General features: G+C 33.2%; 1 protein-coding gene and 1 long non-coding RNA gene across 4 annotated transcripts; one reads left to right on the forward strand and one right to left on the reverse strand.

Moving 5' to 3' along the window:
• Positions 1-71,528: 71,528 nt before the first annotated feature.
• LOC108001387 (hemicentin-2) lies at positions 71,529-217,965 on the reverse strand. Of its 3 annotated transcripts, XM_017062372.3 has the most exons (12): positions 213,985-217,965; positions 124,220-124,349; positions 118,318-118,529; positions 117,367-117,684; positions 107,847-107,998; positions 103,313-103,588; positions 102,761-102,920; positions 99,171-99,505; positions 97,403-97,769; positions 79,629-79,877; positions 77,306-77,586; positions 71,529-73,365 (listed from the first exon to the last, which is right to left on the reverse strand). In XM_017062372.3, exons 1-12 carry the CDS (start codon positions 214,091-214,093, stop codon positions 73,222-73,224), a joined length of 2,733 nt encoding a protein of 910 aa, XP_016917861.1. In that variant the 5' UTR covers positions 214,094-217,965; the 3' UTR covers positions 71,529-73,221. The 3 variants fall into 3 exon arrangements, with proteins under 3 accessions (XP_016917861.1, XP_061930553.1, XP_061930554.1); XM_062074569.1 differs by lacking the exon at positions 79,629-79,877; XM_062074570.1 differs by lacking the exons at positions 124,220-124,349; positions 213,985-217,965 and adding an exon at positions 120,908-121,621.
• On the forward strand, positions 128,322-222,269 carry LOC114577982 (uncharacterized). Its single transcript, XR_003698513.2, has 2 exons — positions 128,322-128,558; positions 221,939-222,269. It is a non-coding gene; the product is annotated as an uncharacterized LOC114577982 (long non-coding RNA).
• Positions 222,270-288,358: the final 66,089 nt, after the last annotated feature.

Consider the following 288,358-nt stretch of genomic DNA (forward strand, 5'->3'; position numbering starts at 1 on the left):
GATTATATATTTTTAGAAGAAATTATTTCTTCTTCTATGTTACGAAAAATTCACGCAAAAGAAAAATTCTTTCGTAGTTTTACTTGGATTTAACAAATTCCAGCACTGACACGTGCTATCTAATTGGCAGTAAAACCTAGAGGAATGTTTCCAAGAAAGTTTCAAGCGACTTATCGCCGATTTTCAGGAGGCATATTGCGACGATATCGCGTGTACATAGCTATTACCAATGTGGGTGTGTTTTAATTCCTCGTACAAGGGAACACTAACGAGACTTCCTTAGTAGAGTTGTAAATCTTTGTAGATTAATGGTAAATGTGGCACAATTGTCATTCACGTAAAAATAATTTATGTAATTAAGAAGTGAAGGAAGATTAATTTTTGCGAGCACTCAAATTTTCATTAATATAATTTAAACTTGTATAAAACTTTTTTTTTTAATTCTACAGAATATAAAATTTACGAGAATATACTTTGAATGTTCGATTCTGGAGGCTAAAACAAACATTAAAGTTAATAAACAAAAATATCGATCGAAATATTTATTATATAATATTTATTAAGTTATAAACAAATGAAGATATACAAATAAAATAAAATTGCTCTATCTTTATTATACCCTGTTAGCTTTATCTAATACTAATTTTACTTATTTTGGCTTCTAGAATAGATTCTTCAAAAATGTTTTTTAAATATATCTTGAATAATTTGAAAATATAATGATTTTTCTTAAAAAAAAGTTCGTGATATAAGTTTTTATGATGCGAGGTAATATTTACAGATTTCTATTAAAAATTATCTTGAACTCATTTGTCAGTGTAATATATAATAAATAACTTGATAATGGAAGTAGAGAATGAAAACATCAAGGAAAACACAAAGTGACAACATAATGTCCACCAATGTAAACAGAATTAACAATATCAATAGTAGATGAAAAATAGCGATAGATCTAATGGAAACATTATTCATGTTGTGTTGTAATGCTTGCGTGCAAATTCTGCGCACAGAAAAAGACTATTAAGCAAATACTGGGAAACTGCGATGAGCGATTTCAACGAACGGAAAAAGAAAGAGAGAGAAAAAAAAATTCTGATAAATTCATAAAACGAATGCGCTTCTTGTGTTTCCTCGTAATCGTTCAAAAGACAACATCCCTGTATAAAAGTGTTGAGTGTTGCATCAATGAACAGTAAAGAATCAAACGATCGAGCATTGGAGTCGTCGTGTTTTCAGAAAAAAATCAATTCGTTCGTGGAGGCATCCGCTGATGTGCAATCCCGTCGATTAACCTCTCAACATCCAGGCCACGTCAATCTTAGTTAGAATTACTTAAGCTTGCCGAGTGTAACGGAACACTATTATTGTCGATAACATCCAGATGACAAATGATCCAAGGAAGTACAAATGCCATTAACCTCAGATTGTTCTCGCGTCTTTCAAGTTCAAGATAATTGCTTCTTATGTACGAATTCTTTGCTCTTATAATATTACAATTTCATAAAGATTCGAATATGATCCATTAGTTTGAGAAAATAAATTACATCTCATTTTATTTGTTTTATAACTCAATTATCTATTTATTCTAAGTAAATCTATTTATATTTATATGTATTATTCTTAAATGTGTTATTCTGCGTCTTTTCAGTCTGTCTAATTAATAAATATATTGTTATCTTTATTCAGAAATAAATTGTATTTATTAAACAGTCTTTATTTAAACCTTGAATATATTTACATACATAATTGAATACTTGATTTCATGAAATTTATTATCGCGATTCCCGTTCAGCTTATAATATTAAGCAAATGTTTTGCGCAAATATAATGTTAAAATTATTTAATGATGCGATATTACTTGTGTTGAATGAATATGGAAGAATGGATTTTTCATATATTTCAATGGATTTTTATATATTTCATTGGATTAATAAATTTTAAAATCCTTTAAATTTCAAGGTATATTGTATATAATTGGATGAGGAAAACCATAAGATCAAATCATTTCGCATCGAAGGACTATTATCGTTAAATCTATCTCGAATTTTAAAAATATTTTGCTTTTGCAAAAATTTTTAGTCTCGACATTGTTAACGTTACAAGATATATTAAACTAACTGGCTAATAAAGAATCATTTCATCGTACAAGACACGAGGCACATGGTGCAACTGTCAAAACATAGAGACTGTTCGTTCGAACTGAAGGATCTCAGTTGGCTGGTGGTTCTTCTGCGAAATCTATTTCGGTGAGATATCACGTGCTATTCATTCGTGGGCTAACAGCCTCGTCTGTGTGTGATGATGATTAAAATTGATCCGCCTACAACCACGGGAAAATATGAAGGGTTCTGTTGAAGCTGTTACAATGATCGTGGAGAGGAGATAAGATGTACATTTCCTCGAGAATCATGCGCTTTTAAGACCAACCGTTTTAATCCAATAGCCGGAACCCTGGTCGATCCGATAGCCTCGTTTTTATTAAAATGAAATGAGAAATTATATTGGTTGCGTGTTACTATCTAATTGACGATTTTCGTAATTTCATATTCTATTGCAATTAGGTTTAATACTCCTCAACCCGATTGAAACAAAAATAGAAAATGGGATAAAATAATTATTATAGCGTAAAATATATTTTGCATATCAAAAATATCGTGAATTTATAAAAATTATTGCACTTAATAATAAAAACGGTGAACTATAAGTATAATTATATACTGTGAATAAAAATTAGGTAATGTGCACCATTCAAATTGAAGTATTGAGAATGAAATAATTCCAAGCGACGTGGTAATAAACAGTAATTATTCGATTCTAATGTAGATATACGAGGTAATTTAAACCTTTCGTGTTCATAGTAATATTAACCTTGTTAGATCCATGATGACGTATTCTTTCTTATCACGAATATAAATTAGGAATTGTATAAAAAGTTGTGCGTCTTGATTAATTAAATTTTATGTTATTTAATTATTTATTATATTAGAAGAAAATATGTTTAAAAGGTTAATCAAAAAAAAATTCTCTTTTTTATAACCAAAATTTATATAAGAAACAATTTTCAAAAATTGTTACTTATAAATTTCTAAATTTATAAAGTGAAAAGTTTAATATTTTTTAATTATTTCATTTTTTGAAAAATTTCTTTAAAATTATAAAATATCATTTTCGATTTCAAATTTGTTGTTTTATATTGAGTTTTTACAAAGATTTAAAAAATGAAAATTTTAATATTAGATATATAAATACTCGATTTTAAAAACTATCTCACTAAATAAATAAACTAATACACATTTATATAAAATTTTCGTTCTACAAATAAACAATCAGATACCATTTAAAAAAAATAATATCCACTGTATCAAAATAGTAATAAGAATTCAATACTTTTTCAAAAAAAAATACTTCATAACAATTATTCTTCTCTCGAACGACGCAAGGTTTCAGTCATCCGAATAACCCACCTTTCAATTAATTCGTAGAATCGATATTCCATTCGTATTCAAACCCGAGAAAAAAAATTTATACAATCGAGGAGCGCCGTATAATATTGCCTTCTCTTTCGCGAAAAGAAGCACTTTCTCGACGTTCGATGACAGTGCAAACAATGATTGGCGTACACATACAAATCGTTGAAAAATTACGAGCAACGTGAGGATCGAGCGTTCTACCGCACTCCAGATGAATAGCGTCAATTTCTGAAACCGTACGAGCATCTACACCAATAACCTCATCCCGCATTTACCGTGCAACGATATTCTATAGGTAATGGAAGATCTCTTTCACGGGGCAATCCACATTCAGACTAGTAAGATATTCATTCGAGTGGAATATTTAAATCCGATTAATTTCGTTTCGCATGTTAAATCACGTACATATACTGGAATGATTAATAACAAGGATTAATAAGATATTTTATTTCATTACTTTTTTTAATAAATATAGCATGTCACATTGCGTTACGATAAAAAAAAAAGAAAAAGAAAGTGTTAACATTCGACGAAAGAAATAAAAACTAACTAATATTTATACGACTCTGCCTTATTTACAAATCATCGTGTAAAAAAGAACAAAGAGTATTCGATCAGTACTCGAAGAAGGGACGTCAGAGAATGAACGAAAAAAGAAGAGGGATAGAGAAAACGTCAAAAGTTAAGAAAAGTGCCTCTTTAAAAGCTCCATGGGTGGTATACGTCGTGGTGAGAGTTAAAACACGCAAACTCTCTTTATGCCGGACCGGCTGACCGCCGGAAGTCGCCATCTTTATCAAGGGATCGCGCGTTGGCGAGGGCGTCACGCGCGAAAACGCTTTACCAAAAAAACTCGGCTCTGATCGGCCACGATAGCAGAAAAAGAGATGGAATGCTAGAGCAGAGAGAGAGAGACAGTAGTACCACTTACGAGAGAGATAAAGATAAGGTTTTAACAGAGAGAGAGACAGAAAGAAAATGTGCGTAGCGAAAAAAAGAGGAAATATTGGGCGAAGATGAGAAGCACGTGTATGAAAGAAAAAAAAAAAAGAAAAAAAAGAGAAAATGAAGAAGCATAGGGAAAGGTTGGTGATGAAAAGGCAAAGAGGAAAGATAGAAATCGGTATGAGAGAGATGAGACGGAAGAGAAGATGAGAAAGCGGCGAATAAAAGTAAAACTATCAAGTGAAAAAAGATAGCGGGTTAAAATCGAAAGGATGCGCGTAGAAAATTGAAGCGAACGAGAAGAAAAATGAGGAATCACGAGAAAGGAAAGAGAGAGAGAGTGAGAAGAGAGGGAGAAAACAGTATGTCGTAGTAAAGCCATGGAATAGTTAGTGAAAAGAAACAAGTTATCGGATTTAATGTAAAAGTGAGAGAAAAAGAGAAAAACGAGAGTAACACGCGAACGTGACCAGTGGCTCGGTCACGAAGATACTTTTTGTTCCAGGGCGCGTGTTTTCGCGCGATGTTTATCGGCCCTGTGATTAACACGTGAAAGTTGCTTGTACGATTTTTTTTTACTCGTTGCGATTTTCTCCCCTTTTTTTTTTTTAATAGGAATTCGTCGAGTAAATTTATTTTGTAACCAGGCACGGTCAAGTTTTTTTTAATTGTATAGACGTTAGAGGCGCGAGAGTAGCTGCAGATAGGAAAATTAAAACGTATACACACGATGTATATAAGCATCGATAAATTAGAGAGAAAGTCTTCGACGATCGTAAAGCATTGAGAAGTTGAGCGAAACGCGTTATAGTTTATGAACACAGCGATAAATCACGCGGGTCTACGACCGAGGAAAAACGTCTCGTCGTTTCACGGAAAAACCATTATGCCTTGGAAGCTTGCACTTTATTTCCCTCCACCGGTAAATGTAGCGGACAGGTTGCTTCTCGATTCCTTTGAAATCTTTATTTGTCCACGTACGTCGATATACAGTTTTATAGCGCGAGGAACAAAACACGACGAGCGCTTGCCGTCGATTCTCTTCCTCGAAAATTCATCCTCCGTTTCGATACGTTTCGAGTCGTCGCGATAGAATTTCGTGTGTATGTAAACAGTTTTTCAGCAAGATCTTATGACACGTTCCCTTGTTATGGATCAGTTCCTTGGCTAAAGGAGAATGTAAATAAATAAGACGTATCTACATACATCCGGTGTGTTTACAAATATATTTTGTATCTTAGATACTCTTGTGTTAAATTCTCGCTTGTTAAACTCGTTTTCATAATTAATTGAATTTCCATTTCGCAAGAGCAACAACTGGAGCCGGAACTGTCATAATGTTCTACAACTCATTCATATTCCCCGATCTCCCGGACTTAACCTTAATCCTATTCATCCCCTTAACTCGATCCCCATCTTTCATTATCAATCACTCCACCAGCTCATTTATTTCCTCTCTTCATATCCTCATATTCTTCCAATTTTCTCCTTTCCACGCTTATCATAATAATTCCCTTGTTGGGTAATCTCTGAAAAGTTATCAACTTCCACACGTAATATTGAAAGAATAGAGCGGCTTGAAAAACCTGGCCATCCTTTAACAGATACTTATACGCTTACGTCAGTTGTATCAACGGCTAAAAGCCGACAATTCCTCTTCTCTTTTCATAAAATGACCCTTAGTCGAGGGAGAGGGAGTATACCATCCACTCTTATAGGCGGCCATCCTCGAGAAGATGGGAAGAAGGATAAAAAAAAGGGAGGAGAGCGGATGGGCTAAATGGCGGTGGAGCATGAAGGGTGGTGGAGAAAACTAGAAATTTGAGTGGAATGCTATGCGAATGCGGGACACGGAATGCAAATGGACAATAAACCAGCCTCGTCCAACGTCTGCCGACGATATATCACCGGTGACACTGGTAGTTTTAGTTTATGCTGCATAAAAGTCGTGTCAAAAGTCTTCGCGATTCTTGCTAAGTGGATCCAACTTTGTTTAAATCCCTTCCTTTGTTTATTTTCTTCTTTTTTTCTTTGTGATTGATTTATAAATTAATACAAAACTCGATCATATTCGTATGACGAAAGACGTATTGATAGTAGTCGAGAAAAATAAAATAAAATCGTATAATACTGACCTATTAATTAATCCTTTTACTTCGTTTTAATTTTTAAATTTTGTACAAAATAATGATTCAAAATTTATAAGAATTTAAGGGAAGAATAATTGATTTCTGATTTGAATTAACTATTTCTTATAATTTAAAATGTTCTTATTTAAAAATCTAAAAAGAAAATCTGTGAATTTAATTTATAATCGCTTATTTCATGAATGAAATCGAACGCATAACAGCAAATGGAATTATCATTTACTTTATTGATTTTATATTCCATTAATGTATTATTCGTACTCTCTATTCACGTTTCATTTTACGTTCAATAAACGCGTGAGATTGCTATTACGATCTTTAATTAATTCCAACCATTTTTGCCATAGTTTGCAATTTAAGATTCTTTTTAATTATATTAATACCAGAAGTGAAATGGAGCTGGTAGAACGCAATATGGTTCATTACGTGGAAAGAATAATACGGCACAAAGCCGTTATTCGAACGCGACAAAAATGCGAGTATGATGAAAGTTGTGTTGAGGTTGGCGTGAGAAGGTTGCCTCGAGAGAATGAAACGACGAAAGTACTTAGGCGCTATTTCATTCATCTGATTGTTAGGTTGAACAATTATGGGTTTGAATGATGAATAAGTACGGTTACTTATAATTTTCTGATTATTTTTGATACAATCTTTTAATGCGGAATTTGTTTCCTCGATAAAGAAGATATTTGTGCTCTTTTAATTTCTAACTATTATTATAATTAAAATCGTTTAATATTATTTATTTTTTTTTTCAACCCTAAAATTAAATCCGTATTCTTCTATTATTTCCTTTTATTGCTTTAATTCTAGCATATCTGATATATTTCGGATAATTTTTATGCAATCTGTATTATTATTCGATTGAAATATTTGCAATATTAAATAATTAGTGACTAATAAGAATTAAAATACTTAAAATTAATAAATAAATTTGTACATTCTCTATCTAGATCAGTCCATTATTTTAAGAAAGAGTAGAATAAAAAAAATATATACTATAAAAGAATTTATGATGACTCGCAATTAATTTATTATATCATTTTACAAATCGCGTGTATTTATCTTGATGTTATCAAAAAGACTGCCTGAAAAACAGGAAGATCGATAACAATAGTATATTTCCTAATTCTAATTTTAGCATGTATATGATATATTTGATTATTAACTTGTCAAGTAGTATGAGAAAATTTCTTAAAAAATACTCTCTATCCTATTTATTTTTTCAGTTAAACAATACCTTTAAAAAGTTACTTTATTCAAATATACTTGACAGAAATAATGAAAGCAATGTCAATATAAATGATAATTTTCTAAAATTGAATTCACTTCCTTCTCAATGTATAAAACATTGTTTTATACGATGGTACGTAATGCATAAAGTGTAAAGTATAATAAATGCAAATGATAATTTACGTAAATAAATTTATTTTATTAAAAATAAAAATATAAATTCAATTTGAAGTTTAATTCCACTTCCTTTATCATTTCATGAAATTTTATTGCTTTCATGTAGTAAAAGATCCCTTGTAAGGAATAAATTTCTTCTTGCTGTCTTGAATTTGATATATATCATAAGAATGAAAATGTGCGTTATGCCATTAAATTTTAAATGCAAAATAGAAGAATGAAACAAATGAATTTCTAATAACTAATTTGAAATTATAATTATAAATGTATACATATATATCAATAATATAGAACCTGGAATCTTTAATCTAATTAATAATAAATAAATTTGTTTTTCTCATAAATATTTAACATTTATTTAAAAAAAAGAATTAGTTACTTGATTATAAAATTTTCAATTCATAATTTAAATAGTCTTCTACAATACGAAAAAATTATTCATCTTCAACTGGAATATATATGAATTAAAAAAAATAGTAATGAAAGTAATTAATTCATTACTGTGCCATAAAATTTAATCAGAAATAGTATTTCACACCTTTGAAATATCTTTTACACGAAATGTAAATGTGTAACAACTCTTTCTTCTCGTATCACATATAGGAAATTAACATACGCATGTAAATTTCATATGTATATGCATAATAAATCAACCTTGGCAAATCCTTTGCATAGTAAAAACGATTGGCTTGATTTATACTGCGTTCGTTGTTGCCTTTTCCACGATAAACAAGATTCTATCGAGTAGATTTAGTGCATTTTAATTGAAGCACTTGTGGTATTTTTTGCTAGCCACAATTCCATCGTCGAGACGGTTTAATTTACCTCGGTGATCTCTCGCTGTAAATCATTACGTGGCAATTGCACTTGCTTTAATAAACTTTCAATCTAACGTGGATATTGATATCGTTGAAGGCAACGAGCTTGTGGACAGCGCAATTCGTTATTGTTTTATTTATGCTTATGATAAAGAAAAATATCCACTGTACTAGAGATAATAGAATTTCTTTTCATCCTTTCTATTTTATTTTTATTATACTTAATCGAATACGTCAATGCCAATGTGACGAAATATCGATTAACATTACATAAACATCACTTTTCTCGCATATTTTTCTGTTCTTTTTTTGTTCTTTTTGTTCTAGTATACTCCAGCAAAGAGAATGGTAATCGAAATTAAAATAAATGTGAGTCTCGGAAGACAGAGTAAATGTGAATGTTTTCAGTGATTCTAGTGATATAGGGATTTTAGGGGTTCAAAGGGATCTTTTTCAAAGAGCACGTTTCCAAAGATCAGCATTTTAGGTAGAAACCACCTGAGGAATAAACTATTCCGATATCTTAAAGTCTTATGTGGGACATGTTGATGGCTTAATCTTCGATAAACGTGCACGAATTATTTAACTTTATCGAAGAAGATCGAGTGTTTCAATTAAAATGCACTCTCTTGCATGTCACCATCTTTTTTAATAGATTCACAGATTAAAAACTCACGCGACGGTAATTACCGTAACGATCAGAATATTGAAATCTATGTTTCTTTCTTTATTTTTTAGAAAATTCTTTGAACATTTATTTATTAAATCGTAAACAGTTTAAATTTAAGAATTTAATAACTTAAGCCTTATATAAATATTCAGATATGATAATCGTTTTATTAAGATTAATAAAATTAGAAATTTGTTATCTTCAATATAACCATACTAATTGAAATAACAAGAATTCCAACGAGTATCGCAAAATTAAGGAGTGAGAGAAGGCACGACAAATTTATCAACATTATTTTCGTAGAAAATCATTAGTCGTTTCATAACATTGTATGCCAAATGTATGTATTGGTACACGAGTTGTTTGGTATTCGAGCACGGTGAGTATTTTAATGCGATTATGGTAACGTATGTTGCGTAGTGATATCAACGGTACGTCGCAGCTTGGTACATGCTATTGCCTTGTCCACAGATTGAGAGGATTGAATATGTAACGACTTCACTCTGCTCAGAATGTCAAGAAGGAAAATTGGAATCCAAGGATTGTCAGAAGCGACAGTTCTTATCCTATCAAGTGATTTTTCTGATTAAACGTTATTACTTCCTGCTCCCGAAGATTAATACATAACTTTCGACAAATTAGTATTTCGTTTATATTTCAATTATTATGAAAATTTACATAGATCTTATCGATCTATCATTTAAAATACCACGTTTCCTTTTTAATAATAAAAAAAATTACATTTGAATAGTTAATTTGAATCACAATCTACGCGAAAGAAAGATAGTATTCGTAATAAAATATAAAATTCATTATTTTTCAATGCAAATAAGATGTGCTATTTTTCATAATAATAATTTTCATAATAATTTTCTATATCTAATTATTACTTTGATTCTATTCTCTGACCACATTATTCTTTATAATAAACCTTACTATTTCGTCTCAAGTCTAAGAAAAAATATTCAAGAAAAATATTCGCATTGAAAACGTTCCACGTTCATTCAGATATTCCTATTCATCAAGTTCACTTACCCCTCTTTCTCTCGCTCGTATCATAAGCCCAATTTCCCAATAGGGCCTGATGCCACAAATGCTCGCCCATAAATGCCGACTTTGCGGTTAATCTCTCCAGAAGACCGATACACATCCGGTGTACGGTCGCGGAATCGGCCGGTGTCGGCGTATCTCGGTTTGGTCGGCTTCTACGGTTGGAAGTATGCGTGCTTGCATGCAAATATTTAATTAAAGCGGCGGTAGTGGCGGGCGGCATATGTGCTCGTACCCGCTGTGTCCGCGCGTCTACGCCCGTGGGGGTGGCTACAGTAAATATATGATTATGCATGAGCCTCGCTGGTGCTGAGTGCACTTTGACAGCCGCGTTGGCACGCCGCCGTATTAACTCGGCCACGTGCTCCGTGAATTATGACATTTTATCGAAAAGGAAGCAGGTTAGGCCCGCAAAAGGCGATTTGCTCTTCGATTGCTTCGCGATGTTGGAAAAGAAGAGTTGAAAAGATGTAATATAATTGGTTTGAATCAGGTTGCAAGTTGTTATATGAAATCTCTTGACAACATTTCTTCGTGATTCATATTTGCTTATGATTTAATTGAATATCTATTAGAATGATATTTAATAATAACGATTTTTAATTTCTTTCACGTTTAATTGCATTCGAAATCTCTGTAATTGAAATTTTCTTCGAAAAAGATAAATTGTCATTATATATGTAGAGAGAGAAGAATAGAAATTTTTATACGTACATTGCGTTTTATTGCCGTTTACGGAATGCATGTTTCTGTAAAACGTTCAATTCCGTTGATATTAAAGGAAGCTGGATGAGCGTGATCTCGAGGAATCGCTGGAATTTCACAAGACACGCAGTCAGCTGTTATATTTCCGCCAATGGCGTCTTTGAAGTTTCAAATCATGTCCGGATGGGAATGTTTGTAGGATGGTTGCTCAACTGGCAGTTTAGACTTTCGTTCAAACAATGTAGCAGAGCGCAAATAACAATGAAATTTAGAGGACAATGTTTCGTTGTGAAAAAGAATGAACGTATTCGAAGAGATATGAGGATACGTTTCTCATCGTTGAAGAATTTTCGATTACGAAACAAAGGAAACATTTTGTAGAAGATTCTATAAAGAAATGAGCATGTTTTTAAGACAAATAGATTATATATATATATTTGAATGAAACAATGTGTATTTTTATATTTTTCAATATTTTGTACGTTAAATTATTTAAAAACTTAAAATCCAGTGAAAAAGCAACATCGAATGCCATCCATGTGATTAATATTTGCTTTTGAAAATATTTATTTATTCGAAGCCCATCAAAATGAGCAATATGCAGTAACAATATATGCAATTTTCAATAGGTAACAATGCAGAGAGAATGTTTAATATCAGCTTAGTATCATTACTATCTCTGCTGACAATCATTGTTCTTTTTTACAATATTTTGCTATAATCTATTCATAAACCGTTATTAATTTTATATGTAAAAAAAAAAAATGTAACAGAAACAATTAAAATAAAAATTCTACAAAATTCTACAAAATTCTAATTCTACAAAATTATAAATTAAACAAAGATACATATACGTTCATTCAGTACTAATGCTAGTACTCTTATAAAAAATCATTTAAAATAAATATATTTTAAATATATTATTTTAAAATCACAAGATAATGAAACCTCTTAATAAATTTGAATAATAAATATATATTAAATAACAAAGGAATTATAATTCCAAAAATTTCTTAAAATAATATCTAAATAACTCATACTTGAAATAAATTTAAAATACATTTCACATTGCCAATTTTATTTGAAAAGTCGTCAGGTTCCCATAATCTACCTTCTATTTATGAACTAGCATATATTGAATGTTGGTGGTACGTATATTACGGTAACATAAATTTACGAACGTGAAAGACATCTAAAGAAGTTGAAGAATTCGCGATTCGTTATATCTGAAAGCTATTACACCCGCAATTTAACTTTGAAAGAATATATTCCGGATACGGGCGTGCCGGTTGAATAAAATATAAAGCACGTCTGCGAAGTTGGGGATAAATTAATAAGTACAAGAGAATGCATAATTTGAGAATAACGATATCTTTAAAAATTCTTTGAAAATTTTTGTTACCGCAAAGTGAAATTCTTTTGTTAAATTTCGTAGTGCTAATAATATGATACATTATTAATATTTGTACATTCGTGAAACTGTTATCATAGGAAAAATTTTATGATTTCATCTTCCCGATAATTTTTATTACAAAGTTATTTATGCCTTAGGTTTTTTTTTCTACCACAAGTGACATAATAACAGAAAAACGTTAAAATGAATAAAATAAAAGAGGGGAGATAAGCATTATCACGCTTTACTTTATCATGCTTTATTTAAGCAACTATAATACGTTTAACAAACAGAATAATAAGATACACCACGACAGAAGAAAATTTTTTCCTCTCGAAATATGCTTCAGTTGCTTAATTCTTGCGCACACATTCCCTTTAACCCCCGTTTAAAATATTCTTTTTCACACTCCCTACTATTCTTTAAATATTCTCACCGCGGTACGTACACATATGCATATACATATAGCCACCTGCCACTCAACCTTTCAAACGTACGTACGAAAGCATTTCTAAAATCCTCACGTATCTCGTATTACGTTTTGCTCAAAAACTTCCCCACTTATTCATTAACGTACGTATCCACTTGTTCAAAATCTTTCATTGCACAATACAACATATAATAGGGAGATAATCCTTCTTTCTTCTTTTTTTTTTAATACATCCAAGTATTCTAATAAAAAAAAATCGTTCGCTCCTCGTGAAAATACTCGCCATACTCGCTCTAATTAATATCGCGCAAAACAAAACAAAGAATGACGACCTCGTTGTAGTCGAGCAAAACTTTATAATCACTCTGCATGATATTTCTCTTCACCCTCTCATCCCTCCGGTTCACTTTCTACGTCCCCGCATATCCAACCATACGACCATTTGCGGTCTACATCTGTTCCTCTCTTCTCGTCTCTTTCTCCGGGCTGATTTACGACCTGTGCTTTTAACTACGGTCCACAGGATGTCCCTGCAATACACGTACGTACAAAACTTGGTTACATTGGCACGTCTTACGGAGGAATCATGCAGCGATGCCTCCCTCTCTCTCTCTCGAAAGTTGGCGAAAATGCCAAATTTCTGAAGCAACTTATTAAGCATCTTGCTCGCCTCGGTATGATAAATTTGTTACAAACAAGTAAATTCTGTTTGAAATTGAAAAATATAACATTCAAATTGGGCAGACCCAAATACTGATTTCCATAAAAATTCGAATGAAATTTCGATTTTTTTCGAAGGAAATAGTATCCCATCTTCGCTTCAATTCTGTCGAATATAACTTTTATTTCGACGGTATCATCTATACGTGTCCAGAAATCGTGCTCGTTTCACCGATTCGATGTTTATCACGTGTCCGAGGGAAAGTGAAATTATAACTGGAGTTGGAACCGTTCATAACTCGTTTTATTAACGGCATCCAGGAGTTTCAGTGTCACCTGACCTGTTGGGAGTTCGAACTTTCCTTAGTCGAGGACGGAATCATCTGGATCGCTTGGAATTTCAACTTGAATGCTTGCTTGTTGGAGTTCATAGCGGAGGTGTTGAGCTTAGGGGGTGAACTATCGGAGAAACTTAGGATCGAATAAGGGTGTGAAATTTTACTCGAATAATTTTAATTTTCTTTAGGGTTCTTTGTGGCGTATTGCTTTGTGTTTCAAAGGAAAGGAGAAAATGGAAAGATACGAGAAGGGGTAAAGAGGAAATTTTCAATATGCAACGGATCTCCTTTGAGAATATCTGCTGGAAAATTTTTTGGAAAAGATGTAAAGGATTTTTTTTTTTATTCCTTTGTGTCGCGTAATTAAGATGAAGTTCTGTTTGAAATTTGATAAATTGTTGAGATTGAAATATTTGAAGATCTCGAATAATTAACATAACATTTATATCATAAAATGTTTCGAGTTTTGTAATTAATTCTAATTCTAATCTCTTTTAACTGAAATTTATTATTAATTATTGTCTATTAAAATTCTATAATTTTTAAATTAACGATTTCATATTTTATATTTATACATATGCGTTTAGTTTTCGTAATTTTATATTATTTCATATATTTGGAAATTATGAAACAAGCAACGAGAAAAATAATTTTATTGAACTTTGTACTTATCAAGAAAGAAATTATGGTAATTCTACAAGCGACTGGTAACGTAGTTATCAGAGACAATAAAAAATCAGGAAATGAAAGAGAAATAAAACCTGTCATCGTAATCCTTAGATCTAAATAAAACTAAATATTAATGGTAGTACTAAATAAACATTTCGTAATTAAGTAGTAAAAAAAGATGGAATTATTTAAGGAAAGTTAAAAAAGAAATATAAATTAGGAAGAAGTAAAAATACTTCAGACTTTATTTCATGATTAATCGACTTCGTGCCATATTATTACCTTTTTGATGATTACAATCACCATAATTTATGATAAAAATCGAATTATGTTAAAATTATTACATCATAGAATTGTAAAACAAATTTCTCCTAAATTTCTCCTTAATTATGTACAAAATAATAAAAAATATTTATTTATTATTTAACTTTTTCGTTACAATATTTCAGATATCAAATAAAAATCGTATATATTGATAACTCATACAAGCATACAAGACCACATTAATAAAAAACTTGAACAAACAAAGGAATTTATTAAAAAATTATAATGTTATTTGCGAAAAACATTTATTTAAGATTGAAAAAAGATTTCTTGATCATCATATCGTAATTTCATCGAAAAATAATTACGAAACGTGAAAACATAATGATTTCGATAATTTATACAAATTTTGTTAGTATGATAGAAAAATATCAAAGTAAAAGAATGAAAATTGGGAAGGATAAAATATGTCTCTTTGTTCCAATGACTTTTCGCGCTTTTCCTTTGAGTCTGAATTCTTGGTTAAGCCCTCACGCATAATAAGATTTATCTTTGACTTTGAATGACAACCAGCAGACATCGAATCAAAGGGAAACTACGAATAATTACGTTAATACTTGCATGCCGCTTCTCTCAGGATTAAATATTTCATCCTTTCAAGTATTTTCCAGATTTTGCATTTCGAACATCCATTTCTTCTCGAGTTTCTCAAACCTTCACTTATTCAATATTCAAATCTTCATCAATTTTTCATCCATTGAATATTAAACCTTAATCTTTTACAATTTTGACGAAATATGTTTGTAGATTTCAAAATATATTTAATATCTCTTAAATAAATTATTAAAAAAGATAAGATTTAAAAGTATACGAACAATGAATAATTAGAGAAGTAATTCTATAATTAGATTTTATTTCAAATGGACTTAAAATAATTTCCAAATTTTAATTTTTTAATTTAAAATGTTCATATGATGTTAGTAAAATTATTACACAATAATTATTAAGCAATATTATTCAAAAAATGAACGTAACTTTCCTTAAAACTTTATTACAAATTAAAAAAAATTTTAAATCGCTGTAACTTCGAAAATAATGATTTTTAATCAACGAATCGAAGATCATTGAAAGCAAAATGAGTCCCCTTTAAAATGATTTTTGATTTATCTCGATACGACTTTCGGTTCTTGAGATATCATCGTATAAAGAAAAGGATAAACTTTATTGTTTACTAAGACTTCTCGCTTGCACCTCGTCTTACTGATCTATTCTAAACTCCAAACAAGTGACAGATGCGATTCCTGGAAGAGCATAATACGCATTTTCTTCAGAAAATGTAGGTCAGTGGGTTGCGGTTCCATTCATAATATTACTCTGTTTTAAACATTAACTTTGAGTCTTTATATCTCAACTTGAGATATTCATATGATTCAAAAAAGCATTTTAATGGTATGGTATCCTCTATTTCTTGAATATATTTTAACAATAAAATTTTTAATATTTCTTTATATTTTTTTTTCATGAAATGTATTCAAAATTAAATACAAATTTCATTGTAAATTTGTCTAATCTATTGTGATATAAATTATATAGAGATTTAAATTTATTTAATTTTAATTTTTTTCTTACAAATTAATTTTTTGAAATGAAAAATATCAATAAATATCAAAATGATAACGTAAAAAGTAAGTAATCATATCATTTTATAAATTATACAAATTTTCAATATCAATATTATTATGAGAATTGAATATCGATAGGAGTAATTCCTAAAATTTCGTATGTTTGTCAATCGCGTGACATGCTCGTTCCAAATGCATCAGTCATGATAAATAGTTCAAAGAGTGACTAGTTGGCAGCTCATCTACTAACGTCAAGCAACACAAGAAAGAGCTAATAGCACGTTTCATTGAATATTCAAGCATCCAATAATGTACATACCATTTCATAATTGTTTCATTGTACTCCTGACAAACAATGACAGGATACCAGAGGATAATTACCTACATATTCAATTGTTGCAATTACTGATACCTTTCCGTCATTTAACATTCTCTCAATAAACAGGCACAGTGTAATATGAAACACTAAGAAGCGAAATGTAATTCGAAATTTTTCTTCGCTCTGTCTTTTAGTTTAATTGAAATAAAATTATACTCAATAATTACATTAGTGAGATTTATAAGTATTAAAAACTTGCTTACAATTTATTGTAATCTTATTTTTTTTCAGACATAAAGATTTTGTCTGGATAACAATCAATTAGTGATTCATCAAACTTAATTTCAACAATTTATTCAAATAATGAATGTAAATAAATAAATAATAATCTTATTTATAATATGCTATTATATTAATGTAACCAAATAATTATTTAAACATATTATAGAACTTAATATATCAATGCATGAATAGAAATATAAATTGTCCTTTGAATATCATGTTTCTTTCATCTATTAATTATTCAATTCATTCATAATTACTATTATCGTAATTAATAATACATGATTAATAATACGATTACGAATATTACATGTATGATATCAATAATAACAATAATTCTAATGCATATAATCGAATGTTATTAGATTGTAAATTAAAATATTATTATTAAATCAAATACTATTAAATGCCTCTTTTCTCTAGAAACTCTTTAGTTATAGCAATGAAAAGAAATTTTCTCATCAGATCGAAAAGAAATTTTTTATTGCTTATCTTCTTTCAAAAACTTTCACTTTTGTGTCATGTGGTCATAATTTAATGAAAGAATTCTAGTTCAAAATAGTTCAATCCAACAGAAAGTACATTCATAGATCGTCTTGCAGAGTTTTTATTACTTTGTGATCAAGACAATGGCGCTGATACTCGAATAGACAGAAGAGGCTAGAGTACAAAATCACGGTTTGTACTCCAGCAGCGCTTTCCATGCAAATTGTGCCCTTACATTGTGCAGCTCGTTCGTATGTTCCTTGGATCACCTTATACCTTATACCAATTCAGGTGGCGTGCATCCAAAGCGACCAGACTGCACCGCGATTTAAGGACTGCTCTTCCGTGGTTGCAATGGATTCGTGTGAATTCGATAACGTCGGTAATTCGATAGACATTTTCCCTTAAAGTGAACGCATTTTTAAACGTTATTGAGCTTTGAAATTTAAAAAGAATCGAAGGATTACGTAATCCTGATCTGCAATTTCTTGGATTTAACTTAGATTTATGAGATTTATTTACTTCTATATTTAGTTTTTTTCAAAGGAGAAAGGGAACTAATGTAGTTCTGCGTACAGAACAGAAAATATTAGAAATAAAGATAAAAAAAAGGAAGAGTTATAAAATAATCATAGATAAATTAAGCAAAGTTTAGAGTTAGAGTTACATAAAATATTTACAAGTACTGAATTATACAACACCGCGTTAACGCAATTTATTGACTTTTGCCGCTTTGTTAGCCGCAAGAGAATGTCTCTGAATAATAGATCACGCGAGAAATGGACGATTAAATACGCACACTTGCATCCAAATCGTCGCATATTTCTGAAAAGCGCGGATTTTCCACAGAGTTAGAAGATACACGAGGCAGCCGTTCCGCGCGAGATAAAACGGGGCCGCTTAAGTTTAAGTTGATTTGCGGCCAGCAGTTACGCAGTCGTTGCTTCCTTGGTCGCGAGTTTCACGACCGATGCCGAGAACTATGCAAGCCTAGGCCATACTTGCGGCTTTCACGTTTTTACTGCCGACAATAAACATCAAGCGCCTCTCCCTCCTCCTTGGCCGAGCGTGGACAAGCTGGCTTATCGCGTTACTGTGGCTGCTACGAGGCGGAATAATTCTTCTTATAATCATGGAGAGAGATGTTGGATGTTGAGAGAACGAGATGGGGTTGAATACTACTGAGAAGATGAAGATTTTCAACGATGCAACTCACGGGGGTTAAACGAATTGTGAAAGAGGAAAATATTATTATTATCGTACAAGATTAAACTTTTTCCTGGTCCTGAATGTTGTGTGATTTTAGATGATATGTAATTATTCTATTTGTCTATCAATTTATGCATTTGATATCTCGAATTAATAAAAATTACTAAAAATAGGAATTTAAGAAATTGATTATCATAAAGAAGTATCAGAGCCACGTGAGATCTTTCTATTCAAAATATTAATATCCTTATTAAATAACTCTTATTAAATAATATAATAGAAATCTTGTACAATGTAATAGAATATGATAAAAAGAATTTTTCTAAAATTCCAGAAAACATGTATGAATAATTTTTAAAACTCGACAATTGTTTGCATCGATCAACCCATTCCACATGATAATCAGTCACTAAGAGTGCCGCCAAGTGGCAGAGTATCAGCGTGGTGTGAGAGAAGTTAGACTTTATGAATCACGAAGCACCCCCTTGGTGCACCCTCCGTTCAGAAGACCCCCAACGCTTCTTCGTGGCTTAAAAGAGACAGTCTGACCGTCTGGTGGTGCGCGTCGATTATATGAATCATTAGTCACTGTCCTCCGCAGAGGCGGCTAACTCGGATTTAAAATTAATGGCGCGGGTTTTGCGATACTCGCGAGCCAAATTTTTGCTGCACTTACATCTGTGCACGTTCGTTGTGAATGGTGGACGAGGGAGGGATGCAGATAATACGGGAGGTAATAAGAGGTAAACGAGATGAAAATCAGAAGAAGATGAGAGATGGAGAAAAAGGGAGAGGAAGAGAGAGAGAGAGAGAGAAAGAGAAAGAGATCAAACGTGGAAGATGGAATCTGAACAAAGAGGAGAAAGAGATATAAACCGAGGTGGTGGTTTAAGCGGGGGTGGTGCTGTATAGAAAAGATGAAGAAGAAAGAAAGGTTGGCTGAATAAAGAGATGAAGGAAGAAGGCAACGTGGAGGAGAGTGGTGGCTATAAAGAGACAACGGAAAAGGAAAAGCAGGGGGTGGAGCTCTCCACGAGTCGTCGGTTTACGAGGGATGGTCCAGAAAGAATAAGACGAAAAAAATTTTTATTAATAATCCGACGACCAACCGCAGCCTTCGCTACCGGAACGAACGGCATCCGTAAGAATAAAATTAACATGGAGGAAAGATTTTAGCATGCCTGACATTGTCATAGATATATGGCGCCGCTGTAACTAAGTACGCGATCGCGCGTATAAATATTTATATATCGTCCTGCTATAATATATTATATTCTTATATTAGGGGATATATATTCGTGCGTGCGCGGTTTATCGTGAATATCTTATTTTATTCTGGTTCGAGTAGAATCAACTTCTGGCTCTTCCGGAATAGTATTTTTACGGTGCTTTTATTCGAGGTTCTTACTTTTTCCCCTCTTTTCTATCCTAACCGGTAAAAGATCTTTTATTCTTCTAAACCTATTTTATAAAACGATAAAATTGCGTCACCTATATGATCTACATTTCCTCCCTCTGTCCACAGGAAGAACAATAATTGGCCTCTTCAGGAAACCATCTCGTCGTTCCCGGCGGCGAAAGGGTAAAAAGAAAATGAGGATGGAAAAGAAGGGAGAGGAAGAAGGGACAGTTATTCTCTAACCATCTGACCATTTCGCGGCCGAGATTCCCGAGTGTTGTTTTTCTATCCCTTATTGTCCCCGTGAAAACGGTCGGTGGGTTCATCGGTCACGAGGTGACAATCCTTAAACGCCTTTGGAAAATAATTTAAAACTCTCGCTTTTTATTATGCACTGTGGATAAAAAATTTAAACGATCCAACCGCGAAACAAAGAGCGCCGCGCCAAGTATTTATTAATGAAACGGGGCTTTTATCCATCCGAATTGGATATCAACCATTCACGGATTAAAAATACGGTCGATTTATTCTCGCGTGTTCAATTCATTTCGTATATCGTTCTTTTTGGTTGTGAAATGTTCTGATTGGAATTGATCTCGTCACGAGAATTTTAATTAGTTACTCAAAGTTGGAGAGAATTATCAGATAAGCTTTTCATTGAGAAGTAGAAATGGTCAGAAAATCTGGAATTTCTGGAAAGTGTATTAATCCGAAATGGCCTAATTTCGTCGGTTCTCTCTTGTAAAAGATCTAAGACGAGTATGCTCTATATATAAATGTAATATACTTTAGGAAATTTTCGAGCAACTGGTCTTCATTATTAAACTACGAAAAGGGAAATATTAATATTCTGAAAATCCTGGGATTCGGATTCGTAGTTAACAGCGGGTTTGTAAAGCCTTTTAAATTTGCGCCGTCTTTTGTTGCCTTCGAAAGAGAATATAATAGAGAAAGTATTCGAATTATGAAATTCATACGTTGTAAATTTATTTCTACGGTAGTTGGATGATTTTTAATGTGCTTTTAATTGAAAAATATTTTGGAACGTGCTTGATTTATTACTGCGACAATTTTGAAAGTAATATTGAATTTTACGCATCCTTGTTCTTTTGTATTTTTAATCTTGTGTATTTACAAGATGAAATATGATTCATATTTTTATATTAGTTGCAACAGAATATTGAAACGAATATTTTATATGCAAAGTAACAAGAAAGATAGTTGGAATATTGATATCGAAGATTGGCATTTTTCGAAAAAATGAAATATTTCGTTTTCATAGTTATAAATTTATATACGTTGTCACTTGAAAAATTGATTGAATCAAAAAAATACAAATTTTTATTGACAAAACTTATTCATTAAATAATTAAAAAATATATGTTCATTATACATAATAATTTAGACAAAATTAGAATTAATTTCTAATCTTATTTGAGAACAATAAATTTCACCAATAAATTGTACTCCATTTTGATTTATATAATTATTGGAAAATCAATTCCATTCTAAAAAATCTTTCCAATAATGAAGCCACGTTTAACTTCAATTACCACGGATCATGTATCGTCAATCAGTCAATTAAAAAAAATTTATTTACAGAGAGAAGAGCAATCTTGGAATCGATTATCATACTCAAAAAGATCAAGGTGTATACAATGCATAAAAAGTAGTTTCCAGGTTGTATCAGAGTTTAATCGGCCGGATGCGGCCCATTATCATCGACTGTAGCTTATCGAAAGCACGATTCCGATGAGCCGCCAAGTAGAAGGAGCTTAACAACCGGAAAACGAGTAAACGTGCGCTCAGTAGGCAGCATAGCGCGATTGAAATGCAAAAGCAATTCCGACTTTGTATTCGTGCAATGGCTGTAGTTGTCGCTCGTGTCCATTAATTTTTGCGAATAACCTAATTTGAAATTTGGAATAATACGAATCATGTAGACCATTGTACATATAGATTTTACAAATAGAAATATTTTTTAAATTTTATTAACAATTTACATATACATTCCACATCTTTATGCATTTCATGTTGCTATTTCAAGGATTGTAATAGCAGACCAAACATTCTAACATAAAGCAAAAATACAGTCTCGTTACTAATGTTTTTTTAATTAAACTGTTCAAAACAGGAGCGAATTTCCTCCACTAATAAATTAAATAAATCTATATCGATATAAATTTATCGCATACGTAGCAACAGTTCACATTTTCGCAAATTCAAGTTGTATAACATCAAAATGACCAGCATTTTATCATACTAGCGCCATCTGTCATTCTCAATACTCAACAATCGTTTCGATATTTCGTCCCAACGATTATAAATTTAGCCCTACGTAAGACGAAACATCATAGTTTCTCGTAACAACGAAAACAACTAATATTTTAAAAGCCACATGTCTGTCAAAATATCTTTCGTTTCCTTTCACGATGCACTCTAATAATCGTCTTCTACTTCGACCAACAAACCTTACATTATAACACAACTTACACGCGTAAAATATTCCTCTATTCCTAGCTCTCGTACAATTTCAACTATGTGGCAATTCGCAATAACGAGCCGCTTCTAATCTCGAACCATTCTGTCCGTACGTGGGGATGGCTGCGTGTTTAAAGTTCCATGGTTCGCGGCGTGTAAGTACGGAGAAAGGTATGTATGTCACGGACGTGGTGATAAGTATATACACAAGTTGCACGGGATGCACGGCAGCGATTCCGTAACAACTTCAATGAATTGGTCGATGCAAAGCAACTTTTGCCGATTCCTGGTTTTGACTACGTGCCCATGATAACAGAAATTGTGGTTGTTTGATATGTCTCGATACGATTATCTGTTTATGAATATTTTCGATCTGAAACCATGGAATAAGTGGACAACAACATCTTACGACACACGTGTATACGTGTCTTTTCTTTTCATCATTTCTTTTCCTCCAGAAATTCAATTTAATTTAACTTTAATATCTGATGAATATTAAATAAATATCGATCCTTCTCGAAACGTAGGAAGTAAAAATGGTATACGATAGAGATTCGCAGGTGGGTTGACACTTAGGAGGTACAGGTTCGACAAAGAGGGTCGTGGCTAGACCAGAAGCTGCTTCGCTTAGGCCGGGGTTAATAAACACCGAAGGGTTGCACGCCGATGCCGGAGCTCCATGGAAGGGGCGTTGAAGCATCGTTAGCTTCAGCTCGGAGCTATTCACCGCCGCAATATAGTTTACACCGAGTTTCCTCCGACCGGTCGAGCTAGCTGCTGACACGTATTTAAGTGTCATCGTGCGAGGGTTGACGCGCTCGATGGGAACATCTACAGAGGAAAGGCCGACGTGTCGCGAGTAATTCAGCGTTTTGCCGCTGATTAAAGGTGTCGTGACTTTGATAAGTAAGATCGAAAGGTTCACGGGATCTTTTTTATACGAAGAAAATTTATTTGGACAGGAGGGAAATATTCACGCGAGATGCGTGAACATTTTAATTTGTTGCTGTGGATTTTGAGATATCGCACGATGATATGGAATTTGTCGTAGCTTGAATATTTTAAGGTTTAGCCATTACAAGATATATTGCTCTTTTCGAGTTGCAGTTAAGATGTTAAGATATCCAAAATTCATAAGCATTATTACAGCTTCTTCAATTGATATATTGAACATTTTTTTATATACTCAACGTATTCGTATTTTAAATTATATTAATTATAAATATAGTTTATTGAATAAAATATTATTGAATTAATAAAAGTTTTATTTATCGGAAGAAATTAGATTTCAAGTTTTCACAGGTTTAAATCACAAAATTCATTAACTACTAAGTAATAACGAGTCGAAATGAATAATAACTTAATTTACAATATAAAATGTGATTGCTTTAATTGTACATTCATGACAAAAATTATTAAATAGACAAGAAATAAGAAAAAGAATAATTTCCTTTAATATATTTAATTTTATTTGACGAATTATAAATAAAAATATATGATATTCAAATGAAATTTTGCATCTGTCGATTTCTATATTATCGTACAAAATGTCGTAAAATTTGGATTAAAATTGAGATGATGTTAAAATAGTTGCAAATCTGCAGACCGTAATTCGAAGCCATCAGGTATGTAAGTTCCGTGTAATCAGCTTAGTGAGACTTACATATCTCTCAACCAGCTTCCTTCCTTTTAGCTACAGCCTTCCTGATTCACACTGTTTACTTTTCTGCTCTTGCTCTGCGGTCTGCAGCCATGGGAAGCTGTCAGCGAGGGTGGTTCAATAAAGTGAAAGACAATCGGGCTTCTGGTCTCCATTGGATACAGTCTTCTCGATAATACTGAAACTGGAATGGCGAATGGAACTATGGAGAATATTCTGTGTACTCATATTATAATCTTGTTTAATTTTCAACAAGCATAGTTGAGAAATAGTTACATAAATTGTCGATATTGTTGTGTCGAAGTGATTGTGATTAAAAATATGAAAATGAAATCTGTTGTTATAAGTTCAATATTTAAGAATAATTCAAAAGATGTATATTTAAGAGAGGAGATTATTAATAAGAATTAATAATCAAGACTTTGAAATTGAGTGATCTCATGTTCTAGGTTGACCTTAATAACCATGAATTTCGCTTGTAGTGGTTTTGACAAGTATCAGTTGACACTTCGAAGGATCATAAAACCTTTCTTCGTATCTAAATATTTCACAATTTTATCGCCATTAAATGGAATAGCAAAATTTCATGTTTTTTTCATAATAAAAATTAACAATAATTTTATAAAAACATATGCACATTTTATTAATATGAATCTTTTATTATATCAAATATAAGAAAAATTCACTGCATAATTGAACAATCTTTTTATTTTATAAACAAATCCATTATATTAAAATTCTGTTCTGTAATTTATTTTCTTACAAATGGATTTTAATCCATTGAATTTTTTACTTGTAGATTATAAACTCATCGTAAACATGAGATTTATTAAAAACATTAGAATATTGTGTTACAGAATGAAGAGAACTGAACGAGATTTTTTAGAACTTCGAGTAATATCAAGAAGCACTAAAAAAGATCAATGACAAAGTACCTAGAGGCATGCTTTGAAATATCAGAAAATCATTTCGAATATTTCTTGTGAAGATAATATATGAAATGGTAATACTTAGCCACATGACATATTATAATTCATAATATTGGATATTTTTTAAATCATCTCTCTATCAATTCATGGCAAGATGATATCTTTTTATCAAATTTCATAAATTTAAAAAAAAATCATAATCATAAATTGCAAAGATAATTTAAGAAAATATTTAATATATTTATAATGTAAAAAATACAGACTTAATTTCTCTCTATTTTTTAATTTATAAAGTTGACGAGCTGAGAAGTTTAAGTACTGAATCAACATTTGAAACTATGAATCACAAATATTAAAGAACAGTATTATATATCCATTTCGAATAATTAAAATTGAAATTCCCAGTCTCTTTATTACGAAATTATTTACGATGTTTATTCGAAGAAAATTCACTTCTTAATATCTTTGAAATTTTATTCTAATTTATCTAAATTGTAAAAGAAGAAGAGGAGAGAAAATTATAACATTTTCAAGAAACATCATTATTCTTCTCCTACAGAAATTATGAGAAGTAAAATCTTGATATTCAATTACGTTTAGTGACAGCAACAATAATTAACTCGAATCTCATTACATTCTATCACTGCACACACCTTCTAAGCTACTTTTAACTCTCCTATTTAATTAGAACTAACTTTAATGGAAGAAGTCACGCAATGGTCAAGAAGATTATTCACAGTGAAACCTAGTTTAACAAAGTTTCAAAGAATCGCCTGTAATACACTTCCTACTCCAAAGTCTCGACTTATTTAAAGCAGCTTGAAACTCGGATATCGATACGGATAATATTCATATTATCGATTCTTTGATCAAACGAGATTGACAAAAACTGGATAAGGCGAACTGGAACGATCGAACTTTTAGTCGAATGCAAAAATAAGAAGTGTACGAGGAGAAAGGAATAAAACAAAAGGAATACAATGTAAATGTGCACTCGTCAAACTTGGGAATTTTCGAGACCCATCGTCTTGTCGCCGATTCTCCATGCAAAACGATTAAAACAGATTGGTCGGGTAACGATCTAATGGCGATCGATCGAATACCTCTCTCTGTCACGTTTAATTAAGCAGAATCGAAACCCGTAGCGCACGTGCATTTTCTCCACTCACCCCTACGATACTTTAATTCTCTAATAAACACGAGCATCTCGTGAAACTAGCTAAATTAGTTCACCCTCATCTACTTCCATTTGGAGATGGCGAAGCCGGAATAAATTGCATCACGATGATACTGCATCTCTGTTTCGTTTCATTTCTCCAATTTCCAATTTTTTTGTTTTATCGCGTTCTACGATTTTTGTTTTTTTCTTTTTTATGTATTTTTTAGTAGAATTAATATTTGCGTACAAAAAAATTTCATTTCGGAATGAGCATGGTAATTATTTTCTGTCTCGATCGATGTTCATATGGGGAAAGTTATTAAGTGAATGAAAGAATGAAGCGAAGCGAGATCGATTTATAGATCATTGTATATCGTGTCTGATTTATCTGGAAACAGGTAAATATCACGAAAAATATGAATGATATATGAAAAATATTTGAAATAGATATTGTGTTAAACAGATATATGATGCCAGTTTATTTATCAGACTTTGTAATTAGACTTTGAAAAGATTTATGAAGGGTTTATCTTTAAATTTATTTCACTATTAATTCACTATTAACAGTCACATATTTTTAAAATAATTTTAAGTTCAAGATTTCGAGCCGTGATATCTCTAACTCAAAAAAATCCATCAAAATTTCGAGCAATATCTCTCTATTGCGAGAACGCACAAGTGGTTGAGATTCATATATTGCTCATCCTACCATAATGTTATTTGCCCGCGTCTCAAGAGCTAAGTAGGAAAGAGAAGTAGAAAAATCTGTCGACGTAGCGGAATCAAAATATTTTCTTGTTATGAGACAAGGAACGTTCCCTTCTCCTTCGCCACCACTCATCTCGACGAGTGCGTAGAAACGACTTCTGTTACATTCAATATCTTTCTATCCAGGTTGTCTGGTTCCTCGTGCAATTCCATTTCGATATGGAAGGAATAGATGAAAATACGAGACATTCTCTTAGCTATAGAATAATTTCGAATTAATTACTTGATATTAATCGTGGTATCCGCGATATATTCGTTTCTTTTTATATTTGATGATACCTGAACTTCGAAGTGTTGCGTATAAAGTATAAGCCTCTCGAGATAATCGTGGAATTTTATCGTTAACGTTGACCACACGCTTGGCTTTAACAAGCTCGTGAAATATGGCCGAGTTAATGGGTTTCTATTAATATCGGTACGCAAACTGCCTTTTCATATCACTTGGCTGCATGAAGACATTAAGTGCAAGAGTTTTTGTAGTTTTAAAGTTTCAAGCATGAAATATATTTAGATCAAAGTATACGAATTTGTATGATTTTAAAAATAGAAAAACATGATCATATATGTGTTACTTATTTAACATTAAATATATGTTATTCAATATAATTTTATCTCAATTTTCAAAAATATTTATATTATATCACTAATTATCAGGAAAATAAAAAAATCCTAATAAAAGAAATAAATAACAAACACATCGTTCTGATTTGTTTGAACGTTTGTTTTTTCTGTATTAAATTCTACGGGTATATTTACTATGCTACTTTAGCATAAAAAGAATAAAAATAATGTTGTATACCAATATAGCTAGAAATATGCTCCACTTTGATCCACTTTTATTCTACACGTGTATTTTTAAAGGAAGATAAAATAGGGCTGAAAATTCTACTAGGAAGGAATCGGAAGGCAAACATCATTCCTCTATTATCCTATAATAAAAATTTCAATAGCTCGTATCAACCTGAACCTGGTCGTAACAAGTAACCCAACAAAAACTCACAAAGACTCACAAAGATATCGTAAACAAGTTAAGCAAAAGGCGTAACGAGCTTGCGTTTCCTTCGCAAGCTTGGAAGCCTTATTGTTGTAACGAACGCGATAAAACGCAGAGACGGCGGCATTAAACTGTTACGTGTACCGCGGTACGATACTCGAACGTTTTAAGAGTACATTCGTAAGTTCTACGATGTAACAATGTGGTAAGTCTTGGAATTCAGTTACTCGGCAGTTACGATCACGATTCTATTTTCAGAGTGAAAGTATAAGAAAGAAAGTTCTTAACCTTGCCTCTAGGTGGACAAAAATGAATGAAATGATGAATATTCATTATATTCATATAGAAATACGATTAAAAATAAGAAAGATTTTTATTTCTTTGATAATAAGATTTCTATTATTCTAAGACCTGAATGTCTGATATGTATTAAAATAATTACTAGTATTTAATAGTCCACTATTAAATCTTTGCTGTCAAGTGCTGCCGTCTATCAGTGACAATTGGAGTTTGTGAAAACATTTTTAAATGAGTTGAAAATAAAAACAAATAAAGTCGTTATTTTCAAAATTTTATAGATCAATTTGAATATAAAAATATTGTATTCATTACAAAAGAAATATTTTTATAAAAAAAAAATAGATACAATATACTTTATTCCTACAACTAAAAAAGAAACAATGAAAATAGAAAAAATATATATATATAAAATTCAATCCAGTTCAATCGTAAAAAAATTTGAATGACTGGTAACAAAAATAAATTCAATCTTTTGAACAAATTCTGCCCGGGCAAAGAGTTGATTTAATTATTTCCAACCTCTCGTATTTTGAGAGCTGCCGTTGACGACGTTCTATCACTCAACACACAGAATGTTCGGGATTCCCGGTAACAATCGGGCAAATTATAATTGAATCCCTAATGAAAAGTCGGGGCCCAAAGGCTGGTTGAAGCTTCTGCAAAGTAATTACGAATCTTCTGTGAGGGAATCGCGGATGCTAATCCGTAATCGACGTGCTCAGGACCACTGACAATGCATCACAGTGTCCCTTCCCTCTTTCCAACTTTCCCATCCTCCTCTTCTCATCGTCGCACACTCGTCCGCCAGATTATGGAAGTTAATAACTCATCAGCGCGCCCTACTTATACGGCTACGTGCTGTCATAATCGGCTCATGAATATCGTATTATGGCACGAAACGGCAGCAAAATTCGCTTCCACGCAAGATAGGCCACCCCTATTGTCCTCCCCTGATTAGGCTCCTTGTTATCTCAAAAGCATTTATCAAGTGCTACGTGACAGAGGCTAGAGTTGTCTGTTTCGCTGCCTAATACGATGGTATTAGGACTGACCCATTCGTCGGGCCTAAACTTATTTAACAATTGAGAGTAATTCTATGTTAAACCTATTAAATAGAGTAATGTTACCTGTAATGAGTAATCAGTATATTTTTATGAAAATATATTAATATAAAAACATTAGCAAAAGAGAAAAAAGCTTTTTTAATAATTTTTTCAATCAATGCATAATTTTAAAATAATTATTGAAATTGTAAATTAGAATTAATGAATTATATAATGTGATCTAGAGAAAATATACTTGCACTCTCTGTATGATGTTTAAAAGAAAGTTATTTTATCACAAATCGTGAATATATCGAAAAGAGAAATCAGATTTATTTGTTTGCATCAGATTCTTTTTTTTTCTTTCTATTACTTATATGAAAAATCGTCTGAATGAAAGTATAACGGCAGACAGGGTATAACAGAACGATTCGCAGAACGATCTGCATGGAAAGGCGGCCGTAGTGAGTACAGTTGAGGACAATTAGGGCAGTTTCACCAACGCAGGAAGTGACATCAGGTTGCCGTGTACCCTCGGGGCTATTGTTCGCGACACGTACAACCAGCGTCGACTCTCGACTATCTCACCCTTTGCCGCTCAACCCCTACTTCTTCACCCCTCTCTCCCGTTCAGGAACTGTCAACCACCCTCACGGTGGAACCAACGTTGACCTACAAAATGCAGTCGGTTGTCGGGACCGGTTGGCAACGGTTTGCGACAGGTTTACGTGAGGAACCATCCTAACTGGCCTAGACTATCGTATCAAGATACAAACCGTGTCACAGTCGAGGTGCCGTTAAAAGGCGAGTGTTGCGTGGACGATAATATTTCGGAAAAGCAAGTTTCAACCAATGTGTTGATCCTCGTGAAAGCATAGAGGAAATACGGACTGCTCCTTTAATCCCTTCTTTTGTTTTTTTGTCTTTTTTTATAGAGTTTTGCTTGCTTTTATATAAAATGGAAGTCTCGAAACAACGAAACTTAAAAAGACGAAATAGGTCATAAATGGAATTGATACGATTTTTATCTTTCGTGAGATATCGCGTTTGCATCAAGATTCGGTGGAGGAATATTTATGGAGTAAAAATGGAATAAGAGATTTACAATATTTCTCGAATATCTTATTTCTACGATTCCCAATACCTTCGTTCCAATTACGACTCGTTCTATTTTCAACTCGAACGGTTCCCTTAAAAAACATCCATGCCAGGAAATAAGGACAACCCCAAGAAAGAATTTTTCCCTGGCAAAGAGGAAAGAGAGGATCGAGAAAAACATCTTTTTTGCATCCTAAGCGAGTTCTGAATAGTGGCCATTGTCTTAGAATCTCTTTGAATCGTTGCTGGGATCGCGTTATTTTATATTTTCGACCGGTTGTCCCCTTCGACCACGGGACGTCTCGACAACCCTCCACGAAAAGGGGTTACCGGAAATTTGAATAATCCTTGTATACGATCGTCGTGGGGAACACACGCGGTTATTCGAATTTATTCTCAGAGAACTCGGCAACCGGATGTTCGATCCTGGCTGCAAATATCCGGTATAGCAGCTTTAAGATTCACCAGCCAGATCGAGTGGTGGCCTCGAAATGGGTGAATTTCATTGGAACGCGATCGTGTTAGCGCGCATCGACGAATGGAATCAAAAAAAAAAAAAAAACAAACAAAGAAAAAACAAAAAAAACATGGTGGATTTTTGCTTTGTTGGAAAACTCGAAACTGTAATAACACGAACTTGAAACATTCTTTCCACGATCGTCTCGTTACTGGTCGAAATAACCACGGCTGTGGCAATTAAGCCGGACCGTGGCGTAAACTTGCAATTAGGTTGAATTACAAGGGAGAGGGTTAACCACTGGAGGGAAATGAAATTTTCGAACGTGATAGAGATAAGAACGAATCGGTGCACGAATCGCTTTTAGGATAAAACTGATAGTTTCGAAGTTCTACCACACTTCTTGCCGCGAAGGACACATCTTTGTAGACTTTGAAAATATTTTTATTCTTCGTGGCTTCTTATCTCGGTCGGAAGTGGAAGCGGGATATTGTTATCTGAATTGGAAGCGAATGATTTTCGTGAAAAATAATAGATGTTTGTAAATTATAAACGTGAATGTTTATAATTTGATAAAAAATTTGTATATTGTAATATTCGTAATTAAAAATATCCACTAAAGCTGATATCTTAAATGTTTTAATAAAAATGGCAGATTAAATGTCTTATATTAATTTGCTAACAATGGCGATAACAATAATTATTATTAATAAAACAATTATGGAACGGAGATTTTACTGAAATACAAATCAATAAATGATTTTATGGATATAATTTTTCTATTTTTTTTATATGTTATCCTTTATTTATACAATATAAAACACGTGTGAAAATTAAATTGTTGATGAATCAATTGGAAAAAAAATTGTACTATATGTTCAAGTTTACACAACTGTGAAAACTTGATTGAAGTATATATTTATACAGTATGAAATTGATTTTGTATAACTAACTTGATTCCAAGTTACTGATTGTTAACTGTTGTTTTATTATTAATGCAAACTTCATTGTTTTTTCAATAAAACGAATCTAAAATAATTATAATATTTTATAAAATATAAAAAGAAACACTTTAAATAATAATTATTATTAACTTATTATCGTATTACAATTTAAAAAATACTTTGAATAGAAAATGATCTTAGAATAAAAATATTATTTGTTCATCATCTAAAATATAATATTAATTTAAGAAATAAATTATATAAAACGACAAATTATTTTTACATAAAATTAAATATATATAGATATTAAATCAAATATAGTTTATAAATAAAATACGTACCGTAATTTAGATAAATTATGAATATTTTTGGAATTACAATGCGTATTATTGTATAAAATTAAAATTTTTTATCTTTTCTATTCCATTTTCTTTGTCTGATTACTTTTCTGGTAGTTGCTTCGCCACTTAACTCACTTGAGATCTCATCGGAAGATTTCTAAATTGTTGACAATACTCTTTGCCTAGCTTTTAATGCAACCTTGAAAGTCAGTTTCCACGACGTCAAGCTGATTTGTTTTACAGAAATTCTCAGGTTTTATCGTCTGCAGTTCCTTGATCGTTTATTTTCGACGTTAGGGAAGCGTAATAAGTTTGGAAAGCATTAGGATTCAAAGTATTTTCGTTGAATCCAATCTATCCAGATATCTAAAAATACATGATTATTAAAAGAAAAATATTCGTTTTAAATTATAAACCGAATATAAAAGTTGATAAATCTAATTATTATATTTTAAAATAGACTATGATCCAATTTGAATACCAATTTAACTAAAGAAGTTTTTTGTAAAAATTTTAAGTTGTTATTTTATTTATTTGAATATGTTTAAAAACTAATGATTGAAGTATAATACAAATTTAAATTTTTGTATCGATTGATGTCTATTAAGTTTATGTTTATTATACAGATTAAGAGAGGAAAACTTACCAGTTTAATTCTGAACAGAAGCAAGCTCTAGATATATACAATATAATGTCACATTGAGAGAAATGAAGAAAACTAACTAAAGCTGGAATATAGAACAGAATGCGTATTCCTCAATTAAAATGTGACGTCGTTTCTGCTTCTAGATAGTTTAATGTTAGAGTAGTCATTCGGTAAATGGAAGATCCGGGTCCAATCAATCCGATTGGCCGAGTCTTTTCTCCTACAATTTTCAAAAGTAGGATCATGGAGCTTTGTACCGCTTCAAATTATTGATTTATTGGAATTTTCAAGATACATCGAGGAGACAAATTGTAGATATGTTCATTTATGATTCTTACGTGTAAGGAAAGAAGAATTGTATGTACAAGTACTATAAAATTAAGATACTATTAGATGAGTATCTTCAATTATGACTGCATACGAATCGTGATTCACAAATCCATAATCCCACAATTTGAAAAAAGAAATTCCTAATTCCGAACCGTGGCAGAAATTAAATTTCTATTCACGTTAGTCCATAAGTGGTTCACGAGGGTTTCGATTTACAGTTCAGTTATCCAACTTTCACTGTATATAATCGAATACCACGAAGAGTGCCTTTCATATCGGATTCGACTTGGATTCACGAGTAGTACTTACTGAACTTGATCCCATCGCTACCGACTTGGTGGAACTTAATACATATATACAGATGCAATCGTTCGGAAGACATCTTATCTCGCAAGTCCGCCATTTACCGTTTCCCGTTTCGCACTCGCAGTTCGTAGCTTTATTAGTGTTCACGAGGCTGGCGAACAAGTCCTCGAGGCTGTTTGCAAGATTCAAAGTTTCCAACTCTCCCTTCATCCCTCTGTCTCCGCCCGCCATGTCTTGAAACACACTTAAGTCACGTGCTAACAAGCATGTCGAAAGTCCCGTTTCGATTGACAATCTCGGGAATCCGTTACAGAGAGAACAGGCGACGATGCCATTTGGAGGAGCAGCTTTGTTGTGCTCTTGTTTGGCGAACAGATTTCAACGACAATGTTCTTCTAAAGAATATCTTGTGTTCGATCCTTTTGTTTATCGTTATTTTAATTTGTTCATTCGAGAAAATTTTTTAATAAATTTTTCATCATTCTATCGTGCAATATTCTTCTATTTCTTTGGAAATGACTTTATAATTTTAAAGAAATAAGGAATAAGGATAATAGATAATAATAATTAAACATAATATATAAGTTTCGCCGATTTTTATTATGTAAGTAAAAGTTATTCAAAACATTGATCTAGACATTACATTCTGTCATCGAAATTAGTGAGATAATTTCCCATTTTAAATTAATCGAATTTAAACAATGAAATTCGTCTAATCAATTCTTTTCGCTCGGATATCTTGCAATTCACGAGAACTAATTTCGAAAGCAATTGTCCATAAATTCACACGATTAAACGTAATGTGGTGGAAGTAAACAGGGACAAGTTCCTTATCGCAAACCCTCTGCAATCTCTCGGTTACGTGCGGGTTTACACGCTTCCTCCTTTTCTCGATGGGAATCTTCAACTCTTGCATCGAATCGTTGTCGAATAATGTGAAAACGAAATTGTGAGAGGCGAATAATGTTATAAGCGAGGCGAGGAAAAGGGAAATTTTCCTTTTCTCCTGATATCGAGCGGAGAACGATCTGTATGTAATACAACTTTACAACGTGAGAGATGTACACGTGTAATATTCCCGTCAATACGTTTCATCCGGAGCAGATCTGATAAAAATATCCTCCCAGATCCGTTACTGAATTTGATAAAATCGAGCTACTTGTACGGTTGAATATTGGTAAATCGAGTGAAGCTAATTTTATTTGTGGAATAATGTTTAATTCTGATTGTGGAAATAATATGGATTAATAATTAATGTGCTTTGAACGGTGTACAAGAATTATATTTCTCGATTGAGGAAAAAAAATTTATTGTCTTTATTTTATTTTATTTTTTTTTTTTAGTTTCAGAAAAAGAAATATTTAATAGATATCGATTATCGAATGATCAGTTATTGACAGAATGAGAAACCAATTAAAAATATCTACTTGTTAATAAAAGAGAGGAACATTTCAATGGAAATAAATATTTAAAATTTTGTCCTATTATAGAAATAAATGACAACAGTATTGTTTTAATTATAATTTACAGATATATACATATTCAAATAAAACTTAGAACCGATCAATAACGAGTGGTTAATAGCGTTGGTGAATATCATTCGAATGTATGCGGACTACTCTGCTCGAAATAAATCCATACAGACACTTAATCTCATTGATGTGGATAATTCATTATTTAGAGACAGAAAGGATGGTTTTCATTTATTGCTAAAATCGAGTAAATAGGACACCTTTATAATTAACTTCTGGCCCTTGTTTCACAAATAATCGTTCGACAATTGTCACAGAGTTTTCTACTTTCACAAGCAAATCAAGTCTCTGTCCTTCTTATTGACAAATCAATAGCATCGATTCTTCTGTCTACAAAACTCAATAGGATCGGCATTTCTTTCAGCTTGTCCTCCTTGTGTACTGTCCTCTGAAACTTTTAAAGATTTGTATTGTAAATAGCTTCTTTGAATCTCTGTTAGATTGTTTTAGCAAACTTGGTATACGTAGATTGTTGCATCTTGTGTAACCTGAATTTCAAAGCTAAAGTAATCCTTGAAGAATTGATAAGTTTTATTTTAGATGTAACAAATTTTTTATTATAACTTGATATAAATGAAACTACTATTGATGCAATAGTAATCGTATAAATTAAGAAATGAGACAACTTTTCTAAGGTATCGATATTATTTCATTAATTAAATTGTGATAATAATTTATAATTTTCGTAAACTATTTATATGCAATATATTATATCATTACATATTTTAATTATTGATTGTAATTGTTTTCTCAAAATAAAGTTTTGAACGATCCTTAATTTGAATCTGAAAAATATATTATTACATATTAACTTATCAAAAAGAACACATATCATTAATTCATCATTACATTAATTTTAACACCGAATAATTTTTTCACTTGCATTCTTTACTTCTTCATCCACAACCTCACTTCTCATTTTCTCGCTACTTAAATCGCATTAAACAAGAACATCGTCCATCCTTTTAATTCATCTGATAAGCACGATGTCCATGTTTCTTCCACCTATCTCCAACGCGATAAATCATTCCCTCATCCGAATCTCATCTAAGATTCCAGCATTCCAGGTTTATTAATTACACGACTCCGCCTCACAGTGCCGGTTGGAGTGGAAGAAGAGGGAAAAAAAAAAAAAAAGGGAGGAAAAAATTCACGATTGCGTGATCGGTGAATAAATCGGCGGATTAAGCGAGGAAATTCAACCGGCGGCGACAGCGTGAAAGGGAGAGAAGAGGGGTGGGGTGGGTGGCACCCAGAGGAGAGGGTGACGGTCGTCAGAGAGACCGATGGGGGGTCGAAAGGGCCGCGAGGCAATATTTTCACTTCGCTCTTGTCCTTTCGTTCTCTTTTTCGTCTCTACGGCGTCGTTGCCCTGCCTCCCTCCTCTCTCCAATCGAAAACGCTCCACGCCAAATGAAAATCTATCGATCGGGTTGCCCTGTAGGCGGATTTAATTTAATTTGCCACACTGTTGTCGCCCGGGACTGTCAAGGAGCCGTGCCGAGAAACAAAGGGAGAGGAGAGAGAGAGTGTGGATCGAAGAGAAGGGGTCGAAGAGGGTGGGAACTGTTGCTCGTTCGCTTGGGTGGCTCGGTTGCTTTCAAATTTCGTTTCGAAATGCGTGGAGTAGGTCAGTGCTATGCTTTCAAATACGATGAATGAAATATCGGGAATGTTTATTCCGGAATAATTGATCGTTTTAAATGGCAGGAAAAATTAATATTACGCGTTGTGATAATAAACTGTTGAAGATTATTTGTGCAAATAAGTGTGGAGGTATTGAATATAGTAGACATCAAATTTAAATATTGAAAAGAAGAATATGAAAAATTTTGACAAAGAGAACGATATTTTTAAAAATAAATGAATAAGATTGGCTAACCACGTATCTGGAAATACCAATTTCATGAGGAGAGGATAGCAATAAAAATTACGTGTATGGACGATCTCTTTCTGCGGAGGATACATAGTTTCAGGGGAGGAAGAAAGAATCGTTCACGAGATATATTGTCCTCGTATTCGTTTTTTATTACTCCGGAGATTTAAACTTTATCTCGGCGTGCCACTTGCTTACGTGTGGTGGACCTTTCAAATAAACGAAGCGAGGTGAAGCGGTGAGGTTTTCAATCCCGCGGTTTCCCTTTTTCTCGGCGTAAGCTGCTTTTCGGGACAAGGCTAGCATTTTTATCGATAGATAAAAAAAGGAAGAATAGCCATAGGGAATATCGAACGGCCACAAGGGAATATTAATATTTTATTACATTTCGAAAATATATAATATTCACTTTGTGTCTTTATATTATTTATTTAATTAATATAATTAAAAACTCTTTTAATTAAAGGCTATTTTATAAAATTTTTAGTTATGATAAAAAGCAAAGTATTTTCGAATTGCATATTCAATTTATAACAATTAGTAAGATTCGAAAGATTAATGAATCAATCCCAATAAATCAAACGTTACAAAGTTTTATTAGATATTAAACTAAACCATTTCCCTAATATTTTATTAATATTCACATTACTATAAAAATTCTATTCTAGTTACTTTTTAATATTTTTAAAATAGTATCTCATAATCTTCATAATTCGTGATACCACACCGTTTTTTTTTTATATATAATAATTCATTTTCACAAGAATTTTGAAAGAATTATAAGATGCATGCTTTGGAAGAAATGCTCAAAATAATGCTACATTATGAAAAATTATTCAACAAGAAGAGAAAAACGATTATATAGAACTCGTAAGCAAAACAGGGATGATCTTAGGGAAAAATCGCGATGGTAAGAATTGATATCAACGATTGCTGTTGATCGCCAACAAAACGACAACATAAACTTTCCTATCTCGACGTCGAGGCCGGCAATAAATATTGTTGAATAATTGTAGCTGCGAATACGCCACGATGAGTCTTGATAATCCAACAAAGCTGCACGAAAAGAATAACACGACGAGAAACAAACGGAGGTGAGAGGAACCGGCTTATTTACATTCGTATTCATTCATTGACGCTCGAGCAGAAATTAAACAATAGAGGTAGACCGATTGACTCTTATCGTTCCATTAACTGAATATTCAATTCAGAAAGAGCACGATTGAAATTTTGTATTTCACATCGATCATATATAATGCTATCTATTCATTTTATTACTTGCCACATTTTATTCCTCGATGAATTAAAAAATTAAAAATTTTTAAAAATTAAAAAATTAAAAATTAAAAAGTAAAAGAAAAAAAAGAAGAAATTTATACAATTTTCTTAGTTTATAATAGAATATAAAACAGTAAACATTACTTGAAATATTAATCATGCATTGAGTTATCCACTGAGTTTAATGTAGATTATCTAATTAATTTTCCACAATAGCCTTTGTAATCGCATTAATAATCGTTTTGATGTACATAGCGTTTCTACTTCTAAGGTTATCAAAACGAAAGAGTTAATCATTAATAGTATCTCATCATCTGTTCAATAATAATTATAATCGTAGAAGCAAATGACATCAGCATTGCAATCCTCAATTGTGAATATTAATTGTCTAAAAACTTGTCTGAAAACTAGTGTAAGTTAGCAATTATACTTTCAGGATGAGAGAAATTTATGTTGTAGAGATATAATGAATCACACATTCATTTAATAGTTTTTCGACGAAAGAGAATTTTTTAATTAATTTTCTAAAATTTAATTTTTCTATTTTCCATTATTTAGTTACTAATTTTCCTTCAATTTTAACATCAAACTTGTATTTCAGAAGTTATATAAGTAATTTAACTTATCCAGTATTTATCTTTTGTAATATTTTTTCAGAAATAAATATATTTATTGAATACTTTACTCTGAAACTCAATTAAATCGTATTAAAATTAGGAAAACTTTAAACCGTTATAACTCCGAAGACAATGACTTTTAATCAACGAATCAAAGATCATTAGAAGCGCGGAATCTTGCCTTTAAAATGCTTTTTGATTTATCCTGATACGACTTCCGGTTCTCAAGATATCATCGTGTAAAGAAAAAGGTAATTTTTAATCATTTACTATCATCCTCTTTGTCACTTATTGGGAACTCTCGCTCGCACTTTGTCTCACTGACCTATCTCTAACTCCAGACAAGCGACAGACGCGATTCCTGGAAGAGCGTAGTATGCATTTCCAAGGAATAATGTAGGTCATGGTTCATTCATAATTTTTGAACTGTCTTAAGTACTATGGAAACTTTAAACCCTTATATCTCGGCAATCGTTGAAGATATCGAGATAAAACAAAAAGAGATTTCAATGGTACGGTTTCCTCTATTACTTAAATGTGTTTTGATGATAAAATTTTCAATTTCTTTTTAAGCTTTTTATATGAAAAGTCATAGTTTTTTTTTTATAATAATATACGTTTTCATCTCGCTTTATTTTAAACTTTATTTATAACTTATTAAGTAATCGATTTATTATTTTTGTATTTGTATTCAATTTCGTGTTTGTTTTAGCCTGTAAACTCGATCTTTTAAATGTATATCTTAATAATTTATTAATCTGTATATCTATGATTACAACTTTTTATTCTAACTTTTATTTCTGTGATTCAAACTTTTTCACGCGAATAAATTCGATTGCCAATGAGCCGCAGTGCGTGCACGCGTTCAGATGCAGCTGAATGCGCACACTTAAGAGAGATAAATTCACGTCGGTGTTGGAAACGGTTCCTGTAGCGATATTCAAATGCAAGAAACACGCGAGTGCAAATGTACACTGTGGCTGAAACTTTCCACGGTTATACCCCCTCCTCCTTGTGAAAACTTTACGGCGAAGAGTTTTTCGCCAGTCCCTCTCCTCCCCTTCCCAAAAGAAGCTTACATTAGTTACGGTTATGGTTACGCTTTCTTTCTTTCTTTTTCTCCCCTTTTTCCCTTCTTTTCTTCTTTTATTTATTTTTTTTTCGCCATTGCCACAGTGGTGAAACACTTTAAGATCAATAAAACCAGTCAAACCGACACAAAGTCGATGTAACACGACAGGCCGTGCTCGATATTCCCAGCACGTCATCTCTGACTCGCTTCTGCGCAAGATAAAACGCGTGGAAGTAAAAAGAGATCCGCTCAAATGTCTGGAAATACTGATTACGATAAGGGTAAACTTGTTACGCGATAAGACGCGTTGAGTTTGGGAAATGGAAACTGGACTGCACTTTGGAATGTATCTGTTTTGTTTGATATTTTGAAATGTGTTTTCAGATATAAATATTAATTAGATGATATTAAAGCTGATGTTGTTCTTAAATTTTTGTGATTTCATTCTCGTTTTGATAGAGATAAATAGTATTAATACTTTAACAGAAATATTGAATGGTTAATCAAAAATTAAAAAGATTCAATAAAGTTTTTAAATTTATATGAAAAATGATAAATTATTAATAAATAATTAATTTTAATTATTTATTAATGCTAGCTTTGTTTTATGAAAAATGCAATGAAATCTGATAAAATTAGATTTTAGCTCCTTTATTCTTGTTCATTCCGGTGAACATATTTCTCCTACATAAATTAATCCAGATGTTCAGAAAATCTCATGTCAAAAATTCTAATTTTACATTTAGCTTAAATCATATGAAAATTCATCAGGATATATGATTAATTAGAATTTCCCAAAAATTTTTATCTTTCTAATTATAAAATGAAAATCATTTATATCAATATTTAATTCGTTATTATTGCATAAATTATCTTAATATTCTTCATCGTAATTTATTCCAATACAAATGTAAAGTTAAAATGATACATAAAATAAATTTGAAAAAACTTAATTTTTGTATGTCAATTATTTCATGAAATAGAAGAATATCTGTGAAATGAAGGTACATTTTGTTTCAAATTACTAACTCGTTGCCGAGATACAGATCCTCAAAGCGAAGCATTTAAAATCTACTGCTGAATGATAACTGAAATTCTAGCAAAAAAATTCACATTTTTTTCTCGAAATATGCATGTTGTGACTATAATAGCATGCAGTAAAAAAAAAAAAAATGTCGATTCAGTTTTCATTCTTGTCCACTGCACAAATGCCAAACTTAGATAGGATCATAGAGAAAGACAAATGATTATTTGAAATATTTGAAATTATATCTTTTTTCAAACAACGATATTTTAGCTTCAAAAAGTAATTTGCATAAAAAATGAAAATTTTTAAAAGGAAAGTTTTAAGAAAGGAAATACTTTCCAATTATATTAACATTAAATATTTCTCAATCCTTTATCTAATTAAAGAAGAAGACAATAACTGTGGTACTAAATGATGTGATTTGAAATATTTTTGTCTTTTCTAATCAAATTTTAAATGAATTAATATTATCTCGAAATGTGATAATTTATTAAATGATTTCTCCCAGTTCTAATTCCTTTAATAGCTTCATTTCATCATTAAGAGATAAGATTTTAATTGGAAAGGTTTGAAAAAAAAATATTGAAAATATGGAAATTTATTTCCTCGAATCTATTTCTTAATAAGTACTTTGAAAATACAAATATAATTTTCTTTCTTTCGTTGATTTCTCTTTCATTAGAGTATACCACGTACCGAAGGACAAAATAAACATTGTTTATTAAAAATATTAAATAAAGTCGTCTTGGATTATTTTGTTTTTCTTTAATTTTCTCCCACGTCCAATTTTCCTAACAATAACAAAGCTGCACTTACCAACCGACAGAAAAACTGAAGAAATTCTCACTGGACTTATCCGTACTAATCCCGGCCACGGTTTCCAGTGCAACCTGTTCCATACAATGTTCATTCGCAATATTCTCTCCCAATAGAAACTGTTATGAAATTTTATCTGATACGCGGTCTCAAAGTTTCCAGCAGAATTGTGGAATGCTAGGAGTCTCGAAAATTTCCTGATATTGTTCAGCATTCGAATAATAGCACCCCATCTTAGATTACAATAGAGCTATTAACGTAGCTTACATAAATTATATCGTCTCTTCACAATTTCATCCCAACATTGCTAGTATGAAAAGCTTAAAACGTGTTAACATAAATATTAATTTTACCAAATTAAAGAATTGCTTTAAATTGTACATACACACATATATGTAACTCAAATAAATAATGGAATATTATTTTATAATGAAATTCACTTAAAAATTTGAAAAAGAAAACTTTTGTGTATGTAAAATATATATTTGAATACAATTTTATAGAATACTTAAAGATTTTATTTTATCTCTCATCATTATCAAATTATATTTAAAAAATGGAAAATTTTAAATTTCAGTTTTTTCAAATGATATTTTGTTTAAAAAAATATTTATACTCCATATTATATTTTACATAATATATAAATTTTCATTAAAATTAGAATTCTTAATGAATTTCTTTATAAAATAATGTGCGAAAACTTTTGTTTCCTGTTGTGATTGACAAATAAATACAAATAAAAAGATTTGATATTTAATAATAGTTTTATTATACGTTGTAATTATATATTTCACATATAATATGATAATACAATAATGTAGAGCAATATTGACACATGTTTCAATATCTGCAGAAATCAACAATTTATTCGAAGCTTGAACTGTATTAAAACATACATTTATAATGCGATATTAAACCATATAATTATATTATACGCAACAAATATTTAAATAATCATATTTGAATCTGTAATTTATATATTATCTAAAGCATTATTAAAATTGTCTGCTCGTTCGTAAAATCTATATTAAATTACAATTATCAATATATTATCTTCCAAATTGCTCAATTATCAATTCATATTCTGAAATTTACCGTGTTAACTTCGAATCATGCGGAAAGTTAAATACGACTATGAAAATTGTTCAACCATCCCTGCGAACAGATGTAGACTGCGATATGCAGATATTAGATAAAGCACTGAATTTTCCAACTTTTCTCCGTTACTTGCGCCTCATCAATTATACAATGTTGAGTAGTTGACGCTTTGGTCACAGTTATAAAGCAGAAATTTCAGCTAAAACATCGTGTGCAAAGTTAGTCGAGCAGCCTGTATTTGCAAAAGCATTACTTCTTTAAAAAGGATTTTTTTAAGAATTCAAAATTTCTTTGCTTTCTTCATTATTACTTTCATATCAATTTACATCGAATAAATTCTAAAGTTGTATTTTTTTTATCATTCAATAGTAACGAATTATTATATTATAAAAGAAGAAATATAAGACAAAAATTTTAACAACGTGTAATTGTTGACGCAATTCAATACAAATTTAGTGTAAAATAATACCTTCTAACGTATCAATTATTAAAATTTGAAATGACTCAATTAAAAGGTCGGAACGGTTATGATATCTGATCCGAACGAACAATTACGGCAAATGCTAGAAAGTCACGATGGTCTATTCCAAAAGTAGCCACCATAAAACAAGGTTCATCTGCAAAGTGTTGCGTGCGCCAGTGTAATGTAAAACTGATGAGTATACTATACGAATATAATTGGATAATTATACCTTGAGAAGAGAAGTTTTTTCATTGAATATTTAATCTGTGATCTAGATAAGTGGTCGCAAGAGGTTCTTCTTACGTAATGTACACGAAGAAAATATCTGAAAAATTCCATCCAAAATATTTATTGTATAAAAAGTAACAAAATGATCGTATTCACGAGTAGAACGATAATGGTATTACGCAATAAGATTATCTATTGGTATAATGGCACCGATTAAATTCTAGGAAATTGCTCGGGGGTGTATGCATCGTAGCGAACCAATATCACGAATATGTACAGCGTAAATCAAACTATGCTTGAAGCAACGAAATTTGAATATCTATTAAAACAGCATTCCTTTTAATACTTTAGAATCAATTCGTCTGTCAAGCGAAATTGATTGATCCAATGGTTTAAACCTTGGGGCAATTCAAAAGTTTGGACATTGAAGTTTTATGGATTAATTCGCAGAATGAAGGGTTGGAAATGTAGTTTAAAAGAGAAATTTTATTTAGTTTGTTTCTGTGAGAGGAGAATTTATATTTAAAAATTTTTATTTTTATTTTTGTTTCCTTAAATTTTGATTACTTTTATAAAACAAATTTTTATATTATTTTTATGTTATATACCGTTTCTGTCTATATTATTATTAAATTATTAAATTAACAGTATATATTAAAGTAATTTGAATAGAATAATAACAAGAATCGATTTTGAATTTTAATATGTATAATGATCATCGATGAAAATTTTTATGAACTACTTGATGTAACGTTACAAATATTTTAGAACAGACATTAAAGCGCTGCTCGTTCATTTTTGTTAGAGTGCTGTTGCAAAATTAATGCTTATTTATACTTTAATGAAAAGTTCCTATGCACGCTTTTCTCGAATAAATATTTACAATGAGCTTTGTATTACAATTTTTTGACAAAAACTAGAAAACGATTTATAAAAAATAAATCTTCCTATCAACAATGTTAAACTATTTTCAACGATAAGAAATATTATACGTAGAAAAAGAATAATTACTAGCAAAACAAAATAAGATTATCGTAAAGAGTAAACGACAACGAAACTGGAAAAATAAGAGAGAAGCCTAAAAATTAGAGAAATTAGAGAAAACGTAGAAGAGGAAAAGAAACAGGGAGCAAAAAAAGAAGAAAAGATAGGGTTGACACAGGGATGTAAAAAGAGTTAACCACAAGCAAAACGTTGGAAAGATTGACAGACGAGAAGGTGCGAAGAACTAAACGCACTAGAAGAGGAGCAGAAAGAGAGAGGACAGACAGGATGGACAGACAGACAGACAGAAAGTTAGGGAGGAAAAGGAGAGACGAGAATAAAACTGGTCGTAAATTCCGCAGTTCCTGCCGCGCACACGACGTTGACAAGTGTTCGTATGTGTCGTCGCGGAAAGGGTGGAACGCAACGGGTTAAAACAAAAACTAGCAGTGGGGGTGGAGACGGCTCGTGGAGACCTCGCGTCGTTTTTCGTTAAATGCTTGCCTAACGAATCCACCGGCTCGTCCGGCTTTTGACGTGCTTGTTGTTCGCACTGTGAGCGAACAATTACCCCCGACTCCTCCATGGAAAACTGGCCGAAACGGAGGAAGAAAAAAAACGAGAGGAAAAGAGAGAGAGAGAGAGAGGATAGTCGTGGATAGGGAAGATCGAAAAACAGAATGATTAATCGTGGTGGAAACGGCCGCGCGCGTATTCTCACCCCTTTCCAGGTGTGAGGAGCGCGAAATTCAACAATGGCGGAAAATGAAGAGCATCCGGTTACGGGACACGGAGATATTCTTCCTGGCATTTATCCGTTTTCGAGGGAGACACTGGTGCGATGACAATAAAGTGCCGAGATTGGGTAAGAAGGGGCGATGAAGATTGCGTTATCCGTGGAAAGTGGCGAAGATTTGAAATTTTTTTAAGAAGAAGGGTGGATTCTGTTTCGAAAAGTTCTTTTTAAAATTGGAATTTTCGAGGTGTGTTTTTAGTAGGTAATTATTAGGATCAATATTCTAGATAGAATGAAATACACTGCAAATAGATTTGAATATTAATTTTGAAGTTTCGATATTTAAACTTTATGTGACACTTTTTTTTTTTTCATATTTCCTTAATATGTCTGTACAATTATATCTTGTAATTTAATTTCTCAGTGTGCATGTTTCAATGATTAAAAGTTTGTTGAATCATTTAAATTTAAACAATTTAAATTTATCGTGAGTTAAAATGAGTTTATTAACGAGGTTTAAAATGTGAAAGAATATTTCAAGTCGAGTAAATGACAGGTTTATTGAAATTTTTCCCTCTTTCTTTCACTCGCATTAATTCATCACCTTCTCTCCCTCTCTCTTTCATTTCTTTTTTTCATTAGAGTATCATAATCAAATAGCGTTTCAGCTTTTTAACATATAAAAAGCTCATAACGAAGCTTATTAGTAAATTTAATCAAGCTTTCCCCTTGATTAGCTAATTAGCGATAAAGAGATTTCGTAATATCAAATTTTAACACTGTATCCTGCAAACGACGCTTTGTTCGCGATACAATTAATTATAAGTTCTGACAACATCTCGAACTAAAAACATAAAAGAAAAATTTAAAAATGCACGAGCTGTCGTGGCTTTATAGCTCACCTGTTGAAATGATCGAACTCATCATTATATAACATGATTTGAGTTAGGTAATAACGAATAATTTCTTGATTGTTATAAAATTCATAAGATTATACTTGAAATTCTCCAAAATTTACATATTACTGATATTTATTTTCTATAAATAATTATAATATTTTCTATAAAAAATTTTCCACATTCTAAATCTCATTCGGTTTCATACTAAATGATACGAATATAAAACATCTGACTCTAATTAACAAATATTTAAAATTTATCTAAATCTATATCTAAATAAAAACAATTTTATATTACATTCACTTGTTATTCCTTTTTCTCGAAATACTCACAAGAGATTTACAATTTCATTCAGGAGAGGAAGTGAATTCTGCAAATTCGACTTCTTACCGCGAAATTCCTCGACATAACCCTATTCCTTGCTCTTCCCTAACATCGACTCTCAAAAGATTCTCAAATCGCGATAAATAAAAGAATATTTAATCGCATATTTTCGCGTATTCTCGGTCGATCGAGTCGATCTTGGCAGCGGTGAAAAGGAAAATCCGGAATACAGACTAGGTTGGCCGATGGCCCGGCTCGGGTCCCGCTTGGGAAATTGATGAAAAGTGGGATTTGACACGAGCACTTCGCGCTAAGCGGATAACCGGGCGGTCCCCCACTATTCTCTTCCACTATTTTCGCGTTTGCCATCCGAATTCCGGCTTAAATTATTGCGTGTACCGCGTTCCCATCTCCCGCGAAGGGCGCGCACACACTCCAACCCTCTAAGCTTCCAATTACCGGACCTGAATGCGAGACCCCGTATTGCGATCGGGGTCGTGTGTCGTTTCGAAAACCTCGCCCCCCTCTGCATCTCTCCATCTCCTCTCTCCGCCTCGTGAAGAACCGGCTACCAGAAATACGGAGCAAGTAAATTGGAGGATGGTAATCGGACTCGCGTAGTTTTCCCTAATTCAGCAATCCTCCTTCGTTCTATCTTTCTCTCTCTCTCTTTCTCTGGATATTCGTCGTAGGGCGGTCAGAACGCGAAATAACGAATGGCTACGGAATTTCCACGGGTCTAAATTTTGCGGACACCGCTCCCTGCTTACACGTACTGTCCGCCTCTTGTCCTCCCCCTCCCCGCACGGAATATTCATTCGAGATTTCTGAATCGTGGCAAGGCCGTTTTAAATCCCTTTGTTACACAGCCACGTTATACATACTGATGACGAGAATTAGACGCGTATCCGTTTCACTGGACGATGTTGAAGAGAACATGGCGTCGATGGTTGTGGTGCATCAAATGGATACGGGGGGATGAAGTTTGGATGGGAATTTGTTTGGAGGAAGTTGGATTACATTTTTCTTGTTTGAATCAAATTTTATTATTGTGTTAATTGGGGATTAAATTGTTTTCAAACACGATTAAATTTATTGATTACAAAATAATATGATTTTTAAATTAAATATATGTTTATTCGTTCGGTATTTGGATATATTCGAATAATTTTAATGTTTTATTGCAAATATTCTTTAATTACGTCGCGTATATCATAAGATAATTTTCTTTTTTCCAGTGTAACTCTCAAGTATCGTTGAAATTATAGAACAAGAAGTAGAAAGAACAAGAATATTAAAAAACGAATATGAGCAATTTCAGTTTGATTTAATGGACGATGCCCTTTTCCCATTTCTTTAAATATCATCCTCACCATTCTTACTACGGTCTACGAAATAATGAATGGTCCTTAAGTTTCCACAGTCGTGCACTTCACGAGCTTCACTACCAAGTTTCCCCTCGGAATATTCATTCATTCAAGACTTCTGAATTGCGTCACTTTAAAATCTTTTTGTTTCACGAGCTACATTATACATGCTGGTGATACAAAGCGAGTATACACGCACGAGATACATACGTCATGAACAAAGTGGAAAGCTTTTATTGAGAACGAGATATAGCTAGAGACAAACGAAACTGTCTTTTCCCGTGAAAATAATCCTTAACGCGAACCCTTCCTCTTTAAAGCGAAAAATTTGTATTAACGTGTTCTTTTTAACGTTAAATATACGAAAAAAATTCGTGAAATTGTTACAAAAAATGAAAGCCTTAGTGATGTGAAGCTCGTGAAATTTTCATTTACTTAAAAAAGTTTATATTTTTCCTATTTTTAAATTTACATTGTCATCTTTTAAATAGTTTTACATGCTATCCAATGTAATCAATTCTCTTAGAATACTGATGCTGAAAATGGCTTAATAAACTTGAATAGTCCGATGTAACACAAATGTTTCCATCACACTGCTTCTGTTGACATTTCTCTGATTTGTATTAGTTCTAGGTTTCGCTTAACATGATTTCAAAACGCAAAACAAATTAATCGTGTTATAGAAGGATTGGCTGATATACAAATATTTGTATCAACGTAGTTTCCAAAACAATTCTGAAATTTACTTCGCAGTATAATGATGAATATATATATATATATATAGAAAAATAGTCAAATTATTCAATTGAAGGATTTATAATAAAAACTTTATTTCAATCACAATGATTTCATGATTTGATTATTAAATCTCTGAAAAATGAAAGTTATTCTTCTGAAAAAGATAAAAATTGAAAACTTTTAATAATAAACCAATTTATTGAAGCTTAATCAACTAATAATATCGTGTGTAGCTGAACGTAAAAAAAGAAGAAGAAACTTTTACATCAAATTTATGTTTTCACAAGAAATTAAACAAACTTTTTATTCTCGTACATATATCAGTTTTCATTCCAGTAGTTCCAAGTCGTTCGAGGGAAAAGAAAAAAGTACGAGATTAATTCGTGGGCAAAGTTTGAACGGGTGATAACCTCTGATAACGTCGGGTCACTGCTTAACAGAACTTTGATACGGAAACGGTCGGATAACGACGAGAAAAGGGAGAAGAAGAAGAGAGGGTTGAAGAGAAGTGGTGGCTGCGTTCAGAAACTCGTGAAACGCGAGCCGAGCAACTATAACTTAGCCTCAGCCAGGGTTAATCGTCGTAATGCCGTGATTTAATACCTGGCCGAGACGAATATCCTCCATTTCTAGAATTAATGGCAGGATGCACTTTACAACGACAAAAGAAAGCGGGGCTGAATTCGTGAGACATTCGTTCGTAATGCTTAATTTATTACGCATTCGTAGGAATAGAATTCCTTGGACTGGTTTCAGATTACTTGCTCAATAATGGATGTTGTACTCAATTACGTATAACAAAATATTGACAAAGATTTTATGATGTACACGTTTGTAATTTCACTCTAAATTAGATTTGTCTCTTGAATAGGATGTAATTTTTTCCCTTTCTAACATTTTTCTTCGAATTGCATCATTGTACTTACTACAGTAATTAAACTTGTTAGAATTTCTTTTAATTAAATAATAATAAATTAATCGTATGAATTTCATGTTAATTCATTCGAATTTTTTAAATGATAGATTTCAGAATCAATGATAATTCACCAATGATTTTCGAATAGCGCGAAAATATAACTCGAATCGATTTTTCAGTTATGTATTCTTCTTATTGATAAGTACAGCTCGTTAAAATTGATCATGTCCAATTATCGTTATCAATTGTTTCTCCTTGATTTATTTGGGACAGGAACTAACAAGTTTAGGGACAATTAACTTCAATATAACTATTCTCAATTTCAATACATTCAGATAAAACGAACGCGTAATTGTTAAATATCTCATCAAAAATACGAGATCGATTGTCTCATCGAAGCTAAAATATTTTTTAAAATTAATTTAACATCTGATTCTTTATTTGTTAACAAATTTTTATGAAAAATTCTTTACACAATAATACAAAAAAAAATAATTCAATTATTCTAAAAGTTTTTAATTAAAATAAACATTATTGTGAATTGAACATTGAATAATAAATTTAAAAATAGTAAATCTAATGTTATATTCTTTTGAAAACTAAATAACATTATAAATTGAAATAAAATTTATACAATGTCAAATGTAGATTTCATTCTTCAACAACATCGTTCCAACTTCGTAACGAATCTCCCATTCACATTCACCATTAGAAACGTAGAGATTAGAAACATGCGCAATCATTATTCAAAAGTTTGATCAAACTCTAACGTGTACTCGAACAGGAAACGGATCTTAATAAATAGTCACGCCAGACTGGCCAATCCTTTTCACCATGCATAATAGAGGCAAGAAACAATGTGCCCTCTGTGTGCCGGAGGCATTATCCTTTCGTTCTCCTTGCGGCTTAGAATTTGTGGTAATAGTTCGAGAGAGCTTTCTGCGTTAATATCGAAAGATTGACCATGGCTGCGTGCGCGTGTGTATTAGAATCTATAATGCACAAAACGGTATTTTCGTCTCGTGTATATAGCCTGCTTCGTTGTTGACTTCAACTACTTCGATGAAAGCCGATTTCCCAAGATTACATGGTGGAAGGGTTTTCATTGGTCTGAATAGAGAAAATTTCAATGGATATAAGATAGAAATTTTATGAATGTAGAAGAAGAACAGCAAGAGACATTAATATTTTTAATAGTATTTTTAATATTTTTAACTCTTTATTTATTTTACATATATTCTTTTTATTATTTTTATTTTCCTCTATAATAGAATATTTGAAAAATATTAGAATTAAGAAATATATTAAAAAAGGAATTTTATAATATTTTCCATTAAATCAACTTAGTGATATAAAAAATGTTTCAAATAAAAATTTAATAGCATCAGAAGACACACAATTTGACATGATTAATTTTTCTTTTTGTGGACGTGCAAGAAACATTTTTTAAATTGAATCACATATTTTTTTTATTATGCTATTAAAACTTCGATATATCCTATAAAAAAATATTAAGGTTTTTATGGAAAGATTATTAGTTCAGAAATTATTATTCTGATTTGAAAGAAAGATGAATAAAAATTTTCCATGTTAAACGAACAAAAAATTAAATGAATAACGAATATTACAGATTGTCCCTTAAATTTATAACAGGTACAAAACTGAACCGATCGATATACCGTAATCTTCGTATATTTTCTTTCGCCTAAGCCACTCGTCTTAACCTTTAATTTAACTTACATTCAAGCCGAAATACGTTGGCATCGGTAAATTGTATAGTCCGCCTGTGGTAGCAATATCTCGGAGCGTTTATGAGAGGATCATACTTTCCTGTTGTGCTCGTATAAGGTAAAATATGTTCGCGATAATTTTACGAAATGCGCGAACAAGATAAGCGCACCTGTATCGGTGGATCGTTTCGCCGGAAAGTATTTCCATGGAAAATGTATTTTTCTTCCATTTTTTCTTTTTTTCTTTTTTTCCCCACATAGTTTTCGCCCTCCTTTTGTTTTTAGTAGCGTATCCGACGTGAACAAGAAATATAGGGTGTCGTGATTTTAATCTAGATCCGTCCGGAAATGGAAGTAGTCACCGAATGTATCGACGCGTCAACTTGTCAAAACGATCCTTTCGGCCGTTTATCTATCGGCGCGACCAACGCTTGTCACTTTTTTCACCCTTGCGCGACCGCAGGGGATGGAATTATTAGATCAATCCTTCTTCGATAAATACGACGAAATAATGTTACGATTCGAAAGGATTATATCAAGTAATCAAAATCAATATTATTGTTATTCTATTAGTGTTTAAATGGATTTTATATTTAAACGATATTTCAAAAGTAATTGTTTAAAAATTGTTACATATGAATCATTATACTTATTTGTTCGAATATTATTCAAATTAAAACTATACAGGGGATAAAAATATCTCGATCTCAATTTTTTAAAGAACTCCTTTCTTTCCTTCGAATCGATTAAGACTCCAATAATTTGATAAAGCTGATAGTATACCGATATTCTCTAGCCCGACAATCGAATCGTGATAAGAACTTTAAACAAACTTGTCAGACGTAGATACGAAGGTAGTTCATGGTTACTCGACCGTAGGTCAACTTCCCACGGGAGTTGCATAATTAATTTGAGAAACCAAGTTCCTCGCGTGTCTCTTCGCACCAGGAACAGAATCTTCGTTTCTTCCCTTTCTTTCCGATCCTGTTCCCTTTCCGCGCACGTATAAAACCCAAGACATCGCGTCGTAATTATATTTATTTCATTGGCCAACGTTGGCCAAGCCACAGATGGCTCTCTCTTAAAAAAAAAGAAAAAAAGGAAGAAAGAAAGAAAGAAAAGCTTCGGGGAAAAAAAAGATTAACAGGCCAGGTCTTCACAATTCCCTCTCTTCAGTCGCATCCTTCTCGAGCTCGTTCAAATCTTCTCGTTCTCCATCGCGCTCTCATTATTAAGGGCAGGCGAATAACGACGGCGTGCCGTGAATAAGAAATTAATTTTCTTTTCCTGCATCCGGATTCCGGTGCATCCACCCACCGATCCTCCTCGTGATCCATTCCCTCTCCCTCGTTATCTCCCTCTCTATGCTACCTTTACCTTTTCTCACCGGCTAATCCGATCGCTAATAGGCAAGGAAGCCGACCAACTTTATAGTTACAAGCGTAAACTTCATCAGCAGCTTCCAATTACTTTTCTTTTCCGTTCCCCTCTCTTTGCCTCTTTTCCTCTTCCTCTTATCCTGCTCGCCCAGGAAATGAAAGGACGCCATTCCTTTCCCCTCTCTTTCTGGTTCCGGTCTTAACGAACGCAATGGCGCCCGTGTGAAACAATCTTGCGCCTTGGCGCGTTCTTGAAAAGAACGTTGGTCACTTAGCGTGATTATAGCGAGATTTAATTAAACTTGCTCGAGGGAAATATATATATATATATATTTTTTCCCCCTTTCTTACGTTTATTCAGGATAAGATGAGTTCGGGGAATTGCTCCTTACAGATTCGTTTTATTTGTTCCTTTCGAAGAATGAAATAGAGGCGATATTTTTGCATATACTTTTATTCTTGTTGCATCCAAAAGTGGTTGCGAATCATCGTCCAGATAATATTTTCGATATTTTTTTACATGGATGATTCGTTTTGCCTAATTTTCCAATAATCGTTTTGCGCATCATGATGGACTAAACTTATCATCTTTTATTGAAATTTATAAAATTAAAAAGGAAAATTATCGGATCATCTTGTCAAAATTTGATTCCTACTCAAGCCGAACCGAAAGAATCGTGATTTCGTACATTTTTTTTTGCATTTCTTTGATCAAAAGAATACACGCAAACCGAATGGATACCTGCCTCCATCCTGGCCAATATAAAAAGAGAGTTTACGAGTTCGATGAACGTTGCCGATTATGTCCGGGGTTGAATTATTTAGCAAAAATGAGAAAGTATCGCGTGTTAACTTGCAGTTCCGTTTTAACTTCCGGCAGATGTATTATTACGCTTTTTTATGTTGTTAACTTCTGCCTGAAAAGTGGGTGGAAAGGAATGACACACAAAGAAGGAGGGAAATGGCGAAGGGCAAAAATAATTACAATATCTATTAGTCACGTATAGCTTGATAAATGATCGATGATAGGAAAATAGAGTCATCAAAGTGTATTTCGTGTTATCGACCATATAATACACACATCTAACACATAAAAATATCGATCGTCCCTTTATCGAAGAAAAGTGATATAACAAATGGGTTTCGTTATATAATAGAATTTCGATTTTTAAGTTTATTGTATAATATCTATATTTTATGCGGAATAATGATAATATGTCATTATCTACTATTGAAAAAAATTGATGACACTAAAAAATCGAAATAGCGATATCGAAAATTAATGCTTCATGAATTACTTGTAATTTTTAAACAAACAATTTTATTTGTTTTCTAAAAGGTTAACATTCTACCCATATTATAGATATTGATATAAAATAAAAAAAATTATAAATTGTTCTGAAAATATTATTAATATTAAAATATTAAAATTATGTTTCATTTAAAAATTTTATAATTATTTAAATAGATAAGAATAATATTCAAGAATATTGTAAGGTAAAAGTAATTAAAAAATTGAAAAATCTGTCGCATGATATAATTTATCGTGAAATTATATTTCATAGTCGAATAGCATAATAATCTTAATCGATGACTACCAATTAATTTTAAATCTGACATAGTAAAAGTGGTTGAAAAAAAGCTAACGTCCAATTTTTAACAAACACAAAGAAACTCGTTATTTCAACGACAACAATCAACCTCATATTTTTCGTTTACCATGCAAGAACACCATCAATAATGGTATAATAACGTAAATATATAAAAAAATGCTTCATAAAAAATTACGAAGTACTTTACAATACAGCTATTCGAATGAACACATCACGTTCGTACAATTATGTCGATTAAAAATTTTCCTTCCTACTAGAATATTAAAAGTAAACATATTTCATAAATAATATCTCCTATATTTACCACACCATAATAATTTACTTACAAAGATGAGAATTTTTGAACGTTAACTTCGTTTTTTTAAATAGAACAATATGCACCTTAGTACAATAATGAAAGAAATTATGTATTCTATATAAAAAGAGTAACAGAAAATATCCAACGAAAAATAAATAATTAAATAAAAAAGAATATATTAAATATATTTCAATTCGTACAAAATTATAAAAAAGATAATAAATCCATTGCATTATTGAAAAATGTACAGACCTACTAAAAAAAACACTTTCATAAATCCTTAACGCTTCCATGCAGAAAAAAATGAAGGATGGAAGGATATGCGCTCCTCGAAACCATTCGATTTTTATTCTAAACATTTTTTAATATCTCCAAAAACACGCGCGATACAAGAGATAATACGATTAGGACACCCGGTATAATATATTATTCAATCGGTTATTAACAAACGAGATATTCCGAATAATAGAATGAATTCTTCAAAAGTTAAAAAAAACGATAAAAAACGCACTAAAAAAGTCAGCTTTCTTGATAGAAGTATGTGTGCAAGAAGTGAATATCAAAATTTATATAAATTGTGAAAAAAAATATTTTAAAACTCTAAAAAAATGACAGCGCTAAGAAAAATGGTTAAAAAACGAGTATGAAAATGATAAGCATACGAGAAATGTGTAAAAATTCCTTTTAAATCATGTTCTCCTAATAAAAAATCGAATTTGTGGCCAAGAGTTACGTTCGCTCGAAATTCATTCGGAAATTTCCAAGAATTTGACGTCAGTTCCAAGAACGATAAAAATTCTCGGAATTTGTCGCCAGTTCCAAGAATCTTAGAAATTCTCGGAATTTGACGTCATTTCCAAGAATTTCAGAGATTCCGAGAATTTGACGTCATTTCTTGGAAAAATTTTTCGATCGACCTCCTATCATATCATGTTCTCCTAATACAAAATCGAATTTTTGGACAAAAATTTTTCCATCATCGAGGAATTTCGGTATTCGTCTTTTTTGTTTAATATCTTCTCTATTCTTCGAGATATTAAAAAATGCTTCGAATAAAAGTTGAATGGTTTGGAAAGGACTATATTTTGGTGCCCTCATTTTTTAAATAAATGAAGTCATAAAAAAATTATCAACGTCAACTTTTTTTCTTTAAATGGCATCATATAATTTTTAATGCAGTAATCAGTGCATCTTGGTATTCTATACAAAAATGTATAAGGCCATTTATAGTAAAAAATCATTAGTTTAAGAGTTATTTAAATAAATTGATTTTCCTTCTAAACTATGAATTTTTTGTTAAATATGGCTTAATACTTTTTTATAAAGAACGTTATGATACATCAATTGCGTTGTAAAAAAGTATATAGATCTATTCAAAAAAACAACGTTCACTTTCATAAATCCTTAACGCTTCCATGTAGAAAAAAATGAAGGATGGAAGGATATGCGCTCCTCGAAACCATTCGACTTTTATTCCAAACATTTTTTAATATCTCCAAAAACACGCGCGATACAAGAGATAATACTATTAGGACACCCGGTATAATATATTATTCAATCGGTTATTAACAAACGAGATATTCCGAATAATAGAATGAATTCTTTAAAAGTTAAAAAAAACGATAAAAAACGCACTAAAAAAGTCAGCTTTCTTGATAGAAATATGTGTGCAAGAAGTGAATATCCAAATTTATATAAATTGTGAAAAAAAATATTTTAAAACTCTAAAAAAATGACAGCGCTAAGAAAAATGGTTAAAAAACGAGTATGAAAATGATAAGCATACGAGAAATGTGTAAAAATTCCTTTTAAATCATGTTCTCCTAATAAAAAATCGAATTTGTGGCCAAGAGTTACGTTCGCTCGAAATTCATTCGGAAATTTCCAAGAATTTGACGTCAGTTCCAAGAACGATAAAAATTCTCGGAATTTGTCGCCAGTTCCAAGAATCTTAGAAATTCTCGGAATTTGACGTCATTTCCAGGAATTTCAGAGATTCCGAGAATTTGACGTCATTTCTTGGAAAAATTTTTCGATCGACCTCCTATCATATCATGTTCTCCTAATACAAAATCGAATTTTTGGACAAAAATTTTTCCATCATCGAGGAATTTCGGTATTCGTCTTTTTTGTTTAATATCTTCTCTATTCTTCGAGATATTAAAAAATGCTTCGAATAAAAGTTGAATGGTTTGGAAAGGACTATATTTTGGTGCCCTCATTTTTTAAATAAATGAAGTCATAAAAAAATTATCAACGTCAACTTTTTTTCTTTAAATGGCATCATATAATTTTTAATGCAGTAATCAGTGCATCTTGGTATTCTATACAAAAATGTATAAGGCCATTTATAGTAAAAAATCATTAGTTTAAGAGTTATTTAAATAAATTGATTTTCCTTCTAAACTATGAATTTTTTGTTAAATATGGCTTAATACTTTTTTATAAAGAACGTTATGATACATCAATTGCGTTGTAAAAAAGTATATAGATCTATTCAAAAAAATAGCGTTCACTTTCATAAATCCTTAACGCTTCCATGTAGAAAAAAATGAAGGATGGAAGGATATGCGCTCCTCGAAACCATTCGATTTTTATTCTAAACATTTTTTAATATCTCCAAAAATACGCGCGATACAAGAGATAATACGATTAGGACACCCGGTATAATATATTATTCAATCGGTTATTAACAAACGAGATATTCCGAATAATAGAATGAATTCTTTAAAAGTTAAAAAAAACGATAAAAAACGCACTAAAAAAGTCAGCTTTCTTGATAGAAATATGTGTGCAAGAAGTGAATATCCAAATTTATATAAATTGTGAAAAAAAATATTTTAAAACTCTAAAAAAATGACAGCGCTAAGAAAAATGGTTAAAAAACGAGTATGAAAATGATAAGCATACGAGAAATGTGTAAAAATTCCTTTTAAATCATGTTCTCCTAATAAAAAATCGAATTTGTGGCCAAGAGTTACGTTCGCTCGAAATTCATTCGGAAATTTCCAAGAATTTGACATCAGTTCCAAGAACGATAAAAATTCTCGGAATTTGTCGCCAGTTCCAAGAATTTTAGAAATTCTCGGAATTTGACGTCATTTCCGAGAATTTCAGAGATTCCGAGAATTTGACGTCATTTCTTGGAAAAATTTTTCGATCGACCTCCTATCATATCATGTTCTCCTAATACAAAATCGAATTTTTGGACAAAAATTTTTCCATCATCGAGGAATTTCGGTATTCGTCTTTTTTGTTTAATATCTTCTCTATTCTTCGAGATATTAAAAAATGCTTCGAATAAAAGTTGAATGGTTTGGAAAGGACTATATTTTGGTGCCCTCATTTTTTAAATAAATGAAGTCATAAAAAAATTATCAACGTCAACTTTTTTTCTTTAAATGGCATCATATAATTTTTAATGCAGTAATCAGTGCATCTTGGTATTCTATACAAAAATGTATAAGGCCATTTATAGTAAAAAATCATTAGTTTAAGAGTTATTTAAATAAATTGATTTTCCTTCTAAACTATGAATTTTTTGTTAAATATGGCTTAATACTTTTTTATAAAGAACGTTATGATACATCAATTGCGTTGTAAAAAAGTATATAGATCTATTCAAAAAAATAGCGTTCACTTTCACAAATCCTGTATTCTTTTATATAAAAAAAAATAAGGATATGGTGGATATGCTCTCCTCGAAATCATTGAATTTTTTGGAAACATTTCTAAGTTTTGAGTATCTTCTCATACTGTTGAATATCGTCTCATATCATCTCATGTTATTTAAAATATTAAGTTTGTCTTTCAAAAATATTTAGCTTTCTAATATCAATCTTTTTTTACGTTCCAGATAAAAGCACCCTTTATTAATCATAGCCATTGTTGTCTTCTAGTAAAAAAATGAGTCGATAAGATGTATCTTCTATCGAAGTGACAGAACTTGAGTTTTTTTACGCAATTTTGTCCTGTAGGATTAGATCCAGCGAGGTCCAATGGATTGTTCTACAGTATTTTTCGTTTGTGCTCTAACCTTGTCTGCCTTCAACGATAGATAAAAACATTACGATCTCTATTCCATTCGCTTTACCCGAGAATTCGACGATTGGTCACAATGACGGGGCCAAAATTTATATATATCACTTTTCATGGCTATCGTTTCAATTTCGAGCCACTAAATTGATCTGGGTTTCGAAAGAGAGAATCATGTTCAAAGTGAATGACACATTTTTGGAATGAAATAAAACACTATTTGAAATATTTTTATATCCATATAAATAATATTTTTTAAGGAATAGGATATATGATTGAAATAACTTTCTAAGTTTTTGTCATGATCTTAATCTTTTTTAATTTTCCTTATAAGAATTAATTTTAATTCATTAATAATGATTATTTTCTATTATGATCTATTTTCACTTATTTTTCAAAAAATTTTGTAGTAGAAGTTTAATGAAATGAAATCTCATGATGTGTCATAATTGATCGATATCTTCTCCTCTTGAAATTAAATATCCATTTAATTCTTCGTTATTGCAATATTTTCTTTCTCTTTTTGTGTTTGTGTAGCATTTGATCACGAATTTATAATTAATAATTCAAAAATTAATAATCACGAAAACAATATTACAATTATTAATGAGACAAATAAAATTTAAATTAAGTTTAAAGCAATTGTGAAAGAAAGCAGATAAAATCTTTCGAATAATATTCTACTTCATAAATACTGCATAAATGATGAATTTTATATTTAAATAAAGAAACTTGAAATATCTCAAACAGTTTCTATTATTATTGCAATTTCGTTTACGAAACATGAATAAAATTATTTTTATTTGCCAATATGATATCGTAGCTTTATCGTATTGAGAAATTGACTTGACAGTAATTGATTAAAATTCGACAGACATTAGTTCGAAATAGGTTAGGTAAAGGGATAAGTTGTTAAGCTGTTGAGAGGATTCAATTAACGATGTCGTTTCAACAAGGTTGCGTTGTCGTGGCTTGTAAGATTGATAGTTTGAGACATATTAGCGTAAGAAGGTGAATCGATAAAATAATGATTAATGGAAGATTGTCTTTCTCGCGAACACAATATAAATTTAACATGATTCTATGTTGTGAATTTCAAATAGCAATAAAGATATATTCTAAATAATATAGTCATAGAAAGAATGTATAATCAATTTTTATCTAAATGATGAAATGAAATCAAAATTCACAAACTCTTAAATAAAATTATTTGATGAAAATAATTTTTATCTCAGGTGGAATAAAATAAAATTCTCTTGTGTTGTATGTAGAATAAAAATACTAAAGTATTTAAAATAATTCATTATTCTAAATTTTTATTGCTTTATTCCAAGTTGCTTTATTTCAAGTAAAATATTCCCAACTGTATGAGCTTAAAACTAACCTTAAATATGTATATGTACATATATTAAAATATCTTATGAAAATATAATATAAAAAAACTTGGTTTTAGATGTAATTTAATTCGTTATAATATAATATTTTACATTACACTATTTGACTTATATCATATTAAAATACGTAGGAATCATTAGTGTCTAACTATGAATTTTTTCTCAAAAATAAAAATATAAAATACAAAATGATAATGATATCAGAATTAAAAAAAATTATTTTTTCATTATTATTTAATTAATATCCACTTCCAAGTTTCAACTTCGATTCATTCTTATTTCCAAAACTTCGCAGACTCTCACTTCACGAATCCTTAAACCTATCCTCATTTCAATAACTTCTAACCTGTTCAAACGAACGTGTCAAACCGTCGAAACTGAAGCGATCTCTAAGCAGACAATCGCACGGCTCGTTTCCACCACCTCCCAGCGACGACGCGTAGCAATTAGCCGTATCTCTTGCATAATAAGCCAAACTCCGTGAGACGGTACCCGTCGTTGCAAAATTAACCGTTTCAACGAGCGAGGAGTACCCCTCAAACATTTCTCCCCCCCTCGTACCAGCGAACGAGATCTCTCTCGCCTAAGGAGCCAGTCAGACCGAAACTAAAGCTAACTTGTAACCCTCGACTATGTAATTGCAACGCGCCACTTGTATAAATTAGCCGAAATCTCAAGAAGTAAAATGAGCCGAGGAGAAACACGTCGGTTGACTTGCTAATTCCATTTACTCGCGTGCGTTCCTCTTTGACGCAAGTCTGGATGGTGGGCAGGGTTACGAAAATTGTTCTTGAACGGCGGCGGTTATCCAGCTCGGCCACCCATTCCCTCTAATTTCCCATCTGCGATCACATCCACGCGACAATAAAAGTCAAGCCTTCTATTAGCCACTCTTCTACCCTGAAATTCATCTAGCACGGCATATTAACATCCTGGAAAATAAACGGCTAGTTGCGAATCGTCGAACCGAAAGTGGCGCCCTCTCAACCAACTTACCCCACGAATATGCAACCGCCTCAGCATTGTTTTTTCCTTTTTAGACGTTCTTCGTCGTTTTGTTTTTACATTCGAATTTGGTTTTTATCCATTCCTGAGGGGAGCTAAGCACTTTTTTTTTTCTTTTTCAGAACGCTTTGAAACTCAGGGAAACGTATATATATGTTCTTTGTTTGTTGGTGTTCCAGTTTGGACTGGTGAGTTGCTGACTGACTGGATTTCATCGAAACACGGTTTCTGCGATGCGTTTGTTTGAGTGAAACGAAACGATACGAGAGTTGATTATAGATTGTGGCAGATTGTAGTATTAGAATATTGATTGATGCGGATAGAGAATAATAGATATATATTTTTATTGATCGATCGATCTAATAAAATAGAGAAAAATAATATGTGTAAATGAACAAAACGATATTCGCATTATCTTTTTGAGATAACATTTTTTTCAATACAAATGCAAATTTTACACATTTAGCAAATATTTTCGTCTGAAATTAGCGTATTGTTCATATTTTCAAAAGATGAAATGGAAAGATATGACATGAAAAATATTCGGAGCGAAAAGTATTTTTAGGTAAAGTTATACTCATTTTATCCGGCATGAGACAAGGAAACTTACTCTATATGTTTTTTAATTCTTCTGTACAATTATTTTAAACAGAGCCTCTCTGTATTTAAATTGGCCGTGTGATGTGGTCACGAAAGAATATTTGAATATCTCTAGTATGTTGCGAGAACAAACTTTTAACCCGTGAAGTTCCACATTTCGTGGAAACAAATACGACAAGTCGACTCGTTAAAAAAACGGTAATTACGATAATAGAGAACAGATGTATAAATTTAACAGTATTTTTAATAGTTATTTTTAAGTTTCTGTAAGCAGTTTCAAACCTTTGATCGTGATATCAAAAGATATTATTCGAGTTTTTTCGATGGAATTTAAAAAAAAAAGAATTTTGAATGAAACATGTTGAAACGGATGATATAAAGGGTGACAAGTTTTTTATTTAATTTTATAAATTTGAAAAAAACCAAATTAAATTATTTCATTTAATTGGAAAAAAATTTTAAAGAAAGATAAATTGTGCGAAAGATATTTTTTAAAAGTAACAAGTAAGTTTGTGTTTTTAATAAATCTATAATTACTTCAACTTATAAATCAACAAATATTCCAATTTTTAAAAAGTAAGTATAACAATAAAATCATCGTACAAGTATATTTGTGTTTTATAATATCTTTAGAAAAGTATTCACTATGGCCGTTTCCATGCCAATTTTCAAGATTGGCTCCGGCCAGTTTTATCGACATTTGATAGGCGAACTACTTTTTCACGTCGGATCTGGGAGAAACATGCATCAATCAGGTACTGTCTGGAATGAAGATCGTGTACGCGGCAATTTGTTTCGTTCAACCACGAAGTAACTAATATTGGACTTATTCGTCAATTGTCAATCATACTTATTCGATATTCGTCGATTATAATTCCATTCGACATATAAATGTGTGTTTTTTAAAATTGATTCATGTTTATATGTTTATAGAAATTTTTTTAATACAGATTATTTAGACGATTTGTATTACTTTGATATAATTAAAATTTTATTTATTAGAAGCAATTAATTTACACACTTGAGTTATTTATTATGCTTTGTAATAAATATATTGTTTTTTAATTTTACAAGATCTTAGAATTATTATTTTTCAAAAATAAAAATAGATAGATTTCTTTAATAATATTTATATACAAATGATTCGTTAATGAACAATAAAATTGTAGTGAATGTAAAAGTCGAATAAATATTTAATTATTCTGTCGAAGCAAAAGAATAATTAATTGATAGAGATAACTTTGTGACGTTAACACGACAGTTAACGAGAGATATTGCTATATCCTTATGAAAGATATATTCCCAAGTTTAATCTTTCGAAAGATATTATATTGTTATCACGTCGTTCTAGCTTCGAGATTAGAGTATCGTTTAATTTTAGAGTCGTTGGCATTTTTATAGCATCGTAAAAAATTATTAAGAAATTTTTAAATTATATCCTCCTTGACTCCAATCTCCAATAAATGGAACAATCAAACAATTCACATTCGCAAGTAAAATCATTTTTCATCTAAAACGTTTTCATATCAAATTTGAACTACCGACTATCGAATAATTATGAAACATAATAGCGTTTAATTAGTTCAATCTTCGCCATTCAACGATCGCCATTTAAAGAGGAAACTTTTCGATAAGTCACCCCTCACGATCATCCCTTCCTATCTACCTTTCGCAAAACTTTTCCATCGACACCTTAAAGCGTTTATAATCAACCATAGAACGTGTTATGATTGACGTTCTTACGTCAGGTATTCATTTTCCAAATTGATGTTAAGTTTATTATACCAACAATCTATTTTAAAATATAATATGAGCTATATAGCGAAATCGTAAATTAAATTATTAATACATTCGTGCGCCATTGGATCTCATTGTGAATTTTTATAAATAACTTGAAAGATTGAAATTATTCGTTTTACGACTGTTTTTTTTATATTTATCGAATATTCATCAGTAGAAATTTCTTTCGATTTTTGTTACAGTCTCAAATGTGAGAGAAACAATATCGAAGCAATATCAAATATGACACGTCATATTTAGAGCCATGCATTCTCTTTTAAATTTCCAAAAGTTTCAAGATACTTATCATAATTCATTGAAACATTATATCTGATGTTACTTCGTACATTTGATTCATTTCACGATATGCTATACATATTCAAATTCTATCATACTCATCGCCACTTATTAAACTGAAAATACGTGTGTACCAGAAATTACTCAAGGTAAAGGGTATGATGATTTGAATAACGTAATTCCACCTGTTCAATTCCGTACCTGTTACGCGTTAATTACGCGTTAATTGATTCACTGCCACGTTTTCGAATCTCGTTACTGCGTAAGAAATTAATTTCTTGATGGATGTTGTTATGAAATTTGGAACATGGCTACGATCCACGACCTAGTTGATAAACGAACTCGCGATGGTTTGAGCTGGATGAAAATATAAATACATGATGTAAAGGTGCTTTCAAGAATTAATAACTTATTCTATTATGAAATGTTTGAGCAATATATTTTATTTAAAAAGTTATTGAAATCATTACATTATCGAATATTGAATAATTCGATTCATACAAAACTTATGATATTTTACCATCTTTTAAATATAGATAAGATCTATATTTAACATCTATGGAATGCTTTCCAAAATTTCATCATCGACAAATATCAAATCCTCGTCTCGAAACAAAAATCGTTAACCCATCACAACTAGCTACTTCACTCTTCGTCATCGATAATATTCCACGGAATCACGTACGCTCTCGAATACGAAATCTACCACGCGATTCTTCTCCACGTTAAAATCCTTTCTCGCAGTATGACTATGGAAAATTACTCGAGAAATGTCTCGGTTTGCTACGATGCGAGTGACAATGCTTAACTTTTCATTCGCACGGAAACTTCAATCTAAACTTCTTCATTCCCTCCACCACCAATTTCCATCCCCTTAACCCATCCATCGCTGTTCCGTATGCCATCGCGAAACGTTCGAAAGGCGTCCAGATGCGCGAGGATTTACGGTGACGAGTCGTCTTCGATGGCTCGTTTCCGCTTCCTCTCCCTTCATCGACGATCGAAACTCGATGAGCCGGGTACCATCCACTCTTATAGCGAATCCTCGACGATTGCGAGGGGCTGGATCGACGAGTGGTTGCTCTCCTGGCACGCTAGATGGATTCTGGACAACGAGAGTGGCTCGTAAAAAATGATCGTAGCCGCTCGTAAAAGTGGAATGAGACTATTGCGTATACGAACAATGCCTGAGGCTGAGTTGCGAATGAGGGACAGCAAGAGTGATGGAAAGGGAATGGAAGGTTATGGAGATACTGTGTAATCCAGTCAGATTATATGGTTCTACTGAATGAAATTGCTCGACGAGTTTGCTTGATTTTGATTATTGATATATTTCTATTAATATTCTTTATTAATATTCAAATTTATAAAGATGAATATAGGATTTGATGTTTTTAAGAAACAGGGATATATGTTATAGAGATTGAAATGTAAGTGGAAGAAATGAAGAAATTGGAATAATTAATTGAAAAAATTAATTTAAGATGTGTTGATTAATAATTAAAAAATGAAAGAAAAAAATATATTCATGTGAGTGCATAAATATTCAATTATTTTACTTATTTTTTCACTCATTTATGAAATCGATAAAATTTACATCACAATAAAATATATACGAGATAAAATAATTTTTATAGAATTAATTTTCAGCAATATTGTAAAAAAGAACTTTAATCATATTTTACCATCAAATCAAATAAAGAATTATAAAATATATTTGAACATTTAATAAACAGTTAACATTTGTGTAATTATACATGTATTTGATGTAAAAAGTAATTTCCTGGGAAATATTTTTCAATATAAAGTTATTTCACTTCCTCCAAAGTTAAAATTGATTTCGTGTATCCTTGATTTTATTGAAATCGAAAATTCGTTATTTTATGTTCGAATATTTCGTTAAAGTTATATTTTTAATAATTTCCAATTTTTCAAATTAATTGATCATAACATTAATTGTATATCTGACAGATATATGGTTTCTAAAATCAATACGCCAACTTGATATTGGTACCTAAACCTACACATTTCCAATCTGAAACCTTACTAATTATAAGTCTGTGAGGTAGAAAAATTTATAAACTTATAATTTTGTAATTTCTTTATTTTTATAAATCAATCAAAAAATTATCGTGCAATACATATAACCGTAAATTCTTTTAGAAATTAAAAAATTTTAAATTTCCATTTAAAGAAAATGTTGCAAACAATGAATTTTTTTTCCTTAACTTCTTCAAGAATTATTTTATACAATTTATAATTATCTAATTCGAAGAATTAAACGGACAAATTAATTTCATATCATTTCATGGCCAAAATCCAATCCAACTTATAAAGATGTATCGAAAACTCATTTTCCAATCGAACGATTCGTATTGCAATTTTCCCTTACAAGGATTTGTAGATTCTTATGGAAATCAAGTTGCTCGACATCCTAAACGATCGATCCATCACGTTTGACGAGATATTCGATTGTCGATTTCATTTCTTCGACGGTGATCGATAAAACGATGTGACACATGCAATCGTTGACTGTTCGTACACAACCGATACGATGCTTGTCTCTTTTAACATTCATAGGAAGAATATCCATCGGCCACTTCCACATGTCACTTTGCAGTCATCGATCCGTGATTATTTACGTGCTACATCAGACACTGTCGATTATCTTCAACTCGGGTTGGCGGCCTAAGTGAATCATATGCAGCACGCGGCTGCATTTTGTATGCGATGCATGCTCATCTACATCTCGAAAGAAAGTTACTAGTGCTTCTTTCGTGCCATAAACATAAGATATATTTATATAGTTTGAAATAACGAAACATAGATAAACTTTAATCTGAATTTAGGATATTACTTTATTCTTCTTTGTTTTCCATTATCCTTTGGATTGAAGAACGAAAGAAGTTATAGATTATATGTAAAATATAATTTACTTATGATGTGATAGAAAATGTGTTTTTTTTCTTTTCAGAATTGCACTTGTTATTTACATTAATGAAATGAAACATTAATGCATAATGAAGACAAGAACACAATGAAGAAATTCAAAGAACATCTATTGCAGCAAGCAAAGTTTAAACACTTTCTTCATAAATATTTAAAATACTTTTGATAATCGTAGAACTATAACTTTTGATTACTTATGACGATAATAGATTCGTTTTAAGTAGCATGCAACGTTTAAAATTCCGTTTCATATCTTTCATTTCATTGTTAATTTTTTATTCAAAATTATGCCCCTTGTTTTCTGAATGTACAATTTTAATTATAATTTTACTGTCGATTCTTATCGACCTTTCTTGCCTTTTATCTGATGATAATATGACATATTGCATTATTCATGGATATCAACACTGTCTATCTTTACATCATTCGCGGCTTTATAAAAGACTTTCAGATAAAAAGAAAAGTATAAAGAAAGACATGTACATGTATAAGCATATCTAACGATCAAATCGTTAAAAATAAGTTTAATGATGTGAATCGAAGGATCTGATTTTCTTTTATATAAAAATATATTATTGTATTCAAATTTGTATTTTTACAAATAGAATTATATAAATGAAATTTAATACTGTTGATTGATATATATAATTTGATAAAATTTTACACGATTATTTATTACATTAATTAACTATTATTAAATAACATATCTATTTATAAATTTTCAGATACGTTTATAAATTTTCTTTAAACCATTTATCGATATACTTTTATGATTTATTAGCACTTATGTGAAATATAATATGTTAAAAGGGGTAGCTTCTTCCTTATCATACTGAACATTTAAATTCTATTGGATTATTAAAATTATAAAAGATATTTTAATATAAATAAATGTTCTATGATTATAATTTACCAATTATATTTCATAAAAAGAAACAGAAATAAATTACAAATAAATTATACTTGTAATTCGAATTCAGCAAAACACTTTAACTCGTAATCACATTTCATCCATCTCAATTTGTTCAAGGAATTAAGAAACAGTTAGTTGGAAAGTTCACTGAAGTTAATCGTTAATTGAATCAACTGTAGATCTTACTTCGATTCAATACTCGGAGGACATTTTGGTTAATTCTCCACTACGATAGCATTAAGTCTATTCCAGTGGGTATATTTGACCTTAGCTTACAAGACAAATATGAGACAATAGACGACATCAAAGCAAATCGGTTGGCACAAGCAATTCCAAGAGACGATTGAAAGTTTCAATTAGAATAATTGGCAAACTTGTGAAAAAGCTACCTCCTCACCGATTTCAATGATCTTCAAGTATATCGTTAAAGATGATTTAGAGCAATTCTTTTCTTATACATACTGTGAAAAATACTTTTGCTTATAATTCGAAAACTAAAGCCGTTATAGAAAAAAGTTGCAACAAACTTATTAAAATCATTGAAAAAGTAGTTCTTCATCGAACTAATTTACTTAATTATGTTTACGAATATTGTAATAATTTGAAAGAAGAAATAATAAATTTACTTGCTTATTTGGAAAATTCGATTTCGAATATATGAATAATTTCAAAATCGGTTAATAGAATAATTAATTTTCTTGAAGTTGCTTGATTTAAAGATATTTAATTGTATTGCATATTGTAATTTTCTTTCATATCATTTACAACATCGAATGTAATACGAAATGAAAGTGAATTAGTCCAAAATTATGGCGAATCTGATGATATCAATTAAAAATTAAAAAATAAAATAGATTTTTGATTTTTAAAAATAAATTTAAAAAAAGTAGTTCAAAATATTAAGCTAGATTAAGATTACTAATCCAAACTCTTGTTTCTACTCTTAATTTTTAAATACTATTATTCTGTTTCAAATAATGTAATTTACCAAATATATCTGTCAAAAAATATTAACTGCAACTGTCATTTTTCTCTCTGATAAAAAATTTACAATACTCGGGAAAGATGTCAAGGCGACAATGATTACGAGAAATGGTCGTGTAATTGGAAATGAGGGAAACGTTTAAACAAAGCGTACAAATCAGGCTAAACCGATACTTATGAACCAGGCATACGTTGTTCATATCGATCACAACAGGCTGTGCTTAAAATAATACATGTTTCTGTGTAGATTTAATGGGCGGTTTAGGTAGGTAAGTGCAGTAATTTAGACTACGATTCCATGACCATACCGCGAGCTCGTTAATTATTAGAGAACGATACCTATGGCCTATGGAACATATCGACACGTATTTTACATGTTGTGCATTTATTTGCATCACATATTTTCCAGTTAAAATATATAATCAGATAAATAGGACATTCTCGAAGATATTTTTTATATTTAATATAGTTAATATTGTCAAAAAATATGAAATGGCTTCAAGTCATTTTTGACTTAATTATTGGTCCCAATGGAAATTTCTTAGAACAAAATAATTACGATTAACTAAGTTTTGAATAGTTTTGAGTATAATTGGTCGTCCAATCATCGGTTATGATAGAAGTAGGTTAAACAGATAGTAGAAGAATCGTGTTTCAACGTTAATTCATAACCTATGATTTACATTTCATGGAAGTGTAATACCAATTCCAACAAGTCGTCGTAGAAAAGAAAAACCTTGCTCTGAATGCAGTCTATGATTTATTTCATTTATTCAACAACGAACATGGGAAAATTTTTGTTTAATCTACAATAAAATAGGCTGCTTTCTTAATCTTTCGTGTCTATAATTCATTTACAATTAATTTCATTAATTTACGTACTTTCGTTTTCGAATCTATCCTCATCCCGATCCCCTTCGTAGCAGCAAATAAATCAAGTCCTCAAATTAACAACGATCGGTAAACAGTTCTAGAGCGACCAACGTGAGACCAGAATCGGTACAACCGATTCAAGCCCTCGAAAATAGCAATTAGCACGGGGCACAAAGATCCCTCCATCAAACAAGCCATCGAAGCAAAATCAACCGTCCTTCGTGATCCGAGCAGGGAACACCATAGTGTCCCAGGGAACACGGTCTATCGTCGCTCGATCCAAAATTCGAAGGACCAATTAGACGTGGGCACAGACGGTTTCGTTGATGGAGCAACGACGATCATGAGTGTACGCCACATCTGTATCCACTACAAAATCATCGGATTACAATGGTTGGATGCATCGTAATTACATAGTGTATTCACGGGTAGAATGGGGTGACAGTTTGAGGCGCAGGGAAGGCTGGGCGAAGCGTACTCGGTGTAGAGATCGAGGTCGTCTTAACAGCCCCAGAGACAAGGTTGGCACATAGAATAATAGGGTTCGTCGGTGTGGCTGGGTTAGTCCCTGTTAGCAAGACCGAAGGTGCACAATGTATGCAAACACCGTCGCGCTACGGGATTCCCTGGAAATGCTCGAATTAATGCGCCTTCGTCCAATAGAGCGTGCTCTCCCACTCTTTGCAACCTCGTTTCGCGAATTGCCTTCAAAACTAACGATGACAAGACTATCAGTTTTCCTTAACTAGTGGATAGAAGTCTCTAAAGAAATATATTTTTTTGGTATTTTATAAGTGAAAATATTTTGCCAATTTTTGTTAATTCATAGGTGAAAGATAGTGTAAAAATTTATTGTAATATAATCATAATATTGTATAAAATATTATTTTAATTTATTAAGAAATATAATACAATTTGTATCTTTTGTCCTTTCGTCTAAAAATGTTTTACATTAAATTATGTAGGTCCCTGGAAACTATTTAAATCTCGACTAAAATATATTTTAATATTCTCTACAATTTTTGAAATATTGCAAATCGATTAAAATACAATTTAAGAATGAAAATAGGAATCTAGAGTAAAGCTTCGTGAACTCGATAAGAAGATAGCTTTTGCAGCTTATCTACAACTCAGACTTAGTATCATCAAATTGTACACTGTTCTACTTTCTGAAAGATCGATGGTTAAGTTGGATGAAGTAAAGACAGATTGTCACCAAGTCTTCAAACGCAAACGATGGAACAAACTCACTAAAATTGATAGAATCTATTTCGAAGAGAAAAAAAACTTTTTCTTTAATTTATACTTATTAAGATACTTATATATAATTAATAAACGTGAGATAATACTTACCTGACTCGATGTATGTAGGTTGAATTGGAGAGATTTTAATGATTCGAATCCTTTCGTCGATATTGCAGTAAAATCAATAGATGTAAAATAAAATATATATTGTTAGAAAAATTGTAAAATTTTTTTGGAAATGTATATTGCTAGTCGAATTATAAGATCTGTGTATGTAATATTATGTCGTAAAAATTTAATCAAAGTAATCTTAAAAACAGTTATTTGGAGCTAAATTTATAAATAATTAATAGACTAATATGAATTGAATATATTTATACATGTATTTAATTATCACAGGGACGAGATTATCAGAAGTAAAAGAATATATTTATTTTTTATCCTTTGAATAATTATTTATTTAAAATATAATTAAGTATTTATTTAAAATATATTTATAGGTATCATACTTTCTTTTTTTTTTAAGTTATGCTTAAATAAAATATAAACTAAAAATATTTGTCAGCCAAAAATATCTTTTGACATTAAATAATCAATATGAATACTTACGAAGATTGATTGCCAATGTATTATTCAGATCTCGTATTTTCGCCTAACAATACGTGTTAAGAAAAACAGAATAGAAGGTAAAATGAAATAAATTGCTGAAACACAACACAAATGACAAATAAAATTTATATTGAAGCGCTATAATACATAAAAACATATCGATCGAATATCCAAGTGACAATAATGCCAACAAAAAATGAATCCAAACGATACATCCAGCTTCGTTTAAGGCAAAAATTAGGCAAAATAATGTTTACACGATTCAATAAACAAAATATATCTCTATTAAGATTAAAATAATTCCAAACTAGAATATAAAATCGATTAAACATTAGATTATATTAAACAAAAAAGTAATCATATTTTAATCATTAAAATTGAGACCGTACTCGAACAGTATTGTGGAATACTCAGCTTAAAAAGCTGGCCAAAAAAAAAAAATTTCATATTAAGATTCTTAATTTAAAGACCGGACACGTATGTAAAAAAGAAAAATAATAATAATAAAATTTTGAAACACGATCAAATAGATTAAAACACTGTTAACAAGTTATATAATAGTGTATCTTTGGATTATTTCCAAATGCATAATCGATTTCATCTTAAGCATACTTCCTACATCCTTAAGAGTTTGAAAATTTGAATTTCGGCCAACTTCTTAAGCCAAACACTCCATCGTGTGATCCCACTTGGAGTAAAATTTTCATGGTACTTTCATCGTCGTGGATGCACCCCAAGATTTCCTTCACGTTCGGCACAGGGAACGTGATGGACACTGGACCGTGTAACGAGATTCGGCTCACGTGCGGCCGAAATTTCGGCTGTTCATTCCGTACGTTCTCTCCTCTCTTAAATAGAGAAGATCGGGAAAAGGTTCGGACAGGACGACAAGTGGGCGAGGCACTCGTTTCTGTAAAACAGATGAAACGTATTCTCTTTATTTCGTATGCCATCGAGTATTTATCTTACGTGACCGAACAATCCTCTCTCCCCTGACTTAACAACACGTGACTTTTTTAGCGAATGAAATTCGGACATCGGTTGTGACTATCCAACTAGGGCCAGGCTATCTCGCCTATTTACAATAGAATCTTTGTACAAAAACTAATCTCATATAAACAGTAAAATGTACGGATAATCCTGGGTTCTCGGTACATGAGGCGAGAACGAGGACATTCGATATTCCTCCACGTTACCACGTGTCGGGCGATTCGACGACGATCCGCCGTCAAATTGGACCTCTCTCTTATCGGGCACTCGGTTTCCATCCTCTTCGAAATTTCGGTCTCTTCGTTTTATTCGCGAACGTGGCCGAACTCCGTTATAAAAATCTAGGTAGGTAGAAAAAGAACGGACAATCGAACGAGAACCCATCACGATCCGATACACTCCATCAAGCATCGAGTTCCTGTCTAATCATCGACGTTTCATTAACTCGTCGAGTATCCCGATATTCCACTTGTCCAATCTACACGACTAAAATCGCCTGTATGCTATTCCTCGTTCCCGACACGACGTCCCGGAAATTTCTCATCTCGCTTTCCCTTTTATTTCATTACTTCTTCTTCTTCTTCTTCTTTTTTTCTCTCTTCTTATTTTTTCTTCTTTTTTCCTTTTTTGTACAATATTTTTCGTAACGTAGAGACGTCGACCGTAGGAAGACGCAACGCACGAGATTTCACGCGAGAATTCCTCCCCTTTCGTGGATTTGGGATTCCCGCGCAATTTGTAACTAGCTTCTCTTTAAGAGAACGCTCTCTGAGCCACTCGAGTCTCTCGACACGGCGAGACTTTGATCGCGAGATTTATATACAACTTTCTTGTATCCGATTCGAGCGCGTCACCACTTCCGGCTGATGGAACTTCCCCTGCGCGGAGACCGAGGAGGAGACCGGCCTCTGCGGCATCGATGACAAACCTTTGCCTGACCTCTGGAGGCTGTAGTACATCTGCAATCAATCGAACGTGCCCTTTGTTTTTAGCCAAATATTTCGCTTGTTTGTTAATAGCTTTGCATTTTCTCTTTTCTCTTTTGATATGAGGATGGTGTATTAAAAAATGATGATTTTAATATTGGAGAGAAGAGAAATTTTTACGAGTTAAAGTTTTCTTAATTGTTAGAAGGAAACGATTTTAAAGTTGGAGCATGAGTATGTCAAGCTTTTCATCTTTGATATATCAAAGTATTGTCTTTTAATTTTTGAAAAATAGAACATTACAATACAACAACAAAAATTATTTGGATGGATCAATATCGAGATATTAAAATAAACATTATGTACATAAATTTATTACAGTAAATTCCAATTTTTCACGCTTCATTTAATGATATAAGAAAAAATGGTCAATGGAATTGAATGGGCACATATAAAATATTATAAAACGATAAAATGGCACGTTTATCTTAGATGCAATAATAATAATAATAATAAAAATAATAATAATAATGTAATTACGTGTTTGAATAGTTGTTCAGTTTGGTAGAAATTAGCGCTTAACCAGTTTACGATTCCGAGGAGACAGATTAATTATCCTCTCTTTAACGCTTTTCGAAGGATGTAAACATTTGCTAAAATTGAGTTTCAGTTAATTGCGTCGAGAACGTTAAACGCTTTACGAAAGGTTACCTCAAGTCCTTAGAGACTTTTCTGAAAGGTAAATGTGCTTTTTCCAACTTGTTTTTTCAATGTTAATTGAGTTTGCACATTTCCATATTGCGACAACGCCCTATATTTTCCTTTAATATATCAAAGATATTTCAAAACAGGTTTTAAATTGAAAATAAATAGATTCTATCTCGAGTCATTATTACGATTGAATCATTATTTACGAACTCATAGCAAGAAAATATACTTTTATATTTCTTTAAAATCGTACACTTTAAACTTGTTAAATTGAATTATGATGAGACAAATTTTTTTACAAATTGCTTCCTTTAAAACCATGCTGTATATTGTGTTAATTTTTCTTATTTCTTCTATATTTATATTTAAATTCATATAAGTATTAATATTATAGACCAATACTTATGATTTTTTGTTTTTTCGAACAGGCAAGCCTTTATTGATTATCATTTAATTAAAAATTAATAATTTCTAATAATAGAAATATTATAATTAAAAACATTTACCATTTTCATTCCATATTTTATTTTTGCATAGATATCTTTATTTTCTCCTATTTTATTCTATCCCTTAATATAATTCTTTTATATTTATCTTAATTTATTTATTCTCCTCCAAAATAAAATTTCTTTCTATTTTTCTATTTTATTTTATTCTTTATTTTTTTCTAAATTGGGTAGCAATCAATCTCTCAATTTAGATTGCTCGAAGAGCAAATAAGAATTTTAAACCATTCGTCAATAAAATTTTACATTAGACGAATTCGGAACAATTTTTAAAAATCACACAAAATTCTTCATATCTAAATTCTATTATTCATTCATCATTAATCGTTAACGTAATCAATTTTGTGTAAATGAGCGTATTTTCATGATCAATAATCATATCTGTCCGCACATGTTGATAAACCCTGTTCTAAACGCAAAATTACTTACACTCTATTAATTCAACGGTATAGCGCACCATCAACATTGTTCTCTCGCTTAATTGGACACACAGCCCGATAGATTCCCATCAAAATTACACTGACCACCGTACAAACCGCATTAACGATACAAATTATACCTTTCATCGCTCGCGTATATAATTTTCACATTGAAAAAATATCAGCTTACCTTAAAACAACGAGTCTACATAATCTATATATCGGGGAATTGAAAACTGCATAAACTGTTCGCACGGAAAATAAGCAAAACTTCCGATTTACGATATCAGCCAGCGCGAAATGTTCAATGAATGAGAGAGAGAGAGAGAGGAAGAGAATGAGCAACTCGAGAACGAGAGACAGACAGAGAAAGAGAGAGAATGGAAAAAAGGAGGACAGTAAATGCAAATGCATCGATACTTGTGAAAATTGCAAATTCGGAATTAATAATGGAACAGCCAATGGGGTTGGAAGGTGAGCTACACCCGAAAATAATCGAGAATCGGGGCTGGGTTACGTGATTCCGTGGAAAACAAAAAAAAAAAAAAAAAGAAAAAAACACCACTCGTGGTAAATGAAAACATCCAGGAAGAATATCGCGGATGTTTAATGAACAAAGGCTGGGGCGGTCTCGGTTTTCGAAATCGGTATTAAAATTATTCAGACGTTTAATGGAACGCGACCAGTTGTCGTTGGGGAAGGAAAGGAAGTCGAGTTACGCGCGCATCGGGACTGGCCCTCTCGAATTATCGAAGGAAACTTCGACGTAATTAAACTCGCAGATAACCCAAGGCTTCGCTAAACCGGAAAAGTTAAAGTGGAAGACTGGCGCATATTAAAGCGAGCCGATCCCTTCACTTCTTGGCTCGTGTCCCGGGGTCCTCCTCCCCTCCCTCCTCCCTTCTCTTCTTCGAAACTTCGAATATTTTAAAACAACCTTGTCGGTTTGGTTACGCGGGGCGAAAGGGGGAGGAATAGGGAGAGGGACAGAGGCGGAGAGATTGGCCACGATAAAGAAGAGGAATCGCGTCGACGAGGGGAGGATCGATTGTATTGCTTCCTCGGGCGAAAAAAAAGAGAGGGAGGGGGAGAGGAGAGAGAATCTCCCTGTTGAATATTGTATCACGTTTCATCGATCGGCCGGTTAGGTAATTCGCTCGTTTCTCCTACAAACTTTCACCCCCTACCCCTTCTTCCGTGGCCAGGGAAAGCGTTAATTGCTTCTCATTAATCAAACGGCTTCGACTAAATACACTCTATTAGATATCGGCGAAAAAAAGGGGGGAGGGATCCTCGATTAAATTTACAGACCTTAATGAGTTTATGAGACTAATTGTCCCATCCCGCTTGGGGATGATTTATGTGGCCGCGGTGTCGATCGATTAGCTCCGATTCCGGAATATCCTGATCTCGTTTTTCATTTTTTCCTTTTCGTGAGAGAATGCGAAATGGTGGAAAGTTTCGTGGTTGAAAGGAAGCGGAGAAAGGAGCGATAAATCCGGATGATCTAGTGGATTCTCCTACTTTTGTTTCTGTTTGCTTATCTTCGAATTCCTTTTGGAACGTCAATCACGGTGACTCGTGAATTTGTTGATTCGGGGGGGAAGGTAATTCTCTCTATCGTGATATTTTTCTCTTCTCCCTTTTCGAAGAATTCGATGGAATTTTATTAATATCTGAATTTTCAATGAAATTCGATACGTCACGATTGTAAAGTTAATATTTGGGATTCGGGAAAAGCTTGGAAATATGTCCATTTCCATTTCTATAAAATATTTAATTTCTCTTTCGGACTGATGATGTAAATATGACCCATCGAGAGTCAAATTAATTTTATGCGGAATAATTATTTCGATAGCCAGTTGCAATTTTGATATTTTTACCTTGATGAAACGAAATATTATTATTCTTTGCTCAAAAATTTAAAAAATTCAAGGAAAAACTTTCATTTATTTTATCAAACACGTCGCATAATTATATAAATGGCCTTATTTTGTCATGCTTTTCGTATATATGTAATTTCAAATTTTCTCACCCACGTAATATATTATACCGGTGATAAATTGCCTCGCTTTAACTGAACAAAGCTGTATCTGTAAAAAAGTTGGAGCAGAATTTCACGCGACAAAAATAAATGGGTTTGAATTGCGCGTGACTTGGTGCGTTTAAAAATTTCATGGTCGCTTCTATTTTTCTTTTTTATACGGAACCGTTTCCTTTTTTTATTCTGACCAATTTATATCTGGCTCGTGTATAATATATTTGCAGTTCTCTCCCCAATTATTACGAAAAATGTATACAAATTTTTATTTTCAAAGAGAAATTATTGGAAAAACTCACGTTTTGCTTGTTTCGTTGATTGTAATCGTCCATTGCCATCTGCTTGAAGTCAGCCATGGTGGGTGGATTGCTGTACGTATTCGATTGGGATATGTGATTTTGGGGATAATTTATGGTCGGCGTTGGCAGACAGTCGCTCAACAACGAGTCAGGTGGTAGATCAAGACCGTGTTGCACGATCGGCCTTTTCTCTGGCGAGATCGCCTCGTCCATGACACGATCCTTCTTTCTTCGTTGCGGAGGCGTCTTATATATCGGAGTGTACGTTAGAGGTCTTCTCTCTGCGAACAGATTCGAACGAAACCGTATAAAGTTGCGTGTTCGTTAAGCAGATTAGTCGATTAAATCTAGACAAGAGTTTAGTCCTCGTGCACGGTACAATACGTATAACAAGAGAAAAGAGCACCTGTAAAAATTGTGCTTCCGCGTTCGAGCTCTTCTTTTTTTTAACAGAGACGAATGGATAATTTCGATATTTATATGAATTTTAATATGAAAATTTCAGAAGTTGATTATTCAAACATAGATTAAAATTTAAAGTTTGATTACTCGAATAATCGATTATCCGAATATAGAAAGAATACGAATGCCAGAATGAATAAGTAAACCAGAACAGAGTAATATCTATTCGAATGAGTGTGTCCTAATTATTAGTTCGAATAATTGATATTTTATTGTATTATTTATATTTATAAGATAGTGTAGAATATCTTTTATTTATCAAAATGAATATTATCCGAACTAACATTGACGATAATTATTCCAATTATACGAATGTTTGTTGTGAATGAAAACAAAAGACATAATATTAACGTATTGCGTGATTTAAAAAATAAGCTAAATGTATTTGATTGAATCCATTTTGTATGTAACATAAACTTGGATTATTTGAACGAAAAATCGCAAGTAGCAAGAAAAATATTTGGCAAATTTATATAAATGGAATTCTGTTATATTTATATTTCGAAAGAATTATATTTTGAAAAGTAAAATTTGATTCAATTTATCATTTACGAAGCAGTCAAATCATATAAAATGATTTCAATTTCTAAAAAATCAAAATATATATAGTACTTTTATTCCAATCGCATCAAAGTTTTTCTTGAAAATTACGAAAGAGTTACATTAAAAGTTATGCTATGTGATTCAGCTTCGAATTCAATCTGAAATAATGGACGGAATCATTGAACCAAAGAAATTCAAACAATTCGAATAGATCAAAGAATTATTATTACGAGAGATCGAAGAATTAATCTGTAATTTGAAGTGAAATGATATTTTCAGAAATAACTCGTGTAGTCGACAAAGAAACGAATCTCTTATCGTCTCGTTCATTTTTCTTTCGTTGTATCAAAGCTTCCGATGAAACGTAATGCGTTTGCGTTCGTCTGCTTTAATGCTGAAATAATAATGTAGAAGTTTGATGAGCACACATTGATCACTATTCATTGTGGATAAAGGCATCGCGTTTCCGACCTATTAATGTGTATTGAAGCGTATCAATTTAACCTGACAATGCATTTCGAAATTCATTGGTACGCGGAAATATCTTTGATGGAAAAAAAGAACCTTTCGTAAAACCATTCGCCATTAACATTCCTGGAAATTTGAATGGAACGAGATGACGATATACCATCGTATCTCTATCGATTTTTCATTGAACGCATTTTTTAAAATTAAACTTATCGTTGATAGGAGTCCAAATGCAAAACAATTACGTTTTTGAGATTGAAGTTAAAAAAAATAATCTTCCGTTTAAATGAGATTATGAATATCCATGATGCTTGAACAATTTGATCTTTAAATATTTAAATATTTAAATTTGAAGAATTTAAAGAATTCAACACTTTCTTTTATTTATATCTCTTAATAGATATGTAAAATCTTTCCTAAATCTTCTTCCTACAGAGCATACATACAAAGTATATTCGTGAGATATTTTTATAAGATCGATTCTGGAAGCGAAATAAGGACTAATTGTAAAATTGATCTCATTTATGAATTAATGAATAATTTAGAATTTAAATTAAGATCCCTTTCTATCTCACTCTATCATCATCTTGCATCATCTAGAACTTAAATTCTGCTCATAATTTAATAAACAAACAGCATTAACTCTCTTATTTATCTTGCCTTTTAAAATCCACCCATCAAAAATCTATCAACACTCATTTGAGATTATTTGCAATTCACTTGATTTCCACACTTAATTTTCGAAAATTGCGAAAATAAATACCAAGTGTATACTCGTCTTTACAGTCGCGTGCACGTAGATCATGACTCGGAACCATGGTTTCGAACAATCGGAAAGTCGTATACTCACCATACTCGTTGGGTATGATGTCTGGATCGATGTCATCGACCGCCTGCTTGGTCTGAGGGTGTACTGGAGTTGTCGCACCTGTATTAGGAGGATCGCACACGATGGGAGCGTGCTTTGGACTTCCGGGGCGGCCGTTCGAGTGCTTCCGGTAGAGCGCCGCCAGGATTCCAGCTACGGCCAGGGCCAAAAAGGTCGCTGTTGCCGCGAGGCCCAGCAGCAACGGGCTCAGCATTGACGCGTCCGTGTTCCCTGTCATGGAACCAATGGAAAACGCTCGATCAACCGGAACTCCCACTTCGTGCTACCTATCTGTTGTGTCTTCCTCTGTTTTCTCCCTGTATCCCCGATTATTGCCGCAAGTATTTTTACGCCACCATACAACTATACCATCCTCTATACCCATTGCTGAGCATTGTGCAGCATTTGATCACCGATTTTCGTTCGGCGACATTCGTTTAAATTTATAGTTCCGCAGGTATTGTTACTCTCTTTCACACGGGCTGAATGATTTGTTTCGCAATTCAATATTCTTTTTTTGTGAATGTTTAAAATATTCGAGACGTAAGCTAATCATTTGGTTTGTGAAAAATTGAGTAAAATAGTTAGAATAGAATAAGAGTAATATTTTTTGATATTGACTCAGTTAGTTGGACAATATGGAAAATTATTTATATTATCTTCTTTTATTAATTTTCTTTGAGAAATTGTGTTATTTATTATTTAAGATGAGATGCAAAGACTTTTAGATACTTGAATTTCAATATCTTTCCAAAAAAAAGGATTTTTATTTTTTCCTTTTTTAAAAATGAATAATACCTATTTATAATAATATATAATAACATTATTTTATATTTTCAGGAATGATGTATCGATATTGTACAAGATACACTATCCTATAGAGAACCAGAAATAATATCTCTCGAAAAACAATATAATATTAATATTAAAAAATATTCCAAAAGTCAATGATCTCATTTGTCCAAATCAAAATATAAACTGTCTCTCCATGTCAATTTTCTTTCTATAATCGCACAAAAAAAAAAAAGAAAAGAAAATTTATAATCCCATCCTAAAAAATATCGTAAAAATTAAAAGAAATCGCAGGATAACGAGAAAAATTTTCAACCATTTTCATTTCGAGCATGGATCATCCTCAGCATCCGGATTTCGCCGGTCAAACGCGTGCATGGGGGTGCACGCGCCCCTGCCAGGGGTTGAATCGTAAATCAGCCGTTAGGAGGCCGCAGTCGCTTCAGGCTTTAATCGGGCTAAAGCTAGTCGCGGCGATGTCGCGCGTTGTAAATTTTACCCCTTCCCTCCCCCGCGCGTAATCGTCGTGAATTATTAAGCTGGACGGTGCTTCCGTTTCGCGCCAAAGGTACGCAGACCAGCGTCGATTTTTTCACGCTGATTTTTCCACGCGCCTTATCCCGGTTATCGTGCCTGCTAATTGGTGTTTGCGCGAAAATGTTTGCTCGACGAGTATTAATAAGGCTGTTTGGTTTCGTTGCGCAGCGTGTTTGCTCGTTGTCAAGCGAACGGATTATTCGTTAGCTATTAATTGGGATGCATTCGTGGTAATGCAGCGATGGTTGAAAAGAGCACGGTTGCTTTGATTCTATGGAAAGACAAATTTGCGTTTTTGGTTCTGAAAATATGTATAATGTATGAATCAAATTTTTAAATCGTACGAGCTTCGATTCTATAGAGGAAATGTTCCATGAATTTTTATTATTTTCGTCTTTAAAACGTATAAGTTGAATGTTTAAATGTGCACGATTTCTATGTGTAGTTTTCTTTCAGTTTCGATATGAATTGTAGATATGAATTGATTGATTGTTTGGAATGCAAATAGTTTAATATCTAGAGTTTCTTGTAGGTATTGAGAACGTTGAATTTATAATTTATACGTATAGAAATTTTATTCAAAGCAATTCATGTGTTTGGTAAGATTTTTTTTCTTTGAATGGGAATTTTGTATTTGAAACTTAATAAATATTGACAAATTGTTAAAGAACAATTTAACGAAAAATTTGTATAATTGACAGTTAATGATTACAATGTAATAATGTATCTGATTCAAAGATATCGAATGTTTGAACAAATTTTTTAATTTTATTGGATGCTTTATTGGTCAAGTAGATTTAGAATCGTCTTCTTTCGTATTTCCATGGAAATTTCGCTTTTTTGTTTTTAGTGAGAATACGTTTAAAAACTTCATAAAACAAAATCGATGGATTCTGTTTAAAATAAACATTGAATCAAAAACTGCAGTAAATAAAAAGTTGCAATATAAGTGATGAAGAAAATTACTCGAAAAAATCAAAGTGAAAAGTTGAAATGATAAATTTTAATTTATCCTATTTGACATAAATGACATGAAATGAAATGTTTTGGACATAAATATACTTTTTTTTTTTTTGATAAAAATGGTCTGTGAAAAATTATTTGATGCGACATATAACAAACAAAAGTCTGAATCAAAGCAAATATTATGATATAACAGCAAATCCATGAATTTTATACAGTAACGAATTTTAATTTCGGAGAGAATTTGTAATTTATTATTGTAATTTTTAATTAATTAAAAATTAATGGAACAATAATTATTCGTGCTTTATTTTCGTTTAAAAACTTTTTGCAGAAAATTCTTTGTAAATAATTTCACATGTATGTAATATGATACAAAAGATATTTAAAAAATTTATTATCCAATAAGAATATATGAAATTTACATAATAAAATAATGAAAAATTATTTGCTTAATTTAATTAAAAATAAATAAATTTCACATTATTAAATTTCTTTTCTTATTTAATTTTATAATTAAATTGCAAGCTGTAAAAAATAAATAAATATCGGCTCTCTCTTTAACATCACTCTATAAAATATAAATTCGAAATTATTATTTCAACATTGAACAATTATTTCTATTCAGACAAACCTAATATATACAAGAAATAACAATAAAACACAAGAAGCGCATCGATAAAAAGATAAAATCCAGATATCTCTTTAACAGCGAAAAATTTCATATTTCAAATTTTAATCGTGATCTTGGTGATCGTTCCATCGATCACAGGAAGTAATCAAAGCGATCGGTAAAATTTAATTCAGTCGTTGGGATTCGTGAGGGTTGTCCATATTCAACGGTATTGACTGCTCCCTGAAATTTTTAAAAGAGCCGTAAATCCGGCGTAACTCTTACCAATCGTTCTGTCGTGGACCCCGTTGAATTCCCGCGCCGGACGAACGAACAGGGAACATTCGTGATACTCGTTAAACTTTGATTAGACTTTGATTGCCGGCAGAAAGCGGACCGATTTAAACTCCGCGAGCAGAAGTCGGCGTGTACAAAATAAAAAGAGACATCATGCCAGGAAAGGGGAGGAACGATAACGAAACGACATCCGGTGATCAAGCCACCTCTCGATGGAAAAAGAATTATAGACCTTAAAGCAAAAAGGAATCGTCCATTTTTTGATTGTTTTTTTTTTTTTTTTTAAGATATTATGTGCAATTTTCAGTGATTGCAAGGTAAGTTTATTTTTCTTTTGTCAAATTCTAATTTTAAATGCAATGTGCAAATACTTTTTGTAATCATTTTACACGAAAGGATATTCTGTATTATTTGGTGTAAGTTTTATGAATGAAAAATCTATCTATCCTTTTCGGATCTTATTATTGCTTTGCAAATACGAATAATATTATTTTTTTTTATATTTTTCCAAAAAATTTCGATATATCTTCTACATTTTTGATTAATAGAACTGCAGTGAGTCAAATGAATCGAATATTTTATTGTTTATTGTAGACATAAAGTAATTGAAATTTGCTGCAAGTCTAAATTTAAAATAATATTGAAAACACATAGATATATCTTAAATTATAATTTTTCTTTCTAAATAATTTCGTAATTTTTTTTCTTTTTTTTAATTTTCATATTAATTGGTATAAAAATGGAACTACACTCTTCCCTTGCTTCGAGGTCCTCGATCCAGTTTGAAAAAAAGTCTGCGGCTGTCTTTCCACGGCTATATAGTATACAGATGTGTTTACACCAGAATATGTCGTCATCGTCGGGTGTAATTAAACTTTTTCCGTCACGAAATTGGTTGCTCGCCACTCCCATCCCACTGTCTCTTCAACTCGACAGCAGATTAATCGATTGCCGTGGAAAATGGCAACGGTGAAATTGCTCAGACGTAGATACGCGCGAAGAAGAATATGTCGTAATACGTCGATTCCAAATGGATCTTGAGTAAACGAACCGTAAATCCATCTGGCTTCCGTGATTGGAAGCTGGATACACTGTGATTTGTATTGATGAATCAGAGATGTAATTAGAGAGATGGTTGCCATGTGATGTAAATTGTGAAAATTGTTTAAATATAGGGGGATGGTAATAATACAAAGGCTATGTTTTAGTTTTTAATTTCAAAAGTAGTGGAGTAGTCGACAGAAAATGAGAAGAATAATTTTTAAAAAATTCACGTGAAACATTGAAAAATCATAAATCGTAAGAGATTTTACAATCTGTTTATTAAATTGCTTTTAATAATTGAAAATAAGAAAAAGACGATCATAAGCGACAAAATTAAATTAAAAAATTATATAATTAAAAATCCATAAAAAGATATTTTTATACATTTTTCCTTATTTTATTTTATATCTAATAAATTTATTTTATTCATCGATAATTATGATGAAATCGCAAGAAGAAAAATGCAGGAAATACAATTATAATGAAATATAAGATTGAAATAGTATATGTGCAGGAATTGGAGAACATTTTATGTTGTAACACTTTAGGAGGATGAAACGAATTTTTAATAGCATCACTTTCAACAATCCTCTCTCTGTACAATTCTTTTTTATTGTCGGTTTCCCGCAACGAGTCATAATTCTTTTGGTCCATCGTTATTCATCATTCGTTTGATCCTGACTTTTAATACGCGTTGAACGATTTTCACAAAGCGAATGTGTTTCTTTAATTCCGAATTTACTGAAAATACACGTGTATCGTCTATTGTTTGTATGCAAAATTTATTTGCATAGTTTATACAAAGATATTTACAGCTTTCTGTTGCAATATAAATTTATTACAACGCGAGTCACGTAGTTTTATTCACTATTCAAGCTCTTCAATTTGCTATTCCTTTTCATCAGAAAAAATTGTACTTGTTTGTTTGAATTAAATTTAACTGAAGAAAGAATGTAGATAGTTGAAGATTTAAAACAAGAAAGTAAGATTAAATATTCTTTGTATAAAATATAATATTTAAAGAATGAACACTTTAAATCGTATAATCTACAAATATTGAAATATTGAAATATGAATCGTTCAGAATTTAAATAAAATAGTAGTACTTTCAAATTTATTAATAAAAAGTATTATTCATATTATAAAAATCCAATATTATTTCAATCGTATCCTTTTACTCAATTTGCAGAAACATCGAAGGCATTAACATCATCCCCTCATTTCCTCTTGTTTCAACTTGAGAGAGAACGAAACATCAGTTGTTCAAAGCAAATCATAATACACCATGCAAGAAATTTCGCAAGAAATCACCCATCCAAAATCACAGCGACAATCTCCTGTTCTCCATCCGCACCAACTGTCTAAATGAGCTTCAAAGTTTAACCGTAGAATAGGAGTCGTAAGACTGGCGTCTCAACTATTCCCATTGGTGAGCCAAACATGGCTTAAATACGTTTCCTGGACTGTTTGCGTTCAGAGTCGTGAGCCCTGGCAGCCCACCGTCCCATTACTAATTGTGGCAGAAACAAGAGCAAATAATGAAACAACGACAGTGAATGGGGTACCCACCATCACGTCAACTGTTGCCAAATATTGATATACCTGCTGCTAGTAGCAGTTGCAGTATCTAAGTACTGCTGGAAGTTACCACCACAATCCGGTGTAATCGGCGACAATAGTAACAACGCGAGTTAATGCCAGACTGCCTTTTATAGGGAAGGGAAATAAACATGCACGAAATTCTTAGGACAGGCGGATAGTATACATCCAGGGGCAATGGCGGCCGCGTTGCGTGACGCTCCACGTATCCATCCGCCTTTCCGCGTCGCCTGTTCTGAATATTTAGCGAAGCAACTTTCAAGGGTATTCCTTAATAATGGATCAAGTACCTTTTCACGTGCAGCCGAGAGGAAAACCAACTGGAGATTGGTGAATTAATATTTCGTTTCGTACATCGCGATGTTCGACGATTTCTAGCATTTTACCTGCTCTTTTTTCTTGTACGTCGATGTGGAGTTATAAATAGAAAGTTGAAAATTGTCGATGTAGGAATTGGTATTATTCTGATACGTTATGATATATGCAGTGAATGCATTTTAAAATTTTACTTCGTAATTAACACTATGTAACTACGGAAATATAAACAAAATTTCGTTTAGTAACAATGCGAATGTTTAATTCAAAATTATCATATAATATAAAGATAAAAAATATCACGATTACATAAGATTTATTTATGCAATATCTTTGTAACGTAATTAAATAAAATAAAATTCTTAAAAACATGATGATTTCTAACAACTTTTAATTAAAATTGTTACGAAGAGAAAATTAATCATCTCAAATTAATTTTATAGAATCAACAATCAATTCTCTTTGTACGTCTTTTCATTAGCAAATTATGTAATTCACTAGAAATTCATATTAAAGATTTAGATCTTTCACTTTATCTCTTAATTATCTTGTATTATCTCTTAATCACATTGTTGTATTATATCTAGAATAATATTATCCAACTATGCGTAAAACCATTGATCTTCATTTCAAATATTAATTAAGTCTGTCATCGATTCAACAATGTCAGCTTGTCATTTCTATACTCTGTCTGTCTACATTTCCATTATCCTTCTCTCTCTCTCTCTCTCTCTCTCTCTCTCTCTCTCTCTCTCTGTGTCTGTCTTTGTCTACCTTTCATAATATAGTCGCCTATTCGAAACTCTCCCTCGGGTTTCTCTGTAATAATTCCGCTAACTGACACTTGTTATCATCTGGAGCGAAAGATCTCATTGCACGAATCTACGTACTTTATATATTTTTTTTCTCAATGGTATTCTGGTATGGCTCGTTGGGGTTGGCAATTTTAAACGAACATGCTCGCAAAGTGCTTTACGATCCCGCAGTATTTATTTCGGGATAACTGTCCTGAAGCTGAAAAAAGGGGAAGATTATGGATACACATTTCCAACAACTGCCACCTCTGGCAATTCGTGTTTCAGCTTTCGTGTGTTCCATGACAAAATAAAAATGGTGTTTTATATAAAAACAATTTTTCTATTAATCTTATTTCTTTATTATTTCTTTTATTAACCGACAAATCTAATTTTGAAATATGTATATATTTAGAAGGAAATGAAGAGTTTGTAATAATTACTCATTTTCAAGAAAAAATATTAACGACAGGATTCTTCTAATACTTCTAATAATCCTTTAAAAATATTTTTTCGATATCTTTAAAAACAAAATTTATATTATATATTTATATAATTTATATTTTTTATATAAATATATTTTTACATAAATATATTACTCAAATATTTTATTGGCATTCAAAATTGGCTAATTTTTACAATTATGCCTCGACTTTCATTATTCCTCGATATTTCTCAAAACAAGTGTTTCAAGGAATACTTGAAGTACTCTCGAATATATACAACAGGCAAAAAGCCAATAAAGTTGCGCCAATAAACCCATCTAGAAGAGGATAAATCTTTTTCTCTCTCTCTCTCTCTCTTCTTTTTTTTCCAGCATTTAAAATATTAAATAAAGAGCAACAGTAAATAAGATCGGAGACAAGTAAGAATGTCAAGAGAACAGTTCTTCGTTTCTTTACAAGTATAGCTTGTTCAGAATGGAATTTGAATGTACTTAAGACACTTACATCGTCGTAAATTCGTGTTGACCATGCACTTTGTTCCGCCTGCATAAACAATGCAGACACGTCACGACTAAAGAGCGAAACGCGTGGACAACCAAGTCTTCGTAGTTAAGACCCAGGTACATCCACTTGAAATCATTATGCGACCCTTTCTCTGATGTGACAGGTGCCAGCCGTCATCTAAGCTATCTGTCAACACTCGTCCAGAATTTCTCTCGCGAATGCTTTCGAGGTGCCACGCATTCCACAATCAAAAAACACGAATATATAAATATAATATATTACAAAATCCATTTTTAATAAATATAATTATTTTATATTTCAATCGAGAAGAAGATATGGTTACAAAAAATATTTTTTAATGATTCATCATAATTTTCTTTTATCGTGCTATATTTCACTTTACTTCGTTCTTATCTTATCTTTAATAATTTACGTAAAAAGTATTAAATACAAATGGTCTGCAAAACTTACGAGTTAATATAATTCTCACTAATGAAATTTCCAAACTCTAACCATAATTTCGTTGCGCATCGATTCAAACTTCTATCCCTTTTCTCGTTCCACGTTTTCTCTCTTCACATAGATAAACATAAGAGGGGGAAACAACGAGATGTCTCTTCAAAGTGGAGGGGAACAAGAAAGTTTCGAGTTAGTAAGCGGAAGTTTTCTGCGTACTAAGCTGGCCGGAAGTGGGGGAACCAAGCCTACCTTCAAGGCAGCAAAGACAATTCATCCTAAATCGAAGCAATCTCGCGGAAACCCGAAACCAATTCCGAAAGAATTGCATTCTAAAACCATCCACGTGCTAGCTCCGAGCCAAACAACCGCGCGCATACGATCGAGATGTCGATTCCATTGAATGCCAAAACTTGTCGAAGAGTTCGTGGCCAAAGTTGATATCTTGCTAAGTCAAGAACCAAGGAAGGCCAACCCCAAACATTTCCATTCCTTTCTTTTTTTTTCCTCTTCCTCTTTTCCAATCTTTTAACGTCAATGCTTCTAATTCCTTAACGTTTTCTTGTTGATGCGTTGATTGCTGGATCTTGCTAGATGTTCTAGACAGTTAATCGATTAAAAACTAGAAATATCTGGATTTCTTTCAACAAATCGTTTTTTACCAATATTTCATAATGTAGCTTTGCTTGAGAACTTTTTTTGTTATTTATATAGAATCTATGAATCACGTGTATTTATATATTTTCAGAATTTTTTAATTAATTGATATTAGTTTTAAACTTTTGTCAAACGCGTTATATTAAAAATTTTAATCAATATATTTATTCAGTCTTAATTATCCATTGAATCAAAGATTTAAATGATAATTGTTCACAATAAAAAAATATATCTCAATACTGCATTTTAAAGCCATATTATTATTTCATAATCGAATCTTTGCAGAGTTATATTTTCTGTTTTCGTTAAAGCCCGTATATCTCTGTGTTTCTATATCTTTTGTTCGTGTTCATAACCGACCTTTCTATCCACATTTCCACGATATTGTCATTTTGCCGTGCGCGTCGACGGTGGAGTTTTCATTTATGAATTGAATTTTCGTGAATGTGGAAAGCTCTTTCTCAAAACCTTTTCCAACGACGATGTGAAAGTACTTTCGAAATTTTCTGAAGCTTGGATGATCGTGCAGCAAAATCTATTTCTGTATGGTGCCCTAAGGGTCTCCGCTGGCTGACTATAGTATTCAACTTCAGCTTCGAACTTATTATTTATATTCAATGAAAAAGTTAGCAAATGCTAGAATAGATTTGGATGCAAATGCGAGTTATAACGCAAACGCGTTAAGTTTATCATCTCTTAAATTTTAATGGAGCATCGATAGCATTGTTTTCATCAAGTTATTCAAATTATTATTTGAGATAAATTCTAAATATTCCCATTTCAAAATTGTTCACTTTTCTGTACAATTATACTCATTGAGATATATACACGATCATTCGCATACATCAAATTTTCCAAAACCGTCATTGCAACCGTTGATTATCACTGAAAACAACTTCAAAATCCTTTCTACTTAATCAGGATTCAAAACGTATATAAAATTACCTTCAATTCTTACCTTCTCTTTCATTCAAATAAAATTTAAGTAAATTACTCGAACATAAAAAAACGTAATACACACACTTGAAACTTTATTCTGCAAATTCTTCCCCCGATAAGATACGGAAAGGAAGAAGAGTGACCGAAAAAAAAAAGAAAGAAAAAAAAAGGAAAAGGCCAGGGGAAGAATAACTATTTATCATTCCCCTTTCGGTTCTCCTCATCTCCGATATCTTATCCGCTCCTTTTCTCCGATGCCACGCTCCTTCCTACTATCTCTCTCCCCCCTCTTCCCTCCCTCGACCAAAGTGCACGTTGCGTAGTTAAAAGAAGAACACGACCTTATTTCTTATTCCACGATCCACGGCGACGAGGTCGGTTCTTGGTTAACAAAGAGGAGCCAGAGGACACGTTACCCCGTCAGGAATAAGTAAAGCCTGTCCCACGCTTAATTTTCCTAATGGATTAGCTGGAGCTAGTTCAACAGCGGAATGGGAAAGAGGTGGGAGCGATTTTGTTCGCGCTTTCCATTCTCCGCGCTCATTTTCTTGGCCACTGTCGCGCCATCATCCCCTACGAACGGCTTGCCTCACCAGTTTTTCTTCCGTCTTTCCTCCAAGAAGGAACGAGACTGCTTTCCTTTCCGTCGATACCTGAAGAACCGCACGTCTATCCGCGCCGACGTTGTCATTGTTCACCAAGGGAGATGTGCTCTTTCTTGGCCACGTTTTTCAAACGGCGTCTCGCCTGTTACCTTGAATCGAGATCACGTCCCGGCTCCCATTTGTTTTCCCACCTTGGGAATTACCCTCGCTGCCTTTCGCTTCGTAAGACCGAGCACCGAGGATTTCAACCCTCGTTGAATGGGATTGTAATGCGAGATTCGATGCCCAGGTATCGGATATCCGCCTCCCTTTTTCAAAAAAAGGATTGAAAGAAGTTCGCTTGGGGGGGTACTAAGTAGATCGCGTTCCGAGAGATTTTCGCTTGATTAACTGCGCGTCGTCAGGTGCATATTGTGAGGATATTCTATGGATGGAATTTTTGATAAGGGAACGATGACGTATCTGAAAAATCTTTTAGACATCGTATGTGAGAATAAATGAAAGTGAAAATTGATAGAAAACAAAATACCAAAATTTAATCGAGCCTTAATATCTTGATCTAAGTACAATCATTCGAGGTTCAAAGCTACTGATAATTAAACTTATTAATTTATTTTTTTGCGATGCATCTCACGTAATAAAATCCATCCTATCTAATTTATCATTCCATTAGAAATTTCAGACGATTTGATTTACCCTCAAATTGATCCTGACAATGAATATTCCACCACTGTCCACATCCCCTGAAAGATACTCCTCCGTCATAAAATCGAGCACAATGTCTCGCTAACAATTCACACAACTTGGCCAACCGATCCCTCGAATAAACCCTTCGGCAAAAATACTCGCACAGAATGGAATCGCTGAATGCGCGGCCGGGACGGCACAAAGAGCCGTGTGCGACGACTTTCTTGACGAGCTGGCCTCAATGCCGTTCCATCAAACGGGGGACAAAGCAAAGAAGCCGCAAATTGGCTGCGACGGCCCACGGTCGTTGTGTCGTTCGGACAAATCAGCGTTGCGGACGTCAAATCAATATTTGCACCTCCTCACCACCCTCGCACACGGAAAGGCAAAGTCAGGGCCAAAGTGTTGGAATTGCGGTGTAGCAAGGATGGGTGCCACCAAGGGCGAGAACGAGAAGTGGATCGCGCGATGGTCGACACTCGCTCTACCGTAGAACCATCTCTGGTTTAGAGTAGAACCAGAAGATCACGGACAAACTGAATTAACTCGGTATTAACCCGTGACCATACGGTCTGGCAACGACTTTCCGCTCCCACGGGCTGCCTGGGCAAAGTCGATTATAATCGAGATGCTTCCGCTCTCCCGGAAGGAAGACCCGTTCGAGCCATATTGCGAGTGTACAAATAGGTTGGGCCAGTGACGTCTTCACTCGTGGTGATCCTCGTGGGAGCCGTGCGCGAGACCGCGCGATGAATTCCGCGTTTGCCTCGGCCAACTTCTCTGGGAAATGGATTCACGGTAAATTTGATCGTTGAGGAAACATGACGGCGTAATGGAAGCATGGCGAGGTGGAACATATACAATTGAATATCCTCGAAGGCTCGATAAGTTTCAATTCTGTCAATTCTCTTGGAACGATCGTTTTGATAATTTCTATGGGACCGAATCCGGGGGAGAATGTTTTCCTTGTGTCGAGTGGTTTGAGAAACACCGTTATCGATTCGAGGGAGATGAGATGTTCCGGTTGATTCGAGCAAGCTTGATTATGTTTGATGTCTTTGGGATCGGATACGCGTGTTGGATGATTGCTAACTACCTGTAAGGGCTATAGCTACATTCAGACTATGTATCGCATGAAATTATATATTGCGGTAATTGAGCTATATGTTTTCGTACATACTTACGTGATATTATACATTTTACTTTACTATCTATCGAACTAAAATTAAAAAAGAAATCTCCTTGCAAGAATTATAATAAGTAATTCCATTGTAAAATTCTAAAGAACAAATATATAATATCTGTTTGTGAATTTAATTCCAAAATGATTGATTCTATTAATACAAATATTTATTTAAATATAAATAATGTAATAAGCATAATATCATTTCGAATATTTTCAAAAAAGGGGATCCATCAAAGCATGTTCTCACTTCGAATCCCGTCGAATATCGCCAAATCATTATTCCACCCATATCACCCCTATCACCGGGCCAATCGCATCAATCGCTTCATCACCCCGTTTCCATGACGAGGTAACTATAACCCCGTCTCGATACTCGCCCACTCACTTCCCACGATCACTTTCTCGTCAGATCCACAGCACGGGCAGAAAGCCTCCCCGCTATCTGAAACTAATTCGACAAACGATCGTGACCGAAACGGATGCGGCGTATCGACCGATACCAAGAGGCAGCTACGGGGATTCCGGTATTCATCATGGAGTTGCGGGCTTCGCAGAAGGCATCGTTCGCGGAAGAGAGGTGAGAGGTCCGGTTATAACGTGGCCTGCACACGGATACCGGAAGTGATATAGGTGTTCGTTGATCGAGTGTAATCTGTTTTGTTAATTGCAAGGTCGGGAACGGCCCGATACCTGCGGTCACGTTCCATAGTGTTGAGCGCGTACCAACGTTTGCCCTGCGCCTCCTTGGTGCGCCAACAACGAGCCAGATCGCATTCAGTCGCCCCTTATGATGCTTATGGCGACTGGCCACTTGGCCATGGGACGAGTTTGAGCCTCGGTTAACCGACTAATCGCAATAACGATTGCGCACGCTCGGACTATTTGCGCAATTGCAATCATATCCGGCCTCGTTGTGTCGTCTATCGTCGGTATAATAGGGCGCACGGGCCACGTGCACGCGCTAATGGACCGTCAAAAGCCGGGCTTCGTCGTTTTTCCGGCGGCCGACAGTCATTTTTCAAAAGCCACCCTCCGGCAAAATCGGGCCCAGTCATTGGCCGTCGCGACAGCGGCTGTTACCATTGCGATTCTGCCGTTTTTTCCTCTCTTTTCTTTTTTTTGTTTTACTTCCTCTTTCTTTGTCTATCTCTCTGTCTCTCTCTTGTTTTCCCGCTCCTCTGTCCCTCTATCACGAGTCAGTTTCGGCAAACCGCGTGAAAAACGACTACGCACGATTTATGAGGAGCTTTGTACGCCGTTTTGTTCCCCGAGACCTTTGGGCAACTTCGATGAACGATCTGTGGCTTTGTTCGATTCTTGGCCAATTACGGTTGAAAAATATCGGATGGCTGAGTCTCTGTGATTCTTTGCGAGGCAATGGGGATATTAAATTTCTGGGTTGTTTGACGTTCAAATCTCTGGATCTTCGTGTTTCTTGACACGATAATTTAGCAATTACGTAATGATGGAATTGACGATGACAAATTTTCTTTATTACTTTAGAATATTTCTTTCAAAGAAGAACGAAATGCCGATTAACTTGTTATTCGTAAAATTTCCTTATAGAAGTTTATTTGTTTTATTATTAATTGGATAAAATTGTAACTTTTTATGTGTAAGATCTTGTTAATAATATTCGTTCGAATATACATCTTTGGAAAACAATTTAATAAAACGATTGGAAAAATTTCTTCTTCCTTAAAATATAGATTATATTTTCGAAAATGTAATGCATTCAAATTCAAATTCCAATTATGAAAAAATTTGATAAAATAAAAACAAATATTAATTAATTGTATAACTTAAAAAAAAATACTAGTAGAATTGACTTATTTAATTTGTATAATTTATAAAGAATATAAAATTATTTAATTATCGAGTGATGTCAAGTGCTCTCTCGTTTAATAAATATAAAATTAATTAGCTGCTTACAAGGCAAAAAGTCCATCTTCAAGCGTAAAGCACGTTAAAAGACGCGTTCATTCTTCATTTAAGAAACTTCAAGTACTTCGGAGTTAATAATGAAATGTTACAAAGAGTTTGTCAAAGTTGTGTCTTATAAAGAACTTATAAGGGGAGAAAATCTGAACTATCTAAAAGAAAATCTAAAATAACGAATATTATCGATTCTGATACTTTGTAAATAAGGTTATAATAAATATCAAGTTTAGTTTTTGATATATTAATATTACGGGTTTAAAAAACGAGCAATATATTCAATTTAGCTATGATTAAATTGAAAAATTTTTAATATCATGCCAGTCGTTTTTTAAATCCTATCAACATCGATACTCATAAATTATAATTCATAAATCCATAAATACTTGATACTATTTCAGAGCGAATCAGAAACGACAATTATGATTAAAGTTTTAGAAATCTGAGATCTGAGAGATGTCAATGATTAATACTGATCATATTTCACGGATTCATATTCAATTTATTTATGTTGAATAATAATCGTGATAGGTTTTTACCATTGACTGTTTTACATATTTATAATTATTCTTTATATGATAAAATTTTTATAAATTTTTGACTAACTTTGTCATAAAATATTCAACGTAAAAATAATCAGTTAAAAAATTAAAATATGTTGAAATATTTCTTTTTAAATTCTAAACTTTTGGTTTAAAATTTCTATTTTTATGGCAATTATTTAACAATTATTATATTATTTCTTAATTATCTGTTATGCTAGTTTTCAATTATAAAAAAATATATAGTTTTCAATTATCGTAATGTAATTTCTTTTTTTAATTTCAGTTTTTGAGAAAATCTAATTTAAAGTATTCGATGAAGAATTAATTAGGTACACCTATTCAACGAATTTTCAAATTGAATTTTCTCAGAAACGAATTTTCGAATGGAAAAGTTTAGTTCTATACATTTAGAATACTTTTTTGTTAATTGTTCACTATTTAATCAAAAATTAGTCAAATAGATGAAACGTATAGTAGATTTAAATTGTAATGTCGTTTCTACTAATAAAAAATTTTTGAACAAATTTTGAATTGTATGTAAAAGAAAACTTTGCATAAATTTAAGAAATTTCTTCGTATACTTTAAATATTTTAAATAAATTTAACATTAAAATACTTTTTACATTCTTATCAAATATTTGATATGATTTATCTTCGAAATAGAAATATTATTATTAATGAATACTGTGATGTATACAAATATACATCATTCGATATCGTTTTTATAATAAATTTGGATCTTGAGAGTTATATTTAAATTCGATATTCGATACGAAGAAGAGCCGGATACGTTTTCCAATTAATACTTTCCAATCTAAAGCTCACTTCGATCATTTTCCTCGCCGTTAATCGTATCGTGCTACGATTCGAGAATAGCCTCGTGATCGAGAGACTTAAGATTTACCGGACGTCCTGTTTTCTTTTAACTTGTCGTTTTGTCAACGCCCAAGGAGTTCCACGAGAGAAACGTTCCAGTTTCTTTTGCTTCCGCCCTTTTCTTACAGATAATGTAAAAATAATCATCGTCGGTAACGAGAAAACTTCTCAACGCTTTGCTTGAACTCGATAATGTAAATATATCCTCTTTCTCTATCTTTCTTTATCATAGTCGTATCACAGAATACTCTGTCTGGATACTTTGACTGGATAATTGGAACAAGTGAGAAGTTGATTCATTAATTTTGCATGCAAAATTCTTATATGAATAATTCAACATTCGAATTTGACTGTTATTATTAATTTTTTATGTTATTTGTATGTAAGATATCATTGATTATCTCTACCAGAAAAAAATAAATGACCAGAAGAATTTACTGTGATCTTTTACACACCTATAATTATTTCCATAAACGTCATTGGGCTACTCTGTATATCATCGCTATCAAAATAGCGATCGAACAAGCAGTAATTGCATTCTTCATCACTTATACTTGAGGAACAAATCTCGTTTAATTGTTTCTGCTTTCAATGATTGCGTGATTGCCAGTTGTTGTGATTAATACTCGAAACACAAGTACAACTAAAGTCACTGTACGATCGATCGATAAGTGCAGATTTAAATCGAGAACCAGTTAGTTATTTCGTATGCAGTCCACATAGGAGAGCATGGATATTTATTACCAGCACTCAATATTTATTGCCATTCTAATTGAATACCTTTATAGATTACTATTTGATATCAAGATTATAGTATTGTACAAAATTGTACAATAAGATTTTGTGACAAATTTTTTCCAATATATTGATCATTCATTACAATATCGGTTTTGCAAACACAATATATGTATATAAAAAATTTCTCGAATCAGATCGATTAAATAAAGATTTAAGACTAAATAATGTGAAATAATCACTGTACAATCTTCAATACACCATTAATAAGAAAGTTATAATCAATAATTTTCCAATAATAAATATATCTATAGTTTAATTTGTCTTAAAATTCGATTAAACTCTATTAAAATTAGGAAAACTTTAAACCGCTATAATTCCGAAGATAATAATTTTTAATCAACGAATCAAAGAACATTGGAAACGCGGAACCTTCCCCTTTAAAATGCTTTTTGATTTATCTCGATACGACTTCCGGTTCCCGAGATATCGTCGTGTTAAGAGAAGTTAATTTTTAACTATTTATTATTTTCGTCCTTGTCGCTTTCTCGGATCTCTCGCTCGCACCTCGTCTCACTGCCCTACCCCAAACTCCAGACAAGCGACAGACGCGATTCCTGGAAAAATGCTTAGTACGCACTTCCAGGAAAGAATATAGGTCACTGGGCCACGATCCCATTCATAATGTTTGAGGCCTTATATCTCGGCAACCGATTGAAATATCGAAATAAAACAAAAAGCGGCTTCAATGGTACAATTTTCTCTACTTCCTGTATTAATTTTGATGATAAAATTCTTCATTCTTCGTCACAATTTTTACATTAAAAATCGAAAACGTGATCTCAATGACGTAATACCGCGATATAATTTCGTGCTTTATGTTTATATGGTTACGTATATTATGAATATATGATATGCAATGATCTTTTCCAACCTACGTATTAATTTTTATGGAATAAACGATAACAGTTTACAACAAGCATGAAAAAATCATCGTGATAAAAATTTATCTCCGAATATCTTTGAATTTATTATATTTATAAATTCGATATATAAGTTGTCCCCCAAATCTCGATGATGAATGCAAATGTAACATACACAGCGTGAAATACTCAGAAGAAAATAGCTGTTTAACGCGAGGAATCGTTTCTAATTGCAACAGCAATTTGAAACATATGCCAAATGGTTCCGGTAAATCCGCCACGTATTAGAGAGTCAATGCACTCACCGGTCGTGTACATGGCGACACCCTTCAGGGTCACTGGCTCGAGAATGGCAGGCTCGCTCCTCCCCTTTGCATTAATCGCGTATAGAAAAAGTCGATAACTCCTTCCCGTGGTTAGGCCCGCCACCTCGAAAGTCGGTCCGTTCGGGTTTGCCGGCACAGTTTTGTTCAACAAAATTGGCCCGCCATCCTCGTCCGCGACCACCTCCAACTGGTAGCTGTAGATCGGAAGACCGCCATCGTAACCCTCCAAACAGCGAACTATCAGTCCTGTACCGGATCTCACGCTCAACTCCTCCGAGTCCAAAGGCGCGGACATTTCCGTCGTTGTGCAGTTATGCAGAGCGTACGGACGTCCTGCGGCTATCACCTGGAAAATATGGTCGCTCGTTGCTGAATAATGTATGTGGACGTTTGAATCTGATCGAGTTCGACAATGTTTGCGTTACGATTCATGGAGCTTCGTCTAATCTTTCCCGGATGGGATGAAATATGTCCGAAGATGTTCAGACTAAATGGTACGAATATATTTTAGAATATTTTATTTCCATGGAAACATTGAAACGATAATACGTAATGTTTTAATTCTATGGGAATAAAATATTTCTTTATAAATATTCGTACATTTTTTTTTGGTATATTTGGAAGCGATGCTTTTGAATAATCGTTTTAATATCTGTAAATATGTGGAATTTATGGAGGGAATTTCAAATAAGAATTTAAAATAGTTCTTTTCATCTATGCGATAGTTTAAACGTAAGTGTATCTTCTGATCGATATAACTATCCTTAGATTGAACAGATCAATGTAACAATCATGCGATATTGTGTTGACTTGATTAATTGATGGAGCTTGATTAAAGGGGTTGATTGAAATCGATATGTATCATCATAGAGTCGCTCATTACTACAACATTTGTTTACATGAATGAATTAATATGAATATCGATATAAAAAATTTAGTAGGAAAATAGTAATTTTTATTTTTTTTTATCTTCTATCATTTTACAAGAAAAGTAGGTATGTATTTACTCATCTTTAAATACAAAAATTGCATTCCTCTGTTGGCGAGGCTAAAACCATGTATCAAATTTCATTTTTCTCCGATCTTTCGGAAAATATTGTAACTCGTGTACACACGGTTGCAACTAACGTCACTTTGAAAATGGTCGAAACGTATTCATGCTCGAAACGTGCAAGTTCGTAGAAAAGTCAAAGAATTTTTTACAATATTCAGATGAAAGGCGAAAGAAAAAAGTAACAAAAACGAAAAATATATTACTCGTAAAATGAAAATATCACGAATTTCTTTTATTAATGAACGATTTGCTAATTTTTTATATTAGATTTTGATATATATTACTTCTTTCTCGTTGAATTTTTCTTCTATAAAGTGCCACAAGTATAAAACGAATCAGTTCTCTCCATAAAATATTTTAAAAAAATTAATTTATCATTACTTCAAATATTTGATCACGATTTTCTAATGAATCATTTACACTGTGATCAGACTGTAACTTTTCCTCTAAATGAGATTAAAAAATAAATAAATTAAAAAAAAAAGAAACAAATGATTGAAATAGATAGATCAATAGTTAAAATTCTAAAAACACCCTATTATATCTTCCCCATTCTTAAACGTACAAACACCGTTCCAAACTTAAATCCAATATAAATTCAAACAATGACAAGCATGATGAACATAACGCGTGGTCAACAATTCCGAAAATTGGAGGGCAAACAGATGGGGAAATAAGAGAAATTGCATTCACCTGAAAGAGGCATGGCGTCCGTTGCTTGCCAACCTGGTTGCTCGCCCAGCATGCCACCGTACCGTAGTCCATTTCCGTTGCGGGTGTATAGTTCAACCTGGGCCCGTGGAATTGTTGGTACTCCTTCAGGCTCTCTGCGACAGACGGCGTCCCGACCGCCGCCACATGGGAGTAACGGGGATGAGGGACCTCAACTAGCTCCCCAGAATTATTGAATGTCCAGTGGAAAGTCAACGGTGCTGGATGACTTTCCACGGAACAAACCAGCGATACGGTCTCTTGCTTCAGCGCACCCACAACCACCTCGCCCCTTCCCTCCTTGCACACCGGGGTATCTGTGAACGAAATTGTTCAATTGTGTAATTGCGATCTTCAGTTTTTATTGACACGTTCGATGTCATAATAATTATTATATAGAATGAGTCGATAAATTGGCAATATTCAAGCTTGTTACGTTTATTATGGTTATTAATTGAAAGGAGTCTTATAATTGGAGCCCAGGAATTAATGGAGTGAGGACTTTAATGGAAGGCTAGATTTATGATGCATTGGTCCTTTTTAGTCTAATTTTGGAAATTTAATCGACTCTCGTTCGAGAAGATCTCATTCTCACAATCAAATGACAAAATTTATATATTTGGAAGATTGATTCCAGCAGTTTAAGTTTGTGTTAGATAAAATTGAAATGGGGAAGATAGAATAATATTTACAATTCGTTGAGAATTGGAACGTTAAACGTATACTATTATTATTTCCACGTTTTGTATGAAGAACGAATAGTAGAAATAATGTATCAAATTCAATGGTCAAAACACAATAACACTGCGAAACGACATGAAATTATATTTTAACGTGATTGAACGTGCATTACAAATCCGAAGCCGTACAATATAACAAACTGAAACAGTCATCCGGATCCAATTGACCTAATACAGGGATAAGTTGGACAGCGCACCGGTATAAGCTACCTTTCAATGTCTATGCAGATATCGTCCCATTGCAATTTAACCAATTCGAATGCAACTCGACAGTTGCTGAGGTAATCACTTATCGCTCGAGCACGTATTCGTGCAGAAAATTAATTGTTTTCGAGCGAATTGGTTATCGTTACCTCTTAGATCCGTTTAATTGGGTAGCAAGGATTCGATATACGAATATGCTGCATTGTAATCCTTAAATGTTTGCTCTTTAATTAATTAAAATCCATCTATATGCAGCAGATATATATTATGTATACATTTTTAAAAATGAAACTTATAAATAATGTCTGACGTTTTAAAAAATATTTCTCTTTCAGTTGATATTCACACTGAAGATTTATATTATAAACAAATATTTTAAAATGGAAAACACTCTTTACATAATTTCTAAGTATTTTTAAAACTTTTATACGATAAACATATTTTTCCTAACTTCCATTATAAAATGTTAATTCTCGCGAAAATTTACACAATACACAAGCCAACGTATATAATCACTACCTAACAAAAACATTCTTTAGTTGGCCGGCAAACCGATGATTCATACATATATTAATTTTAAAAATTAGCACCAGCTTAGCACCCATTCATCATCTCACGTTCCCCCAACTGCACAAACTAAACTCCGTATCCACCTCCTTTCAAAACATCACGGAATTACCTGCAATCCTTTAACAAATTAGAACCTAACTCAACCTTCACCCATAACGTGCTCCATCCGAGCGTAAGAAATTATGATCGATATGGGTGGCAAATAGAGAAGGCGTCTCGCTCGAGGGGGCGTTTAATATCCAAATGTGAGGCGCGTGAAACGGAAGAAGAAGCTCGACACCATTGAACCGACCGAGCGGTTTCGATCGATCGCCTAATAGGAAATTCCCTTGACATCGGTATTTGCAATAGGCCATGGCATACGGAAATTCCAAATGGCACGAGGGATGATTTACGGCGGAAGCGCGGGATCACCAGACGGCTTGGTTTCAATCTGATGCGTTTGATGCACTGCCGAATTAATTACTAATACGAGAAGTCGACGATAACTGGGAACCCGACGTATCACCGAGGCCGCATTTGTCGAGTGGAACACACGGTTACTAATTAGTAAGCATTACCAACCCTTTCATCTTGATCAAGATGCGTATAATATTGTCTTACGGATACATCGTAAGGATTACGATTCAAGAAATTTGCACGTTACCGAATTTACCCATCGAATTATTGGTCGAATTAATTGAGATTGAGAGAAAGTTGAGAGAAAGTTGGCGAAGATTCAATCCGATGATATCTAATTATACGTATTCATCATAATTTTTCGAAGAATAAGAAATTATTGGAATACCTTTGTTGGCTTTTTTTAATTTACCGTGCAAAAGAACATGTAAATTTAACCTCATACTTTTTCTTATGACATATATTTGATCACTGTTCACTATTAAACTTCGTTACCGTAGATTTTAAATTAAATTGGAATTGCGAATATTTATTTGCTGTGAATCTGAAAAAGCATAAAAAATTGCCAACATTTTAAGGTCTTCGAGTCGAATTCGTGAACAGGAAGATTCGTTAACTCGATTCGCGAAATTCTTGGAGGGACTCGACTCCAAGGATCAATGTCAACAGTCGAAACGACGACACGACGCGATGGCTTAAAACATTAGGATGAATCCGCGGTTCCCTTTAACTCCCCCCGCCACCCTGACTTAGCACATTGCCAGGCTGCGTTCACCCACACATGAATATTCAGTTACGCTTTACATACATTGAATATGCATCGCAGTCCTTCCTTCCCTCTTAGGTCATTTACAAGATGCAGATACGCCGGGTCGCCACCATCACCGACCATTCTAATAGAATAACTGGTGCCGTGCGTTTTACAGAAAACTATCCTCAGTCTGTCTTCCGCCTCTTCTCCCTTATCGCCATCCACTCACGCTTCCTTTCACACCGATCCCCTCCACCCTCGATTCTCTCGATTCTGGTTATACGCAGTACTCGTCCCATCTACTTGCCATCGATTAAGTAATTATCGAGCAGCGGCAAATTAGAGAATTTCGAGGGGAGAATATCAAGCCCGTGGCCGTAATTCTATTCGTGACCTCTTCCGTTGTTCTCGTGATTAACGAGGGCTCGAGATCGAGCCGGTCCGCTTTTGTGTTAACGCGGAAGGAGAACGGTGTTGTTTGGCTGGAATTTTACTCGACTCGTTGTTTCAGTGAAGTTTCATTGTCCGATTGTGTTGGATACGGATCGTGAATCGACAGGATAAACGCGTGAATCGATTATGGGAATGCGAGTGAGTTGTTTGATAATTGATGATTTAAAGTAAGAGAAAGTGAACTGATTTATCATATTTCGACTCGATTCGTTTCGTTTCCGTTTACATTCTTACTCTTTGTGCGATTAATAATGAATTTATTCACGAAAATAATTATTTTATGAGAAATAGTAAAAAAGATCTTTCGTTGATTTCAAATGAAATAATATGTAAATATAATTGTATTCTTTATATTTCATTCGATTTTTTAACATTTTAAAATTTCAATCTATAATCGAATTAATATATTTATTCGGAAGAAACTGGAGAAATCAGAGTAAAATACATGAACTTACACATTATTTGGAGAGTCACCGGATTACTGGCAGTCTTCCCTTCGCTGTTGGCAACGAGACAAGTGTAATCACCTGCCGAGTATCGAGTTATACGCTGAAGAACCAGAGAATGATCGCTGAGGACGATACCTGCCGTGGCATTGTTTTTAAGCTCTCTGCCCTGAAACGAATAATGCTGTTTAACTTCAAAAATACTCCTTTATAAGAGTAATAATGAATACAAGGCATTTAATTTTACGTTAATTTTTTAAATTTATTGTAGATTAAACATGAAATATATTTCTTTATTTCCTATCCAAAAATTGTGAACAACTTTTAAAATTATTTTATTTAAGTTAATTCTTATAAATAATACATAAAACAAGGAACAAATAAAATAAAATTTTTATAAAAGATGTTCAATAACTTTCTAACTGAGTTTCATAACTGAGTTTAAAATAAAAAAAAATTGCTAACTAAAAAGCATAAGCATTATATTTTCAATGCTTTTAAGATCAAGCCAAAACCTTATCTTTGCAAAACCTTTTAAACCTATAGAATGTCAAGACTTACATCCTTAAACCAGGCAAGCTTGTACACTTTTGGATTAGCCCTGACCGAGCACTCGAAGTAGACGTCGTCACCCTCTTTGATATCATCTGGATTCAAGGTCTTGCCCATCTTCAGAGTTACCACAGGCTGATACTGCACGTCCAGCCTCCACCTATCCTCCAAAGCGCTTTCAGGAATAACAGGATTCTCCGCCCGACAAGTTAAGTATTTGCCGTCGTCGTCGATGCTTGGCACGAAACTCAGGATACTAAGAGTCTGATTATTTTCCAGCGCGTACTGCCAATAAAAACATACCTCTTAGTTTAACTTATATTAGAAGAATGGTTGAACGAGATGAATAATTCTTATGGAAGATAAACAGCACGAGATAATACAAAATTGAGTTAATATTTTTAAATATGAAATGAACGTTTGATTGAATTTTAAATATTTCGCTATTGATACTTTTTTATTGCTGCGAGTCAAATTGATATCTATTAATATTTGTTATCATAGATTCCAATTTTTATCTTTTGTAATATAAGTAAAAGAATTTATTTTTACTTTGCCGTTACAAAATGCATCATATTCATAACTAATTTAAATATCTCTATCACAACAGATTCAGATATAATGTAATATACAAATATTAATATATCTCAATAACACTACTAAAATACAAAATTCTACATAACCAGATAAAATTAAGATTTATATTATCAATAATTTCAAACAATTAACAATTATGAACCAGATAAAATCATCTTGATTTAACTTGATTCAAAGAATTCGAGTATCCATCTAACTCTTTCTCTCGTCGTGACACTCGGTATATACATCCTCTTTCACAAACACTTTCCACCCCACGTTTCTCCATTAACCCCATCATCCACCACTTACCTCGATCCCCCAAAATCCCGCAAAGATTAACGCCACTGATTTGACGTCGACGAAACAGGTAAACAGATTTCGCAAGCCGTGGTTCGCCGTGCCCCGTAAACGAAAGCATCCGAGCGATTTGTCACCGGTTTAATACGAAAATCCATTCGGCACAGCGCAAGGGAAATGAGAAAATAAAGGGGCGAAGCGGAGCCGGGAAGTTGAAAAAGAGATTAACGATTTTTCAGAATTTACGATGCAGTCGCGTGAGGAAAATGTAACCCCCTCCCTTGTGTAGGGGTGGCGAGAGGTCGATGACTGTCTCTCTGGTTTTCAGTTTTCTATTTTCTTTTATTGCACGCCGCGTAACCTTCCGTTTCCGCGATGTCATTTTAATGATAGCACCATACAGGCATACATATCGAGAAAAGCCGCGTATTTCGCACCGAGTATCACGAGCACGATGAATGGAGCTAACGGTTCGTCAGGATGAATGTCGCTTCGTCTCTCTTTCTCTCACTTTCTCTGTTTCGTTCCTTCTTTTTTCAACTCCGCCTGACCGGTAGTGATGGGATCAAGTGTATCGCAAACATGGTAACTCGGTGAAATTAAAGTTGCGCGTCAAATTAAAGTCGTTTATTTTTATCATCGGGAGATTGATTAATGGATAGAATCGATCTGATGTATTTCTCGTTTCAATTTCTTCTAACTCTTAAAATTATTTCAGTGATATTTATTTACTTATTTATCGATATTCATTTCCAAAAAACGAGGAAGATACTTTCAAATAGAATCGACAAATCATTTTCAATAATAATAAATAATTAGATGTATACGTTTCATTATTATTATTTTTTTTAATTTCTTTAGAGACACGCATCTTCAAGCTTTATAAAATACCATTTTTAAACAATCGTAAGATGGAAAAAGTTCACAAGACTACGAACTCTACGAAATGAATCCCCCACGTTGGATTTAATCTCTATCCATATAAATGTATGCCGAAATTTATTCCCATCGCTACTGACCAACGTCATTCTTCGTTTATTTCGCCCGTCTCTCCTCCTATTCTGTCACGGCGTTGACAGTTCCTCTCTCTCTCTCTCTCTCTCTCTCTCTCTCGTTCCTCCAACCGTGAACCTCCATCAGCTCGTCCGGTTCGCATAGTCGCGGCACGATCGAATTTCTCGATAAAGGTCCGCGGGATGGTTGAACATTCGCGTCGATATATCTTCGCAACGGAGATCGTGCGTGTTGGGCAGGATGCGAGCCAAAGCTGAAACTTTATCCGCGCAGAAATTGCGGACATCTCTTCCGCGGACGACGCAAAATAAATCAGATCTTTCACGGGTTTCGCCACGCTTTATAACATTTCCCGTCTGCGCCAGCTGACGCCTCGATCGAGTTATGGATCCACATAATTTATCTGTCTATTCTTCAGCGAGATGACCAAAGTATGCGGGAAATGTTACGTTATTTTGCGGATATATCTTGACGTAAATCAGGGGTTTGAATGATTGAACGAATTTTTGGCGTATTCGTCGATGAAAAGAAGAGTCATTTGCGCTGATGATGATCTTTCCTCGTTCATTATGGTTAGTTAAGGTGATAATTGAGTGGGGAGGGTTGAATTTGATAACGAATACGACGAATTTCCTGATGTTTAGAAATATTTTCTTGGCATAATTAGTTATATCACGATTTTCGAACTATGAATTTTCTTTTTTTTTTTTTTTTGTATCTTTAAATACGATAGACTTTTCGTGCAAAATAATAAAGATAAAATACGTGATTAAACATGAATGCAAATGTGCATAGCCGATGGACATGAAATAATATGGTTGTAAATTAAATAACCAATGACTGGCACAAATTAATGCAATAGAACATTAGATAAGCCGTAACATTTTAAAAGGATCAGAGATAAGTTCTATTTTAAAATAATTATGGAAATTGAACAAGAATAAAGGTATTTATACGGGATGAATATAACTTATTAAGATAGTTATATTAATAAATTTAATTATTGATCAATTTCAATATTGATAATGACAAAGCATTTGTCATTCCAGAATAATTTTCTCGGCAACATTAAATAAAACTCAACTATTAATTTCAAAATTCACGCAAAAGTTCATTTATTATACCATAGATAACACTGTTCGCATTTCTCGATTCATTTCGCACAATTTTTCACGCGAAACTTCCTCTCATATATACATTATATATATAATACATATACCTTCCATAAGAACGAAGCAAAATTCAAACACTGACCGAAAACTTGTATAAAAAGGGGGAAATTTCTGCTTCGAGAAATATATAATACGAAAGATTCGGTTTTCTGTTTTCGTGCGATTACGATGGAGGAAAAGTCTCGTTGCAAATAAAAAAAGAAAAAAAACGGAGGAAAGGTCTTTCGTAATTTATCGAGGAAGGCGTGGAACGAGTTGAGGGAAAAGAAGGGAGGAGTATTCCAATAGATTCGAACTTCTACTTCGTCAGTTCCGGTGGAGGTGTCGAGATCGTAACGCAAAAAAAAGAAGCAGACCGGTTGTTGAAAAAAAAAAAGAAAAAAACGAAATAACTTCATTGCACCAACTTCCTGATGAATCGTTGCGAATTGGACTTGTCGATTTCGCGAATTCTCCTTAGAATCGCGTCACGAAGCTGAAGTTGCACGATGCACATAACGCGTGGAACTTGGAAACTCGAAACCGCTAACGTGGTCGATTCGATTAGCGATTTTCGCTATTTGCTGATTCCGTAAAACTCGCGACTTTATTTTCGTTCCGTATTTTTCTCCTCCAACTCGCAACGTGGATGCTGTCGAGGCTCGTTCCCGAAACGAGATCGATAAATGTATCGAAATGGAAACGTTTTGTTGCGGTGGAGAAATTTCTGCGAATACCGGGTAATATATTTTTCGTGAAAAATATTGATAACAGACGGAAGAGTTAAGAGAAAATAAATATAGCTCGAAAGAGAAAAGTAAATTGAAGGAAACTTTATGTTCTTTATCTACGAGATGCGATATGAAATCGCATTTCTTTTAAGTGGCACGATTCTATTCGGTCTTATATTGTATTAGAAAATTGTGGAACAAAAGGAGAAATTGAAATTGATATCTACGTCTTTTGCCCTCGATTATAATTATCGTGATGATATAAATTAATATTGGAATAAAAACAAATTAAAAATATATATTCAAGTATAAGGAATAGCCATCAAAACGAGTATGGTATATTTTTTCGATATCTCTTGAAAAAAGTGGGCCGATTTTAAAAAACGAGATAAACAATTTTGAACCAGGGAAATAACAAGGCTCCAATCAGAATATTGGTCGCAAGAAATTGTATTAAAGACAGAACGACGCGCACTATTGGATTTTGCAAAATTCCAATTACTAGCAGTGGAACGTTTTTAATTATCGCGAATTATGTTACACATTGTTTTTAATATCAATGCATTCCCTTTCTTTCTCTCTCTTTTTCTCTCCCTCTACGGGCATTGTAATCCACTCGTTCGATAGAATTACGACGTGAATAAAGAACGAACCAATTTTCGTCGTTGCAATGCGAACAATATTTCCATAATAAATCCTCTATAAAATAAATGTACGCTTTTAATCGGCATTTGCGGAAATTGTTGGAAATTTATTCTCGACAAAGCTTACGTTTTGCGCTATTTTCTTAATCTGCTTGTCCCCTTTCCACCAAGTAATTACTGGTTCTGGTCTAGAACCACTTGTCCTGCACTCCACTTCGTAGTTTTTGTCAGCGGAAACTCGAGGCTCCTTCGTCAAAATTTGCACGACCAATGGCTTTACTGAAATAGAAAAGAACAAAGTGTTGGGTTTTGTCAGAGATCAATTAACGACGATCGAAGAACAAATTTTGGTATTTGATAAATTTTCAATCATTCTTATTCTTTTCTCTGAATCCATTCTTGGGATTTCTTTCTCAGTGAAAAGTAGTTGTCGATCGATAAAAATATCGAATATGAATTTCGATGCATCGTCGAGTTACTTCCAGGCTAACAAGAAAACTTTGTTTCCTTCAAAATTCAGCTTCAAAGTCTCAAAACTTTTGCTAGATTGTAGGGGGGGATCGAAACTGATATCGAGTAATTTCTATTTCTAGGCAAAGTTAATAAAGTTATATTGCACAGATTTTTCTTAGTTTATCAACCAATCATCATTTGATCTAAAGAAGAAAGATTCTCAATTTTTCTTTTTACTAAAATTTGAATCATGCGTTTCTTTGCGTATGATAAAATAATTTCATTTTTTGGATTACGAAAATTTTATTTCCCAATATGATTTGTTATAGGTCGCAAGAAAACGCGATTGTTAAAAATTCATTCTAATGGAAGGATACAAATAAAAATTTCATGCACAATTTTCTAACTTGACTCTTAAGTTGACTTAAACCTTATTATACAACCAACTCTCACCTAGTTGTAAAAACAAATTTTCCTTCTGAATAGCTTAACTTTAACCAACTTATGCAAGCGCCACCACTTTTCGAACTTATCCTCTTCGCTCTGTCGTTCGTGAAAACTGCAAATTATTCCGACGTCTCATTTTCGTCGCCCTCCATGTGTTGAAATAATACGAACGAATTCAAGAAGACGATGAGGCGAGAATGTCTAATTTTTCAAGACATCAATGGAACGCGTTTAATCAATGAGTTCTTAAATTTGATGTGACAATTTCATGTCTTTATTCTGTATTTTTACAATGTGATACCATGACGATTGATGTCTATTGCGTTTATAAATCATTGCATTATTAAATTATATAATTCGATGGTCATAATTATGATCGATTTATTTTATTAAGATAAAATAGTATTAGAAAGTCATCGATGATATGTTATATTGTCATTATATACGAATGTGGAGTATATATATATCATAGATTGTATAATATTTTATTTTCAACTTCAATAATAGATGAAATGATAAATAATTAATTGAAATTCCAGATTAATGAAATATAATTATAGATCTATCTATTTCAGACTTTAGAAAAAGTTTCATCGTTATCACTGATAGATATATTGATAAAATATTTAATAATTTTCGAGTTTAACGTAATTTAATAATGAGCACGAGACAAGATAACGCGTCGTTCGAAATTACAAAAACAAAGAAGAGGTACGTATCTTGTAATGTAAGGGTATCACATTGCTCAGGGTTAAAGAGAGTCTTTCAAGACGTTTACGGCCACGTGAATGAGGCTCGAAGAAGTATTACACGATGAAAGAACCTCTTGAAATCCTGTCGACGCAGTACAACGATAAATCTCAATTATTTAATTTCTTACGCCAACAGCTATCGTGTTTTGTGGCCCAGATGAATGATTCGAAAAAACCTTAATGAATAACAATTAAGAACTTTTGATGGAAAAATTGTACATAATGATCTTTATATAATCATTTTATAAACAGCACAATTTATAGAAGTAGAATATAATTTTATAAATTATTATTAATTATAAATGTTATAGATAATTCTTGAAGTAAATTATAATTAAAATTCTTCAGAGCATCGATATATAATATTATATTTTACAAAGATATAAATTATAATATTTTTAATTCAATTGTTTAAGAAATGCTTTAGAAATCATGAAAATTCGTAAATCTCCATCGTAACTTTTAAATTTTATTCTTTGCTAAAAATATTCACTGATACTCTAACTGATACATAAATTTAAATATATCATATGCAAAATTCATTATAATTATTGACTGTTACTTATATCACGTAATTTTGCAGAACGAATAATAGAGAATATTGAATTTCCTATTAACGCTTGTGCGTTGCCTACGGAAATTCATAGGTTGGAACATATACATCTGTCACGGTAAAGACATATATGTACCGCCTGTCCATTTCCATCAGCGATAAATCTTGGAACGTCTATTGATTGCAATTATTGCATGCAATATTGGATCGCCTTAATCACGCAGAATAAGGTATATGTGACGGCAACGAGTTGTAGCGGTATTGGTTTTGCATTAATCGTTTCATCATTTTGACATTTTATCAAATAAAATTAACGAATATAGTCAATAAAAGAGAAATATAATGTATGTACATAATATAATATTACTAAAGAAATTTATGAAAAAATTTCTAAAAATTTTTATTTTAATATTGTATTATATTAGAAAAAAAAAGTAGAATAAATTAAAATCAATTGTAATACACATCTAAATGCTAATTTATATAATTTGAATTCAGTTTCATTCAGAAAACTGTTATTCCCTTATCATATTGTTTTGAATGAATGTACATTTCGATAATTTATTAAAATTTTGAAAGTATCTAATACATTATTAAATACTAAATGCGAAAGTGCAATATCTTGTCAATTTAATTATTCGAAATATTTAAAATTGATTAAATGATAATAAATTAATCATACCAAATATTTTCTTTCCTATTTTTAATGTCATATGAATAATTTTTACATCAATCTAATCAAATCTAAAAATATTTATATATAATTTCATTCAAAAGATTTAAAGAAATCAATAAAAGAAAATCCCCCTCTTCTATTCTTAAAACAAAATCAATATTTTGCTATCTTCCTTGGTCCAAATTTAATAATTATCGACGCAAAAAAACAAAAGAGCAGTTGTGTTTAGCGCGATCCATAATACCACGTTGCCCATCACGCGGTCTGCCTCGTAAATTCCAACGTACGTTTATGCACCGCCACAACCAGCCACTCGTACAACCCCTAATTGCCATTAGTCGGTAGCCACTTCTCTGAAATTGGTTCCTCCGTTCCGTTTCGTGGATTCTCCCGCTACTGTATGTGCAACGGTGATCCTTCTCATCGTATGACCAATTCCTCCTCGTTCCCTTATACATATGTTCACATTTCTAAAGATCCTTATTACTGGGAACAGTCGATCCTGTCCACGTAAAAACGATATTCTTTGAAACTTAAAGGGGGAAAACAATGAAGGATCTTTTTTAAATGGAAGTGACATGGAGATAATTGTTGACTGTAAGATGAAAAATGTTTTATAGTTTTGATAAGGTATGCTTGATAATTTTCAATATTGATAAAAATGATTAAATTAATTGATTCTTTAATTTTTTTAATAGAAAATGTTTAAATTCAGCGAATATAAATAATATTGCATTCTTTTCCTATGGAATATCCGTGTGTGGTTGATTGTGTTTCATTATTTTAAAATTATTCTACTTGTTGGATTATTATTACATCACTTTTCTACTTTCCTTCTCTCTTTTATCTCGCTTTTTGAAAGGAATAAATTTATATAATAATAAATTTAATAAAATAAACCTTTCGATTTTAAAAGAAGATTTTAAAAAGTATTTAATATCTATAAAAATGATTAATAACATTAATTATTGTTCATATTTAACAACAGAATTAACATAAAATATATACAACTTTTTATTATTTAAAACGATATTATTTATAACAATTTATTTCAACGAATGAAATTAAAAAAGAAAACAATAAAAAAGAAACAATAAGAAGAAAATACCGCGAGTTAAACGAAATCCGAAGTCCGAGTGCCCAGCAATTTTAACTTTCAATTAGTCTATGATGTTGAAAAATCGTGGACAAGAATCGCGAAAGTTCGTTTCGTGCGAAACACGTCAGAAACACGTATGAAGCATCGATAAGAATGGAAAAGCTGAAATCAAAGGCTGTATCGTTTGTTGCACGAAGCATCGCGTGTTGTTGCATCGTGATCACGGCTTCCTACCTTTCAAGAAACAATGGGGAATTGACTGTACTTTTTGCGATCAATTAGTGAAAAAAAAAAAAATCCGTTCCAGATTGCTCCTCCGTGATTGGATTGCTTTAAAACGTTGAACGAAAATTTCGATTTGTAGTAGTTGCATATTTGTATTGCTTTTATTTTTGCCTTCAGAAGAGTTAACACGAGTGGCGTAAAACAATGTACAGAGTGTTCGAATAGAATAGATAAAGAACTTAGTCAAAGAACAGTTAGCCTGAAAAGTAAGAAATAAATAAAATAAAGTTGGCATGCAAAAATTGTTTGTTAAAGATTATTCAAATTATAAGCAATTTAATTTTTCACTGGACGAAGTGAAATGAAGATAGAATTTTCCATCTCATCCTATCTTTATTATTAATTTGAAAAATAATTTTCAACAAATATTTTTGGATTAATTTTTCTATTTGGTTCGATCTCTAATTATTGATATAAATTCTTTTCCAAAAATTTTATACCACAATTACAAATCATTATTAGCGATTTTTATCGCTAGAAAAGAAAAGTAAGAATTCGATATTATCAATAAAATAACACGAAAGAAAAGAACTATATATATATAGAAAATAAGAATATTCATTATAATTCAACACGCGCAATCTATATTTGGAATACAATATTATAGAAATTAAAAAATTAGAACGAAGAAAAATAAATGTTAAACCTATTCACGTTACGTTTATCACACGCATACTGCATTTTTACATTTCGAGCGCCCGACGAAGTTTACCTTGTGCTATTATTGTTAATTTGAGTGTATAAGCTTCGCCTACGACGCACGTTCTATTGACTTACCAATGCACGTCCATCGTTTACATAGATGTATGGCCAACCATCGAAATCATGAATTAACACCTACATGATTAACGTTTCACGATCTACCTTAATGTCGCCACCCGTATTTATCTTGGAAAATTATCGTTTTCTGTTCGAATATTCCTCTAAAGATCGTCAATTTGATATAACCTCGTCAATCTATTGCTTTGCAACTGAATTTTCGTTTCTTTGAATGCTCATCTGGATTTTTCCAAATTCGTTTCATGGATCGATGATTTCAATAAAAATGATCCGTGTTTTAAATTGATTTAAGTTGACGTTTATTAATTAAAACGTGCACATATTTTTATTTTTGAATCGTATCTGATATTTCATTCTCGTGGCTTGAAAATATCATTAAAAATATAGAGAATATTTTTCTACTATTTCATAAATGAATTAATATAATTCATCTAAAATCATAATTTCGCAATAGTGAGGATGATTTCGTGACACGGATGATCTTATAATGATTTTTCGTGGAGAACCGGAATAATTTGGCGAGAAGATCCATCATATCGTTTCGGGTTTATTATTAATTATCGTTCCAGGAATAATTCAAACATGCATCGTTGCTCGCGAGCAAATATTGTGACCGAACACGATTGTACATCTGCACAGTCACGAGTAGCCGCCGTATGCGCGCATGTTTCATGCGTGCACGCGTTTGGTGAGCATTCAGATCAACCGGATGTGAATTATCGGCGATCAGAGTGGCGATACATATCAATAATACGATGCCCGTTTATGCTACTCTTTAATTAGCACCGCAAATTGCTCTATTTAGACATTAAAGGGATAATTATTTGCCTCTACACTCGTAGGAATATGGCCCGTTTAATTTTTAATGCAACATTTTAGATTTAATCACGATACAATTTGTCTTTTATTCTCTATGCTCTTATTCTCTTTTTAATTACGTATAAAGTTTAATATTGACGAGGAAAGTTTTTTTTAGAAATTAATTTTAATTATAATACCGAGATATACATAAATATGTTTAAAGATTAGATTTAGAAAAAGAGAAAATAAAATAGAGAATTACTATAACAAATTCTGTTCATTTGAAACATTAAAGGCAAGACTTTTTTCATGATTAAAAATATAAACCAAATATAATCATATATTTGTTAAAAATTATTTCATTCCTTTAAATATCCTATTTCGTGCCACGATACGTTGTACATAAATTATAATCATTCGACCAATCTGTTAAATCACTTAAACGAGGAAAGCGTGTAAAGGATCACAAGGAATCGATCGTCAAAATCAGACAATGACGTACGAATTAAGCACGAGCACGAGCCACTAATGATTTTACGCGTGTTTGCATTAACGTTATCGCCAAGTTCGAATAGTTTTACCCCTCGTAACGATTACGATTCCCGACCAAAACTCTCTAAACCGGCGTGTTCCAACCCCTTCACCCAATGGAACCACCTTCCAACCCCGTATGCACAATATATCTCGTCACCCCGAGCACCAACTCGTTGCTTGCGAACACCTAAACGCGTGCCACAGTCGTACAAGCGCATTCTTCGCCCTGTACACCGCAAGAGCGTACAATTGCACATATACATCATACACATGTATACACATATACAGAGTGTCTCATTTAAATCGACCCGAATATCTGCCAAATTAATGTTTCGAATAAAAAATTTTTAAAATTAAACGTAATCAATTTAATCATAGACGTATGTAAAGAACAAAAACTTTATACATTTGATTATTTAAATAATCGTGTAAAGTATATTATATACCTTCTTGATCTAACCTATCCACTATATTTCTAGTCCAGAGAATGTTCCTATTTTAAATATCCCTACTTTTTGTAAATAGCACCGCTATTCCAAATCAAACTTCCTATCTAAATTTAACAGCTCATCAATAATTCGAGGGGGTCGATTTAAATTGGACACCCTGTATACACACGAAACCAGAAGCGTGTATGGCACACACGACGCCTCGTCACCGGTATCGACCGACAACGGTTGAACACGGCAAGAACTCGGTGTAGAAACACGGAATCGAAGCCGCGAGGGCAGCGGGCACGCGATCCACTGATCCGTCTTGCGAGAGGCGTTACTGTTATCTTCAACGTTCGATCTCGAATGGGACGACTAATAGGTTCAGCGCGTGAACACCTTGTCCCGGCAGGACCACGTGAAAAGGCGTTCGGTAGCCGGGAGAGAGAGAGGGCTCCCAAGAAATCGTCGTGGAGAATTGTTTAACCGCGATGGTAGATAGGGCGATAACCGGGGCAGAGGCCGATCAAGCGCCCTCTAGGTCAGGTGGCTTCGCGCGGGCCGCGGAGAATATTACTTTGAAGCGTTTATCGGTGGATCTAGCACGCTGGATTTTCCTCTGATTCCCTTTCAGATTAGGTCGAATTGGACTTTAATTCCGATAGTCGTACGGGAATCATTCTACGATGTTCTGTTTCCTTTCGTGGCACGAACGTGGGTATGGATATCGAATCGAGCGAATTAATCGCACGCACGGTGAATCGATCGAAAGATATTCGGGTTTTGAATGGAACTAGGAGGGATTGTTAAAAATTGCAAAAATGAGGCTGATTTATATGTCAGAAAAGTTATACGGTTTATAATTATTAGCATTAATTTTGATTAATTTTTATTTAAATATGCGAATAAGGATGGATAAGATTGATTGTCGAATTCCCGAAACCAGTCACAACCGCTTAATAGCATATCAACGTGGATAGATACAAGCTTAATATCTTTCGAATAATAATCAATATTAATTATGTATTCAATGTGCGAGTAATTGCATATGGTCGGCGAGATTCTATCAATGAAAACAAATTGTGAAATAATTATTAATGATCTCGAGCTAATCCAGTTTATCGATTATTGACAACCGATAATTTTATTTATAAGAAAAAATATATGTTTATGTGATCAGTATTTATATGAAGTTGCAATGAGTTATAAATTGTTGAACGCGTATGTAGAATGTTTTTAAATCGGTTGCAAATATGAACATTTTAAAGCCATAAGAAATCAGACTGTCTATCTTGAGTCGAACATGCAAATCGCGCATTCAGCGTGACTTATGCGTTAATCATGCGTGCAAACAACTGGTTTCTGCATAATTTCATTACAAATCTCGAATCAAAGATCAGAAAAAATTTCTTGCATCTCTTTAAATATTTTCCACTTGACTGGAACCAGTATCAAAATTCTATCTGTTTATAGTACACGGAAGTGCATAATTTGCTATTCGCACAATTTCACTATGACTATGATATGACGTGTATGATTAGAAATACAAATTTTGGCAAGCAATTTGAGAACATACACGAAGAAAAATTGCATCTTTTCATCTTATTTTATATAATTTATATTGAATGAGATACAACTCTTCGCTTTCTTTTGAATATCAAATTTTATTTTATTTCTCTTATTTTAATATTTTTTGATATTTCCTTAATATAAGTTCGATGAATAATTACACAATAAGAGAACTGAATCAGCCATTTATAAATTATATTTTAATTACATTTTATTGCATTTTCACGATAAAAATAATGAAATAAATATTTCAATAATTCCTTTTTCGTGAATTATTAACCTGCGATTAAATTACAGACGAGATTGTCTAATTAAATTTGTTTGAATCTGTGTATCAAACTATATACAATTATCATTGTTATTCGAATTCTAAAATTATTTTCAGAAAGTGATTTACAAAGAAAATTTTTTAAATTTATTAATCTAGCTATTTCTCAAAATATTACCAGTCAGTAAACTCACTAAATAAATTCTGCTTCCTGATTAATCATTTATTCAAATTCCTTTCTCTCCATTCATCTCTCTAATTTATTCCTGTTCCTAAATAAACGTGCAAGTTTCGTTTCGAAGAATATTCTCATTAACCAATGGCAATTTCCCAAGAAATTTTACATTTTATATTGCTTATCTATTTAAATCCCACTGATCGCAAATTATTTCAATTACGTCTATAAGATGGAAAAAATGGAACAATATAATATAGTAACAACGTCTACATGCCAAAGAATATTATATCTTTAGAGAAACACTAATCCTAAATTTATATTATCATTACAACTTCCTCATGTAAATAATAAATAAAAATAATATACCATATTTAAACATTATCTTTGTTCTATCATTGATCATTAAACAAGATAATGTCCTAAATTTTTATTTCTAGCACAACTCGATAAAAACTATAGATAATACAAAAAATAATACGCACTATAGCTATCTCTTTTCAGAAGAAAACACGCATTGAAACTAATTTACCTTGGAATTGATCTATTATACTTGTAAACCCAACGTGCTCACGTTCCAGACCATTGATCGTTCCAGATCACTGATCACTGAATAAGATTCCTTTTATTTAATTAATCAAAACAATACAGTTGAAAGCCTCGAGCACCCTCATCAATTACATTAATTCCGAGTAGGAAAATTTTAAAAGTCTAAATTCGAAGTGATATTTCGTTCCTCGCCAATCTTTCGCCATAGTTTAAAATAAAAGGATCGAAAAATTAAAAAAAAAAAAAAGATTAAAATTACAGTTTCATGTACTTACGATTCATATCCAAGATGACCAGCCTGGTCTGCGGTGGCACCAAATTTGTGTTGCTCGCCTCGCAGATCAATCGAGCCTTCAGATGTTGCCTTCCAACTTTGGGATAGGACAAGAGGTTAACCGTGAGTCCGGTCTCGGCGTTGTAGCGATAGGATTCGTCTATCACGGTGTTCTCGAGGTACCACGTCAGTTTCGGGGGCGGCCTGCCACCTCGTACCTCGCAAATCAGGTTCACGTCACTCCCCTCGTTGTACGGCTCCTCCAACCTCGAGATGTCCCTCGTCGTCCCGTCCAGTATCATCGGCTTCGACGGAGGAACTGCGCGCCAAACGCACACGTGTAAACGCACGATACACCCGTGTGTATTCGTGTGCACGCACACGAGAGCACGCGCACACGTGATTGAATCAGCGGAAATGCGGATTGATTATTTGTCCGCCGCTTGAGAATGGCTGATCTATCGCGCTGGCTGCGTGCCGGCGTGATTTACTCGTGAAAGATTGATTAGGGCCAATTGAGTTCCGCTGATGCGAGTGATTTACCATACGGTGAATACTCTTTTGTCGACGATTACGTGCAAACCCTGGCAAACGAACGGCTAAAAACCGTCGAGTCCCCGGTTGAATTTCCGCGTGAAACGGTAAATTGCGCACCAACTTGGCCACCGAGTGATTTATTTATATCCAAGGGTTGGATATTTAATTCTTTCCACCGTTGGATAGAACTACGAGTAAATTTCATACGAATAAATAATCGTTTTTTCTCTTTTTCGAATTAGATATATTATTATATGTCGTATCTTGCGCAATATTAGATTGGATTTCTTGTTCGACAGTTTATAATTATATTAATCTTTCTTGTTATATGATTAGGCACGATCGAACGGCAATATTAATTGCGATATAATTCAGACACACTGTAATTTCTGATAAGTTGAAATGAATTACTCACCTATAACAGTTAAATTCATCTTTTGCTTTCTCGTCGGCGAATTCTTAAAGTCCACTCGACACCGATAGATCCCTTCGTCCTTAGTTTCCAGCCGATCGATGCTGAGGTGAGCAGGATTCGACGCTGTGATAAAAAAAGCTCTTGGTCCCAGTGCCGTCGGCGACGACCAGAGGCGAGCATTGTTGAACTGTCGGCGACCACGGACGTCGAAGCTGAAACCATCGGTTGTACTTCTTTGTAGCTATGTCAAGTAACCACGAAACTATTGTCTTTTTATTGTATGAACTTGTATCGAATCGATGGTATCATGGAAAAAAGTAGAAAACAGTACTTTTTTTAAATCGTACGAAGACTTTGATAGAACTTTCTAATGAAAAAGTTGTTAGATTGGAAAATCGATATAATGATAGAAAATAACAATAGAAAAAATAATTTTGAGAAATAAATCATATATTTAATGCATCATCTTATAGTTAATGTATTTTACGTTATTTTTTCATAAATTGTGTACTTTGCAAACGTGGAAAATCGTTATCAATTTACTTTTCCATTTCAATATCTATTCTGTCCAAATAATGGAGAAAGTAACACGGCAAAAATATATGAAACGAGTTTTCTTGTATTTTTGGATAGTAATGAAAATTTTGTATCTACGTCAAATGCAAAATATCATATAATTTAAAAAAAATAATTTATTGACGTAATCATATCAATTTTCCACGAATTAATTATTCAACTGATATTTTTATAAAGAAAACTGATAGTTTTTTTTATATAATTGAACATTATTTCACTTTTAGTCTACTTTTACTTTTACTTTAATTTCTACCATATTTCTGCTCGAAATCCTTAACAATTTCATTTATTAAGAGATTTAGATTGTAATGCTGTAAAAAAAAAAAAAAAAGATTTCAACGGATCCACGTTTCTTCGTAGAGAACATTTCTGTTAGATACGAGTTAATACTAAAATCCCATGGAACTGAGACGAGAATTTTCATGGAACAAGCACCTATAATCTCGAAGATCCGACAGTCGACAACGGTCTTCGAGCCGTCTTGCGTCGTACACTTTAGTTGGTGTAACGTGCGAAGTTGAGAACATGCTCGTACAAGCTCCTCAGATCCTCGACGATTCCGTCTTCGATCCAACTACGAATTTCGAAATCATTGGTAACACGATTATGAAGTGGATAATCGTGTCTTCTGAGTCTAATTGAGCATGAGGGAAACTTTCGTTCGCGAAATTTAATAATGCTTCAAGTTTAATTGCGAGAAAATCTTGAAAATCTTTTCAAGTGTAAAATAAATACATATATACATTTTTTTAATAAATGGATTAATAATTGAAGGAATTAATATTTACTTTTTTATTGGATTGTATTTATAAAGCTCTCTTTTTTTAATTTTCATGCCATGCTTTCTTTTTCAATTTCATTCTTTACATCCTTTTTTCGTATCTTGTTGAAAATGATTAATATGAATATTGTTATATTTCAAATATATTTTACGAATATTTCGTTTCAAAAAGCATTTCTTTTCAATTTAGATGGATTTCTATCCCTTTGTTAAGTAAATGTTCATAAAATTTTTTATTAACTTTAAAGGATTGTTTATTTTCCGATCCATATGTATGTTTTTTGCAGTAGCTGTACGAAATTAATTTGTATTGTAGTAACTTTCTGTATAGTTAATTGAATATACAGGACTTCATAAAGATATATCTATTTTCGTTATTTCTATTTTCTTCGAGCATAAAAACCATTATAAGTTGAGCAAGCAAATCAGTTTCCCGATAGGAATGTACTATTGAAATAAATTGACTATTGAATAAAAAATAATGATTTTCTTTGGAAAGCATAGCTGTTGTTTTCTTTATTATTTTTTTCCTTTATTCATGGTTAAATTTTTTATAGACTCACAGTAGAAAATATCATATCATCGATTGCTATTTTATAAATTCATAATTACATAATACACATCAATTTTCTTCCAATTTTTAGAAACTAATCATAATGAAATATTAAGAAATATTGGAAAAATGATGGAATATCGACATTTCTGTGTAAGCGTTGAAACACAAGATAATTATTTTGAGATTCTAAAGAAAAATCCGAAAAACACACACATGTAACGTAGAAGAACAGGCAAAATATCTAAAATAAAAGTATTCGTTCGCATTACGGAAAATCAAATTTTTATTATCAGATTTCGTTCTTCTTCTTCGAACATTTTCAAATCCATTCCTCATCCTCCTCGCACATCTTCCACCTTCTCAAACACATTTAGAAGATCCTGCTACGTAATTCCAACATCGGGATCACAGAGTCCAAGCAAACTCGCGATTTAAGATCCTCCAGTACGCTGTGAAGGTCTTAACGGGGGAAAAGCGTAACGGAATTATAATTCGACGGGATAAAGGGGTTAGGCGCATACATCGTGGAGAGCCATCTTCCTTGCGTGATTGCATATTAAACATTCCCACCCCCCAGGAAGGGAATCCGAAGAGAGGAAAAGGGACGGAAGTCGGGACAACGGATACGTTGAATCTTTATCCCCCTTCCCCTCGTCATCCCTATCTGTTTTTCTTACCTCTGATATCGCGACAGAAGTGAGAAGGGGTGCAAAGAAAGAAGATAGAGAGATCGCAGGGAGCGTGGAAGCCGACCGGTTTCCTCACGACCGACTAAAAGTTAAATTGCGTTCCAGGGCTGCACGGGAGTTCGGATTTCCGCTCGTGACTGAGTATTCCCAAAGCTGTCCCACTCCACCGGCTGCTTCCGCGGCATTGACGTTGAAATACGATTTAATTCTTCCACTTCGCACTTCCAACAGACGAGGAAAGCGCTTCCGTGACGTGCCGCTGCCGTCCGGACATCCGTGTGGTTGCTTGCCTTCAGGCGGCTAGCCCTCAGGGCCCTTCCCATATGGATGCAACCAGCCACGCATACACGCTCGCCTCTGCATATTCGACGGGATCCCTCGTCTCTTTTCAGAAAATCGCCAGGCTTCCGTGGGCGGTTGAAAACGATTCGTGGGTATAACGCGTTCGTTCCTCGGCTTTCGACGAGCGATAACCCTGGCAAAGAGCGATTCCAAGCTGTCTGAGTTCCCGGCTGAATCTTTCGATCGATCGCGCCGTCTCTCGCGTGCCTCGTCGATCACCTCGGCCGATTCGCGGAGATTTTCGAAAGAAGAATCGACGATCGAACGCGGGACCGGATGGAAATCGAGGCGATTCCCGGTTCGCCCCGGTTTTTATTGGAAATCACGAGAGGCGGATTTGAGAATTGAGGCGAGAATCGACGGCGCAACCGTGAATACCGTGGCGCGATAACTTGAGAACTGGTCCCTCGTGGCTTCTACGTTGCACGTTATGTTTACGTTTCTTTTGAAAAGTTTTGATTTGTTAATGGATAGTGCGTATGTTATGACTGTGGTATTCTTGGAATAATTTAATCCATTGTTTATAAATTGTATTTGTATAGTTGTGAAGAAAACAATTTTTGATTGTGTAATGTAGCGATAATCATATCTTAATAATGTTATATGAAATTATATATATTATAAAAGAGATTTATTAGTAATTTATTAAAATAAAGTTAATTTAATGTTAAATTATATTTTTTTATGTAAAAATATAATAAAGTTACCTTCATATTTCTAGAATATACTTATTATATGCGTATACTTTTCGATCAAACGAACAAAACTCACGTTACCTACTTGTAAAATCTATTTTATAAAAGAATGGACTTTCGTCTCTCTCGATTCCTATATACATTCGATAATAAACTATTAAGTCGTGAAAGAACGATCATTCGCATAATGCAAACGATTTAAATATTTCCAAGGAGAGTAGCGAATGAAATTGGACAGATTCAATTTTATGAAACGATGTCCCTACAGAGCAATTGAAGAGGTTGTTCAGAGATCTCACAAATATTACTAGAAATTTCATGAAAAGTCGAAGGTTGTCTGAAGAAAATAAAAAGAATAAGGAAACGTAGAAAATCGGGGTCATCGAGGGAAACGAAGTAAGTAGATGAATCGATAATCGAGAGAATCGAATGAACCAGACGTTCCGATGAGAAGAAGGGGATGAAAGATTCAAGTAGCCGAATAAATCGGCGTAATGTGATCACAAGTCACAGAATAAGCGGGTGTTACGTGACAGGGATAACACGAGTGAGTACGAAAGGGTAAGATTTAAAAAACAATTTAATCAACTTAACTAAAAGGGATTCCAAATATAATATCATAATTCGTCCAAGCTTTCACGATATGCAGAGGAGTAGATTTACATATATAAAACAAGCCAACGCTTATCTCTCGACATGGGTTGGCTTGAGGGCACAACTAGCATTCCGTTTTTCATTTCTCGTTGGATTAGTCAAAAAATTACCCCTGTTTATCAAAGCATACTCTACGGTGCTTACTATTAATCATAATCACGAGTGCTGTTCGCTTTCTCTTTAGAATGCACGTTTTCATTATGCTGCATTAATTTAGGAAACCCCCTATTATTTCTCGTACATATATGAACAAATTTAGCGTACATTGATAAGTATATTGTGAAATATTGTGCGAGCTATACGAACAGAAGCCATAAAAGATTTGAACATTACGTCATTAAATCAAGTACATCTCAGTAATAAATTTTTAGAGTAGATTTTTGCAAATATTAGAAAATATTGTATTCCTAATTTACTATTTTTCTGATTTATAATCTATCCAATCTAATTTTCTTCGTGCTAAAATCCATGACTTTTATATCTCCTAAGAAACTGATATAAATCTGACAATAAAAGCCATTTTGTTAACGATTTACGATGTACTTATAAAATCGTAATTCTGAGTATCTGACTTACGAGTTATTTTACGTGAAATGTAACAAAAAAAAATTCCTTTTCAAGCTTAGAAGCTGAATTCTTAAGAACTTAAGAAATGCGAAACGTATCTTCTTTATTGTCTGTTCATGAAGCAAGATGTCGCGACAAATCGAGGAAAACAAGGGGAAAGGCAAGGAATGATATTTGCTATTTCCCGTCTTTAACAGTCTGGTGCACGTATGATAAGCGAGGAAGCGTGCCTAACCATAAATATTTTACTGCTCCACCGGAGGAATAGTACGCGGAAAGCTCGAAGTCGAGAAAGATACAAGGGGGCGCGTCTGTCTGCCTCTAAATTTAAGGTTCTCCCTCCTCTCCCTCCCCCCACGGGGGAGGATTAAACTGACTTTACAACAGGCGACGACCTATGCCCCCCGCGATTCACATATACCTCCGCCTTTTCTCTTTTTTAGACAGAAGCGGAGGAGAGAGAAGGAGATGGGAGGGAGGCAGGAGACGATGCATCGCCTGCCCCCTCACATATCTTACACCTTATTACATTTCTTAAATATGATCCGAGCAGCGCCAAGAGATTCCACGCGATCCCGGTGTTTCCGCACCCTCTTGGTCGAAGGCGAGTCTGTCGCGCTTCTTTGAGGGGATGGGGAGGGGGAAGCGAGGTTCGAAGGTTTGCGGGCCAAGCACCATTCTATATGCAAAATTTCACGGGTCGCGGAAGCGAAATAGCGAGTCGGCAAGCAAATGAAGTTCACCGTGGAAAATAACGCGAGGAATTTCTGGACCGTCCTTTATCCACCCCTACGGCCACGCCTGCAGTGCTCCTCGTTTTATTTCTTCCGAGCAATTTATATTCCCGGATTATCGAGTTTTGGGAAAATTTTAGATGACGCGATACGTAACCCCGTTGGTAGAGAATTTCTGACGAATTCGTGACTTTTTATCGCGGTACATGAATCGTGATGATGAGTGGAGGGGAAGAGGGAGGAGGGGGTAAGAATTAATAGTTTGTTTCGATCGATTGCAATTTCGATTTGCGTTATTGCTAGCTCACCTGTAGATGGGTTCTCCAGCACCCTCCTTGTACCACAGTACCATGCTCACTTCGTCGTTGTCGGCAGAACGAATATCACAAGGAAGGTGCACTTTGTTTCCTACAACCCCGCTGATAGTAATCACTGGAACTGAAAATGAAAAAATGAAATGTTATTGGTTAATTGTATTACGATAAAATGAAGTAAAAGTTGTTTAAGCTTGAAAACTTGTTGATCAAGTTTGAAACTTTTATTTTTCTTCAATATTATTACGGGGAAACTCGATGATGTAATCACAATTAACTGAAGATTAATAGAGAATTCTTGAGAATTTTATGATAATGCTTGATTCATAGAATATGAAAGATATAAAGATTTTATAGTTTGAAATACTTCAAAAATGGAATAAAACTAATATTTTATAAACTGTAATATTTACTTCATACAATAATGCATAATGAACAATATAAATTATAAGAAAAAATATCGAATAAATGATAGTTTTCAAACTTTAAGTATTATTCTTAGAATAAATAGTTTCAATGCAATCTTAAGCTTTACTTAAAGTTTACATTTTCCTTCTTGACACAAAAATGTGTCTATAAAATATTAAAACGAAACAATAAATCTATCTTATACCTCTAACATCCTTAGATATTAAAAAAAGAGATATTCTTTATATTCATCTTTAAACATTTTGTTTTTACCCATCCGAGTATGAACAATCTTTCACAAATTTTATCAAGAATCGAACACCATCTCTTCTAAGAGACGAACAGAAGAAATCTCTTAAAAAAAATTGTTAAAATCCACTGTCACGATCCAAATATAACCAACAAACCAAAAAGGAATTAAATCATACGAAGTACGCGGATCAACGAAGATAATTAACCGCATTCGTTTCCTCGTGGGCGGATTGGATGGTTTTACAAGGCAATAGAAATCCAACCAAGATGGTGCACGCGAGTTACACAGAGAAGACATCCTTCGGGATTAGGTCTCATTACACGGGAATTCAGTGGTAGACATACGCGTTGACGGTTCAACTCGTGGCTTGCCGAGTTTAAGGCAGTCGTCGACTGACTCGTTTTGGCCAGGTTCACGATGCTGACTGTGGTTAACGAGGGTGGTTTGATATCCTCACCACCCCTACCCGATTAGATTTACATGTAGATGGAGTTATCACGTTTTAACGAGGTACAGGGTGACGAGGTGTATCCGCCAACACCGCCACCCCTTATCTCTCTTCTTCCTTGATTGACATGTTTGCCATCGTTGTCAGACGAAAATCAACGATTGCACCACTGCTCCCAGGATTGATCGTTCCCAAGGATCTCATCGATCACTGACACTCTGCACCACGGTTGTAATGGACCCACTGTTACATAGATTTCCATCTTAGGTCGATGATGCACCCTCTTGCAAAGTTGGGAAATAGCCGCGAAAATCGAGGAACCGTTGAGTTGGGGATGGATAGGTGGATGTGTGTCTGAAGATGAACCGTTGTAAAGTTTGTCTGTCAATTCTGACTGAAACTATCATTGATCGAACAAGTTTCTACGTTAAATTTCTCGTATTGTAAGATTTGTGAATTCTATTGTCAAATTTGTTCGATAATAGAAGAGATATCATAGAGAAATAGAAAATTTTGTTTGGAGTAATATTTACTCGGTAAATAATTGAAATTCCATTTGTTTATAAATATTAATTTGTTCGAATGGTTATTATTTATTTAAAAAGAAGTATTTTAGGTAAATTTGTATCTATAACACGTAAATAATAAATGATAAATGATGAATGGATAATATTTGAATAAAATTACTAAATGTATTTTAACAATTGTGTATAAATTATACTTGTAGGAATCGATTATATCGATTATCCTAATTATATAACCTGTCTAACATTAATTATTTAAACTATTGTGACATATTTATCGATAACGTTATAAAATATTAAAATTTTTAATTACTGAAATGTATTCCAAATATTTCCTTCAATTTTTCATTATAACAATGTCAATCAATCCGATTGAAGAATATCTATGAACGTTAATAATTAATAAGCGTCAATTACCAAACTGAACGGAAAATTAATTCAAATTTACTCCATTAAGAATTATATCATTCAATGATATATTTATAGAAAACAGGAATGTATTGTTAACATTATGCGACTTGTTTTTATTTGTTATTAAATAACGATAAAAAAATAACAAAATTTCCCCATAAAGCTTCACAAAATAATTGTCAATCTTTAGACAAAATGCAATAAAGAAGTAAGAAGAGCGATAACTTATAAAGCATCGTTCCCTTAACCATTAATGCCGTGAAAGTTTATCGTCGATTTGCCACGAATAGGTTCTTCACCATTTTCCTCCATAGTTGGCCGATATATCGGTCGTCTAATTCGCCGGATGTGTAGCGTGCATCGCGATCCGTTCCATTGGCGAAGAATTCTCGAACGCCCACGTCGTTCCCGGTACGGATCGATGCCACGACTCACGATTCATAAATAACCTTTCTACGCGGAAAACGAATCCGTCAACGAATCCTGCTTCTTAACTAGCCAATTCGAGGTAACATCAAACGCAATACCCGCCTTTTTTTCCATCCTTTCCTTCTTTTAGGCCTTTAGGTTGGCAGCCTCGTAAATAAGTGATCTTCTTGTTTCAAGAAATGCGCGGGAACATCTTGAATTCCACGATCTGGATGATCCCTTTCGTGCCAAGAATATCGGTCGCATTTATTTTCTCTCTTTTTTTTTTCATTGGATACGTAAATTTAACTTATTTTTCTTCAATGTTTTCGTTTCTCCCCGCTTCGCCGAAATGAAATATAATATTATTCCACTTGAAAGAATCCGTTTTCGATCCTTTTCTTTCCTCTCCTTTGTTCTCGAGTTTTACGAGAAACGATATTCTGTCCCAATGCGATATTTTCTGATAGTTTATCGATGTGCTGAATTATTTTTTATACGGAATTTAAATGGGAGGATTGTAAAGATTGACTGAGAGATCGATTTTGTTATTTTTTTTAATTGATATATTACGATGTATTAATAAAATTGTTTCAATTGTGTTGTAAAATTTTATTGAAATTTTAACGAATATAAAAATATTTAATATTTATTAATATTTACGTAATACATATGGGATGATAGCTGGATGAAAATTATTGATATTATCTCACTCACTCTTGTCGTTATAATCTAAATTCGTGCGGCGATAGATCTTATTTCTGTGTTAATTATTTCCTCGAGTGGCATACAGGATCATTTTACGATAATGGTGGAACGAAGTGAAGCTATTAAGATGTACTAGCCAGTCGTCGTTCGAGTATCGTTCGTTATCTTTCTCATGATATTAATGCAACTGTAAAAGGATAGCGTTAACAGGAAAGGATGAAAATGTCAAGGTTCATAGTCATAAAGTAATAATAACAAGAGTAATTTCTCAATCCTATGAGGATCTCTTCTTAATGTTATTAAATTATTAGTATAATGTACCCTGAACTTTAATTACTTGTAAGTTTTTTGTACTAATGATTACGTAATCAAATTTTGTGATTCTTTATATTACAAATTATGAATTCTGTTTGATTAATTTTCTTTATGAACACAATATTCTAATTTTTTTTTATTCTCTTTTTATTGAAATGATGTTTAATTAAGTTTAAGTTCAGAAAGAAATGCATAATTTAATAATTCATTATTTATTTTCGCGAATTTCCGTGCATTTTTGTCAAGTATTGATTATTATTATCTTGAATTATTATTATCTTGCACAAATACAAATATCTAAACGATTATTTTTCTTCCAATTTAGATCAATTATTGTATATAACATTTATTCTGTAATTTATCTATAAATTTTTTTATGAATTTAGTATTATACCTAAAAGAATTGTATTAAGAAAAAAATAAAAGTTGCTTTATATAAAGGAATTTAATTTATAAATCTTTTTTTACAATAATAATATTTGTATATTTATATTTGATAAATAATATTTTTTATTATGTAAAAATAATTTTGAATGAAAAAGATGTCTCAGCAATCGATATATATCGCAGAATTGTATAAATTTAAATTGCCGCTTTGATCGGCTTGCACCCCGAATCGTAATACCGATCATACCGCTAGGCGGCTTCAAGTACTCGCTAGTGCAATATACCCTATCGACTATATATACCTGTCAATCTGAATAATTGATTAACAGTTTCTTTACTACATAAGGGTGTTATTTTACATTCTTATTTTTATATTTTGTGTAGTATATTGAAAAAGACATTATGTCTAGTGTGTTGTATACGTGTTTGTATTGTGTGGCTGTTCATCCCTACCCTCTTCCGGAATTAATCGTAAGTTTTTGAACATATATTTATATTATTTTGTTGCATGGAATTGTGATAAAAATCACATATATTTACTTGTGGTTGATATTAAAATATTGATATTTATTTGTGATATGTTTGTTGGTTTCATACGAAACCAATATAAATACCTAGTATTTTCTATTGTTGTATTGTCTAATTTATATTATGAAATGATATAAATTAATTAGAGTTATAAATTATTAATTTATTAGTTGTATTCGTAAAAAATAATTAAGATTTGAATTGTATTTAAATTTAATAATCGAGATTTTCTATAATTTGTGTAAAAAATTGGAAATTTTTTTATCATTGAAAAATATAATTTTTATTTTTAATTCACTATAATAATTTTAATAATTCAAACAATACAATTTCTTTAAATAATTATTTAAAAAATTTTATCCTCTTTCAATAGTAAATTCATTTCTTAAAATGTTTTTTAATTGGAATTAAAATTAAATATAATTAAATAATTGTGATAAAATTAAAATGAATATTTAGGAACGATATATAATATTATGAATATTAATTATTCACAATATTGCTTTACAATGCAGTTTACTATCGATCAAGTTCTTTAACTAGACTCAACCGACAGATGAAACTAGATTGGCTGATTGTTTATTAAATGTTGCCAAATTATTAATGCTAATAAGCCATGGTTTGCCGAGCACGCGTTCGTATGAAACCAAATAAGCGACGGTGGACGTCGAAAATATCTGGCAGTGACGCATGTGGGTGGCTACATGACGTCCACTGATCAAAATTATTGTAATATTCGAACACAGTCGTGACTGGAAAACATCACCTCTGTCCATAAGTGACTAATGAATTGAGAATTTATGTAAAGCATTTTAATATTGTTTATAACATTATCATTTCGTAATAAGTTGATGAATAAGATATAACGTTATGTATAATTACATCGTATTATTAATTTTCCTAATATATAGTCAATGAAAAATTTATTAATTACATTCAATAATATTTTATTTTTATAATTTACTAAAATTTTGATTGTTTGTTGAACAATCATCAAATTTAGATTGTAGATCATCTTTTGCTTTTAATTTTTATTAACTTACATTTTTAATATAATTCATCAAAGAATCATCTCAATGGAATTTAAGATATCGTAACGATTAATAACTTAATTCAAAATATTTTCAATATTTATGTACTCAATGTATATTATAAATCTTTTTATATATTAAAAAACGTGAACACACAGCTGTGAACACACTTCCTGATTCGAATAAAGTACCATTCGATTTTCAAACAATCAAAAACCTTTTCACATAAGAAAACACGGATAAAACAGATTACATATACACGGCATCAAACATACAATTCTCATTTCGTTTTTTAATGTCCTCTTTTGGATTCATTCATTTCATTTTTGAAATGAAGGGAAGGAAAAGCAGTAACTATTAAAATGGCAGTCGCTGGAAGAAAAATTCCCTTGGCACAGGGGACGATTCCTCTGTTAAGTCCAGATGTATTGTGGACCACAATGTAGCAGGTAGATTAATGGTTTCTACTGGTGCTTGAGAGAGCTTTTTATGGCGAAAGGTGCCCCCGCTTGGTATAGAGTGCCGCGACGGGCACAGTTCAGGTTCCACTCAACCAGTAAAACTTGTAATTACTGTAAATCGCGATGTAATTGCCGTAGTAATTACCGTGGAGCAAAGTAGGCAGCCGGTTCGCGTAAATAAAGCTGTGCTTGCAAGCTTACCCGAGCAACCCCCGTAAATTTCAATCGTGAATGTTTCATTTGTTATGGAACCGCTTTTAATCGTCCACCTTGCTCTCTCGGCTCTATTAACCCTTCTGTTGGATATCGTTTTTCCTAGTTATCGATTATTTTTTTCTTTTCTTTTATTTTTTTCTTTTTCCCTATAGTGATATCGTAATTTCGTTTATATCACTTTGGGGTTATAATGCTGAAATAAGATATTTTTAAAAATATTTTGCGCATGGTTGGTTCATTAATAGAAATTTATACGTAGTGTAATTCATCGATGAATACGATCAATATTTTATCTGTTTTCGATTTGACATGAAATATGTAATTCGTTAAACGTTCATAATTTTGCTTTGTATATTAGAGCTTAAAGTACATTACACGGTTAATAATTATCCATTTCAACAATAATAATTTATATATAATGTGAAGATGAAAAATTCTATAAATTGTCAGATGATTGTATTCTCTAAATTTCTGATAACCAATTATTTCACGCAATTCGGGGACACCCTATACATACGCAGTTGTCGCGATTTTATGGATTCCCTTTGACGATCCCCATCTCAAAATGAGATTATGTATATCTCCGATTTACTTTACTAAGTACGCAAAGCCGATTTAAGAATGAGCTGTGACTATAAGGATGTGTTTTTTTTTCTTTTACAATCGATTCGAAGAATATCGTCTATCTAATTACCATCACTGCTTCAAAGTTTAGCAATACTTTCAAGTATACGGCCATCCTACCAAATTGTATTGCAAATTCTTTTAGAATCTCGTCTCGAAAGTATCAGTTTCCTTTCAGTTGCAGAGAAAAGATAGATGAGAAATTATTTTTTCGCAGAAATCCATCCGTACCTCGTCCAAGTAAATTATACTTTTAAAGAATTCATCTTATAGTATGACTAATTTTAAATGGAATTTAGAATTATTATATTTTTGAATGCTGATAATAATTTATATGAAATATATGTGCCATTATATAAATATAATGCCATTTCAAAAATATTTTAAATTTTACGAATTGTATGTAAAATGATTCAAAGATTAGAAGATAGGATATATTAATCAGAAACTATCTTTAGTTAATTAATGCTTTATCAAAGTTTCGACTTTTCTTAAATTATGCATCATATTTATATTATATATTTATTATGCATCATATTTTTATTATATGAAAAATTCTATTGTTGCGAGGATAATGCTATAAAATTTTTATAGTATTAACGAATTTATAATCATTTCCATATATGATTTGACACAAAATTGTTTAATTATTTGATGACCAATTGTATATACTTCTATAAATAATATATTATAATATTACACAGAAGTTAATTAGTTTCTCTTTACTATCAATAATATAAATGATTTATTTAATAAATTAAAGTTAAAATTATTTCCATTTAATTTTCTATCGTTAACTAATACACTTTGTGTATTAAAAAAAAATGAAAAATACGATTACTGAAAGATATTTTTAAGTAAATGATATTAATATATCGATTTTCTTTACATAGATTATATACATTTACACTTATAATAAATTATAAAGCAACAAATTTCTCTTCTAATCACACCATTAATTAAAACAACAATCGATTAAAACAATTCTTATTCTTTTATTCTTATTAAATTCTTCCTTGCCATACTCAATAATTTTAATCTCAATATTCCCTTATTAATCGACTGTCTTTGTTCGCGCGTGCAAAGCTTCAAATCAAAAGCAGTACATTGCCTCCGTTCGAAAGCTCAATGATATAACAATACAAAGAAACATATAACAATACAAAGAAGAAAAAGGAGGAAGAAGAAGAAAACCGAATAATGGAAAAACATCGTGTTGTTATTCCTGATAGGCCATTTTTTTATTCACGCAGAGTTATCGATAAAGAAAGGCCAAATTTTCTCGTAGGAACGGGAAAAGGCCAGGTTGAATACTCAAAGCTGCTCTTTACGACGTTCCACAGTCGCATCACGATCCCAGTTTCCTCCGCGAGTAACAGCTTTCCTACAGAACAGAACAGTTCTGTAGCGAAGCTTTACAGTTCTCCAGTTGCGCCGGAGACATTAATCTCCCTTATGAGTTACGACGTGTGCGAGAACACACACACACACACACGCCCACGTCGTGTCTCGAGAACCGAGCGGTTCCCGGCGCTCGATATTTATACAAGTATATATATTTATACGCGTGACGCAAGGGTTTCGCAATCGACACGGTGGTGTATCGAAGAAGCACGGGCCATAAAACGGCACGTGCTGCTACGTGGCTACTCGGAGAGGAAACTCGGCGAGAGAAGGAGAGAAAAAAGAAGGAGAGAAATTAATCGTAACTCGAAAGGGTGAAGGGAAGTAAAAAAGGAGACCCCGTGTGTCAACGCCTCCCCCTTCCCCCATTGACACGTAAGTCGACTCGTTTTACAGGGTATCGTAATTCACGCTTTACGAGCGGACCCTGAGCTCGCCTCGACCCTGTACCCGTCCATTCCCGAGCCCGTGCCCGGGACATTTTATCGAATTTAATTAAGTTGCCTCGCGTCTCAGGATTCCCTTGATTCTTGGGAGGGAGGGGGAGAATGAGCATGAAAGTTGGCGTGGTGGAGTTCGCTAAATTACGCGAGCTCAACTTACGCTTTTCGCGGCGAACTTCGGGGGCAAAGTTTGACCATCGCGAGAATGAGCCCGTTTCATTCGATGCAGGGAAGATTCTCACGCTGGAGGAAGGGAGGGGGTATGATTCAATAATCGATTGGCTGATGGAGAGGGATTATTTTAGAGAAGGAATTTTTTTTTAATAAATGTAAGTGGTATTTGTATAGTGAATAAGTAGAAATGAAAATTCGGCTCTATCTCTCGAATTATAGGTAGATTTTATTAAAGCAAATATAAATACTGCAAAGGATTTTTATTAAATTAAAAAGAAAAATTTGGATTTTAATTTTCTTCAAAGGTTTTATAAAAATATGCAATGAATTTTATAAATATATGATATCGTATGGTGCGTCCAAACGTTCAAACGTTTATAATTATTACAATGGAATTGTTATATTGCGCATTTGGTAGAGTTTGAGAAACGCTTATCTAATACATTTCTCTCCACGATATTCAACATCATTTTGAAGCGGTTCTATGGAACAGTTGTATGAAGTTTATTTCTAACAATAAGATGAATTTCTGCGAGTTTGAATGTTAGTTACAGAATGTTGTTACGTAGAACGGACATGGAGACCTTCGATGAAGTTATTTTGATCCCTATCTCTGAATCAATAGTTTGTCTAACTTCATCATTGTCAGAATTTCTATGCTCTATTCACGTGCAAATTCTCGCATAATTGGCAGGTATAAAGACAATGTTACCTTCATTAGAATCGAGAGATTCCATATATTTCTGTATAAACGAATATATCGAATATAAGTATAAATTTTATTTTCGTTCATTGAGAATGATTATATTAATTAATTATAAAAATTTGTAAAAGAAATCTTTTTTTTTTATTTATGATAATTACTATCACTATTTTCGAATTTTTCATTGGATATTTTATAAGTTTCTAAAATATTTTACTTCAACACATATATATTTTCGTATTTCTGATGTCATATCGATCTCATAATGTGTATTTTTTTAATACGACAAAAGATATTTCTATATTCTATTTTGAATACTATTTTGAGATAGATACTTTATCTTTTATTCAGGAAGCTGTGATATTTTAGAGAATAAAATTGTTTTATCCCCCATTGTTTTATCTACCCGAAATACCAACGTAGTAAGATTAAAATAGTTTTATGTCAATCAACCAAAGGTGATTCAATGAAAAGCACTGTCCATAAATCGTAATATTTCCACTTGGGCGCTCCGTGAGTGCCGTTCATTCTTGTTTGCAAGATGTACCGATTTCCTTTTATATAGGCTAGTAAAAAGTTCGATGATGAAATCCATCAAACCTCGTTCGTCCTTTTATAACCTTTCGTCTCTCTGCTTTTTACGACTCAGCTCTCGTAGAATAGTAGTGGCTAGTTTTTAAAGGACTTCGATATTGTTAAAAGCTTCCTCAAACCGAAATTTTATTCGCGATGACAAGCAATAACGCTAATTTATATCGAACTTTATCATTGCAATAGATTCATATTTATACTCGTTTTTAAATTTCAAAGATAAATGGTTTGCTAATTGTATGTCGTTTTTAATTTTGTAATTATATTACTTTCTTTTGGTTATTTGATGATGAAACATTATTGTTCTATCATCTAACAAGATATTTACGAATATATTCATATATTTATTTAAATCGTTTTAAATAAAAGATCAGTGTACAGAAGCAAAAGAAATATTTATTTTTTAAATAAAAGATGAGATCTAAGATTCAAAATAAAGTAATAATATTAATTTAATAATATTAATTGAAAAAAAGAAAAATTGATTATGTGAAATAATTGTATCAGTTCAACGAGAAAAATATTCGACATATGTTTAAACATTCTTTTTAAACGAAAGTAGTTTGCAACGATCGGACTTTATCACTTGCCCATAATAGAATTGAAAGTTGTTAAATTGGTGACGATAAATTCGGGACACAAGAATGCTCTGGATTCCGCGCAGTGCAACACCAAGGGGGCCAAAGTTGCCAAAAGCGTAACTGTTCTCCCTTTTTTGAACAAGTGATTTTCAAACATCGATACCATTCGACGTGTCGTTTGGAAACGAAGCGTGGCATTGTCCAAAATGAAAAGAAAGAATTGGGAAATTGTTTGAGTGTTGAAACCTGTACCAAAATTCGAGGAATGAATAAAAATAGAAGGGTAGAATAGAATGTAATATTTCACAGGAAAAAGTGACAGTATATTCACTGGAAAACAATTTTTATTTCATGAAGTGGCAATGTTTGTCCTTTTTATTTGCTCGGAAGATTAAAAAAAGATTTTATCTATCAGCAGTGCTCAATTTTCATATGACTCGTTTCAGAAAGAATTCCCCTTTTTTGCCATGAAATTAAACATTCGAAAAATTTTATATTTCTTTTCAAAGTAAACACGTGAATTCTATTACAATTTTATTTCTTAATACTAGATTCTATTACTAATAAATCCATGATACAAGATTGAAAATTTTCACTGATATATATTTGTGTACATTTAAATATCTTCGTGTCTTCGAATTATTCAACTTTACTCGAACCAAAAAAAATTGTCACCTCAAATTTACAATCTTTTGTGTATCATCAAACATCACAAGCAATCATGAAATAGATATGCACACGATAATCGATTCTTTTGCATGCAAAGTTTGCCTGCCATGATTTATCGATCAAGACCTCGATCCTCGGCATCTTACGGGGGCAGAAAAATAAAAGACGCGCACGGTAATTACATCGTCGAAGCGTGCACAATAATCAGCAAGGTTCGGGACTTAACGAGGGTCGGTAGCCAGAGAGAATCGTGGCTAATAATTAGAGATCCGAGAGAGCGAAGACGAAGATCGAGACGAGCGCTGAAATAAGCGTTCGATTTTTCCATGCAATGTGTGCGCATCCGATTCATGTATGTGCGTGGTCGGTTACCGAACGATTTCCTGCCGATTAGCTTTCTTTTCGCCTCTGTGAATATTGCACTTTGATCGTGAAAGTAGATGCGAGAGGCGACTCGCGTGGAAATTGCAGGGGAGATTCTCCACGGAGGGAGGAAAAAAAAAACTGATTTAATGAAGGCTTCAGCAGCATAATACGTTGCGTGGTGGAAAAGTCGAACGTTGAACCGAGGAAACGGAATGATGTTGCTTCCTCGATTTGATTCTTTTTGTTTAGGATTAATGTAGCATGGAAAAGAACTTTTGAATAATATTTTTTTTATTCCATTATTCCAGAAACGTTTAATAGGTGGTTTTTCTTATTTGCTTTTTATCTCGTGTAGATATCCTTACTTCATTGTAACGATGTTGTTACTAATAATATAGACACGATATAATATATATGTAAAATTCTGCAAAATTTAAACAGATTCATAAATTATTCACATTATATATAAATATTATAAGATTACAATGTTAAAACATTAATTCTTTAAATATATTTTATAAAATTGTATTAAGAAAGAGAGAGAGAGAGAGAGAGAGAGAGAGAGAGAGAATGAAAGAGTAGTTCAAAAGCATCGTTATGTGATATATTGTTAAAAATAATTGAAATTATTCAATTATTAAACTATTCGAATAATTGCACGTTCAATTAAAAAGTTATAATCAAATGGTGTTATATAACGAAAAGTTACCTTTAAAAGTTTCTTAAAAGAATTTCCAATCGGAATCTTGATGGGATATCACGATAAAAACGATTCGTTAAAATGTTTATGGCTTTGAATGGAATTGGATTTGTAATCGAGATTGCTTCGTTATTTTTTTTTTTTTTTAAAGCGCATTTCATCTCGCGAATCTAAATAAAATAATCATTTTACGATCCAAATCTTAATCGAAATTATAAGAATTTACCTTCGTTACTGGGCAAATCATCAATTTAATTTCGCTTTCCAAATAATCACGGATATCGATATTTAATTTTTTTAATTTTCTCGAATTAAAATTTTTAAATTAAAATCTTTTCGATTTTACAAATGTATAAAAAAAGTATGTACAAAAAATTTTTACAAATATAAAAAGATTTTTCATATTAACGAAAATTAACAACAACGAAACATTACTATAATTAAATATCCTTCTTATTGAACGCTTAAATGATCAAATCTTTTTTTGCAACATATGGACGTTAAATAAAATATTAAGTTCGCATCGACATAGAGCGGCAAAGGGTTAAGTACTTAAAAGGGAGTCAACTGAACGATACATGATTACAGTTGCAAACTCCATTTTCCATTAAAAGTACTTAAAATTTAAAACTTTCCGTCCCTGAAACACCATTATCCCATAACCATATTCCCCTAAGCAGCCATCTTCCAATTTTCTTATTATCCCTACAAATCCAATCAACATACATATCCCATAAAAGCGACAGAAAAAAAAATATGCATATATACATCTCCTCATCGAAACATACAACTTAGAGAGTTTAATATTTTACTTTTACAACCCCATTTGCAAATTCGCGGAAAACATGGCCTCTCAAACAGTTGGTCACTCTTTTATCAATGATTCAGTAATCCGTTAAACGAGAATTCTCAACTTTTGCCGCAGTTTTCGATTTTTGTTTCTATTTCTTACGGGCATTGAATATATATGTGTGCAGGACCGTGAAAGCCGTGTGCAGAATAGCATTTGGTGTCTACTCTCTGGCAGGTTTTAACAGCTCGGGACCGTATGCCAGACGCGTGCTAACTTCATCCTCCTACCCCTCCGGGCAACTATTCGTCTGTCTGCGCGTTTATCTTTCACCCAGGAGAAGAAGGAGAAGAAGCAGAGGAAACAGGCAGCTACTATTTTCCCTCTGCAACCACCCTCTCTTATTTAACCTCCTCGAGTAACACCGCGTGTCGGATATCTTGGTTTTGCTTGGTTAGCCTGAAGCGTTTGATCAATTTTCATCATATCTTCCCGCCTGTAGTTGAATTGTCGAAATAAATCGTTAAACTGTCATTTTTTTTATTAAATTATGGCTTGAGCAGAGCTTGTTCAAGGTGTTGATTTTATTGGCGGGACAAATTATTTGAAGGATTGATTTTAGAGAGCAAAATAAAAATGGTTACAAAATTTCGGTTGACGTTTATTTGTTAAGTTATAAGCATTTTTAAGTTTGCAGAAGCAAGATGCTCATTGTTGTAAAATGAATCGGTTACAAGTTCATAAATAAGCTTCAATGGAAATTTTTGAATCTTTTAGAATCGATCCTCCAAATGTATTTTACCAAATAATGTATGAATATATTAAATATTTAGTATACAAAATGATACAAGTTAAAGGGGATTTGAAAATTTATCCTCTTTTCGATTATATTACATTTTATTCAATATAGCTTTCATATATTTTTCATTCGTTGCGATTATATTTGGGTTCAGGATGTTTATAAACTTTCAGAAAAATTAAATATTATATCATATAATTATTAAGTGCATTCAATAAAACAAGTAATGCAAGACTTTTTTGTGAAACTTAATTAAATTGTTTAATGAAATAATTATTAAACAATTATTTGTTTTTGGAGTTATCGTGTTATAGTTCGTACACATGAAATTTTGCAAATTGTGAATGATGATCACGTGAGAGTACATGAAAGTTTGATGGAGTATCTGGTTGCATCGTTTATCATAGATGTCTTTTTCCCTACGCTGTCACACTAATGATCACGATAATAACATTTTACAAATTCTTCAAAATTGTTTTAGATTATCTTTTCTAAAATATCGAACGACAATTTATTTAATCATGATATAATATTTCCATTGAATTTCATTTTTCAGTTTTTATCTCTGAATGTAATTTAATCTTTAATAAAATCCTATAATAAAATTTCAACTTTTTCTTTTCATTATTGTTACACATATCAGAAAGGAAAAGGAATTTAACACGTACAACATACAAAACTATAATTTTTTAGTTTAGTCATAACATAGAAAACTTTTTCGAATAAATAGAATATTTCTTCTTACGGAAAGAAATATTCGAACAATGTACAACGATGACAAACAGCGTGTTCCTAAAATTGCAATCCCGATGTGTTTGAAGGATACCAGTCCATCTCAGGATCAAATTTGCGTACGACAAATAGCGCTTATATCAAATACATAACGACTACAGAAACGACTTCGTCGTTGAAACCTAGAATGGCTCTCGAACGATTTTCAACGAGGAAATCTCTCTTTCTCTTTTATCCGTGCCTCGAGGTTCTGGTTCCTTCCTTCAGGATTTCCGGGGACAAGCGTCCCTTTGCAACAAGGGAATACATCCTATAGAACAGGCTAGTGTGCTTACAATGAAAAATTGCATATTTCGTATCTTCGAATTGTCGAAACGTTCAGGGAGAAAATACTTTTATTTTTTTCTTGTCTCAATCCTTATGACCTTCGATTTTTCGAGTGGCATTGTTCTAATGTAATGAAGATGATAGCAATGAAGTAAATTAATTTGGATTTCAACGTTATATCATAATTAAGTTTTAATTTTTCTTAGTTTCGTATTTATCTGTAAAAAAATTCAAAAGTGAATTTTTTTATTCTTTCAACTGACGCTTCTTGAAACGTGTATCCATATTTCTTTTTTGAAACATCATTAAATTTCAGGCAAGGAGATTCAAATTTTTTGTAGAATAGATTTCAAAAGATAAAGGATATAATATTAATACAAAAACTATTGATAAAAAATCAAGTATTACGCTTCACATATACGTATTTTAAAAAATAAAATAAAATAAAATAAAATATAAAATGTAGATATCATCAGTACCATCTCTTTTAAAATATTTTCAATATCAATCTGAAAACGAACAGAAGAGAAATAACGCATTGACAATTTTATTCCAAAAAAAAAAAAAAAAAGAAAAAAGGAAGCGTTATTACGCGCGACATGAATTCGTTAATAATACGTGGCAATAATGATGCAATATTCCTCGGTGGATGCATTATTACAATGTGCATACACGCGAATCGTGCAATTAAATTTCACTCGATGGTTGTTCGACCAGTTTTTGCCGTTTCGTCGAAATGCCACGCGATCGTGTGTCCATTACATAGGGTGTCTCACAAACGGAATCATGGGTGCATGCATGAAAATACAGGCGAGGTAAAAATTTTAAAAATTGCGTGGCAATAAACTCTTTCGCCTGCACACTCTTTCGTCCGGAACTCGAAAATGGAGTATTCTGTGGCGCACGAAACGACGCGACGTTTTATCCATTCTCGAATTGCCTTTCGTTGCGAAAATGGGATGTTGGGATGAAATGTATTTTCAAAGTAACGGTATAATTCTGCTCAACATGATTTGGATTTAGATGCATCTAAATAAAAATGCATCACGTTTAAAAATTAAGTTTTTGATTGAAACGATGTTACCTGATGTAATTGAAAAATGCATGTTTGAGAAGAAAATTTTCAAGAATATTTTCTTATAAATTTCACTTTTGATGCAATGCCATAATATTTGCGAAAAAAATATTCTTCGTTGCATTATTTTCAAAAGTTTCACTTTCAAAATAGTTGATAAATTATACAATCTGTAATTAGATTTAATGTATAAATTACTATTTGTAATCTTTTTTATCTATCAGTTTAGAAACGCAAATCATATTATTTCCATCATTCAATTTCACAAACAATTTTTTAATAAATCCTTTTATGTTAAATTGTCACGAAGATGCGCGAGTCAATTCTCGTATCAATCATTATTGTCAAAGATTTTTTTTATTTGGAGATCACGCTAGAAGATTGAAAAGTGATTCAATATTTTCAAGAGTGGCCTTCAGTTCATCAAGAATTTCACCTACGGATAGTGCTCTCGTGTCAGATCTTCTTCAAAGCTTGGGTTACCTAATTAATGACCCTTTCATCCCCCTTCTTCGCTTCTGTTCATTACTCTTTGATCGGGTTTGTGAGAAGCGAGTTTGAGAGGAAATTTTTAAACAGACGAGCGTTCTATCTCAAAGATCTTTCATTTGTACGATTTCGACTGTCTCTCATCTTAAAAAGCAGTAAATTATAAACAAGCAAAGCATCTACTTAGCAAAAATTAGATGATATTTTTCTTGTAAATGATCAAATGATAATTTTTCGAGATAGAATGGATTAATTTAGGAAGATGTTTAATTTGTATATGATTAATAAAAAATGGAAAATGTGAATAAGTGATTAAATTTCAATATGAATTTTATACTATCAATGAATTTTTTCATTTTTTCATCTTTATTATTAATCATTCATAGCGTCCAAACACAATATTTCATTTATTTTCCATTTATTTCCAATAATATTAAATTAAATAATATATTAAATATGAAAAAAAAAATACTTTATTGGAGAAACATCCATACATAACGAAATTTATAAAATTGATATAGTCAAAAAGAGTCTTATTTGATATTGTATATTATCGTAATGAATGAAAAAAAAAATAAGCAGGAAAAATATTTGATATTTAACCAAGAGAAATATTAATAATTTTTGTTCTCCATAAAAAATCGCTTTCAAAACTCAATTCTCGTCTACTTTCAAACTTTCTCTTATCTCAAGTAATAATAAATAGAAAAATGATTCGTAAAGACACGTTTCAAAAGTGTAAATGCTTTCAAGGGAGAATACCAGGATACGCTAAATTTGCGTTAAGAAAATTACTTAGAATTGAATAGCGTCCAGCATCGATCAAAGTCGTGACGAGTTGTGCGAAGAAAAAGTTCAAGCGGAATCGACGTGAGGAAAAAATGACGAGGGGAAGAAAGGAGGAGATTCGTCGGAAACCGCGAAGTTTGGAGGGGAGGGAAAGGAGAAAAAAAAAACGGACAAAAAGCGGATGAGATAAAGGTGAAAAGAAGAGTCTGACGCGAGGCTGCCAACCGTGGCTCGAAGCTTAATACTTTTGCGATCGATAAAAAAATAGTATTATATCTCTTTGTTTATAAAACTTGAAAATCGTTGACAAAGTACCGTCACTCTTCATAACGCAGAGCTGGAGCTTTTGAGATGGCCGCGTCCTTTGTCACCCGCTTTATCCTGGAAAAGAACGGTTAAGAAAAGGGACGTACTATCGCTTTCGCTCGTTTAATGATTTTTCGTTTTTAAATTCGTTTCTTTGAAGCAACTGACAGTGCAAAAAAAATGTATGGTAAATAAATACTGCTATCGATATATTTTGTTGGTAATTGGTTTTTCTTTAAAAATAAAATATTTAACAATGATAAGTGTATTTAATAGTACTTTACGTAATAGTTTGATATAATCGAAATTAAAAATTATGATTTTAAAAAAGAAATCCTTTCATCGAACCAATATTTAATAAATCTAGTATCTAATAGATGATAAAAGATTAAAGATATCGATGGCATAATATTTTAATAAAGTTTCTCTCGGCAGATATTACTAGTGAAAAAAAATCGTACGCTCTAAATCATTAACATAAATCTGAAGTTAAAACTTCGATTAAAATTAAACATCGTTAACTTTAAATAAAATATTTAAACCCTTCAGCGTTACGGTTCATTACTGGATCCTACAGTGGGACGAATTTTTTCTCGTTATTATATTATATTTCAAAAGTTAAATTTCATTATTAACTTTTCATCTTTATTATATATAATACTATATATTTAACTTTTTATTGCTTTATATCATTCTGACACGTATATTGAATAAAATAATTTTAATCGTAACATACCGTTATAACCGTGACCGAGGAGATTAAGCTTTATTTCCGTATGAGCACAACGTGCAACGTAACCAATTGCATTTACCGCCTAATAAAACACAATCCGATCAACTCATCCTTCCCCTCGCATCAACCGCCCAAGTCAAACAAGAAGCATTTACCAAACCAAGGCAAGGGAGAGAGCAAACCGTGTGAACGTAAAACACGCAAGGAAGATCTAAGAATACCCACCAACGACAAACACCAACGACGACAAGACGAGCTCGGTAAACGTAGGAAGCTCGGAGAGAAAGGAAGAGGGCTTGCGAGGAGACAAGAAGCTCCGAGACAAAACAAAGTAAAAAGAGAAAAAAAAGACCTCTTCCTTCTCGAAGAGGAAAGACAAATAGAAAGAGCGCAAAAAAAAAGAAGAAGAAGAGAAAGAGAAAGGGGGAGGGGGAGGAAAAGGAGCGGAGCAAAGGCAAACGAGAAAGGAGGAAAGTTAAACGAGCGGAGGAAGAGCTAAATAGCCCGTTACCGTCGCTCGTGTGTAACTTCCGGGGCTTGACTTACTCCTCTATTAGTCGGCGGCCTCTCCGTCTCGAAACTTCGTTTTAATACGCTCGCATCGAAGAACGACGGGAGGAAAAGGAAAGCCGGCGCCTCGCCGCAATGGAACACAGCGTACATCCTTAAGCCTCCCCCGTCTAAGCCCCCTCCCCCACGGCTTCCTCTCGCCAACTTTCCCGAACTTCCGGCGATCGTTTCGTCGCGGAACAGACGAGAGCCTTTCGAATCGCGAGCGGAACGCTCGCGTAATCCCCTCTCGCCTCGATGGCCAGGCAACAACAGGGGCTTCAACCACCCTTCCCCTCTCTCACTTTTTCGATCCTTCCTCTTGGTCTTTCGCTTTCCATCTCTGCCCGCGGAAATTTCGGATCCTTTATTCGACGGCGGTAATAATACGCGAGATTAAAAGTTACCACGAGCGAATTCTAACCGTGAGCATTGATGCGGTTCGCAGGATTAATCACAGGATTTGTGGATCATGTGTTGGTGTAATTAAACTAGCAGATTTGCGGTAGATTGCAACGGGTTATTCTTGGAAGAGAGCGGGTGGAAACCGGTTGGGATGATAGGTTAGTTGGTACCGATTGACCGCAGTAGTTGTAATACGGGATGATTCCTCTGGTAATCTGTATTCTGGGAAATTAATTAGGAGCGGATGATTATATTGATGGGATACGGTATTGGTGGGATTGATAGGGATTACAGGTTTTTCTTTTTCTAGAGAGGAATTAAGTTATAAATAAATATTCTAAGGTATCGTTTCTTTTCTTTTTTTTGTAAAAAATCGATATCTTTAAATACGAAATATGTTATCTCTAGAAATATTATTAATTTATAAATCCGAAAAAAAATTTTAAATATTATTAATATTATAAATCCGAATCTCATGATATATAACGTAACAATGGCGAAAAACAGCAAAGTTACTTGGTCAAATAAATGATAAATATTAACACAATTAACGTATCAATAGCTTCAAAGATTGTTCTCTTCAAAAATTGGTTGAAAATCTTTACTGATCGATTCGTAATTAAGAAGAAAGAGAGAGAGAGAAAGAGAAAAAGGTAAATTCATTCTACGCTCCTCATCATCAGTTGGAATTTCACGGATAAAGTTTCACCCCATGAAACGTATGCGAGGCGCGCAACCAGCCGAATTATCTCGCCCCTATTATTTCGAGCTCGTGCCACCAGGCACGTTCCACGGTTTATCCGAATCCGATAGAGCTAAAAAGACACGAGACCCCCTCCAATAGTTTTCTTCGTGTGTCTCGCCTCTATTGACCAATCTCATCAGCGCGATCACAGGTATATAAATGAAAGCTCCGCCTTAAGCTCGTATTCTTCCAACGAGGGGCTCGACCTTACAGCTAGACCGAGGGGATTTCTCTTCACGCCTGAGGATGAGCGCCTCGAATCCAATTGGCGGTGAACCGTTTCCATTTTGAAGCATAATTCGAAGATAGAAAGGGTGCGTGCCGTATACCGTTTAGAGTTGATAACAGATATACAGGGAGGAGGAAGGGAAATGTTCGTGGCGTGGAACAGTTGCCTGGATCTTTCGTCACTGTTCTAGCCCAGTGAAGGAAGTTTGGTCAACTTCGTTGACCAATCTCTAACACGCGGGTGGAATTTCCGCGTAATCTCGCACTGTCTCGAATGCTTGCTTCTAGATTACATTCACCGTCAAGTAACTTTACGTTCGGAACACTTGGTTAGAATCGAAGTTTCTAGGGTCGAGCCTGAGAGTACCAGCTGCCTTTATTGCATTCACGATGACACTCTGAAACAAGGTGGGTATATCAAGATTGCGAGAAATCTTGAACGTTTCAATTAATATTTATTAAAAGTTTTGTTATTAAAAGATGATTGACGATTGCAGTATGGTGGAGATGTTTAGGAATATTTATTAATATCTATCGGTGAAAATTAGTAGATAGATTGGTTTATTCTCGAGATTACGATGAAAAATTCAATGAGAGCTACATATTTTAATTCTTCCCTTCTTGTTTGTTATGCAGAAATCTAAGGTAAACTGTATATAACAGTAAAAGTATGGAATTGTTTTTAATTGCGATTTTTTCTCATACCCAATATTTATTGTGTCTATATATACCATTAGCGAGATCATTATAAGCAATATCTTTCCAAAAATAAACGTATTTATCACGTAATTTATTTTAAAACCCTACTATACTCTATTAAAATTAGAAAAAATTTAAACCGCTATAACTATAAAGTTAATAATTTTAAATCAATAAGTGAAAAATGGTTAGAAGCGTGGAAACTTCCTCTTTAAAATGCTTTTTGATTTATCTCGATACGATTTTCGGATCCTGAGATATGATCGTGTAAAGGAAAGGATAATTTTTAATCATTTACTATTGCTGTCTTTGTTGCTTTCTCGGATCTCTCACTCGAGAAGAGCGTAGTACCTATTTTCAGGACAAGATGTCACTAGCTCACGGTACATAATTTTTCCACAATGTTATAATTACAAATACTTTAAATCTTTATATCTTGGCAACAAATTGAGATATCGAAATAAAACAAAAAGCAATTTCAATCATACGGTTTTCTCTATTTCCTGAATAGGTTTCGATGCAAAAATTTTATATCTTACTTTATCTTTTATTTCTTTTAATGCATTAAAAAATGTGATGATTCTTTTTAAAATTACGAAATCAAAAAAAGATATTCCAAGTGATAGAATGGAATACCAATATTCATGAAAGATTACACGTTCCACCGTCACAATAAATATTTTATCCAACTTATTCGATTCGCGTCGACTAGAGGAAGTAGCGACAAATCGCGGATGAAGAAAGTCACGGAATTGAATTTAAGCTTTTAACTCGAGGGAAAGAATTCCATTACGGAACATAGCTTTGGAAGCAATACGTTTCACGATATTTTCTCGAATCACTTTCCCTTTTTCGAATCAACTTTCATTCCATTTCGTGATCCGTGCCAATCTAGACGATCCGTTTTCGATTCAGAACCTGACCATCGTACCTTCTCCTATGCCGCTATCTTTTATAAGCTGCGCCTTCGAATATCTCACTATTTTCACATTATTTCAACGATAAATTTCTATGAGGAAAATGGCACGAAATCGACGAAGGGTAGAGCTATTCACGGTGCCGGCAAGCAACGGGGAATTTATCGTCTGGGAAAAAAGATGGCCGGAACATTGCGGTTGGTTCAATTCGTTCCCTATTATTGGTTTCCTCCTTTCTTTTTTTTTTTTTCTTTCCTTTTTTCCTTAGATAAAAAGTATTTGGGACAATAGGATATCGGCAATGTGCTTATTTCAAATTTGTTTTAATCGAATATACGAAATTTTAATATGAAAGATTTTTTCGCGCGACGTTTTATTAACCGATAATATATCATATGAAATGACAAATTACAAACATTCATTCGTTTTAATTTTTATTTTAGAATTAATTTTTTTTTATTTAAATATATGATACGTGTAATTAAAGATTTATTTGATAAAACAATATTTCATATGCATCGAATTCATCATCGAAAAGAGTCGAATATTAAATGCTCTGTTTTTGAAAACACTTTTAATATTTTTTTGATTTTGTTGGGTACATATAAATATACGAAAACGTGTTGCTATTACTGCTGCAAAATTATTTTTTTAAATAATTTCGTTCATTTACTAGCTGTGTTTTATTAATAATTTGAAAATTAATGATTTAAAAATTTTGCATTTATATTGAAATATTGTATCAATATTGAAATCAATATTTTAAATAATTTGATACATTTCGATATTTTAATAATTTTTTCAATATTAATTTTATAAAATTCTCAATTCTCAGAATTATATATATTGCGTTTACAAAGTTAATTTTTTATTCCTAAAAAAAAAAAATAATTGTTACTATAATTTTATTATTAACGTAAAAAATAACAAATAATTACCTTTTTCTTTATACAAACCGTGTATAAAATCTTATAAACAAGACTTAAGTAGATAGCTATCGATTTAATTTTTATCTCAATTTCGAATCAGTAACTTATTTTTATTTTTCGAAATTGATTAATACCAATTTATATTTATCTGCTTTAAATTTCGAGATATTTCCTGTTCAATTTTTTAATCAAAAGTAGAAACGGCAAAAAAAAATAATCTATCAAATACAATTTTTTATAAAAAATTGAATTAATCAGTAACATCTGCCAATTGCATAAAATGAAACGATCGCAGAAAGAATTATTCATGTGAACAGTCCAACGGCAAAATGGAAAATTTTGTAACGAGAAATAATATAATTTTTCGATTATTAGAGACGTGCTTCGTGAAATAGAAATATTTCAAATAAATATTACTCAATAAGTTTTCAAAAAGCGTAGCTTAAATGTAATTAATTCTATATCCAGATAATTAATCCTTTGATTAATTAAACAATATTCGATTATGTAATACTTAAAAATAAGAAAATGAGAAAAGAGTCAATTAAAATATTAAAAAACAAATGAGTACGTTAATTATACCATCTATCTTACACAAAATTTTCTACGTTACAACCTATACAAATATTTAATTAAATAAATATTATTACCACTGAAAATTATATATAACTATTATAAAATAATATTTATTTAAATATATCCGCTATATCTATTTTTAAATGATATCACAAAATCAAGTAAAAATTCATTTTATCAGACTTTCTTAGATATAATATCAAGAAAAAATTGAAATAAAATTCTCAATATGAAACATACTCCATAGAAATAAAAAGTCACGAAATTCTTTCTTATACCTATTGAACTTGATCTTTGTATCTCCATATATCTTCCAAAAAAAAGAAAAAAAGAAAGAAGAAGAAGAAGAAGAACAGTACAAACGAAACTTCCACTCGAAAACAAAAATGAAACGATCGGGTCGCAACAAAATGATGGGAAGAGGGCATGGCGGTGAATCGAAAATCAACGTTGCATCGTCGACCTTTGTTCCGGGGCACAGAACACCTCAATTACTTTGGCTTTCGGGCTTTGCTGATACACGTAAATTACAGACGTGACCGGGCTCGACCCCCAGGGGGCAGCAAATTCGCATGGTCAGTGCTAAGGTGCAAGTACAATGGCAGCAGTGGCGAACAGAGAAATTGTACCACCAATGAAATATCCGCTGTCGTCCGGCATCGGCCGAAGATTTGTCAAACGGGAATTGATTTAGGTTCGAAAGAGGGAGAGAGGAGGGGGAGAGAGGGGCCTTAATCCTCGAGGGAGCTGGCAGCAGCAGTTGGTTTGCCTTGGAATTCGTTCGATTGCAACACGGTCCGCCCGTTTCTACGCAAATAAATTGAGACCCTTTATGTCGATCAAAGGACACAAGCCTCATGTTTTATTCCTCGCGGCTTCGAAACGTTTGACGCATTGCTCGCACTTTAATATTAATGCACAACGCAATTCCAATTGGAATTTTGCTTTTTTTAATTAAATTATTCACGTCCTGTTTATTGTTTGTTGTTTATTGGAATAATGCGTAATTGTGATATTTTTATGTTGCTTAAACGTATGTAGTAAGTAAATAATATAATAGAAGCTTTGTTATTACAAAAGAATTGGAGAAAGATATGTTTCCATCATAAATAAAAAGGAATTTGAATTATTATTTTCATTATAATTATACTTAATCGTCAATCGAACAAATTCTTTTTCTTCTTATTTACAATCTTCCATTTAAGATATTTATATTTTAGGAAATCTCATTATAAAAAAGAATTTGCGAATCTCGTATGAATAAGTACAAGTATTTCGTGATAAGGGAAACATCCAAATTTGATCATGACTTTCGAAAATCAGATTTACTTTAATTGAAAACCGAGATGCACATCGTCAAAGCAAATCCTTAATTAAATTAAATGTTAAACATTATTATGCGGTACATGAATTCCAGGTTACGTGATGCATTTTTTTCCGTGAGGACATATCATAATGCTTGTACAGCCGCATAACGAGGGGCCCTAATTACGCCAGGAGCCAGCTGCGCCATGTTTGATGTTGCAAATAATCTTAAAAACAGCTGTGTACGAGATATCCGCGTACGCCACAAGAATATTTTGTCAAACGTAATATGTACAAAATTCTCGAAAATTTCGAGAATTGCAACATTCTAATATCGTGTTGTTAGATTTTATCGATATGCTAATCATACGCGTGATTACCCTGAACAATATTATATAATATTATATAATATTATATTAATATTATATAATATTAATATATAATATATAATATTATATAATATTATATAATATTATATAATATTATATAATATTATACAATATTACAATAAATTATACAAAGATACAGTGTTTCTGCAATAATTTCTAAAATATTATGAAAAATTCATAAGATTGTATTATTAATAACAAAAAATATATAGTTCAATTTCTTTTCAAAGATTATCCGACCATACTTTTTCTTGCATAAATATAATTTTCGAACTTAGCTAAATATTTCTCCTCGCGCGCGAACAGCTGTTCGTCAATGCGAATAATATTGAGATCGAAGCGACAGATGGGCCACAAAATGGCAAAGCAATACCATCGGCTCAAACTCACCCTCGACGTGTGATTCGTCCAATTTTAATAAATATTCGAATCGAACAAATTGTCCGAGCGTCTCTTGGAACAAGTTGCCTTTTTATGGAGCTTTATCTCCCGCCATAAAGCCAGGAAACAGAGGGAAGCCAATATCGTGAAAATGTTGCTTCCTCGTCATAGAAATCCTCCGCTATGCCATAAATAAAGAGAAACACGATTTCGAGCTAACGTGCTCGTCGTTTCGTTCATCCTGCCCTCCATTAACCCTTCGTACGTGATAGGGACCACGATTCTCTTGGAACGAGGGTAAATACCTTTGGCTAATGGTCCCCTGAATGGGATCGGAAACAGTTACCATGAAACGCTTGATACCTTGAGAATGACCACTAAAATGAATGCTTCTCTGGAAGCGCAATTATCACTTGCACGTTTAGGATGTTCTAAGATGTGCGAAGGATTCGTGAACTTTTTGAGATGATCCTAGTTTCGATTAATAATTCTCGATTTAATTAATTTAAAATTATGAAATTTTATAAAAAAAAATTTAGTGCACAAAATGATATTTTGACATTGGAATTAAAATATTGAATATTGGAAAATAATTTTTCTATTTCTTTGCATGATTTATATCGATCAATTTTTAAATGTCGTTCTTATCGTTTACCTACTTCACTTAAAGATTGCAGCAGTGTACACAAACGATCAATATTATAAAATTATTAAGATTAAGACTATTACAAAGAATCATTAAACTTTATAATTCCTTTCCCCCTTCATATAAATATAATTTTTTCATTATCCTAAAATCTTTTGCATTAAAAATTTAAAGAAGAGTAAAATGTCGTACTTATCATCGTGCATATCTGTTTCACTTAAACGACTCAAATTAAAGCCATAATAAAAAAAAAGTCTCTTCGATGATTATTAAATCCAATTTTTCTTAAAATTCTCTTAAAATCTTTTGCGCAAAAGACATTTAAAAATAAGAATAAAAATCGTGAAATTTGTATTCTCTATAAGCGGTAATAATCACCGAAACGAAAATAGAGTTAGGCAATGGCAACCAGGGAACGTAACGGAGCAATGCATAGTAACGAATGCAAATTTCCTCTCACACGATAAAATCGAATTCGCGAAACAGGGAATGAAATTAATATTGCCGGCATGCCGTTTCAAACATCTGTTTCCTTTTAAGCTCGAATCGATGCGAGCTTCCAAGAATGCAGCTCGAATTAACAACCGAAGAAGGGGCGAGAATGGGGTAATTCTCGTTTCATGCGTATACGATGATTCATCGCGTTAATAGATATTCAAATCGTACAATTTTGGGAATGGCGCTTACCAACAACTTTGAACGAATTTAGCGTGCAAAGGTGGCTGGAAATTCTCATTTCGCAGTAAATGCTTGTGGCTAACGTTCTTACCACAGAGCCGATAGCTGTTACGAATCGAACCGTTCGTGTTTTCGAAATCGTTCCCGGAATTAACAGTAATCACGGACTTCACAATCTGCTTGCAAATGAGATGGTAACAATAAGCTCGACAATCTCAATAAACGATCTCGTTTCGAAAAATTAACTTTGAAGGGAATTTTTTAAAAAATTCTGCGCATATGCGATTAATAATTTATCTTATCAAATGCAAATGTTGAAAAAATCAATCAAGCTATTCAAGATTCCTATATCCTTAAATCCTTAAATTAATTATTGTTCTACGTTCCAGAAAATACATAAAATCCATCGAATACTCCTTAATTCCTTCCAATTGATAATCGAAAACAATCCCAAATCCTTTTCAATTCCAGAGCATCGGTCCCCTAAAAATTCATCCCCATAAACTTCAGAAATCAAAATTAAACTTTCGAAGATCTGTACATACCAATTTCATCGACAGAATCGCAATTCGTCGTTGAATCCGAGCCAAAGTCGTCTCGACACGGTCATAAATTTCCACTTGTCCCCTGAAGTTTGTCCCATCAAATTTTCATCCCGATTTTCACTCCGGCCGCCGATATCGCGCCGCGCATCGACAAATACTCGGCTTCCGCGGAGAGCCTCGATTTCTCTAGATAACGATACGCGAGGCCGTCGCGGTACACTTGGACATTAATCCAACTGTCCTCTCCTCGACGAGCACCATAAATTACGGGATTCCAATTTCCAGACAGCGAGTCGTTCTCGCGGATACGGGTCGGGAGAAAGAGAAATAGAGATGGAGAGGGGTGAGGAGAAGAAGGGAACGGAGGAAACCGCGGGGTTGGAAAGGAAAGGGGAGTCGCACGTCGGTCATACAGAGTTGCGTTTTAATTATCCACGCTCCTAAGGACGGCGAAGAGGCGACAGGTATTGCATTTCCGGTGGATAGACGACTGAAAATCCTGTTACAGTTTAATTGTTAATTTACCAGCTCGCCAACTGGGCCAGACCACGGGCGCAAAACAATAGGCCAACCCTTCCGGGGACCAACACTTGTGAAACTCGCACACGTATTCACGCCCGAGGAAGAGTTTGATCCCTAACAAGTTTCCAGGAACGAGGTGTGAAACTTCTCTGCCCGTGTCCGCAGGAATGTACGTGGGGGATGGTTCTTGGAGTCTGGGGAAAGAATCGATAATTTATGAATAGGACAGTTAAGTTTAAATGGCACAAAAGTACGGTGAATTTCGTTTCTTGGATTTCCTTTTGTCGGATACATCTTTTTTTTTTTTTTTTGATTGTTGATTTAAACCTTAAAAGTGTTTTTAATTGAAAAGAATTGTGTTGAAATTGTGTGGAAAAATTTTTATTTGATTCATTTATTTACTTGTTCAATCAATCATTTCAACGTTATTCATAGAAATATGGAATTGTTGAACAAGTAGTAAGTATCAATAATATATGAACGTTGAGTAGAATATGTAACTAGAACTACTTCGATTGCATTATAAATAATGATTTTTTAATAAAAATTAATATAGTGTATGTAAAAAGATCTTTCGATCTGATCATATCACTAGAATTTTATAAAAAAGAAAATGGTTCCTCGAAGGAGAGAAATAATCTAACTCAATCCCTTCATACAATTGTCTTCTTACTTTTCTATCACTATCCATTCTTTCGTTAAAACAGGTAAAAACTCGCATAATCGTCTTTCCCAAGTGATCACTGATTTTATAGATCGACGATAGGCTAACGAAATGAAACAAGGGTGCGGCGATTGTTCGATAATACTCCACGCCCAAGAAAGCAAGGACTTGAAAATGGATCGAGTTTCACTCGGAAAACCTATCCTTTCCCGTTCCAATTCGCCACTTTCTCCCTTGCTCTAAGATACAACATACAGATCCGTATCTGGTGTTAACCAGATACCACTCGAACTACTATTTTCCGCGATGTTATTACTGGCAACATCCTCGCGCCATTGGGAGTAGCTTAACCTCCGCCATTTTTCCATTTCACGTAGAGACGAATGAAATTTTCTCGACCATCAGGCTGTTCCTCTTTTCTTCTCCCTTCCCGGCAGAATTTGTTCACGGTGAATTCGTGGGATGGGATTGAAAAGAGAAAAAAGTCAATTCATTTGCACACGAGGGACTACATCAAGTTCACGTAAACATTTAATTTAGTATGGCGCGAATCGATACAAGTCAACGAGAAGTTTGTAAATATTTTTCTTTTACTTTACCTCTCTATGAGAAATAAGAAAAAAAAACATTGATTATATTATATTATGAATTAATATATTCGATATTGGATGACGTGAAGGTACGAGTTGTAGGGATTCTGTGACTGTTCGATTCATATCTGAAAAATGGCGAAGATAAAGTTCTTCCTTCGTTCTTATACGTATTTAATAAGATATGATCATTGTTATATTTTAAAATTTCGTTGAATCTCACTTTGGATTTATATTTATCAAAAATCAATTACATTATTAGAATGTAATGTGAGAATACTGTAGAAGGTTTTTGATAGGGTTGATGACAGGATGATTGTTTCGTGAATTGATTATAATGTAATCTGGTTCTTTTTTCTTGAATACTGAACATCGGTCATGAAGTAAAATGGGTGCCGAGGTAAACATGGGTATGAAATAAGTTTGGTAAAGTGCGGTGTCAGAGCTTGTTTCATTAAGGTGATTGATGATCTTGGAGCGAATCTCTGCAGTTGCGCTCGGTTTTTCCTATTCCGTGAGGGGTAATTTGAATTAAGGTGAAGTTGTATATCGGGCAATCAGAAGCGAGGAACGTTGCTTGGATGCTTTTTTAATAATTCTTTAATAATAAAAGTTTGATCGAGTATTAGATCGACTTTTCTATTACAATTTTTACGTATATAATTGATTTGTCAAATTGCATAAGATAAATGAAATTAATATTTGTTTTTAACATTGTATGTATTATTAATTATAATAAACAATTAAAAGTTTTTTTTCATATTATTTAATGCAAGAATCATAGAAGAATTACTTACTGGACAAATAAAAACAACCTTTAAATATTTTGCAATTCAAATTTATTGGTCTAGAATTCGCAAGTATGACTATATAAATTAGCTTCTACATATCTGCCAAACCATTATTCTTAATAAAATGGCTCACTTTTTATGATCCAATTGTTTATCCTCTACTAAAATTTAAAATTCCATACTTGCTTCCTATGCTATGCTAAAAAAAAAGAAATTTAATAATTAACATCACCTTTTCTCTTCTTGATTATATGCATACAACTTAATAAAAGTTAAACTTTATGAAGAATTCATAAATATTACAAATTTATTTTGAACGAATAACAATTTTCTTTGCAAAATAATACAAACTCAAGTATTTTATCGTGCTTTCATCATTGAGTCAAATAATTTTCCATTTTTTTTATCTATAGAAATAATAGCAGACATCAACTATTTATTTAAAAAAAAATTCTCGTGTTGTTGAGAGAAGGAAGGATAGAATAATGCACCCATAATGCACCATCAAACTTCTCCAAAGAGAAGAATGAAACTTTTTACAGAACGCGGGCAGTCGAATAAAATTCTACGATATGCTAATGCGGCGCCACCTTATTTCACTTTAAAATCCTTGCTGTCAAACTAAATTTTCTCTCAATTCTTACCCTCTCGGTTGCTTTTTTCGGACAGTTGACTGGAAGAAAACACGGAAAGCTATACAGAGCCCTCTCTCTTTCTTTAGATTCCACCGGATATCTGTTGGCGGTTAGTGAACCGTTACGCCAAAATTAATAGATCTCCCGGCTTTGCTTCTCTTCCGGGACGTGAAAGAGCCTTGATAAACAGCTCTGGTCGCAGTGTATCGGGCTGCTTTGAAATTTATGTCTGCATCGTAGACCGCGATCCCGCGCAGTGATTTTTCATTGGTGGTCCTTTCGCCATGGTGGCGAAAGGAAAAAGGCGAAAATCGGGGGAAAATCGGTGCTCGCAAAACCCTTTTCCTTCGCGTTGACATCTTCGATTCTGGGTCGGAGAAGAGATATCGATTGAAAATGTTCTTCTGGTATTTATACAAAATACATGATGCGATATTTAAGAAGTGAAATAGATCTTTATTTTATTTTTATTTCTGTAGGCGCTATGTATAGATAGATTTTTTATTGAATCATTTTATCATTGAAATATTTCACAATTTTGATTTTATGCCCGTTATAATTAAATTTTCAAGAAAATTGTAATGAAATTATCGATTCGAAAATCATTATATTGGTTATTTTGTATAATTAGATTTGCATTATATTATATTCGCGTTCAATTTTATTATGGTAATTGTAATTATGTTTTAATTATAATAACATCACTAGCTATTCCTCCAATCAATATTATTATTACATAATTATCTAATAATTGTAAAAGATTTCGGATAAATAATAAATTTACGTTTAATTAAATAATACGTAAATTTTTAATTATCTTTGAGTAATTCTTTTCAATTATTCACCCATACGAGAGAATGAATTCAGCTAAAACAATACTTGTACTTAAGTAACAATCGGACAATATATTCTCACTTAATGAATTAAGAACCGTCAGTTAAGAATAGAGAATTTACGAGGAGACAACAAACGTAAAACTGTTTCCTCTATAAATTCTCTTGATCGTATTTTGACTGCATGCAAAGTAGCTATTATTCTCCTGCTTCGAGTGAATTCGAGTCGTGATATTTTGTGCAATACGAGGATTAATAAGATTAAAACTGCTATTGATTAACAAATCACTGAATCAATAAACATTCGTCCATTAAGACCATTTTATGGATTATTTTATGAATCTGTTTATAGTCCATCGTTGCAACAGTTTAACAAAAAAAGAATATTTTAAACAATACATGTATATATATATTGTATATTAATGATAAAGATATTTTATTGAAAGGTAATATTTTAATATTAAATAAAAAAATAAATAAAAAAAGAAGAGAGAAAAAATAATACTGAACAAAAGAGAAATAATTTATCTTTTCCAATCTATTATATTATTTTTAAAAGTAATAGTTTTATACTTTGTAGAATCTATATTATGACTAAAATAATAAAAATATCAGATAAAAGATATCTAACTCCAAAGAAACTCTATATAAGTTTATCTTATTCATTATTTCAATCTTCACTAAAAACGAGCTTTATTATTTGCATAATAAACTGTCCATTTATAAAAATAGTAAAAAGAGAGAAAATTGATGAATTTAATTATGATTAAGAAAGCACGACTAATGTATTGTATATTTTGAAACAAATTTATCAACTTATTATTATTAATCGATCATCCAAATATTAAAAACATTACAAACGTTATAAATAAATAACAATACCTAGCTAATTAAAATCAATTTATTTTAAGAAGAAAATCTCAATTAAATCCCGCTTGACGATTTCTACTTTTCCATAGCAAGAGACAATAAAAAATTTTCTTATCAACTCGTGGAATTTTTAATCTCCTGACTTACTCATTAGATTTCTCCTATTCTCTCTCTCTCTCTCTTTCTTTCTTTTCCTTTCCTCTCTCAACCAACGAAATATCAGCCACCAAATGTCTGATCGCGCGCGAAGGATTCGAGATAACTGCGCGTGAGGGTGGTTGGCAGTGAGAAAGTCAAGAGATCCCACGGAGCAGGAGGACCACGAGGAGTTATCAGAGATGACGAAGCGCTCCCTGGATAGCCCTTACCCGTTTTCTGCCAACTTACCTACCCTCATTCGACCTCTCTAGGACAACGAGAACAGAATGGGGGAACATTTGCAAGGTTCGCCTTGAAAAATTAGTTTTGACAGTTTGCAATTAGTCAGCTTCGTTGCTCTGAAGAGCGGAGTAATTTTCATGCATATTGTTCGCATTTTCCTGTTCCACACCGTGGCAAAGAGAAAAATATGAAGCTGTTTAATTGTGAACGACCGTGGCGTGTCGCTTTGTAGTCGACCATTTGTTAAAATTATTAGGGAATAATAAAAATGTACGAACTTCTCGAATAAATGAAGTCGGTTCGTAATGAAATTATTAGAATCGTGAAAAGTAATCTTTTTTTTCTTTTTTCTTTTGTATTTTGTGTTTTATCATACGCGAACATTGTCCACAAATATTTCAAATTCAATATATTTAGAATATTTTGAAAAATATCGTAATATTTCTTTAAACGTTATAATTTTTCTATTAAAATTTAAAGTAGAATTTCATTTAACTTATATACAATATACTTTCAACATTCCTAATTTAAATTTATCAACGTTTATATTATAATATATATATATATTTTAATTTGTAAAATTACATTTACTTTTAAATGCAACATTTTTAATTTTCCTTTTAATATTACATTTTAAAATTTAATTAATAGAAAAAAATATCTTGGATATCTTTCTCACTTTAATTTTTTAAAAACTTCAAAATAGTATCGTTAATTGCATAATAAATGTGACGTAATAATCGGGAAATAAAGGTCAGAAGCATACAAAAAAAAAAATAGGATGAATACACATCAATTTATGCGAGTATTTTAGCGAAACCATGTCTAATTTCCGATCGATTAACCGGGTTGTTTAATTAATACGCATCGATGCTTTTATTGGCGTATGGCACGTAAATTGACACGCGATAGATATAAAATCACTTCAATATCGACGGAATCGTGACAGGCATCAGGATCATATACAAATTTCCAAATTTCTACCTGACTAATCATCGCTGATCATTTGTTATCTGTTCAATTATTCTCTTGCGTAACTTTCACGATAAATTATTTCGATTAACAATGTCAAAATTTCCAGGTTTCATTCTGTTTCTCTTTCACATTTTATCAAAAATATAATGATTTATTGCAACTTTATAGAATATTATTAAATTTATTTACTTTCAACTAGAAATAACTTTTAAAAATTAAAAGTATAATATGCTATATTAAGATATTTTATAAAAGAATGTACTAAACAAGCTATACCAAAACACATGAAATATAATAATGTGAAATATAATTAAAGTTTTTTAATTATATGGAAAAAACAATGACCATAACAATATATTATACTTCAAGTTCATTAATCAACAATCTAAATAAAAAAATCATGTAATTTATGGATAAAAGCTATTAAACAATAGATTCAATATATGTATCTATTTTTATATACATTGAGAAACGAGTCAAAATTTTATAAAATTTTTAAAGCTTAAAACTTAAAGTTGAAGAAATCTTTGATAAACTTAAACGACCTAGATTTCTGATAGTATTAGTATTAGTAAAAAAATGATCGCTAAAAGAGGATCAAGATGGATAAGGAAGGCATTGACCCAAATTATAATTACTCTACTCTAATAAAATTCGTCAGCTATCCATCCAAAGTAGAACACTGAGAAAATTCAGGTTTGCCAGGAAACAGAAAAAGAACATTTATTTTCGCTTACAACGCGTAATGATGGAAAATTTATTTCAACGGATGTTACACAAATACTTTTTATCACAATTTTACAATAGAATTGAAATCGTATTTGTTCCAACAATTCAAAAAAAGAATTTCAACAAACGACACATTTAAACTTCTAATACCATGAAAATAACTAAACACGTAACTACAATCTCTGCATAAATAAACCAGTCTAATTTCCTTTCCCATATTAAAATAAATATCAACTCCTTCCTTCGATTAATCCAATCGATTTTAAATATCTAAACTAAAAATATAAGCTTAATTGTTCTTCGTTAAAAAAAAAGAAGAAAAAAGAAACAATTATTTCCGTATTGCACTCGCAATGTTTCTTGATACTACACGCGATATTATCCCTCGACAAAGAAACGAGCCAAGGGAAAAGTAGTGTGTTTTCGCAAACTTACAGGCCGTCACACGAGACGGAGAATGCGGTCGAATAGTCCGGTAGCGGAGCTCCGTTCCGGAATTCGAGGCATTCGCTGCTTCCGGAATTCCGCGATAAACGCCGCGCTTCGTACGCTATGTTTACGATTGCAGGACGCGTTCGTGGATAGAATTTGCCCGGCTCGTGGAAAAACCGCGCCGTTTTCCCTCGCTGATAAGCGGGGGAAAATTGTATCTGGCGGGAAATTTTAAGGGGGAAGAGGTGGGGATCCTCGCCATTGACACGGGTAACTGGCTACGTCCACGCGGCGCGGCTCTTTTGAAAGCTTTAGTATCGAATAAAAAGCACAGTTTAACCTTTTATTCTCCGTGTCTCCGTATAGTTTCGACGTATTTTTTCTTCTCTCTTTTTCTCTCTTTCTCGTTTTATCGGCACATCCCATTTCCCCGTTTTCCAACTTGCGAGCAACAGCGTGAATTCGATCGGATTGCGATAAGCGAATTCGTCCAGTCCAACTATACACTTTTTTTTATGCTTCGATGAGTCTTAGCATTTTGATTCGTCAAGTATTGTCTTTTTTTTTATCGTTCGTGTGCGTACGTGTGGATGGATCGATAAGAGGCGTGAAGCTGAAGTGTGAAGCAAAATAAATAATAGATCGTGGAGAATATATTTTTTGAAAAATTGTTTTGAAATTTTAGATTTTATGAATATGGTTATTATTTTTCTGCCAGCTTCGTGATTTATTGTTAGATCCGTATAAGATTTTTCAAGTCTTATATAAGCCAATTCTGATGAGAACATGAGAAGATGGTAGACAATCATTAAAATTATTATATCGATTTGTCGTTCACATTTTTCTTATATTTGTTAAACGTTAAACGCTTATTCCAAAAATTTGAGATTAAATTAGCTTAATGAATATTTTCTTCGTCAATAATTCATTAAAATTTAATATTACACGTGTTTCTTTATTCGTTTTTTAAAAAATTAACAGAACTTTGAAGAAAGAAAAAAATTATTCTTGAAATAAGACTTCAGTGACACGGTTCGTAAATAGAACTCTAGCTAAAAGCTTTCGTAAACGCAGAACGGTAACCCAGTCCTTTGAAAAAAGGAAGAATTCGCATTTGCACATGACGCATAACTTAAAAAAAGAAGAAAAAGAAAAAAGGAGAAAAATATGGAAAAAGACAACCAAGACAAAAGCTGAAAAATTTCTAACAACAGTAACTCAGTTTCTGGAAAACTATTATACTCTCGTTCCACGAGAAAACGCGATTATTCTCAAAGCTTTGCGTACATACGCACTTAGGAAGCCTTTTCTGCCTTAAATGGACAAGACTGCTCTAACGGGCGATATGTTGGCAACAAAACGTTGAACTGTTTTGTATTTTCTAACAATAAACTTCTTCTATTATCACGCTCTTTTCTCGCGAAAGTAATATTTAAACGCGTTGTTTGACCCGTTTTCACGTTAATCGGCTCTCGTGCACGCTTCAACCTGGAAACGAAAACATATTTTACAATTAACGTGGCATTATTCCAAAAGTAGCATTAAATTAATTGGTGGTCGTTACTCGGCGAACGCCGATTATTAAGTGTAACCACACATTTTCGGTTTACAATCTGTCAAAACAATGTCAACCCGTTACCAACGAATTTAAATTACAACGCTACCATTTTCCTATTGTTCTCCCGCCTTTTTTATAATGTGTGATTTTAATAATTACGTTTGTTCAAAAGATTTACGAGAAAATTGACAAAATTGGAAATAAATTTTACGTAATTTAACTTTCCCCCTTTTCAAAGATTAATTAGGTTAATTGGAATATCTTGAATATTTGAAATTATTGAAAATTAAAGAATACGAGAATATTGATGGATAAAATAAATCCAATAAATTCACAGGCAAGATACTTTGAATATAGAAATATGTGAATTGTAAAAAAATCGCATTATTCATTAAGATCAAAGTATATTTTACTATCTTAATGATGAATAATTCAAAGAATGACGCAACTATTATTAGACACAAACACACGACGAACAGATAGAAATAATTAATATTCGTATTCGTGGAATTGGATTAAAAGGGAATGCGTATTTTTATTCAACTCGTATTAAATTTTAATAAACAATCCTCGTGGGAAATTTCATTGTATATAAAATTATTATATGTGGATATATAATCCTGAAGCGTGTTATCGAAGAAAATTTATAAGATTTATAATCAGTGAACTTCCATAAACTATTTTATCCTCTGTAAAATGCCAACGAAATATTAATATGGAAATATATATGCATACATGCTTGTTTCATTCATCAATTATTACGATAGGCAACGGTATTTAATACGCACGGCTTAACTGTAGTTAAAATAAAGAAAATACGTGGATGGAGAGAATATTCAAAAATTTAACAAGGAAGGTTTAAATTTTATATCATGTTGAGTGATGTGGTTGTGGTTGAATAGACAATTGCGTGTATTTATTCAAATATTAATACGATGGATTAATCTAACTTGGATATACTTCGTTTCACTAAGATATAATGTAATTGCTTATATAATTATTAATCATTGCTCTGTTCAGATATATTCTGCATAGATACATATGTGTTTTAAAATTCCCATTATTTTGTCTAGTAATTTCTTTTTTTTTTAAATATATATACACGTTGAAATATAAATTAAAAAAGAATTACTAGTTTTTAAAGTATTTAAATATTTAAATATCGAAGTAAAATATTTTTGAAAATGTTTAATAGTAAAACGAATTCAATTTTAATTTTAAGATTAATATTGAAGATACTGAATAATAATTCAAAATACTTTATCTAATTATTTTCATAATTGTACAAATAAAGACATATATATATATAATTAATCAAATGAACTATTGATAATTGTTTTGATAAAATTTCAAACAAAGTTTCTTTCACGATCGACCACTTTATCTGAAAAACTTCGCGAATTTAGCTCAAACTATTTAATAGAGAGCATGCAAACAAAATCGAGTTTGAAAAATAAAAAAAAAATATAACAAAAAACAAAAACAAACAAACGGGATTTTATTTTTAATTTTGCATTCGAAAAAATTGCCTGCCTGTCATATTTTTCTCATGAGTTATACATGTATATAACCAGTTCAGATATATCTATTTTCCTATGTTGCTAGAGCTCGCTGCTATTGTGACAAACAATCGAAAAACAAACTAACAACACGAGAAATAAAACGAGTTCGCGTTTATATTTTTTTCAAACAAATTCCGCACGTATACAGGTATACGGCTCATTCGCCGTTCCCACAATGTCAATCATGCGCAACGGGTAAATTGCTTCCTTGTTAAGGTAGCAGAACGATTGATCAAAATGAAATATGATGTAATAAAAGTATAACTGTGGAAAAATACTTCGGTTCGTCGATGGAACATTGGGAGACAAAAAATCCCAATTCCCATCACCTCTTCCCCCGAGATATAGTTTCTAGTCGGGCGAGGAACCAACCCTCTCGATCGCAACCCCCTTTTCTCGACGATATATGATTATTGTTCCTCGCGTGTTACAAAATTTACGTGAAATTTTCGTTCAAACCGGTGCTCTTCATGACCTATCATTTTGCGAACACGAACGACCTCGATCGTCACTAATAAGGATAAAGAAATTAACGAAGTGGAGTGGTTGAGATTTTAGCTATATCACATACACACCTTGAAGATAATTTAAAGATGAAAATAAAGAATAAAGATCAAAGTCGAGATGTTTTATTAAAATTTAAACTTGCTCTACAATAAGTTCAATCTCGACTTCAAACTCGCAAATACCCTTAACCTTATTCCACTTCTCCATTCCAGTCTGATACTCCGTCTCGAATCAGAGATATTCCCTGATTCGAAATACGAGAGAAGGGGATAGACAAGAAAAAAGGGGGAGAGAGAATAATAACGCCACATCGTTCGAAACTTGTAAGTTGCTTTCGAAGCTACTTTCCACGAGTAGAGTTCGCGCCAACGGCTGCCATTATTTATGAAGCATGCGTGCCCTGCATACGCGTGCCGTATTCACGTGTGAGGCCTGTGCCGCACAAGATCACGTGTGTGCAGCAACGGTGGAACGTGCGCCAGGAAGGAGCCCACCTTGCCGCATGTAAAGGAACTCGAACCGACACGCGATATCGATGTACAAAGTACCGACCTCGCTTCCTGCACGTACATCCATGCACTACCGTTGATGATGAAATATCGTCCCTGATAAGAGTTCGACAAGGACAGGAATCTGGATCGAGACCAGGTCCATAAATTCGCGGCATCCCGTGGATTTGGATCAGCGTTTGGTAAGGGTTGCAGGGCGTGCACTTTTGTGGAGAAATTTCAGCTCAAACGTATGTCATGGGATGTGAATGCGGACGTGACTTGTTTACCGCTGTTATACGGTGAATAAAGATGCATTTGCCATTTCGCGTTATTCATTCGTGATGAGAAAGTGCATACAGGATGTTGTATTTAGATGCGTTAGCGTTTCTTATGATTACTTTGGGTGTAATTGGGATTAGTATGGTGAATTTAATGCTTGATGATATGGCGTCTCTTCGATATTTTTGGATATGTCGATTTGCTAAGGAAAATTATGATTACGAAATTTGTATCAGTCCTCGAAGGGAGCTTGATTTTCAACAAGTATACGTTTCTTTTTATTTATTTATTCTTTTGTTATAATTATTCGTTTATTTATCTTTTCTTTCGTAATTCATTTCCTTCTTTTAGTTTTTTTATATGAAAGCCAAAAGAATAATAGTGGAATATCTTTCTTTCATTTGAAATATTACTTCAGTCGTGCCTTGTCGTTGATTATTTTCAGTAATATCTCTTGAAACCTTATTGTTGATGGCATTCCCCGACCTTCATCCGAGTTCATTTTCTACTGAAATATCACCAGTCTTGAATTTCATGAACCATACACACACATACATCGTTGTTCATTTTCATATAATTTTCTTCAAATGCTAAATTTATGTTTTCAGCAACGTTGGCGACACTTTTCCCAAGTTTAATTCATTATTTTGATAATTTTAACTAATGGTATAAATTTTATTATCACTTAACACATGTTATAAGTTTCTTCTTCTTTAAGTTGATTGACAACAATTGATAAATAATCGATCAGTTATGAATATAATTATAGTCACTGAAATTTTATTAAAAAAAATTGTACTTTTATCTGTAAGTAATACCTTATCTTGATTTCAAAATGAGTCATTATATTTGTAATACATTTAATCCAAGTTTAATTACAAGTTTAACTTTCAATTTACTTTTAAGTTATTTCTTCTATGATTAATTTATGGTAACGAAATATAGGGTTGACTTCTTTTAAAGATAGAGGCAACGTTTAAATCGTTTAAAAATTCTACGATGTTCTGACCATATTTTTTTTTCGTAATATACAAGATGCATATGCAGTGCACGCTTGCAGTTATCTTTTAACCGGGACATGTTCAAATTTATTTATTGTAACTGATAACACATATTATAGGATTTCTTCCGGCTTATAAATGCGCCAAGTTACAAAAACTTACATATTTTACATTTAAAAAATATTCGAGATTTTGTGAAATCTCTAAAAATAAATATTTTTCTATTCTTATATTTACAATGATATGAATCATTGAAATTTTTGCATCATTTTTATTCAATTATAAAATAATTATAACAAAAATTGCAATATGAACTCTTTGTTTTACTAATTAAGAGTTATAATTAATTCGAAATTAAAAGTTATCGATATTCAGTTATATTATTATAACTAAAAATTTTCACAAGCTCGAATCTTTATTTTATTTCTATTATAATTTCAATATTGGCTTTATTTTTTTTTTTTTTTTTGACGAAACTTTTCATGGGTGAAAAATATATTCCATCAATTCCTTTTAAAAATAGATTTAGAACACACTGTTATTAACTGTGACAAATAATAAAATACTATTTAAAATTAATGATCAACATTTACAACTGGTCACGAACGCTGCACCAAATGTAGAATTCTCTAAAATTTCATTCAAAAATAACCAATATCCCGAGTCGTGTCATAAAGTAGCATACACTAACATGGGGGAAAATTTTTGAAATAGCAATTTTAAAGTGGAACGCAAAAACAAGTAAAGTTTCATGCAACACAAACAATTTTGCGGGATGAACATTTTTTTGCGTCATTCCAGTTTACGTTATTAAAAGTTTCAATTACTGTGAACATATCTGTACATATAAAAATAAATTCAATTATATAAATAGATATAAAATATTATATTTTTCTTTTCGGAAAAGGAAAAAACAAGAAAAAATATTATTGGATAATATGAATCGAAAATGTGAATTTATTCATTCGCGATAATAATAGTTAAATAATAATAATAGTTTTCTGAAATTTTTATCAAATTTTCTATCATATATATTGTTAATATGTGAATTGTAAAACTTAATTGTTAATCAAGATAAAAAGATCAATTATTCCAACATCGTTATATTAAATATTGGTCATTGAATTTCACTGCGCATTTAATTTAAGTTTTAGATACTTGTCACATTATTAACTTGAAACTTTTTTATTCTGTGGGAGTATCTTTCAAATTTAACCAATTAAACCAATTACAACTTTCAATTTTCGAAAATAATTGGATCTAATTTTAATCTCTTTACATTTACTTAAAGAATATAAAAATCGAAATTAGATTGTCAATATATTTCACTTATCAAATTCTAATTTCAATATAACCAAGTTTAAACTTCATGACCTATTTTTGCCACGACGTGATTTAGTATTTGCAAATTTAACTTCAAATAGTAAAGTAACTTCCAACTTTAACTTCTCGATTCTACTTAACATCATATTTATACTTAGATTAATCTAAATATAATTAATTGAAATTTATTTTCGTTATTCAATTTACAGAATTCGTTATTCTATTTACAGAAAATATTATAATCTTAATCTGATTTATCTTATTTACTCTATATTTCTTAAATATCTCAAATTCAATTTATATAATCAATTCCTGCAAGCATCACAGAAGCCAAGTAAATGAATTATTCACAATTAAGACAAATCATTAATCAAATATGCGTTGCCAAAATTAACAATTATTCAGAAACTGAGATCAATCAATTTTACACCCAACAAACTATTCCATTCCTCGCTTAAATTCAATTAAACGTGAATTAAAGCAACCAACAGGGAATGACCCGGATGCTGTAGCAACAGATGCGTTGATTAGAACCCGGCCTGGATTACGATGGCGTAAAAATCGCTGCCCTATAAATCACGCGATGGCGATTTCAAACCATCCAATGCACACGAACGCATCCTCATATTATTCGACGTGCTACGCATCACAAAGGAGCTCGTCGTGCTTTTTTTCCTCCCCGTCCACGAAACATTCATCCCTGGTTTAATTATCGATCCACTCTATCTCCTTCAGAGAGAAAAAAAAAGAAACAAGAATAAAAAGAAAAACTGTCGCGTTTCGTCGCCTGTTCCCGCTCCCACGATTCAAAGAATGGGGGGAAGGGGAGGAGATCGTTCCAACGAGAACAGTTCATTTCCGTCGCAAGGAATTCATCCATTTCCCTCGGGGAGGAAGTGAATTTCGTCGAAACGGAGCGGCACCTTTAGCGCGGGGAACCTCAATTTGCAAGGAAAACAGCCGCCCTAAGTAGATTTAATTCCCAAACGGGAACGAGAGACGCGAGGGCGTGTTGGTCTAAGACGAGAACTACCACTGCCTTCCGTAAACCCCGTGTCCCGTTGGGGACGATGCCTTTTTCCGAGAGTGACGGCCGAGTATACACAGGTAGCAACAGGAAAGACCACACGTCCCAGCAATACGTCATCCCGTGTGTCCCGGTAACCACAAGTCAACTATCCCCCTTCTCGTGGCCGGCTGTGCGCTCTGAGTGCGGTTAACGACGACTCCATCCACGCCAGACCTCTGCGAAAATGTCTTTTTCTGATCCTTGTTGCTTCCTTGCAATTCGATATGAATTTATTTTATTATCGATCTCGAGGAAACGAGGAAATTTTTCATTAAATAGAGGAATTATGTATTCTTTTCCCTGAAGAATTCGAATAGAATATTGAAGTGAAAATTGAAGATACGTAGAATGTCAATTCTATAATTCGTACTGGATAATATAGTTCATAGGAAGGTTGATTTTTAGAAGCAAAAATAAATATAAAAGTCAGATGTATAGAAAATATTTGGTCGAGCTCCAATCAATATTTTTGTACGCCAACTTTTCTGTTTATCTTATTTCTAACGATCCTATCTCACTGTTGTATGTATTTGTACTACAGAATACTAAAATGAATATTATATAAAATGAATTGTGCCGCACTGCATATCCCCCTACACGGATTAACTCCAACCGATTCACAAAAAGGAGAATACACATGACATTCGTCGTTTCGCGCAATCCAATACAAAATTGATTGACAATGATGACACTGATACCGATCTAATATCCATACGGACACGTGTAGCGGATCAAACGATCCATTAATAATCGCAAATTTACCGAAAACGTTGAAACGATGATTCGCCTAAACGAAACGAATCCCCGGCTCGATCGTCGGAACACTTTCGTGGATGAAAGTCATTCAGGCCACGTAGCGAATTACCTCGTGCACGACCTCGTTGTCCCCGCTCGGAGGAGGGAAACAGAAGGCTCCCCCCTCTTTCCTCGTTGTTCGGGACGATCGCCTATCGATTCCTCCCCGCGATCGGGGTCCGGCTTTTCATTCGAATCCTCGCTTCGGGGTGGAGCTTTGCGGTCGGCGTTAGGTAAAAGCTCCAGTCGTGCGCTTGAGCTTCCCTTTTACGATTCGGCTTTCATCGAAGCTTGCACGTTTCAAAGTGGACCACGACACAATAGATCTGCTTACGCGCCACGCCACCATGGCGAAGGAGCATCGAATCGTCGTGAATACCATCCGAATCAGCCTTACCCCCGGGGGAGTGGAGGGAGGGGGGAGGAGGGGAGATTTCCTTTCTGGAAATACGCGAGCATCGTCCTCCAATCCGCGTATTTACGCCACCCTCGCGTGGATATTACGTGACTGCAAGGACGAGAGAGGGGGTTGAAGCAGTGAAGAGGGAGAAAGAGGAAAAGGAGGAGATTCCTTCCCTATGATTTATTCCACGGTCTTTCTTACTTCGATTACGTGACCCAATAACTGTAGATTTATAGAGGATCTGTATCGTTGGTTGAAAAAAAATGACTAAATGATTTGTTTCGTTGTTTTGGTCTTAATGGAAATGGTATTTCGACTGGATTGTTTATTGCGAGTGAGAGAGGTGTTGTTTCGTGGGATGATCGAATGGTTGGGAGATGGGAATGAAATGATGTGAATGAAATGATTTATTGTATCACTGTTCTCTATATATTTTCTTTATGACGAATGATTTGGAAATAAAATAAGAAGTATAATTGTTTTAAATTTGGAAAAATTTGACAATACGTTTGTCGATGAGTTCAATTTAATAAGATTAAATGAATAATTTATTTTTGTGAAATATTTTACATAAACGATTCTGTAATAATCTATTGCATGTTTATTCAGTCAGAGATGACATTGTTTGAACAATATTATTATTAATTCGTATAATTAATATCAATATTTTTCGCGTTCAATTTTGATCAAATTTCAAGGTATTATTTTAGAAAATATTTAGATGTATATACTTTCATAATAAATTACAATGAAAATATATTTTAGAAGAAAATAATTTATCTTATTTTTCGAAATGAATAGTACAACGTGAACCCAAGTTACTACGATATTACATATGCTACGAAATTGTTCTACGTTTAAATTTATTAAAACATTTATACTGCAGCTAAAGGTGTAACTTTGGAAGACCGACGTGCAGAAAGTAACGTCAGTTTGACTTCAAAGTTAGAACTAAAACTTGCAAATCAGAACGTCTTTGCAAGTCGCTAACCTGAATGTTTTAACAACTCGTAGTAAGCAGAACATTCTGAAAAGTCAAACTGAAGCTTGAATATCTTGACAAGTCGCTGTAACCATAACGTTGAGGAGGAGGAGTTGAACTGTGACCGTGATGCAAGGGTTTGAATAAGACTTCTGTTTGTAAACTTTCAACTTACTAACCTGTATGCATTTGGCTGGCGTTACGACATCCCTATTTTAGTTTTCACTTCATGTTTTAAAATATTAATTATTCAAATTATTCTTCAGCTCAAACTTAGCTCATCTTGTCGAATAATATTACTTATAATCTTACTTATTTATAAATATATTGGACATTCCAAATTGATTTAAAATTATTAAGGCAAATTTAATTAAACGAATTTTATAGATTCCTTTCACTGTTAATTTTTATACTCCTGTATCGTTTATGCACAAGGTACAAAACATATCTCATATATTTGCATTAAAAAATGAAGCTTATTAACGAGACACGTTTTTTCCCTTTTCACCAACATTCTTTCTCACAATTTTCCAAATCAGCACGCGCACTATCTATCTATCCTCGACGCAATATTCCATCCCATGTGATCACAGACTGCCTCTCTTTCTCGCATATAAATCGCAAACCGGTATAAATTTCAGTCAGCGTAGCTTTCAGGCTTCCTTGCCTTTTGCATCAACGATGTCACACAGCTCTGAGTACAACTGTAAATATCGTCCATGGGGGAATTCATGCGACGTATTTCTCTAACGTATCCCGACACGGCCAATAATATCGCCGCTCTGAATCTGTCCGCATTAATCAGACGGGACAGACAGTAATTTCTCGGAATACAGAGTCTCGAGTTATGCATCTGGACGGAAAGGGATTTCGGTATCCGAATTGGCCGGTGATGAACAAAGAAAATTCAGAGAGGAAAGCGTGGAAAAGAGGGGGAGAAGGAGAACAATGAAACGCGACAATATCGATGGAATTGATGAGTGGTTGGACCGTTATTTCGACGTTGTCCAACGAGAAATGACAGAGAATCGAGAAGAAACGCGATTGACAACCTGGTTGGACAGAATGTAATTACGAAATATCTTCATCGTGCACCACCATGCACGGTTTTGAAAAATGAAATTTTTGACGAAACGGACAACTGAATGGGAACGGAGGGGAAATTATGCACTTTGTTTGTAAAGACTGTACAGTTTTTATCTTGCTAAGTATATCGATTAACTATAGGAGAAAAATAGTATTTAGTCGTATAATGTAAATTCTTGCTTAAAGTTTTATCTTTTGTCTTATTTGCTACGTTGCATCTTCATAAAATTATCTTATTTTTTTTTAAATTAACGTTTATATCTGTCTGTTGGCAAAGTAAGAATCATAATTATTTTAATAGATCTAAAAGGTCTTTAAATGAAAGATGAAATTAAATTTAATAATAAACTAGCAGCTATTTGACAGATTATTTTTTTACATCATAATGAATAATCCTCTTTTACAAGCTCCTCTTTTACAATCCATTTTCATTCATCAAAGCAACAGAGTTCTTTTATATCAATGATGAAATGTTGTATTTTCAACTACATAAACAAGTTACAAATATAACATTAACAATGTTATATGATTTATTTATTCAATTATGTAATAATTGGTGTAAATGAAGTATTTGATTAAAAAATTAAAAACAATTATTTTTTTCTACCCTCTTTAAACATACATATACCTATAATTTAAATACTTTCTTTTTTTATATATTTATGATATAAAAGATATACAAAGAATATGAATTTAAGTTTTACGTGCCTTTTATTATCATGTATTACGTTAATTTAATATATAAGATATTTTAGGTATTTAATACCATATTAATTATTGTTCAATATTGGATTTATAATTCAGGAACAAAATAACGATAATTTCAATGTTTTCAAAGCGATATTATTAAGAACATAAATGATTTTCTTGAATGCAATACAGAATTTCAATGTTAGTAAGAAGTTACAATAAGAATAATAAATGCTTCAAAACTTTGCGTATACTTTCACAGAAAGAAAACCTAACTTTTTAATTTTATTATAGCCGCACAAAGTTGCCCTTTAAGTCGAATTGCATAAAAATTTTGAAATAGGCTATATTTTAGGAACGCATATTATAATTCTATTATAATTCTAAGAAAAAAATATCATACATTTCCACCATAATAATATTAAATTTGAATTTATAATATTATACTATTCTCTCTATTTTCTATCAATATCATTATAATTCGTAACTCTTTTTAATTGAGTTCAAACTAATACATTGACATTGATTGATAATTGTCCTAACTAAACTTACTTTAATCAATACCACTGTGTAATATCACACCAGTGTATAAAAAAATAATGCAACACTTCGAAACGATCAAAAGCTCAAAACTGATCGCAAAAATCTCATAAAATGAAAAATCCTAAGAACAACCCTATCCGAGAAATCTTCTTCCCCCAATCCAATAGAATTAGATTCGATCGAATCGAAAGATCTCGATCGAGTTTCGTTCACCGCCGACCCGAACTTTATCCCACCCCTCGATTCGAGTTCCCGTCTGCGAGCTGCTCCACCGGCCATTCCTCTCCTCGGCCGTGATTCAGACTAGCGTGGCTGAAACACGAGTCCGACATTATCGCCCACCGTGCAATTTCACCCCTGTAGTTACACATCTATACGCAATACGAAAACCGGTTCGATCGATCCCGTCCACGCGACTATGGGGGGAGGAAGGAGGAAGGGGTGAAACGGTCGCGATCGTGGCGGCATGTTAATTGGCTGACAGTAAATAATGCGTCCACCTGATACAACGGGTCGACACGAGGCCGCGAGGGCGAGTTATTCGTGGGCAAGGATGGCCATCGTTTGGGAAAATTAATTCCCCGGCGTGCAGCTTAGCGCCGATGGGATCAGAGGTGGTGCAAAGCTGGGGCGCCGTGATTTTCCAGCCCCCTCCCACCCCCAAACGAATGCGGCTTCGCGATAACAACTCATTTTGCGGGCCGGGTTTCAAGTTAAGTAGCAGGGTTTCTATGCAGGAGGGAATTTTCGACCAACTTAACGATATCTTTAATTAGTTTTTAATTTGTTTGGTATCTGTTGGAGACAGGATTTTGCGGGGAGGGAAGGGTTATAAATTAATTTGTTGTCGGAGGTCGTGCGATGCGGAGAGAAGGGGAGAGTTTAATTACGAACAACAAAAGTTGTTGTTAATAGTCGCAGATTTCTGTGGAGTGAGTAAGCTTTCGATCTCAAGTTAGTTTTGATTTGTTTAATACGTTGGGAATTTTGTCGAAGACGAGATTCGTATGTAACGGAGAGTGTTAATCCAAGTAGGATATTTCGATTAATTTTATGTCAGAACAACGAACTATTATTTTTTTATTAGAAGACACGATTCATATGTGTATTATATGCAAATATGTTAGACATTTCCCTAATAGATAAATCGAATATTGTAGTATTTTTTGATTATTTTTCATTCTTGAAAACATGAAACATTATTTATATAGATTTATATAAAATTGCACGATACAATTTCGAACTCACATGATTTTAAATTGAAATAGCATTTAGGTCATATACCAGTAAATTGGTCGTTGCACAAATGGTATTGTAAAGAGAGTTTCTTCCACAAAAGATTTTATAAAATATGTCTTCACGCTACCACAACCAAATAACAAAGTCGCTATCTGAAAGAACCTTTAAATAAAAGTACCTACGATGAGAAATAACAATTCCAAAGTCTTCCAAACTTGGCAGGTTTGAAATATTCTGTAGTCTGGAAAAATGAATGTTTCGCCATTTCTACATTGTTGCGGGCTTCTCTGATATAATAAAGAGATATTCCCGTTTGAAGGGTTAGAAAAGCTTGCATTATTTTGTTACTTTTTTTAATTTACGAGAAAACTTCTCCAATTCGAAAATTGCAAAAAATTTGAAACTCTGCAAAAGCATTTAAAAAACGCTAAAAACAATCATTTTCCTTTTTTTTTTATCTCAACAAAGAAATAATATTTTATGAGTTTTCGAAAGAACCACGTATTTAAAAAAAAAAAACTCAACCAATTTGAACATCGAAATGACAGATTTTCTAATTTACCTATTCGTAACTAACGCTTAACCCAATTTAAAAAATAAAAATTTAAAACTAATCATACTTTCTTCCATCCACTGTACAGTAAAATCGAACACTTAAAATATGCATTAACGCTCAACACTGGTATTGCATCGGAGACATAGAGCTGACATTTGCCGAAATCCGATTTGCATTGCAAACTTGGAAATCGTTCGTTCGAAACGGTGGCTGATCGAAGAACTGCGACCGTAGGTGATTAATTGTTCCATTGCGCTTTGCGAGTAATTTAGTTTGTTATCAGCGCGAAAGGGCGAGCCATTATATTTCCATTTGTTGGTATCATAATCGCGATTACTTCGCTCAACGATAAGCATAAATCGAGTAATCGCCTTAGCGTCAGGAAATGTCGGCCGAATAATTGGCGACAGTGTTACAAAATCAAAATTCCAATATGCCTACGTGTAATCTCCGATTGCTGCCGTTTCATATTAGTGGTTAATGTTGATTGAAAGTAGTTGGTATGTTGGAACGTTGATTCTGCCAACACATTAACACGATGTGTTACTTTGAAGCGTTCAAATATTGTTGTTCATAATGAGTTAATACCATGGTTGACGAGGATGTCGATAATGTACGTGTAGATCCTTGTGTATGTAAACTTAGCTTATCATTGTTATGCAGAATTTATGAAAGAATCTTGTTAATCTTAATTGAGAAGAAAATTTTTTCAAAGAGAAAATAATCCATATGTTGAGTCAATTCTTTGAATAAGTAGCATTAAAATATATCAGAATGAAAAATATATGAATAAGAAAGATATAATAGATATTTTCTGCTTCTTTAAATATAGAAACAAATTATTATTGAATGCTATTTAAATAAAAAAAAAATAGTTGTTCTATCCAAAATACTTGTCTTCCTATTGGCATGGTTATAAAAAAATCCTTAATCTATCGTATTATTTTTGGCAAAAAGAAAATACGTGAATAAAAAAAGATCTCGTAAATTAGTAAAACGACAAAAAATAGTGGCGACGATTTTAACCATTGTATCCTTAATTCTCGTGAGAAAGATCAATCGATAGGAACGGAAATTCTCGCCAGAATCGATTCCATTATGCCAAGTCGAAATAATTCAACGATGCTCCCTAGTTTATACCTAGATAATTTCCACATTGGGAGATGCAGTTGGACAGTGTAATCAAGTTTTCGAAAAATTCACCTGCTATCGCTGCTATCCCAAGTAGGCTAATGGATTCGTAGCGATATACGTTGAATTGAAACACAGTTTCCGAAATTGCACGTAATCTGATGCGAACGATGATTCGCCGACTGTATACAAATTGAATAATCCTATAAAATGTACACATTTTACTTTCCTCGCTCTATCTATATACATATATATATTTGCAGGGGTTAATCCTCACTATAAATTTTATTAAATCTTTGTTATCGGTGCAAAGTTGGTATAATTTATGAAAATGTGTAAAAATGTTTATAAAAATTTTTTAATGGAGTGACACGTTGCAGATGTCATATCCTTATATCATCTTGAATCAATTTAAATAATCGTAGTGGAGCTAACGATGCATGATATGTGATTAAAAATAATTTTAATTTCTTAAGAATTGAATTGAAAAATTCTTTTTATAATGTTATACGTGTGGAGATGTTGGATAGAAGATAAAGAAATAAAATAGATGAATTAATGTATAGAAAAAAGGAAACTTGCAAATTTTTTTTGACATTTCGTTAAAATTCAAAATTGAAAATAATGAATTCGTGTGATCAATAAATATATCTTCGTGCACTTTTATTATTTTATATTTATAATATAGATTTATTATTAATACTTAAGCGATCACTAAGTGAAGATATTCTCGATCAAATTGTTTTTAATTAATTTTTATTTTTGTATAAATATTTTTAATTATAAAATTTAATTACGAATTTAATTTAATTAGAAAGTTACAAAATATTATAAGCGATATCCAAAAAAGAGGACATAAAATTTCGAGATAAAATTAATTAAATTTATCAATTTTTCATACCATAGTGTTCGTATGGTATCTTCCTATCTACTAATATTGCTATTTAAATTTGACGTTCATCAAATTATCAGAATAAAGCTTTAAATCCTTCTCTACGAATATTTGTAAAAAAAATCTCGACAATAAATCTTAATAATTTGTGAAAATTTTTACAATTGTTCGAGAGGAAAAACTTTTATCAAAAAGGTTCAAAATAACGGAATTAATGTCTATTGGATGCAATTGAATCATTTTTTATTGCTTCTATCTGACAATAGAATTTGTTTTCACAATATCATCCACGAACAGAGTATTTCAAAATATTGCAAAAATACAATATGTATTTGAATAATTAAAACGAGTAATAAAATCTGCTATAACTATGAAACTGCCAATAATGTTTTTCGAAGTTCTTTTATTTTTTTATCTAGAAAAATTGATTATTAAAAATTTGAATAATTTTTCTTCTTTGATATAAAAAAAAAACATGATTTGTACAAAAGATCTTGTCACAAATCGATTGTAATCATTGGTTAAAATTAATTTTCTCCCTGATCATTATTCAATTTCAAAGAGCTGATATAGACAGAATGTGGAAGATAGTTAATCAATACTTTTCCATCCTGCTAACGGAACTTGTGCGAATGCGTTCGTGATTGATGACATAAACTGATAAACTCATTTACTGCGGAAACACTCATTCATTTATTAACGTAGTATTTATTTGATAAAACTAAATCATATAAATTAAAAGAAGAAGGAGAGGAATAGGGGAAACAACTAAATTAAATTAATTAAATAACAATAAAATAGTTAGTCAGTTTAGATAGAAATCACATTTGAAATGTATAAATGAGATAAAATAATTATTAACTTAAATTGCATATTACGATCCTGTTAAAATAATAATCCTTTTCTATTAATTTCTCTGTTAATATTACAATTTTTCACACCATTTGTCTCCTCTGGTTTCAATATTTCTTTTCTGAAAATGTTATTCAATGTTATTCAATAAAAATCTGCATTTGAAAATCTTTCTATAAAAAAATAAAAAATTATTGGCACAAATGTTATTTGTAATATTTATAATCTTTATATTTAGAAGAGTATGGATATTTCTTGAAAAGAAAAAAGTTCTTTTCAACGCTTGAACCTTTCTTGCAATGTATGAAAATTAATCTATCACACGGAATAGTGTGACATTCCAAGCGTAAAAGGTTATTGTTTCATTTTTTATAAGAATAAAACAGTTATCTACGATCTATGAATCAAAGAATTGAATAAAAGAACGGAAGGCAAACCATGAATGACCAATCGATTTCACATAGATACAGGTACTAAATGTCTCAACGTTGCAGATAACAGAATACGAAGTTGGTCTATATACCGAACCTACAAAAGAACCGCAACGTAAAGCTAAATTTAACCCTTCTATTTAAGCAAGCTTGCAGACAACCCAAGTGAAATCGTTTCAACAAGTTTCCTAAACAGCACGTTCAATTTGAATTAAGTCACTGACTTAATTCGTAATTGATAAGTTGCGTAGAATTTTTATAAAGTCAATTTGTGCAATAGAGAATAATCGATGATTCGATTATTTGCAATTATTTGCACAAAATTTCTAACATAAATTAAAAATTAGATTTAACGCAAAGTTTGAAGTTGCGGAATGTTGTTGCAAAGTACAAAGTTTAATCCCGTGGTTAAACTCCTAACAAGGTAGCTTAATTGTAAATTGAATCGGTTGATTGAATTAGTTGTTTAATTGTCAATTGGATTAATGATTAACCAACGTAATTCTTCATCATTTTTTTTAATAAAAGTTGATTATAATTATTCTACTCACGAGACAATTTTTAAAGAAATTCTTAATTCAAACTCTCAAAATGTTATTTAACATCACATGATTAATTTCAAAGCAATTTGATCAATTTAATTCCTACACATAAATTAATATTAATTCTTTCACAATATAATAAAATTATTAAAAATTTAATAATTTTTAATAACGTTACCTCTAGTTTTCAGATACATTGTCAATATCCAAATTCCATTTTCTTATAATATTTCTTTCAATTTCAACAAAAAGTTACAAATTACATAAAATAATAATCCATGTTTTCAAAGATCTTACCATTTTTTTGAAATATTTATAATAAAACAAATGTTTATACACGTAATTTCTTGGCAATATATATCAATATCAATCACTTAATATTTCTTTCATATACCTTTTACCAAAACTGCATATTATTCATTTCTTTAATTAACCTTATGACAAATATCTCCTTCGTATCTTTCATCATGAACGATGTCACATATAAGACGGCTCAATGCTTTCGTCCCAAAAACTGGCATTGTTAAATCAATTAAATCCCTGTGCTCTCAGAAATAACGCGCCTACACATTTTCGTCCGCAACGTAAACTTTGGAACGGCCAACTACCCAAACAGTAATTAAACCCGGATCGGGGCGTAACAGCCGGATGACGGAAGGTATAACCGTGGTAGCTCTAATAACCTGCTCGTAATTTTAAACACTGCCCGTTATCGTGGATCACCGGACGATCGCATTGCCAGAGCCGAAAGCATTGGCCCGTAACTACGAAATGCCTGTTATACATACGCATCGCGCGATCAGGTTTTCCTGGAAAATCCTGGAAATCGTGGCTCTCCATGGCGCAGATGCGCGGATTTCTATCGTAAACGCGAATCGAAACGGTGTTTCCGAAATCATGCGTAATCTGATGCAAACGATGATTTAGCGGCGGGCAGAGCTCGGCCCTCGAAAAGGGTCCAAAATGGCCACCGGGCTCGAATAGGACGTTGTGACGTTACGGCCGGCATTATTTTGCGTTTTGTTCACCGCGCCTCGCCGTTCGCAGTGAGGGAAAGCGTCGTTAATATTGATGAAAGCCGCCGCTGTCGAAACGGCCATGCCTGTTTCCACCTGGCCACCTCTCGTGCCAATGCATCGTACCCTTTCGATGTAGAAAGAGTTGGGCGTTCATTTTGAACGCGGTGGATTCAGACGAAGTTTGCGCGAAATTGAGCACTTTTGAGATGATTTTTTTGAGTCTTCTAGTTTTCTCTTCTTCTCTTTTTTTCTTTTTTTTGAATTTGAATAAAATTTGAAAGTGAATTTGTTAGATTTGTCTTCGTTGAAGATCAAGGATGTTAAATCCAAAAGAAAGAATCTTTTTCATTTTGTTCGATCGGATAAGAAGACTTTTTTGAATTGTAGACACTGTATAGAAAATAAAATAAAATATGGTCTATTTCTTGAATCTTCGAAAAGGAAAAAACCAATACGTAATCCAGAAAAGCAATCAAAAAAGCTTGCCAACGATTAAACATTTTGCCCACGTTCGACTGGTGGAAAAAAATCGATACGGATGCATCGAGAAGATCAGGGGTGGTATCCACCACTATCTTCCACGCAACGCTAACGCCCAACCCCCGGAAATAAACAGAAAAAAATACTAACCCAATAATGCTAGCGGCAGTGATTGATAGCCGGCACGCAATAATACCGGGTGGCCGGATAAAAAGTCGAGAGTCAAGCTGACAGATGGTCGACGCGTAGCAGGATACAAACGAGTGGACGACGAATTGGAAAAATTTCAACGTTAATGACAGACCGACATATCGATCGGTCGAAAATCGTCGCGCGATTTTCGTTTCATTAAAAAATCCCTCGCAAAATTCCTTCCATCGAACGAATTCACGAACGCCCTTCTCCTTCTTTTTTCTTTCTTTTTTTTTTTTTTTTTTAATGCTTCTCACTCTCATCATCCCCTTTTACGACGAGATCATTATTTTCTCATGCACCTGTTCTTCCGTTCGCAAAACCACTTTCGACCAAATGTATTCTATAACGGGGATATTTCGACCAGAAATTACGCTTCGCGAGAGATTTTCTCGTGAGATTTGTTATTTTTTTTTCTTCTTTTCTTTTTCGATTTTCGTTTATCAAGGATATTTATTTACGGATTGTATTACGTATTATTTTCATAATCGATGAATGTCATAGTGGATGATCTATCTGATGAATTTTTTTTTATAAAGATTTGAATATAAGTTTTTATCGAGAGTAAAAACCATTTATTATACCGTTTGTATGGCGGCATTTGAATTTTATCTCAATATGAATGGTTCGTGCGATATTTTTATACTTGAATGACTGATTAAAATACTTTCATCAGATACATGTACATATAGTAATATGTATTATATGAGATATGCATATATTGACCATTGAATTTTCTTTCCAATTTTGTTATAAATAATAATTTCACTTAATTCGATTTAAATTTTTGTCGAAAAGAATTAACTTTTCATATATAATTCTTCAACAATAAATAATATGATATGAAGCAGACCATTATATATTTTTTTCTGTTCGAGGATCCATTTTGGCAACTTTCATATAAAAATAAATCGTAAATTTAATTGCGTCGGTTTATTAAAAAATTATGTCATTTGTAATAAAAGAAATTTCAATCAGCCTAAAATAATTAAATTCGTTGATTAAAAAAATAAAGCATGAATATATTTTTTGGTTTGAAAATTTCAAAATATTATTACGAAGAATAATATTTGACAAAATTTTATAAATAGTCATATTTAAATAACACAAAAATATATACAAAAATAATTTCGTTCATGAAGAAAAGAAAAAAATTTTTTTTTAAATATTTAAAAAGCAGAACGTATATAATACGTATAACTGAATATTGAAAATGTTTACGCGAAAATATATGAATGTATGTCGCGTAAAATGTGTGAAACATTTGGGGAAACGCTCATTCCTTTCTATATCATAAAAAACGTCCAGATAATCTTTTTCATTCGGATGAAATAATTATGCAATCGTGCAAGAAGCTAACTAACCGTGAAACTCTCTTCAGAATTTGCTTCAAAAGTGAAATACTCAGCTGTGCGCGCCGATAACTGGTTTTATAACTAGAAACACGCTTATTGGAGCGATGCGAACAAATATTTTATTTTATTCAGATGTGTCAGCACGGGAAATCTTGGATTCTGATAAAATATTAAAAGAAAAATAAAAAAGATCAGGGACGAGACAAAAAGCAAACTGAAAGAAAATGAATTATTCTGAAATTAATTTTAAATTGTATATAAACGGAAGCAAAAAGAAGACAAAGAGATAAACAAGAGACTATTTCCTAGTCCTTTGAATTCTTACATTTGGAGACTTATATCTACGTTCCTCCATTTTCTTTTCCATTAAGTACAAAATTACGAAATTGCCATAAGCTATAAAGAAATTCCTATTCTAATTTATAATTCCAATTTAAAATTTTCGAGCGAAGTATTACTTCTAATCGAAATTTCTATTTCTCTTTAATAACATTTTAATTATTATAATAAATTTATATAACGGATAATAATAATAGATTATCGGATATTTTTCAAGATATTCTAGTAATTGATGAATAATCACGATATAATCATCGTAAAACGAAATAAATATAATTAAATTAACGTCTATCATATCTAATTATAGTAGAATTAAAAAAATATAAAAAAATTGGTTTCCGTTCAAATTAACTTTAGCAAGTAGTATTTTAGTAAAATTATTTCTGGTGAAATTATTATCGATATCCCGAAGAAATGGTGAATTTACTGAAATTGCTACTAAACTATCGATGAAAATATTAAATTAATATTTATGAAGCTCTCCACCAAGCAAAGAAGGAGCTCATTGCCGAAAATCATCGATGTGACCACACGCATTAAAGGACATCTGAGGAGGAAGGCCATTGGATCGTTTCACGATCCACGTTAATTTCGAATCAAAGGTAATCGATGCGCGTTCGTTTACAGCTGAATTAACTAACTTAAATGGTCAAAGGTCAGAGACATAGTCCTCCACGTACACACACGTACAGCGTAACGTGAACAGGTGTGGGTGCGACCGTGTGGACAGGTAAGAAGAGACCTGTATGCGTGACGATGGCACGTCCACGCTATGTTGTAATTGCCTATTAGGTTCGCTGGTGCAATGCACTTTATAACCGACGTGCACCCTTTTAACACACGACGATCGTGATACACGTCAGAGTATCCGTGAGGAAAATTACTATCAAATATCGCAGCGAGTGATTCTCTCCATATACATATTAGAACATCGTTATGAATATGATTAATCTAATTATTTATTCATCCCCTTAAAAATATCCCATATTCTTCTCAAAAATATTTAATAATATTTACAGTAACTGAATATTTCATTATATTTCTTTATTCTAATCTTTTCAAGATCACGTTGTCCATATTTATGAATATTAACGACCATGTGCTAATCTTCGTAAAATCGTAAATATTTTCGAGCACATTATCAGATTTGTGTGCTTTTAACATATATGCAATATTTATTAATCTATGTCACTTTTATCTCCCTTTGGTTAAATGCACGTAAATCAAAAAGAAAGAGCGGAGATAAAATGCATTTATCTCCGTTATACCGAAGACCTCTGGTTTCTGCATCGTAAAACCTTGTTGTATTCAAACGCTTAATACTCCTGCACCGCGTTAAGTAGTATAAATAGGACGGGGCTACGTTTTGCTTCAGGATTGCCTGGTATTAATTCAGACTTAATGCCAATGTTACAGTAATGTATTATTATCGTACCTAGGCCACTGTTATCTTACAAACCAGCCGTTTTTACCGTTGTAGAAATATCGGTATACGACTTCTGATTCTTTAAATCATACATATTTTAATACGTCTGGATCGAACAGTTCCTAGACTTTGCACAATGCGCTACCTGGGCGTGTACATTCGCATAAAACAGGAGATTATTGAAAGAAATATCTATACAATGTCTCGTTCCTCGCTTGTAATTCCAATATTTATCGAATCCTTTCCCCTCCACAAAAAAACCGAATCGAATTCCGCTGTTGTTCAGTCGGAAAAGTATCATTTCAATGTTGTGTAAACAAATTTTTGTAAAAATTCCCTGGCAACATGTTATCTTGTAATAATCGTACAAAATCGTAGAAAGTATTGTTTCTTCTAGGATTACTGTGAAAATAAAACTTATCGTAGCAAGTAAATTTTATTTAAATCGATATGTTGAGTGTTCTTATTATGTTTCTAAGATTTTTATTACGTTAGAAATTATATGATTTTAATGTAAATCTAGTTTTAATTTACTTTCTTTAACAACAAGTGAAACTGAATTTATTCAAGATGAAACTTATTAATTAAGGAAACATCTTATGTAAGTGATGTTCGAGTTGAAAGTATTCATAGTTGTGATCCAAAGTTAGCAACACTCCGAGTTTGTAAGCTGATTTGACCACAGTTATGATAAGAGAACTGTTATCAGTTCTCTGGAGTGTTCCAAACTTACACATTCTCTAAATTACTGAGAACCGTGAAAGTAATAGTATAAAGATACTATAAAAGTATATTTAATTAATAAATATCACTCCTTCTCTGATTTCATTAAACTTTATAATGTTTAATCTTGCTTAATTGATTCATGGAATATTGGGAGTACTTGAATTATTAGATTAAGAATTTAATATACTCGCAATTTTTATGCAGTTAGAAAATATGCCATTACTTTCGTGCAAAATTACAAATGAAACTGAATTTTCATGCAAAAATCGTAAGAAAAAATTAAAAATTTTACGATCAATATTCACTTAGAAAATAGAGAAAACCGTGCCATTGAAATCGCTTCTTGCTTTATCCCGATATTTCAATCGGTTGTTGAGATATAAGAGCTCAAAGTTACTATATTACTTAAGACGGTAGACGAAGATTATGAATGAATTCGCGACCTACATTTTTCTTAGAAATGCGTACTACGTTTTTCCAGGAATCGTGTCTGCCACTTGTCTGGACCTTGAGATTGGTCAGTGAGACGAGGTGCGAGCGAGAGATCCAAATAAGCAATAAGGATGGAGATAATAAACGATTAAAAATTACCTTTTTCTTTACACGATATCTTGGGAACCGGAAGTTGTATCGTGATGAATCAAAAAGCGTTTTAAAGGGAAAGATTCCGCGCTTCCAACGCTTTTTCACTTATTGATTTAAAGTTATTAACTTTATAGTTATACTGGTTTAAAGTTTCCCTAATTATAATAAAGTTTTAAAGTAAAATTACGTGATAGATATATTTATTTCTGGAAACATATTTTATGTAAATGATTCTATTAATCGTATACGAATACTATGAAGTTTCTGGAATTCATTTTTACAATATGAATTCATTTAATATAACTAACAAGTATAAAAGTTGGATTATGTATAAAGATAGAATTATCTTATAAATTTTTAATAAAATACGGGAAAAATTCAATGAAATACTTATTAATATTTCCATTAAAGCTCGCGAAAGACACCAAGAATCCGCAAATATTTATAAATCCTTTCTGGGAGATAACCGAGGAAGAAAAGGGGGCAAACTAAGAGAGTTTGATCCCTTAATCAACTCTCTTGATCCTTCAAATCACTGTAAATGTCGCAAAAGCTGCAAACAAAGCTCGCAATAATCCTGGCCAGTGTAATCGTTTCCGGATGAAAGGTCGAAGGGGCTGTAAAAACTTTCGAAAGTCGAAAACGCTCAAGTTTCATGAACTTTTGACCCAACCATTTCCTGCCTAACCAACACACCGGTGCACGGAAACAGACTATCTCGAAACTTCGAGGTTTGACTTAATACGTTGCTTCGACACACCAACAGAGTCGCATGCGAAAGCCTCTCCCATTTTGTGTCTGTTTGGTCCACCGTTACGCACGATAAATCCGCTTAGCAGAAACGAAATAGCAGTTTCATCTTGTTTATACTTTGGTAGAAATCCGATCGAGTGGAATCACTATTACGAGTTTTAACAGAATTAAAAGCTTCATTGTAAAATTGTCAGATATAATAAAACCATAGAAAATATCTTTCGTGTATTTCACATACACTCTCTAAATTTAATTTATCAAATATTTTCTACACGTTCGCCGTGGGATTATTATTTCAAATACAAGATTAACTTTTAAATAAATGAAATAGAAACTTACAGACTGATGGTACATTTAATCATGGCGTTACTCCTTATTACCTTTATTATATTCCTGAAAAATATCTCTCTTATCTTTCCTGCATTTTATACACGATAACTTTCGTTTCGACTAAAATATAATATAATTCCATCACGTGTCTATTTCCAACGCATCTAAACTGAGAAATAAAATATACTAAATACTAAAAATTTCATAAACTTCGTAAACTTTATTAAACTTTTCCATCCTCCGTAATCGAACGTAATAAACGGTATTCTCGTAATTTTATCGATTCTCGTGACCCGAAGAGAGAAAGTTAGGACGAGGAAACAAGTGTAGAGTAATGCTATTACCGAGGTATCAGTTACCTTGGTATCAGTGGCCAACAACACTCAGGGGCGGATCACTAATTAGGCAGCAACATAATTCCCATATTTCAGAGCGGATCAGTAGGGCTCGGATCAGAAACTGCGCTCGATACGCGTTCGTACGTATCCTCTATTAATTAGGGGACTAATACGAATGTTCGTTAGCGGATAAAGGAAGCGTGTGACGCACTCGCGGGGAGGACGGTCGAACGAGTGTCGGTGAACGACGAGTTGAGAGTTGGTTTGGTAGAGAGCGCACTTGTTTATTAACAATTCCCTGCCCTTCCCTTTTTTCTTCGACCTCTTTCGCGAAACGGGGGTCGTTGTCACAGTGGGACAATAAGCGACGGCGAACAACGAGTTGGCGAAGATGGCAACGACCCCCGGCACAGATACCGAAAAAGCGTCGAGGACACTTCAAGATCGACGATGAAAATCCGCAACTTCGGCGGAGACGCGATTTCGTTGCAACGAATATCGCGTGTATATCCCATCGAAGTTAGTTTCAAACGAATTTGCATCGGTATTGTCATTCGGATAATGTTTCACGGAAAGAGGATGCTTTTAGAGCCGGATCGGATTCCCTGGAATCATGATTTTCGAATGAGGATGAAATTTTGAAATGAAGTATTGAACAGGATTCTCTATATTTTTAATTTATTTTCAGAAGAATTGAAATGAATTCTATTGTAATTTAATTGTTGTAGAATGGAAATCGATATTTTATGAATTTTTATTTGTGATCGTAGCTTTTTCTGCAAGTAATTAAATGGTCATTAGTTATTTTTATAATTATATTGTATTAACTCCGTTTGAAAGCATGATAATAAAAAGTGAAAAATTGTTTTACAGTTTTTCAGCTTGAATTTTACTGCTTCACGTATATCGTAACTCTTCTACGTTAAACATGTATGGAGGATAATCCGCTTTTCTGTGAAAGATCACACGAAAATCCCTTGTCGCGACTATTCATAGAGTCACTCCATGGCTAATATTTATTTTTTGTTCATCGATATCACAGTATTTAATTTTACGTTGAAAACAATTTTATTTATATTCGTTTATTGACATTGAAACCATTACTCTGAAACTAGTGAAACTAGTTTGCACGGCTAATATTTAATTTCATTATTGAGAATTCGGTTTATTTAACTATAATTGATTAAATAACTAATTATATCGATGTTAGTTAAACTGATTTCGAAAATTTACCGTGAAACTATGAATGAAAATTACAAATCAAATTTGATTTACATCATTTGAGAATATTGCATACATGATGAATGAATAGTTATATTATAATAATTTTTGCAGAATAAAGAATTAAAAATCGATATTTAATTTTCAGATTCCAAATATATATAATCTCACAATCTGACTTTTAAAAAAGATTCATCAATCACGAGAATAAAATATCTGATATCTGTATGTTCTACAAAATTTTTGATGATGTAACATATCTAATATCCATTTAAAATGGATAATGATTAAATAGATCATTCGAACAAATTCTATACATAAAAATAAAATCATCCTGTTTAAATTTTCGAAAGAAGATTAGCAGAAACTCAATAGTTGATCAGAAATATATTCGACAAATTTAAAAAAATACGGTCTCAATACCAAATATATCTATGAAAATTGATCAAATCACGAGATTAATATCCGCAATTGCCTTTATTAATTAGATCGAAGAATTAATCGTTAGAATTAATCGATCGGTTTTATCACTCGGTGATTCAAAGAGAGACTCAAAGTTGCAAAAAATTGTGACTGACAACCAGATAAGAATCTTGATACGTAGAAAGGGTACACGATCTGATAAATGTGTCCCTTATCCATGATTCCTCGTTTAAACCCTCCGCTTCCAACTCTTGATCGCGATACGACATCGAGAGGAAGGGAGAGAAATAAGAAAAGGAGAAAAAAAAAGAGGAAAAAGACTCCCTAGCTTTCACCTTTCGACTTTTTGTCGGCTACGATAGGGAGGAGGTTGAAAGCGAGCCGTAATGGAACCGGAGATGTATCGTTCCCTAGCGAATAACGAGTTTTATATTTCTACCAGGTCCGCAGGGTAACTTTCACGGGGCAACAAGATCGAGGCTGTGTGTACCTCAGGTAATTAGTTGCGTTCGAGTTATGCTATTCCCGCAACCGATTCCGTTTTAAATTCGCCCCGTTGCTCGCGGGCGTAAACGCAACCGCGGCTAACGAGCTTAAGTCCGGATATCGTTGGAATTGCACGCAAAACTTCCCCCGTCAGATACACACAATCGCAACGATTCTGACCGCGCGTGAATTCGAACAAGTGGCGCCACCCTCGCCACTCGTGAAGTATGATGAACGGCCATGCTGGAACGAAAGAGAACGTCGGATTTCCGGGAGGAAAGCTTTTTTCCCCCCTCGCGGGAGTCTCGAATCTACGTCAATTTTTATTTTTATTTTTTTCTTGGAACGTCGAGCTGTTTAGAGGAATGGAAAATTGACGATGTTCATAATATCATTTGCCAGAGTCGATCATTATAAACGAGTTAATGAATGAAAGAAATTTTTACATCATTGGTTATTTCTAATTGAATTATTCGTACTTCTTATCAAAGTGTTATTATCATAATATATAATGATATATTATATGGAAAGTCAAGGAATACAGTTAGAAATTCTACTTCGTTGGGTATTCTAATCTTATCGTTTGTCTTTGAATCAGTTTGTTAATTAACCAGCGCATACAGAATACGTGTAGAGAAAATGTTCTGAAGCATTAATAAATCGGAAGCATTAGAAATCTTCCTCTTTGGGGCGCGATTAAAATTAATATAGCACTAGCGAGAAACGGCTAACAATAATTTCCCTCAAGTGGTCGATGTATTATGGAAGGCAGTATATATCGGTGGTGTAAAATCGCATCGACCTCTATTAGCAGCTTATATGCACACGATCGACTCGTACGGTGGTAGCAACGCCCCATTGACCCACAAGAAATGATATCGATCTAAACGCGGTTGACTTACACTAACGCGTCACTATTATTAGCCGCTCTTAACGGGGGTGGTCACTGGGACTAATTACAAAAAACCGGGGAAAAGAGAGAAAAAGAAATTATAGAGATTTTTATCGAGCTACTCAACACGAATAAAATCGTCGAAAGTAATTGCGGTTCGAAAACGAAACGATGACGATCGGTCTGGAAGAAGAAGAAAATTCCTTTGTGTTATTTTATTTGGGTTAATTTGCAACTTGTGTCGTTTCTGATAACGAAAGGTGAATATTTAATCCTTTCCCAAATTTTCTACTATCTAATCAAAAAAAGAATAGAAAAGAATAGAAAATAGAAATGTTTCAATTTTTGCAATCTATTCATATTGATTCAACACTTTTGTATTTTTAATAATTACGAAACAACGAAACCGTTTTATGCGTCGTAAAATCGTTAAAAATAAATATTCCTCGTTTCTTCTTCCATTACGTATCTTGTCTCCATGTTCTTTTTTTCAAAGAAGATGAAAGAAAAGAGTGAAAGATATAAAGCACGTTATATTTATCCATGGTATCGAACAATGATTCTCTTTAATATCGTTCTCACATTGCCCTCGAGAAAGAATTTACGCGATAATCGACGCATAAACTGAACGCAATACAATATGATCACGTTGGAGGATGAAAGGTTAGCAAATCGAAATAAATCTAAGATTCCGTCGACATTATCTCTGTCATCTGAGCAAATTCGCTTTTTACAGTCTTTTGAAATAACGACAATCTCCGTTTGTAATTTGTTCGACCTCTTTCGTAAGTTCTAGCGTTTCAACGTGGAATCCTTCTAAATAGTAGATTAAAAGATAACACGAATCTTGCGCTTTCCTCGATCCAACTTAACTGATACTGATTAATTAAGTAAGGAAAACAATTCATCCAATATAACGAAACATAAAAATTATAAAAATAAGAGATTAATTGACCGCTTAGCATTTCGCGTGATTGATAAAAAAGTAAAAGATTTTAAAAATCTAAATTGTTGCGTAAAAAAGTTGCAACTCTTTAATTTCCTGCAAAAGAATAAAATAAATTTTATTATATAATATACGATACGTTTGATGTAAATTTTATTTTCGTCGATTTACGTACTTGTCGAATATTAAAATCATTCTACATATTACATTCACCTAAATATTGATTGGGTATATTTTGTGACTTCTTTCTCAGAAGCAAATGTGAAAATTTGCATGAAAATAACATTAAGCAGATTGTGGGAGAAGGAAAAACCGAGATAAGTAATTTTTAATCGGCGATTATCTTGACCTGAAATGTATGTAACATAGTGTATAGACGATTATGGGGTAAGGTGATTTGTATACAGATAGAAGATAATAGCAAAGAAAACTAAATTTAACAATTGTAGAACTTACAGTTCTGTTTTTCTTCGTAACTTAAATTACTCGTGTTTAGTATATAATTTCATTTTTTCCATGAAATATAAATATGCATTTGACTTTTCTGCAATTTTTCTGCAAAATATTTATTGGAATTTATTGGATATTTATTGGAAGATAACACGTGGATGATAATGTGATAATATTGCATTAATATTTTATTCAATCCTTTATAGAGAAAAAAAAGAATAATTAAAAATGATAATTTCTCTCTGTAAAATAATATACTAACGATCTATACCAATTAACTCTTAACTTGAATTTACATTATTCCTAAAGCAAGATTGCAAGATATTTTAATTCCTGTATGGAAGAAGAAAATAACGTTCACACGTACCAATAATTTAATATTTTCAATTATGTTTAAAACTACAAATATCAAGAGAAATATAAGTATCGGAAAGGCAAACGTTCCATCAATTACTATCTACTATTTACAAACATTCAATCACTCTAGAATAGCAACAGCCACGAAAGTAGAAATATTTTCACAAGTGAATATACGCGTGGTCGTTTTATATCAATCGGTGGATGTTTATTCACGGAGAAAAGATCGATGAATCGAGTCGAGAAGCGAAATACACTTGAAGGCCAAGCGATGTTTGCACCATAAACTGCCCCACGTCTAAACCGCGTCTCCTTTCCGTTGTTATTCCTCTTGATCGCGGCCATTCTCGATCGACGAATCGTGCGAGGGAAAAGCATCCTATCGTAAAATTTTTCCGAATTATTTTCATACCCCGTTGAATACGATAGAACCTTTTTTTTATTTCTTCTTTCTTTTTTTAATTTAAAAAAAAAAGTTGTGGAGAATTGCGAAACTTCTAGCAAAAAATGAGTTCAGATATTGCTCACTTTTGTTTCTATAAACTCTGAAACTCTGAAACTCAAATAAATAGTATTTTAAGAATTTTCTGGAGAAATGTATTTTTTTGCTCTTAAAAAATAAAACTTGGAAGAAGAAAAAAATGTTACGATGAAAGTTATTCTTGTCATGTTTGTAGGAAAATATAATAATTTCGAATATCTGTACTACTTAATAACCAGCCTTCCAGCAAACATCTTCGAATTCAATATCCATTAATTCAGATAATTAACAACTAATTCACAAATATAGTACATCGAGACAACTTTGCCGATATCACAACGACAAGGAAGGTGAAAGGATCCCCGATTTTTGTTCACCAAAATAATTTTGACCCATGAAACACAGCGAAACTAGTCCACTCTTGGCCATCCCATTCGCTACGACCCATCCGTCTCAATGGTTAATAACTTTTCGATGGGTTTCAATTTAAAATCACCGACCACGTATACGCCTCGTCGTAAAGTTTGCCTGGGTTGTGCGGTTATTGACAGATATCCTGCATTTTTCAAGCAACCGAGTGGCTTTACGGTCGCTTTATATTGTACAATATTCACGAGGGACCTCTCTGCCTGTAAAATGACCGCTCTTTCCACCTCTTTTTCTATCTTTCGTTCTCTTCCTCTCTCTCTCTCTCTCTCCTGTTTTTTTTTCATTCTGCTTTTTCATCGGCCGCCGTCCCGAGAGCACTGGTATTCGTCATCCTTTTAAAACAGATTATTTCACGGTTAACTGATGGTGCTGACACCGGGGCCAAGCGCTTTATAAAAATGCAAGCGTACAACTTTTCGCTCGATGGTCTAAGCCGCGGCTTTTGGACTAGCTGCAGAGTTCCGGCTGCTCACCGGACCAATCGTGATAGTGTGCTTCTCGTTCAGAGTGTACCGGAAGACTGTACTGACACGAGCGTATATTTTTGAATTGTTTGAACGCTTAATTCGAATCGAATTTTTCATTCTCTCTGTGAACGAGCCGAGATAAAAGATTTATAATCGAATAACACAAAATTTTGAAGCTTTGAAATTAATAAGAAAATTGGAATTATTGAAATTGGATAACATTCAATTAAATATTGTCACTGTGAAACGAAATGTCGAAGGGGTGTAATTCTTTTTGTGCTTGAGTTCTTTTATCATCCCTACGTTCTTGGATCGTCAGATTGTAAGAGAAATGATACTAGCAAATTCCCATGAGTTGGGAACTACTGATATTATATAATAACTGTTAGATATCAATATAGAATATTTTCTATTTAACGAGTCTTTCGAACGCTGTAATGTCTTTCTATGACAGCATTAATAATGACATCATATAACGATTTCCTGAGTCATTATTTATACATCTTATATATTAAAGCCTCATTTAAAATATCTACAGTTGAAATTGCTTTTAGTAACGTGACATAGGATTTTCATAAGTGCGAGAGAAACAGGCGAAAAATGATTTTTAAGATGTGGTCTCAGTAATGTGAAATGTATTATTTAAAAAAAATCGATGTTGATTATATTCTTTTTGATAAATTACCAGAAACGAAAGAACATGTAAAACTATTTTATACTTTCGTAACTCCAATTTCATATAAGATTAATCTTAGGATGAATACAAGTGAAAATATCAATCAGTGATATGACGACCAATAAAGAAAGCTTCATTATTATTATTAAAAACATTAGTGTACGTGCATGTATATGTATACGATATTATTCGTAGAAAAAAAGCATTGGCATAAAAATAATAGAATTTTTAAAAGCAAAGCGTGACTTTGATGTTTGGAAAATGAAGAGATTAGGAATCCATGATGGTATCATTGTGGCTATAAGGAAGAATCGTGAATGTGAAAACCCTCACCCTCTTTTTAAGGGTTGAAAAATGAAAAATGGATTTGAAAAATAAATTTAGAGAAAGAATGTAAAAATACATGCTATCTGCTATTTTCAAAGCACATGAAACATAATTTTTAAAGAGAAGAAGAATTTTACTTGAATAGTCACATGAAATTTTGGAAAAATGTTTATACTTATCGATACATATTCTTTTTGACAAATATAATTAACATAGATAATGAATGATTCGATGAACAGAGTTTACAATGGAAAAAGAATTTTTGCTTCCATATCTATTAAAAAAGAGGTAAAATATAAAATATAAATAAATTTACAGTGATATCCAAACGATATTGCGTTCGTTTATTGATTATTGCATTCCCTTGTTCCTATCTTTCGATCCATTTCAAAACGAACGGTTTTATTAATGATACATCTAGTATTTCTTCATATTTACAGAGAAATGTTTACTCGAGGATATTTATCGTGGAACAGTACACATGACCGTTCAATTGAGAAATATGAATTATTAATTTGATGGATATGTAATATTCCTTTCAAATTTTGCATTTTTCAACATTGCTTTTGTTTCAGCTTTTCTTTTAATTGAAACTCTTTTTTTCTTCTCAATATATTTCTCATGTGTAAAGATTAATCTATTATTGTATTTATTTATTACTTTTTATTATTCTTCCTTTTCAGTATCTTCTAGTATCTTCTCTTTTTTAATTTCAATTCGCTTGATTTTATCATTATATTCTCAACACATGGAATAATTTATAAACTCAAGTTATTAAGTAATTTTTGTATTTAATACTTAACTTTGATATCCAATCAAATAATATATTTATTTTTTTAATCTTCGCAAGAAACATCGTGAAAATTTTTGTAAATATAATACATTGCTATTAAAATAAGTGCAATTTGAATGATATCCTCAATATTTATTCTTAAACCTCTGTAAAATACTCACTGTACTTATTCCCTCTAAAAACATTTAGCATGCACGTTATGTTCGCAGTATTCACTAAATCCTGCATTCACCACGCATTGACCACAGTTAAGAACCCTCTTAGCTCGCGCCTCAAGCACATTCACAGATTCGCGTCGCTTCCGCTTTTCACCATATTTGAAACAGCAATACAATTTCAAGATTTCCAAATTCAAGCATGCATAACTTTACAATATTGCATTTTCAATACGACGATCGATTACAAATTAATAATTTAACAATTTAAATTAATAACTCGATGCATTTGTTAAAATATTAAAAGATATAATATATATTTCTTCTATCTTGATGATTTTTATTATCGAACACGATAATATTTTTGTAGTTAAATAATAAAGAGAAGATGTATGCAAATCTAGAAGAAAAGAGAAGAAAAATTGTTAAAAAAGGCAGACCAAGCAAATATTTTTTTAATTATTCAAATATTCAATATAATCGATGACATTTTATGGTAATTATGTAATCTCTCTCTCTTTCTCTTTCTCTTTCTCTTTCTCTCTTACCAAGAGAAAATTTCGAGATAAACAAGGTAAAAAGAAAGATAAAACGTCGGAAGGCAAATTCAATTCCTGTTTTTCCTGGCATGTCATTCATTTATACTATTCCCGAGGCTCATTTATATTATTCGAATCGTAATCGCAAGTAGCTCGTTAGCGCGCTCTCTGAACCGTTCGACGGATAACTTTAGCGCCGATAAAAAGCTAATAATCCCGACCTTTAATAAGTGTCGACGTATAATTTATCCTCCAACTTTTCTTTTCCCATTTCTTTCTCTCTCTCTCTTTCTCCCTTCACCGATCCCTCTGTTCACTTATTCGTTTTTTAAACGCCTTTATCCAACAAGAACGAATATTTCGTTCTATCTTCGTTCAATAAACGATGTGAAATAATTAATACACACAGAAATTTGTTCATACGAATTTGCAAATGTGAATGAATGGCATAGTAAAATAATAATGAATTTTTCTATTTATTTACAATTATTTAGAGAAAGGGAATATCTCTTTAAAGAATACTGTAATTAAATTTCAATATTTATACGTATGAATAAAAAATATTGAAATTCAAATGAAAATTATTCAAAGCTTGTCGTTCTCCGTTTTTTTTTCTCGAAAAGGAAAATATTTTCTCTTCGAAGAGAAAAGAATCGGAAATGATTGCTTTTCTTTCCTCTATTGTATACGTTTAAATTCTTAATCTTTCGTCGATATCGAAATTTGATGAAGCTACTTTCTGATATTTTTTTTTTTTTTTTGTTTCTTCTTATCCTTCAAATAAAGAGACATTAATTTAATTACAAAACATTTCGATATTAAAATTTTCCTTCTGATCCCTTCCGTTTTCTCTTTATTCGAACCTTCTCTCTAAAATTCTCTCTTCCATCAAGTATTATTCGTTCTTAAGGAGATTCGCTCTCGCTGTACACGAAGACGTACGTATTCAGACTTTTGTTAGTTACGAGTGTCAGTAACACCGACACATCGCTACGATTCTTGCTCCGCAAACATCACAGACACGTAACACTCTTAAAAATTTTCGCTCCCAGGCTATTCACACTTTAAAACCAGGAATTTTCGTTTATGTACCTATGTCATGAAAGCACTTTGCTACGATGCAATTTTCTAAGTCAATCTGCATACTTTACTTTAGATTTAAGTGATCTGCGAATATACAATTTGCAAGTCTATTTGGAGAACTGCACGCGAACGATTGATTAGAATTTGGATATTAGATTATATATTTTTCTATCTGAGAATCGTTCTCATATTTATCAAACGTGTTAATTATTCGATTATTTTACGTGACGTTAGTAGAAGATGATAGGAATAAGGAAAAATATTAAATTCATTTATCTTATTTTTTGCTTCCCTATTTTATCAGGAATAATTAAATAACTTTTTCTTTGGTTAAAAATCCAAATTTTTATTGAATTTGGAAATATTTATCGCTCGTTCGTCATATGTTTTCTTTGTTATTTCGAGGCAATTAATACGAGTTATCGTTTCTTTAAAAAATTCGATCCGATAGAAAAAATGTAGAAACGTATGCGCACGAGAAAAATTGAGAAAAAATAATCCGTAATGTTATAGTTCGCAGCAGCCGCATGTGGTTGCGTAAATCGTGATATTACAACTGAAAATTGCATCGTATTCCCTCGGGTTAAGGTATATCAGAGATATAGTGGATAGATATTTGGCATCGATGTAAAATCACTATAACCAACAATGTATATTCATAGTACTTTAGCAGTGACTTTCACTTTAAAAAATCAAAGAAATTTTTAATTTTTAATTTATTTAAAGAAACAAAAGATATATTTTTATAAAGAAGATTCGTTATCCAATAATTTATATCAATATGTTATCTGAAAAATTAGAAATTATTATTATATTCTAGATTTTTATATCTTCATTGAAACATTATCTAACCTTTTTCTAAAAGTTTTTATCAAATATTCGAATTTGAATTTAATTTTTCTTTCAGATGTAACTAACATCGAATTAAATGATTTAATTGGAAATGTTTTCTGTAGAAAGTTTTCCTCCTTATAGCATATCTGACATTTAATTAAATTCAACCGTTGTGTACCGATGTATTTAAAAGAATAATATTCCATTTATTCGATTTAACTTGATTATTTAACATTTTTAATTTGATAAAATTAATATAAAAATTTTACATCTATTATAACTTCCAATTTTCAATTTATATTCAATTTTGTAACATAAATTATGAATAAGGAATATATATAACTTTACAAACACTTGAACGTAATTAATGATGAAAAATAACTAAAAATGAATAATTATCATTATTAATACCAGCACGTTTAACCATACTGAATAAAAAGAGATTACATACCGGTATATCGATGTATTGTATCTCAGTTTTATTGATTTTGTTTAAAAAAAGATTTCTATTCTATAAAAATTTATTTTTCATACATATCTTGATTCGTTCATAAATTGTAAAAGATACGTCGAAAATAATTCATCTTTCTATGAAATAAGCATTTAAAAAATGCTGTGTAACATTTCTTCCGAAATATTGTGATACTACATCACGTTGAAATCTACTTCAATTTATCACTTCGCAATACGAAGGCAAGTGTAATGCGCGTGATCACGTGTAAGTGACAGCATCAAAAATGAAATTTTTCAAATTCAGTTACGATGCTCGTTAAAGTTTCAAAATAGCTAAATATCTATTTACAGAGGAAGACCTGTCACTTTTAATACTTCGTCCAAATTGGCCTCCAATATCGTAATAAATAAATTCGACATATTTCTTTATCTCAACCTGAAAACCCATATTATCACATTAATTATAAAATCCAATATAATTCAAACAATCATTTCCGATATTTCTCCTGCATAAAATCAATAATACGCACATATATAATTATCATTATACTCATTCATATCTCATATTCATCTAAATCTATTACTCTAAAAAAAATATATATATTTTTTATACATATATATTCTCTTCCCTCACATATAGTTGTCACACTTCAACGTATCCTCATTTGAGCATCTTTGAACAATTTTCTCATGACCATCCAGTTGGTCGTTCAATCACACCGGCCAGTCAAGCCAATTCCCTCAACGCCCACTCGTTCACGATCTTTTGGTGGCTCTCTCTCCCCCCTCATTTAGCGGAATGGGCGGATAAATCACGAGCGAAAGGTAAATCAAAGTCGGTTCCAGCGCGGCTCGCGCAAAGGCAAAACCTTCAGAAATTGAGGCGACGCCATCAGAAAAACTATACCGCGCTCTCGACGATCGAGCCGCCTCCAGGATGGATTATCTAATGTCGGATTATGACATTGGAAAATTGGGTCGTGCTATCCAGCCCGTGCGATTCGTCACGCCGTTGGTCACGCCGTGTAACACCATCCGTCCCACGAGTCTCTCCTGTAAGATCGGATAACGGATACTCGACCAACGGCTACACAACGTTAACTAACATGACTGTCACCCTCGAGGGAAAGGATTACGATGATATCGCGGGATCCTTCAAGCTTCGTGTGTGTCGTTTACGAGGATAACTTTGTTCGCGCCAACTTGTCGGAATCTGTTCTTTTCCTTCTTCTTTTGTTTTTTTTTTTTACAAGAGAGTTTTAATCAGGTTTGGAAATTTTCGGGAGAACGTTTGTACCTGAAAGAAATTTGAAATGTTACTTGGAAAAATTTTATAGAATTTATTTTGTAACATGAGATTATTTGTTTAATGCAAATCATGGATGAAAATGATTAATTTTGCGAATCAATACCGACTTAAAAATCTTTTTCTTGAGATCATTTTTCATCTAATGATAACAATTTGTTGTATATTGTTTGAGAAATATTTCTGGTAACGTGCATACATTTATCATAATGAAACGATAAAAATTCCTAACTTAAAATAATAGGAAATAAATAATAAAAATATAAAGATTTTCAAATAAATATAACTTTGCATTTATCTATATCCCAAACGACAAAATCTGAAAAAACATCCACTCATAAATCCGCAAAACGTGAAAACCTACAATCTCGTATCCACTTTTTCATCCATTTCGAACATCTCGTTGCAAAAATTCTATTCCTCGAATATCGTGAAGCTTTCGAAAAAGGCCACCTTTCGATCTTCTTTTCAATTTCTTTTCCGGATAATTTAACCATTTTCCGTTCCTCTCTTTACGAACACCAATAAAACAGCGAGTTACATTGATTCTCGCGCCTGGTGATAGACGAAGGATAGATAGACGAAGCAGTAATCCTCGACACCGAGCTTCCAGAGAATCGAGATCCAATTTAAAAAGGGGCGGCTATCGGTGTTTACCAGTTTATGCGAGCGTTACCCAGGGAAAGGGTGGTTTTGCCCGAGATTATCCGCTAAAACTCCATAAAAAGGTAAAACGGGAATCGTGACCCGGTCGGCTCTCCTTGAAGGCAGTCCCTCCCTTTTAACTCTTCTCATCTTCTCGTCTTCGGCTTGGGGGAGGAGGATATAGCGTTCGTCCAATGTTTTCAGCCAGCAGTGATCCAACGCTTTTATTGGCGTTCCCCGCAGATTGGACGTGTAAGACAGGTATACGAAATCCTTTTGTGCCGGGATACACACCAGCTACGCCTGTCGTTCCACTTTATATATTCCTCTTCCTCCTCTTCCCTTAATCCTGGTGGCGCGCCCATCTCTTTGTGTTCGTTTCTCGGTTCCATAAACGATTTTCATTGTCTTAATCCAACGTGAACGACACTCGGTTAACTCGAACGTTTTTCCGGCTATCCGCGAGATCCACCATCGTGTAACCATTCATCTCGAGGCAATAAATTTGCCGCGATTTCCCTCCTTTTACTCTCCACTCCGCGTGAAATAACACGGGAGAAAGAGTATCGTAACTTTCCTGGACTTGGAACAAGCAAATTACGTTGGTTTCTTGTAGGCCGGACCGATACTTTCACAATTTTTCATGCAATCGGGAATTAAAAGGTTTGAGAGATACGCGCGCTCCATTGCGATTAAGGTCTGCGTAATTTTGAGGAATGAATTCATTGAGTATACGATTGTCAATATTTTCTCTTCGATTTGAATTATTGTGCTCTCGAAAGATTTTTGTGTACGTGGGATTTTTCAGGGCTGATACACTTCGAAAATCTACGAGTATCAGTTCTAAACATCGTTCATTCTGGATCATTCAATATCTAATGATGCTGTCTTTTTTTTTTTGTCAAAATTTTTGAAACTTCATTATTTCGAATACTATTCCAAGGAATATGTTATACGCTTCGTAATGATTTGCAAATTTGGATTTATATCTTTTCGTTAACACAAAAGTAATTATTTTTGTTAAAAAATTAACAAGACACTTAATTTTTAATTATTACAAACTCGTATAATTTCCTTTTAAACATCTAATTGTAGCCTATAAAGATAAGGTATTTAAAAATAATAAATCTTTTTCGAAGGATATACCATTAAATGACTGAAAGAATGATGCATCATTAAAATAAATATGTAAGACCACTTACACTGCAATGAATCAAGCGTTATACTACGAAACATAATTACTACGGAAAGATATCTTAGCCAAAGCTTATATATGCCATTAATTGGTACCGAGCAAAGATTTGCACCGATCCGTTCCTTTATGAGAGAAGGTTACGCTTGGGATACGATAATGATCCGGAAATGGAATGGTTAAGCTAGTGTAACGATCCCTTAAACTGGAAATCCAATGGTGGAAACCACGCGAAACCATGTTATAATCCCTTTTAACGATAAAATTGTTGGGGCAAGGATGAAAATATAGTACGCAAGTACTGTCGCGATCGTTGTTAGAAAAGTTGGGGGAGGAGGTCGCACTTTTCAAGCTGTTGCAAACGCTAATGGACTCATGACAGATTCGAAATAATTAAAACCGCGGCAAAGAACATTTTCCTGGTATAAATATATATATATATATATATTTGTTCAATTGCAACCGGCTGTTGTTTATTTAATTTCAGCTTTTTAATGAAACAGTAAACGAAATTGAAAAAAGTTACGTCGCGAGATTTAATTAAACGCGAATCTGTAACAAGTTTTCATTAGATTTTATGCTTAACTCTTTTGTTTTGTGCATCAAAGGGAAAATACATTTGTCGTTCTTCTTATAAAAGAATATATTCTACATCAAAAATTTTTTAATTCCATATATGTATATATGCATAGGCTGTTGGGATAAAATAAAACTTTTCTACAAATTTGAAGGATAATCTCTTTATTTCAATTGAGAATCGGTGAAGAATATCTTCGGAAAAAAAAAGAAATTTTTTATCAAATATCTATTTGATATATTATAAATATTATTAGTTGTAATAACCTAAAGCAATATTTTAGTTAGCACGTATAAGAGTATTTTTAACCTTTTTTTTCACTTGCAGTATTTGCATTTGAGGAAAATTTAAATTATATTCTTCAATATTCTCGATTATACAATTTTACTTCTTTTACATACTTAATTTCATGTAAATTAATTTTCTTGTTAATTTAAATTAAATTCAGCTACGTACTTTCATATATATATATATATTGCCGGTTTTTATAAAAAAAAAAAGGCTTTTTTTATACTATCATAAAAGAAGTATAATTTTCCACGAATTAGTGTGCTTCGGGATAAAGGTTTTTTCAAAAAAACAGATAAAGTAAAAAAGTAAATTTCTGGAATGAAAATAGAAATATATTAAATTTAATAGAAAATATATTAAAAATAGAAAATAGAGTTAAATTTGAAAGTGTATCGATAACAAACATAAGCTCTACATTCTTCTTAATTGCTCTTAAAATTTTTAAACGATTCTGTTAGTGATTTAGAATGAAGAAAATCAGATGTAATTTTATATTACGATCATATAGAGAAAAAATCTCGACACTTCAAATCGAATATTTTGATATTGTACAAGTTTCAAAATGAATAAACTTATAGGAAAATATTTGATTTAATTTATATCTGAATTGATTCTTTAACATGCAAACAATTAGCTTAATTTGAATTTATTTAAAATTTTTCAAAAAACTTTAATGAATTTAACTAAAAGAATTAAATACTTTCTATATATCTATCTATTTAAAATTAATGTAAAATCGAATATTTTTTCCATCGATTATAAAATATATGGTAATTTTAAAATAATCTGATAAAATTAAAATATTTAATATATTTTATAATGGAAAAAATTCATTCAATCCTTTGCTAATATAAAATCTAAATTTTAATTCAAAAATTTAGCTGGAAGGATTAAAATTTGCATTTTTGCATTTTTACATGAAATAATTAATAGATGTTGAGAAATTTGAAACTCGTCGTCTAACATTATTGCAAAATAATTTATATTTAAACGTGAAAATATCAGTGTCATTATCCAACCATTAATCTAATGGTTTTTTTCCATATCACATTAATATAATATTATATTATATGTTGATCAAAAACGACATTTGAGAAATAATATAATTTATTTTCTTGAATATTCCTAGAAGTTTCGATGTAAAAAGCAACTACTGCAGAAATATTGCCAACAGCAAAGAAAGTTAATGAGATTCTAAGTAGCTTTCGAAGACACATATATCAAGAATTTAATTATTCATATTCATACTTTTCCTTTGCCAAAGAAATGATTTGTAAATAATTCTTATACAACATCTTTCCTTGTTATTAAATATTATTCCATACTATATTTGAATTACTCAAAAAAAAAAAAAAACTAAATTAATAAACCCGATTTTTTGAAAAATTTTATTGCTTTAATCGCAAAGATCAATCATAATTGATTTATGTAATATCGATTACATAAATATTTATAACTTTTTCAATAACTTTAAATCAAAGCTTTATTTCCTTCAATTAAGATTTAAAAAATTAGAAAGAAATATCACGTTTTTTATTATATTTTCCATATAATCCAAATATAGATAACTCATTATATTGTATTTACATCTTGAATGCGAAACAAATAAATTAGTATATTCGTCGGATATTATAATCTAATATCTGCTCGTACTCCATTGCACGTTTATATTACCAGAACCTGTTTAAAATATAACAAAAAATAAAGAATAAATATAAGATATTTTTTCAAACACCTGTAATAAAATCAAACCAGATTAATATTACACGTAAAAAAATAACAAAAAAATTCGCTCAAATTTTATCGAACCTGTTACACGATTCCACAACTGATTATTGCTTTCATTACACAAGCGAGAATGCATCAATACCTGTTAGATAAATAGACACAGATACGAAATAATGTTTCTCACGCGAAGCGACCAAGTTTACGGCGTTATATGCGCCGCCAACTTACGTAAGCCGGAGCATTTTCGCGGAAATGGCGCAAAGACGTCGAGTTGAATCTCGTTGCCATACCCCTACACAATGCCGCCACTGACGAGTACCGATCGCTAAGAGGAAGGTATCTTTTATTAAAATAATAAAGGAATTTCATTAAAGGAGTTGTCGTCGAAAACGTGTCTCTGAGCGAGGGGGGGATTGCAAGTAGGAGGGTTGACGGCGAGAAAGAGGTCGATAGTCGTGGGGAGAAGTGGAGGAGGAAAGGAGAGACGAGGTAGGGAAGGAGAATATGACACGGTAACACGGTAGAGGGTAAGGAAAACCCTGCGAGTATCTTTTCCACCCTCGCCCCCTTATATATCCCCGTCGCGTGCATTTTTCTCCGCCAGTTTTCTTTCTCGTCTCACGATATCCGCGCCGCGTGTAATCCTGTTGACACGGATTAACGAGGATTCTTGACCGTTGTGCATCAATGCCCACTTTGTTCTATGGTAAATTAATGGATGTCGCGTTTCGAATTCTTTCACTGGAGTCGAGACGGTGGCACGTCGTGTTAACGGTACACGTCATCATCGCGCTCCTCTATCAAAGGAAGAGTTGACGAACATTTTCCTCGTTATTTCTTTTCTCTCTCTCTCTCTCTCTCTTTTTTTCTTTTTTTATTTTCCTTTTTCAAGGATCGTGCAACTCTTCGCCAACCCCTGTGTACCAGTGTGAAATATGAACGGGGTTGGTTTAATACGGGTGATGATGGTTCGTTAGAAAAGTCTCTTGGATAATATTTTTCTCGCCTCGTTTTGTCAACCTCGCAAAATGTATTTCTATTATCAATCTTTTATCGTCTTAACTCAAATCCTCGAAAGGTTGAAATGTTTCTTCTAATCGAATGTTCCTCTCTCATATTTCGCAACTTTCGAATTCATCAGGAGATTAATTATAATTATTTACGAATTATCCTCGTTAATCGTTGCATGCTTCGAATTTCAACGATTCGTCTCATCGAATCCGTCGTAACCCAGAAACTACGAATACTATTATTCCCCGGCGTTATTATTAAATATAATAATCCGGATTCGAAACGCATATTCGCGCACTCGGGCCAAACGACACCCCCGGTTTTCTCCAGGCAGTGCACGGAAATTTTGCACGTTAATTCGTGGAGAAACTATTATCATAGCCATTGTTTCTCCATATAGCAAGCTAGCAATTGCTACGCCTGGCCGGAAATGGTGGAACGGAGAAGATGCATCGGGGGCGGGTATAAGGGGTGAATTGTCTTGAGTTCGAACGATTCGACGAAATGGCTGCCGGCTACTCGTAACAATATCCGAAACAGGTTGCCCGTACCTGTTCACGTAGCTTAGCTTGCCGCAGATTACCGGTAATCCCTCGGGTTCGGGTAACAGTTACACGCTTTCAACGAGAGACGGGGAGTTTTGACCAAGCTCTGTCCCGGCCCGCGGCGGACCCAACTTCCATTCGCACTCACGACGTCGTTGAATCTCTCTCTCTCTCTCTTTCTCTTTCTGTTTCGTAAATCTCTGAACCGATGAACTTCCCTGTGCGATATACAACAATTCATCGTTAATGCATTGAAAAGAAATAAGAACGTTGCATGACGTGAGATGTATTCTGTAATTCTGTACGAGAAATGATAATGGTGCGCATCGAATGTTTTAAATTTTTAAAAGATGGCGGTAATAGTATATTCGATGAAAATAAGAGAATAAGAAGCATTGATGAGAGATAATTTTGGATAGAGAAATGGAATTGGAGGATATTTGATAATTAATAGATGATAAATGGGTCATTAGATATATAGATTTTATGTTGTTATATCTTCTTAAATGTTATTTATACTTGATATCAATTAATTAATTCATAAGATTGAAAATCATTACATATAATATCTCTTGATAATTTTTCTTAGTGAATTAAAAAGATGATCATTAAGTTTAAAGAATATAACGAAGAAAACAAGAACTTTTAAAATCATCTTCAATATATTTTATAAAAGAAGAGGAATTTAAATTATTATAATTTTTTATTTGATATTTTATCAATCCATATCTGATTCCTTGTCCCTTATTTAAAATAAAACTTTTAGATTTAAAATAATATTTTATCTTTCGTATAATGATGCATACTTACATGCACATGTAATAAACAATACTCTTACCTGCGTTTATCACTTTTCACACAAATTAAGAATCGATTTATGAGGAATGAAAAATAATACGCAATTAAATGAGAAACAATATTTTATCGCCAATTGTTTTTAAGCATTCTAACTATCCGATTAAACGTTCGCCACTTGACGAGCAACGAATGTTTAATGGGGTTACTTCGTTTTGCTCGGCTCTCGTGTAGAATTACCCGTGGCGTGGTGTAAATGAGCGGCAGACAGAGGTGAATCGGTTACCAGCGGATTAGAGACCACTACGGAAGTCTCGTATTTCCAGTTAATGGCAGATAACCCGGATCGAAATTAATGATATTTTTGATAATATAGATTCACGATTCATGATTTCGTGGATTGTACACTCGTGCGTGCCTTTAATCTCAAGAATTTATTGGTGCATGAAATACACGTTTTACTTATCAAATATACAGAGACACGAAACACGAAACGAGAACTTCTAGATTTTAATATTGATATTTCTTGTTGCTTTTTTTGCAATATTTTGCAGTTTGAAGTATTGCTCATTTATATCGATGATAATCAATAATCTAACGTACGATAAATGATAATTTATTCAAAATATCTTCTACACGGAGGAGTGAAAATTACTTAATATACACAAATCAGTTTACAAAACTTCATTTAAAAAACGATCTTACTCTCCGTTAAAATATAGAAAGATCTTCAAATGAGTTTTTTTTCACTTGTTATACATCAACAAAGCATCCAATATCGTTGTTCAAATTGAATATAATTAATTTTCCCTTATCCCTTTCTTTATTTCCCCTCAAATAAATCTAACTATCGTAACTGGAAACAAGAGAGAGCAAATTTTTGCGGGACTTCTGTCTCAAATAAGTGATACGTGGAATTCGAGCGAAGGGGATGAAATCGAATGGTGCACGAACGAGTGTATCGATTCACGTCGTGAAAACTAATTACCGTTAAACGAGAGTAACGAAACAAAAAAATGGCGTATTCGTTTAGGAAGAGGAACGTTCGTACCTTATAGAGTGAGTTACATCGTGTGACTGATTTTGAAATTGCTCTCCGGATATCAAGAGGATCTCGTAGATACACGAAACGGCGAATATGGGTCCCTTTGACGCATATCTGTTAATGAGATTCGAATAAATATATCTAATTAAAATTTAACGTGATCGTGTTTCCTCCATCCGTGGTGCAGCTTTGACCGTAAAGGGTTAAAGGGTGAAAATTGAAACTGCTCGCAAAGATTAATTCTAATAAATCTGTGAATTATGAAATTTATAGTATATGGTACACGAATCGGTGGTGTAAAAAGAAAGAAAAATATAAGTATTGAACGAGTGGAAAAAATGATGATATTAAAGCTAAATGATAAAATGAATTTGAAACTTGTTGAAGAATTTTCTAATAATGAAGTTTTCAATTTTCAAGAGATCAATTTTTAATATGAGATTTATAATAAAGTAATAAAATATTTGTAAAATGATAAAAAATGTTATAGAGAGTTAATTGTAAATCTTTAATTATAAAATATTGAATATGAAAACAATCAATGTTTTCATACCCTGATTATTTGAAACAAGAGAAAAATATAAAAATATCGAAAAATTTTACATTATAGATATTTTACAAATTAATTGCAAAAATATCTATTATTTCATATTTTACTTTTTTATAAAACTTATTTATTTTACGATAGCTGTAGAAACAGAATGAATTATAAATTTTAAAATAAATATTCAACTTAGGATCTTATATTTCATACTTTAAATTGGGGATACAAATTTTTTACCTAAATAATAATCATTTCATCCATGTTAAATACATTACTATATAAAACAACTTTGCAATTTTCCTCGAATCCTCGATCCACGAATCCAAAAGAAACGGATTAATCTAAGAATAAAATGCACGAATTACCGAGCGAATGTGAAACTGTTTCACTGTTTCACGGAAAAATTCGTGAAAAATTCCTGTTCCAGCCGGATCACGTGTTCACTTGGATATAGGAGCATCGAAGTGGATCCACTTGTTACCTGTATCAGAATTTTGCGAAACGAGGCCCGTGGGTGCGATATTCCGCGTTTTCCACGTGAACACCCGTGAGAGATACGCGAAACACGAAACGTGGCATGTCGGCCGAGGCCTGCATAATTGCACGACAGATAATGAATTATAATAATACTGGGGTTGTATTATATTCGAATTCTTGTCAGAGGGTCGCGTCGAAACGGAAATGCTCGAACGAGATAGGACGATTACGCGTAATTTCTGTAATTCTCGTTATTTAACAAACGTTTTGATATACACGCGTCGCGTCGCTACTTAATTGAATAAACTGTCTGGCAAATTACGAAAATATGCAGCGGAGGTTAAAAGGTTTCCAGCGACATTGTTCAGCGTTATTTTCTTGAGTAATGTATATATGTTTATAAATATGACATTTTTAGTCAATTCTCTGTATTTGTGGAAGACAGATTATTTGTGACATTTTTATAAAAATAATTCTTTCTTTCTAAATGAAAAATTTTGTGATGATATATATCGTGAAAACTCTTAACAAATTTTTATCCCAACAATTATACGTTTAATAATTTTCAAAGGGGATAACGCGTTAATATCCAAAGTTCATCCTATTTCGTTTCAACCTATCTCGCTTTAAAGTTTCGATTAAATCAAAATTTTCCGATATTCCCTTGTTAGTGTAATACACTTGATTTAATCGTGAAATACGAGTATAATTGTATCGTTATTATCGATATTAGAAATTGCCCGTTTAGATTTACCCCTAACCAGTCTCCATGGAATCGAAATTACCATCGTGTCGTCTTGATACACGGCCGATCAGTTAATCAATAGCAAACGAAATTCCAGTTCATTGCTAACCAACTCTCTCCATATTGATCGCTCCAAATAAAATCTAAATACATACGTATATATATATATTTACACATTTTAATCAATATCCTCGTCTCACATTAAAATTTTCACTATTAAATTAATTTCAACCACAAAATTCAAGGGAAAAAGCACAAACAGTAACCAATTTCAAACGCTACTTAATTCTCGCGATACAATTCGAGAGTCAACGATGAAAATTCACTCGAGGATTCGAGAAACAGGTTTTAAATTTGCCGCGAATGATGCGGCAACATTCCAGAGTTTTCATCACGAGCGGCGCAACATGCACCCTCCTCCTTCTCCCGAGAGGACAGGAACCGTATAATTCGTGACAGAAGACTTGCACCGGCATGCCTCGTTTCTACGAGCGCATTCAAATTAAGAGCTCTCTAGATGGGACGCACGGTGTTCAATAAACAGAACACGCCGTGTCACTTGACCGTCCACTCACGTTTTACACTACACACAGAAATAGCGAACTATTTTCACAAAAACCTACATCAAACGGTTCGCGCCGGCCAAGTCACGTATACATCCTCCGATTCGGCTTTTATTTTCAGTTTTTCCGTATCGATCGGGACCGGCTACGACGTTTAATCGTGGTTGTTAAAGCCAGTCCGGATTCGAGAGAGGAAAAAATAAAAATAAAATAAAACAAAAATGTTGTAAATTTCCTCTAGGAAAAAAGAATCTCCAATGTGTATCTCGCGTAACTCGTGTGTACGATTTTCCCAACACGTGAAAGTCCTTTTTTTTTCTTTTTTCAATTATCGAGTCACGTTCACTTCGTCAATTGGTACGTCATTAGATGAAAATGTGTGCACATCGGCGTATAAAGAGCGTATAAGTAATCCGCATGATTTTCCAATACCGTCGTCGATATTTAATTATTGCAATCAGGGATCTAATTCCTTCCAAGATTGACGTGTTTATTGAAACATTTGATGTTTGATATAATTAATTCTGAAGTTTTGACATATGGTAATTAATATGGTATAATAATTTATGACATTCAGAATTTTCCAAATATTCTTTTCCGTCTTGTATTTTATTTAAATCTTTCTCTCCTTTCTAGAATTTTATTCTCTATGTTATGTTATTAGAAACATCGCGAGAAAATTAATTCAATTTACATTAGAAATATAAAATACACAATCACAAAACTTCAAACTATACAAACAGAGGAAAGCACCAAAGGGCGGGCATAATTACATCAATGATTTATTTAAACTGACTACCTTCCTCTTCAAGACTCTCCAAACATCCGAGACCACGTTTCAACACGCACCTAAACGCAACCGAACCGCAAGAAAACCAAACAAACCCCAAGTATCCACCCTCGATCCACTTCAATCAACGACGTTTAAACTGTGACCCTCTCGAATCCTATCATCCCATCATTAGAGATTCCGGATAAAATCTCTGTACAAACTGTTCCGAAAGTGACTCGCGTCATTCGTCACGTCGATTTTCGCCTCCAACTACTTCGAACTTCGTACTTCGAAGTGCAAATTATCGTTTTTCGTCGATGAGACGCGAGAGAAGAAGTTGACCAAAGGCCACACCGCTCGTCCAATGACAAATGACCGGCCATTACGCCGATTTCGTGGTCACCCCGTGGTTCCTATGCTTCCGAGAGTGGAGCGCAAAAAATTAATTACCATCAACCGGCGCGATGCTGCAATTGCCGTTTTTCGAGTGTCGCCTGCACTTCGGTCACTCAGCCCCGCGGAGTGCCTCGTTCACCCTCGTGACCGTGTTGGGGCGAAATTTATCACCCTGTGGAGGCCACGCCACGATTAATACGTTTGAGAGACGCGGCTCCCTCCTACGCTGATGAATAGCGAGCAGCGAAACGGATTTCGATAGATTGCGGCCTACGGATGCGAGAGAAAATTAAGTAATAGTATGTGAGCGCGTGGAATTTTTACCGTATACGTGTGTGCGTGGGCGTGTGGTGGAATTCGGTATTGCGCGAGCGTATCTCATGAACCCTGTCTATTTGAAGTATCTTCGTTATTCGGAACGATATTCGCGATGTTAGATAGACAGAGATGTCCAAATTGGAGAAGAGCTGGAAGAGATGAATTTAATTTCCTTTAAGCGGAATTAAATGCAATTTTTTCATGCTTGATTTCGCTAAGTATGTGAAATATTATAGTACATCGATTTCTAAAAACGATTTCTCGAAACAAAACGTGTTCCATGCTTTTTATTTGAGTTTATTAATATTAATTTCATTATATGCAATGTAAAATTTTCTCGTTTAGTCTTACAATGAAATTAACAATTTCTTTCAATTATTTATATGATATCTTTCGAATGTTAGATAGGATTAATATTAGATAATATTGTGATATACGTTCTACATTTTAATTTATAGTGAAAAATACGGGTAAAAGTGGTTCGAAAATGATGTACATACGATATTCAAAAAAATAAAAATTTCCTGATAATAATGGATTCCATCCATCACCAGCATTCTAAAGAAATATACAGCGGTGAATATGAAATCCTCGAGGTTTCAGATCCACCCTCTTCAAAGAGTAATACTCACACTTTTCATCGTTCGATCAGGCTTACATACTGGCGCATCGAGGATAAAAAGAAACAGACGTAGCGCGTTCCGCGAAACGGGAAGCGCAAAACCATCTGCACTTTTAATCCTCCATTTAGGCCGTTCAAACCGTTAGTCAACGGTAAAGGAACCACAGATACGTTTTCTCTTCGCGGTTTTCGACATTAGATGGCCTTCAATGGAGGCGTTCAGGTGGCTGAGCCGCGGTTTTCCATGATACATACCGTTCTGTGCAGAGATTTCTGTGCGTTTTACCACGCGGCGGCCGTGTAAAAGCTTCGAGCTAAAAAGGGGTGTATCTTTGAAAATCGCAGGCAAATATCGTGCGGTGGAACTCGGTCGACGTGAAATAAGCGTTAATGGAAATGGATTGAAGCAAGAGGGACCTTTGCTCCTAGGGAAAGTAAAGAAAATTCAACCACTGAACCATTTATGAGCCTTTCTTTTGTGTCTCTTCCATGTAACTTTTTAACCCATGGCGTTAAAATTAGAAAACAGTTACAAAAGATCGAACAATTTGCATGCGATACACTTTGGAATAATTAATTTGAAGAAAAGGAGATTAATATGAAGATGAATGCTTGTTTTTTTAATTAGACAAAAATTTTAAAAAGTAACAACGTTCTTTTAATTATTTTAGAGTAAATTGTTTGTAATTGGAACAAAGTGTACATTTAAAATTACGATGAATCTTATAATAAATTTATTTCATACTAATTTTACAAACGAATATTTTTAGTTATGCTAATAAATATTGCTAAATTCAATTCTATGTTGTTCCACGTATCATCGATTCAATCTTTATAATTTGTATCTAAATTTGAGACTTATGATTATTTTCAGTCATAAATATCAACGATTTACAACGACACATTAATCCAAATTCCTAATTTGTGACAATTAAGAATTAATCACAAGAGTATCATAAAAGTATATTGTTCTAACGGTACTCTTTCTCGCAAAAATTCATAAAAACAAATTAACAATAGTTTCATGGTTCGAGTCTTCGTTTTTGAAAGAAATTTGAAAATTTATTAAATGTAAATAAAATAAAAATTAAATAATTCTAATTGAATTTAAATACAAAACGATTAACTCGCATGGTAGTCAAAAATGTAGAATTTTTTCATCTCAAGATTCATTTTCGAGGAAATAGAATTTAAAAATTTGCCTATTACGTGAATATTTAGTTCTTGAATGAACATTTTTTTTTATTATACATTATCGTATAATGTATAATCTCTTCCATTATTGACAAGTTTCCAAATTTTTCTTTTTAAAGAAAATCGAGTAGAAAAACTCATTTCATCTTACAATTTGGATTTATTTTATCACCGTCCCTTCTTTTAGCTTTTTATCAAATGCAATCCTGTAAATTGATACTTATAATAATATCCAAATGTCCAAATACGCTTTTAATTCAGGATTAAATTAAAAATTTACCTTAAACCTCTGAAAGATTTTCCAATCAAACTGAATCCTAATTATTTTCCGTACTCGTTATCGATTTACACTCCAAACAGAATTTTATCACTGAGAAAATTAGTGAATCGAAAAATAGAACATGTCGAAAGCATCAGTTACAAGGATTAACCACGCTGTAAAGGTTTGAATAATCGTTCGGGCATCGTTTTCATTAATTATGTTTCCCCATGGAAGAGAAAACATAATTAACATCGAGTGTTACGGAGTGCTTCGAGTATCGTTCACGTATACGTAAAGCGGCGTAAAAACTATTAATTAACTTGGTACATGCACGAAAAAGTTACCACACACGTTCTGTTTTTCATCCCTGCCAGCACCTGTTGAAACAAATGTTCAACAAACCCGACAGAACCGCGAGGATAACGTTCGATCACACGCTCGTAGTTTTGTAACTGGAAAAGCGGGCAATTGCAATCGCAATTAACCGTTTTCGAATTCACTGCGAAGCTTGTAGTATTAATTCGGATCGAACAATGTTTGTTCGCATATATCCGTGTTGATGTATTCTTTTTTTTTTCTTTTTTCTTTTTTCTATTTTCATATATAATTAAGCGAACCTTCTCGATATTCCCTGGAAAATAATGAATTTTCTTTGATTTCGTTACAAATGGATTTATCAAAACTAGATGCGAACAGTTATTTCGTAACGTTTCGTGTTTATATATTTATTTTAAGAATATTTCAGAAAAAATGATATATTCATATGTATGCTTATTGTATTTTTGTATATTTTGAAAATATTCTCGAATCAAAAGAGCGTTACATATAGAATAAATTAGGGATCAATTATCTTTGTTTATCGATCGAAATTATAGATCTGTAAAAAGAATGTATAATCTAAAGATTATATATAGACTTTTAATTGAATAAAATTTAATTCAATAAAAAGTATGGAAAAAGATGAAATATCATACATCAATCGCATAATTTACAATTTTTCACAAACAACATATCCATTTATAACGAAAATAATCGAAGCAATCACGTCGGGTGATTCACCTTGTCCAGCATCTTTGCAGAGATCGTATCTCGTTCCCAGAAATAATCAATACCCCAGCTTCCGAGAAAGAATTAACTCAGAAAAAGATAACGAAGGTGCAGCTTACGTCGATGCGTTCGCGGAAATAAGGGGTGAGCGCAATGATTAAACGGTACGCGAAGGACGGAACCGTTTTAATAAATAGAGAAGTTTTACAACCAAGTTTCGCAAGTTGCGAAACTCGGTACCACATTATTTTCCGTCTTACAACCTCAACTTCCCCCTATTGAAATTCCAATTTTTTCCCCCCTTTCCTCTCCTCCCCCTCGAAGCGGGCCGCGAAATTTCTTTTCCTTTGTCATTCGACGATAAATTCAGAAGGGGGCTTAGAGCAGCGGTTTAATTAAACTAGTTTAACTGTCATTCCGTTCCTTCAACTTAGCTTGTTCGCCGCACGGTGTGGCCCGCTTCGAAATCGATAATCGCTGCCCTCTCCCTCCTACATTTTTATTACTTCTACGTACGGATTGTAGGCTTTAATATTAATTTCCCCGTGACAAAGGAGGGCCTACTCCATTACGTACGGTATGGAGAGACGGGCAGAAGTATCCAGCTTTATTGGAAATTCTTATTCGACGTTGCGCCTCACCTCCTTTCAACGAAAGGTAGAGAATTCGAAATGGAGCCATTCACTGTGATATTAACGCTTTGAATTACGGCTCGATATTAAGATACTTTGACGATCGCGTTGAGTTATTAAGCGGTGTAAATATTATTAAGTATGAATGAATGTAAATCGAAATATGCTTTTATGCTTTTTTAAATTAAGAAGATATAAATACAATATTCTATTTATATATAATTATGGATGTATAAATTTAAATTTAATCACGCCAAACGACCGTGCATTTTCACTACTATGTGTATAATTATTTTAATATCCTGTAAATACCTAGAGTTTTTAAAATCTAAATAAAATATTTGTATTCATGTGAAGATCGCGGAAAATAGTTAGATACGTCCACGTGTTGTTATTAATTCTATCTTTGACATCTCGAAATTTGACATTCTAATCATGTCATGAAGAAGCTCAAGTTCAAATTTAGAATTATCTTTAGAAATTAAAAAATACGATTCATAAAATCCATACAAATCTAACTATAATAAGAATATTGTATTTCTAATCGTATCGTTCCAATTTTTATAAAAACAACTTTGCTTTTATCTTCGAAATTAAATGATTTGAAGATGATTTCCAAGAATAATCCTTTCACCGCATAAAAAGAACAATAGCTCACTCTGAAAATAATTATTCATGAAAACGTGCATGAAAATATTGTCGCAAGAAGATCCTGGATCAACAGTCACGATATGTAAAATTCAGGAAACGATTACTTGCAAGATCTTCTTATAAGAAGAAGAATTCTTATAAGAAGTACAAGCATAAACCTATCGGATATTTTTAAGAAATATTCTTAATTTCATAAGAAACACAAGAATTTATACATATTTCTACGAAACTGCATTCAGGAAATTTTTATAGCGGTGTACATTAATTAAGAATATAAATATTTATTTTTCTCTTTCTGAATGTGCAAATAGATTTCTGATACACTAAATGGTTTTCAATGTAAGATATACGTGACTTTTACAAATAGGAAAATATAAAATATAAAATTAAATGGCAATCCTCTGTTTGTCATCCCATATTAGACCTATTGATTCAAGAATATCTGAAATTTATCTACGTAAATTTATAATATCATTTATTCACCAGAAAATCGTCAGGAAACCAACCGATCTAAATCTTGATAAATTAATTAATTTTTATAACCAAAAATCTCTCTACGATTTTCTACGAATTAATTAAAAAGAAAAAATGGAAAAATTTCAAAAACAGCAGCAGCATTAATTAGCCATCTTCCAAAAGCAATTAAACCTATTCGTGTTATTTTCCCCTAGGATCCCTGCACAACATCGCACCCTATCATCAAAAGTTCCCGAAAAATTTCAGATAGCACAGCCGCCGCTGTAATTATCATCCGTTCGACAAAGCGAAATTTCATCCGCCGTTAAGACCGCACGTAAAACACACACGTGTCCTCAAAGGCAAAGGCATCACCGTGTAATAAAATTTCTCCACGCTCTACCCAAAATTAAAGGAACAAAAACAAAGGGTGAAATTCAAACGACACCCACCGAGGAAATTAACTATCCTACCGAGAGGAATTAACCGCCGACCTGTTATCCTCTTTCTCGAGCCCACGCTTACGAAAGGAGAAAAAAATTCGGGAGAGGAAACAGTAGTGGCATGCAACTCTCCCTCCCTCCCTCCCCCATTACTCGTGATTGCGCGTTATAGCGAGTATAAATAATAAATAAAGGGTGTACGACTCACTTGGCTTATCCAGATCAGATATCTCGAGCTGCGAGTACACCGTTGCAATCCCCAACACGAACACCGTGGTCGTAGTCGCGACACTCCACCGGCACCTCCACCACCACATTTTGTCTCCCTTTCGCGCACTCCTGGCACACACACACCCTCGGCCTGGCCGCCCCCCCGCGCTCTCGCCGCCCTTTCAGCGGTTACCTAGTCTCGCGACCGTCGTGAACCGGCACTAATTGCAGCTGCTGTTGCTGCCGCCGGTGCAGCCGGTGTTCTCCTTCTTGTTGCCGATGTTGCCGCCGCTGCTGCATTGCGCCGCCGTCGTCGACATCCTCTCGACTCGCCTTTCTCGTCCTCCTCGACTCTTCGCTCGGCTCGGCCCTCGACAGTTTTGCCACCACTTTTGCCACCCGATCAGAGATTTCAATCCCGCGATCGACGATTCACGCACTAGCGAAACCAAAAGCTTTCTCTTCTTCTTCTTCTTCTTCTCTTCTGCAGACCCTCGAAGACTTTCCCTCTCTGTCCTGTACTCCGATAGCTCGACGAATCAATTGATCTCGTAACCCTCGGCCGAGCACTCGTTCCAATTACGATCCAGGGGAGATCACCTTCCAAGGGAGTCTCAATTAATCCACTTGTAGGAGGATAAATGAACGAGAGGTGTTCGAACGTTGACAATTCCTCCCGCGGAAAACTTTTCAACTTTCGGTGCGGTTGCAGGATTTGACTAGGTTTTTGGCGGGTTTTTGTTAAAAATATTTTGCGTAGAAAAAAAATGTGCGGTCGGATTTCAATGGCAGTCGGGATAATTAGGCAGTATTCACTGTGTAAACGATAATTTCTATACCATTATTATATAGATATCACCAATGTTGAACTGTTATTTGATAAAAATTCGACGAGATTCCAACACTTTCCAACGTTCTTCAAAATTTAACAAATACAAATACACTATCGATGTGCACCAGAGTACGAAAAAAAAAAGAAAGATAGAAAGAAAGAGAATGAAATTCATATAGAAAATTGGCAGTGTAGCGCAAAAGCACGTCAGGTATCAAATTGGATTGATTCTTTCGACAGATTGGCGAACCGTGCGATTCCTCGAAGCCATTCACTTTCAACACAGAACTGTTGTCTTCGGAGATGTTTATCGCGATATTCGATATTTTTCGAAGTAGAAGGCTTATCCTCGCGGAGGAAGCAACATTATCACGACGAGAGGGATGACACCCTTAGAAATTTAAAATTCGAATTGGTCAAAACGGATCGAGCTTAACCACAAGTAACGTTCTGGACACGGGTCTAGTTTACTGCACCACTAGCTCCGAATGAACTCGTCGGTTTGCCCCTATCTCACGGCTCGTTACTCGCACCGCTACTCCAGGGGCGCGTACACGGAAGGACATTCGCATCCAGCGGGATCTATGCGTAATTAAATCCCCTTGTATATCGATATTAATCAATCAACGAATCAAATCCGCGGCCGTTATTAATTAACTGCCTCGATGGTTGGAATTGGGGCAAGATTTACGAGTTTCGAGCGCCAATCGTTTTTCAATTGTTTGTCTATTATTAATTTTCATTTCTTCCCTTTTTTCTCTGCCCCCCCACCCCCCTTTCCGTGTTTTATTTTTGCCCGATCAAACGAAACAGGTCGAGTTTAATTTCGTTTTTTTTTTTTTCGATCCATCGCAGTGCAAACACGTGCTCGTTTTCATCTCTCTGCCGATTGTCGCGCACCATACATTGACGTACTCTGTCGTCCACAAATGAGACACCATGCTATCACATCGTCGAACGTGGTATTCACACTATCTCGAATTGCGCATATTTAAAAAAATATATACGTATCCTTTGCAATTCGCGTCAATCCGTTGCCATCGATCTCGTTGGATGGATCATAGATCGATCGAGACGGATGAGAAACGTGGCAGCGCGCACGCAGAAACCAAGATCACGTTGTCCCGCCGCGATTTTAATTCATAAATCACAGGAGCACCGTGATCGTACTCGAACACGAGTGAACGACAAACCCCTCGCTTGATAGAACCACGTCGAGTCCTGACCCGTGGCGGCTCGGTACTGAAACCATTGAGTAGCGTGAAGGACCACCGCAAGCCGGTTCGGCTTCCTTCGTGGCCGCTCGGCTAACTTCGGGCACGCTCGCGCTACCCGTCCTCATCGTGCAAACCGGTCTGTCCTCGTCATTGCCGGCGCTATATCCACCTTTGCTTTTCCCTCTATACAATCGAGCTTCTTCTCGCCTCTTCCTCTCGCTTTCTTAACCACGCACGCCGCGTCGAGATCACTATGATTTAGAGGCAGAGCTAATGAGTCGTCATAATCGCCGCGGTACAAAGCATGCAACTTCTTCGAGAGATCGAAGCTGGCATGGATTCGCGCCGATTGAACGACACCTGTCTGAATCGTAACCTTCGTCTCCATCGTTTTTTTTTTAAATAAAACTTGCTGCGATAAATAGTTTTCGTTCAAATTATTTTCGGGTTCCGTTTTTATTGGAGGAACGAATGCCGAAAGAGAAGAGAAGATTCTTAAAAATCGAACCGCATTATATAAGATCCGGAGCGGGCCACTCGGGTTATTTGACTTTAACCGCTTGCGAAATTAGTAGGTTTTATGGGTCGATGACGACCGTAATTCCCTCGTCTCGCGATATCGTGCGAATTGGTTAATATTCATGAATGTTACGGGATTGGATAGCTTTGAATCTTGAACGAGTCAAATTATCCGCTCTATTATACCAATAATGTGTGGTAATAAGAAATCGAGAATTTTATTTGTTTTGATTGATACAACATCAGATTAATTAAGAACGAAATGAGAATGTTTAATTTGTCTATAAAAAGTTTACTATAATTCTCTCAAAAATTTTATTCTTGACTTATTTTCTATTCTCTTGTATAAGAAATTACATGTAATACTCAAATATATAATTCTCTTGGTTTCATTTATGAAATAATATGTCGTAAAGAAAAACACAACATGAAGTTATATTCCTATATAAAATAATGAGAAAAAAATATCATGTTTACTTGTAGTCAATAAATGCACTGTCATAAGTTGATATCTTACATATTTTGAACACATATTGAGTATGATTTCATATTGTTATTCATATTTTTATTATTAAGAAAGAAAAAAAGAAAATAAAAATTCTTAAAGTAATAAAAATATCGAAGAAATTTTCAAATGATTAATATACTAATTATAAATCTTTCATCCAATAATCCCTTATCCAATAATCAATGTTATAATTGATAGATTTCATATTATATTTTAAATATAAATCATTCTGGAAATACATATTGGGATCCAATATGAATAAATAATAAGATTTTCCTAAATAGCTTTCTAATAATATATCATCGAACATTATAAATAAAATATCAAAAGTATTGAGAATATTTTCGAAACTTCTATTTTCCAATTAAAATAAAAATTTTTAAAACTATTAAAATAGATTAATAATGGTTAAATTAATACGTCAGGGGATACAGTTAAGAAATATTAACGAATGTAAGAATCTTCTCATTTCTTCAAAAATTCGTTCTTAAATTCACCAGATAGACACTTGACTCGACCTACAATCTATAAAGGAACGCTCTCTTTCTAAAATACTCATTTATCACATAGTACTTCTCTGTAAAAAGATTCAGCTCCACATACATCTTACACGAATTCCTACATATAGCACCAAACACGACTACATACCTACATCGACATCTAGTTTAGAGACATTTTTAGAATTCTTACCGTTCTTGCTCCTAAAAATTCCTTTATTTCTGCAGAATTAAAGTAAATTAAGTAATTGACCGATGAATCGTTGAATAAATTGTTTGCATAAAAAATTTTAAATTATAGAAAAATTGAAATACATTGTTATAAATCCTAGGCAAACTTTAAAATTTCCAATTTCAAAATAAAATCCACATAAATAAATGCACTTTCGATCCCTGCAATTTCGTGATAAGCGTTGTCATTAGACACTCGTCCAAAAAGAAATACGTTCAACACCCAAAACACGTTTCATCAACATTGATAACTTTAAATATCCAGTTTACAGATTTAAACACGGTCAAGCCAAGAAACGAGGTTAATGAGCACCACGGAACATATGTTTCGATCGGAAGATTGGAGGGATTGAAAGGGTAGAACGCTTATTTACGTCATAAACATGTTCATGAAAACTGATAGTTCGTGCATAGGTGGTGCACGCGCGAGATAACACTCCTCGAAACTTCATGACTACGAGAACTCTCTGCGATCACGATAAATTCTGGCTTTCGTGTTTCCGTCGCTATCGGGAATCGCCTGCAAATCACTTCCTAATCCTCATCGAGTAGGTATCTGCGAAGGTACCTTTCCTAAATCCCCTTTCTACGTTTGAGAACAGCCTAGGTATGTATATCTGTTTTCCTACCATTTACCGTTTTGACGGAGCAAGATTTTTCATTCTTGATTATGAAACAATTTCACTATATTAACTATAGCAGTAGTAGTAATAGTAGTAGTGATTTCGTTAAATTTACTTGTGATATTAGTTTTTCTGTAATTGTAAATGTTAACTTTGTAGATGAATTTGTAGTAGATATTAATTTTAAATTAAATAATAGGAAAGAATGTACAGAAAATTTGCAAGATTGGAATCCGTGCTCGATGATTGGTGAACCCCGAATCGGGGACTTCATGTCTATCGTTGGAACATTTTCTTGATTCATCGATTCTTTATTGCTCTTTCGTTTACGAAGATTCTGTACTATTTGATTCATTTTCGTATACGTATTCTATTATTAGTAAATATGATATTATATTAAAAAATCTTTTAAGTTGGAACTGTCATATAAAGAGTATTAGCTGATAAAATGAAGAATGTTACATAGAAATCTTTTTCTTACTTTTTTGTGATGTTTGCTGATGATTATTGCGGCCATTAGTGGAAAAAATTAATAGCATAAGACGGCCTTTGAATCATTATCTAAACTTAAATATTTGAATCATCGTCTAAATCATTATTCTCATCAAAAATAGATTTAAATAAATAAAAATGTGAAGAACAAGTAAATGTCAATTTTTTTTATCATTTATATAGTATAATTAAGCCTTCATGATGAAAATTAATGTAGAAGATTTTTAGTTTTAATTTAATACATACTTAATGATTCTTTGAAATGATATTAGTATTTGTCGCTGTTACATAAGAAAAAATTATACTATAGATAACTTTTAATTTATGATCTATAAAATTTTATCAATAATTGGTTTAACATACGAGAAGGTGTTAATTATATATGACTTTATAGATAGGAACCAAGTTCGTAATTTATTATTTTATATCCTGTAATTTTATCCTAACTTTTATTATTGTTCAAATTTTTATGAGTTTATTCGACTAGATCCCTAAAACAGTGGATTTTAACATCTCAACGATCCTATCGAATGCATCGTTAATTTTGAAGAAAAATCGAACAATTTCGAAATCTCATGAAAGCTAATCGCGTGACTAGCATGGTATCGGGTTTAATGTATTTTTTTAAAAAGCCTCGAAGCCTGAGAGAACGAATTGTAAGCAGAGACGTATGCTCGTGAGATAATCAACGTGTCAGGGTCAACTGTAATAATTTATCTATATCGAGATATCGATACTATGCATTTTCTTTCTTCTTCTTTTTAATTCGCAAGTTCAATTCGGTGTTCGCTTTCAATTGCGAAATTTCTTTCTTCTCTTGGTCCAATAAACAATTACTGAGAGTAAAAATTAATGATAAGAAAGAAATAATTCGTAAAAAATTGTATTTTTTCTTTAAAATCTAAATTACTCTGTAGCAAATAATCCTCGATGATGATGGTATTTTTGAAAAAAAATATTTGTCGAAGATATTAATTGGCAATACAATGACCTATAACGAAGATTGAATCCGTTATTTAAGAATTAAAAGCAATTTTTTGGATGTTACAAGCAATTTGCTGATAAATTAATCTGTGACGGATTAATTTATTTTATTATTTACAAGTAACAAGATAATGTGCGTTAAAAATCAATTTACCACAAGGATTAGAAAGTTTCATAAATTTCGTTAACTGCATTAACTGCTAATTGCCATAAAAAACGTATGATAGAAAAAGTCCAAAGAAAAAAAAGAGAAAGTTTCTAATTCTCTATTCGTTATACTTTTATTCGTTACATATCTTGACTAAAATAGATAATTTTTATATATATAAAATATCGTCGAAATTATTCTGAAAAAGCAATAACAGAATTATTATCAAATTATTATCAAAGAAACTTACATTCAAATAATTCATTTCTTTGATTTACGTGAAATTTATAAAATCTATGATCAAAATTTAACATCACGTTAGTCAAACCATGTTTTATGTATGCCATACATAAAACATGCAAGTCAGCCTCATCGATGTTTCACCAGATCGTATTTAATCCCTTATTCGATGGGAATGCAAAATGTCCATATCATTGGTTTATAAACATAGAAATGTACATGTTACAGAAACGATGCCAATCTCGACGTTGACTCCGAATATATATATATACGAACTCATTAATCTTACAAAACTGAGTCAGTTCAGTTATACTATAGTGATTGACAATGATTATTCATTATGTAGAATTCATTGGCTTTAGTACAAAATTTTAATCCTTGGCTTAAACTGGTGGAATATACGATACACATTAATCATACTGCATGTTCTATTGCAGTATGATATTCAAAGATTAATATCACTGTTGAAATAGCATACTATTTACTTACTTTTTTATAAAAAAAAAAAAAAAAGAATGTAAAAAATCACTATAGTAAATATGGAATGAAAATAAAAAATGAAAAAATGCAAATTGAAACGAAAGATGAATTACAAGTATAATTCGTTGAAAATTTAATGATATGAAATTAATAAATTTTAAAAAAAATATAACTGCAATAAGCCAAAATTAGAAATGAATTAAATTAAAAAATTTAATTCCAAAAAATATATTTTCTCAAAAAGCAAAAACTCTTGGCAAAGCTAAGAGAATTCTGATGAAATATCCCACGTAATTATATTCATTATTTTGTTAATAGAACAGCTAATCGCTACATGATACATGGAGGTAAACGTCACTAATGAAAAATAGAAGATATTCCGAAGACCTTCCCATTTCCTGTTCTCCAACTCTCGAACTTAATATCTTATGAATATGCATTATTTAGGTGGCACCAAGCCATAAAATCGTGACAAATATCTTCTTCAAATTGTCATAAATACATCCAACCATAAATATTTCTTTATTATGAAAATTCAAAGATTACAATTAAGAATCGTGATTTATAACGTAATATAAAATATTCTGAAGCAATCTGTTTTTCGTATTTATTCGTTTTAATCATCGTACGAATAATAAAAAAGGATATAGGCGTAGATCTGAAAATTTTTCACTTTACAAGTCATATATAGACATAATTCATAATACAATCTTATAATATCTTGAAAAATTAATAGATAATACTTTACCTAAATAATTTTACATTTGCTTCTACAAATTTGTATTATATCGAAAATTTTAGAACATCTACATTCGTAACTTGAAATGTTACTATTTAGCATAAATATTACTGAATAAATTTCTCCCAATTTTTGATTTATTTATTCTTTAATCAAAATCTCAATACTTTCAACTATCTTTACCACACACGAATTATCAAAATCATCCTGTCCATTATTAATTTTACATAACATATTCCAATTTCGAGCAAAAATATCTCAATAATACAAATCCTACGATATTTTTTAATCTTTGAGCAATCCCACACACGAAGTTTTTTTCCTCCCGGCGCATTTTTTCCCAAACTGCCGAAGCATAAACGATCCTTACACAAACAATCCGTATAGCGTTTCGAATCAGTGGAAAAGCATTAAAAAGTCGTTAAACGCATCCATGTTTCAGATTATCCGGGATAAAGCCACTTGAATGCGGATTCGAAAGACTCGGATGCGCTGGTAATCGGCGGCTGCCATTCAGAACCTGGCGGCTTGTGAACTGGTCAGAGTGTGTCTGGTACTAGCCCAGACCGCGTGCCGGATCAACGATATTTTACATCGAGCACAGAACCCGCTTTCATGGCATTCCCAGAGGATTGGAACCTGACACCACGTCATACATCATAGTACACCGTCGAATACCCAGGCTGTTAACCCGAAGCACAAGTTAGATACGATGTAGGTTTCCCGTGGCCTCCTACTTGTCGAATAAACTATGAAGCCTGTCAGTCACACCATTTCCTCGTCCATGATCGCTTTATTATTTCCATTTTTTATCATTAACCATCGCGTCCACAATTCTTTTTCAGTTGTGTTTTGATCTTTGATCCAACACTCGTATTAAACATCTCTCTGTCGAATTTTTCCAATATTAATTAATTTTTAAAACAATTTATATTTTCATAATTAAAAATATACTTGCCATCGAACAAGATCTTTGATAAAATATATAAGAAAAATTTCAAAGATCATGTTTCACCAGAGAAAAATTTCTCAAATGAGTACAAACTAAATTTCCACCAAGATGCGATCGTGCTAAATAACGTGTTTTTCTGTTTTTCCTCTTTTCACGAATAAAAGAAACCTCGTACCGGAAGAATTCTTTCCCCAATTGCCTTCTATAGTTTTAAATTGCAAAACAATTCTCCCGATTCGGCTATAAGCGCGTTATACGTATTAAGCACTTAACGGAGGTGCAGCCACTATTGTCAAAATCGATCAGGACAAATGGAAAACCGTCGGCCGTGAGTTTGTTCCGGTCGAATAGGAGGGGTAGCCATCCGGTTAAGGGGAGAGCGAGAAGTACTAGATAGTCCGTAACAGTTAACGGTGGTTCAGGATGGCCAGGACGTATAATGTAAAAGGGGGTGAAGGAGGACCGTGTGGAAATTTATGTCAGTGTTTACGCGAAAGTGGATGGTGCTCTTGGCCGGGAACTGAGAAGGAGAGAATAGTTATTACGATTACCGTGCAGAATAACGAGTTTCCATCCGGAAAGCAAAAGATTTTGTCCATTCCCTCTCGACTTCTCCTCTGTCCTTTTCATCTTTCATCGCACTCGCTCTTATTTATAATCTCTTTTCTTCTCTCTTTTTTTCTTTTTCTTTTTCATTCATTCTCGATTTCTTTGTTTTTCTTTCCTCCAAGACTCTGTTTCATTCTTTCGTCCAATTTTGTTTTTTTTTATCCGCTAACGGCTCTACGGAGAATCAGAAGTTTTCAGAGAGGAAAAAAATCTTGGGAGAAGGGAGGGTAAATTTAGCGTATAATTTCGCGATGCGAAAATAGAAGGAAACATTTTCTATTTATAACATTGGTACAATTTATTATTGTGCTTCGACTATATTGTGATTTATAATATATCTAAAAGATTAACAATTCCACATAGATTGCATTAGAATATATATAAAAACTTAATTCTTCGTTTCATTTTGCATGAATATGTCTTTGTTGAAAAATTCAGTCAAAATTCTCGGATAAATTTCCAGATACATTGAATTTCAATCTCTAATGAAACTTTTATTCTCATTAAAACTCAACTATATCGATCAATATCGAAATATTTATCCGCGATAACGGTTTCAAAGTTATCCAAAGGCGATTCTCGTTAATCTTTCTTCGTTTTTCGTTTCTTCGGCGAAGATGAAACGCGCGGCAAGATATCTGGCAGGAAAATAAGAGGAGTGGCAAGAATCGCTGCTTGAAAAACGTGTTCGAGCAACGATAATGGACAAGAGGGGCGTGATACGAATATCACGGCCGTTCGCGCGAACCTGTTCGCATCTTCATTATGCACCTGCACCACTGTTCATGGGAACCCGTGGACAGGCCACGTATTATGCAGATGACGGTCCAAGAAACAAAAATGACAAAGGGCCCATTCTTCTTTTCTCGCTTGCCACCGTGCAAACGGTGGATGGAGGGAGAAAAAAAAAGGAAGAAGAGATTGAAAACGTCGAAATGAGAAACATTTGCAGGAATCGTTAAGGAAACTCGGTCTGCTTTTAATGGAATCGATCGATAAATCACAAAGTTTACGAGATGGTCAGAGACGAGAGCTATTTTTCAGATTAAAACTTTTTCTATGGAATCATATTCGGATTACAATGCAGATTTTTTGGTGCACACATTTTTCATATTTTTTTAATTTAATTTGTTAAATCTCTACCGAGCATCTACTTCGATTGAATTTCCTTGAGTCGGACTCAAATCGTTATCTCCTCCATTTGGTTTCTTTTTTAGCACATTAAGAAAAGAAGGATAGGAAATCCATTGGAAATGATTTTCAAGAAATCATTTACATAAAAGCAATCTTTTTTTCCCTCCCCCAAATATTCAAAGCTTCAATTTTCGCGCTCAAAGTCATCTTTCACGAGTACAACTCGTGCAATGTAATTCACACGCAGCAACAAATATTCTGATACATCGATGCGAGTTAGATGGTGGAAATTATATCATTTTTATCGAACGAGTGCACCTAGATCCAAGCTGCGAATTCGCGTAACCGAGCGTGTATAACGCTTCGATAAATTCGAGCCATTCGCGCAACAGAAGCTTCTTCGCGAGACCGGGATTCGTGTTAGAGTCGTAAATTTGTCGTCGCAGCCGTAGGGACGAACGAGTTGGAAAAATTATTTGCGGAACTGTTCGAATTCCGCGTGTGCACCCGGTGGTTTAATTAAAGGTGGAGGGGAACGATGAATCGCCAACCACGGGGATAAATTTCTTCGCCTTCCTTGTTCGCTTCTGTGGCGAGTATTAATTTTAATACGTCGCTTACGCCCCCGAAGAAACTGAAACCTCGTCGTAAATTCTTGAGAATTTCATAACATTTCAATCGTATCGCAACATAATCACATCGATCAATTTTAATCCAAGTCCAACTTGTGAAATAAATTAAACTCATTTTTTTACACAATACCTTATTTCAATTGCAGTTTGAAAATCAAAAAAACAAGATATTTTGTTCATATCCGTGAATAAACGAATTAATTATCGAACGATAAATAGTATTCACTCTTTCAAAATATTATTATTCGAATTATTCTTATGAAATAGAACGAGCCAAAGGTATCGTAGAAAAATTTCAAGAATATTAGATCACGGTTGACACGCGTGTAGTCGTATTATCGGGCGGTTGCCTTCACATCGCATCGTTCAGGCTTTCGTATTGAAATGAGCAGACAAGTCGGTGGTATCTTATCGAAGACGTATACGTTCATAATGAAAGAATGGATCGAACGAGGATGTTTCCCCCCGGAAGAGGTCGCAATATACTTGTAAAGTAGAGAACATCCGATGGATCAACATAATAAGGAGTAGAGGAAGGCTGTCGAGAAAAAAGCGGGAGTGGAAACGGAGAGTGGGAGGAAGGGTGAGTAGGAGAGAAGAGGAGAGGAACCTCTCGCCGAGGATTTGCCGCGGATAGGAGGAGTTCACCGGTTGCTTCTCCCTCTCGAGGCTTTCCCCTTAACGAGGAACGACTTGTCCTCGTTACCGCGCTCAGAAAACACAGATCAAGGGAAGGGAAAGGGGAAAAGAAGATGTTTCTTTTGAAACGAAGGATTCAAAGAGCCGTGGGGAGAATTAGTACGTCGCCTATATATATAACGCGATGCCTTGGCGAACATCGTTGCTTCCGGCATCTGCCTGTATCCAATCTTTCAAATGAATGACAACGCATTGATATTAATGACTTTAAAGATGCAAACTTTTATGGGTTCAGAAATGTATCGAACTTATAATTTCTTCGTACGAATGAAGAAGAGAATATGTTTCTTCCTTTTCTTTTTCTTTCGTCGCTGAGTAGGAGTTAAAACGATTGAATCGAATGTAATATTAAATGGCTGTGGTAATTTATTCGATTATCATTCATAAAAATGTATTGTAATTGGTCGTGTTATCTCCTGTTTCGTGTCTGTTTCCTTATAAAAATAGAAAAAGAAAATGATGTATTAATAAAACATAATTTGGATTGATTTAGAGTAATAACTCTGTATTATTTATATTTGGCCAATATTGTTCAACAAGAAAAAAAAGCTCGATTCGTATTCAATGAAGGTTCGAGTGATTGAGGAATCACGTACAACTACGTGCTCAGCCGGCAGAATGTTGACATTTGATGAATATGCCAATTGCGTTTAGACAGCCACTATGTATGCATGAAAATATTACTTTATGATTATATTAATAATAAAATGATCCTTGAAAATTGATCAATGATCTTGGCCGATCTTTCCTTCGGATAAACAATATACGAATCATCCAAAATGATTGCTTCAAAATAAAGAACAAAAAATTTAATTCATTCATAAGAAATGAAAAAATAATTCCAAACTTTTGAACGTGAATCGTACTTTTCTAAAATAAAAACTCGATAAGCAATCATATCGCCAAAGTATCTTCAGACACAAAAAGATCGTCTTTCAAAAAAAAATCAGAGGACACTTAAGAAAACTTTGACCAGGTCGTTGCGTGATAGTGCAACACATGACTTACACCTGTGATGTGGAGGCGCAAAACTCGGAACGAGGGGAAATAAACCAGCGGAGAAATGAGTTTGGAAAGAAGAGGACGCAACTGGTTATTAAAAAGCGGCAGTAGTAAAATCGTTCCTCTCGTTATGTAAGCGTGACGCAACACACGAGTATAATTTCACGAGGATTCCTTCCCGCCAGATTGCAATCTACACAACTGGCCGCCCCGTTTAAAAAGCAAGGAGGCATCCACAGAGATTTTTACGAGTGGAATATTAAATGGATGGATTCGCTGAAATTCCATGTTTATACTAAATTTTTCCCGGGATCAGTTTGATGCACGAAAGTTTGGGCATTCGCGCCAAACTCGATGGGACAAAATATCCCATTTGGAATTTTAAGTGAGAATTGATACACATCGTGTTACGTGGAAGCGATGAGGAGTTTTTTAAAATTATCTCACATCGACAGTGTTCTCCTTTTTCTCTATTAAAATAGTTTGTATGTATATATTTGTAGAAGGGAAGAATTCGTAAATCTTTTCCCTTTTATTATACAAGAAAATATACCGTTTCTCTTAAATGATTCTTCGATAAACTTCATCAAACCAAGTTCGTAACTCCTGTAGTATTCATATATGTTCAAAATCGATAAATAAATTGAAAAAAATACATAGTAATTTTAGAACGAGAATTAATCGGTAAATGCAAACGTATTATTCCACAAAAAGATCCAAAATTGACGGTAATCGTATGGTATCGGCAAACCAACTGAGAAGAGGGGCGCCGAACAGATTTAATTCCAGGATAAGATGCATGAACGAGATCTCTCTTAACGTAACGTAATCTCTCTTCGCACTCACCTCAAGGTACACGGTAAATCCATTCAGAACGTATTCATCCCAGCCTCCTCTCAATACCGATAATCTCGATCCACGATCTAAATCACCCCTTGTATTTCGCGCCATTATCACCATCCAGCCTTTTCTTATTTAATCCCTCGATCGCTCATCCTTCCACTACATCCTTCCACTGCCTCTATCCATCCACCGATTTCGCCAATTATATATTCGATGCTCTTGCAACATCATTATACCATGCATCAGATAAAAGCATAATTAAAGGGTTCGCGCGTTTTGTGCGACCGCCATGTTGGCTCTCGGTTGAGGTTAGCACGCGGCGGTGGAGACCTCTGGGTGGGAGAGAAGCGAACCACCACGGGAGAGACGAGGATTGCGCACAGTTTTCGGGGAAGGGTGGCAAATTGTAAAACGTGATTACACCGGCCGTAATAATAAATTATCATCGACGTTGAACAGTGTCGGTTTCGAGGCAACACCGAACAGGGTTTGCAAATTCGCCGCCCGCATAAAATCGACCCTCCTCTTTCCTTTGCCACCTATGTCCCCCTGGTCACCGAGCGCAAAATGGTAAAAGAACGAGGGCGGATTTAATGCCGGCCTGATTGCGCGGCGTATCGCGGCGCCAGCATGCTTTATTTCTTGTAATTCTCTCGCGCCCCCTTCCCCCCCTCTCTTTTTCTTTCCCTCGGAAATTTTTCGCGGAGGAGCGAAACTCGGGCGTAATGTTTATTACGTGTGACGCTTTGTTAGTTTGGAATTGCACGGGCATTTGTCACGGGTGAAAACGGCAGCAGCTCTGCTCGATGACCGGGAGGAGGGAGTCGAATTAGGGGCCGCGAAAATTTGAAAATATTATTAGGACGTTGACAAATGTTGCACCGCGTATAGAAAAATCTTTGCACGGTCTTGATGTTATTGTGCCACTGCCCGTTGGTATGAAAAAGTTGATTCCCGTCAGTGAAAGGGTATTTCGTTGTTTTATGGGCAAGTTCGTGGAATAACGCGATATGTAAATGGGATTTTAAGCTCATTGATCATTGAAATAAGATTATATACGAAGATTTCGGATTTCTTGTTAGGATATTTCATGTGTTGTTCAAATATCAAATTGATCGCTTCTCTTAAGTAATTCTCAAATTAGAGTGATAATATATTAAGCGAAATTATTACAAATTGCGTAAAATTTAAACGTTATGAAATTTAAATTTTTCTTTCCATGATTGGATATTTTATTTTTGCATACTAGAAAAGAAAAAAAGAAAAGAAATTTTAAGTGATTCACTCGCAATGATAGATGATACACTTACGTTATTAAACGATCGTTAAACGATCGGAATTGTGATCGGCTTGACGCCAAGTTTCACCGATTATAACGATAACTGTAACATAATGGAAGGGATGTTGAATGGCTGATCACGAGTGTATTTGACCAAACATTGAATAACGCAATACAAATAACCAACGCGATACATCAAAGTGCCCTGCGAGTTATAAATTGGAATTGCGAGCACGACAAAACAGGCGACGCACCATTTGTAGATTGAATCGCTGATATTAACGAAAAATTCATTAAACACGTGGGATTTATAGATTATACATATATCCACAGCGCATAAAATAGCGTGAGGCTTTGTATTTTGCCTTTTGAAATTTTATCGAGATAAAGACCTTCTCCTGAAATACCTATTTTCGATTGTTTTAATCTTTATTGTCGTGGAACATTTGATCGTAAATATCGTTATTTAATGGTAGACCGATTGGAGCCATATTTTTTTTTATCACTACAAAGGATTTATCGATCGGTATAAAATAGATCTTACGCCGCCTATTATTTCGAACAGAATATTTATGTTGGAAAGTGCGATCGGGCATAGAAAATTTTTTAAAAATACCGTTTTCGAATAATAATTGTTGAAACTTTAACATATCTCTTCCCTTAGAATAGAATCTTTCGATAAATTCTTCCAAGAATCTCCTATTTATTTCTACCGATTCTTTCATTTATTATTCTTTCTCACTCTTGCACTTCCACGTGCTTAGCCTTCGAATCCAAGCTTACGTAAGAGAAAGTAATACAAGGATCCATCAAACAGCCATTGTGCAAAAATGTTTCTTTCATGATCCCAAGTTTTAAATCACGTTCCTTAATTATTTTAGCGCGATCAGTTACAGTTCGTTGACTGGTAATTACACAAGATTCGCCGAAACTCCGTCACTCCTTTTTACCCCCAAGTGGAAATCGTTTCCCACTTTTCCTCTGTTCTAAGAAAACGGTGACATTCGTTTCAAAGAGGGTGGAGGCGCGCCGCTGTGCCATGATGAGTAAACATCCATTATCCCTGCGGAACAGCGAAGGAAACGTTCGAGGAGGAGAATCGGACGCGTACCCCCATACGATTTGACCGTTTCAAAGGGAAGAGAAATCGATCCCGGTGACCTTTGCCCACCTCCACGGAGGAAAAAGTCAAACGTCGACACCCGTGACTGGTAGCTTCCTCTATAGATATCAGGAAAAGATATTACGATCCCTCGATCGGGTCCGATTGACCTTTTCACGAGACACTCCATTCGTTCGGGATTAAGGAGGGGTAGGAATGATTTAAGGTTAATTTCCACCGGATTACCGCCCTTTCCCCTCGTCGGACCCTTTTTCTTCCTCTTCTTCTCCTTCTTCTTCTTTTTTTTTGTAGTCGAATACCTGCTTAGATATTTGCTCGAGATATTGCGCGAGATCCACGAGATCCTTGGAAGGAATAGCGAAGAAATAGGTCGGTGGATTTGTTGTATAATATTAAATTTTTAATAAGCGTCCACTATTGTGTCGAGCCCTTTTTTCGGAGGGGCGGTAATCCCTTTTGAAGAGGAGGGACCTGATGAATTTAGCGGGAAATTTAATTTTCATCAACCGCTCTTTACTTTGCTCTAATAATTAATGACGCGATACCCGGATATTTAATGACACGTTACCTTAATTAATCTCTGTGTCACAATGCAAATTAACTGCTCTACGAATTCCGATTCGTAATACGTAACATAACATACGCGAAATTCGAATTCCGCTCGTTCCGCCAATATAAGCAGCCAATTATCTAAAAAGGAATTATTTATTTAAATAAAACCGTCACGTATAATAAAAATACTTATCGAACGGATTCTTACATGCACGAGCGAGATCCTCATCGTCGATAAAATTGCGCGCGAAGCGTTGAACGTGTCGAATCGATACGCAAACATCATCGAATAATCTCTGCGCAGCGATGTTGCCTACAAATTCAGAGAGGGGAGAAGTTTATACGAAATTTACGGGCGCGGGATGGCGAGCCGAGATACACGAATCGGAAGTTCATCGTCGGAAGTTGGTCGACGCTATCGTCACGTAACCGTGTCCAGAGTATCTATCCAGAGAGTAAAAGGAAGGTCGTGGTTGGGGCGGAATGGCGGTGCAACGGGTTAAAAGCTGAGCACTCAAGATGTCATTTAGTCGGACATTCCTCTCTCAAGGTCTTTGGGGGTCGACCGGTGTTGTCGTGTATCTCTTCCGCTTCGAGGCATCGCGTCACGATAACCCACGGCGAAACCTCGAGAAGTCTCGTTTCAGGATTACGAGCGTTCCATCCACCCCTTCCCCTCTGGCCGATCACTCGTGGTCGGAGAGAGCTTGTATTACAAGATGAGGGGGGGGCATCGTAATGAGGGATGAGAATCGCGAGTATGACTGATGCGGTTCGCCACAAAGCTCTGTCCTCTCGTTTGTCTTCGATTGATCGCAATCATTGACCCGTTATCGAATATGGGAAAAATACTTTTGTCGTCGCGGCGAGTTTCGTTTTCCGACTTTCTTTCTCCTCGCGTTTGATGTCGGATATAATATTTCCCTTTGACATGGAGTGGCACGAGAAACGATATTGTAATAGTTTTTAGGAATCGAGAGATAGTTTTTGGGTTATATGGTGGTGAAGAAATTTCAATTTGACGATTAAAGAATTTCTTCAGAGGATAATTGCAAGGCAATTTTTCCTTTGGAATTGTAATTGGAATTATAAAAAGGGAGAAAAAGCGGAGGAAGGAAATTAAACTCTCGTGACGTGTTTTCTACAAGCTCGTCAAACGTTACGACGTTTCAAAATTACGCATTGGTATAAAATAAAGAGGATGTAATAAAGTAACGCCTACTATAAGGGCAATAAAAGAAACTATCCGCTCAGATCGTTACTTGATTGCCCATTAAGAGATCCATTAAACTCTTTTATATCGATGCCTCGTTGTAACACCCTTTTTCAAACCATCGAAGAGGGGATTAATTACATTCTCGAAAATATATTTTTTTCATAAACATCTATTTTTGTGAAATTTTAATTTTTCTACAATTTTTTTACAATGAATAATTCTGAATTGTTTATTTATAACATGCGAAAATTATATATTCATATAATTTACGAACTCAAAAATCAAATGTAAGTATAGAAACCCCTCTGTTTCTCTCGAATGTACTAAAATTGAATATAGAATATCTAAATCCAATAAGTCATATGCTTTCTTGAGATTCTGCATATACCTAGGAATCATATATACACGAAACAAAACATGTGTGGTGGCACACGGAATAACGCGTCATCTCGTATAGGAATAATAAAAAAGTCTAGCTCGTGTTTAAGCTATGTAAGTATCCTCTCGCGTGCAACACGAAAGAACCTCATTGTTAGCATCGTAACAATCGTTCGTAAGAATGGTGTACAGCTTCAAATGTCCTTGATATTAATACGCGATTTGACTCGTTTGTATCCGTGTCATAGAACTCTTTACGATTGCGGCACAAAAGATCGAAACGAATCTGACACTTGTGCAGCCTGTAATAAATGACGGAGACGTGGCAAGAAAAAAAGCATAATCGTAGTGCGAAGAGGCTTTCATTTCGCAAGGTGGTTATTTCGTGCTTCTTTTGTCGACCCGACGACGTAAGGAAACACATAAAAATCGTGGCTAAAACTCATTCAACATTTGACATTTATCGTCTCACCGATCATTCACCGAATCGAAATGCCTCTCGAATCATTCTCGATAATAAACGAAGATCGCCTATATCGAGAGAATAATATCGAGTTTCGAAATGCCTGCCCGATTGGATGGTTAGATCCCATCTCTCGTATCGGTCGTCATCCGTGCTTCGTATAATTATTAGCTATGATTCGAATCGAGATGCTATAACCGTTTTGCTTTAATCCGTGAGAGGATATATTCTCTTTCTGGAAAAATTTAAGGATGGAGGAATTTTTCGAAATTTTGTGTGATTTAAAATGATTTGTTGTCAGTGTAACGTTCAGTGTAGTTGAAAGGTTTTAATTGGTGTAAAGATATTCACATAGGAATATGAAAAGATGATACGCTTACTCTTGTGTTTAATTAATAAAAAAAAAAGTACTAAACGTTATTAAGGCGAAATATGATAGATCAGTCAATTACGATATTAGAGATATAATCCTATTTCCACCGATTTAATCTTATTATCACATCCCAAATTCCGAAATTATCAATTATTTGCTTCCGTGAACATATCCGAAATCAATATAACTTCGAATCATGATAGTCAAAATATTCTGAATATTGTAAATAGTAGAACGTGATTATTTAACAATCTTCGTCATCGGGGATAAATGCAGGCATAATCGGCAATTTCCTTGGCAAATTTTTAGGTCAACGGAAAACAATAGCGAGCTGCTATTAAAATAAAAATATGTTAGACTTGTATTGTAATTACTATGAGACACGAGATTACACGCGTAGTGTACAAATTGAAAAATATCAGTAATTTTATTACGTTTTTATTATACGTATACGCTTGGATTTTAAATTTTTCGCGTGGAAGAAACGTGAGAAGAAACAAAAAATTTTATCATTTAAACTCGTTCATTGTGCAGAGAAAATCGTGTCGTCGAAATTCCTTTTAGTTTTATTCCGATATCTCGATCGGTTGTCGAGATATAACGATTCAAAGTTTCGTATATTGCGAATGACCCACTGACCTACATTTTTTCCAGGAAATGCGTCTGTCGCTTGTCTGGAGTTTGGGATAGGTCAGTGAGAGGAGGCGCGAGCGAGAGGTCCGAGTAAGCGACAAGGAAGGAGATAATAAACGATTAAAAATTACCCTTCTCTTCACACGACGATATCTCGGGAACCGGAAGTCGTATCGTGATGAATCAAAAAGCGTTTTAAAGGGGAAGGTTCCGCGCTTCTAATGATCTTCGATTCATCGACCGGGAATCATTATCTTCGGAATTACAGCGGTTTAAAGTTCTCCTAATTTTAATAGAGTTTGCTCGAATTTTAAGATAAATTATGCGATAGATGTGTTTGCTTCTGGAAAGATATTATTTATAACGATAATATTAACGTTATATATCTCGAAGGCTTCATTTAAAACTCTCTTGTTTCGTGTTACTCTTTCCGATCTAGTTTAATTTAATCTTCTTTCCGAGCATCTTATATTTATATAATACTCTCATTATTCCATAAACCAATCTTCGCTGAAATTTAAAACAATTTCCAAATTAGGTTTGAATTTTCCTGCAACATAATAGTTCGAATACCTTCGTCAACTATTATACATAACCATGCATATAACTTGTAATATGTCCACGAACTTATTGCCCCACGTTCGATTCATCGATCGATTCTACGCGGAGAAGTGGTATCGACGCCATACATTATTTGGAATGTCGAAATTACTTTCGCCGTATCGGTTCGAGCACAAGGGTTAGATCGTCGTTACGGAATGCGGTTCCGTTTTAATCCCATACGGCCAGTTCCCTAAATCTCGTACCAACTTCTCCACTAACTTATGCATCGTCCACCATCGTCCCCCTGTTGCACGATATGACGCGACCGTCACATTGTTGGAATGCATTACCGGTATCGTATATCACTCACTGCGACGGTGCTCGTGCGTATTGGCGTTTTGAAAAGCGCAGACGATATCCAATACGTAATTTCGTGGATTAAATATAAATGTCAATGGGATATGGTGGCTTGAAGATGTGAGATGTTTGACGAATTAAATCGAAACTTTTCCTTCGAGAGATCCAGTACTCTGGATGTAATGATAGATGAGAAATAGATTCTCTAGAATTAGTAGATATGATCGAACGTATCAAATTTATTACATATTGTGAAAATTTTATCAATACTGTATGCATCTTCAGAAGAAATTTAGATTAAAAATCTATTACTTTTGACAAATAACTTAACTCAACTTAATTGATGAAATATATAATTATAAAAGTACCGTTTTATTAAAATTTAATAATTCTGAAAAGCATCAATACTGTATGCATCTTCAGAAGAAATTTAGATTAAAAATCTATTACTTTTGACAAATAACTTAACTCAACTTAATTGATGAAATATATAATTATAAAAGTACCGTTTTATTAAAATTTAATAATTCTGAAAAGCATTTTAATGTACACTTTAAAAATGACGAGATATAAAAAGAGATAGACGATAAATAAATTCACGTAACGTATTATATCTACCAATACAAGTTATTAGACGTTAAATATATGCACGTGATCGTTCATAAACATCCCAATAATTAATTTCAAACTACATATAATATATCGGTTATAATATTCCTCAAAAAAAATTTATTATAAATTTATCACATTAATAACGATAAAATATGAACTCTCTCATTTTCACAAAACGCGGAGTTTGCTTCGTGCATAGCCAACAGTATGTATGACAGCTTTGATTCCTTGATACCCATGTTGATAAGGTATTAGATATTATTATACGCGCGCGCTGAATCGCGTATGAGATGTATAGAGAATACCATAATTGAGATGCATTGCTCGCAGCGGAGTACGTGCAGCTGCGGGCTTTCAACGTTGCGCGAAATTCCTTTGGACGAAACTTTTTGACGCCACGATTTAAGCCTAGGCCCGATAGTTTTCCAAGTGCGGCGGAGCACCATCTTCCACGAAGATTTATGCATCGCTCGCGAATATATCGACATCGCGCCTAATACATCCCCACGCTACGCAAATATATTACTCCCATCATACATCACTCTCCGATGCATATAGCGCGCGGATGCATGCCCAACACTTATGTAAGTACACACGTGAATATACGAGCTCTAATAATGCGAAAAATACGATCAGTCTCGCTGATTTATCTGGCGTTCATTGGAAATTATACAGCCGGCCCGCGTATTATTTTCTTGGTACAGGATTAAATATTTTTCACTCGAGTCATCGGGTAAATTTAATCTTTTCTTGGGAACACCATGATGAAAGAGGGGAATTGCAAGAAAACGGGATTCTTGTATTTTTTTAAATATTTTATATCGGTAAAGTTTCACTAAAAAGAAAAAAAATTAATAAAAAAGCTCGTTTATGATGAAGCGTAATAAATGTAAGAATTGCGCTTTTATAAAATTTTAAGAGAAACTAATTTGTCAAAATTTTTCAACGGTGTATAATTGATAGAATAAACAGGAGGATTTTTCTTTGGCATTAATCTTTGCGATTATTCAACATTAATATTTCCATGACGAATTTTTCTCTGGTATTTCTTTATGATGAAACAACCATATTTACAAAAGTTCAACGTATAAATGGTGGAGATTTCTTGTCCCTGGTTTATTTTGCATTTGTAATATTATTTATTCGAAAAGTAAATGTTTTAGATCAGGATATCGATGATAAATCAGTTTTGGACCAATAATCCAGACACGATCGCGTTTATTCAACTCGAGAGATCGACGATCCTTCGAATTTATTAGAAACAGAACGTTATTTTTACGGAACGGTTTGATGCTATGTTCGTGACTGAACGCATTATGTTACGTTGGATATACTGTGAAGATTTACCGCGAACGAAAAATATATACAAAAAGGAATACGAACTTTCCTCTGGTTCTTTCGTTTCCCGAAGCTTAAATCAAACTCCATTTTCTTGTATACAATCAATAGCGATGGAATCAAGTACCTCGTTGATTCAAACTTTGTCTGATTGGATTATTGTAAGTATACTTATAAAGAGAGAGATTTGAAGCTTTTATGAATGTTTTATTAGAAATACTATTATCAATTTTTCTGATACCTTTAAAATTATTTATATTATCCTTGTGGATAATTCTATTTAAATAATAATCACTTATGTATTTTTAAAAAGTATATTCTCAAGGGAATATTATTGATAACGAAACTACTTGTGAAAAATTCGATTCATATTAATATAAATTTACCTTTTCGAAAGTTGCAAATCAATTTAGTATATCAATATAAAATAAACTGAATAGAATAGTCATCGAAGCATTATTTTTTTTTAGAATTAACGGTATTCGAAACCCATGAATGTGATATTGAAATGAACTAGGATTCGTAAATTATTTTTACAAATTTTCGAAACTCAACAAACTTTTAAGTTAATTTAAATTTTCAAATTTCGATATATATTGAAGAACCCATTCCCTAATAAGTACATATTTAACTCGATGCCATCTCTGGAAATCTACGAATATACGTTTTTTATTAGCAATTATAAAGTTAATAAATAGATAATACAAGAGCGTATATCGATCGTTAAATCGATAAAATCGAGCATTGAACTCGAGAATGCTCATTCAAATAGCTATAAAAATCTGTTTACTACCTGGATCTTTTGAACAGGATGTATAAAACTCTGGTTTTCCGATTAACTTTAATAAATCTGCCCCGATGGATAACACTATAAATATTGTCAGGTTGTAGACCTCCGGGATAAAAAGATCAAAGTATTATCTCGAAATTTTCTCATCGTCATTCGCTGACTCCGCCATTTAGCGTTTCTCAGTCGATTTCATTGTATTGGGTATCGTGTATACGTTAATTGAGTATAACCCATTGATATATATATATATAAGCTGATAGAAGGTTTTTTGAGACTTCTTCGGAAGAGATACGATCGTTCTTGGAACGATATCGACTGAAAAATTACCATTCAACGTAAGAAACGAGTTTTCCCCCCCTCTCGCTTTGTGCATTGTTCGAGTTTACTCTGTGTGATTTATTATTTATGCGCGTTGCAAAGTTTTATCTTTGATACGTATTTATAATCCGTATTTATAATTTTCTCCTGGTAAAATGAATTTTTGTATTATCAGATTTTTACATATATCTGCATTTTACGTATCTTAATGATGCATATATATATATTCTCTTTGGTTACCAGAAAGATATTTTAACGCAAAGCTCTTTTTTAAAAATACACGAGTGAACGAGTAAACGAGTGTGTAGTTATAACTTCCTACACTATATCGATAGTATTCTGGCCTGTATCTGTCCCTTTAGAAACACCAGCCAAGTATATCCATAAACCGCCTTCGTTATTTTTAGTAATTCAAGCGTGTCGTGGTCACATTTCTCGAGAAAAATCATTAAATTTATCATCACATACGTATAACGTATAATAATATTTCACATTAACGTTTTCATAATAAATTTTCACCGCAAGATTGTTATTAATCTTTTAAAATAATAGAGACATTTTTATAGAGGGAAAATTTATTGGATATTATTTATTATAATTTACTATATATCGTGCTACTATGTACTAAAAAGTACAATGTTCTAATGCATAAATAATTTCAAAATACTTTGAAATATCATGAAATATATTTATCATCTGCTAAATCTATTTCGTCATTTCGAAAAACGATGCGTCATAAAATAAAATACTATTACATCTGTCACAATTTGTTGGTTTTCATGACGTCAAACTTATGTCATGATGTTTGAACATTTATTTGAACATATACATCCTCGTGTGTTAAACATCCTCATATCGAGAAAATATAAAAACGGAGCAGCCCTTAAAAAACAATGATGCGTTAAACCGATATTCATGTTAACGTGACAGATACTCCTTATCGAGTGAAATAATTCAATTTATTATCGTTCTATCCTTTCATTGCATCTTATGCGATCGATAGAATTACACTGATGTAAATTTGCCATTAAGAAAAACATTTGCCATTGATTTTATTCTTAATCTTAAGAGGACAATCTTGGAATAAAATTAATATCAATTTGATTAATACATTTGTAAGCCATTAGAGCTGTAGAAACATCGAGTGAGAGAAAAATCTAAGAAAGACTATTTATAATTTCTCCATTCGATGTTAAACTTTAAACTTATTTAAATACAGGTAAAATAAAATGATAAAAAAAAAAGTCTGGTTATTCATTATTCATATTTTCCTTCGTATCATTCGAATTATTCCACATGAAAGAAAAGATGCAGATATCGATGTATATATTACTATATAATAAATATTAAATTTCTATTGTTCCTATAAATATTTACAACAAAGTAAGCAAAAAAAAGTGGTTTTTGAATTTTAAAATCAAAAGAAAGGAAAGAAGCATAAATTATAGTATCTAAAACATCGAAACGTAAGTATTTAGCGAATGATATTTTGAATGGATCGTTAAGTAATCAATTTAATGCATACGTGAACAATCGTTATCGATGTTCTCGTTGATTATGCATGATCGACATGCGCATATGAATATATGTATATAACGAGCTCTGGGTGCACTCTTGAAACTAAAATCGATACCACCTGTATTAGAGATAAAAGCTTTTCAATTTTAATTGCTTTAGTGGCAGAATTTGACTATTAAGGCAAAGCTGAAAACAATCGATATTGACGTTCATTCTATTTTCCGAACTAGTGTTTCATCCGAACGTAACAAGTTGATGCTATTCGAAGTAATTTGACAAACGAATCGTAATAATTAATTATTTTTGTTGGTATTGAATGATTAATTATTTCTTATTAAAACATCTCTATCAAACGAATCAGTTTAATTGTGGATCATTAAATTTCTTCGATCAATTGCTTTGATTGTCGATTATATGATTGGGACTATCCATCCATCGTTGTAATATCTCGTAACAATTGTTTAAATTATGTTAAAGTTATCTTGATTTCTATATTTGAATTTCTCTTGAACGTAGCATTGATTTTAATTTCGATAACGAAATAAATGAAAATTTTCCATACTGATAACTTAAATTCGGGATGTTTACACAGGTATATAGATATCTTGATGATTAAAAATTTAAAAAATAAAATCTAATTAAGTATTCGTGTCACTCTAAATATCGTAATCAATACATTGAATATTTTGTATATATTTTTGCATATCATATGCAAACATTTTTAAAATATTAAAATACACGCTAATAATTTATGTGCCGACTAAAACCTGCCTAATTTTGTATCTAATATGTAATAAAGTACATGCTCAACGTTATTATTCGCAATTTTACTAAATTGACGTTGACATTAATAATGAGTCTTGAATATCAATTAGAATCCTCTGTATACGATCAATTTTAAATGAATTTATCTCATTTTGCACAACGCTTTTGCATATTGTAGATTGCACGCCAGATATTTTGCATAACAATAAATTTATTCCTATAATTGATTTGCAACGGGAAACAGAGGCGTTTAATTTTCAATTTTGCCACAATTCTGCTGCATTCTGTAATTTCGAAAAAAATTCGACCGCTAATTGTTGCATTTTCCACCTTTCGAATATGTTACTCGAATATGTATATAAACTTTGTCGGACAAACTTAATTATTCGGATGGCTTCTTAATTTAATTGCTTTAATTAGCATACTGCGTTTACTTGTAGTTTTGGTTCTTCAACCTTTTCTGTCTCGATCTCAAGTTTGAACAAGTTTTCTGCGAATTATGCGAGAAAGATGATGTATTTCCTGTGTTCAGAATTGGATGTGGCAAAGTTCGTTGACATGAATGAGATGCGAATACTTATTGAATTGTAATATATTTCAAATATCTGCAACCAAACTTTTATTTTTTCTTTTTTTCTTTTCAACAATCTATTAATCTGGAATATAACATTAAACTTCTATTATTACAAATAGTAATAATTTTTTCGTACAAGAGAGAAAACTTGATAAAATATAATCTTACCATGACAAGAACTTTATGACAAATAAACAATGTATGAATTCTCTTCAATTCAACGAAAACTCGTCAACAAGTTATACTTGGAATACCATTGAAAAGTAGAAACGAAGTAGATAAAAATGTTTCTTTCAAATATTAATGTAACCGATCGATACAGATTGATAAATAAAATGATCCAAAGTTATCCTTTGTACCCTATTTTTCATTCTATATCGTAAAACCAATTTCAATTGCAATACAGACCCGAAGACGGTTGCATTTCGTCCGCTGCAAACGCTGCACCATCATCTAATCTCCGCGATACGATACCTGGATCATTGACATCGGTTGCTTTTTCGATCTCGATTCTCTTCTTCGCGTTTCACGTCAGTGGGGCAACTCTATTTACCGCTGTCTACCACCCTTCCGACCGAATGTCTCTCAAGATACCGTAGATTACAGCATGACCGTTTCTCTCCACCCCCCTGATAATTGCACGATAAGGTTTCGTCGAAATCGGACAGAGATTAGAGGCCATGGCAGTGTACACTCGTTGGTACACGGTGGCGCTCTCTGATAGTTACCCCGGCAACGATAAAGAGTTTCGTGTCGCACGACCTAATTAAACGCGCAGGTTTCACCACCGAGTTACTTGAAGTCTTCGTTACAAGACGATTGGAAAGGCAGTGCGAAGATGTGCACCGAGATGTTTAACACGTCTCCTTGATTGTGAAATCGATTCCTTTCTGCATGAGTATGAAGATTTGTATTTTTTCTATTTTATTTTATTTCTCGAAATTGCTCGTTGTTGTTATTATACCGTTATTATATAATGATGTGTTTATTTCATTTTGTTACGAAATATGGTGTCTTGCGGAAAGTTGTTGACAACGATGCTGTTAAGATGGTTATGAATATTCTAATGTCGATTAGGTGTTGTGCTATATCCGATAGAGAACTAGTTATATTTATGGAACACGTTTAATGGATCAATTCCGAGAACCCGAGATAAACATAAAATTACACAAAATACATACACAAAAATCGTTGTCTCGTTTCTTAATCGATATTTTTATACATTGTTATGCAACTTTTGTACTTGTTTTTTTTTTTTTTTTAGCATCTAGAATTAGCTCTTTAATTATTTCACGAATATTAAAACGTTAACAATTAAAATAACGTTCCTTGGAATTAATGTAACATCGGCTTCCTTTAATTGGCCGTTCTCAAGATCGATACGCCGTATCCGATTGGACACACGAGGTAAGACCACCAGGATCCCTTTACACGCGACGCCACCGAGCCAGATCCCAAATAAAGAAAAAAAGAAGAAGAAGAAGAAAGAAAAAGAAAGAAAGGACACTACTCGTTCTGCTCGTTTTTCGGCGACACAATATCTCTCGTTGAAATGACACAGAATCTCACGTGTTTTCCTTTCTTTTTTTTTTTTTCATTTGGTCAAAAATTTCTTGCAAGCTTTTTTTTTATTATTATTATTCCCTTGGAAGAAAACGATGACGAGGGAAGAGAAGGGTCCAGGTGCAAGAAATCGTGGCGTCGCCCAGCTGTCGAACGAAAAACTTGAAAAAAGAGGAGGATGGGCCCAACTTGTCTAGAAGGTGTATAACGAAACGTTCAAACGAACCTGCATTCCTTCGTGTGTGCCGAGTGGCGGCCAAGAGCATAGGAATGTTAAGGGTTTAATTATGCGAAGAGGTCCCGGTGCTCTCGAGTGGACGTGCTCGAAGAAGAGTTGTTTTCGCCGATCCCAATGTAATTCCCGGTGCGGCTAGTGCTTAATTACGTTTCCATGAAAATTTATTTTAGTGGAGCTCGTTTACCTACGCACGTGGCAATGCATCTATCCCCTCCCATATTTAAATAGAAACAGCACGTGCAATCGTTCGAGAACCGGTCGAGATACTTTTAGAGAAATTGCTTTGACGCTTTTTACAAAGTATTTCAGATTTGAGTGAGTTAAAAATAGGATCGTAAATAGAAGTTTCATCGAGTTAAAATAAAATACTTTTAATAATTCAAAGGTCATGGAGCTAGTATAGGAGATACCTTGATCCAAAAGTAGATCTTTTCAAGATTTTAATCTTTATTTTACATTTTTCTATATCTGTGATCGATGCACTAATCTCTTATTCTTTATAATATGTATGTATAAAATTCGATGCAATATTTTATTTTAAAAAGATAGATATTATTACGTGAGTGAAGGAAAAGAATCTTGAAATCAGATTGAAATATAACTCGAATCCTCAATAACATATCACTTTTAAACAAATCCTTCGTTGTATAATTCTTCACTTGTTAGGTATGATATATATTTATGGAATGAATGGAAATATTTTGTTAAATAGATTTATTACAATTAACTGTTGTTTAAATTCGTTTAAAATGGAAACGTGTAAAGCGGAAGTACTATTGTCTTTTCTCTATAGAAGACAATGTAGTTTCTATTCCTCTATCGATCCTGGTTGATTCTATTTCTCTTAGACTGTTTGAATCGTGAGGTAAGTTTAGTCTAAACACTTCTTGGTGGTCCGTACTGGCAAAGAAACGCAGTCAATCCGATCTGTGCTAGTGGAGTTGTAAAAACAATTTATGGATAGATCAAAAGCATTTTTCCTTCTCTTATATGTTAATAATAACATCAGCAAAGGCATCGATCGAAACGATATTCCCCTTTCAGAAGAAAATGGACATCGGATAGTCTTCTTTTATATCGACTTAAAAAGAAAATATCTTCTTTCGATATATTTAAATATAAAATTTCATCGTTAATTTATAAAATATTTAGTTTTCTTCGATTAAATTATTTATTCATATCGTTTACACCAATGATGTAACACAAAATTTGCAATTTTTGAGTTAATATAGAAAAAAAACTACCATTCTTTATATTTTCTATTGTATTTAATGCAAACGATAATAATCGACGAAATTTAAATTGCAAAGATTTCGATATTTCTTAACTTTCAGATTTGTAAAGAAAAGAGATTCAAAATCAGTCTTAAGTACAACTTTTCAACAACGCTCATAAGATCTCATTATGAGATTAAGATTATGTTAATTAATTGTATATAATAAATAGGGTGTGTTATACATTTTGCTGGTTATAGCTGAGGAAAATTACTTAGAAATTTATAGTCGGTAGAAACTTAAGAAATTAGGGTAAATAAGCTAACTTTGGAATTTAAGTTTGGATTAAAATTTTAATACTTCTGATCTGTTCTGTAACAGGGAAAGAATAAAAAAAAAAAATAAAGTTAAGAATATAGAAATTATGTGGACTGTGAATTTCACGAGAGATTAACAACATTATTGCACGTTTCGTTATTCACACGGCTGTGCAAATAGAAAGAATAAATATTTTTTATATCAATTATTCACGCATTTCCTAATTATTCATTACTCTTCTTCTTCTTCTTTTAAGAAGTCAACATTTTTATTTAATTTTTAACACAAAAATTTCTGTACGAAAAGAAAATCGTTTCAATTGCATATTTCAGAATCAAACGAGACGAATCATAATCAAAAATACCAACAGCGTTTCCCTAATTCTAATTCGAATAACGAATTAATAAATCTCACCCTCGGTTTCATCGGCGATTTCAATCAAATCAAGGAAAATTTCGCGAAACGATGTATAATATATAAACGTTATCAATGACAGAGAGATATCAATCACGAAGATATACGTGGATTCCAGGATCCTAGGGAATCTCGTACAGATGGCGATGGATTGGGTATTCAGGTGACCGCGTTCAAAGCTATCGATTACAATCAACGTAGGGATCGGCCTGGGAGCGAAATTCACACCGCGTTCGAAAACCAGTCTTCATACGATATCTCGATGATTACTGGCAAGAAAAAATGTCATGGTTGGTAGTTAGCTAGGGACTGATATTTGCATCAGCCGTTTGGCCATGAAAAGAAAGAGGCATATGAGGTATTACTCCTGTCCACAAGTGTGTAATCGTTTGTTTCTAAAGAATTTTATTAAGCTGTACAAAATACAAAAATATATAATTTAAAGTTATTATGTGTTTTAATTAATTAATATGCCGTGGTATACATTGCATTTAATAATCTCATCGATACAAAGTAATTAAATTCTCTTTTCATCGATGTAACCATTGTGCGTTCTATTGTGATTATTTTTATTGATCTCGATATCCCGACTATCGTCTTTATTATTTTCAAACGCGTCTGTCTCGTTGTTCAAAGGATTCGAATAATTAAATTTTTCAATAATAGGGAGATAAAATAAAATATTATAAAAATTTCATATACTTATGGACAAGAGTATATGAAAGAGAGATATATGATAATAATATACAAAAGAGAGAAATAAATAAAATCAAAAGAAAATGCAGAGAAACTGGATATAGGAATATATATTGGAAGCTATGAAAATACATAGAAATACGTAATATATCCAGTGGATCGAAAATTTAGGTTAAACTCGTTGAAAATTGACATTCTCCGATTTGGCCACCATCTACCTGCGCGCGTATCATATTTTTTCCACGAGAAAATTCTTCAAATCGTTGGAAATATTCGGTGAAACTTACACCAGGTGTTGGATCAGGTGTATCTTCCACGATCACATTCATCGTGATCAGATTGTACGAATTGATATTTACGAAAAATAAAAAAAATATATTTTGCCATGTACTGCACACCTGGCTGATCAATTAACGTTTTCGTTTTTTTCTTCCCTCGCCTGTTTGCACAACGCGTACAATTTTTATTGAATTTGTAACGCCAGTATAAGCAAAAACATTGCTCGCTTATTTCTTTTTTTTTTTTTTTGAGATATTTCGATTTTGATTTTCCACTATAGGAAAAGTATATAATTCAATTTTGTAAAAAAAAAAAAAAATATAATCCTTTTGTTTTGAATCAATCGGGAATATAATTGAATATTTTACACGAAATTTTATTACATTGTATACACGAAATTTATGCGTGTATTAAAAAGATATGTAAAATTGAAGTAGTTAGAGTAATTCGTACTATTATCTATTGATGACTAAAGCTATGAGTAATTGAATGTCATAAAATTGCTTCATATTGAACATAATTGCATGAAAAATACGTAGTGAACTTTAATGACTCAAATACTATTCGATTGATGCCAGAATGATTGTGTAATACACGCATTATGCATTACGAAATCATGAATGACTAATTCAATCCGTTAGAAATACAAGAATTCATAAACGTATACCCTCGATAATTATGGAAATATGCAATAAAAATTAATGAAAAATATTTTTAAATATCATTTCATTGTACTTGTGTATACTTCAACTAATGATATCTGATTAATTAATATTTTTATTCGTAATATTATTTTAATAAAATCTCTAAATCAAATCATAAATTTCGAAATTTATTTGAATTAAATTGAATTCAACGTAATATAACAAATCTCCTTCATTCAAGATATTATTATCAGATACGTGATTTAAAAATCCATTCCCCGAAGATGGATAAATTTTAAACATATAATTTAATATGTACAGCCATTATATTTATCAACGTTCAGAAATCAATTTCATCACAGTAACACGATAATAACACAAGAACAAAATCATAGCAGATCCTTTCATCCGCAATTTTGTGATTAAATTAAACACACTACCATCGAAAACAATCTATCCACCAACCATTAGGATAATTATTAAGCGGTTTTTGATGATCACTCTGGAGTCACAGAGTAATAACGAAAAAAAAAAAAAAGAAAAAAGGCGTGAAAAAGGTTCTTTCTGTCGGCGAAAATAATTATCGTCTGCGTGCGCGGTTTCAGGGCGTTTTGCGAGATGAAGGAACAATCGGCCGATTGGTTCGTCAGTCAGGTATTTTATATTGTTAGTCAGCTCGTAGCTACATCTACCTGTGGAATCGTTTCACGTTGGCCGACTTGTCAGGTGGGTTTGACGATGAACAACATCGATACGTTTCCTCACCGTGTGTCCAATGTGTTTCTTTTTTCCATGCCGAAACGTGCGTGGAATCGGGGCCCTGATCAAATAATGCTGTGTTATTATATTTGAGATTTTTTAACGAGCCTAAACCCTTACCCTTCGCCAAGAAGGAGCGTAATATATTTTCATTTTGCAGAAAGTTATTCGAAAGTTGATTAAAATCGCGCCTTTGAAATTTTATATCGCTTCTAATTTAACGGCTTGGATGGAATATTTTTAACGAAACGAGTATAAGTTTCGTTGTGTGAAAAATAATTACAATGCGCGTGTGCATCGTGATGGAAGAGTGTTTCAAAGATGTTTTTCTTTTTTGTTGGAATAAAAATTAATTACCATTATATATAGTTATATATAGGGTGTTAATATATCGAGGGGACATCTTTGGACGCTCTTTTTCTAGAGGAAATGTTGATTGAAATTTATTTATCAAGTTTTAATCGATTAATGTTAAAAAGAGGGAAGCTTGATGGTTCTATCTCTGATAAACAGAGGCAATCGTGTGATAGAGATAGAATTATCTCGTTCTATTTGCGTCTCGCTTCATCTAATTCAAACTTAAATTGTTTATAATTTATTTGGAGGAGAATTGTTTTTTAATTTAAATTTTGCGTTAATATTAAAGTTTTCGTTTTAAATTTTAAATTCTTGTAAAAATATTGATGTATAAATTTTAAGTGTACTAAATCTCTCCTTTAATAATAATCTTTAATAATCCTGTTCTCCCCACGATAAAATTGTTAAAACAATACAAGAGATAATATTCGGATTATGCTTTAAATTTCACTTTGATGTTTAATAAATATCATTTAATTATTAAATTTCGATTCATTCCACAATTTATGAAATTTCTGAAATTTAACATTTCATATACGACCATCTAATGCAGAATTTTAACATAATTTCAACATAATTTAATAATAATCGAATATTTTCATAATTTATCAACATTTTCATAATTTATATCCCGTGTTTATATAATCTAATTGTAATTGTAAATTAACGTGGTTAAATATCGAGGTCTTTTTAACCAATTACATTCTTCTACTGAATGGAAATGGAATTTTATTGTCATGGAATGTAGCCACATTGGGTAAAGTGTAATTATGATAATTATCATAGATAAAATTAGATAAAATTTGCACGTGAAGCGATTCGAATGTATTTTTACAAGATCGCATGAATGATACCATGAACACAGCAATATATTATTTTTCCACTTATACCTTCGATAATATAATATATTTTCGAATTTAATATCAACAGACTATTGTTTCGTTTCTAATATTGGATTGGAGGATATAAGCAAGTAGTAATTTGATATCAGGAAGCAAATGAATTTTGGTTACCCTTAAAGTCGCAAAGCAGGTGGTAATCGGATTCCCGTTGCAAATGGGAATGTCACTGGAAGATTTAGCGCGGCGCATGGCGGCAGAAACTCTGTTTACAACCTTTGGGGCTTTAGTTTACAAATCGAAATTCTCTGTTTTCGAACCGATCCTTCCGATATTTATAAATTCCACGAAACAGTTATCGTATCGATCGTATAAAAATTTAACGAATTTTCAACGAATGAAAATTGCAAAAAAAAAATTCAATTTCAAAGGACCAATATAATCAGAAGAGGAGAGAATGAATTAAATTGTGTAATAAGCCGGAAGTCGGTTATAACCGACGGTATGACGATCAATGACGTCTGCTAAGTCGTTTCCAAGTGGTTGCAGCTGTCACAACATGCAGACAATGAAAAAAAAGTGTTCCTGTTTCTTTAATAAGTTCCACGTTACGAACGATACGTCATTCCCTCCACGATCCTTCTCTTCAGATTTGTATCAGAGATTAAGATAAACGCGAACATGTGTTTCACTGGTAGAAAGTATTAAAGAGACATTAAATTATGATACATGGGAGCAACGGTTGGATTCAGTAAATGTATTAAACAGATGGAATGTATATTTTCTTGAGAAAATAATACGCGGAAAAAGAAAATTGTAATTAATTGTCATGTAAATTATAATAGCTAAATTAAGAAGATATTGATCTGGAAAATATGCATAATAATTGAATCATTGAGATGCATAATTTTCACGAGTTTAAATCCGTGAAATGAATCCTCATTCCTTCCCAATTCCTTTTTAAAATATTTCTCTGATTATACGTCATTCGTTTACGAATTATTTCCCAAAGAAAGTAAAGTGCTATGTTGAAAGCATTCGTCCTACAACAAATTTTTCGCAAAAGAACGTGTTTGTATAAAAATTTTACATGCGTGATAAGGTATTGTTTCAACATACGGCGCACAGTCGTTTCGTCAGCTGCATTCGTCATCGTGCAACTTAACACTTATTTGCACGATTCTTTACGCGATGGCTGATTCGCACTTCAAATGGATCCGGATAGGCGCAGAGAGAGGTCCTGTCGAGCTCTTTCAACTGTCCTTTTTCTTTAAATAAACAGTACGCCTCTGGTCCACCTTTCGTTCATCCACCGGCTTCCTTTATTCCACGTCCCCTCCTTTCAGTTTAGCCACGGGTGAATAATGGCTACCTCGAGCTTCGGCGAGAGGAAGCCTCACGCTGTGAGCAGATAACTTGCCCACCTTTTTTTTTCTTTTTTTTTTTCATTCTAAAGACGCCAACTGCAGCCAACCGCGATATTGTTTTTAAGAGCAGCTGAGAGTATTGCAGTCCGATATAACCGGGTGCCAGAAACCTATTCTTAATAATGCACAATTTTAAATTTTGGTACACGATTTAAGGTTCAATTAGAAGATATTATTAGAAACTATCGATAAATTTATTCCACCTCGAGAACATATCGAAATATCATTTTTCTCTCGAGCTTCTATCCAACTTAACGTCGAGTCAACACAGATTGTAAACGTAATTAAAAAGAAGAAGAAATTCCATCGTATTTTTTAACAGAATCGAATGAACGAATCCATGATCTTTCTCAAGGGAACACTCGATTCTTTCTATCATTGCGCACACCATATCAGACCGCATTAGACTAATGATCATGATGCATTAATATTCCACGATGCGGCTTCCACGATGCGTCATTCGACCGTGCCTCCTTCAATCTATCTTGCTTCATTAATTACTTGGGCTTTTTTGTAAGCTCTGGGCCGCCTGAGCTGTACGACTCGGCATTTCCACTCTTCGGGAAAATAATTTCCTTCCTCACGTCATCGTCCCCAAGCGGCGACTAGTTTAATTGCCGCACACTCCAGGACCCGCCACGCCACGAAATCTACTTGCTCGTTCCCCCCCGGTGGACTCGAATGCTCCTCCCATTATACCCTAATGGCATAATAATCTGTATATCCCGCGATATGGTTTCCAATTTCAAGCGCTGATGCAGTCGACGGGGGGGAGGAAGCGTGTATACGTATAACAGCTGGCTTCCTGGACCCCGCCAGTGAATTACGATTGCCACCAAGTAATGGCCACGTTGGATGTTTCGCTCGTTGTGCAACTCTGCCGCGTATTCCCCAAACTGGATTCGCCGTTTCTCTCAGATCGTTTCTCGATCCGGCTAGGGGAGGGAGGGTAGGGGAAACGTAATTCTGCATTTTCCTTGAGTGGATTTTGTACGAATACCGCGGCTAATGGGATCCCCCCGCGACTAAGATTCGAAAAATTGCTCGTAATGGCGAGTGATTGAGCTTAAATATTCGATAAATACCGCGCCTCGCTTGGCATTTAATTCGTATCGAAAGAAGAATACGATGGTTTCTAAAAATTTGAACGATCTTTTTGGGGTCGATGAGATGTTTGATTGAAATTGTTTATTCGTCATTTGAGTTTTTGTACTCTACCGTTTCGTATATGAATTAAATACGGATGTATCAACACATCCTAATTGTTAAAAATATATCAAATCTCGCTCGCGTTCAGACATCTTCCAAACTTACTCACACATTACATCGGCAATTTCAATTCTTTATTTAATCAGATTCGAGCTACTTGTATACAAAATTTACGATTTATATTATGGTAAATTTGATTCCTCGAGTATCAGACGTGCCGCTAATTCTGTGAATTGCAAACACAAGTTTTGAGACTTGTAAAGGATCGTCCCTTTACCATTAAGACGGGATATAATATACCGATTCCTTCGATTTTTAGAGGAGGTTTACGTGACCGCCACAAGTATCTCGCGCGGCGACACAAGCGCCCATTTGTTTTTCGAAGGGTGCCTCGCTAATGAGACATCCAAACCGTGTAGTCTGATCCTGAACACTTCTACAGCTCGTAAACGTCAGGCGGTTTTACGCCGCGAAGCGTGTCAGCGTCGACGTCATGGTAAATTTGCAACAAATAGAAATTGTTGTTGTTGGGCCGGAAGGGTGTGCGTGCTCGCAACTAGAAGGATTCTTCAATAATGCATGTCTGTCGTCAAATGCATAGTGTAACGGCCGATATTGTTTTATCTTTAACAACGCGCACGAGATAATGCGGCATGTAGATTTCCGCGATAGCGTACTTGGAAATATTGTTTCTTTTTTCTATTAAAAATTCATCCAACTTCTCGTTCCATTTATACAATAAGTTCTTTAATTTATCATGAATTTTTCTAATTGTTTGTTTTTTCAAAAAAGGATTAATTCCAATTGCAAATTGATTGATCTTTAAAGTTTCTGAGAAACGTTTGATTCTTACTTAAGAAACCTGAAAAAAAGAAAAGATGATTAGTAGAGTGAATTTATCTGAAATAAGTGTATTCAGAATATTTAAATAATTTAATAGAAAGGAAAGATTTTCTTCGGGAGAAGTTATAATATTTATAGATATATCTTTGAAGTATTCATTAAACGGTAAAATTGTTAAATGACACTTGCATAAGACTTAAATATTTCATCCTTTCGATTGAATTTTCACGCGAGAATTCGAAAAGTCGTCGAGTATGAAAAACTTTTTTTCCCACTTAATCAAGGAAACCGTTGTGCCATTCGACTTCTGATTGTCACTATAACGAGTTGACACGAGGGAAATAATTAAACGCTCGTTTCACTATACCTTCGAACGTTTCGAACAGGGAAACAAGTTAAAATGAATTACCAAAGTGTCGTTCGTTTCCACGTGACTTGGCGCACGCTGATCTGTGGACACGCAACTTCGAAACAACGATCGTTAATCAATCTTGCGGATCGTAAATTATTTTTAATTGAAAAATAATCGTATAAAAATAAATAAATTTGCTCTTTCACACTAACATTTTTTTATTTACATTAGAGATTTCGATTTATTTCATCTTGCATATCATTATAAACGTGTTTTACGATCCGCAAAATATAAGATCTTACTTGATTTTATTGATCGATATGTTGAGCAGAATGGAAAAGTGAAAATATAGACAGATCTGTGAGCCAATCGATTTTGAGATTGCGCGATTTTATAGCCTATAATTTAAGATACGATGATAAAAGATTTAGAAGCGAATTACGAAAAGACAATAAAATTTACGATGGCAATGTATAAATAATATTGAAGAAAAGTAAGTACAATCTGTAAAAATTTGAATCGAAATCTTAGAATGTAAAATATTAACGATAAATATTGAAACATTCAAGCAATAAATTCTTTTCGATTTTATTAAATATAACGTAACGTGTATTTTTGTTTCGATCCATGCTAATCCATTTTCTAAAAACATCATCCATTCTATCCAAGATTGTCACATTCTCTATCCACATACATTTTCACTACAAAATAACAAGTAAAATCGAATCTTTGAATAAATCGCGTTAAAATATCGATACATGTATACACAACAATTGCAGAAAAAGAAACAGGAAAATAAATATCGTAAAAATCATCAATATGGAGAACTTTCTAAAGATAGCAACGTTAATTAAATAGAGTTATTAATCATAACGCGAACAAGGTTCACGCATCTTTGCACCTTCGCATATATTTCTACCTCGTCAAAGAAATTGTACGGTCACGTTCCGAAGGAAACTAATGTTGTGTGTCCAGCACGTTAATCGCAGGTCTTTGTTAATGAATTATTACCCTACGCCTTCGCGTTCCAGTCAAGTGCCGCTACGACAACCGGTCAGTCAGTGCAGTAAATCGTGACGTTGACGAAGAACGAGTGGCTAAATGAGACGCGGGAATTTTTATGTTTCTCTTCAAACAAGCCGTCCGATTTTTATCATAGTAAATGTCTCGGAGGAAGTACGGAAACGCGTGTATTCGAGAAAGCGATGTTCCTTTTGTTTCTAATCAAGGAAGAATTGCTCTTCGTCTCATTCTTATTTCTTATTTCAAATGAAATCTAATTGAGATTAATCTTATTAATTATAATATCGATGATTTAATTTACGATTTTATTATCTCTGATAAAGAAATATAGTTGTCTTCAACGCATATTTATCGTATAAAATCTATTAAACTAAAGATTACGTTATTGGAATCATTATTTTCCTATTCGAGATTTCAACTTCAATTTCGAATAAATTCCGCAGAATCTCCTTCCTTCCATAATCCTATCTAATTACCACGTTAAAAAATACGTTACTCTCCGGTGAAACAAAGAATGAATTACGACGAAAACGAGTCGCATCGAGTTTGTCCTTAGGAAATTCCCAACCCGTCGATTAAATATTCAGAATCAGTTTCGCCAAGTTTCAATTTTCCATCCACTCTTGGGCAAACTCGCTCGCAGCATACTTACATTACCGAGGTAGATGGTATCGTCCGCGGGAACGACTGTATCCTCCCTTCTCTCGTCGAAGGGAGAGCCACGACGAGATTATTCGTTAAAAGTTCGTCGCCTCTGTCTTATCATTCGTGCTCGAAAACTTGCTACGTTCATGCTTTCCACTTATCCGGGACGTGATGAGAAATCGAGATCGGGGCCTCGAAGGGCCCCTCGTATCCCGCGTGTATTTGAAACCAGATTTCCGTGGCGGAGACGTTTCTTACACCGGTGGCGATGGGTGCCCACCTTTCCTAGCGACATCTGCGCTCGATTCCCTTGTCCCGCGATATGTTCGCGGTTATGACATCATTTATTCGAGGGACATGGAATTTATACGGCGCGAAAACTGCACGCTACCTGCTACCACACGATTTATGCAAATTTATTCTTTCTCGGGAGGAATTCGAAACTATTGTAAAACCGTGAAGGAAGCGAATAAAATTCACGATTACACGTCTTGTAAATTTCTCGTATTTCTATTACATCGAATAATCGTAGCGAATGAATCGTCTGGCGCGTTGTGATGCTCCTTTCAATAGCAATAACGGAGAAATGAAAATTTGTATCATTGAGATTGTAGAATTTAGAAAGGAAGTTGATAAAAAAACAAAAATGTGATTAAATGTACTATGTGTGTGAAGGGAATGGTAAATAAAAATGGTTTCTTCATTTCTTATTAACATCAATCTTAAAGCAAATTTAGAGACAGGTTAAAGTTACACGGTAACTTCCTCGATTTATCAGGATTATCGATATTTTAAGGATATAAAGACAGTTTTATGGTCACCAATACTTTGACCATTATTTATGGATAATCGATTGTAACATCTGTACTTCATAGCAGTGGCGTACCGTATATCAATATTTATTTTATCGAATCGTTCCGTCGAAATACTGCACTCCCATCCTCTTATGTCATTATTAGAGGATAATGTCGTGAATAATGGTACATTGAATATCTTAGCAAACTTGAAAGTAACATTTGAAATGTAATTAATAATTATATGAGAATATAAGATGAAAAAAGAAAGTTTTCTTACAGGTATAAAGTTGCACTTCGAATACAAACTTTAAAAATACTTGAACTTTCAACCCTTTTAACCCATCGGATAGGTCACTTCGATCGTTAATTCATCCCCCGAATTCCAAAATTTCTGTCAGTAAACTGTTACAAATTGATACACACGTCGAGGAGCAAGAAGAGACGAAAATTCTGACCACGGTTGGGAATGTTTTCATTTCATTTAGAAGGACCGCACGGTTAGCCGGTGGGTTGCAAAATGGAAGATATCGACGTTAAGCATCTTGGGCTTTTGTCCTTTAACGGGGGCTGCAGAGAGAGAAAGAGCGCCAGTAGTTTGCGTGCACGATGCGATAGGCTAATTAATTAGACTCCCTTGGAAAGGCATAGCGGCAGCCGGCAGTAGGAATCGGGCGACGTGGATGACACGGCAGATAGGTTATGTATTCTAATCCATGGCAGAGATACAGCCACATTCCCCCGGCCTGGCACGAGTTCGCATTTCAATGAGACCTAAGACGTCGTTCCCCTCTTTATCTTCCATCGAACCGTCCCTTTCTTCCGCCTCCCTATTCCGAACTTGAACCGATTCTATCCAAAGGGTACACATCTACCACACACTTCGGCGAAAGGGAGTTTGTTCCAGTCGGGAACTGCTCATATCAATGACATATCGCGAGTGAAACCACCATGGGATTGGTCAAATTATTAGCGTAGATCGAGTATTCATATTCTCCATAATTGAAGTCCAATTTGTATTTATCAAATTTTTAATTTTTCATTTACTTCTTAATGTGTTAACTGCTATATTTTCTATATTCTTCTGTAGGCTTGGAGTATAAATGAATGGAAGATATGTCAAGGAATAGAGAGATTCCAGATTTTAAAGTGGTTTTGGTGGAAAATTTTATGTACAATCATCCTTCAAAAATTTATCTTCCCCTCGAAAGATTTTTAAATCCAAGTTTACGACATTTTCCCCTGTATTTATCAATTTTCCAAGTTTAGAACATCATTACTTACTGAAATCAGGGGTAGAATAATTTTAAAAACAACTGTTCTGATTTATTCACTTGCTTCCAAAGTAAATAAATTTCTTACAAAAATTCCTCCCAAGATTTATTCCTCTCTAATGGAAATTAAGATTGACAACCAATCTCGAAAAATTGTCCACAAGAAATAACTCTGAGAGATATTTTACTCTCAGAAATGACGTGCCCTTACCATCTAGCAACACACTCAACGCCATTCCTTTGACCGAAGAACAGATGCATATGTGTGAGGTCCGCGTGTGCAAGCGGAATGACAAGTGGCCCCGATCCTAGACCTCCCTTGGAATTCGGTTTTCCCTTATGGAAACGCCAAAGAAGCGTTCGGTAGATCTGGTTTTTGTTAACGATAACAACCACTTTAGCCTGGCGCCCGATGATTAACTTGTTTCTCGTGAAGCGGAGTACGATCGTGATAACGCGTGTCGATTTATACACCTCGAGTATCTTGTACTCCGGGATATTTCTGGGGTTTCGAGTGTTCGGCACGTTTGATGATCTGGAATTTTGAAGAAGTGATTTATTCGTGTTCCGTGTTATTTTCCCTTCAATTGCCAATGTAATTACCTTCTTCTCAACATTTCATTTTGATTGATCGAAAATCATTTGAACGAATTTGTAAGTATCGTCTTTTTGCAATATCCTTCTATAAAAGTAATATCGAATAAGAAATAATTATTGGTAAAAAAAAAAATAGAAAATATAAAACATATCTCAAACCTGTCTAAAATATTTTCTCAATGTGCTTCATTCGTAATTATTCGACATATCAACACGTAATTGATTCTAGTTAAGTAAACTCAATTTTTCTGAAAGAGGGGGAAAAAAACACGACTTTTTTCACAACTCGAAAGCACTTTTAATAATTGCCACCGTTTGCTGGCAACAGTTTCTAAAATTCTCTGACAAATTCCGTGGTTACGCGGTTAGGCAGCGGTACATAAAAATTAACTCGAAGTCGAGTATTTTTAAGCGGCAACTCGTGAGAGTTACATCTCGTGAATTACGTCAAGAACAGGGTAGGACTCTCCTAGAGCGAGCTTAATTTGCGAATTACGTCGGGTACACGGGAGAAGTGCAATGTCTCTTGCAACGAGACAGTCCTCCACAGCTTTCAGACGGTTTATGCTCCGCTCTGTTGAAAAACGAGTCAAGGGTTGCAATAATTCGAAACGTCCCGTGAATAATTTCACGAATGAATATATGAATTTACCACCGCTTCATGCTAATTATATATTATGGTAGGATTCAATTCATTGAAATGGGAATTTTCGTCAATTCCCAATTAGGCGAGCTCTAACCGGACCTGTGTCATTTGACCTAGTAGTGAACAGTTACATAACTTCAATTATATTGAAATAGAACTAGTTACGTCAGTTATATTAAAACGTGGTAAATCCATGAATGTACGTATAAATGATTTCATATATTTCATATTTTTGATACAAGAAAGAATTTAAATATCTTTTATATTTCTTGAATCGAATGTATTAAATGAACTGCGATTTGCAAAAATTTGCTAATAATATCGGCCCACTTATGCAAAAGAACCTTTACACGAATTGCTTCTCTCTTAAAGGAGAAGTTCTGGATAAATGAGACTTGTACTATCGACTTTATTGTCCACTATATCCTCAAATAGAGATAAAAATGGAATGAAAATCCCGGTTACGAGATTTTGTCACGATAGTTGGATCGAATAATTTTTCTTCTCTCTTTCTTTCCACGAAGGGATCGAGTCATGAAAAGTATCATGTAAAACGACGACTTTGCTGCAATTTTAACCCATGAATTACGGGGGAAGTATCGCGAAACTCGGCTGAATCGAATGGTGGCAATCTCTCGTTGCCTTTCGGGTGACTTATCGTCCTTGTCGACAGGAATTACGAGCACCGACCGAAGAGACACGCGAGGCCCGTGAAGACGGAACCGATCGATCGATCGATCGTGGAACAACAAAACCATTATCTGCTTCAGGCGTTCAAACACAAGGTAAACTGTTTCTCCTCGTTCAAGTGGGATTGCTCTGTCGGAAGTCACAGGGTCGCCCCTGTTCCTCGACATCGTGGCAAGACGTGCACCCTACACTCTATCTGATAGTCGTTTCTGAACCATTGTTATCGATTCAGAGTTTAAAGAATGGGGTTGAAAAGATGAGCGAAGGAGGTGAAAAATTTATAGTTATCAAGATTATCTGTAATTGTAATGTAATTGCGAAGATGTGCAATCATCTCAATTATTTCGTTTATCGAGTGGATTGATCGAAATTTTTCCTTTTATGGATGATTTAATTTCGAACAGCTTTTCGATTTTTATCTCAATTAAATTTTCAAGTATTAGAAACAATAATTTAAGCAATAAGAAGATGAAAAATGATACTTTGAATTTTTGAGAATGTTGAAGATTAAAGATTAATTTTAATTTTTCTAAAGAAGTTTGAAGATACTTTGAAATTATATCGTATGTTATTAATCCTTTATAATAGATATATTCAAATCTATTTCTAATAATTCTTTTTAAAAATTTTACCTTGAAATCTGTTTAAAACAATGCTTTATTATAAATAATGAAATCTCATTTAACGTAATAACGGAGATTTCTTAATGAAATTTCGCAGCACCTCAATCAATAAGTTATATTTTTCACTTTGAAAGTTCAAGTTTCTTTTAATGAAAGAGATAATTTACCTTTCTACCGGGATTCATAGCCCTATCCAAGAGGGAAGATTCATTTAAAGACGATAAACAATGAACGATTGTTTTCGAGGAAAGTTCCAACATAATATTTAGATTGGTGTAGCTTCCAACTGGAAACGTCGGTGTCTTTTCTTAATTTCAGCCTGCCTCTTCTCATGAATACCGTAGTTTACTGAGGGCGATACGCCGACGTGAAGCTAAGAAAAGGATTACAATGATTATTTGTATAAGCGATTCCGGCAGCGCTTTGCATCTGCCGTGGGAAATAGAGCATTGAACTCGAGCTCAGATGCATATTTACCACTTTCTTACCACGAATACCGTTTCCATGAATTGATTCTTAATTCGTCGATAAATGGATTAGAATCGGAGAATCTCTAATCTCCACAGAAGTTTATATAAATACAGACTGATTAATATTAAAAACGAATAGAAATAAATTTTCGCAAATTTCAATGTATTTTCAACTGAAAAAGATTGAGAAAGATAAATGTTCCATAGAAGAAAAGAGAAGGGAAAATATGAGGAATCAAAAATCGAACAATATTATTTTTAAATTAAATTAAAAGAGTGTGAGATCGGAAATCCCCAATTAAACCAGAATTGAAAGTTCACGTAAAAACAGAATAATTTTATAAATGAATATATATATATATATTTCAGTAAGCACAAATATGAAAGAGTGTTATAATAATACATTCAATCTGGCATATAATTTTTTCATCTTCATAAGACAAATTTATCAGAGTAACAAACGTTTCGTTGAAATTTTTTTCATATTCGTTCACATATTTTTAAATATTACACATTGCTTTCAAATATATGAAGTTTAATTCGAATATTTACAAAGAGAATTTTCGACGTAATTACTTTTGGACATGGAAAACAATTAAAGAAAAAATAAAACTCATTGTCGTCGAAAGCTTTAATGTGTTCATTTTATATTTCATTTGAAAAAAAATCTTTATGCATATAAATTCTTCGTAATATTAAAAGATATTGTCAATTTAAAATTTGATACATAACCTATTAATTTAAGAACGAATAAATCTACGAACGATTCTTTATTATTATTTTCATTTTCTAATTATTCCGTACGTTGTTATAATATTACATTTATTATATTCTTTGTAAACGTTATTACCATCACACGCCTATATTAACGCGTAAGAAAAATAGATTTTTGAGGGACGAAGATAAATTCTCTAATTAAATCCTCTTTCATCTTATTTTGTGTCCTTAAATATGAAAGGAAATGGATGAGGATTAAATTAAGGCAGTATTTAAGTTAATTAGTTCGCTAATTATGAAAAAGTCGTCTGACAGTAAAAAGAAATTCCTTGTTACCACCTTCCCCTCCATTTCACTTATTTTCACATTTTCACCGTTAAAATTCTCGTGGGCTCTTTTCTTATCACGGCTGGTCTGCAGCGTATCACGCGGCAAGACGTGAAAAAGCTCTTATCTATTTTGGGATTCCACGAAAATGAGGGAGGCAGATGCATAAGAAACGCTCCACTACGTCGCAAGTTGGAATTCAAAACGTTTCAAAATGATTAGTATGAAAATTCCACGATGTAGATACATGTAGATACACATATTCGATCTTCATCGAGCAATTTCAACGATGTTAAAATTGGTTAAAGAGTGATTTAAGTGGTCGATTTTGGTCTTGCAAAACGTGCATATGACTTGCACCATTTTATCACGCGTTCTATAATCAACCATACGCTTTTTGTCGATTCGATCTATCAATTTCGAGGATTATAGGGTACCACGAACCCTTTGGTTAATTAGGCTTCTACTATGCAGGTAAGCGACCACGAAAAGCGATGGCGACGAACCTTTGATTCCAGGTTATCAGATCTTGGACGAGAAATTTACGAAGAGCCTCGTAAAATCCTTTGATACGTAGATCTGAGACAATTTCTGGCTAAACAATTTTAATATCCGTGCAATAGTGTTGAATAAATACACTATGAAAATCATTGATATTATTTTGATTCTCGATCTTCTTTCTTTTCTATCCAATCTTCTTTCTCATATTCGAGTTCAAATATAAATAAAAATAAATAAATAAAGAAGACTTTTGCTCAAACTATAAATTTTTACCCATTTATCCATCGTTTACTGTGTCGGTATAATATAGAAAAAAGATATAGGAAAGTATTTTATTTTTAATTACTTCTTCCAATTGCTTTAATTTCTTCGCACTTGATTATGACATGTCAAACCGACAATATAATATTTGGCACATTGGATTGTATCTTCACCACCTGCCGAGGTGGATGTGACTGTGCTCTATTGTCGATGAATAATGTATGTGCAGCCCGTAACGCGTGTTCTTACCAAGAAAACCCTTCTATTCTCTGACGCACGTAGTAAAGTACATATGGCTGCATATGCGCTCACGTACGAAAAAGTGCGCCACGGGTGGTGAAAGAATCCTTTCAAAAAAACCCCGTGAACATTTCATCCTTATTATTTTCGCATTTCGCTTGAGCATTGTTCTATTTTCCTCCTACCAAAACCCACTACTCTTTTTCAATAGTTTCTCCTTATACGATTTGCTTCTTCGTTTTGAATGAAATTTTTTTTACTCGATCGTATATCTTAGATCGATAAATTGGAGCGTCATTTAATCGAATAATAAATTCCAAGCATATTGGATACTTTTTATTAATATATAATTGAAATAACAAACTTCTTTCCTGAGATTCTCTATTTGTTCGTTCATTTTTTCGACATCTTCGATTCAATTCACTTTAATAATAAATATAAATGTACTTTGAATATCTTGTATCAATAAGTATTGCATTCGATAAGTATTTCATACTTTCCACAAAAAATATCCTTAATTTAATTATCGATATAAAATATTTAATAGAAAAAAGTAAAAGCTCGTAAAATACACGATTCCAAGAAATATATTAATATCTCTGTAATGTGTACATATGTACAATGGATCGGAACATATCCTAAAAGATATATATTCCGATACGTGTATATATAGCAAATTGATTTCAGGCATTACGATGCGCATTAGAAATGTCGATATGCATATTATCCTCTATGTCTCGGTAGTTCATGTATATGTATGTTAACGCATCATAAGTTCCAACATACAAATAATTACGGCAAATGTATTCGTCGTGACCGCATCGTATAATTGGTACAAAAGCTTTACTTGTATACGTATAACAAATTATGCGCTCTCGCGGCTACGACAGCTGTTGTTTACTTTACGTGATATCTGTACGCATTTATTTGCCTATTGGCATCATTAGTCACGTGCACATGCTCCCTTCGTGCTCTTTCCGGATGAGTTTTATAGCCAACTTTGATACATTCCCTCACGATCCACTTATAAACTTGGGATTTCGTTACCAAATGATAACGAAATTCGATATTTCACTGTTATTTCAGTGATCTAAATTCGACTTCGCCTCTCCTAGTTAAACGAGGTAAAAATCAGTCGTTAAATTTCCTTGAGGAAACAAAGAATAAATTCATGAAGAATGTAAACGAATGGAAATCGATATTTAAAATAGCTTTTAGATTTTAACTTTAGATTTCCTGAACTTCTTTATTGATAGTTGTAATACTTGGCATTTAATTCGTATCCATCGAAATTTAAAAAATTCGAAGTCGGAGAATTTTAAATAAGGTAATTTAAATCTTTTTAACAATTTTTTTATAAACGGGATAATCAATCGACAGGATCAATTATTTATTATAATATTAGAAATTTCACTTGTGAAATTTTCTTTCATATTCCCCTATACGAGGATACAGTGGACCTTCAATTTCTAAAACTGATTCTTCTCGAATTCTCCTCTCTCCCTGCGCTCAGTATTTTCTTCAGCCAGCCTCTGATATTTCAAGCGCGTCGACGGAAACGTAAAAAGTGATATCTTTACGAGAGTGCTTTTTTTTTCCCCCCTCTTCGTTTTCCTACCAACTCCTCATCGTGTTTTTCTTCCAGCTTACCCGACTGCACGGCGATCGTACAACGACAACCCTGCGACGAGGGATCGAAACGAGGGTAAGAAGTGACTCGCTTTCAAGGCATTCTCGACAGACGCAACACTTGCATCGAACGAGCGCCCATTGGCCTCCTTCTCCCTTCCTTCCTATCGAATTTTGATGAATCTCAAATACGACTCGATTTTTATTTGACACAATTTCTTGGAAGAAGTTATATTTTTGAAAATGGCCACGATTAGAAATTATCACATTTTTTCAAAAGAATAATTTGTTTTTAAGGAATAAATTTATTTTATATCGAATTATTCGTCAAAGTTCTTTCAGTTCTTCTTACGTATAGAGAAAATGCAGGAGGATATTTTATGGGATTATTTCAATTGTTTAAAACTTCCGAGTTATTTCTGAAAATGTATATTATGTAAGTTGCGTATGAATTGAACAAAATGATGTAAAATAATTTTTTATAATGAATATATTAATTGCTCAAGGAATTAAACGATTATCTATTCTAGTATATAAAGTATAGGACAGGGGAGAATCGCAATCTTTTGAAGAATAAAGACGAAGCAATCAAGGTGGTTAACCGACGGTGAAAAACATAGAGAAATTAAGTTTCCCTTGAATGGATTATAATCTAAAATGAATCCGTGTAACTGAATTCGCACTATGGTCCATTTTCCAATTTTCTTTTTCCCGGTGATTCTACGAGACTTTCCGCAAACAGCACGCCTCATATTTGCATTTGCACTGGTAATTGTAACTTCCTGAATGAACATAATCTTTCTCTCGAGCCGAGAGTTTTTATTAAAAGGAACCACGATGGCTTTTCTACCGTTATGAAGGAAACATTTGCGTTTCCCGAAAGGAAGGAAGTTACTTCGTTCTCTTTCTTCAATGACAGAGTGGTGTATTAATGGAGAAGAAAAAAAAAAAAAAAGAAAAGAAAAAGATAAAGAAATGTAGAGGACAGAAAAAATACGAAAACGAATAACTTAAAACTGGATGCTCGAATATTTTGATTCGTTTTCTCATGATGAATGAATTATTTTTGCGAAAATACAATTTTATATTGATTAATAAATTATACGCGTTCAATAATTGCAAACCGCACCTTCGTTATTTATAAAATGATTAATCTATTTTCTATATTATTATGTAAATAATGATTTATATTTTCAGATATTGTATTTGAAAATTGTTTTATTTCCGTTTGCAAATTTTGCTTTTCCAAATTTATTATTCGAAAATTGATTGTCGAAACGAATTTGTGTCCATATTAATTAGGATAATCGATATTCCACTCTTTATACTTTCGTTTCCGATTATTTCTAAATAAAAATCACTCCTTTCTTTTTAAGAATTAAAAAAAATCACATTAATAAACTCGTTCAAGGAAAATTCTGTTTATGGATAATTTTTTTTAAAGATCTTGGATCTCTGTTTCTTATTTAATATAAATTGCAAAATCGAATAAGAATTGCTCTTTCGAATTAATCTCTTTACGTTGCAATGTCATCCTCGTTTCTTTTTTTTCTTCGTTTGCTGAAGTAAACTATCATTTTCATCAGCTAGATTAATTTTTCGTCTCTTCAGATCCCTTTGAGAAAAATGAAATTTTGTTTGTTCTCCGTAACGGGGGTTTCAAGTGCTCTTTCACCTCGCAAAGAGGTAAACTATGACCACACGTAATACAATTGCTCGTCACACTTTTCCTTTGCCCTTTTGTTTCACGATAATTCGCCATAGATTGTGACAAGTCTGCATTTTAGATTAACCAAGATAATAATTTTCTTGAATTTTGATTCGTTATAAGATTTTCTTGCAGTGGTTACTATGTTTACGTAAGAAATATTTGATCGTTGACGAAATCATCTTGATTGAACAAAATTTGTGTAAACGAGAATTCTCTCTGGTACTAAAACGTTATTATAATTGTCATGAGTCACGGTTATTTAAACGATGCATTGGATTGCCCTATGTCATATAAAGCATATAAATTTTTGTAAAGAAATATTTAACAACCACAGAGAATACGAGAATACGTGGATTTTAATGGTTGAGATGATTGTTGACTTCATTATTGAGAAAAGATATTCAAAAAAAGGAAACCATCTCATTGCTTAGGATTAGATTAAAATTATGTCAATCATATATCGAATCTCAATTTTTTTCCTATTATTTTTATAATTATTGAAAATATATAAGTATCTTTCATAAAATTAATGTCGATATTGAAATAAAAGCATGATTTATCGCTACCTTTTAATTTTCATTGCATTACTTAATGATTAAAGGATCATTAATTTTATTAAAATAATTCTTTTGTTTTTTTTCTTTTAAATTTTAATCAGAACGGAATAGTCCAGTAGTCACAAAATAATCTCCATTATTTATTTAACTACATTTTGAAAATTTACACAGATGGTATTTCTTTAAAGCTGCCATACCCTTAAATCATAATGTATAATTTAAATTTAAATTCGAGAGAGAATAATAGCACTCGTTTAATTTATAATTTTATCCCAATTTTAGTTTGTACACGCACTATTTAATTTTGAAGTAATTTTGAAATAATTATACCGATTTAAAATTTAATTACGATTAAATCGAATTCAGATTCAACGATCGATATATTTATTTCCATCGTGCTATTGAAATCGATTAAATGAGAAAATTTCCGCAATTATATATTTTTTTCCTTGATGCAATACAAATTCACGATCGAACGTAACAATAAACGACACCGTCCATTCTCAATGATTCATGGAAGTGAATGAATTAATCGAAAAATATCCTGTTTTGTAATAACAAGGAATCGATAGAGGATAAAATGGAAACGTTATGAATGCGAAATTTAATTAATAGATATTTTAAGCGTTTCTTAATTAATCCACGCGTATGCATGACCCCGTGTAAACTGCGGATATTTGTTTCATCGGTAATCAGTTTACACGTTTTACTCAAAAATCATTGGCAGAAAGATAATGGAATTAAAAAACAATCCGTTTTAATCAAACGTTATTCAATAAATATTCATATCACTGTCGTACGAGGGTACGCGCGGTACATAATCCGAATTCATATTTACTCATTAATACGAATTATACCTGTCAAAAAATATTTGCGCCACGCGTACGTTTAATTAATACAAATCATCTGTGCTGTGGTTCGGTCGCCAATTAATTACGCAATTTCCAAAAAAATCATATCCAATATGTAAATCATTCGCAACGAAAAAGATGATGGAGGGCGAATCACCTAAGCAATGAAATAATTTGTAAAAATTGTGGATATTTAAATTGGGAAATTTAAATGACTCGCGAATATTTCTCTTCTAAAATACAAAAATACAAAAAAATTCATCCACATTTATAATAAGAGATAAAATTTCCACGAATAGAAAAATTCATCGTTCCTCGGTTCCTTCAAATTTTATAAAATGACAAAGCATACTAAACGAAAAAAAATATTACCATTTCCTCTCGCGACGAAAATACTCGAGAATAAAATTTTGGAAACGAATAAACTTCACGCGAGCATTATTATTAATTTTTTTTTTTTAGTAGATAATAAATAACAAAATCCACGTGATCATTTTACAACCGAAACCTACCACCGACAAGTTATAAATATACTGGAAATTGGCGATGGTGATTCCACGCGAGATTTGCACTTTTACGACGTCTTATTTTTCCATTTCTATTCCCTTCGAAAAGAAAAGGTCGATATCGTGTGGCAACGGTGTCGTAGAGTCCAAGGTAAATGCAAGAGCGGAAGAAACGCATACGATGGTAAGAGCAATATTATCGTTGAGAGGGAATGATAACACCTGGCTGCATACGTTACTGCACGCTGATACAAGTGTTCCTCTTCTCCTTTGAGAGAACACTGATATACTTTCTTCGGGGTGTGTTTGAACCAATAGCGAATGTAAGAATGTTTTAAAAGAGAGGCAAACGTACCGTGAACGTATGTATGTACGTACCATAAGAAACCATTGCTTGTTTGAGCAAAGGATCGATATCTTTGAAGGCGATGTCGACACCGTATCGACCTATCGAAACACGAAACGCTACCTAGAATTTGATCGTTTAGATTACGCGGCGTAGGTAATTTGCATTATATACATACGGTAATTTGAGGGTAAAGGGAAGATGGAGGAAGGGAGAAAAGCAAGTGAGAGTAGTTAGTTAGAGCAAGACATTGGGATAAGTAGCTTAATTTATTAGATGGGGTGAAACTATTTCAACGCTTTTTATCTTTTCGAAAAGAAAATTGTGTTGGAAATGATGTTACTTAAGGAAGTTATGGAGGATGATACGAGAAACAGAATTTTTATTCCGAGGAAGGAAATTGTGCGTTACGATTAAACTTTTTATAGAATATATATCTATATGGATTTTAAAATTTTTAAAATATTGAAATATACTGTATGAATAATATTTAAATGTATACGTACTCAAAAATCCATAGGGAAATTTTCTAGATAAATGTACACACCATTTTTTGTATATTTCCTCCTTAAAGAAAAATACTCTCTTAGAATTGTATATACAAATTATATCGAGAAGTGATATTTGGCCAATTCCACGTGTCAATAATAAAAAGAATATATTTCTCATCCTTTTTTTATTTTCCTCGCACAAAGGTATAACTTATTTATCGATTTATCCTTGTGCTTTTTATCTACGATAAAAATATATCGTGTAAATTACCGTAAAAATATATATGGAAAACAGAAAATACTTCACAAAGAATCTTTGTTTATAACAGATGTAACAATCGTTAATCCGCAATGAATTTTCCTGCTCGTCGACGAAATGCAAGGAACAAGCTTATATATATAAAAAAAAAAAAAAAAGGAAGGAAAATCGGCTGCGATAAAGTGGTTCAAAACAAAATTTAACGAGGGCGTTTTATAGTTAACCTCGAGCAAAGGGAAGGCAGAGAGGGCGCTGTGATCGAGGATATGCAAAGCCAGCCAGATCGTTAGAACTCCATTTCACTTTATTGTAATTTCATTTTTCTCGTCTGCAAATAAACGCTCGGTTGGTTACGTACATTGCGTTAACCGCGAGCAGAGGGAAAGTTTCGGAGGGTTAAATGGCTCTGCCTTCCTTCTTACCGTTTCGTTTCCAACCCTCCTCGATTTCACCCCTCCTCAAGTTTCATTCGTCACTCGTTATATAGATCTCGTGTTATTTTTTTTTCTTCTCTTTTCACTTATTTCTCTTCCTTTTTCTTTCTTCGCCACCGTTCCTTCTCTCGTTCCTCTTGCTTTATTAATCGGCGATCGTGACTATTTACCGTCGAATATATCGCTCTTTCTTCCATTTCGTCACATTTTCTACGCTTTTATCGTATCCGCCTCGATGTTCCGTTCACGGAACCGCTTTGATCATCCGCTCTCTTTCCTCTCCTTTTTCCCCCTCAGCCCCTCTTATAACGCCTGAAATGATTTTCTTTTGTGCACCCCTATACATATATGCACCCTTCGTCGCGAGTTTCCGCACTTTCTTACTTCGGTCTTTCGCTTTCGTTATGACAGGAATCACTGATATACTTAATTTCCTTTTACGTCTCGTCCACGTTTCGTACACTCGCTCTCTCGTTTTTGATTATGCATTTTATAATTTATTAAAAATATTTAACTTCTTTAAGATTAAATTTTTTAAAAGCAACGAGAGAAAGATTATACATCTCGAAAGGTTATTATATCGTACTATGGCATTTTCTGTTTGAAATCTCTTTTTAAAAAACAGAATTTTACGAGCAATTTTGGTGATTCAACCTGTATGTTTTACATGCATGATGAAGAAATAATGAGCTCAGCCTTTAACCATAATTTGGATCGCGTGAGTTCAAAGTTTCTTTTGAAAAAGTTAATACACGTTGATTAACCTTATTGTCGAAGAAGAGAAAGAATGATTGTATCGATCATTCGGTGAATCGTAATTAGTGATATCATCAACAATGTCGTAAAATTGATGTCAGTATTATCACTTTTACCTTTCCACCCTTCTTTTCGTGCTATTTCGTCTCTTGAATTTCTCGCTTTACAAACTTTCATATCCATTCTATCCATTTCCATTCCGAGTAGAAAGACGAGTTATTTGTTTATCCTGATATAGAATTCGAGTTTCGAAGACTAAAAGGTTTACCTTTTTCAACGTTCACGTTTTTACATTTCGAAAAGATAATTTCGAAAAATTCATTATTTCGTTTCACGAATATTTTTATTATTTTTATAGTAAAATCTGTTGTCCACGAGAAAGATTCTTGATCACATCTTAATAATAATAATAAAACCAGTCGAAACAGCTTTTAACGTTTTCCGATACGGTAGCTAGAGCTAAAAGTGTCTGCATTATTCGTTTTCTCGATAAAAACGTAACGTCGAACGTGAAAGCGCAAAGTGATGGACTTTTTTCTTTTTTTCCTTTTTTTTTTTTATTTTATTTTCGTACGTTTACCGTTGTAAATACGAAATTTTCGTTCCGCCTGAAAATTCATTACGATCTATAAAAATGTGGAACAATCTCGTTTCTCTCGTTCCCCTCCTGCCCATTCGCCGAACGCAACAAAGAAAGCGCGAAAAAATATAATTCAATCGAGTCAAAGTACACGATTAAATTGCAAACAATTTATATATTTAAGGGGCCTGTATCGAATGGACACAATGTATATGACGGTTTTGCAAAGCCGCAAGCTCGTTACAGCCTCGTAAAAGGGTGAATTTTAAAAACTTGGCTCGAGACGAGTTGTTTTTATCAATGTGCACGCGAATGGAATTTCCACGTTAGCCCAATCGCGTTTTAATCAATACCGTTTATTCAAAATTATATTTGCATTTCGAGATTTTAAAAAATATCACCGCGTGATATTTCATTCCTCTCTCGACCATTTTCTTCTTTTCAGATCTTCTCTTTTCTCCCCCCTATTTTTTTCCTCCCTCTCCTTTTCTCTCCCTCTTCCTCTCCCCCGTTCCCCTCCCCCTTTTCGCGCGATATTTTGTTTGCTCCGTTTCGTACAAATACGTGTCTCGCGTGGAGAAACGAGGTTGGCTCGTTTTTTATTCGCAAATAGTGGAAAAATATTTCGTACCATAGCAAATAAATGTCCTCCCCCTATGTTCTCGGACATCGTTAAGCATTATTCGAAGATACGCGACGCGTTTTGTGTTTGGGCCTCGTTCGTTCACATCTGCGCGATGATAAAATAGTTGGCGCGCGCTTGGACGAGAAAAGAACAAATATACAGAATGTATAAAATCAACGCGTGGATACGCGGCTACGCCACGCGCGCAGCGTGGAAAATATATAGGGTCGGTGGCCAGAAATAGGGTAGGGCGATTTTCCGAAACAGGTATACACATATAAAAGTGATACGAAAATATATATGATACGATTCACGTTCCTGGAATTAACCGGTCATATGCGGCAACGTTTATCTTGAATCTTATTATAAATATTTGGGCTGAGCCCCCAACGTTGAAACGAGGCAGGGTTGCAGAAGGATGTTACGCGTCCAGATGGCACTGTCGGATTTTTTGCCTCGATAGGTGTTTTCATAAGGCAGGAAAACGTTATCTCTCTTCACTCCTCTCTCGTACGCTCTCTTTGAATATTTAGGAAGCACACGTGTAGTTACCATCGTGGCCGTACTTACGGTTTACCACAGTGCATAGATATTATACGTGATATATAGCACGCGTGTATATACGTGATGTACATACGCCATTGGTAAACTCGTTCCCGCTATTTTTTTCATGTATGTATTATACGTTGATTTGTGTAAATAAATGGAATTGAAATTGCTTCAAAATTTTTCGTTTCAGAGATACTTGTATAAAATACTTGTATGTTGTAACAAATTGAAGCACTATTGTTATATTTATAATGGAAGAATACTTTAGAATAGTGTAATCGATCGATTAATAAAAATATATTTTGGATCGGAAGAAGAAAATGGAGTCAAATCTTTTAGATTTTAGAATGGAAAGATAACGAGTTGATAAAGAAGAGTTAAAGGTATTTGGCGCGCTCTTAGAGGTTTATCCCTGTTGGGATAACTTGAATCATTAAGGCTCCCCTACTGCAATATTTTCTGCTCATTTCGCCATTAGCCCTAAACACTGCTGATCATAAATTATTTCCACTAAGATTCATCTCGACAATAGAGATATTTGAAAATTTAAGAAGAAGATTTCGTCCTTATTTCTAAAATATCGTTTCTTTTTCCAGAAATAAAATACGTTATGTATTCACCAAATACTTTTTAAAAAGTAAAATTTGAAATTTTCAAACACGATTCAACGATAAATTAAAAATAACGTAATAATTTTACAATTAAATTAGATTTGCATCGATGATTATGCAAATATATCACGGATATGATTGGAAAAACGGAACGATTTAAGAGTGATTAAAAGAAATTCATTATAATCACTTTGTAATATATTTTAACTATTTTGAAATAAATAACTTACTTTTTTATATTTTTAATGAAATATTAATAAAAAAAAAAAACTGTAACGAAGCGACATAAAGAAGATGAAATTAATGCTTAAAGTTTCCTTTACATTTTCCATTTTCTTAAATATGAACTATGTAACTGTACGAAATAAAATTTTAAATTACAAAATATTCAGAATTTACCACTCTATCATCTTGTTATAAAATAAATATGAAAAAATGTTGAAACTTTGGGGGTTGATTTCACCCTAGAGAGATTTCCTCGACAAAAAAATTGTTCCATATGTAACCTACTCTGCTCTACGAACCTTTCATTAAAATCAGAATTTGCAGGCCGGATAAATTTCCCTGCAAAATTCTTTTACAATACTCACTTTGCATGATATAAAATTATAAATATAAAAACATTACATAAATGTTAACAACGATAAACATTATTACATACCCATCGATTTCGAATTTTAAAACTTATTCGATAAACATTTCAAAATTACTTTCCCATTTTTACGTCTCCATTCGACGTTTCATCACTACTTTATCCCGCTTTCTATCTAAATTCACCAGTTTGTCCCTCGCAATACTCTCTTCCACGCTATAGATGCATATTTACCATTTCACTGTTCGAATGGTATTGCGTTCGATCAATTCCTCTCTGTTTCTGTTTCGTCCATGTTTCGAACAATCCTTAACGAGTCATTGTGAATGTTGGCCGAGTATTATTTATGCACGGAATGACGGGATCCGTGATAAAAGCCGGCGGATCCCTTTAAATCAGTCGAGATCACCGTGCCAAACGAGTTGTAAAGGGCGTATGGGAACTCGTAAAGGAGCGTCTGTTGCCTCGTTTTTTTACGATTTTTGAGATTTAGGGAGGCCGCTATGAGACACGTGATGATGAACAATAGTGGAGCTTTCCTTCGTGCCAGCTGGCCAACTTGCGATTGTTGCAGAGAATGGTTTTAAAATTAAATTATATAGAGGCGACGATCCGTCTTTTGTCTTTGCACACGGTGCACTGGATTTTGTTTGGTTTGAATAATTAGGGAAATTGTAATTAACGAGATTAAAGAAGTAATATCATTACTCTGCTTTCATGTGATACGAAGTGGAAAGAACATACGTGTTGTAAGTTGTAATTTAACATGATGTACAAACGTTTGTTTCTCTTTTTTCTCGATGAAACAATGTATGCGCTTGAATTGTGTATGTTTATGTTTTGTTTAATGTGTCGGTGAATTAATATTACCGTTCGATACTCTTTGTGATTGGACGAAGATGAATTAATTATTCAGTTTTCTTTGTGCTCGTGTACTTTGAAATGCCACAAGTATCGTATAATTATCACGATTGATTGAAACGTGATTTACGTTATAGAATATAGTTTTCGGTTTCGATTCGTGTAATTATCAGAGTATTAGATAGGTATTTGTAAATATGATAAAATATACAATTACGATAATATACACGTATAATTTTAGAATTTATTTTTCATTTAATGCGAAGAAATGTTACGTGAATCTTGTTTCATTTTAATACGTGTGTTGAGCTATATTGTGTGTATTCAAAACACGCACACATACTTTGTTCAGAATTATTCTTGAATAATAGTGCAACGAGGAGACGCTTTACGTAAACTTAAGTTAAATTAAACCGGTGTGAATGATAATTCTTGAATTATTAACATTTAAAATCGTCACCATTGGTCCGCTTATGTTATTTCTGCTCGAATTTGAATAAAAATGGCGACTCGAATATTTTTAAAAAGATTGTTTTCCCTTCTCACGATTAATTCCAATTCGAATAATGTGTTAATTTTAGAAATTCCACGTTATATTATATCAATCAACAGGATCTCAGTAATCTTTTCATATCGAAGAGGAGAAACGTATCTCGAATACGGTCGAATGGATGAGCCTTAATCCATAGAGGAGCGATTCCATAATCTCGAAAAGTGGACTCGATTCCCTTTATTTTTCTGGCAAAATTACCTCTCTTCCGATATTCTCGAATCCTTCGACCGATTCCAGACAAGGAATGACGATCAGAATGAGACAATCGCATCGCGCTTTTTTTTCTTTTTTTCTTTTCTTTTTTTTTTTTTACTCTCATTGAATTATTATGCAAAGTAGCAATTAACCTTTCCATTCGGATAATGTTGTAGAGGGGCTTTCATATAAGATGTCGTCGATGAATATTTAAATATAACGTTGAAACGGGTGAAACGATTGGACAGTTCCTTTTGCCTCGGAAATGAGGCCTTTCTCCTTTTCTCTGGGACTAGATAAAACGTGATTTCAACTTTTCTCCACCTCGTCAGATGAAAGCTCCCAGATATAAATGCACGCAGAGGAATATTTTAATATTCCAATGAGACTTTCTGCGAAAATATTTTTATTTAATGGTGTTCCAGTCTTTAATGATTTTTCCGATATCGAGTAAAGAAAAATATAGTACATCCAATAATAATAATACGTTGTAGATTTTGAAATTGAATGCATTTCAATCCTCATACATTGGTGGCAACAATAAATAGTAGAATATATTTGATATAAATTTTGAAAATGTATTACTAGTTTAACTTTAACGCTTTCATTTATCTCTGTCTTATATTTAACAGAGACACAATATTTGATAGAAGAACAGATTAATCTGAGTAATTGAATTGATGGAATTGCATTCGACGTTTATCCAAGACAAAATGAAAGAAAGCGAATGAATCGCGTTTACGCAAAAATAATTCACAAGAAATCGCATTTCACTTCCTGACACAGATCTAACGTTCATGAATTGTCGTCTCGTGTAAACAATCGCGACCAGACATTGTTCAAGATGCGAACGTAATTAGCCTTGTTGATGAGAACAAACGTTTTAGCGGCTACCATGATGGACGATGTAGGGTTTGATACGCTTTAAATTTAGACAGGAACAGGTTGGTGGTTCCCCCCTCGTGTTGTGATGCTCTCGCAAATTCGAATTGGACGAGTGGAGAACAAGGGTGGACGTGCCGTGACGATGATTGCCGAGTCGCAATGCGCATTATGTCGCGCGCATAATGACGAGCTCGCATGAATGCGTTGCATTTTCGGGACGTTCACGCCGATTCGAGTGCCGACAAAGGGCGAAATTGGTCTGAACCAAACCGGCTAGCTGCTCTTCTTGCCCGTCTGTCCCGTTGCCCACCTCTTCACGGTAGCTGCCGCTTTCTCTTGTAATTTGCCCTTCCCTCTTTTTCCTCTCTTTGCAACCCTTCGAACACAGAAGAGGAGATAGATTTAGATAGAGAAGACATGTAATTAATATCGATCATTCGCATATTTTTATACCGTTCTTATTTCATCAAATTTATCTCCCAGCACAGAGATATCGTAGTCGTATCGAGGAGCTATTATCTCTATATTACCTTTTCGAATTTTCGTTAACCCTTAATCACGTTACGCAGAATACAAAAAAAAGAAAAAAAGAAAGAAAGAAAGAGGAAGAAGAAAAAAGAAGGGAGGAGGGGGTGGAAAGGGAAATAAACGAGAACGAACCGTTTCGAGGGGTGAATTATCCCCGAACGTGGGGAATTCGATTACTTAATTCGTTAACAGATACGTCGATCGGGTTGCACGAGGGTGCAAAATGTGAGAAGGATGTATATTCAGGCACGACGCAAACTCTGTAATCCAATTAACGCGTTGAAAGGCAAGATTGACGGTGAGACGACGGAGTTTCAAGAGGGGAATCGATTCGCAATCGGATCTCGTCGCAGATCGATCGTCTGGCGGACCTGTCGAACTGTACTCTTGGGACAGAGAGGGTTGCATTACGGCCGACCTATCAGTCGCGCGTGTTCGCGCGATTAGCGCATTCCAAAGCGTTTCTGTTCACCGATCCTCTGTGTCCGAGTGGAGATAAGTCGATTTGCGGCCCGTTCACGACCGACCATTGTGTCGTTCCACATCTGTGATCGACACTTGGATCGACGACTGTTCACTCTCTTATTCTCGCCTCTTGTTTCCACGCTGCGCGTAATAGTTCCTCAAACGCTTGATAATCCATTTCCCCGGCTTTTTATATTTGTCGATTTGTCCGTCTACGATTGTTTCATTTTCGAGAAGAACAGCGGCTTCTATTTGTGTTCTATCTCTTGTTGTTCTATTTGTGTCGAGGAAAATTGTTTGTCAAGTATCGTAATTAACTTAAGATTCAGGTTTTTTGAAAAGATTGTTGTAATTTTATTTACGCTGTTGCATAAACTATTGTATAAATTAGATTAATATTTAAAAGACTTCAATCAATAAAATCAGAAGTCATATTTCTCGTATGAATATAAAACAGAGAATAATCCAACACAACATATGAGATAATGATCCATCTTCCTATGCTTTGACACGAATTCAAGGATTAATCAATCCCTCGATCGTTTTCAGATTTCAGATCATTGGTCGTAGATTCGAGGGATGCAAAATATATCCCTATTTTCTCGAGTAAAAAAAAACTCCTCGTACGAGCAGGTATCAAAATGCAAGCTTTCCAGCTGGCAACCCTTTCGTTCCACGGAACTCGTTGCTGTCAGCTGCTGCCATCTGCACGACACTGCGAAACGCTCCTCGTTTCACGTAAATCCACGTGGCAAAGGGAAAGGTGCTCGCGCGCAAACGTATCGACGTGCCTCTTTATAACTGATTGCAACGGAGCAGTGGCTGGAGAAGGTGACAAAAGCTTTTCATTCGATCGCTTTCCTTCCTTCCTTCCTTCCTTCCTTCCTTCCTTCCTTCCTTCCTTCCTTCCTTCCCACAGCCTTGTACACGTACACCGACATCCGACCTCCATTCTTCGCGCGATCGTCATTCTCAGCCCCCTATCCTCCCCTTTCTCTTGATTTCCTTCCACCGACCGTCTCGCCTCGACCAAAGGGAAGTCTATAAATTTACCGGGAGAAATTGTCACGAGAAATATGGAATATTGAGCGCGAGACGAGTTCCCCGGTTCTCGTCAGTCGAATGCCGAGAAGAGATTTGCCAGCCGGGGCAACATTGGTTCAACCGTCCTTCCTTCGCTTCGCTTAAGGAGCGAAAGATCTGTTTTCTACACTCCTCTTTCTACACTATTTTTCTGAAATGGATGGAGTGCAACGAACAATTGAAACGTTTAAACGTAAGCGTGTTTGTAAAATTGTCGAGCTGTAATGTCAGCTTGTAGCTTTTATCGAAGGGTATCTTTATTTCGTCTGCATAAAAATCGTATAATTTTCGTATTCGAAGTTTGTTTATTATTCTTTGTGCAGTTATCTGATTGAAATTTTTAAATTCGTTTATTTATTTTTCGTTTTGATCGTATTTGCAAAATGATGGTATCAGTGGTTGTTATCCAGTTTGTTTATCATTTATTTGTCATCTGTTTGTTCATCAACGATGATTGAAAATTTCCAACGTCTCTGTCGTAAGAATTCGAAAAGGTGATTTCGTTCAATTTAATTGATGGGGATTCGGTATGTAATTTTTCGAAACGATGCTCGTTAAATTGGCAATCGAGACGTACGAGCGCTCGAGAACGTTTGTCGAACTTTGTTCGATTACGCGTTATTTATTCGAGCAACGAGAGCCGTGTTTCGTGTGTATTCGACGCGAGGCCTCGTTCGATTCTTGCCCGCGATCGTTGAACTTTCGATCGTTTACTTTTGCCGCGTTAATTTTCTTAACACAAATTTCTGTGGAAAAAATTATCCATGAAAAATTATTCGTCATTTATTAATAAATACATGTATTTCTCGAATAATTTTTTAAATAATTTTGTACGTTATTTATTAATTGATTGAATTAATTTTTAATAATTTTTAATGCTTTCGATAATTGAAAATTAATAATAAGATAAATTGGAGGAATTTTCTGTAACAATTCATGAAAATGAAATTATGTATAATAATAACGAAAACAAGATATTAAAATTTTTTAAAATTTTGCTAAAGCTGTTTATAAATAAAAATTTAATGAAAAAGCAATATGTATAATTCAAGGATTTATTATGAATTATTCGATTGAAAAAATAACTATAAACTAAAATCCATTGTAAATCTATGCAGTAATATATATGATGATAAACAAAAGTATTTTAAAAAAACTTATTTTTATTCACCACCATATTTTCCTAACTTTGACATCAAAAAGATTTTTGAATCAGAAATTCGATAGCTATACGAATTAATTCAGACGAAAATAATTTCAAGATTCTCTTGTTATTTAACCTTTAAAAATCTTGAATAAATATAAATTTATTATAATTTGAACTAAACATGAAATTTTCAAAAATCTAAATATATTTTAATAAAATGAAATCTGTGTAAATGCATAAAAATATTCAATTTTACAGTATCTAATTTGATAATCTAAATCATCATATTTTACTTTTTACGTCTGAATAGTAATTTTTATTTCATTGGGCAATATATAATTCGTTTCATCAAAAATCTTTCGTCGAGATGGAGGTACATTCATAAATAATACTTATGTTAAAATTTCCTTTTGTACGTAACTTTAAGTATTTACGAACTACTTTCTAGCACGTTACAGAAATAGACGAAGAGTGGCAGCTGTCGAATTTCAGATATCGTGATTGAATACCGATAACGGTGAAAATGCTTTTGACGAAAAGAATGTCAACGATGTCCTTTGCATAGTGGATCGAATGATGAGTCGTCTATCCTATATATACAGATCGAGAGACAGTTTTGAATATCACATAAGTGATGAGATGATTCGAGCAAAGAGATGTCGATCTATTTCCAGAAAAAGATCCATATCCTCTCCCTGTGAAATTGATACATAATAATATCTCGTCAGAATTATTTTTAGGCACAAAATTCGCTTAAAAATTGTACTCTCACTCTATTTAGTGGATACAAGATTTGTTGATCCAGATTCAAAAATAATTCAAATTAAAAATAGAAACAAATTATTTATAAATCATTCCTTTCTCTTTTACTCCATGTCACTCTGTATTATTCATATTTTACACGCGAATTATTCTTCCTTATCCTTTCCTTAAAATCTTTTCCCCATAAAATATATACTCGTTAACGGATATATTTCAAAATCACAGATACTTAAGAAGATCAACGTTATTTTCCTCGAACTTGGAAAATTACATCCCTTTTGGATGTGTGTTCCGCACACACCGCATCCATATTCCGCGACCACAAATATAGGGGAGGTGTTAGTTTGTTATTACGGATAGGTAACCCTGCAAAACGTGGACGGGCGTTAACGTCTGCGTATAAATTATTAGTCGATATTTCAAGCATGACGTCACTTCCGGCAATGTGCCGGCTGGTTTCCGCCGTATGATGGATGGTCTACCCCCCATTCCGTTGGCCCGTGTCTCGCCATCCCCGTCGTCGTACTCTTCCTCAAATCGTTGCGCATACATGGATCTCCTGGCGTATACACGTCAACGAAGTTTCACGTAATAGTACATGTATTATATCTAGCGGATATATACGTGCAACATTATGTACAACATTTTGTACAAAGGGTAGAAAAATCAATACTCGATGATTGCGAAACGATTTATTATATTTAAAACGTAATTCGATTTAATGGATATTAATATTAAACGATTTGTAATTCTGATGTAGAAATTCGTTACATCCCATTAATTACGTTCAATTCTTATCAAATCGATAGAATCGTGTATATCTCGTGTATCATAAATTAAAAAATATTGTTTGTTCCTTCAGAAAATCCTCTGAATTATTTTTCTCTGTCTAACTGTCTTACTATTTCATCCATACCAATTATCCATTATTTTTGGGCATATTAATTATTTTATATTATTTTAAAAATCTGCAATTTATTTATTAATCGTTATTTAAAATATATGTATATAAAAGTGAATACTATAGAGTCAAATATTTTCCTACATCTATCTAACAAATGTTCATCGATGTAAATGTATTCCATGTTAAAAGTATTGAAAGTATCACGTGATATCCGTTTATTCGATGTTTTGCCTCACGTACTATTGTTCTATTCAATGAAGAATCGATGAACATCCACGTTTATACATGTGGGAGAAAAAAATCAGTCAGACGATGCAGAGGGAATTCTTTGGTTAAGCTCTCACCATTCGCAATTGGAATTTCAGTTCGCCGATAAATAAGATGACGGGGTTATTAGATATCATGGGCACGGATCAAATTCCAATTTCACCGTTCGAGGGCAAAGAGCTCTTCCATCCGAGGATTCAAAGCTCAAAGGGGTTAAATCAGTTTCTATCCAGCGCTTAGAGGATCTTGGCCAATGTCCTAACTGAAAGCAACTGTGACTCGGAACGTTTACACATGACCTATTACAACGATATCCAAAAGCTGGTCAATAGTGATTCGATAACTTCCTTTTAACTTTTTTGTAAATTCGCCGGTACAGACATTTTTAACTATAAGAAAGATTGCATTTAAAACAGAAATATATTTTTCAGTGCAAATAATATGATGGATAGTTGGATAGTTGTTATAGTTAAAGTTTAACAATTTACTGCAATGAAATAAAAATAATAAAGAAGAAAATAAAAATTAAATATCCCAATTAATAATCATATTCTGTTGTAATTTCCATCCATCCGTCTTAAATAATTTATCCATTGCGATACCCTTTGTATTCAAAGAGGAAGTAGTGATATAAAAATATAGAAGACATAATACATTCTTTCTTAGCATTCAATATAAAGCCACCAAAAGATTTTACCTCGTATACAAACTTCTTTTTTCCTTTTTGTCTTTATATCTTCCGCTACTTATTGTCAGATCTGCTACTTCTTTTCATAAGTACAACCAACTTCTTGTATTCACGCACAATGAACCTACTACACCCATCTTTCTTAACTTCTAAAGATTTTTCTGGTCTAAAGATTTACCATGCTTCTGTATGAAATCTCGAAATAGACAGCCAAAGAAGAAAAATAGCCTTTGTAACCAAAAATACAGTATCAGATTCAAAGATTTCACAAAGAATCTAACGACAAATGATATATTTTCTCGTTCAAAAATAAAATTTTCTTATTTATTTATATATATATGTATTTTTTTTTTGCTTTTATTATTTTAATTTTCCTTCTTTCATTCATATATTCTCTTTTACATGCGAATTAAAATTTATCTCGACAAACTGATTGCCAATGTTCGTTATGTGCATTCGCTCGTATGCGACGACACTGACAAAGAGATTGCATAATTTTTCAGACCGGGCTCGGACATTCTGATAAGTTATGGGATTTATCTGTGACCATTTAATGGTAAGTTACAGAGCCACGGTGCGAAAAGGACGGTACCGACGTCAGCAGAACGCAGACGTTCGATCGTAATCAATGGTGATGAATTTCGTCGCGATTCGATACGCTTTTCGCTCACATCTCGTTTTTCATGTTTATGGCTCACCGAAGGGAGAGATATTAGCTTGCAAGGATTAAGAGGGAAGCTCTTTTGCAATTGATGCATGTAACAGAGGATTTTCAGGTGTTTTGTTTACAGTCACGTGTAAATCCTGATTTTATCTGGTTATCGGGTAGATTTTAAAACCATAAACATTTTTTACTAGATGATAGAAACATAAATATATTTTGTTTCGTATAATAAAGAAATATGTGTACTGAAATATGTACACACGTCGAAAAATATCGTTTCGCTTTTTCTTTTTTTTTTTATGTGTCATTGAAACTAGTAATTTTTTACTATAAGTGGTTCACTATTTTTCTATGCAAATTAATCAATCGATTGTCATTCAATCAGCAGATCATTTGAAAAACACTTTTAACTTCCATATCTTTTCCATCTATGAAAAATCGAATGAATTATCGACGTTAAAATCAAAACTTGATGAAAATATGATTTTTTAAAATGAATTTTTAAAATTTTTAAAACGAAGCTTAAATAAAGATTTGCTTTGAATATTTCGTTGTTCTTTTTTTGAACATTCTGCAGATTTTCCTGCATTCAAATTTCAAATAAATGCATATACATTTATCCTTCTCTTGAAATCAATCAAGTTTAATCTCCGTATTCTTCTTTTTTTTTCTCGCCGAGTTATTCACACGTATCGTCCTGTGTAATCGAAAGAACAACAGGGAAATACGAAAACAAGAAGAGGAAAAATATAAAAGCTCGGTTGTAACGTGGTTGTTGAATTATAATCCTCTAGTTAAAAGCAACACGTGAATCGTTCAGAATTGCTTTATATTTGGGCAAATCGTTTTCAGAGGTGGACGTAGGAACGATTACACGAGATCTCTGGCAACGAAAATGTTCCGCGTGTACAATTCGCGCAATATTCACCAGTCCAAACAGAAAGTAGAACGGGATTGCGAACCATACCGACTGACTCTCACTCCATCAGTGTAAGTTGTTAATTTAAACTTTCTGCGTTGAAAATGTAACAATCCTGTTGTCGAGTTTGCAACTGGCTTGCTTACGCGTGACTTTCATCCCCCTTTTTCGTCTTTTTCTTATTTTTAGATAATTCCCGTTATGGTATAAACGTTGTAAGATTTTATTGAGATGAAGCTTGAACAAACAAAGAATATCTAAATTAGAATCTGGATGAAATTTGTACATGTTTGATGTTTTATACAATATTTGCAGAATATCTAATTCTTGAAATAAATGTAGAAGATATACACTCGAAAAAAGGATAATTCTAAATTAATGTGGCGCATACGTAACGAGCATGAGAATTTTGAGAAATAGAGCACACGTAACTATCGCGTCATATTAGAACGATTTAATTGATAAACTCTAAATTTTACCAAGGATTCGCGATATACGAATTTAGAATATTTCATATTTCCAATTCAATTTGCGTCTACGCTTTTAATATCCTCTTATTTTTACCATCCTGTAAATTAAAAATGAAAATCACAAGCATCTCTTTCAAAGTTGGATTAAAAATTTGAATATATTTATAATTATAAATCTCATCCCTTATCCTCTACAAACTTTCATTCAAATAAATTTCTCTCTCATACGACTATATTTCCAGTACTGCGCACATTTCAATTAGTTTAACAAAACTCTGATCGATTTCCCTTTAATTTCTGAGCAAATAACATTTTCCAACATCTTCGTTCCTCGCCATTTACGCTCCAACGGCGTATATTCTTTCCTCCAGCCTCTCCTTTCCCTAGCTTTTTCAATGACCGGGATATAATATTCGGTTATCCGTTCGCACAAAGTCGGCAGAAAACGAAGCGCGGCACGCGGCGTAGTTCGGGCCAGGCGTATATAATTGATTCGAAACAAAGCCGCGAAAAATGATTTCGATCGTTGTCGAGCGAGAACGGGGCCGCCGTTGTATACCCGCCACCACCCCTTGGTCTATCAGGCGCAACGCTTGTCCCGATGACGCATAGGGGGGGAGGGGTCCGACGATGTACAGGCCGGTTCAAAGAACGCGAGACCAGCGGCGATGACCGGTTGGTGAGCGCTTCGTTAAGCCCATCGTTTGCGTTTCCGTGCCGTGACCGAAAACCACCGTCAACCGGCCGTTTCTCCTCCCCAACTCGCTCCAGTTTCAATGGCAGATAAAATAGCGCGGTGTCCAGCCTCCGCCAACACCAGCAACGCCACCCTCCCCCCTCCCTTTGCAGCCGGTCAATAGTGGACGACGTGTACACAGCCGACGTGCCTCTGGCATTTTTAACGGTTATATACGCCCCTCTCCCCCACCTCTTCTTCGCTATTTTGTTTCCCTTTCCATCCTCCTCCGTTTCTACCACCCTCGTTATTCCCTTCCGTCTCGGTTTTGACATCGCTCGTTTCCCTCCCACGCGTGTAACACTCGCACGCTCCCTCTCCGTCGCACCCTCCGACCTCTCGGCTTTCGTCACTCGCAGCACATCCACTTCTCCCCCCATTGTTCTTTTCGCGGTCTATCGCATGCACCTCTGCCTTCTCTCTCCTTTCCTCCGTTTTTCATTCTCTCTCTTATTCTTTCTCTGTGTGTTCCATGTTCCTCGCTTCTTTCGCCGGCTGTCTTGGTCCACTTTGATTTCCACCACTCGTTCACAGCTTCCACGCTGTGTTTCTCATTATTCGCCGTTGCTCCGCGCTATTGTTCGACCGCCGTTGAATTTTTCTCCCACTTTAATACCGTTACTTCTTCTCTATTTTAATTAATTCCCGGCCGCGAGGGCGGGTCCGACGTTTCGATGGTGGTTTCAAACCAAAACCGGGTTTTGGTCGTTGGTCGCTCCCCCTTCTGTGTATTTTAACTTGAAGGTAAGTTGCTACGTTATAGGAATATAACGGAATTATGATAGGAATTATAATATATATTAAATTATGATACGATTAACTCTGATACGTAATAGAGTTATTAAAATTTCACGGATAAGAATTTAGCGATTTTATGGAGATGCGATTTTACGCTTTTAGCGATATTATGGCAATTTTTGATTCATTTTGTTCTTTCGTCCCATCCACGCGTTTTAATTATGCACAGTAGGAAATCGATACGTAAATTTTTCCATCCATACGTGTCTATTATTTCTTTTTTCTTTTTAATTACAATTAATTATATTTATTATTGAATTTCGTTCGAAAAATAAAATTTTCAATTTTCGCGATAAGAGTATAATTATAAATAGCGAATGCAGCCTGATAAATAAGTAAATTATTATATGCGGTATTATCTTCTTTTCGAAATTAAACGAATTCGTGGTAAAATATCATCGCAATAATTTATTGTGAAAAAATGTGCGATACTTTGCTGGTTTTGGCGAGGAGAAGGGGAATCTGCACTCGATCTATTGCAGTTATCTTATAAAATTATTACTCACCATTTCTCTCGAAAGCCATTCTAGATTCTTGTCATTTCTCACGAGTCGTATTGAGGAACCATTATTAATGTACCAATTTCACTTGTTACACATCTTCGATATAATGGTGAGATTCCTTCAGAGACTTTTACATTTTATTAATAATATACAATCTCTATCTGCCGAAACATGGAGAATTTCTTTTTACTATTTTTCAAAAAACAAGCGATATATTTTAAGATGATACATGTGCCCAGAATTTAATTTCATTTTTCCATCGTTAAATCCGAGATATTCAAATTTCTAGAGTTATTTCTTTGCGGTCGATTTCACGGTACGCGAAATAGGCTGGCATTTATTATTTTCTTCTTTTTTTTTCGGTATATATTCTGAATTGAAAAGAACACGGCACGGAGTTTTTTTCCATCCCCCTAGTTGGTCGATGGAGACCGAGAGCGAGAGTTGGGCTGAATGCGCCTATAGAAAAAATCGTCCGCGAAAAATCGGAATGTAGTTACCAATCTGCAATGCAAACTCGCGGTTTCGCGGTGGTTATGTACTCGATTTGACGAGCGGGGAAAAATCGACGAAGAAAGGAATACCGATAGATAGCATATTGACTCGAGAAAGAGAAGGATAACGATATCCTCGCCTCGTTTTTTCCGTTCCAAACTCATCCTTCCTTATTAGATTCCATTGTTTCGTTTCGGTTGCCATTCCATCACGTTATTCCCACCAAAAATATACCCTGGAAATTTTTGATCAATTTCGTTAAAAGAATGTATATATATAAAACCACGTGATTATCAATTGATTAAGCGAAGTAAAAAAATATTTCCAGCTTAAATAATCTATTTTTTTTAAATATAATTGTGTCTTAATTATTATTAACTGTAATTTATTTATATTAATATATATTCAAGGATAATTTCAAGGATTAATATTAAATTTTCCGAACATATCTACATGTATAAACAATAAATATTTAGTGTATCGATTATATGATTATATTTCATTACTTCACGGTATCAATATCACAGTTGCCATTTTATGCAGCATTATTTGCATTGTTATTATATTGAAGCACGCTTAACATCATTGTTGTTACATATTAAACAATGGACTAATTTGTAGTATCAATATCACAATGTTGCACTGTATATTATAACGTAGGAAGGAAATAAGGAAAGATATCAATAACGATCAATGAAACTTTTTTCCACGACGTTTGCCAAGAAGGACAGGGCCGATACGATCAGCGGAGGGACGATTCTCGTTCTATTCTTGTAAAAAAAGTAGGTCGGCTTTGAGTGTCTTCTATAGTCGATTAACAAAATTAGTTGGCATTGAGAATATTTCAAACGTTGAATAGCTTCGTTGATAAATGATATGATGTATAAAAAAAAAAAGAAATATCGATCAGATATTCGCAGCTTCGAAGAAATCAAGTTTAAAAAATTAGAAAAGTTTATTTCAAAAGATGGAAAATTAAAATTTCTTAATTATCAAAGGCAAGATGTACACTCGATGCTTATATTATTATACGATTCACATTCTTACTTTTGCCAACGAATAATTAAAATAGGAAAAATAAGAAAAGAATTTTGTTTGGAACTAATGATGAAATGTAAAAAAAAGATTCGTAATTTCTCTTACTTTAAACTATAAAATATTCTACTATGAAAAGCACGATTCGAAAAAACATACAAAACATAGAGATATTATTGTATCTACATATTATATGGTTTGAAAACTCGACGAGCTTTGAAAATTGACTCCTCCATTGCAGCTATTATATTCCTCTAGTTTATCTTTCAATGGATTTGTTTAAGAATATTATTATTAAATTAAACACAATTTACGAAAACGTGGAGGCTTTAATTGGTCCTATAAACGATATAGAATAACATAAAAAACAGAACGTTAATGAAATGCCAAAATTAAATAGATGTTAAAACAATTTCAATCAAATTTTAACACTACATATTGATGCCGACAACAAATTGCTACGTGAGAAATTTTGTTTCGATTGGAAAAAATATTGAATATTAATTCAAGTATTGGATTTAGACTGCATGGAATATTTTCACGAGAATTCTCATGTCAATTGCAAATACTACAAATTTTTTTTCTAGAATGTGACACTATCGATGCGATTGGAATAACGTTTACATGGGAAGTTGAGTGCATTCCAAGTAAGAAGGTATAGCTATCTCATAAAGCAATGTAAATCTATGTAAATGCACGAAAATCTGCAACGAGACATCGCATAATGAAATGTTTAAATGAGTTAAAGGAAGAAAATTATATGCAAAATATTCACATAGCGAAGTGCACGCATACTTGCGTGTGTGTATTTTGGAATTGATGGAAATTCGTCTAACATAAGCGTTAAATTACATACTCGCAAAGAACATTTCTTGACGAATCATGAAGATAACTTGACAATTTTTTAAAGATTTTTCTTCACAAATGATAATGCAACTTGTTTGAAGGAAAAAGAATCAATAATAAAATTATTCATTCAATTAAAATATAAACTGATAGATTAATACATAATGTGTAAAATTAATATAATGTTTCATGAACTTATAAAGAAATTTTATATAATTAAAAAATAAATTACTAAAATTATATTGTTTTACTATATAAATATAATCCTTAAATTCTCCTTTTGCTTTTTTATTCCTCCTTTCATTTTTTAAACATGAAATCCACTTTCTGTGTTCTACTTCCTACAGAACATTTTTCTTAAATAATACTAAAATAATCCATATTTTAGTATCTAATTCTTTGACAATCGATAAATTATTTTTCACATACTACGCAATTCCTTTCTTATATTTTCTCCAACATTTATTTTTCGTTCGGACCAAAATTCTAAAAACACAAATCGATTAAATTATTATTTACTCAAAAAAAATAATCGCCACAAAAATATATATCAAACCTGAACCAATTAAAATCTTAAACAGTTATATACACCCGCGAAAACCCGTTCAACCGTAAAAGCGAAACCGCCAAAACTGATCCTCCCCATCGTGACGCGTTGCGGTATGTAACCATGAAGATTAATCACCAACTCAACCTGCCGAGCGTAATAATTTTAGGGGGTAAAATTTCGTCGATCACCTAACCGCAGCTTCCGCTTACAACGCGAATCTTTTGCGGCCTGGACATTGGTTCTGGCCATCACGTGACACGTGGTAGTTACGCCTAGGGTTAATTTTCTCGCGCAATTCCCTAGATTCGTCGCCTGCAAGCCCTCGTTTCCCCCTCCAGCTCCCCCACCATGATCCCGATCATGGCAATTCTCGTGTCTGAGTGCGTCCATATAACACTGGTGGCATTATGTACAGGCACGAGTTGCAACGACAGTCACGTAAGTCACGAGTATCACGCCCACGATAATGGCAAGCCCACACGAGTATTACACCTGTGTGTCTTATTCCGTGGCGCGGCGTATGTTTAATTCGAGCAGACCCGCCGTTAAACCTTGTCTTCCGACATTTCCACGACATTATTTACGCCATTTTGCCCCGCCACGAGGGGACCGGGTAATAGCATAATCCGCGGCTATTTTTTAATCACGTTTTCTTCGTTCTTCACGTTGTTCCGTGTTGATCGGTGCCGAATCGCGTTTTATTCAACGTCATTCACCTCCCAAATTTTGCTTTCCATATTTTTATTTTATTTCATTTTATTCACGAAAGGATTAAATTACACGATCCTTTTACTATTCACGACTTCTCGCGCGCATAAACATCCAATCCACTTCTGCAAAATAGAAGAAAAAAGAAGAATCAGTAAATTTATCAAAAATTCCTAAATCTTTCTACCATTAACATTGTCGTCACGTGCCATCGCTATCACCGGCCAGGAATTTATGTCGAATGCATGGCAAGTGTATTTATATGCGACAGTGAAGCTCGAGATACGGATTATCGTTTCATTCTTCTTTCCTTTCAACCTGCCGATGGGCAAATTTTACGCTTCTTACAGAGGCGGAAGGAACGAAAGAGCGTTGGGGAGAGGGGTGCAGGATTACCGAGTAAAACGAAAAGCAAAAGGTAGAACGTGCCGTGTTACGGGGACGAAAAGAAGCGGACCTATTTAAAATGCCGCCCACGACGGGTCATACCCCATTGTCTCGATGTTTGCAACGAATTTGCCTACGTGTTCGAATGCGGCCACAGTCGTTTTTCGGCTGTTTTGCTCGCTGCATCGCAGTTTATATACGCGCCAGGAATAAATGTCTCTTACGCTGTTTCCGCCGCCGCAAAAAACTACGTTTGCACGGCCAACGTTTAACGTTCCTTCGCTTGATTCGCTAGTGCAAACATCTCTCTCTTTCTTTCTTTCTCTAGCGTTATGTTTATTCTTCAATTATTGTCAATAACCGTAGGCTCTCTAAAGCGATGCCGAAAGTTAAGATTCGAAATAAGAGCCTCCAAATTTGAGGATTCAAGTGTGTACCTTTTAAAAAAGAATCATTTAAGAGAAGTTTAATAAAAGTTAATGTCGAAGAAAATTAAAAAAGAAAAAGAGAAAACGATATTTTCCTAAAATTGTTTGAATAATTGTTTATATAACAGAGAAATAAATTGCAATTAGATGCATTCAATTAGTATGATATTTTGATGAAATTTGTTCACAGAAATTAATCTCTCCAGTGAGGAAATGGAGTTATCAGTATTCAAAAGACAATAGATGCTATCTATACTTCTGATTGAGAAAATAATGGAAATCATATATACGTGGAAGTGTTTATCGTTAATATATTTAAAATCTTATTGCTTTTATTTATTATTATTTACCTTTTGACAAAGATATAATAAAGATACTTCTATCACTTCGCTTCTTTTTCACTTCTTTTTCGATAAAGAGGAATTAAAAGGAGAGGAGTGTTCAAGTATAAACGTTCAGAAATGATGGAAAACAATGACCAATCGCGCGAATGCGCCTTCGCTATTGAAAGTCTGACAATTTAACTTTGAAATATATTCCTTCAGCTTCTTCTGGTTGAGAATTTATCGTATAAAAGCTATCTATAAATCTTAATTTTTAAATCATGAATCGTCTATCTATAAATCATAATTTTTTCAAATAAATATTCGTTCAAGTGTAATATTTACTGTTATTTAATTAACTCTGAAGTATAACGACGTAATTAATTTTTAAGATTTACGATTAATAAATTTTTAATAATTTTACGATTTTACGATTTAAAAAAAAATCTATCTAATGTTAAAAAGAAAAGATACATCTTTTGCCTCCTTTTTTCACACGTTA

The sequence above is a fragment of the Apis cerana genome, linkage group LG5 (assembly GCF_029169275.1).
Source record: "Apis cerana isolate GH-2021 linkage group LG5, AcerK_1.0, whole genome shotgun sequence".
NCBI lineage: Eukaryota > Metazoa > Arthropoda > Insecta > Hymenoptera > Apidae > Apis > Apis cerana.

Bases quoted from the DNA above. Each gene is read 5' to 3' on its own strand.
- LOC108001387 (XM_017062372.3), bottom strand. From the start codon at position 214,093: ATGTGGTGGTGGAGGTGCCGGTGGAGTGTCGCGACTACGACCACGGTG. The intron at 99,506-102,760 runs GTAAGTTCATGT...TTTCGTTCACAG, and splicing joins GGTGACTCTCCAAATAATGT to ATACCCCGGTGTGCAAGGAG. The intron at 77,587-79,628 runs GTGAGTATACGA...ATCTGTTCGCAG, and splicing joins CATCATACCCAACGAGTATG to AGAGAAGACCTCTAACGTAC.